This window comes from Canis lupus, chromosome 1 (assembly GCF_003254725.2).
Source record: "Canis lupus dingo isolate Sandy chromosome 1, ASM325472v2, whole genome shotgun sequence".
Taxonomy (NCBI): domain Eukaryota; kingdom Metazoa; phylum Chordata; class Mammalia; order Carnivora; family Canidae; genus Canis; species Canis lupus.
The window spans coordinates 107,197,311-107,475,148 of NC_064243.1; the positions used below are offsets into that span (position 1 = coordinate 107,197,311).

At 47.4% G+C, this 277,838-nt stretch overlaps 16 protein-coding genes, 3 long non-coding RNA genes and 2 other non-coding genes across 56 annotated transcripts; 12 read left to right on the forward strand and 9 right to left on the reverse strand.

Annotated features, from left to right (window-relative positions):
• The first annotated feature begins 881 nt into the window (after positions 1-881).
• On the forward strand, positions 882-36,281 carry SLC6A16 (solute carrier family 6 member 16). 10 transcript variants are annotated; one of them, XM_025424297.2, is made up of 14 exons: positions 882-1,003; positions 2,158-2,213; positions 12,564-12,665; positions 13,749-14,254; positions 14,646-14,803; positions 14,985-15,111; positions 15,318-15,493; positions 15,957-16,067; positions 16,230-16,471; positions 32,311-32,497; positions 32,814-33,015; positions 33,136-33,313; positions 35,303-35,465; positions 35,663-36,281. In XM_025424297.2, exons 1-14 carry the CDS (start codon positions 914-916, stop codon positions 35,882-35,884), a joined length of 2,520 nt encoding a protein of 839 aa, XP_025280082.1. In that variant the 5' UTR covers positions 882-913; the 3' UTR covers positions 35,885-36,281. The 10 variants fall into 10 exon arrangements, 9 of the variants coding, with proteins under 9 accessions (XP_025280082.1, XP_025280083.1, XP_025280086.1 ...); XM_025424298.2 differs by having other exon boundaries at positions 33,154-33,313; XM_025424301.2 differs by having other exon boundaries at positions 33,208-33,313.
• A 1,067-nt stretch (positions 36,282-37,348) lies between these two features.
• On the forward strand, positions 37,349-72,393 carry LOC112645160 (orphan sodium- and chloride-dependent neurotransmitter transporter NTT5-like). The gene is made up of 11 exons (XM_049093802.1): positions 37,349-37,409; positions 65,621-65,778; positions 65,972-66,098; positions 66,288-66,463; positions 66,656-66,766; positions 66,947-67,188; positions 68,539-68,725; positions 69,120-69,321; positions 69,438-69,597; positions 70,695-70,857; positions 71,068-72,393. The coding sequence occupies exons 2-11, from the start codon at positions 65,647-65,649 to the stop codon at positions 71,296-71,298; spliced, it is 1,731 nt and encodes a 576-aa protein (XP_048949759.1). The 5' UTR covers positions 37,349-37,409; positions 65,621-65,646; the 3' UTR covers positions 71,299-72,393.
• Positions 72,394-83,192: 10,799 nt separating this feature from the next.
• LOC112645164 (orphan sodium- and chloride-dependent neurotransmitter transporter NTT5-like) lies at positions 83,193-112,471 on the forward strand. 10 transcript variants are annotated; one of them, XM_049093766.1, is made up of 13 exons: positions 83,525-83,675; positions 83,948-84,314; positions 95,740-95,990; positions 96,166-96,323; positions 96,430-96,556; positions 96,706-96,884; positions 98,436-98,546; positions 98,744-98,985; positions 103,791-103,977; positions 104,353-104,554; positions 104,696-104,855; positions 105,540-105,705; positions 105,914-112,471. In XM_049093766.1, the coding sequence occupies exons 3-13, from the start codon at positions 95,768-95,770 to the stop codon at positions 106,418-106,420; spliced, it is 2,262 nt and encodes a 753-aa protein (XP_048949723.1). In that variant the 5' UTR covers positions 83,525-83,675; positions 83,948-84,314; positions 95,740-95,767; the 3' UTR covers positions 106,421-112,471. The 10 variants fall into 10 exon arrangements, with proteins under 10 accessions (XP_048949727.1, XP_048949726.1, XP_048949729.1 ...); XM_049093770.1 differs by lacking the exons at positions 83,525-83,675; positions 83,948-84,314 and adding an exon at positions 83,193-83,499; XM_049093769.1 differs by lacking the exons at positions 83,525-83,675; positions 83,948-84,314 and adding an exon at positions 83,193-83,483.
• Positions 92,607-92,710, forward strand: LOC112645746 (small nucleolar RNA U13). The gene has a single exon (XR_003127236.1). It is a non-coding gene; the product is annotated as a small nucleolar RNA U13 (small nucleolar RNA).
• Positions 98,435-103,814, reverse strand: LOC125752489 (uncharacterized). The gene is made up of 2 exons (XR_007402104.1): positions 103,706-103,814; positions 98,435-99,716 (listed from the first exon to the last, which is right to left on the reverse strand). It is a non-coding gene; the product is annotated as an uncharacterized LOC125752489 (long non-coding RNA).
• TRPM4 (transient receptor potential cation channel subfamily M member 4) lies at positions 112,157-154,371 on the reverse strand. Of its 7 annotated transcripts, XM_025424310.3 has the most exons (25): positions 153,553-153,712; positions 153,165-153,232; positions 147,724-147,898; positions 147,204-147,384; positions 146,867-147,030; positions 146,459-146,642; positions 143,378-143,439; positions 143,046-143,237; positions 142,640-142,739; positions 137,710-137,822; positions 137,087-137,428; positions 136,751-136,885; positions 130,566-130,695; positions 130,217-130,362; positions 128,871-128,983; positions 128,417-128,494; positions 124,060-124,491; positions 118,922-119,054; positions 118,616-118,790; positions 118,209-118,386; positions 113,612-113,805; positions 113,242-113,374; positions 112,979-113,051; positions 112,777-112,882; positions 112,157-112,531 (listed from the first exon to the last, which is right to left on the reverse strand). In XM_025424310.3, the coding sequence occupies exons 1-25, from the start codon at positions 153,574-153,576 to the stop codon at positions 112,527-112,529; spliced, it is 3,636 nt and encodes a 1,211-aa protein (XP_025280095.3). In that variant the 5' UTR covers positions 153,577-153,712; the 3' UTR covers positions 112,157-112,526. The 7 variants fall into 7 exon arrangements, 5 of the variants coding, with proteins under 5 accessions (XP_025280095.3, XP_025280094.3, XP_048949717.1 ...); XM_025424309.3 differs by lacking the exons at positions 147,204-147,384; positions 147,724-147,898 and having other exon boundaries at positions 153,553-153,653; XM_049093760.1 differs by lacking the exons at positions 147,204-147,384; positions 153,165-153,232; positions 153,553-153,712 and having other exon boundaries at positions 147,724-147,840.
• On the forward strand, positions 118,923-124,372 carry LOC112645167 (uncharacterized). The gene is made up of 3 exons (XR_003126990.3): positions 118,923-119,032; positions 123,933-124,127; positions 124,237-124,372. It is a non-coding gene; the product is annotated as an uncharacterized LOC112645167 (long non-coding RNA).
• A 495-nt stretch (positions 154,372-154,866) lies between the features above and the next one.
• Positions 154,867-158,950, forward strand: HRC (histidine rich calcium binding protein). Of its 4 annotated transcripts, none has more exons than XM_049093793.1 (7): positions 154,867-155,900; positions 156,043-157,160; positions 157,235-157,305; positions 157,773-157,841; positions 158,093-158,147; positions 158,603-158,639; positions 158,807-158,950. In XM_049093793.1, the coding sequence occupies exons 1-7, from the start codon at positions 155,137-155,139 to the stop codon at positions 158,841-158,843; spliced, it is 2,151 nt and encodes a 716-aa protein (XP_048949750.1). In that variant the 5' UTR covers positions 154,867-155,136; the 3' UTR covers positions 158,844-158,950. The 4 variants fall into 4 exon arrangements, with proteins under 4 accessions (XP_048949750.1, XP_048949752.1, XP_048949757.1 ...); XM_049093795.1 differs by having other exon boundaries at positions 156,184-157,160; XM_049093800.1 differs by having other exon boundaries at positions 154,867-155,879; positions 155,968-157,160.
• A 166-nt stretch (positions 158,951-159,116) lies between these two features.
• PPFIA3 (PTPRF interacting protein alpha 3) lies at positions 159,117-181,602 on the reverse strand. Its single transcript, XM_025424313.3, is given in 31 exon segments — positions 159,117-159,913; positions 160,000-160,071; positions 160,489-160,660; positions 160,882-160,950; positions 161,034-161,209; positions 161,432-161,529; positions 161,945-162,120; positions 163,196-163,222; positions 163,386-163,448; positions 164,892-165,059; positions 165,061-165,093; positions 165,719-165,800; positions 166,121-166,214; positions 167,310-167,437; positions 167,566-167,729; positions 168,398-168,620; positions 169,682-169,869; positions 170,452-170,596; positions 170,859-170,938; positions 171,090-171,152; positions 171,867-171,998; positions 172,139-172,222; positions 172,630-172,764; positions 172,881-173,027; positions 174,813-175,034; positions 175,348-175,422; positions 175,732-175,806; positions 176,139-176,303; positions 176,680-176,781; positions 177,053-177,307; positions 181,420-181,602. Coding segments are annotated over 29 exon segments (3,585 nt in total). The 5' UTR covers positions 177,293-177,307; positions 181,420-181,602; the 3' UTR covers positions 159,117-159,913; positions 160,000-160,012.
• Positions 165,901-166,007, reverse strand: LOC112645689 (U6 spliceosomal RNA). The gene has a single exon (XR_003127194.1). It is a non-coding gene; the product is annotated as a U6 spliceosomal RNA (small nuclear RNA).
• A 226-nt stretch (positions 181,603-181,828) lies between the features above and the next one.
• Positions 181,829-183,290, forward strand: C1H19orf73 (chromosome 1 C19orf73 homolog). The gene is given in 4 exon segments (XM_025421844.3): positions 181,829-181,942; positions 182,073-182,213; positions 182,215-182,358; positions 182,360-183,290. Coding segments are annotated over 4 exon segments (576 nt in total). The 3' UTR covers positions 182,537-183,290.
• On the reverse strand, positions 182,671-186,179 carry LIN7B (lin-7 homolog B, crumbs cell polarity complex component). Of its 2 annotated transcripts, XM_025424326.3 has the most exons (6): positions 186,041-186,179; positions 185,518-185,636; positions 185,180-185,251; positions 184,347-184,556; positions 183,129-183,292; positions 182,671-182,780 (listed from the first exon to the last, which is right to left on the reverse strand). In XM_025424326.3, the coding sequence occupies exons 1-6, from the start codon at positions 186,075-186,077 to the stop codon at positions 182,759-182,761; spliced, it is 624 nt and encodes a 207-aa protein (XP_025280111.1). In that variant the 5' UTR covers positions 186,078-186,179; the 3' UTR covers positions 182,671-182,758. The 2 variants fall into 2 exon arrangements, with proteins under 2 accessions (XP_025280111.1, XP_048949765.1); XM_049093808.1 differs by lacking the exon at positions 182,671-182,780 and having other exon boundaries at positions 183,211-183,350; positions 186,041-186,157.
• A 4,358-nt stretch (positions 186,180-190,537) lies between these two features.
• Positions 190,538-206,559, reverse strand: SNRNP70 (small nuclear ribonucleoprotein U1 subunit 70). 5 transcript variants are annotated; one of them, XM_049093819.1, is made up of 10 exons: positions 206,087-206,559; positions 205,232-205,388; positions 203,797-203,859; positions 203,632-203,686; positions 198,889-198,953; positions 198,661-198,723; positions 197,670-197,751; positions 194,324-194,425; positions 191,448-191,535; positions 190,538-191,339 (listed from the first exon to the last, which is right to left on the reverse strand). In XM_049093819.1, the coding sequence occupies exons 2-10, from the start codon at positions 205,376-205,378 to the stop codon at positions 190,712-190,714; spliced, it is 1,293 nt and encodes a 430-aa protein (XP_048949776.1). In that variant the 5' UTR covers positions 205,379-205,388; positions 206,087-206,559; the 3' UTR covers positions 190,538-190,711. The 5 variants fall into 5 exon arrangements, with proteins under 5 accessions (XP_048949776.1, XP_048949773.1, XP_048949775.1 ...); XM_049093816.1 differs by having other exon boundaries at positions 190,538-191,366; XM_049093818.1 differs by having other exon boundaries at positions 190,538-191,366; positions 205,232-205,516; positions 206,087-206,300.
• Positions 206,560-217,349: 10,790 nt separating this feature from the next.
• KCNA7 (potassium voltage-gated channel subfamily A member 7) lies at positions 217,350-219,782 on the forward strand. Its single transcript, XM_025424332.3, has 2 exons — positions 217,350-217,919; positions 218,912-219,782. Exons 1-2 carry the CDS (start codon positions 217,365-217,367, stop codon positions 219,725-219,727), a joined length of 1,371 nt encoding a protein of 456 aa, XP_025280117.1. The 5' UTR covers positions 217,350-217,364; the 3' UTR covers positions 219,728-219,782.
• Positions 219,783-224,189: 4,407 nt separating this feature from the next.
• Positions 224,190-227,787, forward strand: NTF4 (neurotrophin 4). Of its 2 annotated transcripts, none has more exons than XM_025424334.3 (3): positions 224,190-224,291; positions 225,255-225,378; positions 226,046-227,787. In XM_025424334.3, exon 3 carries the CDS (start codon positions 226,058-226,060, stop codon positions 226,688-226,690), a length of 633 nt encoding a protein of 210 aa, XP_025280119.1. In that variant the 5' UTR covers positions 224,190-224,291; positions 225,255-225,378; positions 226,046-226,057; the 3' UTR covers positions 226,691-227,787. The 2 variants fall into 2 exon arrangements, with proteins under 2 accessions (XP_025280119.1, XP_025280120.1); XM_025424335.3 differs by lacking the exon at positions 224,190-224,291 and adding an exon at positions 224,372-224,510.
• Positions 227,788-229,029: 1,242 nt separating this feature from the next.
• LHB (luteinizing hormone subunit beta) lies at positions 229,030-233,733 on the forward strand. 2 transcript variants are annotated; one of them, XM_049093834.1, is made up of 7 exons: positions 229,030-229,200; positions 229,485-229,685; positions 229,785-229,946; positions 230,703-230,830; positions 231,338-231,677; positions 232,929-233,096; positions 233,413-233,733. In XM_049093834.1, exons 1-7 carry the CDS (start codon positions 229,045-229,047, stop codon positions 233,653-233,655), a joined length of 1,398 nt encoding a protein of 465 aa, XP_048949791.1. In that variant the 5' UTR covers positions 229,030-229,044; the 3' UTR covers positions 233,656-233,733. The 2 variants fall into 2 exon arrangements, with proteins under 2 accessions (XP_048949791.1, XP_025280121.1); XM_025424336.3 differs by lacking the exons at positions 229,030-229,200; positions 229,485-229,685; positions 229,785-229,946; positions 230,703-230,830; positions 231,338-231,677 and adding an exon at positions 232,424-232,573.
• A 1-nt stretch (position 233,734) lies between these two features.
• RUVBL2 (RuvB like AAA ATPase 2) lies at positions 233,735-250,554 on the reverse strand. 2 transcript variants are annotated; one of them, XM_035711806.2, is made up of 15 exons: positions 250,187-250,554; positions 246,295-246,349; positions 244,565-244,620; positions 244,135-244,276; positions 242,227-242,356; positions 241,996-242,062; positions 239,208-239,314; positions 239,026-239,119; positions 238,513-238,636; positions 238,070-238,164; positions 237,852-237,970; positions 235,343-235,462; positions 234,780-234,909; positions 234,294-234,408; positions 233,735-233,988 (listed from the first exon to the last, which is right to left on the reverse strand). In XM_035711806.2, the coding sequence occupies exons 1-15, from the start codon at positions 250,196-250,198 to the stop codon at positions 233,861-233,863; spliced, it is 1,494 nt and encodes a 497-aa protein (XP_035567699.1). In that variant the 5' UTR covers positions 250,199-250,554; the 3' UTR covers positions 233,735-233,860. The 2 variants fall into 2 exon arrangements, with proteins under 2 accessions (XP_035567699.1, XP_025280123.1); XM_025424338.3 differs by lacking the exon at positions 233,735-233,988 and adding an exon at positions 234,045-234,161.
• A 191-nt stretch (positions 250,555-250,745) lies between these two features.
• Positions 250,746-266,964, forward strand: GYS1 (glycogen synthase 1). The gene is made up of 16 exons (XM_025424337.3): positions 250,746-251,102; positions 252,547-252,728; positions 254,887-255,078; positions 255,942-256,127; positions 256,362-256,506; positions 257,363-257,480; positions 257,783-257,903; positions 258,364-258,470; positions 259,803-259,862; positions 259,952-260,030; positions 261,851-261,964; positions 262,443-262,569; positions 264,457-264,552; positions 264,706-264,869; positions 265,260-265,340; positions 265,492-266,964. Exons 1-16 carry the CDS (start codon positions 250,985-250,987, stop codon positions 265,813-265,815), a joined length of 2,214 nt encoding a protein of 737 aa, XP_025280122.1. The 5' UTR covers positions 250,746-250,984; the 3' UTR covers positions 265,816-266,964.
• Positions 266,965-268,373: 1,409 nt separating this feature from the next.
• On the reverse strand, positions 268,374-269,839 carry FTL (ferritin light chain). The gene is made up of 4 exons (XM_025424342.3): positions 269,533-269,839; positions 269,217-269,363; positions 268,809-268,934; positions 268,374-268,692 (listed from the first exon to the last, which is right to left on the reverse strand). The coding sequence occupies exons 1-4, from the start codon at positions 269,632-269,634 to the stop codon at positions 268,540-268,542; spliced, it is 528 nt and encodes a 175-aa protein (XP_025280127.1). The 5' UTR covers positions 269,635-269,839; the 3' UTR covers positions 268,374-268,539.
• On the reverse strand, positions 269,698-276,392 carry BAX (BCL2 associated X, apoptosis regulator). The gene is made up of 7 exons (XM_025424339.3): positions 276,249-276,392; positions 275,621-275,672; positions 275,384-275,530; positions 274,854-274,989; positions 273,270-273,374; positions 271,345-272,823; positions 269,698-269,920 (listed from the first exon to the last, which is right to left on the reverse strand). The coding sequence occupies exons 1-6, from the start codon at positions 276,280-276,282 to the stop codon at positions 272,719-272,721; spliced, it is 579 nt and encodes a 192-aa protein (XP_025280124.1). The 5' UTR covers positions 276,283-276,392; the 3' UTR covers positions 269,698-269,920; positions 271,345-272,718.
• LOC112645179 (uncharacterized) lies at positions 270,134-275,530 on the forward strand. Its single transcript, XR_003126991.3, has 3 exons — positions 270,134-270,330; positions 271,358-271,429; positions 274,799-275,530. It is a non-coding gene; the product is annotated as an uncharacterized LOC112645179 (long non-coding RNA).
• Positions 276,393-277,838: the final 1,446 nt, after the last annotated feature.

Here is a 277,838-nt window from a genome sequence, read left to right on the forward strand (position 1 = left end):
TTTCTTCCCCTTGGGTCTATAATTGAGTGGAGTGGTAGGGTGTGACAGCCCCCCTTTCTGGCTGCCAGACTCCATTTTAGTGAGGTTACCCTTTATTAATATTTCACCCCTGCAATCCCAGTAGGTTTCTGAGCTCTCTGAAGGCAAGGTCCATGTCTGTCTTGTCGGACATATATTTAAGGTTTGGGTAGTAGTAGGGGAAGCTTAAATAAATACCAAAAGTTTGAAGGCAAGAGAAATGACTGGGAAGAACAAGCTTCCCACTTCACCCTCATCTCCACCTCACTCAGGGCAGTGGAAGCAAAGTGCGTGCTCCAGATCAGGGATGCGGCTAAAAGTTTGGAGAGAGCAGAGAGAAGGGAGTTGGGCGTATGGTATAAAGGAAAAAGTGAGGGGTGCCTGGGTGGCTCAGTGGTTGAGCATCTGCCTTTGGCTCAGGTCGTGATACCCCAGTAGTGGGATGGATGCCTGCTTCTCCCTCCACCTATGTCTCTGCCTCTCTCTCATGAATAAATAAGTAAATAAATAAATCTTAAAAAAAAATAAAATAGGGCAGCCCAGGTGGCGCAGCGGTTTAGCGCCGCCTGCAGCCCGGGGTTTGATCCTGGGGACCCTGGATCGAGTCCCACATCAGGCTCCCTGCATGGAGCTTGCTTCTCCCTCTGCCTGTGCCTCTGCCTCTCTCTCTGTGTGTGTCTCTATGAATAAATAAATAAAATCATTAAAAAAATAAAATAAAATAAAGGGAGAAGTGATGTAAGTGGGCAGGCCAAGGCAATGGAATGTGGTAATACAAGTGGGGGGGTAAGTGGCCGAGGGCGGCAAGCGCATGCGTAGTGTAGAAGGACTTATTGAGGCGGAGGGGCGCAATTCTCCACCTGGTCAGTAGTCGGTGCACAAGAGTCGGTGGCGCATGCGCAGGGGACGGCGGGAAAGGTTGCGCCGGAGGCGCGCGCTGAGCGAGTCGCGAGCCGGACTGACGAGGCCTGAAAGGGCCTGTTCGGTAGGCTTCTCAGTTGAGGCTTTTTCACGTTCATTTTTTTCCTAACTGATCACCTTGAAGAGCCCAGGGCTCCAGGCCGGGGTGGGGGCGACCGCTCCAGGGAGGGGTGTGCGAAGCTGGGCGGCACTTCGAGGCTAAGGTCCCTGGACGGTCGGGGCTCAGCAGAGCCGAGGGATCAATTTAGGCCCCCCCCCCCGGTCCCCCAAGGACCCAGCAAACTGACCCGGGCCCCTTCCCTGTCTGAATATGACGTGGGGCATCGGCCGTGGGGCTCCGTCCTTCCGGGAGTCCCTGTGGGTCAGGCGCCCTGACAGCAGAAACCCGGGCCAGCGCCATCATCCCTGGGCCTGTGAGGGGCAGTTCCCCCCCTGCTCCTGGGGGAAGCTGACCCTGGCTCCTCCCGCTTTCCTCCCTGGAGCTTGTAGTCCAGGAACCCCAAGTCGCCCCCGCCCCGCTCCCCCCAGAGGGCAGAGGCCTGGGAGACTGGTTGCTGGGAATGGTGATGCATGTGGCCCCGCGGGGGGCCTCCACAGAGGCTCCACCTGGACCGAGGCTCTGCTGAGGTTCCGCGGGGCTGTATAGGTGACCCGGTGGCCAAAACCCATTGCTCTCACGGAAGGGTTTAATTTATTACCTATTTGCCAGAAAACTTGTTTTTATTTCTTTAAATATTTTATTTGAGAGAGATTCTGAGAGAGAGTGAGAGAGCAAGCATGAGTGGGGCAGGGAGGGGCAGAGGGAAAGGAGAAGCAGCTGAGCCAGGAGCCCCATGCGGGACTCTATCCCAGGACGCCAGATCATGACCTGAGTCACGGGCCGGCGCCCAGCGGACTGAGTTCCTCAGGAGCTCCAGAAAACTTGTTTTAAGGAAGATGCTTTGGGAATGTGTTAAAGGTGGCTGGGGGCGCCTGGGTGGCTCAGTCGATGGATAGAGCGTCTGACCCTTGGTTTCTGCTCAGGTCATGATCTCTGGATGACGCTCTGCGCTTGCCCAATGGGCTTGAAATTCTCTTTTCCTCTCTCTGCCCCTTTCCCCACTCACACACTCTCTCTCCAAATGAATAAATACAATCTCAGAAAAAAAAAAAAAAAGGAAAAGAAAGAAAGGTGGCAGTATTTTTCATGAATACAATTTTCCTGTCTTTCCTCCCCAGCGGAACCGAGAGTTAGAATTGTATGAAAATCAGAAGTGCTTCTTGTTGTTTTTGAGGTATGTTGCAGTTCAGCTGGGGGCAGAATATCCAGTAGTAATGAAACTTTTGTGCTTCTTAGGTGAGCTGCCAACTGTTACATGAATGTCTCCAGCTTCCTCAACTTGGTTAACTTTTGAACGATTTGAATGAAGATTTGTGCTTTTCTGTTTGCTTCTTCAAGTTTGGGTATTTGGGTCATGGTAGACTTGTAAAATAGGTTGGGAAGTGTTTCCTCTTCTGCTTTACTGAAATTACTTATATAAGGTTGGTGGGGTTTTTTCCCCCCAATACTTGATGTAATTCACTAATTGAAACTATTTGGGCCTGGAACGTTCTCTGTGGGAAGGGTTTTGATAAAGAATTCATTTAATAGATATTGGATTGTGTGGATTTCCCATTTCATTTGACTTAAACTTTGTTGATGTGTATTTTTAAGAATTTTTCTCCATTTCATCTAAGTTGTAAAGTTTATTGGCATGAATTTGTCATAATATTTTCTTCTTTTTTTTTTTTAAGATTTTATTTATTTATTCATGAGAGACACAGAGAGACAGAGACACAGGCAGAGGGAGAAGCAAGCTTCCTGCAAGGAGCCCAATGTGGGACTCCATCCTGGACCCCAGGATCACGCCCTGAGCCAAAGGCAGATGCTCAACTGCTAAGCCACCCAGGCGTCCCTCTCCAAAAGCTTATAATTGGGTCTCTTTATTCATTCTGACAATCTTTGCCTTTTAAATTGGAATGCTTAAACTAAATACATTTCATGTAATTATTGATATGGTTGGTTTTGGGTCTCCAATTTTATTTATTTTTTTGTTTTCTGTTAGTTTTTTGGTTCTATTTCTCTTACCTTTTTTTTTTTTTTTAAGATTTTATTTATTTATTCATGAGAGACACAGAGAGAGAGAGAGGCAGAGACATAGGCAGAGGGAGAGGCAGGCTCCCCTCAGGGAGCCTGATGTGGGACTTGATCCCTGAACTCCAGGATCAGCCCCGAGCAGAAAGCAGAGCTCAACTGCTGAGCCATCCAGGCCTCCCTTGTTATCTTTTTTTGGATAGCTTGAATCATTTTTAGTATTTTAATTTATTTATTATCTTGGTAGCTATAACTCTTTTGCAACATTTAGTTAGCAGTTTCTCTAAGAATTACAATTCATATTATTAACTTTTTACAGTCTACTTAGAGTTAATATTTTATCAATTTTTTTTTTAATTTTTTATTTATTTATGATAGTTACAGAGAGAGAGAGAGAGGCAGAGACACAGGCAGAGGGAGAAGCAGGCTCCATGCACCGGGAGCCCGATGTGGGATTCGATCCCGGGTCTCCAGGATCACGCCCTGGGCCAAAGGCAGGCGCCAAACCGCTGCGCCACCAGGGATCCCAATATTTTATCAATTTATGTAAAATGTAGACACTTTACAACCATGTAAGTCCAATATTTGTACCACCTGCTGCTTTTAATGTCTTACATCTGAAATTTAGTATAAAACCTCTAACTTGCAATTTTGGGGCTTTTATTTTTTATTTTTTTAAAAGATTATCTATCTATCTATCTATCTATCTATTTATTTATTTATTCATAGAGACAGAGAGAGAGAGGCAGAGACACAGGCAGAGGGAGAAGCAGGCACCATGCAGAGAGCCTGACATGGGACTCGATCCAGGGTCTCCAGGATCATGCCCTGGGCCGCAGGCAGCACTAAACCGCTGCGCCATCAGGGCTGCCCCACTTTGGGGGCTTTTAAAAAATATTTATGTGGGAGCGAGAGGGTAAGGGGAGGAAGGGCAGAGGGAGAGGAAGAAGCAGACTCCTTGTTGAGGAGGGAGCCCTGCATTGGAACTTGATCCCAGGACCCCATTTCCTACTCTTTATTTTTTCCTATTTTTTCCTCTGATGTCATTTCCCTCAGTCTTAAGCCTGTCTTCATTTTTTGTAATGTGGGTCTGCTGGTAATGAATTCTTTTTGTTTTTATTTGCATACATTTTTATTTCATCTTTATTTATTTATTCATGAGAAACAGAGAGAGAGAGGCAGAGACATAGGCAGAGGGAGAAGTAGGCTTTCTGCGGGGAGCTGGATTTGGAACTCGGTCCCAAGACCCGGGGATCACAATTTGAGCCAAAGGGAGATGCTCAACCGCTGAGCACCCTAAGCTTCCCTCAAATATATTTTTCTGACCTATTTTCATTCTCTCTTCTCCTTTTAGGACTCCACTTATCCACTGTTAGGCCTTTTGATTGGCCTTTTAAGTCCCTAAGAATTTGTGACTTTCATCCTTCTTTTCTCTTTTTCTTTCAAAAATTGGATGATTTCTATCAATCCATCTTCAAGCTTATTGACCCTTTGCTATGTCATATCCATTACGCTATTTAGACTGTCCAGTGAATTTTAATATAGTTATACCCAATAATTTTAATTTATTTTCTGAAATGCTATTGTGAGTTAAATTGTGTCCCCTCTCCATAATGTTGAGGTTCTAAGCCCCTGCAACTCAGAATGTGACCTTGTTTGGTAATAGGATTATTGCAGATGTAGATAAGAATAGGTCATACTAGTATAGACTGGGCCCCTAATCCAATATTAGTAGTGTCCTTATAAGAAGATGGTCATGTGATGATAGAGACTAGGGAGAATGGCAAGTAATGATGAAGGCAGAGGTTGGAGTTATCCAACTGCATGCCAAAGAATGTCAAAGATTGTCATCCAACTGTTAGAGACTAGAAAGGGGCAAAGAAGGATTCCCCTAAGTTTCTCAGGGAAGATGGCCTTGCTAACTTGATTTTGGATTAGATTTTGGACTTCTATTATCCACAACTGTGAGACAATAAATTTATGTTGTTTTAAGCCACCCAGTTTGTGATACTTTTGTTACAACAGCTCAAGAAACTAATGTGAATACTGAATCACATTATTAGGAATAGGAGTTGTGAGTTGTCCTCTTTAGTGACTTTGATATGGTTCTATTTAGAACTTGGTTTTTGACATGATGATGGGACTTTAGTTTCCAGAAATGTTGCTGATTTTCCCACATTTTTAATTTTTAAAAATTATTTATTTGGGGGTGCCTTGGTGGCTCAGTCAGTTAAGCGTCTGCCTTTGGCTCAGGCCCTGATCCCAGGGTCCTGGGATCAAGCCTGCATCAGGCTCCCTGCTTCTTGGGGAGTCTGCTTCTCCGTCTGCCCTTCTCCCCTGCTCATGCTTCCTCATGTGTATGCTCTCTCTTTCTCTCAAATAAATAGTCTTTAAAAAATTATTTATTTGGCTTAGGGGAAAACTGTAGAGAAGACTGGACACTTTATTTATACCCTATAGCTAGAAATAGCAAAGACTGGAGGTGAACTTAAGAATATAGTATATCTCCTCATTTATTCAAATTTTCTTTTATTTCTAAAAAAAAAAATAAAAACACAAATTTTCTTTTATTTCTTTATAAAAGTTTTTGTATTTTTAATAAAAGCCTTGTATATTTTTAGACAATTTTTAGTTATATATATATTTTTGTAGCTTTTTAGTTTTATTTTGAAGTAACTATGGATTTACAGAAAAGTTTCAAAGATAGTACAGAGAATTTTTTTTTTTAAGATTTTATTTATTGGGATGCCTGGGTGGCTCAGTGGTTGGTTGTCTGCCTTTGGCTCAGGGCATGATCCCAGGGTCTAGGGATTGAGTCCTACATTGAGCTCTCTGCGAGGAGCCTGGTTCTGCCTCTGCTTATGTCTTTGCCTCCTCCCTCATGCCCTGATCCAAAGGCAGGTGCTAAACCGCTGAGCTACTCAGGTGTCCCAGGTTTTTTTTTTTTTTAGATTTTGTTTATTTATTCATGAGAGACACAGAAAGAAAGAGGCAGAGACACAGGCAGAGAGAGAAGCAGGCTCCATGCAGGGAGCCTGATTCAGGACTGGATCCTGGAACTCCAGGATCACGCCCTGAGACAAAGGCCGACGCTCAACTGCTCAACTTCAATATGTATTGAAGTCAAGTAATATCAGTCCTCCGATTTTGTTCTTCTCCTTCAATATCATATTGCTTATCCTGGTTGTTTTGCCTCTCCACATAAACTTTAAGAATCAATTTGTCAATATACACAAAATAGCTTGCTGGGATTTTGCTTGGGATTGCATTGAATCTATAAATGAAGTTGAGAAGTACTGAAATTTTAACAATATTGAGTCATCCTATCCATAAACATGGAATATTTCTCCATTTATGTATTTTATTTTTTTCATCAGAATTTTTTTGGTTTTCTTCACATGGATTTTGGACATACTTGGTTAAGTTTGTACCTAAGTATTTCATTTTTGGAGTGCTAATGTAAATGTTATTATGTTTTTCATTTCAAATTCTACTTGTTCACTGTTGGAATATAGGAAAGTGATTGACTTTTACACATTAACCTTGTATTCTACCACCTTGCTTTAACTGCTTGTTAGTTTCAGGACATTTTTGTCAGTTCTTCTGACTTGTCTACATAGTTTATCATATCATCTGGGAATAAAGACAGATTCACTTTTTCCTTCCAAATCTCTGTGCCTTTTATTTCATTTTCTTGTTTTACTGCATTAGCTAGGACTTGCAGTACGATGTTGAAAAGGAGTCGTGAGAAGGGATATCCTTGTCTTTTTCCTGCTCTTAGTGGGAAGGAAAGTTCCCAGATTCTCATCATTAAGAATGACATTAGGGGCACCTGAGTGGCTCAGTCATTTAAATGTCTGACTCTTGATTTCAGTGCAGGTCATGATCTCAGGGTCATGAGATGGAGCCCCTACTTGGAGCCCTGCTTAGGGCTCCACAGTCAGCAAGGAGTCTGCTTCTCTTCCTCTTCTTTTCCCTCTGCCTCTCTCCCTGTGCACTTGCCAACACTGTCTCTTTCCCTTTCTCTCTCAAAACAAATACAATCTTAAAAAAGAAGAATGACATTAGCTGTAGGTTTTCTGTAGATATTCTTTATCAAGTTGTGGGAGTTGCCTAGTTCCTAGTTAACTGATAGTTTTTATCGTGTTAGATTTTGTCAAATACTTTTTTCTGCATCTATTGACAGAACTGTGATTTTTCTTTTTTAGCTTGTTAATGTGATGGATTACATTAATTTATTTTTGAATGTTGAATCTGCCTTGCGTACTTGAGATAAATGCCACTTGGTTGGTCATGTTGTGTAATTCTTTTTATACTTTGTTGGGTTGGATTTGTTAATATTTTGTTGAGGATTTTTGCCCCTATGTTCATGAGAGATATTGGTCAGTAGCTTCCTTTTTCTGTAATGTCTTTGTCTGGTTTTGGTATTGGGGTCAGCTTATCTCATAGAATGAAGTGGAAGTGTTCCCTTGCTTCTATCCTTTGAAAGAGATTGTAGAGAATTGATGTAATTTCTTCCTTAAATATTTAACAGAATTCACTAGTGAATGCATCTGAGCCTGGTACTTTCTGTTTTGGAAAGTTATTATTATTTTTGGAAGGTTATTATTTATCTAATTTTTAAAAAGATTTATTTATTCATGGCAGACACAGAGAGAGAGGCAGAGACACAGGCAGAAGGAAAAGCAGGCTTCCCGCAGAAGCCCGATTTGGAACTTGATCCGGGATCCTGGGATCCCGACCTGAGTCAAAGGCAGCTGCCGAAACGCTGAGCCATACAGGCGTCCCTATCCAATTTATTTAATAGAGACAGGCTTATTCATACTTCTTTTTGTGTCAGTTTTGGAAGATTGTATCTTTTTTTTTGTTAAATATTTTATTTATTTATTCATGAGAGACACAGAGAGATAGGCAGAGACACAGGCAGAGGGAGAAGCAGGCTCCATGCAAGGAGCCTGAGGAGGGACTCGATCCGGGGATCCCAGTATCATGCCCTGAGCCGAAGGCAGACACTCAACCACTGAGCCACCCAGGCGTCCCTGAAGATTGTGTGTGTGTGTGTTTTTTTTAATTTTTATTTATTTATGATAGTCACACACACACACACACACACACACACACACACAGAGGCAGAGACACAGGCAGAGGGAGAAGCAGGCTCCATGCACTGGGAGCCTGACGTGGGATTCGATCCCGGGTCTCCAGGATCACGCCCTGGGCCAAAGGCAGGCGCTAAACCGCTGCGCCACCCAGGGATCCCGAAGATTGTGTGTTTTAAGGAATTGTTCCATTTCATCTAGATTATCAAATTTATGGACGTAGAGTTGTTCATAGTATTCCTTTATTATCCTTTCAATGTCCATTATGGAGACTGTGGGGATTTTTAGTGATGTCTCCTCTTTCATTCTGATATTGATAAATTATGTCCTCTTTCTTTTTCCTTAATTAGCCTGAGTGTAGGCTTATCAATTTTACTGATCTTTTCAAAGAACCAGCTTTTGATTTTAATGATTTTCTTTGTTGGTTTTCTGTCTTCAGTTTCTGCTCTAATTCTTATTATTTCTTTTCTTCTGTTTACTTTGGATTTAATTTTCTATTCTTTTTCTAGTTTCCTAAAGTAGTAACTTAGATTATTGATTTTAGAGCTTCTTTTCTTTTTTAATGTGCATTCAGTGCCATAAAATTCCTTCTAAGCACTGCTTTTGTTGTGTCCCACAAATTTTGGTAAATTTTGTTTCATTTTCATTTAGTTAAAAATATTTACAAATTTCTCTTGAGATTTCTTCTTTGACCCATGTATTCTTTAGAAGTGAGTTGTTTAATCTCCGTGTATTTTGGGATTTTCCAGTTACCTTTTTGTTAGATTTCAAGTTTAATTCAATTGTAGACTGAGAGCAGACATTGTATAACTTTTTGTCTTTTGTTTGTTAAGGTGTTTTATGGCCCAGGATATAGTCTTAGGAAAGATATGTATTCTTCTGTTATTTGGATGAAGTAGTCTGCAGATGTCAGTTAAATCCATTTGATTGATGATATGTTGAATTCCACTACATCCATACCGATTTTCTGCCTGGTGATATTCAGTCTTTGTTGTATTTGCTTTTCAATTCTGTAGGTTTCTATTGAGATATCCTCAAGGTCAGTGATTCTTTCCTCAGCCATGTCCAATCTACTAGTAAGCCCATTAAAGGTATTCTTCATTTCTCGTACAGTTTTTAGAAAAAATCTCTTCAGTTCTTTTTGGTTCTTTTTTAGGATTTCCATCTCTCTGTTTACATTGCCTGTCTGTTCTTGCACACTGTCTACTTTACCTGTTAAAGCCCTTAGGAAATTAATCCTAGTTCTTTCAAATTCCCAGTCTGATAAATCCAGCATTCCTGCCATGCCTGGTTCTGATGCTCAGTCCCTTCAAATTATGGTTTTTGCCTTTTGTATGACTTGTAAGTTTTTCTTGATAGCTGGACATGACAGACTGGATAAAGGAACTGCTTATATAGGCCTTTATTTTTTTTATTTTATTTTTATTTTTATTTTTTTTGGTTATAGGCCTTTAATAATGTGTTGGTAATGTGTTGGGGAGAACAAATGTTCTATAGTATGTCTCAGTCTTTTAGGGAGCCATGCCTCTAGACTAAATTTCATGTGTTTCTTGATTTTGTTCTCCATCCCTCTTAGGTGGGACAGGATGTTTGGAGTGGGCTGGAGTTGATGTTTTCTATCCCCTAGGTCAGTTTGACTCTGAAATTACCCCCACTGACTAGGCTCTGGTTAAATACTTTCTTCCAAGGGCAGGCCTTGTTAAGAAAAGAGTGCCCTGGAGTATTTCAGTATGGTTCCTTTTTCTTCCCCCTGCTAGAAGCATGAGGGGATTTTTATCAGATATTCTGTGAGAACCTGGTCAAGCTCCTGGAGTTCAAACTCACAAAAATGTGCTCCACCCCCATGAGTGGGTCCTCCTGGAGTTTTTTTTTTTCTTTAAGATTTTATTTATTTATTTGAAACAAAGAGAGAGCCGGAGAGCACACGTGGGGGTAATGGCAGAGGGAGAGGGAGAAGCAGACTTCCCACTGAGCAGGGAGCCTGACACAGGGCTTGATCCCAGGACCTTGAGATCATGACCTGAGCCAAAGGCAGACACCTAACCAACTGAGCCACCCAGGTACCCCCAACTTTGACAGTTTTAATCAATACAAGTCAGTCGCTTTATAGAATGTCCCTCTGTTTAGATTGTCTGATTGTTTCCACATGATTAGATTATGTTTGTACATTTTTGGCAGGAAGGGCAGCCCCGGTGGCTCAGCGGTTTAGCGCGGCCTTCAGCTTAGGGCGTGATCCTGGAGACCTGGGATCGAGTCCCACGTTGGGCTCCCTGCATGGAGCCTGCTTCTCCGTCTGCCTGTGTCTCTGCCTCTCTCTCTCTCTCTCTCTCTGTGTCTCTCATGAATAAATAAATAAAATCTTTAAAAAAAAACCATTTTTGGCAGGAATATCACCAAAATGATGTTGTGTTCTTTTCAGTGCATTTCACATCAGGAGACAGATGGTATCAGTTGGCTTTCATTACTTGGCTTAGGTGGTGTCTGACACTATGAAGATATTACTTTTCTGTTTTTTGGAGGAGATATGTTAATTAATACTGCACAATTATTTGTCCCCATCAAACTTTCTTGTGTTAGCAACATTGTTGATTCTTGCTTGAATTAGTTACTACTCTCAGTGGTTTCGAAATGATGACTTAAAAAAAAAGAGTTATTTATTTATTCATGAGAAACACAGAGAGAGAGGCAGAGACATAGGTAGAGGGAGAAGCAGGCTCCCCATAGGGAGCCCAGTGTGGGACTCTATCCAGGATCCCGGCCGGGATCATGCCTTGAGCCAAAAGCAGATACTCAACTGCTGAGCCACCCAGGTGTCCCCCAAATGCTGACTTTCTTTCTTCTTTTTTTTTTTTAAGATTTTATTTATTCATGAGAGACACAGAGAGAGAGAGAGAGGCAGAGACACAGGCAGAGGGAGAAGCAGGCTCCATGCAGGGAGCCTGATGTGGGACTCGATCCCAGGACTCCAGGGTCACGCCCAGGGCCAAAGGCTGGCGCCAAACCGCTGAGCCACCCAGGGATCCCAGTATCTTTTTATTTTTAATTCTTACTTATCAATACATATTTTTCTTGGTTATAGAAGTAATACTTTTTAAAGACAATTTAATAAACTAAAATCAGAAAGATATAAAAATACCTGTGCCCTATTATCTTCTATGTATTGACGTGTTTTCTTTCAGCCTTTGCTTTTATTGCACTTATTTTTAACAAATATCTTTTTTTTAAGTTTTTTTTTTTGTTAAAGATTTTATTTATTTATTCATGAGAGACACAGAGAGAGAGAGAGGCAGAGACACAGGCAGAGGGAGAAGCAGGCTCCCCTCTGGGAGCCTGATGTGGGACTCGATCCCTGAACCCTGGGATCACGCCCTGAGCTGAAAGCAGAGCTCAAACGCTGAGCCATCCAGGCGTCCCTATTTTTTTTTTAAGTTTTTATTTAAATGTTAATTAGTTAACATATAGTGTAATTTTAGTTTCAGGAGTAGAATTTAGTGATTCATCACTTACCTATGACACACAGTACTCATCATAGCGAGTGCCCTCCTTAATACCCATCACCCATTTAGCCCATCCTCCCAGATATCTCATTTCCAGCAACCCTCAATTTGTTCTATATAGATAAGACTCTGTCTTATGGTTTGTGTATCTCTCTTTTTCTTCCCTATGTTCATCTGTTTTGTTTCATAGATTCCATATATGAGTGAAATCATGTGGTATTTGTCTTTATCTGACTTATTTCGCTTAGCACAATACACACTGGCTCCATCTATGTTGTTGCAAATGGCAAGATTTCATTATTATTATTATTTAAATATTTTATTTACTTATTCATGAGACACACAGAGAGAAAGAGGCAGAGACATAGGCAGAGGATGAAGCAGGCTCCATGCAGGAAGCCTGATGTGGGACTCGATCCTGGGACTCTGGGATCACGCCCTGAGTCAAAGGCAGATGCTCAACTGCTGAGCCACCCAGGCGTCCTAAGATTTCATTATTTTTGATAGCTGAGAAATATATATATATATATATATATATATTTATATTGGAATATTACTCCAATAATATTGGAGCAATATTATATTGGAATATTATTTATATATAGGAATATTACTCATTGCACTTCTAAATGTAGTATAGATAGAACTAAAGACAGAAATATGCATCTTAGTTTTGTTTTTTTTTAACCTATCATTGAATTATAAGTATTTCTTCAGCTACTAAGAATTCTTTCAAAACAGTATATCTCATAACTGATTAGCCCTGTGGCCCAGATGTGCTAGTGCTGCTCTGTTGCCTGCTGCCTGCTGTCTCTGCTTCTGGACGGCATGCTCCTTCCCCCTCTGAAAGAAAACTCCAGTTTCCTCTCTCTTCTCCTCTTCCACATCCTGTATTTTTTTTCTTTTCTTTTTCAGCAGATTCCTTGCCCATTCTATTGTAGAGCATCTGAAGAGCCAGCAAAAGGTCAGAGTGGCAGAAGCACAAAGAACAGAGAGGAGTGTAACCCCAGATATGAGGTAGAGTACTGTCCTTTTGCTGGGGATAGAGCAGTCAGTGGTGGGGTATGGGGTGGAGATAGACAATAAATAGAAGAAAACTCAGTAGGTAATCACACCAGGAGGTGAAAAATGCTATGATGAAAAATGAAAGGAAGTAGGATGGAAAGAATAGTGGGAGTATGTAGCTACTATTTTTTAAATTATAATTTAACTTGATTTTACTTTAAAGATTTTATTTATTTGAGAGAGAGAGAGAGAGAGCCTGCATGAGTGAGGAGAGAGGCAGAGAGGGAGAAGCAGACTCCCTGCTGAACATAGAGCCTGATAGGGAGCTCAATTCTAGTACCCTGAGATCATGATCTGGGCCAAAGTCAGACACTTAACTGACCAAGCCACCCAGGCACCTTGGTAGCTGCTATTTTAGATAGGCAGGCAGGGAAGACATCTCTGGTGAAGTGATATTTGAGCAAAGACCTGGTGTTTTACAGATAAGAAAGTTCAGAGAGGTAAAGCAACTTTCCTAAAGTTATAAGGAAGACATAGTATACAATTTGTTTCTTTTTTTTAAGATTTTACTTTTTACATCATCTCTACAATCAACTTGGGGCTGGAACTCACAACCTCAGTATCAAGAGTCACATGTTCTTCTGACTAAGCCAGCTAGCTGACTCTCTTTTGTTTCTTTCTTTTTTTTTTTTTTTAAGTTTTAAAATTTATATAGTCTTTACACCCAGCAGGGGCTTGAACACACAACCCCAAGATCAAGAGTCACATGCTCTTCTGACCAAGCCAGCCAGGTGCCCCTAAATTTGTTTCTTTGATTCAAAAGCCACTATAAATGGTACTTCCCTCTGTAGGGAGTATACCTCAATGTTTCAGAAACCCTTTGAGTTCAGTTCCCAACTGTTAGCTTGGCTATCTTGACCCTATCCCTTGCACCAAAACATTTCTAAGAGGTAAGACTTATATAAGAGATTTTTGTATGCTTTGAATTTCAGTGGCAATAGGGACAGAAAGATTTGCTTTGAGGATGTGCTGGGGATTGTTTTGGAAGTCATTTCTTAACTCTAAAGTCTAAATCTAGGTTTTGGTGTCCTTAAGCTCTACTCAGGAAGGTGAACACCCCCTTGAAAGAGCTGGAGCTGCTCCAGAGAGTCTGCCTGGAATGGAGACAGAGGCCCAGGCTTCAAAATCTTCACTGACAAATTTATCTACTGAGATAGAGTTTTCTGAGAATCTCCATGAAATCAAGTCTTGGGAAGATAAGAGCACAGCTAACTGGCATCAGATGCTCAGGGTTTCAGAATCTCAGGCTTTCAAGGCTCGGGTATTGAAGGCCCAGGCCTGGGAGATTCAGGCTAGTGAGGCCCACAGAAGAGCCAGCCAAACCAGGCACACCTCTGTACTGGAGATGGATGCTACCCAAGCCCTGAAACAGAAACCCTTACCTGAGAAGGTTCAAGCTACAGAGAAAGAAAAGTGTGAGATCCTCTTTACTCGTCCATGCTGGTCCAATAAGATTGAGTACATTCTGACTCAAGTGGGCTACTCCATGAAGATAAGCAGTCTCTGGCATTTTTTCATCCTGTGGCTTCACAATGGAGGTTGTAAGTCTGGGGACCAGGAATCATGGATCCACAGGAGGTTTTAAACTTAAGGTCTTTGGGATCTGTAGAGGCTAGAAGCTTGGTACTGTGAGCCAAATAGAGTCACATTACTGAACACCTAGGATCATAAGAGGGTTAAGAGGTGTAGGGTATCAGAATACAAGGGGCCGGAGGCCTGGGTTGGAGTGACTGGGAGTAGAAACTAGGCATCTGAGTCTTCCAGGAACTGGGGACCCAAGGGACACCTGGGACTATGAAGGATGTAGAAACAGTTGATCCCTGATTATCTGTGGCCCTGAGGGGGGTCACTGATGCGGAATGTGTTTTCCTGGACTCCCAAGGAAGTCCAGGCACTGAAAAGCCAGGTGGCCTCTCCTGACTTCCTGCACAGGCAGTTTTCTCATCATCTACATCCTCATGCTGTTCTTGGTTGGGGTTCCTCTTCTATTCCTGGAGATGGCAGCTGGTCAGAGGATACGTCAGAGCAGCATTGGTGTATGGAAGGTCATCAGCGCCTGGATTGGTGGTGTGGGGTATACCAGCTTCATGGTGAGGAGTCCTGGGCCGCCCATGCTTACCCTTTACACCCCACTCCCACCTCAACTGTTTGTTGTCCTGGGATGGGTCACTTCCATGGGCCAACTCCCTTCAAGTCCCCAGTCCTCTGTCAAATCCCCTCCTTTTTCCTGTCCTCATCCTTCCTCCCAGCTACTTTCCCCTTGACTCCTAGGTATGCTTCATCACTGGCTTGTATTTGAATGTGATCAATGTCTGGACCCTCTTCTACTTGAGCCAGTCCTTCCAGTTTCCAGTTCCATGGGAAAAATGTCCTTTATTGGAGAACTCCAGTGACTTTGGTGAGGAGGAAATGAAAGAGGAGGAGAAGGGGAAAACATCTATAAGGGAATTTGGAAGAGGATAAAGGAATGGGGAGAGATGAAGAGGAAGATAGAAAGATGAAGAAATGGGAAGAGGAAGAAGTAGCAGGAAGTGAGGGAAGGGCTAAGGAAGAAGGGAGGGGTCACCCTGTCTAGCAGGCATGTCCAAAGCCAGGTCCCCCCAGATCCCGAATGTGCACGGACGACTCCCTCCTTGTACTTCTGGTACCGGCTGACCTTGAAAGCTTCAGACAGAATTGAGGATGGTGGGTCACCAGTCTTCAGTCTGAACCTGTTCTTATTGGTGTCCTGGTGTCTTATTGGTGCTTTCATGATTAATGGGCTCAAGTCCACTGGGAAGGTAAGCCAACATTGACATTCTCAGATGCCTTAGACATCATCCAACATTGTTCTCACTTATCTCCTAATATCTCATTCCTTCTGGTGTTTGACTCCTCGTAGCCCTTAACCTTTGCTGAAAACTGTCTTCTAATTTCTGACTCAGCATTAAAAAAAAGATTTATTTATTTATTTTATTTATTTATTTTATTTTAGAGAGAGAGGAAGAGAGAGCACGTATGAGTGGGAGGAGGAATAGAGGGAAAGGGAGAGAGAGAATCCTTAGACTCCCCTCTGAGGGTTGAGCCCAATGTGAGGCTCAATCCCAGGACCCTGAGATCATGACCTGAGCCAAAACCAAGAGTCAGAAGCTTAACTTTCTGAGCCACCCAGGTGTCCCCTGACTCAGCACTTTTGATCCCTGCTGACTGTTGGTGTTCTTCCCACTGATACATGGTTGCTGATATGCTCTGTTCTCAATTCAGATAATGTTGGTCCTGGTGCCAGCCCCCTATTTCATCATCCTTTGTTTCCTCTTCCGGAGTCTACTGCTGGAAGGGGCAGCATTTGGCTTTCAACATTTGATGCTTGTCAAGGTAAAGTAAGTCTCCCTCACTCCCCTATCAGGCATTTGAGGACATCTGTCTATTGTTAGGGTGTCCTTTCCCTATTATTTACCTGTGACCTTCAACCCATTTCTGTTAAGATTCACACCTCTCCTTCTTTGACATTTCCCCTTATACTTGTGTTCTTTTTAGATATCAGCTATGTACAACATGAATGTATGGTGTCAAGCAGGAAATCAAGTCTTGTTTGCCTTGGGTCTAGGCTTGGGCCCTGTTGTCTCCTTATCCTCGCACATGTACCCATCCACCAACTGTCTCAGTGATGCCTTGATTGTGGCTCTGGTCAACCTGTTCACCATGCTGCTGGTCACATCTTTTTCCTTCTGTGTCCTGGGCTTTTGGGCTACAGTTATCACGCACCGCTGCAGTGAGAAGTAAGGCCAGCCCCTTAGGGAGGGTCCTAGTCCCAGGGAACTACAAAGCCCAGAGCCCCTAACTTTCAAGGTGCTGTAAAGACTCCTGTTCACACCTGGCAACCTCAGGTGCACTTGCAAGCCTCTACTCCCCTGGAGCAAAAAGCAGACAATAGAATCCTCGTCATATATTTTCTTGCTTCAAGCCCTTTTCTGGCCCTAGAAATCTTCAACCTCAGAGACTGCCGCTGTCCAGAGTGCCACCACAGAGATAGGCTAAAAGTCGCAAGCATTCAAGATCTAGAGAACTTTCCACTTCCTGAATAACCTCACTTGTAACTTTCAACTTCTATATTTAAAGATTTCTGTCAGTCTATCATACTTAAACCCTAAAGGGACTCTCAGAAACAGAAGCTTTATTGTCTGCTCACCCCTATTTTTCATTTTTCAGGCATTAATTTCAAAAGCACCCCTATTTTTCATTTTTCAGGCATTAATTTCAAAAGAACCCGTGGGACATTTAGAAAGTATTCTTTGTGTACCGCAGAGATATGGAGGGGTGAATCAGACCACAGTTCCTGCCTTCATTGGGTTTTCAGTTTTGGAGGGAGGAGGTGGGGGGAATTACATAATTGAACACTGTATGCTCATGATAACTAATAGAAGGGATGATGGGGAGGACAAAAGACAGAGCCATTAATTCTGACTAGGCTAGTCAGAGAAGAACTCCCAAGAGGAGGCACACCTACTGAATTTTTCCTGCTAATTGTAACCAGTGCATTCTAAAATAAACCTGGGCATACGCATGTGCATATGCGTGAGAGTTCTCTAGGGTATATGCTCAGGAATGGGACTGCTGGGTAGGGGGTTACATACCTTCAGTTTTACCATATATTGTCTCATTATCAAAGTGGTTTATAATGTGTGAGAATTCCACATAGTCCACTTTCTGCACATTTGATTAGACTTGGTCAAACTTTAAAATTTTGCCATTCTGGTGGGAGTATAATGGCATTTTTTTAATGTTTTAAAAACATTTTATTAAGATATACTTACGTACATATAGAAACACACATAAAATAAAAAGTGCAGTATAAATAACTATAAAATAAGCACCACCCATGTTACAGACTAGAATGACCCTAGAAGCTTTCTATGTATTTCTAATTTTAACCTCTTTCCTCCCAACTAGTATCCCGGCTTTTATGATAATTAGTTCTTTGTTTTTATTTATATTTTATTATCTATGTATGCATATCTAGACAGTACAGTTTTGTAATGTATACAAAGCAATATAGATTTTTTTTTTAAGTATGCTCCATGTCTACCGTGGGGCTTGAACTCATGACCCTAAGATTGAGCATTGCAGGCTCTACTGACTGTGCCAGCCAGGTGCCCGTACAATATAGTTTTTTTTTTTTTAAGTAACTTTTTTCTTTTTTTTTTAAAGTTTCATTTAAGTAATCTCTACACCTAACGTGGGGCTCAAACTCAAAACCCTGAGATCAAGAGTCACATGCTTTTATGACTGAGTCAGCCAGGAGCCCCTGTAAAACAATGTCATTTAGTGTGTCCATTTATGTAGTTTTTTTTTTTTAATTTTATTTATTTATTTATTTATGATAGTCACACAGAGAGAGAGAGAGAGAAGCAGAGACATAGGCAGAGGGAGAAGCAGGCTCCATGCACCGGGAGCCCGACGTGGGATTCGATCCCGGGTCTCCAGGATCACGCCCCGGGCCAAAGGCAGGCACTAAACCGCTGCGCCACCCAGGGATCCCCATTTATGTAGTTTTAATGCTTAGTTTTAAGTTGTTTGATTTTGATGTGTGTGGGCATAGGTTTTTAGAGTTTATCCTGTTGGCAGTGCACTGAGCTTCTTGAATCTAAAGTTTTATAACTTTGCCAAATATGGGAAATTTTCAGCTGTTATTTCTCTAAATGTTTTTTTCTGCATTGCACTCTTTCAACTTTCATTCTGGACTCTGATGACAGATCATAAACCCTTTGCTATTATCCCATAAGTTTCTGAGGCTCTGTATATTTTCCCCCCACTCTTTTGGGTCTGTTGTTCAAAGAGGTACTCTCTATTGATTTATCTTTAAAGTCACTAACTCTAAAAAATAAATAAATAAATAAATAAATAAATAAATAAATAAATAAAGTCACTAACTCTTTCCCCTGTCATCTTCACTCCACTATTTAGCCAATCAAGTGAACTTTCTGTTACTTGCTTTTTAGTTATAAATGTTCCACTTAGTATTTTTAAAAATATTTTATTTGTTTATTCATGAGAGACAGAGAGGCAGAGACATAGGCAGTGGGAGAAGTAGGCTCCCCATGGGGAGTCCGATGTGGGACTCAATGCCAGGACCCTGGCATCATGCTGAGCCAAAGGCCGACACTCAACCACTGAGCCATCCAGGTGCCCATCTACTTAGTGTTTTTCTTACATCTTTTGTATGGGGATAGATTTTTTTAAAGATTTTATTTATTTATTCATGAGAGACACAGAGATAGATAGATAGATAGATAGAGAGAGAGAGAGAGAGAGGCAGAGGGAGAAACAGGCTCCATGCAGGGAGCCAGACGTGGGACTCGATCCCGGGACTCCAGGGATCACGCCCTGGGTCAAAGGCAGGCGCTAAACTGCTGAGCCACCCAGGGATCCCCCACATAACCTTTCTCATTGTGTTTGTTTTTTGTTTTGTGTAGTGATTACAGCAGCTTTTTTTTTTTCATCATGATTAGTGTACTTCTTTTTTTTTTTTAATTTTTATTTATTTATGATAGTCAGAGAGAGAGAGGCAGAGACACAGGCAGAGGGAGAAGCAGGCTCCATGCACCGGGAGCCCGACGTGGGATTCGATCCCGGGTCTCCAGGATCGCGCCCTGGGCCAAAGGCAGGCGCCAAACCGCTGAGCCACCCAGGGATCCCTGATTAGTGTACTTCTTAATTCCCATCACCTATTTCACCAGTCCCCTCACCCACCGCCCCTCTGGTAGCCATCAGTTTGTTCTCTATAGATAAGAGTCTGTTTCTTGGTTTGTCTTTGTCTTTCTTTTTTTCTCCTGCTTGTTTGTTTTGTTTCTTAAATTCCACATATGAATGAAATCATATGGCATTTGTGTGTCTCTGACTGACTTATTTCACTTAGCATTATACTTTCTAGCTCCATCTATGTTGTTGCAAATGGCAGGATTTCACTCTTTTTTATGGCTTAATAATATTCCATCACAAATACACACACACACACACACACACACACACACGCACACACTACATCTTTTCTGTCCAGTCATCTCTTGATGGACACTTGGGCTGCTTCCAGCAATTTGGCTTTTGTAAATAAAGCTGCATTAAACATAGGGGTGCATGTATTCCCTTGGGGTAGTGTTTTTATATGTTTTGGGTAAATACCCAGTAGTGCAATTACTGGATTATAGGGTAGTTCTATTTTTAACTTTTTGAGGAACCTCCATATTGTTTTCCACAGTGGCTGCACCAGTTTGCATTCCTAACTGACATTCATAGAGGATTCCTTTTTCTCTACATCCTCGATGACACCTGTTGTTTCCTGTATTGTTAAATTTAACCGTTCTGGCAGATGTGAGATGGTATCTCACTTTAGTTTTGATTTGCATTTCCCTGATATTTAGTGATGTTGAGCATCTTTTCATGTGCCTGCTGGCCATTAAATTGTATTTAATGGTATTGAACTCAGCCCCTGGTAAATATCTTTCTACTTTCTGTTTCTATTAGTTTGACTACTTTAGATGCCTTATTTAATAAGTGGAATCATGTGGTATTTGCCTTTTTTCATGGTCTTCTAGAAGCTTTACAGTTTTAGCGTTTTTGTTGTTAATATATTATCTATTTCAAGTAAATATTTGTGTAAGGAGTGGAGTAAGAGTCAAGGTTAGTTATTTTTCCCACTTAGATACCCATTTGTTGAAAAAAATGATCCTTTCCTCATCAGATTGCCTTGTATCTTTGTTGAAAGTTGACTATAGATGTTTAGGTCTGTTTCCAGACTCTATTCTAATCAATTAATTTGCCAATGTAATCCTGTTATAATTACTAATATATTATAGTAAATCTTAAAATCAAGGTGTGTAAGTTCTCCAATTGTGTTATTCTCTTCCAGAATTGTTTTGGCTATTGTATGCTTTTGCTCTCCATGTATATTTTAGAAATAGCTTGCCATTTTTAAAAAATAAAAATTAAATCCTGCTGTGTTGTTAATTGGGATTGAATTATTGAGTGGATCTATGGGCCATTTTGGGAAGAATGAACAATTAGCAATACAATGTATTCTGATTCAGGAACATGGTGTATCTCTCTGTTTATTTACATGTTCTTAAATTTCTCACAGAAATATTTTGTAAATTTCAGTATATAACATGTCTTGCACATATTTTGTAAAGTTTATCCCTAATGATTTCATGTTTTATATTTATTGTAAATAATATCTTTAAATTTTAATTCTAATTCTTCATTGCTTCGTATATTGAGGTACAACTGATTTGTGTGTATTGATCTTGATAAACTCATCTTTTTTGTATCTTTAAGCTTATCTACATATACAATTATTTAGATTTGAATAAAGACTTTTATTCTTCCTGCTAATCTTTTATAACTTACTATACTTGCTTTATTGCATTGACTAGAATCTCCAGTATGATATTGAATAGAAGGAGTGAAAATGGACATCTATGCATTTAACGATTTTCAGGAGAGAGCAGTGATTCCATTATGTATGATGTTATTTATAGGATTATCCCCTCCCCCAATGTCTTTCATTAGATGAAAAAAGTTCTTTTATATTCCCAGTTTTCTGTAAGTTTTTAGATGAATGAAGATTGAATTTTGTTAAGTATTTACAACTATTGAGATGATTGTATATTTTTCCTGTATTTTGTTAATATGGTTCATTATATTGCTTGATTTTCAAATGTTAAAGCTTTCTTGCATTCCTGGAATATGCCCCACTTGATCATGGTGTATTATTATTTTTTATATATTGCTGGATTAAATTTGCTGCTCTTAGGGATGTTGAATCTAGGCTGATGAAGGCTATTGGTACTTAGTTTTCTTCTAGTGTCCTTGCCTGGCTTTATCATCAGAATAATACTGGCTTCATGAAATGTTGCCACTTTCTCTGGTTTCTAAGAGTTTCTGTTAGATTGTTATTATTTCTTCAAAAATTTGATAGAATATGCCAGTGAATCATCTGGGCCTGGAGTTTTCTTTGTGTGAAGGTTTTTAGTTATACTTCAGTTTATCTAATAGATAGTAGGGCTCTTTTGTTTTTCTGTTTCATGTATTAGTTTTGGTAATTTCCATGTTTCAGGGAAGTTTTTTTCATTTTAACTAAGTTTCAAGTATGTTGGCAGAACGATGTTCATCATACTTGTTTTATCCCTTTAAGGACCTGTAGTGATGTCCCTCTTTCATTGGTGATCTTGGTGCTTATCATCTTCTCCTTTTTTTTCCTCAAACGTTGTATCAATTCTAAAAGTTCAACTTTTAGTTTTGTTATTTTCTCTATTGTTTGTTAATTTTCTATTTCATTGACTTCTGCTCATATCTTTAATATTTCCTACCTTTTACTGACTTTATTGTTTTAGCTTTTTAAATTTTTAAAAATTTCTTTTAATTATTTTTTATTGTTTTTTAAGATTTTATTTATTTATCCATGAGAGACACAGAAGAGAGAAAGAGGCAGAGACACAGGCAGAGGGAGAAGCAGGCTTCATGCAGGGAGCCTGATGTGGGACTTGATCCTGAGTCTCCAGGATCACACCTTGGGTGGAAGGCGGTGCTAAACTGCTGAGCCACCAGGGCTGCCCTATTGTTTTAGCTTTTTAAGGTAGAGGCTTAGGTTGACTTTGGGCCTTTCTTCTTTTCTAATATAGGCATTTAAAGCTATACACTTCCCTCTAGGTATCACTTTCGTTACATCCCACAAATTTTGACATATTGCTTTATTTACTTTCAACTAAAAACTATGAAATTTTCTTTGTGATTTCTTCTGTGACCATTGGCTGTTTAGAAATGTGCTTTTTAATAGACTTTATTTCTTAGAGCAATTTTATTATTTTTTTAAAAGATGGATCTATTTATTCATGAGAGACAGAGAGGGAGAGAGGCAGAGACACAGGCAGAGGGAGAAGCAGGCCCCCCGCAGGGAGCAATCCAGGATCCCAGGATCACGCCCCTAGCTGAAGGCAGACACCCAACCACTGAGCCACCCAGGTGTCCCTCTTAGAGCAATTTTAGATTCACAGTAAATTTGAGCAGAATTATGGGTACAAAGATTTCCTATATATTCTTTGTCCCCACACATGCGCAGCTTCCCCTGTTATCAAAATGCCCCACCTGCGTGGTATATTGTTAAAACTGATGACCTACATTGACACGTCATTATTACCCAAAGACCATAGTTCACATTAGGGTTCATTTTGGTGTGTATTGTGTGGATTGGACAAAGGTATAATGACATGTATCCATATCATAGATATTTTTTTTGCCCTGAAAATTGTGCTCTGCATGTTCATCCCTACCCCCAACCCCTGGCAACCAATTATCATTTTACTGTCTCTATAGTTTTGCTCTTTCCAGATGTCATATTGTTGGAATCACACAGTATGTAGCCTTTTCAGATTGACTTCTTTCCCTTAGCAATATATATTTAATTTTTTTCCAAGTATTTTCATGGCTTGATAGCGCTTTTCTTTTTTGCACTGAATAATAGTCCGTTGTCGGAATGTACCACAGTTTATCCAACCTCCTGAAGGATATTTTGGTTGCTTCTAAGTTTTGGCAATTATGAATAAAGCTGTTATAAATGTTCATGTACAGGTTTTCATGAACATAAGTGCTCTCTAGGAGGGATCCCTGGGTGGCTCAGAGGTTTAGCGCCTGCCGTCGGCCCAGGGCGCGATCCTGGAGTCCCGAGATCAAGTCCCGAGTCAGGCTTCCTGCATGGAGCCTGCTTCTCCCTCTGCCTGTGTCTCTGCTTCTCCCTCTGTCTGTGTCTCTGCCTCTCTCTTACTCTGTGTCTCATGAATAAATAAATAAAATCTTAAAAAAAAAAAGAGCTCTCTAGGATAGATACCAAGAGTAGGGTTCCTGGATTGTATGGTAAGAGTATGTTTATTTGTGTAAGAAACTGCCAAACTCCCCTCCAAAGTAGATGTACCATTTTGTATTCTCATCAGCAATGAATGAAGATGCCTTTTGCTCCACAACCTCACAGCACTTGGTGTTATTAGTCATCTGGATTTGGTTATTCTAATAATAGTGTGGTGCTCTCCTTGTTTGAGGTTGCTTTTCCCTGATGACCTATGATGTATGGAGCATCTTTTTATACTGCCATCTGTATATCTTCTGTGGTGAAGTATCTATTAAGGTCTTTGATAAAAAATAAATTAAAAAAAAAAAAAGGTCTTTGAAAAAAAAAGTTCTTTGGCCCATTTTGAAATCAGATTGTTTTCTTATTGCTGGGCTTTAAGAGTTCTTTTTTTTTTAAATTTTTATTTATTTATGATAGTCACACACACAGAGAGAGAGAGAGAGAGAGAGAGAGGCAGAGACATAGGCAGAGGGAGAAGCAGGCTCCATGCACCGGGAGCCCGATGTGGGATTCGATTCCGGGTCTCCAGGATTGCGCCCTGGGCCAAAGGCAGGCGCGCTAAACCGCTGCGCCACCCAGGGATACCAAGAGTTCTTTTTTTTTTTTTTTAAGAGTTCTTTATGTATTTTGGATAATAGTTCTTTAGCAGATGTATCTTTTACAAATACTTTCTCTCAATCTGTGGCTCATCTTATTATCTTGGTAAAATCTTTCACACAACAGGTTTTTAATTTTAATGAAACCCAGCTTATCAGTAATTTCTTTGATGGGTTATATACCCTTGGATTTGTCTCTATAAAGTTATTGCCATAGTCATGATCATCTAGATTTTCTCCTATGTCATTGTCAGTTTTACACTTTTCCATTTAACATTTGGGTTTGTGATCTATTTTAATTTTTTATGAAGTGTGTAAGGTCTGTGTCTAAGTCCTTTTTTTGTCTGTGAGTGTTCAGTTGTTCCAGTACCACTTGTTGAAAAGACTATCTTTGCTCCATTTTATTGCCTTTGATCTTTTTTCAAAGATATGTGAGTCTATTTCTGGGCTCTCTATTCCATTGATCTAATTGTCTGAGTATTTTTTTCCAATACCATATTTCTTGATTGTTTCAGTTTATAGTAAGCCTTAAAATCAGATAATGTTAGTCCTTAAACTTTGTTCCTCAATATTGTGTTGGCTATTCTGGGTTCTTTGCTTCTCCATGCAAGAGAAGCATGTAAACTTTAGGATCAGTTTGTCAGTATCCACAAAATAGCTTGGTTGGATATAATTGGAAATTGCTAGAAGTATTTTTAAATTTTATTTTAATTAATTTTAAAATATTTTATTTATTCATGAGACAGAGAGAGAGAGAGAGAGAGAGAGAGAGAGAGAGAGAGAGGCAGAGACACAGGCAGAGGGAGAAGCAGGCTCCGTGCAGGGACCCCAACATCGGACTCAATCCCGGGTCTCCAGGATCACTCCATTGCAGGCGCTAAACCGCTGAGCCACCCAGGCTGCCCTAGAAGTATTTTTTATTTTATTTTTAAAGATTTTTTTTATTTATTTAAAGATTTTATTTATTTATTCATGAGAGAGAGAGAGCGAGAGACGCAGAGACACAGGCAGAGGGAGAAGCAGGCTCCATGCAGGGAGCCCGACGCGGGACTCGATCCTAGGTCTCCAGGATCACGTCCTGGGCTGAAAGCGGCGCTAAACCGCTGAGCCACCCGGGCTGCCCTGGAAGTATTTTTTTTAATTTTATTTATTTATGACAGTCACAGAGAGAGAGAGAGAGAGAGAGAGGCAGAGACACAGGCAGAGGGAGAAGCAGGCTCCATGCAGGGAGCCTGACGCGGGACTCGATCTCGGGACTCCAGGATCGCGCCCTGGGCCGACGGCAGGCGCTAAACCGCTGAGCCACCCAGGGATCCCTAGAAGTATTTTTTAAATCTCCAAATATTTGAGTTTTTACCAGCCCCATTTTTTATATAATGACTTAAAATTCAATGTCATTGTGGTCAGAGAACATACTCTGTACACTTGGAATTGTTTTACTTTATTTATTGAGAATTTTTTATGGCTTAACATGTGATCATCTTGGAGAACATTACCTGTGCACCTTAAAATACTGTGCATTTTGATATTATTGGATAGAGTATCCTGTAAATGTCAATTAGGTGAAATTGGTTGATGTTTAGTTCAAGTCTGTATTATTAGTGATTTTATTTTATTTTATTTTATTATTTTATTTTTTATTAGTGATTTTATATACTTGTTCTATAAGTTACTGAAGGAGAGAGTATTGTTATGTCCAAATGTAAGTATAGATTCATCTCCTTTAATTCTGTCAATTTTTGCTTCATGAAGTTTGAATTTTTGTTGCTAGGTGTATACACATTAGTACCATTATATCTTTTGGATGAGTTGACCCTTCATCATTATGAAATATCTCTTCATCCCTGGTATATTACTTATTCTGTAGTCTGCTTGTCTTTTTTTTTTTTTTTTTGCTTTGTCTTAATAATAACCACTCTATCCTTCTTATGATTTGTGTTTGTGTGGCATATATTTTCCATCCTTACACTTTTAATCTACCCATGTCTTCATAATTAAAATGTGTTCTTGTAGCCAGCATATACAGTTCTTTCTTGATTTTTTAAAGGATATTTTTAAAAATTTAATTTATTTATTCATGAGAGACAGAGAGAGAGAGAGGCAAAGACACAGGCAGAGGGAGAAGCAGGCTCCATGCAGGGAGCCCGATATGGGACTCAAACCCAGGTCTCCAGGATCATGCGCTGGGCTGAAAGTGGCGCTAAAATGCTGAGCCACCGGGGCTGCCCTCTTGATTTTTTATTCAGTATGAAAGAGTGTTTAGGCCATTTATGTTTATTGTAATTTTTAAAAAAGATTTTATTTATTTATTCATGACAGAGAGAGAGAGAGAGAGAGAAAGAGGCAGAGACACAGGCAGAGGGAGAAGCAGGCTTCATGCTGATAGCCTGATGTGGGACTCCAGGACCACTCCCTGGGCTGAAGGCAGGTGCAAAACCGCTGAGCCACCCAGGGATCCCTGTTTTTATTGTAATTATCAATAGAATTATGTTTAAGTCTACCCTCTTGGTACTTCTTTTCTTTTTGTCTCATCTCTTCTTTGTTACTTTATTCCTCATTTTCTAATTAGATTGGGTTTTTAAAAAGATTTTTAGAATTCCATTTTTATCTCCATTCTTGGTTCATTTACTGTACCTCTTTTTTTTTATGTGTTCAGTGATTGTTCTAAAGCTTACAGTATACATCTTAAACTCATCACCATCTTCTTTCAAATAATATTAAACAATTTCTCACAAAATTTAAGAATAGTACAATAATGTATTTCTACTCCCTCCTCCTGTCCTTTGTATTATTGTAAGACGTTTTTCTTCTCAGCACATTATAAACATAATACATTGATACTATTTTTGCTTTAAATAATCAATGTCTTTTTAAAAAGATTTATTTATTTATTCATGAGAGACACACACACACAGAGGCAGAGACATAGGCAAAGGGAGAAGCAGGTTCCCTGTGGGGAGCCCTATGCGGGACTCGATTTTAGGACCTGAGCCAGAGGCAAATGCTCAACCCCTGAGGCACCTAGGCATCTCTAAATAATCAATGTCTTTAAAAGAAGTTTTTATTTTTTATTTTTTAAAGATTTATTTATTTATTTATGATAGGCATAGAGAGAAAGAAAGGCAGAGATTCAGGAGGAGGGAGAAGCAGGGTCCATGCCGGGAGCCTGACGCGGGACTCGATCCCGGAACTCCAGGATCGCGCCCTGGGCCAAAGGCAGGCGCCAAACCGCTGAGCCACCCAGGGATCCCCTAAAAGAAGTTTTTAAATGAGAAAAAATGTGTCTTATGTTCACCTCAATATTTCCCATTTCCAGCACTGTTTATTCCTTTGTATAGATCCACGTTTCCATCTGGTATCCTTTTTCTTCCATTTAAGAACTTCCTTTAGCATTTTTTGTAATACAGACCTGCCAGCAATGAATTCTCTCAACTTTTGTTTGTCTGAAAATCTTTGCTTCACCTTTAGTTATGAAACATCTTTATATGAATATATGAAATATATTCAGTTATGAAAGAACATTTCAGTGTATAATTTTGATTTGACGGGTTTTTTTCTGTAATTTCTTGTCCTCTTGCTTTTATACTTTCTGGTGGCCTTCCTGCATTCATTCTTTGTTTCATTGTATGTGTCTCACTCTTTCCCAGTCTGCTTTTAAAATTTTCTGTTTTTCACTGTTTTTCAGGAATGTTATTATCAGAGACCTTTCAGTTTTTTTCTGATTATCCTGTTTGGCCTTCGGGGTTTCTTGGAACTGAAGATTTACAGTTTTTATCAAATTAGGAAAAATTTAGGCCAATATTTTTTCAAACATCTGCCCCCGCCCCCCGGCTCTTTTCCTGGAACTCCAGTTTCACATCACTTATTTTAGAGTGTTTGATATTGTCCATTAAGTCATTGAGTCTCTGTCTTCTTTTTTCAGTATTTTTTCTCTGTATTTCCTTTTGTTTAATTTCTATTGCTGTTTATTTGGGTTCATTGATCCTTCCTTCTACAGTATCTAATCTGCTGTTAATCTCAGATCTTTTTAAAAAAGACTTATTCATTTATTTCTTTACTTATTTATTTATTTGAGAGCATGTGAACAGAGAGAGGGGCAGAGGGAGAGGGAAAAGGAGGAAGCAAAGCTCCCTGCTGAGTGCAGACCTCAATCCCACAACCCAGAGATCTTACCTGAGCCCAAATCAAGAGCCAGAATGCTCAACTGATTGAGCTACCCAGGAGCTCCAGGAACTTTTCTTTTCTTTTTTTTTTAATTTATTTATTTATTATTTATGATAGTCACACAGAGAGAGAGAGAGAGAGGCAGAGACATAGGCAGAGGGAGAAGCAGGCTCCATGCACCGGGAGCCCGATGTGGGATTCGATCCTGGGTCTCCAGGATCGCGCCCTGGGCCAAAGGCAGGCGCCAAACCGCTGCGCCACCCAGGGATCCCTCCAGGAACTTTTCATTTCAGATATTACAGTTGTAATTTCTAGAAGTCTCACTGTTTCTTTTTCATATCTTCTGTTTTTCTACTTGTCAGGTTTATGTTTTTCTTTAAATACTTTAATATAGTTTTAATAACTGTTTTAATATCCCTGACTGCTAATTCCATCCTCTGTCATTTATTGCATCTTTGTCATTTATTTATTGTTTTATTTACTGATTTTACTCCTGATTATAGGTCAGATTCCTTCCGTTTTCACTTGTTCACTAATTTTTTATTGTATGCTAGACTTAATTAATTTTATGGGTTTTTAAAAAACATTTTATTTATTTTTTTCATAGACACAGAGAGAGAGAGGCAGAGACACAGGCAGAGGGAGAAGCAGGCTCCATGCAGGGAGCCTGACGTGGGACTGGATCCTGGGTCTCCAGGATCATACCCCAGGGTGCAGGTGGCGCCAAACCGCTGCACCACCGGGGCTGCCCTAATTTTATGTTTTTGAATGTCTGGCTTTTGTTGCCTTCCTTCAGTGAGTATTGAACTTTTTCCTAGCAGGCAGTGTTACTTGTGGTTCATTTTGATCCTTTGAGGCTTGCTTGATTTTAAGTTTCATTCGAGTGGGTCTAGAGTAGTCTTTTCTCCAAAAATACTTCAGTCCTGTTGCTAAGGCAGGTCCCTTCTGGCATCCCTACTGAATACCCCATCCAGAACTCAGATGTCTTCCAGTTACTCTTTCCATGGCCTTGTGGATTTTCCATCCTACACATGTGCATCTTAAAATTCAGCAAAGACTCAAGGGGACTCCTATGCAAACCTTTTCCTTCTCTTCCCAGCTGCCTCTCCTCCAGAATCCTTCCTAGGATCTCCCAGCTGCTTTAGCCTCTCTGAACTCCTTCCTTGTCTCCTCAACTCTATGAGACTGCCATGCTTTGCTTGCAATCTTCTTCCCAGCTCTGCAGACTAGAATATGCTTTCAGGCAGAAAACCAAGACCATTGTATGGCATACCTCATTTGTTTTCCTTCTCTCAGGGATTTAAGTCTTGTGCTGTCTGTTATCTAATATCTCAAGACAGTTGTTTTATAAATTTTGTCTAACTGTCTGGTTGTTTACAATAGGAGGGTAAGTTGTGCCCCCTTTACTTCATTGTGGATGACAGAATTATCCACACTGAATTTTAAGTTTCAGTTATTTTTGTTATTTTAAGACATTCTGTTTAGTTTTTTTAAATCTTCATGAGCAATTTATAGTTTCTTATTCCTTTCAAGTATTTCCAAGGTTGTCTTTTATTATGTAAGCACAGCAAATATAGTTGTGTTATAATCTTCAATCATTCTAATATTTGGAAGTAACTTCAGGTTGTTGTTTTCTGTGTTGTTTCTAATGGTTATTGCTCGTGGTGTCTTTTGTTTGTGTGTGCTTCATTGTCTCAAAGTCCTATCTATTTATTTATTTAATCATTATTTGTGGGAATTCTTTTTTTAAAGATCTTTTTAGGGGCAGACTCCTGGGTGGCTCAGTTGGTTAAGCGTCTGCCTTTGGCTCATGTCATGATCCCGGGGTCTTGAGCCCCGCTTCAAGCTCACTGCTCTGCAGGGAGCCTACTTCTCCCTCTTCCTCTGCCTCTCCCCCTGCTTGTGCTCTCTCCCTCTCTCTCTCAAATAAATAAATGAAATCTTTAAAAAGAGAGAGATAGAGAGAGAGAAAGAGAAAATGTGAATGGGGGAGGGACAGAAGGAAAGGGAGAGAGAATCCCAAGAGGACCCCATGCCCAGTGCGGACTGAGGAGGGGCTCCATCCCATGACCCCCCGAGTACATGACCTGAGCCAAAATCAAGAGCCAGACATCTAATTGACCGAGCCAGCCAGGCACTCCTATTTCTGGGAATTCTTAAGGCATGGGATAAAGGTACATTCATCCAAATAGGACTTTTGTTTCTACCTGGTGCATAGGGACATTAGAAAGAGAATATTTGAAACTCATTTTTGGCTTGAGTTCTTGAGACAACCAGGGTAAAATATTTGGGCTGCAAATCCAAACTAGGCCTGGCTTGTGCTTATGACATGTCAAAAGCTTTAAAAATGTCCCTTTGTTTTGCTCATTTCTGAAGCAACCTTCTTTGCATTCCCTGTATTGTGGAAGGGTTGAGTGCGAGCTTCTGGTTCATTAGTTATACTGAATGTGTAGCCCTTTGAAGTGTGATGTTTAGGGGAAGACCTGATTCTTACTTGTGCAGGCTCTGGTGCTTTATATCTGATCTCCATGGTTCTTTGATTTCTTAAGGGTCACAAAATTGGAAACTACAGGTACAATTTTCTGTACTTAACTTTTACCTTCAGGGAAAAATTGTTTTGCAAGTCCTCTTTCTCCACTGTTTTTGTCTGTACTTCAATTTTTGTCTAATAATTCCTCAATTTTTCAATATTTTAATTCTTTTAGAAAGATTTAAAATATCTTACAGACTTTTAAGTTATTTACAGTGAGAGGGTTGATCCAAATATTTAACTTGCCTATCACCAAGAGAAAATATAGTATTTTATTTTCTAAAATGTGGTCAAACTGTAATTATTTCCTTGCACCTTGCATTTTGCTATTTATTTATTTATTTATTTATTTATTTATTTATTATTTTTTATTTATGATAGGCACACAGTGAGAGAGAGAGAGAAGGCAGAGACACAGGCAGAGGGAGAAGCAGGCTCCATGCACCAGGAGCCCGACGTGGGATTCGATCCCGGGTCTCCAGGATCGCACCCTGGGCCAAAGGCAGGCGCTAAACCGCTGCGCCACCCAGGGATCCCTCATTTTGCTCTTATTACTAAATTTTGGCAAGCCTTCCATTGCAGTTTGTATAGAGCAACAAACTGAATTTTTTTAAAGATTTATTTATTTATTCATGAGAGACACAGACTGAGAGAGAGAGGCAGAGACACAGGCAGAGGGAGAAGCAGGCTCCTTGTAGGGAGCCTGATGTGGTACTCGATCCTGGATCCCAGGGTCACGACCCAAGTCAAAGGCAGGCGCCCAACTGCTGAGCCACCCAGGCATCCCAACAAACTGAATTTTTAAGGAATTTTAGGAATTAATCAAGTTCAGAGTGTTAGTGGGGATGCAGTTGGTCTTAGGCATGAGAGAGCATGGCCATCCCTGAAACTATAAATGCTTAAGTCTGATTATATCATGAAATGTACAGATGGTCATAGGAAGAAGGGAAGAAGGTAAGGCTAAAGAGGTCAGCAGGGCTCTGATCAAAAAGCCTAAGAAGCAGTTTCTCTCACATGGCACAACTCCATGGGAGCATTATGTATGTGGTAATTTAAGTAAATGGTGCTCCCTGACATTCTGTAGGCTTCTGCAAAGCCTAGAAGATTACCTTTTATTCACTAGTCTAAGAAAAGAGGAAGAAAAGAGGTAGGTGGTGAATAAGAGACCCTGTTACTATAGCAGGTACCCCAGAATACCTGCAAGACGATAGAAAATACTTCTTCTGGGGTCCCTCCATGGTTGTAAGTTCTCTAGCACACATATTCATGATCCTGGAAATGGGTACCTTTTAGGTTTTATTCTAGGCTCTACCTTACCTAGATCAGTAGTGCTAGGTTAGTGATGCCCTTTCTTATCTAGAACATAAGGGAAAAGAAGGGGATCTCCTAAGGATCCAAATTGTTCTGTATGATTCAAATTCTCATTCTCAGGAATGCTGAAACACTTGTAAAGCTGGTAGCCATGGGGAAACTGCCTCTTGAGGCCCAGCCTCCTCCAAACCTGACTGCTAACCCAACCTCTGTCTTCAACTCCTGGCTCAACAGCCTTCCCCAGCCCATCAAGCATATGGTCTTTGGCTACGTGACTGAATGCAACTTAGAGAAACAGTTTTTGAAGGTCAGTAAAAATAGCTGAGAAGAGCCTGGATTTACTCAAAACCTTCAATGAAACAGAAATTTCAGCTTTTGTTAGCACTAGGAAAAAATCCCAGAAGCATTAGGATAACCTGCATCCCTGGTAATGCAAAGAACTATAGCTTGTAGAATGCCCTTCCTTGGATTGGTTTTCCGTATCAGAGGGTCAGCTTGGAGATCTGATTTTTCTCAGTGGCCTACAGCTTAGAATTTTCTGGGGAAGATAGTTTCCTTGTCTGTATTTTTTTGGTTAAGTTTAAGGACTTAAAGTTAACTCCTGCTCTCTCTCCCCTCAACAGGTTAAGGAGGGTCCAAGTTTTGCATTTGTGGCCTTCATTGAAACCATGTCATTCATCCCTGGGTCTGTCTTCTGGTCCATCCTCTTCTTCCTGCTTTTGCTGATTTTGGGGCTGATCAGCATGATAGGGATCATGCAAGGAATCCTCATTCCATTCCAGAACACCTTTTCTTCTTTCAGGAAATCTACGAAACTGCTTACAGGTATTCTGACCAATGCCCTACTCCCACCAATGGCCCTGACTTCTCTAAGACTTCCCCAGCCCAAGTCTGTAACCTTTGCTTAGCCCTTGTCACCCAACCAGATCTCTGACCTTGATCCAGATCCAATGTTTCCTCCAGTGGTTGTCTTTGGGTTCATGTTCCTGTGTGACCTCTTCTTCACTCGACCTTCAGGCATCTACTACATCAGACTGCTGAGTGAATACTGGATAGTCCTCCCCATAATCATCACCATCATACTTGAAAACATGGCTGTGGGCTGGGCCTATGGGGCCAGGAGGTGATACCTTGGGTCTATAGGGAAGGTTGACCCCTTTTTCTTGTCTGTCTTGTCACCCAACTAGAGTGATGTAGGGACACTTAACCTCAGGGCCTTCTGAAAAACCTATTCATTCATTCATTCATTCATTCACTTAACATATTTATTGAGTGCTTAATATGTGCCAGAAACTGTTTTACCCACCAAGGTTATTGAAGAGAACAAGCATCCCTGTCCTTAAGGAATTTACATTCTGGTGGTAGTGACAGGCAATAACCAGATGAATATATAAAAATGTCAGGTACTGATAACTGACAGAAGAAAATCAAAAGGTAAAGTGAGATGATCAAGAATGGGAATATGCATGGGTGTTAATTTAGATAGGATTACAGGGAAGGCCTCTCTGATAAGGTGACATTTGAGCAGACTCCTGAATGACATGAAGGAAGGAGCCATGACAAGATTTTGAGGAAGTGTTGCAAGCAGAGGAAACACTAAATACCAGGGGAAGAGGAAGCATCAGGCTTGGAGATTTTGAGGAATAAATAGATGAGAGAGGTTGGAGTAGAGTGTTGGGAGTAGAAGCCAGAGAGATCATGTAGGACTTTCTAAGCCAGACTTAGGACTTAGATTTTTTTTTAAGATTTTATTTATTTACTCATGAGAGACACACAGAGAGAGGCAGAGACATAAGCAGATGGAGAAGCAGGCTTCCTGCGGGGAGTTCGATGTGGGACTTGATCCCTGGACCGCGGATCATGTCCTGAGCCAAAGGCAGATGCTCAACTGCTGAGCCACCCAGGTGTCCCAGGGCTTAGCTTTTTATGCAGAATGAGAGGGGAGACATTGGAAGGTTCTGAGTAGGGGAGTGACATCATCAGATTTATGTATTTTTTAAAAAATACCTATGACTGCTGTGTGGAGAATAGATTCAGAGGAGTCAAGAGTGAAGCAAGGAGAACAGTTGGGTGCTATTTTAATATTCCAAGTGAGAGCTAACAACAGCTTGGGGTAAGGTGATAGAGGTATAGGTTGAGAGATGTCATCTAATGCTGCAAGGAAAACCACCAGGGAAGGGAGAACAAGATAATCAGGAACTGGGACTTAGTAGGCATAACTGTGCAAGGAAGAGTGGGAAAATCCAAATCAAATACAAAGGACTCCCAAGCCTGACTTTTTAACAGGCTAGTGTGTGGATGTCCAAGTGGCATAATTCATAGGCAGAAGGCTCAGGTAGCAGCATTTTCAGGTGAGAGTGGTTCACTCATTTATGAACTCATTCAAAAAATTTTCTTGAGGCTTTCTCTGTGTCTGGAAAGCTTGTTACTGGGATACAAATAAATTAGAATGAGCTCCTCCTCTCAAAAAACACAGAAGCCAAACAGAAAGACATATATATATAAGCAGATAATCCCAGTACTGGTGGTAAGTCTATAGTAGAGGTAGTCAGGGGCACTCTTGAGGCACCTGGAGAATCTGGAAAGGCATACTAAAGGGGAAGGTGGCTGAGCATAGTCCAGACAGATGAATAGGTAGACAAAGAGAATAGCATTCTAGGCCAAAGAACCCAATTGGATATTTATTGTGATTGAGCACATGTAGTAGAGGAGGCTGGATCCATGGGCTGGAAGAAACTAAGAAAGGTTCACTGAGGGCCAAGTGTTGCCTTCTTTTCTCAGTCTGCATTGTTCAGTATGGACGCCCAACATGTAGAAGAGCCCCTCGTGATCATAAACATTTTCATATTCATGGAATGAATGAAAGGACTTGCCCTTTATCCTGAAGGCATTGGGTACCCTTGAAGGGTTTTGAGCAATAGAGGGATGTTTGAACATTTTTTCTTGGGATGGGATGCAAGACTGACTAGGGAAATGATAAGAGAGGATGAGAGGCAGAGATTTGGAGGTGAAGTAGAATATTTGAAAGATGCTAAGGTTGGGCTGACCTCCAACCCCAAGGCTGGGTGAGGCCTGACTAGGCCTCCTGCAGTCTTGTGTCCCTTCCTCCCAGGTTCCTTGAAGACTTGGCGATCGTATGGGGATCCCCCGCCTCTGCCATCATTCGTTGGCTGTGGTGCTTTCTGTGTCCAATTGTACTGGTAGCCCTCTTTGTGATTACTCTGATTCATCTATCTCTGAAGAGTATCACCTATGTGGCCTGGGACTCAAGCAGTGTAAGCCTCCTTCCCCAGACACCAGACCTTCCTAGGGAGTGGGGGCTGGATCTTTCAACCCATTCGTGGCCTAAAGACCCTATCCTCTTATTCTCTGACTCCCTAAAGATTCATTAGTCCTCTGCCCTGGTTCCCCTCCCACCCTTCCCTTTTCTGGGAACCTCAATGTTCTGAACTCCTTTCCCATTTTTCCACAGTCAAAAGAGGTCCTTCGACAATACCCATCATGGGCACTGCTTGTGATGATTGCCCTTTTTCTCATTGTCATCCTCCCCATCCCCACATATTTTGTATACTGCCTCGCCCACAGGATTTCCTTCACTTCCACAAGCCAGGGCAAGCCTATAATATCCTTCAAATCCTTACCCTTAATCCAGCCAAAACCCAGTAAAGAGGTCCACAAGGAGGAAACCCTCTAAGGTGAAATCAAGTTGGTGGTCATCCTGTTGTGTGATTGCTTAACCTCATTCATTCGACATCACACATTCCTGGAAACAGCATAATAGGCAACTCCTAATACCAATTTGCAACTGTTGATGTCCTCCGACCCAGAACTGCTTTTAATCCTGAGTAGAGGCATTATTTGGTGGACTCCCGGGGCCTCACTTTGCAGCCCCCTCCCAGACCCCATCCTCCCTGGTTACTACTGTTCATTGTGTTTTCCCCATCTCTCCCTCAGTATATATATGCCCATTATATATATATTGTCAGTAATGCCTACCAAACCTGCTTCTTGACTGGTCTGTCCAGCTTCTGAAAGGGAGCTGGAGGAGTAATGCTGTTGGTCAATAAATCAGTCCATTGGGACTCCTAGTACTGGGTGTCAGCAGATTATTTTTTTCTATAAATGTCTTTTTGGGGATCCCTGGGTGGCGCAGCAGTTTGGCGCCTGCCTTTGGCCCAGGGCGCGATCCTGGAGACCCAGGATCGAATCCCACGTCAGGCTCCCGGCGCATGGAGCCTGCTTCTCCCTCTGCCTATGTCTCTGCCTCTCTCTCTCTCACTGTGTCCTATCATAAATAAAAAATAAAAATTAAAAAAAAATTTATAAATGTCTTTTTGTCCCGGAAGTCCTTTCTTTTGAGAGGCAAATGTCCAGTCCAGGGTTCCTGCCCTCTCCTTGCCATGGCAAATTCAGATGCTCTGAATAAAGCCTTGCTTTATCCAGGGATTGGCCTTTAGCAAAGACAAACCTGGGAAATGATGGCTTCAGCAAAGATGGAAAGAATATTAATGCACTTGCTAATGGGACATGGTAATCCAATAATGAGTCTAAAAATTATTTTTAAAAAGAGGTTTCAAGACTGTGAATTGACACACAACCAGTTTAGGAAACTACCAAATCATAGTGCTGAGCCCACCAGGGCCCCATATCTGCATGGTAGGAGACATGCCAGGTTTTACTACAGGGCTAAATCAAATGAATTTGCCTAGTGGGTGATGACTGAGTGGGTCTCTCAGAACTTGTGGGAGGTTGACTCCACAACTGAGCTGAAATACTTCTCCAAAAGGAGATGGGGTCAGTCAGTTGATGACTGAAGATGGAAGCTGTGCCTGAAGGTGGTTTGGATTCCAGAAGATCCAGGGAATGTGTTTCCCTGAAATGCTCAGAGATCTCAGTATCTGGGATTGCCTAACTACCATAGGGTGACGGACTCAGCGTAACTTTCTGTGACAAAAGAAGAAAAAGCAGACATCCCAACACTGGCGGGTGAGACTCTGGGGCGTGGGCCTGGTGAATGGGAAGAGGTGAGGTCCTAAACGTCTTTGGACCTCTGAAGTTTCTCGCTGCTCAAGCTCCGAAGATTGGAGGACTGGACTGGACGTGAACCTCCGGGTCATCACCCATTGGCTCCTGTACCTTGTAGCCCCGCCCCCGCTCTCCTTCACCCCACCCCCCATCCAAACGATCTGTCTACCGGAAACCTGGTGCTATTGAGTCGGGTAAGGTTAAAAATCCGAGAGGAGACAGTCACCTCATTATCAGATAGTCTGAGTTTTAAACCTCCTTCCTTTGGGGTGTGCAAGTATTCATCCCCCTTTGTGCCCCTCATCCGGTCTCAGCTTTGGGAATGGAACCTGTGGGAAAGGGATTGAATAGAAGGGCTTACCGGATAAACTGATGGGAGTGGAATGAAGCTCTTGGTGTGTCTCCCCCCTCCTCCTAAATTTTTATCTTCTCTGGCCACTTGTTGAATGTCCTTTGGCACCTAACCGCAAGACTGTTTGAATTGTGAATATCTCACGTTGCCGTAGGGGCTACTGATTATAGACAGACTGATTCCTATGGTAGGTTCTTCTCTCCATAACTCTAGAGGTCTTTACTGTCCAAAGTTGGATTTCATAGCTCCTTTGTGTGTGATGAGATTTTCTTTTGCACTGCTCTTGGGAATCTCTGGCCTTGTTGGATAAAATGGAGCCTGGTCCCTTGTAGGGTATCTTACACGACTTCATTTTCCTCACAAGAATGGTATGAGATATTGTCATCCTTAATTTTCATCAGGAGACCTGGAAGAAAGAGGGATTCCCACGGTGAGTCAGGAATAGCCTGATAAAGATTCTCGTTTTGTGGCTTTTAGTCCTTTTATTTCAGAAATGCCCAAACATACACAAAAGAATAACTTAGTGAATTCCTTTGTACTCATCACCCATCTTGTAACAACTCCTGACCAATCTGGTTTCTTTTTCTTTCCTCCCACTGCAGACTTCCCCATTATTCTGAAGCAAATCCCAAATTTATCCTTTCATCTTTATTTTTTTTTTATCCTTTCATCTTTAGATATGTCAGTACTTAGCTCTAAAAAATAAGAACCCTTAAAAAAAACCTGACAAAACTATTGTCACACCTAAAATAAATAATTCTTTAATACCATAAAATATCCAGCCAGTAGTAAGATTTTCCAGGTTGTCTCATTTTTTGTTTTTCTGGTAGTTTTATCTTTTTTTAAAAAAAACAATATTGTGTTTTTGTAACTCCTTTTTTTTATTTTTATTTTATTTTTTTTATTTAATTTTTATTTATTTATGATAGTCACACAGAGAGAGAGAGGCAGAGACACAGGCAGAGGGAGAAGCAGGTGCATGGAGCATGGATCCTGGGTCTCCAGGATCGCGCCCTGGGCCAAAGGCAGGCGCCAAATCACTGCGCCACCCAGGGATCCCTCCTTTTTTTTTTTTTTTTTTTTTTTTTAAATAATAATCTCTACACCCAGGATGGGGCTCAGCTCATGACCCCAAGATCAAGAATCACATGCTTTACTAACACCAGCCAGGTGCCCATTAAAGCTTTGTTGAGATATAATTCATATACTGTACAATTCACCCATTTGAAGTGTACAATTCAGTGGCTTGTAAAATATCCCAGGTTTTTGTATCCATCACCATAGTCAATGTCAGTACATTTTCATTATCCTGAAAAGAAACCCCACTCCATTTGCTGTCACCCCAACTACTCTGGCCTCCAATCTCAGCCTTAGACAGCCACTAATCTACTTTTGGTTTAATAGATTTGCTTATTCTGGACACTTCATATAAATGAGATCATACAATATGTGTAGTCCTTTGTGATTGGCTTCTTACACAGCATAATATTTTCAAGCTTCACCCATGTATAGCATATATCAGAATTTTATTTCTTTTTATTGCTGAATATTCCATTATAGAGATATACTACATTTTATTTATCCAGTTATCAGTTCATGGATATTTGGGGCGGTTTCCACTTTGGGGCTATTATGAATAATGCTGTTAAGAACATTCGTGTAAAAAAAAAAAAAAAAAAAGAACATTCGTGTAAAAGTTCTTTGGATGAACATATGTTTTTATTTCTTGAACATATATATATTTAAGAGTGGAATTGCTTGATCATATGCCAACTCTATGTTTAACTATTTTTAAAAAATTATTTATTTATTTATTTATTTATTTATTTATTTATTTATTCATGAGAGACAGAGAGAGAGAGAGACAGGCAGAGGGAGAAGCAGGCTTCATGCAGGGAGCCTGATGTGGGACTCCAGGATCATGCCCTGGGCCAAAGGCAGGCGCTAAACCGCTGAGCCACCCAGGGACCCCCTATGTTTAACTATTTGAGAGACTGTCTCATAATTTTTTTAGATTGTTTGAATCGTCATCCAAATAAAATTCATATGATGCAGTTTGTTACTGTATCCATTGGGGAATCTTTTAATCTATAGCTCTCCTCTTTTTTTCCTCTTGCAATGCATTTACTGATGAAACTGGGTTATTTGTCCTGTAGTTTCTAACCATCTGGAATTTGCTGATTGCCTCCCTGTGGTATCATTTAATACACTCCCTACTCCCTGGATTTCTTATAAATTGGTAGTTAGGTCAAGAGGTTGATTAGTTTTAGGGTCAATATTCTGGCAAGAATACTTCATAAATGGTTTTATATGGTTCTATCAGGAGGCAAAAAATGTCTGGATGTTCTTTCTTTTTGTGATGTGAACGGCTATGGATGGTCATTGTCTAGATACACATATTTATTAAAGATTATAAAATGGTAGTATTGTAACCATCATTCCTTCTTTTTTATTAGCTTAATTTTCTAGTAATATTAATTATTAGATTAATTAATTACTAATATTTCTAATAATATTAAGTAATATTTTTAGTAAGAGAAACTTGCTAAACATTTGTTACCCAAGTGTATGTACAGTTTGTATGAGAAAGGCGGAATACACTTTCTTTCCCCTTATTAACCAGCTTAAAAAATGAACTTATTGCTTAATATTCCCCCAAATAATGATCATTGGGTTTTTTCTTTTTAGTATCTCTCTGGACTCACAGATTTAAATATTTGATATATTTTCATCCATTGCAGCTATTACCTTTTTTTGTAATATTTTTAATTTATTTATTCATGAGAGACACAGAGAGAGAGAGAGACGGAGACATAGCAGAGGGAGAAGCAGGCTCCATGCAGGGAGCCCAATGTGGGACTCGATCCCAGGACTCCAGGACCACGCCCCGAGCCAAAGGCAGCTGCTCAACCGCTGAACCAACCAGGCATCCCAATTGCAGCTATTCTTATTGATGCTCAAACCATCATTTTTGGCATGTGGGAGCATCTTCAATTTAACTCCTGAGTCCTTTCCACAAGACCACAATAGTAGTTAATAATTTCTATCTTTTCTGCTTTGACTGTATGGTCCAGTATTAATTTGTACATTATATACCCCAGATCTGAAATCAGCTATTTTCCTAGGATATCTAGTTTCTTTTGTTGGAAAATGATATTTAGAGATCACAATTTTGTGCTAGGGGTGTTTATTGCTATGCATTGGTCATGTTTCTAGGCCTTTTCAGTAGATACAGCTAGGAAATAGTTTCCTGAGATAAAACATGTTATAAATTCACACTCATTTTTTCAATTTAAGTTCAGGATTGTAGGATTTTTACTTAGCTTCTCAGATCTTTCATTTACATATTTTCATGTGGTCTGATGCTCCTTATGTTCATTTCTCAACTAGAAGTTGGTGCCCATAAGCCCTCACCCTCATCATTTGCCAAATGAGCTCATCATTGTCTCCATCAATTTTCCTATTCCCAAGCCTACAAATCCATCTGTGTCTCCACCTAGGAAGTAAGGCATGTGAACCCAGAGCCTAGGCAGGCAAATTGAGGCAAAAACTCAGTTTTAGGACTTTGTCTGGTAGAGTTTGTAGACATCTAATATGGAAATGCCCGTATGTCTTCTCACTGATTTAGGTGTCCATGGCAGCACGACCAGTCCCAGAGTCACTCACTGGTGGGAGTATCATTGCAATCTCTGTCTGAAGGAGCTTCTTGGCCTGGTGGGAAGAACATAGCATTTGGAGACCAAGAAATATGTTTTTGTTTATTATATCAAATCCTTAGGTAGTTCTGTGACCCTTAGCAAATCAGTTCTCTCTTTAGCCTTAGCTAATTCTTATCTGTCAGATGGGGATGGAGAAATAATCCCGCAGATTTCTTGGGGGAAATTAGATTGTCATTCATAAGGGAATGATTCCAAGATTAAAGAGCTGGTATAGATGATAGAGTGCCAAGATTCTGTAATTTTTCTCTAAATCTGTGCATTTACCCAGATTTTATACATAGATGTTAGACACTCAAATATTCCCCACTATAGAAGATATTTTAAGTTACTAGAATATAAGCTTTATTAGAACGTAAGCTCCAAAAAGGCAGGAATTTTGTTTGTTTGCTACTGTATCCATATGGCTAGAACAGAGTCATATTTCCTTCCAGGTCCAAGTAGGTAATTAAATATTTGTTCAATGGATAGATTAATCCAAGAAGTTTATATTTTATTTATTTTTATTTTTTAAGAAATTGATTTTTTTCAAATAGGTAAAACAGTTTTAGGTCTGGGTGTGAGAATGTGAGAATTCTCCACTTTATACATTATTTCTCCCTTAACTAGAAAAAACCCAGTGCAGGTGAGTTATGCATCCAACTCTTGGTTTGGACTCAGGTCCTAATCTGAGGGTCGTGAGATCAATCCCCCCCCCCAATCTGGCTCCATGCTCAGTGCAGAGTCTGCTTGAGATTCCCTCTCCTTATTTCTTTGCCCCCCCACTGACACACTCTGTCTCTAAAATCAATCAATCAATCAATCAATCAATCAATCAATCTTTAAAACACACACACAACCTTTGAGTAGTCTGAGGTGGTAGAGCATAAATATGAACAGATTTTGTTTTTCCCCAAGCACTGTGCCTACCTTTATATTGTTGATTTTATTTTGCTGTATTCCAGATCCCTTAACTTCTGATCATTTTCATTCATTAAAAATCCAGTCTAACATCTACTTTAAAAATCCAATCTCATCTGACTCAAAGCTTCTTCACTCCCATCCATGGACAGGCTTGTGACTCAAGGGACCTGAAATGGAACAGAGGTGGTCTCTTCTTTTATTCTTCCTTCTCTTTTGACTCATCTCCTCCCCCTGTTCCAAGCCTGTGTTTCTCACCACAAGTCCTCCAATGTTTTCAAACTTAAGAAATACCCCCTCCTTTCCTCAAACCTAAATCTTCATGGAGGAAAATAAGGGACAATCATCTCCAGCTTTACTGCAGACATGACTACAATCATCCCTTGTTGGGGAACACAGACTCGCATTTATGCTCTAGTGTGTGGGAAGAATATGAATTGTGACTTTCTTGTGGAGGCTTCCATGTGAATTCTCTTTGGACAGACTAATTCCCTGACACAGGAGATTTGACTCTAATCTAGCCTCCTCCACCTCTCATATTCTATTCCAGAAGTTAGCCTTCTTGGATAGTGTACCTGCTAATGACTTTAAGCGGAATTATTTTCCATGGTGCCTACTTGACCCATAGGGAATACAGGCATTCTTGTCACCATGGCCCTGGTCAAGAAACAGAACACCATCAGTACCCAATAAGGTCCCATGTGCCCACATCCTAACACCACTACTTCCCTCCTCTCTAGAGGAAATCAGTGTTCTGACTTGTAGGGTAATTATTTCCTTGCTTCTTTATTGTTTTACAGCCTATGTATGTAACCCTATATTGTTTTGCCTTACTTGTTTTGGAGATTCTCTCTTCTATCTGTTTAAAGCTACAGTAACTAAGACTGTGAGGTAAATATGTAAGGATATTACAAAATGACCAATGAAATAGAACAAAGAACCCAGAAACAGACCTATGTATATATGGAGCTTTAATAAATGGCAGAGCTGGCACTGCAGACAAGTAGGGAAAGAAAATTCTGTTAATAAATGGTGCTGATACAATTGGATATCATATTTTAAAAAATATATTTCAATTCATCCTCACACCTTTAAAAAAATCAACCTAAGGTAAAGACTTAAATATTACAAAGCAAAAATTTGAAAATTTCAGACAATATATAGAATAGATATATATATAAACTGTACATATATATACTGTGTGTGTATATATATACATATATACATATATACATATACAGTTATATATACACATATATGTGTGTATACATAGACATACAGTTAAGTATAAGGGAATTATCCCAAGATTAAATAGCTGATATCTATAAATATTTATATATCTGACATATATCTATAGAGAGATTTATCTTTGTTTTAGTTACTTTAGTTACTTTAGCTTTGTTATAAATCTTGATATCTTCCAAAGAAGATTATAAATCTTTATGGGACACCTGGGTGGCTCAGCAGTTGAGCATCTGCCTTTGGCCCAGGGTGTGGCCCTGGAGTCCTGGGATTGAGTCCCGTATAAGGCTCCCTGCATGGAGCCTGCTTCTCTCTCTGCCTGTGTCTCTGCCTCTCTCTCTCTCTGTGTCTTTCATGAATAAATAAATAAAATCTTAAAAAAAATTATAAATCTTCAAAAATATCTTCATTTTAAAATCTTTTTTAAATTGAAGTATAATTGACACAAAAGGGTTTCATTATTTTTATTTTTATTTTTTTTATTATTTTTTATTGGTTTCATTATTTTTTAATTTAAATTTATATACAATAAAATTCACTGAGTGTATAGTTCTGACTTTCAACAAATACATATAGAGTCATGTAACTAACACCACAGTCAAGATACAAAACAGCTCCATCACTCACAAAACTCTTGTGCTGCCTGCCCCTTTGTAGTCAAATCCTATCTCCACCTTTAACCCCTGGCAACCAGTGATTGGTTCTCCATCACTATACTTCTGCCTTTTCCAGAATGTCATTTAAATGGAATCATACTGTATTTAGCCTTTTGAGTCTGGCTTTTTTCACTTTACATAATATATAAGAAATTCATGGATGTTGAATGTATCAATATTTCATTCATTTTTACTGCTTATTGCATTCTATGAATATACCACAGTTATCTATTATTCAATAGTTGAAGGACATGTGAATTTTTCCAGTTTGGGCAATCATGAGTAAAGTAGCTATAAATGTTGGCATACTGGTTTTTGTGAACAAAACTTAGGAAAATACCTAGGGGTGATATTGCTGGGTTATATGGAAAGTGTATATGAAAAAGTTTAACTTTTTTTTTTGTATGTTTAACTTTTTTTTTTTTTTTTTTTTTTAAATGTATGTTTAACTTTTTAAAGGAACTATGACTCTCTATGGCTATACCATTTTGCATTCCATTTTTTGACATTTTTTTATTGTGGTAAAATACATATGATGCAAAACTTAAACCATCTTAACCGGTTTTAAGTGTACAGCTTAGTGGTATTAAATACATTCATAGTGTTGCACAACTGTCACTACCATCTTCCTCCACAACTCTTTCATCTTGTAAAACTGAAACTCAAAACATTAAACAGTAAATCCTTATAACCTACTCCCCACAACCCCTAGAAATTACCATTCTGCTACTCGTTGTCTCCATGATTTTGATTATTCTAAGTACCTTATATAAGTAGAATTATACAATCTTCGTCTTTTTGTGACTGGCATTATTTCACTTAGTATAGTATCCTCAAGGTTCATCCATGTTGTAGCACATGTCAGAATTTCCTAACTTTGTAAGATTGAATAATATGTCATTTTATGGCCGTGCCATGTTTTGCTTATCCATTTATTCCTCAATCGACACTTGGATTGGTTACATGTTCTAGGTATTTTGAATAATGCTGCTATGAACATGGTGTACAAGAATATCTTTGAGACTCTGCTTTCAATTATCTTGAGTATATAATTAGAAGTGTAATTGTGCTAGATTATATGGTAATTCTATTTTTAATTTTCTGAGGAACTGCCTTACTGTTTTCTACACAGAAGCTGTACCGTTTTTTTATATTGCTACCAACAGTGCACAGGGGTTCCAGTTTCTCCACATCTCCACCAACACTTGTTATTTTTTTCCGTTTTTTTTTAATTGTAGCCATATTAATGGATATGAGATACTATCTCATTGTAGTCCTTTGCCCATTTTTTAATCAGATTGTGGAGTTCTCTATATACTCTGGATATGAATCCCTCATAAGTTATACGATTTCACTAATATTTTCTTTCATTCTGTGGGGTGCGTTTTTACTCTGTTGACATTATTTTTTGATATACAAATTTGAAAATTTTTCATAATATCTAATTAGTCTATGTCTATATATAAATATATATATTTATTTAAAGATTTTATTTATTTATTTGAGAGAGAATGTGTGAGCAAAAGAGAGAGCGCAACAAGCCCGGGAGAGAGGCAGAGGGAGAAGCAGATTCTCTGCTGAGCAGGAAGCCCAACACTGAGCTCAATCCCAGGACCCTAGGATCATGACCTGAGCCAAAGGCAGGAGTTTAACCAACTGGGCCACCCAGGTGCCTCTAGTTTAGTTATTTTTTTGTTGTTATTGCCTATGCCTTTGGTGTCATATCCAAAAAATCATTGCCAAATCCAGTATAATGAAGATTTTGCTCTATGTTTTTCCTAATAGTTTTATAGTTTTAGGTCTTACATTTAGGTCTTTGATCCATTTTGAGTTAATTTTTATATATGGTATTAGGTAGAGTCCAACTTCATTCTTTTGCATGTGGATAATGAGTTTTCCCAGTACCATTTGTTGAAAAGATTATTCTTTCCCTATCAAATGGTCTTGGCATCATTGTCAAAAATCATTTGATTATGTATGCAAAGGTTTCTTTCTGGTCTCTCCATTCTATTTTATTGGTTTATATGTCTGTCTTAATGCTAGTCCCATGTTATTTTGACTGCTGTAGCTTTTGTATGCTAAGTTTTGAGGTCAGAAAGTATGAATCCTCCATCTTTGTTCTCCCTTTTTAAGATTGTTTTGGCTATTCAAGGCACTGTGAGATTCCACAGAAATTTTCTATTTATATATTTTAAAAGCCACTGGGATTTTGATAGGGGTTGCGTTAAATCTGTAGTTTGCTTTGGATAGTACGAACATCTTAACAACATTGTTTTTCAGCTCATGAATATGAGATATGTTTCCCTTTATTTATGTCTTCTCTAATTTTTAAAAAAGATTTTATTTATTTATTCATGAGAGACACAGAGAGGCAGAGACATAAGCAGAGGGAGGAGAAAGCTCCCTACAGGGATCCTGATGTGGGACTCAATCCCTGGACCCCGGGATCACGACCCAAGCCAAAGGCAGAGGCTCAATCACTGAACCATCCAGACGCCCCTTGTCTTCTCTAATTCTTCAGCAATATTTTGTAGTTTACATTGCACGAGCCTTTCAGTTCTTTTTGTTAATTCCTAAATATTTTATTCTTTTTGATGCTACCATAAATGGAATTGTTTTCATAATTCCTTTTCAGATTGTTCATTGTCAGTGCATAGAAATGCAACTGGTTTTTGAGTGTTGACTTTGTATTCTGCTACTTTGCTAAATTCATTTATTAGTTTTAACAGTTTTTAAACATAGCATCATTTGAGTTTTGCACACATAAGACCATTTTATCTACGAACAGAGGTAGCTATTACTTCCTTTACACTTTGGATGGCTCTTTTTATTTTTTATTTTTTGGTGATGACATTAAAAATTAAAATGCGTCCAGGCGTCCCAAATATCTTCTACATTTAAAGAGCCAATCATGGGGATCCCTGGGTGGCCCAGCGGTTTAGCACCTGCCTTCAACCCAGGGCATGATCCTGGAGTCCTGGGATCCAGGCCCACATCAGGGTCCCAGCATGGAGCCTGCTTCTCTCTCTGCCTGTGTCTCTGCCTCTCTCTCTGTGTCTCTCATGAATAAATAAATAAATCTTTAAAAAAAATAAATAAAATAAAGAGGCAATCATATCAAGTCTGCCATCGGCTCAGGTCATGATCCCAGGGTCCTGGGATTGAGCCCTGCATTGGGCTCCCTACCCCACAGGGAGCCTGCTTCTCCCTCTTCCTCTGCCTGCTACTCCCCTACTTGTGCTCTCTCTCTCTGTCTCTGCCAAATTAATAAATAAAAATTTTAAAAAAGAGTATGTTGTTTAATTTCCACAATTTTGAGTGTTTTCTTTCTTTTTTTTTTTTATTTATGATAGTCCTACAGAGAGAGAGAGAGGCAGAGACAAAGGCAGAGGGAGAAGCAGGCTCCATGCACCGGGAGCCTGACGTGGGATTCGATCCCGGGTCTCCAGGATCGCACCTTGGGCCAAAGGCAGGCGCCAAACCGCTGTGCCACCCAGGGATCCCAATTTTGAGTATTTTCTAGTTTTACTTTTGTTATTGATTTCTAACTTCACCCCTTTGTGGTCAAAGAAGATATTTTATATGATAACCACCTCTTAAAATCTGTTGAAATTTAATTTGTGGCCTAATTTATGATCTACACTGGAAAATGTTTCATGTGCACTTGAGAAGAATATATGTGCTGTTGTCATTAGATTGTATTCTGTTTATGTTTGTTAAATCTAGTGGTTTATTGTGTTAAGATCTCTGTTTCCAGATGGTAGTCCTGTCCATTATGGTAGGTAGAGTAGGGTATATAAGTCCCCAGCTGTTATTGTAGAACTCTTTCTTCTTTTAGTTCTATTTATTTTTGCTTCATGTATTTTTTATGATCTGTTTTTAGGTGTACAAATACTTATAATTGTTACATATTCTTGCTGTATTGAAGCTTTTGTTAACATATAATGTCTGTCTTTATTTCATAAACTTTTTCAGTTTAAAGTCTGTTTTGTCTGATATTAGTATAGCCACCGTACTCTCTCCTTTTATGGTAAATCTCTTTCCACCCTTTTAATCTATTTGTATCTTTGGATCTAAAATGAGTCTCTTGTAGACAGAATATAATTTGATCATGTGTTTTTATCCATTCTGAAAATATCTGATTTTTATTAGATAATTTAATCTATTTACATTTAAAGTAATTACTGATAAGAGATTTACTGCTATCATTTTGCTACTTGTTTTATTTTTTTAAAGATTTTATTTATTTATTAGGGAGAAAGAGACAGAGATAGCTACAGAGAGCATGAATGGGGAGGAGAGGCAGAAACGGGCTCCCCACTGAGCAAGCAGCCTAAAATGGGGTTCAATCCAAGACCCCAGGATCATGACCCAAGCCAAAGGCAGAGGCTTAACAGACTGTACCACCCAGGCACCCCTGCTATTTGTTTTCTATATGCCTTATATCTCCTCCATGCTTATTTCTTTATTACTATCTTCTTTGGTGTTTGTTTTTTTTCTTTTTGTAGTAAATGTTAAAATTCCTTTCTCATTGCATTTTCAGTATATTTTATAGCTATTTTCTTTATGGTTACTATGGCGATTACATATAACATCCTAAAGTTAGAACACTCTAATTTGAATCCCCACCAACTTAACTTCAATAACATAGAAAAATTCTGCTCCTTTATAGCTCCATCACCACCCTTTTTGATTGATAGTCACAAAATTACGTCTTTATATATTGTATGCCCCCAAACAGAAACTATTAATTCATTTCAATCCATTAGTATCTTAACTTATGTAGAAAGCCAAATGTGGAGTTACAAACATAAGTTATAATACCAGTTTTTAGACTAGTAATTTTTTAAAATGTATTGGTTTCAATACATCTCTTGAAATCATCTCTTTCAGGGCACCTGGGTGGCTCAGTCAGTTGAGCATCTGACTCTTGATTTCAACTTAGGTTGTGATCTCAGGGTTGTGAGATTGAGCCCCGGGTTGGGCTCTGTGCTCAGCAGGGAGTCTGCTTGAAATTCTCTCTCCTCCCTCTGCTCTCTTTCTCTCCCTCTCAAATAAATAAATAAATAAATAAATAAATAAATAAATCTTTTTTTTTTTATTGGTGTTCAATTTACTAACATACAGAATAACACCCAGTGCCCGTCACCCATTCACTCCCACCCCCCGCCCTCCTCCCCTTCTACCACCCCTAGTTCGTTTCCCAGAGTTAGCAGTCTTTACGTTCTGTCTCCCTTTCTGATATTTCCCACACATTTCTTCTCCCTTCCCTTATTTTCCCTTTCACTATTATTTATATTCCCCAAATGAATGAGAACATATAATGTTTGTCCTTCTCCGACTGACTTACTTCACTCAGCATAATACCCTCCAGTTCCATCCACGTTGAAGCAAATGGTGGGTATTTGTCATTTCTAATAGCTGAGTAATATTCCATTGTATACATAAACCACATCTTCTTTATCCATTCATCTTTCGTTGGACACCGAGGCTCCTTCCACAGTTTGGCTATCGTGGCCATTGCTGCTATAAACATCGGGGTGCAGGTGTCCCGGCGTTTCATTGCATTTGTATCTTTGGGGTAAATCCCCAACAGTGCAATTGCTGGGTCGTAGGGCAGGTATATTTTTAACTGTTTGAGGAACCTCCACACAGTTTTCCAGAGTGGCTGCACCAGTTCACATTCCCACCAACAGTGTAAGAGGGTTCCCTTTTCTCCGCATCCTCTCCAACATTTGTTGTTTCCTGCCTTGTTAATTTTCCCCATTCTCACTGGTGTGAGGTGGTATCTCATTGTAGTTTTGATTTGTATTTCCCTGATGGCAAGTGATGCAGAGCATTTTCTCATATGCATGTTGGCCATGTCTATGTCTTCCTCTGTGAGATTTCTGTTCATGTCTTTTGCCCATTTCATGATTGGATTGTTTGTTTCTTTGGTGTTGAGTTTAATAAGTTCTTTATAGATCTTGGAAACTAGCCCTTTATCTGATATGTCATTTGCAAATATCTTCTCCCATTCTGTAGGTTGTCTTTGAGTTTTGTTGACTGTATCTTTTGCTGTGCAAAAGCTTCTTATCTTGAAGTCCCAATAGTTCATTTTTGCTTTTGTTTCTTATGCCTTCGTGGATGTATCTTGCAAGAAGTTACTATGGCCGAGTTCAAAAAGGGTGTTGCCTGTGTTCTTCTCTAGGATTTTGATGGAATCTTGTCTCACATTTAGATCTTTCATCCATTTTGAGTTTATCTTTGTGTATGGTGGTGAAACAGAGTGGTCTAGTTTCATTCTTCTGCATGTGGATGTCCAATTTTCCCAGCACCATTTATTGAAGAGACTGTCTTTCTTCCAATGGATAGTCTTTCCTCCTTTATCGAATATTAGTTGACCATAAAGTTCAGGGTCCACTTCTGGATTCTCTATTCTGTTCCACTGATCTATGTGTCTGTTTTTGTGCCAGTATAAAAGGATGGGCTCTGTGCTCGGCAGGGAGTCTGCTTGAAATTCTCTCTCCTCCCTCTGCTCTCTTTCTCTCCCTCTCAAATAAATAAATAAATAAATAAATAAATAAATAAATAAATCTTTTTAAAAAAGAATCTTTTTCAAGTAGAAAATAAAAAATTGAGTTACAAACTATTATTACAACAATACTAGATTTTATAATCAAACCATGATTTACTTTTTTTGAGATCTTTATTTCTTCATATGGCTCAAGTTAGCTTTTAGTGTCCTTTCATTTCACCTGCAAAACTCTCTTCAGCATTTCTTTTAGGCAGGTCTAGTAGTAATGAGCTCCCTTAGATTTTGTTTATCTGAGAATATTGGAATTTCTTTTTTTTCCTTTTCCAATATAAGCATTTAGTGATATAAATTTCCTTTTAAACATTGTTTTAAGTATAACACACAAAATTTTACATGTTGTATTTCCATTTTAGTTTAGTTTAGTGCAAAATATTTTCCAATTTCCAGTTTCCCTTAACAATTCTTCTTTGACCCATAGGTTGTTATTATTTTTTTTAGTGGCGGAACCAGGACTAAAAAACTGGTCTTGTTTGTTTTTTTAAAAGATATTATTTTTTTATTTATGAGAGACAGAGAGAGAGAGGCAGAGGCATAGGCAGAGAGAGAAGCAGGCTCCCTCCAGGGAACCTGATTCAGGACTTGATCCCAGGACCCTGGGATTACACCCTGAGCTGAAGGCAGACTCTCAACTGTTGAGCCACCCAGGTGTCTGGACCCATAAGTTATTTTTAATTGTGTTGTTTAATTTTCAAACATGTGGAAGTTTTAAGGCATTTTTGTTTTTTTATATTTCTAGTTTAATTCTGTTATGGTCAGAGAACATACTGTTATGATTTTATTTTTTAAAATTGTTATGGCTTGTTTTATGGGCCAGGATATGATCTTTCTTGGTGGATGCTGCATGTGTTTGAAAATAATGTGTATTCTGCTGTTGTTGGAGTATCCTAAAGTTATAAATTAGATTGTATTATCGATAATGTTATTTAGGTCTTCTATGTTCTCATTGATTTTTTGTCTGCTTGTTCTATGAATTACTCAGGAAAAATGTGGAAGTTTCAAAATATAATTGTGGGTTTTCTGTTTCTCCTATCCTTTATATCATTTTTTGCTTCATGTATTTGGAGCTCTGTTTTAAGGTGTATATACATTCATAGTTGTTTTGTCTTCTTTGTGAATTGACTCTTTTGACATTATGTAATGCCTTTCCTTATCCTTGGGAATTTTTTTAAATTTCTGAAATCTGCTTTGTATATTATCAACCCAGCCACTCTAGATTTGTTTTGATATTTGCATAGGATATTATTTTCCATCCTTTATTTTTAAAACCACTTTATTGAGATAATTTATACATCATAAAATTCACTCTTTTAAAGTGTACAGTTCTGGAGCACCTGGGTAGCTCAGTTAATTAAGCATCTGACTTTTTATTTTTTTAATTTTTAAAAAGATTTTATTTATTTATTCATGAGAGACACAGAGAAAGAGGCAGAAACATAGGCAGAGAGAGAAGCAGGCTCCATGTAAGGAGCCCGATGTGGGACTCAATCCTGGATCACACCCTGGGCGGAAGGCAGGCTTCAACTGTGAGCCACCCAGGTGTCCCTATTTTTTAAATTTTAAGTAGGCTCTATGGCCAATGTGGGGCTCAAACTCATGACCCTGAGATCAAGAGTTGCATGCTCTACCATCTGAGCCATCCAGGTGTTCCAAGCAACTGACTCTTGATTTTAGCTCAGGTCTTGATTTCAGGGTCATTAATTCAAGCCCTGAATTGGGCTCCATGCTGGGTGTGGAGCCTACTTTAAAAAATTGTTTTTAATTTAAAAAATGAAGCATACAGTTCTGTAATTTTTAGTATATTCAAAGAGTTATGCATTTATCATCGCAATGTAACTTAAGAACATTTTCATCATTTCCTCAAAAACCTATCCTTTCACTTTTAACCTATTTATATCATTATATTTAAAATGGATTTTTTGGGATCCCTGGGTAGCGCAGCGGTTTAGCGCCTGCCTTTGGCCCAGGGCGCAATCCTGGAGACCCGGGATCGAATCCCATGTCCGGCTCCCGGTGCATGGAGCCTGCTTCTCTCTCTGCCTGTGTCTCTGCCTCTCTCTCTCTCTCTCTCTCTCTGTGTGTGTGACTATCATAAATAAATAAAAATTAAAAAAGAAAAGAAAGAAAATTCATACTTTAAAAAAGAAATAAAGTGGATTTTTTTGTCTGTTTGGTGGACAGCATATAGTTGGATCTTCTCCCTCTGCCCCCATACCTGGTAGTCATTATTTTTAAATTGATCTCAGACCATTTACATTTAACATGTTATATATATTAATATATTATTGCGGGACACCTGGATGGCTCAGCAGTTGAGCGTCTGCCTTCAGCTCAGGGCGTGATCCTGGAGTTTCGAGATCCAGGTCCCACATCGGGCTCCCTGCAGGGAGCCTGCTTCTCCCTCTGCCTGTGTCTCTGCCTCTCTCTCTGTGTCTCTCACGAATAAAAAAAAAAATATATTGCTATTCTCAGATCTAGGGTTACTATTTTATTTATTTATTATATATTTATTTGTTATTTTTGTTTTCTATTTGTCATCTCTGTGTTTTGTTCCTCTGTTTTGTCTTTCTTGCCTTCTTTTGACTTACTTAAGTATTGTTTAGTATTCCATTTTTACTTATCTATTGGCTTTTTAGTTATATATGTTTGAATTTAGTTTTTAGTGGTTGTTCTAGAACTGATTAAATTATGCATATCTGGGATCCTTGGGTGGCGCTGCGGTTTAGCGCCTGCCTTTTGCCCCGGGCGCGATCCTGGAGACCTGGGATCGAATCCCACATCGGGCTCCTGGTGCATGGAGCCTGCTTCTCCCTCTGCCTGTGTCTCTGCCTCTCTCCCTCTCTCTCTCTGTGACTAAAATAAATAAATAAATAAATAAATAAATAAATAAATAAATAAATAATACCTTTAAAAAATTATGCATATCTAATTTCACAAGACTACTTGAGCTAATATTTTATCACTTCAAGTAAATATAGAAGCCTTATAACCTTATGGGACCCCTCCCCCATATATTATACTTGTCATAGGTATGATGTTTATATACATTAAAAGCCTCCTCAAACAATCATAATTTTTTTCTTTCAACTGCAAACATTTTTTTAAACATTTTGTTTTTTATTTTTAAAAAGATTTTATTTTATTTTGAGAGTGAGCATGCAAGCAGGGGGGGAGGGGCAGAGGAAGGGTGGGAGAGAGAGAGAATCCTAAGCAGGCTCCACACCCAGTGTGGAGCCCAATGTGGGGCTCTATCTCATGACCCTGAGATCATGACCTGAGCCGAAATCAAGAGTCTGATGCTTAACTGACTGAGTCACCCAGGTGCCCTTAAAGATTTTATTTTTAAGTAATCTCTATGCCCAAGATGGGGCTCAAACTCACAAACCCGAGATCAAGAGTCACATGCGCCACCAACTGAGCCAGCCAGGCACTCCTCAACTACAAACATTTTGAAGTCTTTAAAAGGAGAAAAATAGTCAATTTTACTTATCCCAATATTTACTATCTCCCTTGTTCCTCTCTCATTCCTGAAGTTCCTACCTCTCTTCTAATGCCATTTCCTAAAACCCAGAGAACTTTCTGTAGGCTTTCTGTTAGAGCAGGTCTGCTAGTGAGGGATTCTCTTGTAGTTTTCCTTCATCTGAGAATATTTTTATCTCACTTCATTCCTTTTTTTTTTTAAGATTTTATTCACTTATTCATGAAAGAGAGAGAGAGAGAGGCAGAGACATAGTCAGAGGAAGAAGCAGGCTCCTCACAGGGAGCCCAATGTGGGACTCGATCCCCAGACTAAGAGCACAACCTGAGCCAAAGGCAGACGCTCAACCGCTGAGCCACCTAGGTGTCCCTCTCACTTCATTCCTGAAGGATGTATTTTTTCTATGGATATAGAATTATGTGATGATACCGTTTTTTTCCTGTTAGCACTTTAAAGATATTATTCCACTGATTTCTGGCTGCCATCTTTTCTAATGAGAAATCCATACCATTCTGATCCAGCCTTTTATGTAGTCTGTTGTCTTTGTTTGTGTACCTTACAGATTCCTCTCTTTTTTCCATTTAGCAGCATGGTTATGATATAGATGAACATGGTTTTATTTCCATTTCTTTTTCTATTTAGGATTTGATGAACTTCTTGAATCTGCGAATTTCTATATTTCACCAAATTTGGGGAGTTTTCAATCATTATTTCTTGAAATATTTTTTTCTTCACCAATCTCTTTCTCCTTCATTCTTGGGCTTTTAATTCTGTCCTATAGGTTCTAAGGCACTGCTTATTTTATTTGCAATCTTTTTTCTTTCTGTTCTTCAGATTGGATAATTTCTGGTATGCCTGGCTTGCTCAGTTGGAAGAGCATGGGACTCTTGATCTTGGGGTTGTGAGTCTGAGCCCCACATTGGATGTAGAGATTACTTAAAAATAAAATCTTTTTTTTTTAAAGACTGGATCATTTCTAATCTATCTTCCTGTTCTATCTAATTAATTTTTAGATTTTAAGTATTTTACTTCTTGGCTATAATATTTTCATCTGGTTATTTTTTATGGTTTCTATTTCTCTGCTGAGAACTTCTATTGTTCCATTAATTTCAGGAGTTTTCACCTTTACCTCACAGAGTGGTTATACTATTTTTTTTCTAATAAGCAAAATGGCAGAATAAGAGGTCCTCAGTTCACTTCCCCCTATACAAACAATAATCTGGCAGCCATCCACGGACAAAAGTGCCTTTGTCGGAGCTTTGGGATTCTGGTAGGAAATTGTGAAACCCCAGGAAAGCCCAGGGCTAAGGAAAACTGCTTTGAGAAGGCAGGCTCTAATCCTGGTGATAGGCCAACCAAATGTGATCCTGGTTCAGAACAAAAATCACCTCACTTCTTTATGGACTTGGCTCCATCCCTGCTTGGTTACAGTCCTGCAACCAGTTCCATCCACAAAGACTCCAGGAGGAGCCATGGTCATCCTTGCCCCATTAAGGGCCTCTGAGCCATGGACCCCATTGCAGATCCTTTAAGCATCCTTGTGACCCAGCTGCAGCCCCATTCTAACTGCCAGTCTAGTGTTAGACCTGCCTGCACAGGGGCCCTATGGGAGACATGCTCCTGGTAACAAGTCTTGCCAACCTTGGTTCTGACTTTGGATCCTGAAGCAACAGTTCTATGACCTGGCTTTAGCACTGATCTCAGTGTTGCCTATCCGGGGATCTAGCACTGCCTGTCTGTGCTCCTCATAGCAGGCCTGCCAACCTCAGTACCAGCTGTAGACTCCAAAGTCAGTCCCAGCTATGTATCTTGAAACGGTCCTGAGATTGAGTGCCACTCCCTTTCTGCCATGGTTGGGGGCAGTTCTGACCACCCAGGGAACTGGCGACTGACATGCCCCTCCAAGCCTCCAGTGGCAGGTCTGCTGACTCAGTTCTTGACTACAGAACCTGAAGCAATCCTGTGACCCCACTCCATTCCTCTCTACCACAGTTTCAGAGTCAATCTTTCCACCCAGGGAGTCACCCAGGGACATGGTACAAGTGCAGTGGGAGCTACACCCATCTGTGCCTGGTAACAGGCTGATCTGTACCTGCTGTCTGAGGACTTGACTGGGGATTCATTTTACAAGGCTAGCATTACCCTGATATCAAAGCCAGACAAGCAGACTATAAGAAAAGCTAATTATAGGCCAATATATCTAATGAACATAGATGCAGAAATCCTCAACAAAGTACTAGCAAACTGAATTCAGTAACACATTTAATTAATTTAGATTAAGTTAAATATACTTAATTTAAAGGAAAAAGGAAAATTTAATTTACTTTTTAAAAATATTTATTTTTTTACTTTTTAAAAATATTTAATTGTTTTTTTCTGGAACTCAGTTCAAATGAATGCAAAGAGTCTCTTCTGTATATCATTTAATGACTTATTAAGTAGTACTGGTGAAAAACGTCAAGCTAATTAAGATTTTTAGGTCACAAGACTTTTAGATCATACATTATGATCAAGTAATTTTTATCCCAGGGATGCAAACATGATTCAACATATGCAATCAATAAACATGACATACCACATTAACAGAATAAGGGATAAAAACCCTATGATTATCTGAATAGATGCAGAAAAAGTATTTGACAAAATTCAACATCATTTTATGATAAAACCTCTCAACATATTAGGTATAGAAGACATGTACCTCAATATAAAAAAAGCCATATATGACATGCCCACAGCTAGCATCATATTAAAGGGTGAAAAGCTTAAAGCTTTTCCTCTAAAATCAAGAACAAGATAAGGATGCTATTTCTCACCATAATTATTCAATGTAGTACTGGAAGTCCTAGCCAGAACAATTAGACAAGAAAAAGAAATAGAAGGTATCCAATTTGGAAAGGAAGAAGTAAAATTGTCTCTGTCTGCAGATGACATGATTTTATATACAGAAAACCCTAAAGACTCCTCAAAAATCTGTTAGAACTAGTAAATGAATTCAGTAAAGTTGCAGGATACAAAATCAACATATAAAAATCAGTTGTATTTCCATACACTAACAGCCAACTATCTGAAAAAGAAATTAAGAAGACAATCCCATTACATCAAAAAGAATAAAATACTTAGGAATGAATTTAACCAAAGAGGTAAAAGATCTGTACACTGAAATCTACTAAACATTGATGAAAGAAACTGAAGAAGACACAAATAATTAAAATAGTGCTATGTTCATGGATAGGAAGAATTAATAACAATATGTGTCAACATGTCAATATAACCCTAAATGATCTATAGATTCAATGCAGTTCCTATTTTTATAGGGACGATATTTCCAATGATGATTTTTCAGAGAAATAGGAAAAAAATTCTACAATTCGTATAAAGACACAAAAGACCCTAAGTAGCTACAGCAATACTGAACAAGAAGAACAAGGCCAGAGGCATCTCACTTTCTGATTTCAAATTATTCTACAAAGCCATAGTAATCAAAACAATATAGTACTGGCAAAAAAAAAAAAAAAAAAAGACACATGGATCAATGCGACATAATAGAAGGCCCAGAATAAACCCACACCTGTTTAGTCAACTAAGGTGCCAAGAATACACATGGGGGAAATGATATTCTCTTCAATAAATGGTTTTGGGAAAATTGGATATTCACATGCAAGAGAAAGAAATTGGATTTTTGTTTCAACCATACACAAAAATCAACTCAAAATTGGTTAAAGTCTTAAAATGTAAGACCTGAAACTATAAAACTCCTAGGAAAAAAGCATATGGGAAAAAGTTCCTTGATACTAGTTTCGACAATGTTTTTTTGGGTTTATGATACCAAAAGCACAGGCAACAAAGGAAAAATTAAACAAGTGGGGCTGCATCAAATTAAAAAGTTTCTTAACAGAAAGGGAGTCAACAAAATGAAAAGGCATCCTATAGAATAAGAAAATATTTGCAGGGGATCCCTGGCTCAGTGGTTTAGCGCCTGCTTTTGGCCCAGGGCGCGATCCTGGAGTTCCGGGATCGAGTCCCATGTCTGGCTTTCAGCATGGAGCCTGCTTCTCCCTCTGCCTGTGTCTCTGCCTCTCTCTCTCTCTCTCTCTCTCTCTCTCTCTATGTCTATCATAAATAAATAAATAAATCTTTAAAAAAAATAAAAAAAAGAAAATATTTGCAAACCATATATCCATAAGATGTTAATAGCCAAAACACATAAGGAACTCCTACTACTCAGTAGAAAAAAAATATAAATTAAAATTAAAGATAAAAATGGGCAAAGCACCTAAATAGACATTTTTCCAAAGAAAACATACAAATGCCAATAGGTATATGAAAAAGTGCTGAACATCACTAATGATCAGGTAAATGCAAATAAAAAACAAGAGATCACCTCATACCCTTAAGATGGTGATTATCAAAAAGTCAAAAGATGACAAGTCTTGGCAAGGATGTGCAGAAAAGGGAACACTTACACACTGTAATGTAAATGGAATATAAATTGGTATAACCATTATGGAAAGCAGGATGGTGGTTCCTTGAAAATTAAAAATAGAAAAAAAAAAAAAAAAGAAAATTAAAAATAGAACTATCATATGATCCAGAAATCCCACTTCTGGGTCCATGTCCAAAGGAATAAAATCAGTATCTTGAAGAGATACCCACACTCCAATGTTCAATGTAGCATTATTCACAATAGCCAAGATATGAAAGCAGCCTGTGTCCATCAACAGATGATTGGAAGAAAATGTGGTGTACGTATGTATACAATGGAATATTATTTAGCCTTAGAAAACAAGGAAATCCTGCCATTTCCAACAACATGGATAAAACTCAAGGACATTATACTAAGTGAAATAAGCCAGGTACAGAAAGACAAATAAATGCTGCTGATATCACTTATATGTGATATAGTTGAACTCCTATAAAAAAAGTTGAACTCCTAGAAACAGAGAAGAATGGTTACCAAGGAATGAGAGGTGGAGGAAATGCAGAGATGTCTGTTGGTCAGAGAGTACAAACTTTGTTACAAACTGAATGAGCTCTGGAGAGGTAAGGTGGAACATGGTGACTATAGTGAATAATAATGTATACTTGAAATTTGCTAGAAAAGTAGACTTAAAGTCTTCTTAACACACACACACACACACAACTGTGAGGTGAAAGATAAATTAACTTCAGGGGGTGATCATATCACAATGTATATATATTTCAAAACATTACATATTATGCCTTAAATATATACATTTTTAATTTTTCAAAAAAGATTTTGTTTATTTATTTATGAGAGATACGGAGAGAGAGAGGCAGAGACACAGGCAGAGGGAGAAGCAGGCCCCATGCAGGGAGCCCCTCGTGGGATTCGATCCAGGGTCTCCAGGATCACCCCTGGGCTGAAGGCAGCGCTAAACCTCTGAGCCACCGGGCTGCCCAATATATACATTTTTACTTGTCTATAATACTTCAGTAAAGCTGGAAAAATATATGCACTTTTTAAAATAATAAAGCCTTGGGATGCCTGGGTGGTTCAGCGGTTGAGCATGTGCCTTCGGCTCAGGGCCTGGTCCTGGGGTCCTGGGATCAAGTCCCACATCGGGCTCCCTGCAGGGAGCCTGCTTCTCCCTCTGCCTGTGTCTCAGCTTCTCTCTCTCTCTCTCTCTCATGAATAAATAAAATATTTTTAAAAATAATAAAGTCTTTAAAAATAAATTCTGTCATCTGGATCATCTCAGGCTTGACATCTGTTGATTGTCTTTTCCCTTGGGAAATGGTCAGATTTTTCTGTGTGTGTGTTTAAGTAATGAATGATTTTAGATTGTATCCTGGGAATTTTTAATATTATAGTGTGAACTGAGGGTCATGTTAATATCCTTTTTAAGTCCTGTGAAGAATGTTGAACTTTTTTTTGCTTATTTTATCAGGCAAGGAGCCTGGGTAGCTTCAGATGGCAGGTGCTGTCATACCTTCTGTGGATATTGGTTACAATGTCGGTTCAATCTTCAAAGCTTTTGCTGAGCTATTTGGACTAGCATGTGCTATCCTGGGGTCAATCTATGATTTGGGCAGTGGTTTATATCATTGTTCAGTTTTCAGAAACTTATTGCACTTCTTCACATTTGTTCCCTGCTTGTGTAGTTCAGAAGTGAGCCTCTGAGGTGAGAAGGGAAAATTGGTATTTCCCACCCCCCACTTGCCCAACTCTGGTGCATAGGAGCTTCTGGAGTTTTTGCTGTTGGTGCTTGTTGAACAGGTCTATGATTTGGCTTATTGGATCAGGAGAAAGGAAGGAAAAGGAATATGAAATTCACCCCCCCCATTATAAGTCATTATTCAGGTTGTAACTTAAATCTTCAGTCTGCTTTTTTTTTTTTTTTCAGTTTGGTTTTCAAAGTTCTCTCAGGTTGTTGTTTCTTATATTCTATTTTAGCTGTCATCAGTAGGAGAGACTGGCTGTGTATCATTACGTTACTCCATCTAGGCCAGCAACAAAGAACAAAGAACTAGTAGTGGCTGTCTTCATTATATTCAGCACTTTATTCTTCTATATAAATTGTAAAATCTTGTTAGCTTTCATGAAAACTTATGTTGAGACTGATTGGAATTTCATTGAATCTATGAATCAATTTTGGGGAGGCATTCCATCCTTATAGTATTGAGTATTTATATTCATGAACATGGAACCTTTCTGCATATTTAAGGTCTTAGTTTAATGTTTAGGTTTATTTCTTGATGCCATATAGTTTTTATTGCTGTTGTGAGTGCTCTTTCTTAGATTTATTTATTTATTTATTTATTTATTTATTTATTTATTCATTTATTTTTATTTTGCTCTTTCTTTTTTAAAATCTACTTTCTGTTTATTATTACTGTATAGAAATCCGGGGGTTTTGGTTGGTTTGTTTTCCAATTTTCATTTTTAAGATAAACTTTTTTTTTTAAAGTAAGCTCTACGCCCAGAGTGGGGCTCAAACTCACAACCCAGAGATCAAGAGTCACATGCTTGGGCAGCCCCAGTGGCGCGGCGGTTTAGCGCCACCTGCAGCCCAGGGCGTGATCCTGGAGACTGGGGATCGAGTCCCACATCGGGCTCTCTGCATGGTGCCTGCTTCTCCCTCTGCCTGTGTGTCTGCCTCTCTCTCACTCTCTCTCTCTCAATGTGTGTCTCTATGAATAAATAAATAAAATCTTTAAAAAAAAAGAGTCACATGCTCTACCAACTGAGCCATCCAGGAACCTAAGATAAACTTTCATTAAAGTATCACATATTAAAAAAAAATAAGTATCACATATTGATGTGTACACAAATCATAATTATAGTTAGATAAATTATCACAATATAAGTACACTATCCTGCCTTCTGACACCAAGAATTTGTCTTGCCTCTTCTTGAACTTCATATAAGTGAAATTATATAGTATGTTCTGTTCTGGGCCTTGCTTCTTTCACTGAAAGTAATATTTCTGAGATTCATCCAGTTTGTTGTACATATCAGCAATTCACTCTTTTGTTGCATACCCATTATATGAATATACTACCATTTATCCATTTTACTCTTGAGACTTGTTTCAAGGTTTGGGCAATTATGAATAGTACAACTATTAGCATTCTTGGATATGGTTTTTGCTATACTTATGTATAGATTTCTGTTAGAATATCACTTGCAACAAATTATAAAGTATGATACACACACAATGGGTGTTATATGCAACTGATAAATTATCTGAGTGTAGAACACTACATCTGAAAAAAATATGAAAGTATTTAAAGTATATAGATATGTTCAACTAGCTTTCTGAAGTAGTTATACCAATCTATGCTTCCACCAACTGTGTATGTGAGTTCCAGAAGTTTCTACATGTGCCATCATTTGATTTACAGACTTTTTCATATTAGCTCATCTAGTGAGTATATAATGGTTTCATTGTGGTTTCCTCTCAACATTTTATTATGAAAAAATAGGCATGCAGAAAAGTTGGAAGATTTATACGGTGATCATCCATATACCCATCAACCTAGGTTTTACCATTAACATTTTACTCTATGCAACTTATCAGATATAAGATATATATTCATCTGTTCTTATTGTGGTTTTATTTACATTTTCTTCGTGACCAGTGAAGTTGAGTAATGACCACCATTTCCAGTGGTTATCAATTTATATATCTTCTTTAGTATATTGGTAAGCTTTTTAAAGCTTTCTGTTCCCTTCCTTTCTGTTCACTTTTTAGCTTGTCTAGTTTTTCTAATTTATTTGTAGGTATTTCTTTTTTATAAATATTATCTGGGAAACAAGCCCTTTTTTGGTTATACATTTTGTTAGTTCCCTACTGTTGCTCTAATAATAGCTAAAAACTTAGTGAGTGACTTAACACAACATAAATGTATTATTATACTGTCCTGGAGGTCAGACATCTGAAATCCATTTCACTAGGCTAAAAGCAAGGTGTTAGCATGCCTGTGTTCCTTATATAGGATCTAGAGGAGAATTCATTTCCTAGCCTTTTCCAGCTGACATTCCTTGAATCATGGCCCCTTCTTCCACGCTCAGGGTGCGTCACTCTCACTTCTCCTCCTACCATCCCATTTTCTACTCAGCTTCTGACTCTACTACCTCCCTTTTTCCCATAGGAGGACTGTATAATTATATTGAGCCCATCATTGATAATCCAGGATAATCTCATTTCAAGATCCATAACTTAACCCCATTGAAAAGTCACTTTTTCCATGTAAGGTAACATATTCACAGGCTCTAGGGATTAGGATGTGGATATCTTGAAGAAGGGTATTATTGTTTCTACCACATATGTTACAAATATCTTCCACTACTCTAGGACTTGTCTGTTGACTCATTTAATGCTAAATTTTCATTTAAAAAAGTTTCTATTTTTGGGGCAGCCCGGGTGGCTCAGCGGTTTAGTGCTGCCTTCCGCCCAGGGTGTGATCCTGGAGACCGGGGATCGAGTCCCACGCCGGGCTCCTTGTGTGGAGCCTGCTTCTCCCTCTGCCTGTGTCTCTGCCTCTCTCTGTGTCTCTCATGAATAAATAAATAAAATCTTAAAAAAAAAAAAACAAATAAAAAAAAGAAGTTTCTATTTTTAGTTTAATCCAATATGTCAAACTTTTCCTTTATAATTGGTGCTTTTTATGTCCTATTTAAGAAATCTATGCCTATACCCAAGCCACACAGATAATCTCCTAGGTTTTTCATCTGGAAGTGTTATGCTTTATCTTTCACATTTAGAACTTCCATCTTCTCTGACTAGATTTTTGTTTAATATGTGAAGTTGGGGAGGCCTGGGTTCATTTATTTCTATGTAGATATCCAATTGCTCTAACAACCAGTGATTCATTGAAAAGAATGCCCTTTCTCTACAGCTTTGCAGTGCCATCTCTATTGTAAATCAGGCATCTATATTTGTGTGAGTTTCTGGACTCTCCCAGTGGTATCCACAGAACTTTCTGTGATGATGGAAATGTGTTTTTTTATTTTTAAAATTTTAAAAAGATTTATTATTTATTTATTTATTTAGGATAGACATAGAGAGAGAGAGAGAGAGAGAGAGAGAGAGAGAGAGGCAGAGACATAGGCAGAGGGAGAAGCAGGCTCCATGCAGGGAGCCCGACGTGGGACTCAATCCCTGGCCTCTAGGATCAGGCTCTGGGCTGAAGGTGGCGCTAAACCACTGAGCCTCCTGGGTGCCCAGTGGAAATGCTAGATATCTGTCCTTCCAGTATGGTATGCATGTAGCTACTGAGCACTTGATAGGGCCTAGTTTGACTGAGGAACTAAATTGCTAATATTACTTAATTTTAATTAATTTAAATAGTTATATAGTAGCTACCATATTGAGTACAGCGTATTGATCCATGGATCTATTTGTGCCATAGATCCATGTGACAATACCATACTCTCTTAATTACTGTAGCTTTATAATTAATCTTTACATTTGGTTCTTCTTTATCAAGATTGTATTGACCAGGGATCCCTGGGTGGTGCAGAGGTTTGGCGCCTGCCTTTGGCCCAGGGCGCGATCCTGGAGACCCGGGATCAAATCCCATGTCGGGCTCCCGGTGCATGGAGCCTGCTTCTCCCTCTGCCTGTGTCTCTGCCTCTCTCTCTCTCTCTCTCTCTGTGTGTGTGTGGCTATCATAAATAAATAAAAATTTAAAAAAAAAGATTGTATTGACCATTCTGAGCCTTTTGCTTTTCATGCACATTTTAGGATCAGCTTGTCAATTTCACCAAAACCCTGATATGATTTCAGTAAGAATTGCATTGAATTTATAGATCAAATTGGGGATAATTGACATTGTTATACTTCCATTTTACAAACGTGTTATATCCTTAATTTTATTTTCTCTCAGTAATATTTTAGTGTGTGCTGTGTGTAAAGGCCTTGCTCATCTTTTGTTAAAATTTTTCCTAGGCATTTTATGTCTTTTGGTATTATTGTAGGTAGTATTGTTTTAAAATTAGCATTTTCTAGAGGTGTGTATATCCTTGGTATATATTTAAGGGTAGAGATTCCATGTTCTTCTCCACATAAGGATAAGAGGGTTTGGGAAGCCTCAGGCGTTCTCATAGGATGAGTCTTGTCTTTCCTTAGTTCATATACCTAAAGTTTATAGTTCTTGATGTCCTTAAGGTCGACAAGGAAGGAAGCCCCATCCCTGCAGAAGCAGGAACTAGAGTCCACCCAGGATGACAACTGTTAATGAAAACACGGAGGCCCAAGATGAGAAATCCCAGATGTCTAGACCTTCGGATTCCAAATCCCTGATTACTATTACCTCAGCTTCCCAGCTCTTAAAGACTGAGTTGACTACGGAAAAATTGATGGCAGAGAGACAGAAGTCTGACACTGTACCATCATGCATTTGGTCTGATGAATATAATGATGAAATACTGGAGACCATAGACAATGATGTGCCAAAGAAGGAAACCCCCATTGAACGACCATCCTGGGCCAATAAAATTGAGTACCTTCTGGCCCAGGTGGGCTTTTCTGTGGGGCTGAGCACCATCTGGCGCTTTCCTTATCTGTGTTTTCACAATGGAGGTGGTAAGCCTGGGGGCCAGGAATCATGGACTCACAAGGGGGTTAGGAGCCAGATGACCATCCTAGCTATTCTGAGGTCTCTGAGATATGTAGGGGTGGGGGATTTGGGAATCTCACTAGGGCAGGAGACAAGTACCTGAACACCTAGGGTGTTAGGTGAGTGGGAGCAGGATATCTAAACACTTAGGTTCATGAGGATGGTGGGGCTGAAGGCTGAGGTTCAGGGTGGGGGTGGGAACTAGGTATCTGGGTCTTCCAGGAACTGGGGACTCAAGGGACACCTGGGACTGTGAGGGATATGGAAACAGTTGAGCTCTGATATCTGTGGCCCTGAGGGAGGTCACTGATGGGGAATGTGTTTTCCTGTACTCCTAAGGAAGTCCAGTCCCTGAAGGGCCAGGTGATTCTCAAAGCCCTTCCTAACTCTCCTGCACAGGCAGTTTTCTCATCATCTACATCCTCATGCTGTTCTTGGTTGGGGTTCCTCTTCTATTCCTGGAGATGGCAGCTGGTCAGAGGATGCGTCAGGGCAGCATTGGTGTATGGAAGGTCGTCAGCCCCTGGATTGGTGGTGTGGGGTATACCAGCTTCATGGTGAGGAGTCCTGGGCCACTCAGGCCTACCCTTTATACCCTACTCCCACTCCAACCATTTGTTGTCCTGGAATGGGTCCCTGAATTCACTTCCATGGGTCAAATCCCTTCAAGTCCTCAGTCCTCTGTCAAATCCCCTCCCTTCTCTGGCCTGCCTACCTTTTCCTGTCTCCAGAGTTCTTCATGGTTCCTAGATGTGCTGCATCGTGAGCTTGTACTACAGTGTGCTCATGGCCTGGAGTCTCTTCTATTTGGTGCAGTCTTTCCAGTACCCACTGCCTTGGGCATTGTGCCCCTTACTGAGGAACTCCAGTGATTTTGGTGAGAAGAGAGGGAAGAAAAGGGCAGGTGGGAGGGCTGAAAAAAGGATAGGTAAATTAAGAAGGGAGAGGATCATTGAGAGAATAGGGATGAGCAGGAAGATAATGGAATTTGGAAGGAGGGGATGGAGGGGAATTGAAAGGGGAGGCACGGGGTCGTGCAGTTTCCTCCATGGCCAGTTCACCTCAGATCCTGAATGTGAGCGGACAACATCCACCACATACTTTTGGTACCGACATGTATTGAAGGCCACAGATGAAATTGAAATGGGTGGGCTACCAGTTACACATCTCAGTATCTCTCTCTTTGCAACTTGGTTGATTATCTGCATCTCCATGATCAAAGGACCCAAGTTCACTGGAAAGGTGAGCCATCCTCTAACTTCCTGATCTGATAGTCTCCTTTCTATCTGAGACCCTCTAAAATTTTCCTAACTTGATGCCTGTAAGTCTCCAACTTCTAATTCCTCCTAATATGACCTTTGACTCTCACTAGCCTTTGATCATACTGTCCCAGCTTCTGCCTTTGGTGACTTCTGAATCATCCTTCCTACTCAGATGCTGTATGTCTCAGTAATCCTTCCCTACTTCATCATTTTCTGTCTCCTTATCCGGAGTCTCATGCTGGAAGGTGCATATTTTGGTCTCAAGAATTTGTTAGCTGCCAAGGTGAGATGTCCCCTGCCCTTTGAGCCTCTTATCCATATGAGGGTGTCAGGGACAGAATGGTTGTCTGTCTGATAGAGGCCCTCCTGGCTCCCCACTTCACCGCCTTCTTCTCATCTTCCATCACATCATGGTTTACCCCTCTTCCCTTTGTATCCTGGTTTACATGGTACTTCTTCCCAGGTGCCAGCCCTGTACTCTGTGGAAGTGTGGCGCCGGACAGGGAACCAGATCTTTTTATCCATGGGCCCTGGCTTTGGCAGCTTCACTGCAATCAGCTCATACATCCCTCAGTCCAACAACTGTGTCATGGATGCCTTTGTTGTGGCTTTTCTCAATTTGACTGCCTCACTGACTGCCACACTGTTTGTATTTGCCATAATGGGCCACTTGGCCACAGAGAACCATGAAAAATGTTACCTGAGGTAAGCCCAATTTTTCATATGGAGATCATCAAAAAGACTAAAGTCTTGGAAATAGCCCATAGAATTCCACTCCAGACCCCTGTCCCTCAGGGCTGTTGGCTTAGTGAATATGGGATCCTCAGATAGGAGCATCTTAAACCTTGAAAACGCCCAAATCTCTCCAACTCTATCTCTTTCAGAGCTACCTTTTGAGACTAGGAAAGCCCCACACTTGGAGGTTTTCAAGGTTGTGTTCATCCTATTCTTAACTGGGGTCTGCCATGAAAAATTAGGAGAATAACTTCAGCTGAATCATTAGATAAGAAAATAAAGGACCCACAGTGCCACCAGAGTCCCTATAGCCCATTCCTGATTTTCTTCTCCTGTGTGATTCATTCTAAAAATACTCATCAGACATTTATACATTTCCTGTCTGACAACCCTTTGTTGAGTTCTGGAAACACAACCAGTGGTGAAGCATATACTTACCTGCCCTCAGGAAAACCACAATCTTTTGAGGAAGCAGATACTAAACAAATAATCACAAAGTAGATGAGAACTGATAGTAGGGATGGTGAGAACCACAGAAGAGCAAGCTATTAACTTCCTGGGGCAGTCAGAAGAGACTTCCTAGTTGTGGCAATCCTAAGCTCTATTTCCTGACAAATAACCACAGCTAGTATTCTTTCAAATGTTTCCCATTCATAGGCCTACATACCATTAAAAAAATTGGATCATATCATACTACTTTTCTGCAGCTTGTTGACTTGCCCTTATGGAAACTGATCTTGAATAGCTTTCCAAGGCAGTAAATAGAGTTTAGGGAGCTGAGTAAGGATTTGTAGGAATTTACATATGGAGAACAGTATGGTGGTACAATTGGGGTAGACTGAGCAGGAGCAGAGTGGAGTGGTTTGAGGCAGAGAGAATGTCATGTGCCAATGATCCTGAGATGATGGAGAGCATGGCAAGTTGGGGCAGGTTGAATAGTTGAGTGTGACCAGAGTAGAGAAGGTGAAGAGTTCTACATTAGGACACTGGAGAGTCCAACAGGTCAAGAAAGCTGAGAAGCTTTAATGTTGTGCTGAGATTGTCTAGTAGGAGGTATAGGTCCTAAAGCCCTCCATGACACTGCATGAGAAACCTCCTCCAGGACCCCACTTAGGAAACTCTCTGGCCTCCCACAGACACCTTATGAAAGTAGATATCAGACAGTGAGCACTGGGACCCTGTAAACCTAGGTTTCAGTGTGGGCTGTATTTGAACCAGATGAAAAACTCTAGACTAAACTTCTTCTCATGTAGAAGGTAAGAGAAGAGATGTCATCTTAGAGGGTCAAATGATTTTATGTGGTTCTCTCCCTGTCCCCAGGAATGCTAAGACAGTACAGTATCTGATAGCTTCTAAGATGCTGCCTCCTGAGGCCCAATTGCCAGACAGTCTGTATCATGATCCAAGCTCCATCTACTCCCAGTGGTTCAAGAGTCTCCCTGAACAAATCAAAGATGTGGTCCTACCCTATTTGTCCAATTGCAACTTAACTTACCAATTGAAAGAGGTAGGTAGGGGTGGGGTCCTAATGTTCCCTTCAAAACTCCCAGTACACCAGAAATTTCAGCTCTCCTTAGGTGTCTCTAGAATCCAGAAAGGCAATTCTCACCAACATCCTGGACTAACAAGACCAAGGTTCACAGAATCCTATTAAAATAAGGCAGTTGTAGCCTCTGTAGCACCAAGCACTGGAGTTCGTATAAGCCTGTTCATACCAACCCAAAAGAGTTGCCAGGCCAGCAGTTGTTGTCAGTTAAAGTCCTCGTGCCTCAAGGCCAGATGAGTTTAACAATGTCCATTAATAGTGCTACAGATCATTTCCTATGGGGAGGGGATGAAAGTGTAGTTAGGATCCTACAGGGTAAGCTCAGAGGCGTTGCCCTTCCTCCCTTTACTCACAGGTTATGGAGGGTCCTGGTGTAGCCATTGTGGCATTTACTGATATCATCTCTGTGTTTTCTGGATCCACCTTCTGGTCCATCATCATCTTCATGATGCTGGCGAACCTGGGGCTGAGCACCATGATAGGGATCATGCATGGCATTATTATTCCTTTCCAGGACACTTTCTCTTCCCTCAGGAAAAATATAATCCTGCTCACAGGTACTCTAACCTATGATCCCACTCCCACCTAGGACCATTGTTTAGCTTAACCGCCCTGGGACTCTCAAAGAATCTAGTTTGAATTCTGACCTTGATCAAAATCTGTTTTCCCTCAGTGGGCATCTGTGTGTCTCTGTTCCTGGGAAGCCTCATTTTCGTGAGGCCTTCGGGCAGCTACTATGTGAACCTGCTGGATGATTACTGGGCATCTCTGCCCCTCTTCCTCACTGTCATCTTGGAAAACATAGCCATAGCCTGGATCTATGGAGCCAGGAGGTGATGCCCCAAGCCCAGGATCTCATGCACCCACAGAGCAAGGGCACCTAAGGAATATTGGCCCTCCTACTCTCACTGTCAGGCCTCTGACTCAGGGCTTATAGAGAGCCCCCAGGGGGTCGGAAAGGGAAGGAAGGCATTGGCTGGCTCCTTGGGAAAACAGGTATAGAACAGAAAAGTGAAGAGTCCCTGTCAAGTCCTAGTGCCTCTGGAGTCCTGCTTTTAACCAGGGTAGTATGGGCATGTAATCCCTTGCTTCTTGGTGTGCTCTGGAACAGCAGCATTGGCATCACCCAGGAGTTTATTAGAAATGCAGACCCTCAGGCTGTACCCCATACCTTTGAATCCATATCTACATTTTAACAAGAACCCCAAGTAAATCGTATGCATGCTAACATTTGAGAAACAATGTGTAATCCAAATGTGGCAATGTTTCTAAGTGGTAGTGGTTCTTGGCATCAGTTTGCTGATTCATAGACTCATACACTCATTCTCAAATATTACCCAGAGTGTGCCTCAGGGCCAGGCTGGCCTTGTGAGCCCTAGGGATACTAAGATAAATTATATTGAGCTTCTGCTCTCAGAGTTGAAAGAAGATGACATATATAGGCAGATTATTGGGTAGGATAGTAAGTTGAGGTCACTCTGGGAACACAGAAAGTTATCGAAAGAAGGCAAGGAGGGGATGCTTGAACAGAATCCAGATAGATGAAGGGGAGTTTGTCAAGGGAAAGAAAGAAACAAGAGCATTCTAGGCAAAAGAAACCCAAATGTTCATATATGTTGGGGTTAAGAAGGTACACCAAAGAAAGCTGGGTGTATAGACTTGAAGAAACTACATTCAGGAGCTATACATATTTCTTTTATCCTGAGGGTGATGGAGGAGAAAATTTTTTTTCTTAATCCTGGGGCTGAGACAGAAATCAGACTGAAAAGTGATGAATTAGAGGCAAGAAAACTAGTTGTGGAGGTGAATAGAAAGGTTTAAGAAATGTGAAGCTTTGCCTCCTGGGCTGGGTTTGGATTGACCGTCCCCACCCCAAGTCTGGATAAGGCCCAAATAAGCCTCCCTAAAGTCTTGTGGTCCTTCCTCTCAGGTTCCTTGCAGACTTGATTATCATGTTGGGCCGCCCCATCTCCCCCATCTATCGTTGGCTGTGGTGCTTTCTGTCTCCATTTGTGCTGCTAGTCCTGTTTTTAAGTGCCCTGATTCATCTGTCTCTGAAGAGCATCACCTACTTGGCCTGGAACTCAAGCATTGTGAGCCTCCCTCTCAGACCCCAGGACCCCCTAGGGAGTGGATGAGGACTTTTCAATCTGCTCTGGCCTTTAGGACTCTGTCACCTTATTCCCTGATTCCCTGGGGGTTCAGTTATCTAGTCTCTGGCCTTGGTTCATGTCCTACCCCCAACCTCTGCAGCTTTCCATTTCAGAGAACCTGAGTATTCTAAACCTTCCCTTTCTCCACAGTCAAATGAGGTGATCCAAACTTATCCATCATGGGCTAAAGTCTTGCTCATCATCCTTATCACCATTACCATCTTGCCTATCCCTGCCTACTTCTTATACACACTCATTGATGTGAATTTCTCAGTCTCCGTGATTCGAAGTAGGACTACAGTTATCTTCAAACCTGAAGCTAAAGGGAACCCACTGAGGCCCCATCCACAGCTTCAGTTGAGGCAAAGCCAAAACAGTTGAGGCAAAGCAAAACAAAGCCAAAAGGTTAATAAAATGGATAAATATCAGGGAAAAAAAAACCTCTCTGCCATGTGAGTAATTCATTTTGGAAATAAAAGACTTGGTTTATTTGGCAAAACATCACTTCTTTTTCAGAGTGGAACTCCCTGGCTGGCAGCTTGACATTAGAAAGGTAAAAGTAGCACCTGTTGTAACTGGACCCAAGACATTTTGTTTTCCTGGATTGGGAAAGTTTTTTCTGGCCAGATGGAGGTTAACACAGCACCCATTCTATGCATCTCCTATACTTGCCCTCACCAGACTAAGAACCTCCTATACTTGCCCTCACCAGACAAAGAACACTAATAATAGTGTTCTTTGACTTCCAGTATTTGGTTGATAGTGATTGCCGACCCTACTTCTAGACTGCCTTCCTCTTGGAATTGGTCTGTGTAAGGTCTGATCCCTATAAAACCTAGGAAAAATGGTGCCAGTAATGAAATCAGTGGAACTTTGATTTTTCCATTAAAAAAAAAAAAAAGCCCAACTCTCATTATTGTATTCCACTGATTTTATCCAATTCAAATGCTAGAATCCCAGGCCCTTTCTGCCTGGTCCTTCCTGTAAGTAAACAGATATAGTTTTCTTGAAAGTACTGGATTCACTAATTATGGCAAAGCAGTTAACTAATTGGTGACTTTTCATAGATCTCTTAAATACTTGGAATAGTTGATTACCAAGTTTACCAAGGGACTTAAAACTTTACACATTATTTATTTTTACTATGGCGGAAGGCTGATAGAAGGATATTTGGCAAGGAATGAGAGAGAGAGAGTAGAGGTGAACTGCAGAGTTGGAAGACTCAAGGAGTACTTCATTTAAGGCAAGGTGACATCAAAATAAGACAAACAAGACACACCATAGTATGGCACACCTAAAACATACCATAAAATACATTTCATCAATCCTCTGTAAATGCATAGATGAGCTTTGAAGAAATTAAGGGGAATCTTTAATTTAATTAAGTCTAAGCATGAATTCAGGAAGTGTTAAAGCTACCAACTGCTTTGGGACAATTGCTACTCTAGGAACTTAGTGATTTGGGATTAAAAGTCTAGGTGAAGACAAAGCCTTGGATTCGTGAAAGAAAAGGAAGCCCCCCCCCAAAAAAAAAATAAAAAAAGAAAAAAAAAAAAGAAAAGGAAGCCCCTACACATAGACAGCTGAAGGGTTATGCCCTCTGTGAAAGAGTTAGATAGCAATAAAATGTATATGTCCTGATTCTGTCTCTTATAGCAGGCAACTAATTTTTTTCTTTTAGAATTTGTAACCCAAAACTGTCTTTTGTGGGATTTTGGTTCAGATTCACATAACATGCATAGTCTGAAAAACCCAAGTTAAGATTAATATAAAAGGTGCTTGATGTGGGACACTTGGGTGGCTTAGCGGTTGAACATCTGCCTTCGACCCAGGGCGTGATCCTGGGGTCCCAGAATCGAATCTCACGTCGGGCTCCCTGCATGGAGCCTGCTTCTCTCTCTGCCTGTATCTCTGCCTCTCTCTCTCTCTCTGTCTCTCATGAATAATAAATAAAATATTTTTTAAAGATTTATTTATTTATTTATTTATTTATTTATTTATTTATGATAGACATAGAGAGAGAGAGAGGCAGAGACACAGGCGGAGGGAGAAGCAGGCTCCACGTCGGGAGCCCGACGCGGGACTCGATCCCGGGACCCCAGGATCGCGCCCTGGGCCAAAGGCAGGCGCCAAACTGCCGAGGCACCCAGGGATCCCCATAAATAAAATCTTAAAAAAAAAAGTTCGTGGTGGATAGCACCTTGCCACCCAGCACCTGTCATTAGTAAATATAAATAATCTCTGGGGGAAACAGAGCCTCTGCCAAGCCTCACTGAATTCCATGAACACAAAATCACAAAGAGAAATCACAAAACATGCAAGACAAAAGCTACCCTAAGGGAGGATTAGCAGAATCAAACCTGCAAGGACCTAACGCACTGGAATTATCAGGTACATAATATAAACTAAAATATGCTTAATATATTTAGAGACAAAAAGAGAGTTGAAATTAAGAGCAAGGTACAAAAGACTCTCAGAAATGATCAGGGTATTTGTAAAGGAACCAACTTTTAGAACTTTTAGAAATGAAAAAAATCATGGAGGTTAAAAACATCAATGGATGGATTAAACAACCAATTAGAAAACTAGAAAGAGACAAAGAAATACCAGTAATATAGAACAGAGAAACTACAATATTAAAAATATGAGACTAATCATATGTGAAAGTTAAGAAACAAATGAACAAACAACAAAGAGACGAATAACCAGACTCTTAAATGCAGAGAACAAAATGGTGGTTTTGTTCTCTCCCAGAGGGGAGGTGGGTGGGGTAATGAGTGAAATAAAGGGAATCAAAAATACACTTTTTAAAAAAAGATTTTATTTATTTATTCACGAGAGACACACATAGGGAGAAGCAGGCCCCCCACAGGAAGTCCAGTGTGGGAGTCCATCCCAGGACCCCAGGATCACACCCTGAGTCAAAGGCAGATACTCAACCACTGAGCTACCCAGACGCCCCTCAAATAAAATCTTTTTTAAAAATGTAAGTGTAGGGACACCTGTGTCTCTCATGAATAAATAAATAAAAGTATTTTCAAGAAAAAGATTTTATTTACTTGAGAGAGAGACCGAGTGCGAGTGTGAGCTGGAGGAGCAGCAGAGACAGAGAATCAGTCTCAAGCCAACTGAGCATGGATCCCAACTCAGGGCTCGACTCATGACCCATGAGATCATGACATGAGCTGAAACCAAAAGTCAGATGCTTAACCAACTACACCACTCAGGTGCTCCAATAATATACTTATCTTGATGAGTGCTGAGAAGTGTCTAAATTGTTGAATCATTATATTGTACACCTGAAATTAATAGAATACTGTATATTAATTATAGTTGAATTTTAAAAATTTAATGTTCAATATATGAGATTATGAGACCTGGAGGGTAGTGGGAGAAAGCCCAACATACATGTAATAGGAGGTCCAGAGAGAGATCATTGGAAGAATAAAGAAGCAATACAAAGAGAAAAAAAGCTGAACATTTTCCAAAATCAAGGAAAGATAGAAATCCTTGCACCAAGGGAGCACAACAAATCCAAAGAAGGATAAATAAAGGGAAACTAGAGCATACCAAAAATAGATCTAAAGAGCAACCAAGCAGAAAAGACATTACTTACAAAGGGATGACCATTTCATAGCTGGTTTTTTAATCAATGGCAAGAGAAGCCAGGTAGTGTAAAGTATCTGCCAAGAAGTGAGAAAATAACTGTCAACTTAGAATTGTAAATCTAGCAAAAAACTATTTCTCATGAACAAAGAAAAATGCAGATATTTTCAGGTGAATACAACTGTTTTCCACTCACAAATCTTTGGTAAAGTATGTGCTTCAAGGAAAAGTAAAATGAGGGATCCCTGGGTGGCGCAGCGGTTTGGCGCCTGCCTTTGGCCTAGGGCGCGATCCTGGAGACCTAGGATCGATTCCCACGTCGGGCTCCCGGTGCATGGAGCCTGCTTCTCTCTGCCTGTGTCTCTGCCTCTCTTTCTCTCTCTGTGACTATCATAAATAAATAAAAATTTATAAAAAAAAAAAAAAAAAAAAAGAGAAAAGTAAAATGAGCTGAGAAGGATGATATAAAACCTGAGACAGAAGAAATGCTAAGCCAAGAACTAATGGTAATGTGAGAAATGTGAACACATATTGATTCCATAAAGCAGTAATAAGAATGGTTAATTTGTAAGGCCAAAAATAGTGACATAGAACAAAAGTACTGGACAACAATAGCACATAGCTAAAGTATCCCTCTCAGCAGGATGACAAATACAGTATTGACCTTTAGACTTTGATAAGAATGCATGTTAAAATTTCAAGAGTAACTACTAAAAAAAAGGTAGAACAATCTATAATTTATGTATTAAGGTAAATAATGATAGCTTTTCTAACAGTTCAAATACAAAATCTCAGTGATTTTATACAATCAGGTTTTATTTCCTGCTTACATCAGAATATAGTCCAATACAGGCTATAATAAGGGCAGGAGTGCTCAACTTCATTTAGTCATTAAAGAACCAAAACTTCTTTCATTCTGGGGCTCTTTCATTCCCTAGATTCTGGAGGTTTTGCCAGCAATCTGGTGGATAGGGAAAAAGAATGAGTTTTATAGGCCAGATCTGGAAGTGGAGTACATCACTTGTGTCCACAGTCCACTAGCCAGAAAAAGAAGTCTGGTAAAACAGAGAACACAGTTATTAAAAAGCACCAGTGGTTTCTGCTGCATTCATAAATCAACAGAGGAAAAAAGAAAGAAAAACCAACCCAAAAGAATGAAAAACAAAATATAAAGGATTAATGTAAAAAAAAAAGTTGGACAAGAAGAATATTATAGAATATTATAAATAAATCCACATATGCTAATAATTGCAATTATTTACAAATGAACTAAATATACTAGTTAAAAGGTAAATATTGGGACGTCTGGGTGGCTCAGTGGTTAAGTGTCTGCCTTCGGCTTAGGGCGTGATCCTGGAGTCCCAGGATCAAGTCCCACATCAGGCTCCCTACATGGAGCCTGCTTCTCCCTCTGCCTGTGTCTCTGCCTCTCTCTCTCTCTCTCTCTTGCTGTGTGTCTCTCATAATAAAATCTTTTTTAAAAAAAATAATATTGAAGACTGTTTTATACTGGCACAAAAACAGACACATAGATCAGTGGAACAGAATAGAGAATCCAGAAGTGGACCCTGAACTTTATGGTCAACTAATATTCGATAAAGGAGGAAAGACTATCCATTGGAAGAAAGACAGTCTCTTCAATAAATGGTGCTGGGAAAATTGGACATCCACATGCAGAAGAATGAAACTAGACCACTCTGTTTCACCACCATACACAAAGATAAACTCAAAATGGATGAAAGATCTAAATGTGAGACAAGATTCCATCAAAATCCTAGAGAAGAACACAGGCAACACCCTTTTTGAACTCGGCCATAGTAACTTCTTGCAAGATACATCCACGAAGGCAAAAGAAACAAAAGCAAAAATGAACTATTGGGACTTCATCAAGATAAGAAGCTTTTGCACAGCAAAGGATACAGTCAACAAAACTCAAAGACAACCTACAGAATGGGAGAAGATATTTGCAAATGACATATCAGATAAAGGGCTAGTTTCCAAGATCTATAAAGAACTTATTAAACTCAACACCAAAGAAACAAACAATCCAATCATGAAATGGGCAAAAGACATGAACAGAAATCTCACAGAGGAAGACATAGACATGGCCAACATGCATATGAGAAAATGCTCTGCATCACTTGCCATCAGGGAGATACAAATCAAAACCACAATGAGATACCACCTCACACCAGTGAGAATGGGGCAAATTAACAAGACAGGAAACAACAAATGTTGGAGAGGATGCGGAGAAAAGGGAACCCTCTTACACTGTTGGTGGGAATGTGAACTGGTGCAGCCACTCTGGAAAACTGTGTGGAGGTTCCTCAAACAGTTAAAAATATACCTGCCCTACGACCCAGCAATTGCACTGTTGGGGATTTACCCCAAAGATACAAATGCAATGAAACGCCGGGACACCTGCACCCCGATGTTTATAGCAGCAATGGCCACGATAGCCAAACTGTGGAAGGAGCCTCGGTGTCCAACGAAAGATGAATGGATAAAGAAGATGTGGTTTATGTATACAATGGAATATTACTCAGCCATTAGAAATGACGAATACCCACCATTTGCTTCAACGTGGATGGAACTGGAGGGTATTATGCTGAGTGAAGTAAGTCAGTCGGAGAAGGACAAACATTATATGTTCTCATTCATTTGGGGAATATAAATAATAGTGAAAGGGAATATAAGGGAAGGGAGAAGAAATGTGTGGGAAATATCAGAAAGGGAGACAGAACGTAAAGACTGCTAACTCTGGGAAACGAACTAGGGGTGGTAGAAGGGGAGGAGGGCGGGGGTGGGAGTGAATGGGTGACGGGCACTGGGGGTTATTCTGTATGTTAGTAAATTGAACACCAATAAAAAATAAATTAAAAAAATACCTCAAAAAAAAAAGACTGTTTTATTTTTTAAAGATTTTATTTATTCATGAGAGACAGAGAGAGGCAGAAACACAGGCGAGGGACTCCAGGATCATGCCCTAGGCCGAAGGCAGGGGCTCAACCACTGAGCCACCCAGGCATCCCAGACTGAACTGTTTTAAAATCTAGCTCTCTGCCATTTACGTGAGATGTGTCTATAACACAAAGACACAGGAAGATTGAGTGAAAGGAAGGAGGAAGCTATATCTGCCAAATACTAACTAAAAGACAAAATTATTATGGCAATAAAATATTTTTTGAGATAAAGAGATTAAAAGGTTACATTTATGAGAAAGATGCAAAGATTACAAATTGCAGGGACCTAATATAGCTTCAAAAGTATAAAACTGATGGAACTATATGGAGAAATTGACAACATTTTTTTGTGGAAAATTAACACAGTTTTATCAGGAATCCACAGATAAGCAGAAAAACAGTATGTACCTTTGAACACAGCAAGTTTGACATAATGTACATATGTTGAACTCTGTATTCAATAATTACAGAACACATATCTTCTGAAGCACACAGAATATAAAATTGATCACACAGTAATCTATAGCATGAGCCTCAACAAATTTCAAATGATAACAGACCATGTTCCATAACCACAATGCAACTAAAGCAGATCTGAACAATGAAAATAAAGTCATATAATTAGACATTTAAAAAAATCACATTAAATTAGGGGCTCCTGGGTGGCTCAGTAAGTTAAGCATCTGCCTTTGGTTCAGGTCATGATCCCAAGGTCCTGGGATCAAGTCCCACATCTGGCTCTCTGACAGGTGGGGAGTTTGCTTCACCCTCTGCCCCTCCCCCACTCATGCTTGTTCTCTCTCTTTCTCTCACTGTCTCTCAAATCTGTTTTTAAAATCACATTAAAGGGGATCCCTTGGTGTCTCAGCGGTTTAGCACCTGCCTTTGGCCCAGGGTGCGATCCTGGAGTCCCGGGATTGAGTCCCGTGTCTGGCTCCCAACAAGGAGCCTGTTTCTCCCTCTGCCTGTGTCTCTGACTCTCTCTCCAGGTCTATCATAAATAAATAAATAAATAAATAAATAAATAAATAAATAAATAAATAAATCTTTTAAAAAATCACATTAAAAAAATTCATGGGTCAAGGACTACATCATATAAAAATAAGAAACTACATAAAAGTAAGCAATAAGTACTGCATTTCAAAATGATAGGAGAGAGCTAAGTTGGTTAACTGTGTGTATATACTTGGTCTGTCCTGCGTTAAAACCTATTTTCTACTTAGGAGAAATCTGCATTGTGTGAATCTTGGTGGGAGGAGCAGATGTACTAAATTGGCAAATTAATTTTAAATTATTAGAAAAAAGTTTGAAAATCGATTAATTGAAATATCCAACTTAAGAAGGTAGAAAAAAACTGAATAAATCTATATTTATTTATTTATTTATTTGTGTATTTATTTATTTAAGATTTTATTTATTTATTCATGAAAGACACAGAGAGAGAGAGAGGTAGAGACACAGTCAGAGGGAGAAGCAGGCTCCATATGAGGAGCCGGACATGGGACTCGATTCCAGGTCGCCAGGATTATGCCCTGGGGTGAAGGCAGGTGCTAAACCACTGAGCCACCCAGGGATCCCCAATAAATCTAAATTTAGAAGGAAGAAAATTAGCCCCAGAAACTACTGATATAGAAATACTGATATAGAAAATAGAATCTTGGGATCCCTGGGTGGCGCAGCGGTTTGGTGCCTGCCTTTGGCCCAGGGCGCGATCCTGGAGACCCGGGATCGAATCCCACATCGGGCTCCCGGTGCATGGAGCCTGCTTCTCCCTCTGCCTGTGTCTCTGGCCTCTCTCTCTCTCTCTCTGTAACTATCATAAATGAATAAAAATAAAAAAAAAATAAAAAAAAAAAGAAAATAGAATCTTCCTTCCTGGATTTTAGCACCAACAGTCCCTCCTACCCTGGAAAAAAAAAGAAAATAGAATCAAAGGCAAAAGCTGAGTCTTAACAAATAAAAATCTGTTTTTTACAAATGCAGCAGAGATTCCAAAAAGTAAATAAGAGAATTGAATGAACAACTTTCCGCCTTGAAAATTCTGAATAAACAAAGTCGTACAAAATATGGAAGTGATAGCTACTGCATGGAGATGTGGGATTTCTGATTGCCTAATAATTCTGAGTGGGTTTCTCTTGAGAGAGTCATGAGGTGGGGGGTGGAATTTGAAGTTTGGGGCGGTTCATCAGAAAAGAACTGTTGTCTAAGGGGCCATTTTCTCTGGATTTCCTTGCTGACAAAAGGCGGTTAATTACAGAGGAGTTAAAGATTGTTGCCCACGTTGAGAATGTGGTTTCACTTGGTAGCCATGGGACTTCTTTTCTGGCGTGGCTGTGTCCTTTAGCCTCCTGGCTTCCTTCCCTAGAGGTAGAGCCCTGAAGTGAATTAGGAGGCAGAGGCTCCAGTCTCTTTGGTCTGACCTCTCTCCATAGAGTACCCCAAATCGTATCATTAATTCTGTCAGCTTTCTACCTTGCCTCCCAAGCTTCTTTTTGTTCAGAGACCTAAAACTTTCTTCTGTAACTGCTTTATTGAGCTATAATCCGAACACCATACAGTTCACCTGTTTTTGCACAGTGCCACCTATTTGAGGTGAATTACAATTCAATGTTGTTGTTGTTTTTTAAGATTTTACTTATTCATGAGAGACACAGAGAAAGAGAGAGACAGAGACATAGGCAGAGGGAGAAGTAGGCTCCCCACAAGGAGTCCCATGCTGGACTCAATTCCTGGACCCCAGGGATCATGCCCTGAGCTGAAGGCAGACGCTCAACCGCTGAGCCACCCAGGCATCCCACATTCAATGTTTTTTAGTGTATTCATCGAGCTGCTGAATTTTACCAAATGTATTTTCACCTTGTTGATAGATTTTCTTTGATATTGATTTGATAATACATTAGTCATAATGTGTTATCCTTTTGATAAATTGCTGAATTCTAATATTTACTTTGTTCATCTAGTCATTGTAGAGTATTTTTTCCCTACTATTTTAAGATTTTATTTATTTATTCACGAGAGACACACAGAGAGAGAGAGGCAGAGACGCAGGCAGAAGGAGAAGCAGGCTCCATGCAGGGAGCCCGATGTGGGACTCGATCCTGGGTCTCCAGGATCACACCCTGGGCTGAAGGCGGCGCTAAACCGCTGAACCACCTGGGCTGCCCCCCTACTATCTTTTTTAGATTTTAGTATTAAAGTGATTCTTTACGTCATAAAGTAAAATAAGGGACGCCTGTGTGGCTCAGTGGTTGGGCATCAGTCTTTGGCTCCGGTCGTGATGCTGGGGTCCTGGGATAGAGTCCCGATTCCAGCTCCCTGAGAGGAGCCTGCTTCTCCCTCTGCCTATATCTCTGCCTCTTTCTCTGTCTCTCATGAACAAGTAAATAAAATCTTTAAAAAAATAAAGTAAAATAAGGAGCTCTCCATCCTTTTCGGTAATTTAGGCCAACACTTCTTAAAAAAAAAAAAAAAGATTCCCGCTCCTGCCCACCCCAGACAGTTCATGACATCATGGCTGAATAAAGGATTCTGGGGTTGCAATTTCTTTTATCTCTGTAGATACCCTCTCATACCCTTCTGCCTTCTTGTGATAAAGCTGAGAAGTCCAATGGTAATCTGATCCTTTTTACTTTGTAACTTGTTTTTTCTATCTAGATGCCTGTAAGATTTTCTCTGAATTTCTGGAGTTCACAGGTTTCACCAGGATTTGCCCAGATATATATTTTTTCCTTGACAAAATGCCTGGAAACTGGTGAAGCCTTTAAATTTGTAAAAATGTTTTTTTCTCTAATGGAGGACCCTAACTTCTAGTATTAGTTTGCTTATTGCCTCTTCTCCATCTATGCTCTTTACCTTGGGGTCCACTGCTATTCATATGCCAGTTCTTTATTTTTTCAGCTTTTTCGAGGTATAATTGGCCTGTAACATTGTGTAAGTTTAAGGTGTATAATGTGATAGATATATCTATTGCAAAATAATTACCACAATAGGGTTAGTTAACACTTTTTATTACCTCACATAATTACCTTTTTTATGTGGTGAGAACATTTAAGATCTACTCTCTTAGCAACTTTCAAGTACAGTAGGATTATTAACTATAGTCACTGTGTTGTACACTGGAAGTTTGTGCCTCTTTACCAACATCTTGCTATTTACTTTACTCCCTAGCTCCTAGCAACCACCATCCTACTCTGTTTCTAGAAGTTCAACTTTTTTTAGATTCCACATATAAGTGAGATAGAATATTTATCTTTCTCTGACTTATTTCACTTAGCATAATACCCTCAAGGTACATCTATGCTATCACAAATGGCAAGATTTCCTTCTTTCTCATGGTTGAATAATATTCCATTATTTTACATATAATATTTTCTTTATTCACTTATCCATAGATGCATACTTAATTTGCCTCCATATCTTGGCTATTGTAAATAATGCTGCAATGACCATAGGAGTACAGGTATCTCTTTGAGATAGTGATTTCAGTCCCTTGGATATATGCCCAGAGGTGGGTTTCTGAATCATAAGATAGTTTGTACTTTATTTTTGAACTCTTCATTTTGTATGCCCATTTGTCTATTGGGTTGTTAATCCTTTTGTGTAATTTTAAAAATTCTTGGTGGGGGGATCCCAGGGTGGCTCAGTGGTTTTGCACCTGCCTTCGGCCCAGGGCATGGTCCTAGAGACCCGGGATCGAGTCCCACATTGGGCTCCCTGCATGGAGCCTGCTTCTCCCTCTGCCTGTGTCTCTGCCTCTCTCTCTCTCTCTCTGTCTGTCACGAATAAATAAATAAAATCTTTAAAAGAAAAATAAAATAAAAAATAAAAAATTCTTGGCATATTAGGGAAATTAAGCCCTTTGTTATAAGTGAATTTTTTATGAGTTTGATGCCTTTTAACTTGTTTTATTTTCTTATTATCTTGTCTTCCAGAGATTTTGTTTTTATATAGTTGAACTTGTCATATTTTTCCTTTATGAATTCTTGTTTTTATGCTATTCTTTGAAAACCCTGTGCCAAGATTATAGAAATGTTCACCCATCTTGATTCCTAGTGAATTTTGTTTCCATTTTTTACATGGTGATCCTTGGCCTTAATCCTTGAAATGTATTGTGATGTAAGGAGCATAATCTTTCCCAAGTGCCAACTGTTTTAACCCAATTACTGAATAATTGATGTTTTGTCCATCAATTTGAAATCCCACTTTAAAAAAAAAAGATTTTATGTATTTGTTCAAAAAAGATACAGAGAGAGAGAGAGAGGAAGAGACATAGAGAGAGAGAGAGAGAGAGAGACATAGGCAGAGAGAGAAGTAGGCTCCCTGTGGGGAGCCTGACATGGGAGTCCATCTCAGGACCCCCCAGGATCACGACCTGAGTGGAAGAGAGAGGCTTAACCACGGAGCCACCCAAGTGTCCCTGAAATCCCACTTATCACATCCTGATTTCCATCAGTATCCAGATCCTCCAGACTTTGTATTCTATTTCATTAAGTTACTTGCAAATCTGCTTGAGAACCACCTTGTTTTAGATATTGAAGTTTTACACTATGTTGAATCTTTATAGCACAGTGGCTTAAGAGCATGGACTCTGAAACAAGCCTATGCATTCCCATCTTGGCTTTCCCCTTACCTCAGTCCACAAAATGTGTTAACCATGAAGAGTACCAGCCAGACCAAATCTGCTTGGCAACGGGTGACCTCACGGGGCCCATTGCAAGGCCCAATGCGGCAGGTAGCCGGTGACCCCTGGGTCCTTCCCGGAAGAATATACTTGGAGAGAAGATGCTCCAAGGAGGGAGGGGTGAGGGTGGGGTGGGGAGAACTGAACGGTGCTTGCTTCACACTTAAACACGCAGATCGTCGGGTTTCTGAGCTCGGGAACCTCAGAGCAGGAGCCACCCTGCAGAAGATAGGGCCAAGATGCCGGCGGTCTATGGGCTGTGGGTCTGTAGCCCAGACGAATGGATCAAGGAGGGCGCGCCTAGGGGCTGGGCTCAGGTGCAGCATCTCTAGGGTGAATTGCCTAAATCGCCTTCTAACTACAACGAAATATAAAAATCGCCTCTGGCCCCAATAGTGGTGGTTCTCACAGACCCTCAGACCCTCACCCTAGTCACGCGCCCAGGCCGCCCCCCTCGCAACGCCCGGCACAAGCCACCGGTCTTCTCCAGACTCGCGCGTCAGTGGCCGGTAAAGGACAGGGGGTGCGGGGAGCTAGGCGTCTGTTCCGCCCCCAGCTATCCCCCTGCCCCCTCGACCTCTGGACCTAGACCACCGAGCCTCCCCCACCCCTATCTCCCTTTCTTTCTGGGAATTTAGGGATCCAAGATGCCCTGAGTCTGGGAGGGGAGGGTCAGAGTAGTAAACACCAGCTGGTAGACCCCAAGTCTGGTGGCACATCTTGCCCCTTCCTCACTTCCCATCTCACCTCCCCTCTCCTCCCCCTTTCTCTCCCTACTTAGGTCGTCTATGGGCCCCCCTGGAGACACCAACTTTCCCTAGCAGCTCACCTGGGCTGAGTCTATGGGGTTGGGATGCTGTAAGCGCAGCCTTCACTGACTGGCTCCGAGGTAGACTCCTGGGACTCTCCATCTGAATCAAAGAGTTTCTTAGCTGGTCTTCAAACATATTGTTACTCCTTTGATTCTCTGAGAGCCCAGCAGAGAGTAGAGAGAGCAGGGAGCTCAGAAGTGGAGAAAGACTGAATGCACATATCCAGGCGGGGCTGGACTGGTAACAAGAGACAATTAATCCCAGGCAAGTGCTACCTGGGCTGACACCTCTGAGGGGTGAAGGCAGAAGGAGCATTGGCAGCAGAGTGAGTTGCAGGTATGAAGCCTTGATGGGGCGACAAGGAGGTGGCTGCAGCTGCAGGCCAGGTGGGACTTGGGAGGAGCAGGAAGCAGCTGCTCTTGAGGAAGGGCCCTGGCTGGAAACCTAAACAGGGCTGAGTCCTGTCAGGAAGATTTGAGAAAATGATAGACTTGGTCAGCTTTATACAATGATGCTGAAATATTAAGTGTCCATTAAAAAGCATAGTTTTAAAGAATATCACATAGGAAAACACTCTTGACACAGTGGATATATATATAATCTCTAATATTATCTGCAATTTGTAAATAATACAGATATCATAGAGTATATATTAATATATATTTATATAGTATATGTTGCATTTAACATTATCCGATACTTAATATGTATTAGTAATATCCAGTTTGTAAGAAATACACATGTATAAAATATTCACATATACACGTACTATGATAATACCCAATTTATAAAATTGGCTGTGTCCCCTTCCAAAACCTAGAGGGAATCCCAGCAAAGAGAGAGAGAAAGAGAGAGGAAGGAAGGCAGGCTAAAGAGAGCAAACATTTTAAATTATGGTGTCTTTTAAGATTGTGTAGACTTTGCCTCTAAATTTGCAACTAAAACCTCAAATTTGGGCAGCCTGGGTAGCTCAGTGGTTTAGCACTGCCTTCAGCCCAGGGCATGATCCTGGAGACCCAGGATTGAGTCCCACGTTGGACTCCCTGCATGGAGCCTGCTTCTCACTCTGCCTGTCTCTCTCTCTCTCTCTCTCTCATGAATAAATCTTAAAAAAAAAAAAAATCAAACCTCAAACTTAAACAAGAGGCCAAATGGCCTGCCTTACAAATAGCATCAACCCTGAGCCATCTTTTCAAGTCACCAGGTTGAACTGAGCTGGATTGTGTGCTCCTTTGGTACAGAAGCTGATAGTGGTGCCAGTACTGCCCACGCAGGAGCTGAAAGGCATTTGCAGGGCAGGGTAACTGACTGCCCCTCTGGCTGGAGTCTGTGCATTGGGCTCTTGAATGGGTTTAAGTTCCTAACCCATAATCGGAAACTGGGTACCCGACAAAGGCTGTTCTAGTGAGAGAAAAAGCCTGGGAGATAGGATCTAAATACCAAAATAGCAAAATTCCAGATTTCAGCAGTCTGTGGAAGCATTTTAATCAAGACATTTCTAGAAGGGGTTACTGGGGGTTTTGGAATAGACAAAACGGATGTTTATGTGTAAAGTGTATTAAAATCTCAAGACATCTCTGAGGAATTCCAACTGCATAGCGGGCAAGCAGGGAAGTGGCAAAGGTGATCAAGGTTAACTTCCTGGAGGAAGTTAGATCTGAGAAGAGACACCAGTGATGAGTTGAAGTTATCTGGAAGAGGGAGGATGGGTAGGCGAAGAAGGGAGTGTGTCCTGTGAGAAAAAGCAGCTAGGGAGAGTTTTCTATGTATTTGCATGCATATGTATGAACACTTGGAAATGTACAGTTTCTTTATATGGATTTTTTTTACATAAAGGTATCATACATACATTCTGTGACTTCACCTAGAAATGGGTTTTGCAGACTTTGTTCTTACAAACCTATATACTCCTTTTCATTATGAAATACTATAAATATTCACAAAAGTATACAAAACTGAAATGTTCAGCTCAATGATTTATTAAAGGCAAATATGCCAACCATCCTAGTCAGAAACAACATTTCCTGTATCCCTCCTTCACGTCAAGTGGGAATCGCCGTTCTGACACTTAGGATCATCACTTCCTTGCTTTTATTTATGGCTTTACCATCTCAGTGTGTGAACCTAAACACTGTGGTTTTGCCTGGGTTTTGTTTTTTGTTTTGTTTTGTTTACTTTGCTATAAACAGAGTCCTATGACATGTATTCCTTGAGATATAGCTTCTTTGGCTGAATGTTAAGTTTTGGGGATTCATCCATGTTGTTAAGTGTAGCTGTAGAACATTTTTCCCCCTTTGCTGTGTAGTATTCTTTTGTATTGGTTATATCACTATATATGCTACTGTGTTGGACTTTGGATTGTTTTCTTTTGAGGTTGTTCCAAACAGTGCTGTTAAAGAAATTCCTGTATGTATGCTTTGTTACACATGAACACACATTTTTGTTGCAATTATACCCGAGAGTTAAATTGCTGTTCATGGGATATGTATACCTTCATTCTTAATAGATAATGGCCAATCCATCTCTCAAAATAATTTTGTCAGTTTCCACCCCCAGCAGCAGTGTATGACATTCCCCATGGCTCCTCTTTCTTGTCAATATTTGTTCTTGGCCTTTTCATTCTAGCCAATCTGACTGGTGTAGTGTGGCCCTTCAAAGTGGTTTTAATCACCATTTCTCTTCTGTTTAAATAGCTTGAACCATTTCATATCTTCACTGGCCATTTGACAAACCACTTTGGTGAAAAGCATCTTTGTGTTTCCTGAGCATTTTTCTACTGGGTTATTTATGTTTTTCTTATCAATTTCTGGGACCTTTTATAGGTTCTGGATTTTTTTGTATATTTTTTATTGGAGTTCAATTTGCCAACATATAGTATAACACCCAGTGCTCTTTCCAAGTGCCCCCCTCAGTGCCCGTCACCCAGTCACCCCATCCCCCTGTCTACCTGCTCAACTCCCCTTCCACTACCCCTTGTTCATTTCCCAGAGTTAGGAGTTCTCATGTTCTGTTACCCGCTCTGATATTTCCCACTCATTTTCTCTCCTTTCCCCTTTAATCCCTTTCACTATTTTTTATATTCCCTGTATGAATGAAACCATATAATGTTTGTCCTTCTCCGATTGACTTACCTCACTCAGCATAATATCCTCCAGTTCTATCCACGTTAAAGCAAATGATGGATATTCTTTTTTTTAAGATTTATTTATTTATTCATGAGAGACACACACACAGAGAGAGAGAGAGAGAGAGAGAGAGAGAGGGGCAGAGACACATAGGCAGAGGGAGAAGCAGGCTCCATGCACCAGGAGCCCGATGTGGGATTCGATCCCGGGTCTCCAGGATCACGCCCTGGGCCAAAGGCAGGCGCTAAACCGCTGCGCCACCCAGGGATCCCCTAATGCTGCCTCTTGATGAACAGATGCTCTGAATTCCAATGAATTCAAATTTACCTATTGTTTCCCTTCTTGTTAGTATTTTTTAAGTCCTATTTTTGAAATCTTTCTTAACCTGCAGATCATGAAGCTACTCCCTCATATTAAACTCTTTAGAAGACTTATGAATGTGCTTTTCTTTTTTTTTTTTTTTAAGATTTTATTTATTCATGAGAGATACAGAGAGAGAGGCAGAGACATGGGCAGAGGGAGAAGCAGGCTCCATGTAGGGAGCCCAATGTGGGACTCGATCCCAGGACCCCAGGATCATAACCTGAGCCAAAGGCAGACACTCAAATGCTGAACCACCCAGGTATCCCTATGCCTTTCATTTTTAAATCTCATGGATTAATTTTTGTACAATCTGAGATAATGATCAAATTTCATTGTTTCCCATCCTAATTATTCCACATTTTCCCATCCTAATTATTTAACCCTGTCATTTACAGTACTGTGAGTTGACATGAAATATCTCTCCATTTATTTAAAACTTTTACTTCTCTCTTTTTAAGTTTTTAAAATTTATTTTAATTCAATTTAAAACTTTTACTTCTCTTAAACAAAACAAAATACTTTTACTTCTCTTAATAATCCTTTATAGGTTTTGGTATAGAAGTCTCATCTTTCTTTTGTTAGATTATTCCTAAGTACTTGAAATATCTCAATGTTATTATAAATGTTACCTTTAATTTTTTCATTACCTATTTATTTCTTGCTGGTATCTAGAAATTCTATTAATTGTATTCCATTAACCCTGTATCCAGCCACCTTGCTAAATTCACTTATTAGTCTTAATAATGTATTTATAGATTCTGTTTTATTTTTTATATATACAATTGTATCTGTAAATAATGACACTTTAATTTCTTCTTTTCCAAAGTTTACACTTTAAAAATCTTATTGCACTTGCTAAGATCTTGAACCGATTATCTATTGCCACCAAAATGCTGTATAACAAGCCACCTCAAAATTCAGTGACTTAAAACAACAAGAATTTATTATTATATCTCATGAGTCATTAGGCTGGACTCAGCTAAGAGTCTGGTTGGCTATTGACTGATGATCTAGGCCAGCTTGTGCTGGGACCACTGGAATGATTCAGCTCAGCTCAGATTTACATCTCATTTTCCAGCAAATTAGCCTAGATACATCCTCATGGTGATAGCAAGAGTGTAAGAGAGGAAACAGAAACAAAGGTCTTTTGCAATCTAGGCTCTGAATGGGCACAGCAGCCCTGATTCAAGGTGTAGGAGAGTAGATTATGGCCTCATTCGTAAAAGGAACTGCAGAATCACATTGCAAAGGGGGTATATATAGAAAAAATTTGAAGAGTTGGAACCATGGATGCTATCATCAACCTAAACTTTAAATCCACTTTGACTAAAAGGGACTGAAGCAGGCATCCTTGTCTTATTCCCAAACTCCAAAGGAAAAGCCTTCAAGGGCAGCCCTGGTGGCGCAGTGGTTTAGCACCGCCTGCAGCCCGGGGCGTGATCTGGAGACCCTGGATGGAGTCCCACAGGCTCTCTGCATGGAGCCTGCTTCTCCCTCTGCCTGTGTCTCTGCCTCTCTCTCTCTCTCTCTGCATCTCTATGAATAAATAAATGAAATCTTAAAAAAAAAAAAAAAGGAAAAGCCTTCAACACTTTATCATTAAGTACAGTGTGTGCTATAAGCTTCTTTGTAAATAACCTCTATAAAATTAAGAATGTTCCTTTCTAGTCCTGGTTTCCTCAAGTTGGTTTTTTTTTTTTTTAATAAGTGGTTATTGGGTTTTATAAAATATTTCCGCAAATATTGAGATGATTGTATTATTTCTATCCTACATTATGTTATCATTGATTGATCTTTACTTCTAAACCTCCCTATATGACTAGAATAAACTCAACACAGTTGTGATGTAATACTGTTTTTATACATTAATGGATTTGATTTGCCAGTATTTTGTTGAAGGCATTTGCATCATTGTTCATGATTGACACTGATATGTGATTTTCTTCTTCATTATTCCTTTGCCAGATTTTGGTATTAAGGTTACACTGGTCTTGCCACTTTTTCTAATCTGGAAGATTTTATGCAATATTAGTGGTATTTCTTTTTTTTAAAGAATTTATGTATTTATTCATGAGAGACACAGAGGAAGGCAGAGACATAGGCCGAGGGAGAAGCAGGCTCCCTGCGGGGAGCCCAAAGTGGGACTCAATACCAGGACCCCAGGATCACGACCTGAGCCAAAGGCAGACACTCAACTGCTGAGCCACCCAGGGGCCCCAGTAGTATTTATTTCTTAAATTTTTAGTACAATCCACCAGTGAAATCATTCAGCCCTGAAATTTTCTTTGGAGCAAAATGACTAATTACAGAAGTAATTTATTAAAAATTTATAGAACAGGGGTGCCTAGCTGAGTGGGAGGAACACACAACTCTTGATCTTGGGGTTGTGATTTCGAACCCCACATTGGTCAGAGAGATTATTTAAATAAATAAATATTTTTAAAATAAAAATTAAAAATGTAATTTATAGAACAATTCAAAGTTTCTATTTCTTCTTGCATAAGTTTTATTAAGTATTATTTCCCCCAAAACTTGCAGGAATAAAATTCTTTATTGTAGTGTTGGATTTTATTTTTAACAACTACAGGATTTATAATGATGCTTTTTTATTCTGACACTGATTGTCCTTTCTTTATTTCTTGTCAAGTCTTATTAGAGATTTTTATCAAATTTGTCTCTTTAAAGAACCAACTAAAAAAATAAAAAAATAAAGAACCCACCTTTGATTTTGTTGATCTTCTCTATTGTATGTTGTTTTCCACCTTATTAATTTCTCCTGTTAACTTTATCATTTCCTACCTTCTTCTTTTTTGGGTTTATTTTGCTCTTATTTTCTAGTTTCTCAGGGATGGAGTCTTAGCTTATTAATTTTCATGTTTTTACATTTTCTAATATTTGGCTTTAGCTGCATCCCATTTTTTAAAGTTTATTTAGTTTTTTTTTTTTTTTTTAGCAATCTCTACACCCAATGTGGGGCTCAAATTCACAACCCCAAATCAAGAGTCGCTCACTCCAGACTGAGCCAGCCAGGTGCCGCCCCACCTCATGTTTTGATATGTTGTATTTTCATTATCATTCTTTTCAAAATATTTTCTGATGTCCATTATAATCAATTCTTCAACCATTGGTTATTTTAAAGTGTAGTTTTTAATATCCAAACATAGGAATTTTAAAACTAATTTGTATTATTAATTTCTAGTTTAATTGCATGTAGTGAAGTGTACTGTGTGTGACTGTAATTCTTTGATATTGTTGAGATCTGTTTTATGGGAAATATGGTTGATATTTCGTAATTGTTTAGTGTGTTCTTTTTTTAAGAATTTTTTTCTTGGGCAGCCTGGATGGCTCAGCGGTTTAGCGCCGCCTTCAGTCCAGGGTGAGATCCTGGAGACCTGGGATCGAGTCCCACGTCGGGCTCCCTGCGTGGAGCCTGCTTCTCCCTCTGCCTGTGTCTTTGCCTCTCTCTCTCTCTCTCTCTCTCTCTCTCTGTCTGTCTCTATGAATAAATAAATAAACTCTTAAAAAAAGATTTTATTTCTTTATTTGAGAGAGAGAGAGAGAGAGAGAGAGAGAAAGGGGCAGAAGGAAAGGGAAGAGCAGACTCTTCGCTGAGCCCGGAGCCCAATGTGGAACTCGATCCCAGGACTCAGGTCATCACCTGAGCCACCCAGGTGCACCTGTTTAGCGTGTTCTTCAAAATATGTATTCTGCAGTTTTTTAATATAGTTGTATATGTGTGGATATACATATATATTCATTAGGTCAAATGTACTAATTAAGTTGCTCATATCTTCTATATCCTTAATGAATTTTTGATTTTTATCTGTTATGCCACAGATAACTGGATTCTCAATTTCCTACATTTTGAGGCCATATGAAGAGATGAATAACATTTTAGAATTCATAGGTCTTCCCAGCGAATGGAACTTTTTATCCTATTATTAAATTTCCCTCTTGGGAAGCCTGGGTGGCTCAGTGGTTGAGCCTCTGTCTTTGGCTCAGGGCGTGATCCCAGAGTGCCATGATGGAGTCCCACAACGGGCTACCTGCAGGAAGCCTGCTCTCCCTCTGCCTATGTCTCTGCCTCTCCCTCTGTGCCTCACATGAATAAATAAATAAAATATTTAAAAATAATAATAATAATAAATTTCCCTCTTTATCTCTGGAAACTTTACCTTAAATATTAAATATATGTTAATATATTTATAAATATTAAGTATATATACATAGACATTAATATTATAGTTTAATGTATAAAAATCATATATTAATATATTAATAAAGCTATACAAGCTTTTTTGGGGTAGGGTTTTCATGGAATACTATTTTCCATGCTCTTTACTTCTTTTTCCATGCTCTTTACTTTTAACTATTCCAAATTCTTATATTTTAGATGTCCCTTGTAAACAGCATTTAGTCTGATTTTATAAAGTCTGAAAACTTATCTTTTAATTGGAGCATTCAGTCCATATACATTTAACATAAATCCTCTTATGTTTATTTTTTTGTTTTTTTAAATACAGGCCAGTTTAGCCTGATTTTTTAAAAAATTTTATTCATTCATTCATGAGAGACACAGAGAGAGAGAGAGAGAGAGAGAGAGGCAGAGACACAGGCAGAGGGAGAAGCAGGCTCCATGCAGGGAACTTGACATGGGACTCAAACCCGGGTCTCCAGGATCACACCCTGGGGTGAAGGTGGCACTAAAACCGCTGCTGAGCCACCCAGGCTGCCCTGTTTATGTTTAAATATACCATTTAATGAGGCATTTTGTACCTGTCCTATTTACTCTATATTACTTTTTCTCTTCTTCTTGCATTCTTTGTGCATTGCTTGTTTTTTATTAGTCTATTTTTTCTCACAGCTTAGAAGTTATACTTTACTTTTATTCTTTTAATGGTTCCCCTAGATATTAAATATAAATATGTTTTATCAAATGATGTTTATTGGTACTGTAAGCAAACCTAACAAGAATTCATCCACTTGATACTCAGCAAGCCAATAAAAACTGGCACCAAGCTTTTGCAGTGAGGAAAGATTTACCGTCCAGTGATACCCAAGAGAACCAGGAGCTAATGTCAAAAAGTCTTGAGTTCCCTGATGACTTGCAAATAGGGGCTTTTAAAGGGTGAAAATTTGGATCCTTTTGTAGTTCATGAGCATGATGATTGGGTGCTCACGCTGTTGTGTGACATGTGCCCCCCTCAAACCTTGTTACCACCACGGCACATTACCCGTCTGACGTGAAAAAAGAAGAAAGAAAAAAAGAAGGAAAGAAGAGAAAGAGGAAAGAAGAAAGAAAGAGAAAGAAAGAAAAGAAAAGAAAGAAAGAAAGAAAAGAAAGAAAGAAGAAAGAAGAAAGAAGAAAAGAAAGAAAGGAAAGAAAAGAAAGAAAGAAAGAAAGAAGAAAGAAAGAAAGAAAGAAAGAAAGAAAGAAAGAAAGAAAGAAAGAAAGAAAGAAAGAAAAGAAAGAAAGAAAGAAAGAAGAAAGAAAAAGAAAAAGGAGTGAAAATTCAGGGTAAGGGTCTCATGAGTCTGGGTGATTAATTAAAGATTAAGTCAGCTGTATTTCCTTTCTTGACCATCCCATCCCTTCTGGCATGTTCTTGTCTGGTTTCGATGTGACCATACTGCAGCGGCCGCTCTGCTTCAGGGGGACTGGGAACTGGAAACCGCTCTCCGCAGATTGCATTAGTGACGTCATCTCTAGAGTATAAAGGCGGAAGTTCTACATCCTGTGACTACTGCTGAGCTGCAAATTTTTGTGTTTTCTTGCAAACACCGCAGCGCACTTAGATCTGTTATCTTAGGCAGAACAGCATCCCACAGACTTCTGGGGTAGGAGTGTGGGGGCCACCTGATGCTCTTTCCTGAGGCAATTTTATAAGTTTCTTTAACAGTACCTAAGGGCTCCATGACTGGTCAGAAGCAGCTAGGAGCTAAGTTGAGGGGGGGTTCTGTGAGAGCTCCTGTACCCTGCTTTTCAGTACTTTTATCCTCCTCCTCGCTGAGCAGGGAGTACTTATATAAAGCAATTCTCCCATTTGCTGCCCTCCTAATCTCTGATGTCACGTAATTCTTATTCCTCACTTATTAAGACCAAATAAGATGTTGCTGTTACTGTTCTTGTGCAGTCTTGGTCTTATCCACAGATTTACATTGTCATTACTCTTAATTCCTTTCTGCATGTCTGACCTTCCATCTAAAATCATTTCCCCTCTCAGAGGAATCTGCAGTAATATTTCCTGCGGTACAGGGCTTCTGGTGACAAAGCTCTTTATCATTTTTCGACCCACTAATTTCTAGCCGATTGCTTTGGTGTTTTTGACAATGGTCTGGTGCACAATCTAATTAAATTTGGGCTCCTTTTGGGGAGTAGTTTTTTAACTCAATGCTTGAAGTTTGTTCTGACCCCGGAAAGGATCTTGTTAGCTGTCTCTTTCCTTGGTTTGGCAAGTGTATTACCAGCCTGCAGTTTATCTTTTTTTTTTTTTTAAGGGAAAGAAGTTGGCTTTATTAACAGCAAGGCCTGGAGGAGAGGAGGGAAACAAAGCAAAGGGTTTGCAAACAGACCACTCAACAGACCACTCAAAGTGCCTTCTGCGCATAATTCTTGCATTATTATAATCGTGTCTGCACCAACCCTGAAGGGCCTGGGACTCAGTCACTGTCACTGTCAGCTTCACTGGAATCAGAAGCTGCAGCTTCACTGCCATCCTCCTGGGCGGAGTGCTCACTGCCACTGGGGAAGGGACTGGCGCTGCGGCTCCGGCTCCGCTGGCCACCCCCATCACTGCCACTGTCCGAATCGTTGTCACTGCCACGGGCTTGGCCTCTGTCCTCATCATCAGAATCCGCATCGTCTTCTGAATCTGCATCACTGCCAAAGATCTCCTCTTTGTCCCTAGCAGCCCGGGCCTCCTCTTCACTGCTCTCATCCTTGCCGCTACCACTCTTGTCACTCGCCTGGTCCCTGTCACCCTCTTGCGTTCACTCTCACTGCCTGAGCGCTCATCCTCGCTGCCTTCCTTCTCACTGCTGCTGCCTTTCTCGCGTTCCTCATCTGAGCCCCCAGCTGTCTCTCCCAGGACAAGATCTCCAGACCTGGATGGGAACAGGGGTGTGCTTCTCTCTGAGTGCTTTGGAGCAGGGTACTATGTGGAGCATTAGCCTCTGGTCTTACTGACTTACCCCTCCTAGCTCATAACCTCCCCTCACCAATGAGCTGGGATCGGGGGAAACCAGGGCCCTGGTCTTCCCAGTATGCCATGCCACAAATGAGGGCTGAGTGGAAGAAGGGGGCTCCTGACCTTTACTTATACCGCACTTGCCTGGAATTGAGTATCTGCAACATGTCACCAAAAAGGAATGCGAAATGCTGGTGGTCTGCCCCTCCTGGGAAGATGCCATCGACTCTGACTCTGTGTGGGATCTAGGGAGAGAGGGAACCCTGTGCCATTTCCATAGCACTGGGCTGGGAGTGAGGAGGGAGGGAGCAGGCTGTGGAGTCCAATGCCAACGACTCTCAGTGTTCTTAGTGAGTTTTACTAGATTTTCTTGAATAAATATTTCTTCATTTTCTACATGCCCTTAGGACAATTTCTAGAGACTTTAAATGTTTCTTTGCAACATGTTGTGCTTGTTTCGTTAGGGAATGTGTCCACAGAGCCCTCGTGCTGCCTTTCCAGAAATGGAACCCCAAGGAAACATTTTAATTCTGCCAATCCTCTAACCTAACTCCACCTTAAATCTACTGAGTCAGCGTCTGGAAGAATGGAGCTAGCAGATTGAAAGGCAGGAATCTGTGTGTTTTGAGAGCTCATGATTGTGATAGGCAGGTTTGGGAACCGCGGGCCCAGAGCTGGGCCAAGTGGACCAGAAGGAGAAAGGAAAGGAACCTGAGTGCTGGAGTGTTTGCTGTGTCCTTGGCTCTCCCATTACGTCATTTTAATCCTATCAGCCTGGGCTGATGTTAAACTGACACTCCAGCGATTATGGCTGGCATTCATTCTGATTGGTGCTCACACTGTAACAGTTATTAAATATTTTGAAATTCATCTGTACTTGTAAGATGAGGGAGGAAAAAAAGAAAAACTAACCTGAGTCTCAGAGAGATGAAGTTATTTGCTCAAAGTCAACCAGTGAGAAGGGTCAAGAGTTAAATTCTGGCCCTTTGTTGCTATAAAACCCTGCAACCATGAATTTTTATAGGATGCTACCTGAGACATAGCCCTTACAGTCTATTATTCTTGGTTACCCCATGCTTCTCTCAGGAGTTAGTTGGCCTGTAAGAAGAAGGACATGGAGTCCCTTGAAGAACTGTCAGAGGAAGAGGCTCCCAAAGAAACCAAAACTTCCTCATCCCTGCCCAGGAAGCTCACAGTCAAGGAGATTCTGGCTACCAAGACCCAAAACTACTTTGCTCAGACTAAAAAAACAAAGAAAACCTTGATGCAGGTTGCCTTCACCATTGGGCTAGGCAGCATATGGCGCTTCCCTTACCTGTGTCATCGGAACGGAGGAGGTAAGGCCAGGGGCCTAGATCCTGAGTTTAAGGAAGGAGTTTCAAGGCTTGGAGCCCGGACTCCTGGGTCCTGGGGGAGGGCAGAAGTGGAGGTCTACCTGGACTTCAAGGGGATGAGAGGAGGGGGGCCAGGACTGCTGGCTGCCTGAGCACAGCTCCTGGCTCCCTTCTTCAGGCAACTTTATCCTGATGTACTTCTTCATGCTCCTCTTGTTCGGGATCCCCCTCTTGTACATGGAGATGATCATGGGGCATTGGCTGCGTATGGACAACATCCGGGTCTGGAAGCAGCTCGTCCCCTGGCTGGGCGGCATAGGATACGCTAGCATATTGGTGAATGAGGGGCCCAGCCAAGAGGCATCCCAACTCACCCCTTGCAGTGTCCAGATCCCCCATCTCTGTCCATCCTGCCCCTCAGGCCCACTCTGTCCACCCCTAGGTGTGCATCTTGATAAGCTTGTATAACAGCATCATCATCACCTGGAGCATTTCCTACCTGGGCAACTCCTTTGATAATTCCTTGCCCTGGAACCAGTGCCCACTGGTGAAGACCATCAATGTTACTGGTGAGGAGAGGGAGAGAGAAGGCCAGCATGGCCAAGGGAGGCAAGGGCACCAAGGAGCAAGAGACAGGGAGTGAGAGCCCAAGGGGAGGAAGCAAAGAGCAGAGGCAGACACCAAGTGAGGTGGTTCCTAAACGCCTGCGTTCCCCCAGACCTCTCTTGCCTTCAGACTGTGTCCCACCAGTACTTCTGGTACCACACCACACTGAGTGCCTCGGGCCACATTGAGGAAGGGGTAGAGTCCCTGGTCGTGCACCTCACCCTGGGCATCTTCGCAGCCTGGTGCCTCCTTTTCTTAATCATGATCACAGGGCTAAAGACTCCAATGCCGGTAAGCCAACCTGACCACCAGCCCCACTACCCCTTCATGTTCATGAATCCAAATATTCTCAGGCTTCCCACCCAGACACATCTAACTCCTTCTTGTTGACCACTCTTCTCTAATCCTCATGACCCTCCTATACTCCTAGAGGACAGGCTCCACCATCCCGGTGTCCTGAGGAGAATGCTATAATCTCCCCAGGTGACGTTGGCATCAACCACTCCTCTCACAAAGAGCCGCTCCTCTCTCATTCATTGAAGGAACAAGGGCCTTGTACTGACCTGACTCCCTCTTCACCATCTCGCACCCCCAAGTCACAGCAGTGATGACATTTTAGAGCAGACCATAGCTTATCTCCACCAACCCCAGCCTTGCGTTCTGCACCTGCCTGCATGTTGACAGTGTCTGTTAATCCCTAAAAGAGCTGATTGGCACTGGCTCCTCTCTAGAGTTTCCCATTTATTTTATTCCAATCCATACTTCCAGTCCGTGTCCCTGGCACCTGGATCATATTCTCCTTACATGGACAATTTATTTCAGGATATGTATCAGGTCATTTTGGTTAACTTTACCTGCGACTTCTGGCCCCTGCATATATCCATGCATCCCTGGAGGCTCACCTCACTGTCTCTCCACAGCCTGCAAGATAAACCACTCACACAAAAGCAGATTTTTAAAAATATTTATTTATTCATGAAAGACACACAGAGAGAGGCAGAGACACAGGCAGAGGGAGAAGCAGGCTCCCCACGGGGAGACTGATGTGAGACTCGGTCCCAGGACCTGGGATCACACCCTGAGCCAAAGGCAGATGCTCAACCACTGAGCCACCCAGGTGCCTCAAAAGCAGATTTTATTAAAGACTTAGTAGGGGCACACAGAGAGGGGGCGTACCCTCCTACCCCAGAGCAAAAAGAACCAAAAATACTTTAAAATTCCTATTGACCATGTTATTTCCTCCCAAAGTCTTTTCATTGCTTTTCCTCACCCTTTGCCTATGACCTGCAGCCTTAACTCATGCATGGACCATAAAAACCCAGGCTTATGAGTTAATAATGTCCAACAGCCCTACCATTTAAAAACCATCTTGGGCAGCCCGGGTGGCTCAGTGGTTTAGTGCTGCCTTCAGCCCAGGGTGTGATCCTGGAGATCCGGGATCGAGTCCCACGTCAGGCTCCCTGCATAGAGCCTGTTTCTCCCTCTGCCTCTCTCTCTGTCTCTCTTTCTCTCTCCCTCTCTTGCTCTCGCTCTCTCTCATGAATAAATAAAATCTTTAAAAAAAAATGTTTACTTGTGATCTCACCCCTCACCCCTGAGCAGCTTATTGGTGGATTCAGCCCCCCACCCCCGCCCCGCCACCGCCCTGCTCCAAACAACACTGTTGTCTACCTAGAATAATCCTCCTACAACTCCCTCATATTCCACCCAGGCCACCTTCACCTGGCTCATCCCCATCTCTCTACTCCTGCTGAACTTTGTTCCCTGTTAATGCTTGCATCTGCCTCCCCTTCCTCTGAACTTCTCCTGACTCCTGGTTTCTATCCTGACTCACCTGGCCAGATGCTGATTTTCACGGTATTCCTCCCCTACATCCTCCTCTTCTGCTTCCTCATCCGAGGTCTCTTCTTGGAGGGTGCAACTGCCAGCCTCAGACATATGGTGACCACAGAGGTGAGGCTGGGGACTCCAAAACTTCTCCCTCCCCCAACTCCACAGGGCTTCTCTGACTCTCCTTCACAGACAACTTTCTTTCTGCATCCAGCCTGCCCCTCACCCTCTGCTATCCACCCCAGCTCACCCTCTTCCAGCTAACCAGTGGGTCCACTCTCAAACTGACCCTCAAATGTCTCTCTCATCTCCATTCACAGTTCTCATCTTGGGCCTCACTGGACCTGTGGCGTCAGGCAGGAGGCCATGTACTCTATTCCTTGGGCCTGGGCATGGGCATCACCATCAGCTTCTCCTCCTACAAGGTTGGAGAAGACAACTATATCCAGGTGGCCTCCTTGGTGGCCCTGGTCAACCTGGTGACTTCACTGCTGGCCACATCCATCATCTTTATAGTGCTGGGGTTCTGGACCAGCACCAGTGGCCACAGCTGTGTTGAGAAGTAAGTAATCACAGCCTTGCAGGCCCAGCAAGAGGTCTCCTTCCCTGGATCTTAGCAATCCCCCAGCTTTATGGGCCTTCAAACCTCTCCAAAGATAATAATGATAAGAACAACAACAATAATAATAGTTGTAGTAATATCACATTCTCAGAGAAAACTGCCAAATTATAAACTTATATCCATCACTTTATAGATAAGAAAGTAGTCCCAGGGATCCCTGGGTGGCGCAGCGGTTTGGCGCCTGCCTTTGGCCCAGGGCGCGATCCTGGAGACCCGGGATCGAATCCCACGTCGGGCTCCCGGTGCATGGAGCCTGCTTCTCCCTCTGCCTGTGTCTCTGCCTCTCTCTCTCTCTGTAACTATCATAAATAAATAAAAATTAAAAAGAAAAAAAAAAGAAAGTAGTCCCAGAGACAATACCAAAGGTTTCCATCAATTGCAAATGGTGTAAAAAAGATTTCAAAATCAATTATTGAACTCACAAAGGAGGTCGTTACAGCATTCTGAGCCACAGTTGATGGTTACTGGTGTAGGCTGCATGTTGGAATCATTTGGGGAGCCTTAGAAAACACTTAGACACTTGAATCTCACTTCCAGAAGTTCTGATTTAGTTGATCTGGGGTGCATTCAGGCATTGGGTTTTTTTTTTTTTTTTAATCTTCAAGATGGACTTTTTCTTCCAGTTGAGATGTTGAAGGCCGCAAAAGTGCATGCTTCCTTGATAGCAGCAACTTTAAGAATGGAAAAAATAAAAATAATATTTTCCTGTAACATTACTGAAGAGCAGTGGACACAGAGGAGCCCTAATGAACTAAATCCTGGAGAGTGATGACTTCATCATATGTGAGCAAAGAGCCATGAATGCCTTTACACCTGGGGGTAAGCGCCTGACCCAGGTACATGTGGCTGGAGGTACAGGCCTGTCATGGATGGAGGACTTTGCACAGATAAGAAGAAACTATGCAAGCATTTAATAACAGAATGGGCTGCCAATAGGTGTGGGAATCACAACAAGCCCCAACAACTAAATAAACTGCTCAACACAACAGCTTTCCTCTCTATTCCCAGGAATTGTTTTGGAGAAGCGGCAGAAACTGCAACAAAGAGCTAGCAGAGGAGCTATGCATGGTCATTGTGCTCAGATGTGTGGCTCCACTGGAGCTGAATACAAAGATAAACCAAAAACATCTACAGCCACTTCAACCTAAATAATGACAACATCAAAGAAATCAGTCCTCGCCCGGGGTGAGGGTGTTGTGCAGAAAGTTGGGGACATGGTTCAAAGGCAAAGTGAGCCCTCTTTAATCCCATTTGAAGGCAGAGAAAAGAGTCAACTAATTAAAATTACCATCCACCCCAGAGCTCCTCAGTGCTTTGAAAACTCCAAATAGATAGCCCTTGCTCTAGCTGCCTGTTGGAATAAAGGCTAAAATTTATTGAGACTACACAAAATAAAACAAATAACATGCCTTTCTCCTTTGTTGTTCTCTATGTGACATCCAACATGGAATTAAAAACCCTCACGACATTCCAAACCCAGGAAAATATAATCCATAGCCAAGAGAAAAAAGAAGACCCAAAGGTCATCCAGACATCAGAATTAGCAGACAAGAATGTTAAAATAACCATTACAAATATGTTAAGGGGGGATCCCTGGGTGGCGCAGCGGTTTGGCGCCTGCCTTTGGCCCAGGGTGCCATCCTGGAGACCCGGGATCGAATCCCACGTCAGGCTCCCAGTGCATGGAGCCTGCTTCTCCCTCTGCCTATGTCTCTGCCTCTCTCTCTCTCTCTGTATGACTATCATAAATAAATAAAAATAAAAATTACAAATATGTTAAGGGATTTATGAGGAAAGATGAATAAAATAGAATCCATGGAGATATTTTAGGGAAGATATGGAAAACCTAAAAAAGGACCACATGGAAATTCAAGAACTCAAAAAATAGATGAAAACAAAGTTTCACTGTATGTACTTAGTTTAGATTGGAACCAGAAGAATAAAGGATCAGTTAATTTGAGAACAGGTAAATAAAAGTTCTACAAAGTGAAGCATAGAAAAAAAAAAAAAGGAATGAGAAAGACTGGAGAAGACCTCAGTGACCTAGAGGACTAATAGATGTATAATTGGAGTTGCAGAAGAGGAGAGAGAACTGGAGCAGGAAACCTTGCCCTTGGGCTTTATTTATAATGGCCAAAACTCCAAGTAACCCAAATGTCTGTCAGGAGGTGAACAGATAACAAATCTCCATGTGTTGTTGTATTCATACAACCAATGGAATATTATTTACCAATAAAAATGTACTATTGATATGTGCACCAACATGAACTTCAGACACTATATTGAATGTAACAAGCCAGACCTAAAAGACTATACACACTATATGAATCTATATGAAATCTGAGAATAGGCTAAATAAATGTGTCATGATGGAAATCCCTAGTTGCCTCTGGAATGGAGAGAGTGCACTGGATAGGGGCCCAAAGTAATTCTGTGGAGTGATGGAAATACTCCATATCTTGAGTTATTTGTTAATACTCACTGAAGTGTACATTTAATATCTGTGCCTTTATTGTCTCTAAGTTATAGCATAATAAAAACTGAGTTTTTAAATTTTTATTTTTTAAGATGTTATTTATTCATGAAAGACACAGAAAGGCAGACATAGGCAGAGGGAGAAGCAGGCTCCCTGCGGGGAACCTGATACAAGACTTGATCCCAGGACCCCAGGATCATGACCTGAGCCAAAGGTAGATGCTCAACCCCTGAGCCACCCAGATGCCCTTGAGTTTGTTTTTTAAAAGGTTCTTGGTTGATTCCAGTGAGAACCATTATCTTCTAGAGCAGAGCTGTCCAGTAGAACTCTTTGTGATGCCAGAAACATTCTATACCTGCACTATCCACTATCATAGACACCAGCCACAAGTAGCTATTAAGTACTTGAGATGTGGTAAATGTGGCCAAATATGGCAAATGTGACCAAGGAACTTAATTTTTCATTTTATATTGTGTTAATTAATTTTAGATGACACGGCCATATGTGTCTACTGGGTATCATATTAGTGGTGGCCCTAAAAGAACTGCCACATGAGCCCCTTGCCCTCCATTATATAGAGCTTCTCAAACTGCAGTGGGCATTATGAATCGGCATTAGCTTAATCAGTAAATCTGAGATGCACCCAAGATTCTGCACTTCTAACAAGTTCCCAAGTGATGTTGCCCCTCCATGAAGCTTCCACCTAGAGTAGCAAAGCTATAGGTTACTCTCTCTTTAGGTAAGGACATGTGGAGGTATGGATTATCAGAGAAGATTTCTAATCAGGAAAACAGAAGACACCTGAGGATCTGTTAGCATTTCCTTAAATTAAACAAGTACAGCATTTATGGCCCAGTGATCCCTATTCCCAAGTGTGTATCCTAGAGAAATCCTCATACAAGCCCTGCTAATGGATGGTTATTTTGGCAATGTTTGTAATCACAGGTAGTGGGGTTATTATTTGGGAAATAGAGTATAAAATGTGGGTTGCTAATGCATCAGGGGGCAGCAGTCAGGAACAACAAACTAGACATACATTCAGCAATGTAGATTCATTGCCAAAAAAACGAGGGAAGAAAAGTAAGAAATAAAAAATCATAACACAGTGACATGCAAGTGACAACACACAAAACATATATTTCTCTTTTATTACAAAGAAATACCTGTATTTAATGTTATTAGTCAAGCACATGAAAGTGAGTAACTGTAGGTGTGAAGGAAAGAGTGAAATTTAGACTTGAAGGAGGGAAAAGTTTAAACAGACTTTGCTCTACTGGTTGAGGAGGCTGTATCGTGAACGGGTTTGATTATCACAGCAGTTCAAATCTGAGATCCAAAAAGAGAGACAGGGGCAGCCCAGGTGGCTCGGCGGCTTAGCGCTACCTTCAGCCCAGGGCCTGATCCTGGAGCCCCAGGATCTAGTCCCACATCAGCCTCCCTGCATGGAGCCTGCTTCTCCCTCTGCCTGTGTCTCTGCCTCTCTCTCTCTCTCATGAATAAATAAATAAAATCTTTAAAAAATAAAAATAAAAAAACAAACAAACAAACAAAAAGACGATTCTGAGTGCATTAGTTCTTCAGGGCTGCCATCACAAAGTCCAACAGACTGCATGGCCAAAGCAAAAATCTATCCTCTCACAGTCTGAGGCAGAAGTCTGAGATCAATGTTTTGGCAGGGTTGATTCTTTCTGAGGATGAAGGGGGAAAATCTGTCTCATGCCTCTTCTGGTGATTTGCTGGCAATTTTTGGTGTTCCCTGGCTTGTCGGTGTCTGCCTTCAGCCTCACATGGGGTTCTCCCTATGTGTGTGAGTGTGTGTGTGTATGTGTGTGTCCAAATTTCCCCTTTTTATATGGACACCAGTCATTGGATCAGAGGCCACCCTGTTCCAATATGACCTCATCTTTAATTACCTCTGTAACAACCCTATTTCAAAATAGGGCTCACATTCTGAGGTAGCGGGGGATTAAGGACCTGAACATATGAATTTTGCAGGGGTGGGGTGCGGGGGAGAGTTCAACCCCTAAACTGAGGAATCCTAGCTACTACAAATATAGAGTCTTCTGCCCCTTAGGTGGAATTCCCAGGGCAACTCACCCCAAGTTCATGTGATTAGCTTCCAGGCCCCATCCAGTCACCACCACCCCCACCCCGACTCCACTGCACTCATCTCAGCCCACTCACCTTCCAGTCCCCGGCTGCTCTGGTTCGCAGATGGCAGAGGGGCCAGCCAGGTCACCACCTCTCCTTGCCTCTGATTCCCATTCAGAAGCATCCTGAAGCTGAAGAATCTGATAAAAAGGGGTATGCTGCCTCAGGATGCCAAGCCTCCAGAAGACATGCTATACCTCACCACCCTGGACTACTTGGACTGGATCAGCAAACTCCCTCAATACCTCCAATACCAGGTCATCCACTTCTCTCCATCCTGCAGCATCAAGATGCAGAAGGAAAAGGTGTGTTTGTGGGGGCAGGAGAGTGCATCCCAAAGGCCCCAGAGGACACTGGGAGGCACCCCACACATCATCTGAGGCAGGCAACAGTTACAGTCACATCACCACCACCACTGTGCATATACCAGGGTCTTTGCTAAGTTGTCACTTGACTTTAATTCTCGCATCAACCCCAGGATCCCAGTTTGTTAGAGGAGGCTCCAAGAGTTGAAGCTCACACAGTTCCAGAAACCAAGTAGGGCAAAAAGCATTCTGCCCTCCACCCAGCCCACCATTCTGTGCCTCTTTCCTCTGTCTGACAAAGACATTACTAATCGATCACTGCTCCATTGCCCTCATCCAGACCCACTACTGCCTGAGAGCCCTTCTCACCCACAGTTCATGGAGGGCCCTGGCCTGGCATTCGTAGCCTTCTCCCAAGTCATCTCGTTGTTCCCTGGTGCCTCTTTCTGGGCCATCCTCTTCTTCTTGGCCCTGGTCATCATGGGGCTGAGCACCTCGATACAGATCTTGGAAGGCATTGTCTCTCCCCTCCAGAACTCCATCTCTACCTTCAGGAGGTATCCTAAGCTGCTCTCAGGTACTGTGGATGCTCACCCCAGCAGAAACCCTGCCCTACTGCTCCTTCTCCCTAGACCACCCCAGTCTCCAGGGCTCACTTTGACCCCTGGCCCAGCCCTACATGTAGGCCTCAGTGTGGCCAAACCTGCCTTTGCCACAGTGCTCATCTGCTTGGGAGGTTTTCTGGGCAGCCTCGTCTTCACCAGTCACGCTGGCAGCTACATAATGTCCTTGTTTGATGACTACCTGATCCCGCTGACCCTCGTCATCATTGTGACCTTCCAGAATGTGGCCCTGGCCTGCATCTACGGAGCTAGGAGGTGATGTCCAAGCCCCGGGGTCTGCCCAGCCAGAGACCCATTCCAGGTCTCCGAGGAGAGGGGGCACATGATCTGCTCCCTCTGTCCCTCCCGCAGCAGGGGGTCTAGCTTATAGCATGGGTGTGCAGGAGGGAGTGATCTGAGGGCAACCAGGTGGGTCCTGACAGAAAGAATAGTCAGAAATCAGGAGACTCGGGCAGCCCCGGTGGCGCAGCGGTTTGGCGCCGCCTGCAGCCTGGGGTGTGATCCTGGAGACCCAGGATCGAGTCCCGCATCGGGCTCCCTGCATGGAGCCTGCTTCTCCTCTGCCTGCTTCTCCTCTGCCTGCGTCTCTGCCTCTCTCTCTCTCTGTGTCTCTCATGAATAAATAAATAAAATCTTAAAAAAAAAAAAAAAAAGAAATCAGGAGACTCGTGTTCCCCTACCATGGGCCCCATGGGATAGTCCGAAGGCAGAGGACTGGAGCACTGCACTCCCCCTGGATCAGGAGGCTCCCATGAGAAGAATAGATGCAGGGCCCAGCCTCAGGGAAGGCCCAGAAGGACTTGGTAGCCACTAAGAGTTGAGAACTGGTGAGAGAACCAGAGGTCTGGCAGGCGCACCCTCCCAAGAGGTGCACCTTCAGACCCTGGTGGCCAGAGGAGGGCTCCTTCCAGACATCTATGCCCATTGCCCCCACCTCAGGGTCAGGGAAGAAATATTCAGTGATCTGGGCCGCCTGCTGTGGTCCTTCTTCATTGTCCTGTGGTGCTATGTGACCCTGCCCGGGCTGCTGGCCCTGACCACCATCTACTTCATGCAGCTCTACCAGATGGTGCCCCCTTACTACATTGCCTGGAACAGCAGTATGGTGAGATTCCCCTACCTGGCCTCCCACTCTGGTCAACCCTCGTCTGATCTCCCATTCCACAGGACCCTAGGTCTGGGCTCCCTCTGCCCCCAGAGACCCTTTAGCCAGCTTCCCAGTCCCTGGGGAACCTAATCCCCTGCATCCCACAGATTGAAAGCACCTCACCTGCCACCTCTTCCTCCCACCCTGCTCCTTTCTCTGCCTCCAGAGCCAGGAGGTAAAACAGCCCTACCTGCAGAGCACCCTGGGCTGGGTCACCTTCCTCAGCATCCTCACCTTGCTGCCGATCCCAGTCCACCCACTTTACCACTGGTGGTACCTCCAGGACCACATTGCTTCTGATCCCCTTGAAAAACTACAGCCCAAGAAGATGCCTTCGGTGCCTCCCAAGCCCTTACAGTGGCCTAAGCACCACCTGGGGAAGTCCCAGGAGAAAAACAGTGAGAGCTCATCCAAGCAGCTCAGCCTGCTCCTGGGTAGGGGGCTGAACCTGAACCTCCCCCCGTGGCAGTGCAGCCTGCCTCTGAGTAGGAGCAGTCAGAGCTCTTCCTGGTTAAGCCTGCCTGTCATTACATCCCTGACATCGTCATTCTCCAGGAGGAGTGTCAGCCTGCCAATTTCAAGACAGGTGAGCCCCGCCTCGGTAGCCGTAGACAACAGTGAGCTGCACACAGAGACCAAAGAAGAGAAGCAGGATGAGAACTCTGTTCAGTAACTGGTGAAACTACCCATTTTTTTCCAAGGCACCAAACCTCTCTAATAACTGGTGGCATTAGTGTCCATTTTGCTACAGAAATAATTGGTTCAGCTGGATAGGAGGGGCGGGCACGTGGAAATTCTGCCTAGCTACCACTCATTTGGCTTTGGAAGGAAATGGACAACTCAGGAGCTCTTTATCTCCTGGAATAGTACCAATTCTGCTGAGTGGAACACTCTGCTCTGAGATTGGAGAATTCAGATGAAGAAATCCACTTAGCCATTTACAGGGCCGGACCTAGTGCCTCCTTTCTCCTTGTGAGGAGGGAGTACCATATTGGTATCATGGGAACGAGCTTCATAGCAATTTCTAGGACCCAGCCTTCCCAGTTATCATGGAGATACACAGTGTTCACTCCAGACCCCAAACTCCACCACCAAACTGGATCACTGGGATGGCTGACTTCTTCAGGGTTAACCTCTCAGAATGGGCTGGGATAATAATGCTGAGTCAATAAATCGATCCACTTAGACCCCATGTACAGGCTGTGGACACAGCATTCTTTCCATCCGCCTCTGTCTACACACATAACCTCCAAATCACCAACCTCTGGTGAACTGAGTGTCCAATCTGTTGACTCCAACCTCCTTCTCCCTTTGGGATACAGATACGGAGCTTCTACATTCCTCTTTGTTCTGAAGTTAAGCCAAGCCATTGGGGAACTTTGCAGCAATAAGTATTACTCAATCTAGAAAGTGTGTTAACCCTTAAATCTAACTTGGTTTGGTGACCAAACTAAATGTCTCATAATTATCTCACTACTCCAAGAGGGGAGTGTGCCTCGGACAGCACCTGGCAGGTAGGTCCTCTCTAGCCATCATGCTTAATTCTTTCTTGGCGTAGAGTTGATCACCCACTTGGGCATTGGGAGTAGGTTACTTGGTTTCTATGGGGTCAGGACCAAGGAGTCTTAGAGAACTTAGCACTGTCTGTGTGAATAGGTAACACCACCCTGCCTCTTCAAACATCAAATGGAGTTAAGGCAACTCAGGAGGTGGAGGCACCTTCTAAATGCCACACTTCTTAGTGGCTTTCTGGGCAACTCCCCATCTCCAAAGATCAGGACCATGAGGTTCAATGCTGGCAGTTCCCATCACCACCCCACTCTGTTTCCAAATCACCTCTCAAATATCTCTGCCTGCCCATTCATACCTTTTATTTACCTCAGAGGTCTCTAAGCATTCCTTATCACACTCCCTTATCAGTGACAATTCTTTGAGAAAATATTCCCAACATATGTAGAAAATCTACTTGTGAACTAATGTCGTTCTATAGATTTAATATTGGGAAAGCTTAATTTGTTTTGCTTATTTCAGTTAAAAAAGTAAATATAAGTAGAAATTCTAATTTTTTCATCCTGCATCCCCAGTGTAATGGTTTCTACAACCCAATCTGGAGAGCCCTAAAAAGGGCAGAGGTGGAAACTCACAGGGCTTTCCCACCTCCTGGCTTCCTGCCTCCACCTTGCTCTCCAGGGACCCTGGGTCTGGGATGACATGGCTCAGGAAACGAGCTGCAGGGAGAAGGCCTGGTCCCCCCTCCCATCCTCACCCTCACTTCTGTGTCTCTTCCCCCTCACAGAGTCAGGATGGGCCACTACAAACTGGGTATGCCAAGAGTCTGGTGGGGTCAGATAAAAACCAGTGGAGATAATACATCTTAAATCACATAGGGCTCTAGCTCCAAGGTAATTTTGTGTGTGTGTGAGGTTGGGGGGTGGGGGTCCTGGCAGGGAGGACCCTGTCTCAGGAGCCATAAGAAGCCCCATGTTTTTGTTAACACTTAGGCAAGGCAACAGACAGACCCTTTCCTGGGCTCCTTCGCCCACCTCTCCTTCCAGGGAGTGGATACTGCAGGAGGCCCTGAGGAGAGACAGAACTGCTCTGAGAACAAATAACCACTCAGGGACCAAGGTGGAAACAGAATTGAGGTCTTCTGGTTCCTAGTCTGGGATCCTTTGCTTTTTCATTTCCGTACCAAGGTATCCATTTCTTGACCCCTGAGGTCAGGATCCTGGCATGTCCTATGTTCCCCGATCTAAGTTGCTTTCACAACCTTATGGGGTGGGGGCAGAAGCAAGGACATTTGATGTGACCTATGTGTAGGGAGGTTGGTGGTCTTGGTGAATGTGGAGTGGAAGACTCTGGCCCCCCTGCAATGAGGTCTTGCAGCATGGTGAGGGGTTTTGTTGTTAGCTTTGATCTGGTTGGCCATCACATTGGCTTAGTTAAGCCACATGGGTGGTATCAGCAAGTATTGCAGCTTAGACAGGAGTCACAAACTTTTCCTTTAAGGGACCAGATAGTAAATATTTTTGGCTTTGCAGGACATATGGTCTCTATTGTATATTCTTTGTTATTTGTTTTTTGTTGTTTTGTTGTTGTTGTTGTTTTCTTTATAGCTCTTTAAAGATGTAAAAATAATTCTTAGCTCAAGGGCCAGAATATCCCACAGGCCATAATTTGGCAACCCCTGATCTAGGACCATCTCAGGCCAACAAGAAAATCCTGGTGGCTAAAGCAGAGTTTTGTTTGAACTCCCTAGTTGGCCCATTTTGGGTGAGGCTGCCACCCAAGGGAGTGTAAAACTCCAGGCAGTCCAGTAGAAAGAAAGAAAAGTGACCCAAGAATGGCCAGGGGCCAGAATCCTTCATTTTCAAAACGAGTTTTTGTAACTCCCTCACCCCTTTGGCCTCAGTCATTATCCAGGAGGCCTGGAAGAGATGAAGCCTCTCTGGGATACCCACATTCAATGACCAAACCACGTGCCTAAGATGTGTGGACCAGGACATGAGAAAGGTAGTCAGAAATATATTCCAAATGGATTTTTAAGGGAACTGTTCTGACAATCAGTAATACCAGATGGAAAGTAGGGGAAACGGAGTCCCATCCAATACCTTAACTATAAACTTCGATCTGTCTTTCAGGGTTGGCTTTGGGTTGGGTGGCTGCCGCACCACAGTGGATACCACAAGCCTTTAACTTAGCCCACCCAGCAGCGACCGAGGCCCAGGCGCTTATGGGAACCTTTGTAAATTGAGGACCCTATGGAGCCAGTGGCTTTGCTTCAGGTGGTGGAGTGGAGGGGTAGTTCCTGCCAGTGAGGTTACTGCCAACAGTACCAGTGTCAATGTGCTTTTGAATATATCATTTATATTTAACCATTTCAAACCTTGCTGGTTGTCAAGTTCTACTTGACTTAGCCCAAAATGAAAATGTAAAGCTAGAGAATCAGGAGGCCTCCATGGATGGGGCCTCCTCTTTCAAGAACTTAACAGCAAATTAATAGCTGCCTTTTCTTAAAAGGTGTGTTCGTGGAGGTTGTGTCAGCAGGTGGCGCTGTTGTACTGAGAAATGGCCTCCCTGGGGCGTGGGGCAGCCCTGAAGTCTCTAAAACGTGATTTCCCCTTTCTTTTTGGGATTCTGTCGTTTCTGTCTCCTGGACATGCCCCAGTGTCTGGACAGGAGAACCCCCTGACACTTATGGGACAGTCACAGTATGGACATGCAAAACGGCAATTATACCTTTAATAGTAGAAGCCAAAACGGCCCGTTGAGTTGGCCCTAGGCCCCCTACCCAACAGGGTCACTTCGGCTTCCTTTTCCCCACTGTGTGCTTTATCATTTGAATTCAGGTGCGTTTTCCTACTTGGAGAACACAGACCAAGGAGTCTAACATATGTGAGTCATGACGCATCAGCTGCAGCAAAATTTCCCACCTGTGAGATATACAAGAGCCATAAAGGCTGATCCTTATTGGATCTACTTCCTTTATAGTTAGAAGCTTCAGGACAACCATTTGTCTTTTCTAAACTCTGAGATGTCTATTTGAGCCCAGGTAGTCCTCAGATGATGACTTGGGCAGCAGGGCCTTCATTTTTGTCTTCATTCAAGGCCCACTCATCCCTAGTTAGATGTGATTGAGTTGAGGTCATTGCTAACACAGCATTCCTTCCCAAGATATACAAATGGCCAACAAGCACAAGAAAAGCAGCTCCAATGTCTTCGGTCATTAGGGAAATGTAAATCAAACCCACAGACACACAACTTTACACCCACCGGGATATCGATAACCAAAGAGAATGCAAAGTAACAAGGGTTGGTGTGGATTTAAAGAAACTGGAAACTCCTGCATCGCTGAGGGGAATATGAAATGTTGCGGCCATTATGAAAATCAGTTTGACAGTTCCTCAAAAAGTTAATCATAGAAATATCAAATTCCACTCTAGGTCTAAACCCAAAAGAACTGAAAATCGTGTTCAAATAAAAACTTGTACATGAACGTTCATAGCATTATTCACAATTACAGGAAAGCCACACAAACGTCCATCAACAGATGGATGGATAAAACAAAAGGGATATATGCATACTTCTATTATTCAGCCGCAGGCAGGAATGAAGCTCTGCTTCAACATGGAGAAACCTTGAAAACATTGTGCTAAGTGAAAGAAGTCAAAACACAAGGGACCAGATGTGTGATGATTCCATTTATAGGAAATATCCAGAATAGGGAAATCCATAGAGTTCGAGAGCAGAATGGTGGTGGGCAGGGCTAGGGGAAAAGAAGAATGCGCAGTGAGTTCTTAATGGTCAAGGTTTCTGTTTGGAGTGATGAGCATTTCTGGACTGAGATAGTGGTAATCGCTCACAACTTTGTCAAAGTACTAAGTGCTACTGAGTTGCATGCTTCAAACAGATTAAAATGGTAAATTTTGTATTATTTATTTAACCATGATAAAAGAAAAAAAACAAATTGGAAACAATAAAATAAAATTGCCTCTACTTACAAACAGCATGACTATATACAGGGAAAATCCCAAAGACTGCAAAAATTAAACTACAACTAAGAAAGTTTAGCAAAGTCATAGAATATGTCAATAAACAAGTCAGCAATATTTCTGTATACTAGCAGTAAGAAATTAGAAATTTTTAAAATGTCAAACAGTATTGTACTAATATTACCACTGTCATTGATATTACGACTTGGTTTGGGGAGAATTAATTCAGCATCTTCCAGAGAAATCTGGTTGCCACACAACACTTGGCAGTATTTCAAAGCTACTCCACAACCAAAATGGCAGATAGTTGGAATTCCTCCAATTTGGAGGAAGGATGTTTTGGTTTTGATTTTTGGATGTGATGGCTGTTGGTGGTTTTCCTGCTATTTAACTAATAACTGCTGTCAGTTCAGTCTTGTCATTACCAGTTTACTTTGTTATGGGTTGTTTAGTTAAACTGCATGTATAATGATGCATATTTGCCTCAATTCCATGTGCGCGTGGCCTGCAATTTCCCACTAATTAGACTCTTTAAAGACATTTCTGCAGTTATCTACTCAAATTTGCATCATCTGTTCCCCTCTTGCCAAAGCAGATGTACATAGCTCCCAACCACCCCCACTCCAGGAAATAATTTGCTTATTATTACTGAGTTCTTTCTCCACCGGAAAGTAGAAACTAGGGGGGGGGGGTGCAGACAGTTGGGGTTTCTGTCCCACTGAAGTGAGAACCATCAAAATAGTGCACACAAGAGATGTTGGGCCTGAGTGAGACAGGCAGCGTGGGCCGGGAAGTGGGGAACAGACCTGGAGATTATCTCAAATACAGCAACAAACGGATCAATGACCCCATACCCAGCCCCCATCTCAAAAAGATCTGGATCTACCATTTCCCCAAGAATCAAGCATTGGACTCCATTCCTCTCAAATGGCTTTATTTCCCCAGTGTGGGGAGCTGCAAGTGGGATCTGTGATCCCTATATCCGGGGACTCTGCAGCCTTCTCCCACCCAGACGGCTGTGGCAAGGCCCTCAGAAGGGCAAATCCGGCTCCAGAGGCTGATCCTCCCAGAGTGGAGACTGGTTACCAGAAGGGAGGGGATAGGCCTGCAAGTGGTTCGCATGGACGACACTCCCTGAGGTGGTCCTGACGGCGGCCCAGGTGTCCTCCATGAGCATGAGGCCCATGTGAAAGACAAGGCCACGAGGTGCAAGGGCCAAGGACCTGCAAGGACTTTGGGAGCAAAATCTCCCTATGGGGGATACTCCGTGAAGACCGCCAGCAGGGCTCAATCTAGGGGGAAGAGAGAAGAGAGAACAAGTGGTGGGGATGGAGAGAATAGAAAAAATGGAAGACCTGCAGAAAGAAGGAGAAGGAAGCATGAAAAGCCCAAAGAAAACGGAGCCGGTGACCCACGGACAATGGAAGTGCGGCAAAAGAGAGAAAAGCACTCAGAAATAGAGGAACAGAGGGCCCAGAACTTAGGGTGGTGGTGACAGAGGCCAGGGAGAGACAGAGGTGGACCCCACAATACTGACCTTTAGGCCCAGACGGGGCTGGAGGCGGCGGGCCCCCTGGGGGCAGCAGCGCTGAGCGGCTCAGGGCGTCGGCCACCCAGCCTAGGACCTGGCTACAGTGCTGGACCTGGGGAGCGGTGGGGGGGGGGGGGTGGGGGCGTAAGGACAGGAGACCGGAACCCCACCCGGCCACACTGCCCCAGCCCAGGCTGGGAGTCCTCACCTCCTGCTCCAGCCCTTTCAGACGCTGCTCATACTCGCGGATCTGTCTCAACTGCTTCAGGGCTGTGTCCACCCTGCAACCCACCGCAACCGGCAACCGGGGCGTCAGGCCGGGTCCAGACCTGTTGGCCCCGCCCCCTTCGGAAGCCCCGCCCCCTGGAGGCCCACCTTCCTCCCCAGCACCCCGGGACCCCTTCCCACTCAGGCTCCAACGGGATCCGCTCCGGGCCGGAAGCCCCGCCCCCAGCCGGGCCCCGCCCTCACTTTTGCGAGGTGCGCTTCAGGCGTTCGGAGTCGCTCTCCCGCTTGTCCCGCGCGCGCGCCAGCAGGAAATTCTCCTTCTGCACCGATTCCCAGGTCAGCAACCTCCGCTCTGCTTCCTTCGAGAGGTAGACCCCTGGCGGGCAGGGTCAGGGCAGAGTCAAAGGTCGCCCCTCCTCCACTCAGCCTCCCCACGAAAAGCCTGCGGCGCGAGCCCTCCCTGGGCACGCCCCTTCCTTCACACCCGCCCCCCGACCGCCTAACCGCTGCCCACTGGTGCTCCTGCACATCACCCCCAGCCTGTCCATCCTTTTCTTTCTGCCCACGGCCCGTCCCCTGTGCTTTTCCCTTTTGCATCAAACCCCGCTCTCACGAAAATGTTCGAAGACAGGGGAGGGCGGCAAGCGGGACCGGCGCCTGCGTAGTTGCCGGATGAGGAGGCGCACGTGCGAGATGATGATAAGGGGCGGGGCCAGTGCAGGCCGAGAGTGAAATTCCCGGATGAGGCTGTAGCGCTGTGCCTTCCAGTAGAGGTCACTGTTTCCCTGTACTTTGCCGAAGGTGTAGCTGCGTGGAGAAGTCAAGGGTCATCAGAGGTCATCGAGGGCAGATCAAGGTTAGATATCAAACAACACGTTTGAAGTCTAAGGCAGCAGGCAGAGGTCAGAATCAATAAAGTCAGCAGTATTACAGGTATTAGGTATTACAGGTATATATTACATATAACATACACTTAGAGGCTGGGTTAGGAAGATAGTCAGGTGTCAGAGGTCAAGTTGGGGATGGTGTCACCAATTAGGGTGAAGGTTGTAGACAGATTCAAAAATCAGCTGAACACAAATAGCTAAAATCAGAAATGAAAATGGAGACATTACTACCAATTTTACAGAAATAAAAAGGGTTATAAAAGAACACCATCACAATTGTATGCCAACAAATTAGATAACCTAAATGAAATAAATGGACAAATTCCTAGAAACACACAAATTACCTGACTCAAGAAGATACAGAAAATCTCAAAAGACCTATAACAAGCAAAGAGATTGAATCACTCATCAAAGACGTCCCAACAACAAAAAGCCCAGGTCCAGATGTTTTTGCTGGGGAATTCTATGAAATATTAAAAAAAAAAAAAATCCTTCTCAAATTCTCAAAAAAAAAAAACTCAAAAAACTGAAGAAGAGAGTATACAGTTCCTGACTCATTCTATGAAGCCAGCAGCATTCCCAACCCAGATAAAGATATCACAAGGAAACAAAATTACAGACCAATATTTTTTATGAATATACCTGCAAATATCCTCAACAAAATACTAAAAAACCTAATTCAGCAGCAGCATATTAAAAGGATTATACACCATGATCAAGTGAGATTTATCCCAATACTGCAAAGATGATTTACCATACAAAAATCAATATAATACATCACCTTTTAATAGAAGAAAGGGAAAAAACCCACATGATCATCTCACATGATCAGATCAAGTGACAGAGACACAGAAGGGATTTGACAAAGTACAATATCCTTTCATGGTAAATTTTTTTTTTAACTCAGAAAAATAAGATTAAAAGGAAAATTCCTCTACATGGTAATGAGTACTTATGAAAAACCTACAGCTAACATCATACTCAATGAAGAAAGATTGAAATCTTCTTGCTAAAATAAGGAACATGACAAGGATGCCCACTCTCACCACAGCTACTCCTCATCGTACTGAAAGTTATAGCCAGAGCAATTAAGAAAAATAAATAAAAGGCATCCAAATTGGAAAGGAAGATGTAAAACTATTTCCATTCACAAATGACATGATCCTATATATCAAAAATCTCAGAGAATCACAAGAAAGCTACTAGAGCTAATAGGCAAATTCAGCAAAGTTACAGGGTAGAAGATCACCAACTAAACATCAGCTGTGTTTCTATATACTTGCAATGAACAATCCAAAAAGGAAATTAAGGAAGCAATTTCATTTACAATAGAATCTAAAAGTATAAAGCACCTGGGAATAAATTTAACCAAGGTGGAAGACTTTCACACTGAAAATCACAAAACAATACTGAAAGAAATTTAAAACAGCACCTAAGGGATGCCTGGGTGGCTCAGGAGTTGAGTGCCTCCCTTCAGCCCTGGGCGTGATCCTGGAGTCCCGGGATCAAGTCCAACATTGGGATCCCTGCATGGAGCCTGCTTCTCTCTCTGCCTGTGTCTCTGCCTGTGTCTCTGTGTCTCACATGAATAAATAAATAAAATCTTTTTAAAAATAAATAAAATAAAATAAAATAGCACCCAAATAAGTGGAAAGACAACATGCGTTCATGAGTACAAAGATTTGATATTTGATATCAGAAAACTACCCAAAGCAATCTACAAATTCAACATAATTCTTATCAAAATTCCAACAGCCTTTTTTGCAGAAAAGTAAAAGCCAATCCTCAAATTCATATGTGACTGCAAGAGGCTCTGAATAGCTAAAGCAACCTTGAAAAAGAACAAAGTTGGAAGACTCACACTTCCTAATTTGAAAATTTGCTACAAAATCAAAACTGTGTGGTACTAGCATATGATAGACATATCGACCAATGGAATAGAAATGAGTCCAGAAACAAACCTATATATCTATGAGTATTTTGGGTTATACTGTGTCCCCTTTCTACTACACGAGATATGTTGATATCCTAATGTCTAGATTAAGAACGTGACTTATTTGGAAGTGGAGTCTTTACAAAGGTAAGTTAAAATGAGGTCATTAGGTCTGGTCCCTAATCTAACATGGCTGGTGTTCTTATGAAAAGGGGAAATTTGGACACAGACATGCACACAGAGAGAACATCATAGGAAGATGAAGGCAGAGATTGCAATGCTACATCTATAAGCCAAAGACTGCCAGCAATCCACCAGAAGGTAGGAGAGAGGCAGTGAACAGACGCTCCTTCACAGCCCTTAGAAGGAACCAACCTTATCCATACCTTGATTTTGAACTTACAGCAACCAGAACTGTTGTGGAAAGTTTTCTTGATATTTAAAAGCACTCAATTGTTGGTACTTTGTTAGAGAAGCCCCAGGAAATTAATACAATGTCCAACTGATTTTTAACAAGGGTGACAAGTCCATTCAAATGGGGCAAAAATATTATCTTAAATGCAAAGACCTGGAACAAATGGATTTCCACATGCAAAAAGAATGAAGTTGGACCCCTACCTCACACCATATACAAAAGTAAGTCAAGGGATACATGGGTCGCTCAGGGGTTTAATGCCTGCCTTCGAACCAGAGTGTGATCCTGGAGTCCCGGGATTGAGTCCCACATCAGGCTCCCTGCATGGAGCCTGCTTCTCTCTCTGCCTATGTCTCTGCCTCTCTCTCTCTCTGTCTCATGAATAAATAAATAAAATCTTTTTAAAAATTAAGTCAAAACAGACAACAACTTGAATGTAAGAGCTAAAACTAAAAAAATAATAATAATTAATTCTAAAAAAGAAATTTTAAAAAAAGAGCTAAAACTATAAAACACAGGAGTAAATCTTTATGACCTTGAATTTGGTGATGGGTCCTTAGATATAACACCAATACTACAAATATTTAAAAATTTAAAACTTTTGTGCATCAAAGGAGATTTTCAAGAACAGGAAAAGATAACCAACAGAATGGGAGAAAATATTTGCAAATCATATATCTGATAGGAGTTTAATATCCAAAATATATAAAGAACTGCTATAACAAAGAGACAACCCAGTTTAAAGACAGGCAAAAGACCTGAATAAACATTTCTCCAAAGATGTGCAAATGGCCAATAAACACATGGAAAGATGCTCAACACCATTAGTCATTAGGGAAATGCAAATCAAAAGCACAATGAAATACCAGTTCATACTCCCTAACTAGAATGGCTACAATTTTTTGAAAAGGAAAAAAAAAAAAAAAACTCTTGGAAAAGGCTGTTGAGAAATTGGAACTGTCATACATCGTTAACAAAAACAGAAAATGGTGTGGCTACTGTAGAAAAGAGTTTGGTTTCAAAAGGCTAAACAGAATTATTGCAGCATACCCAGCTTCTACTTTAGACGTAAATCCAGAAGAAATAAAAACGGAGACCCAAGCAGGTACATGAGACCTAATGTTCATTGCAGCATTAGTCACAAAAGCCAAGGGATGGAAATGACCCGAGTTTCCATGAACAGATGAATGGATGTGATTGGCTGATACAATGGAATATTATTCAGTCATAAAAAAATAGAGCACGGTCCATACTACAACACGAGTGAACACTGAAAACATTATGCTAGGTGAAATAAGCCAGACAGAAAATTTTAAATATTGTATGATTCCACTTCTATGAAACCTCTAGACAGCAAATTCCTAAAGATAGCAAGTTAATTCAAGGTTACCAGGAGCTGGGGATAGTGGAGAATGGGAAGTTAGTGCTTGCTTAATGGATACACACTGTGTTCGTAGTGATAAAAATTTTTGGAAATACATAGTGGTAATGGTTGTAAAACATCATGAACTTCACACCTTTGAATCTGTACACTTAAAAATGGCAAATTTTATGTTCTATATATTTTGCCACAATAAAATTTTTTGTAATGTTCAGCCTGGGCTCGGGGAGAAGATCGGAATCCACAGTCCAGGTCAGGAGCAGAGTCTGAATTCTGGGACTAAAGAAATAACTGATTAGGCTGGGATCAAGAATCATTATGGAGGGGATCCCTGGGTGGCTCAGTGGTTTAGCACCTGCCTTCAGCCCAGGGCGTGATCCTGAAGTCCAGGGATCGAGTCCCACTTCGGGTTCCCTGCCTGGAGCCTGCTTCTCCCTCTGCCTGTGTCTCTGCCTCTCTCTTTTTGTGAGTCTCTCATGAATAAATAAATAAAATCCTCAAAAAAAAAAAAAAAGAATCATTATGGGGTCAAGATGGGATGGAGAGTCAGCTGGGGTCAAGGGTCATGCTGGGTGAGGTGGGATCAGGCCTCACCTGAACATGGCGATGAGCAAATTGAGCAGCAGAATGTTGGCCACGAGCAGGAAAATGATGAGGAGGAGAACCACCAGCCAGTTGGCATAGAGCGAGATACACGAGCCTGCCAGGACCCCCGCCGGGCGTGCCCAGAAGCCCTGCTCTGCCGAGCAGTTGGCATGCTCCATGAGGGCCACTGTAAAGGGAGACACTCAGAGATGGGGCCTGGGAGGCAGAGACCCAGAGAGAGGGAGACAATCCCAGGGAGAGAGCGAGGGTCAGAAACCTAAAGAGACAGAGGAGGGGTAGAGACCCAGAGGCAGGGGTACTCAGAGACACAGAGACTTAAAAGGGAGAGGTACAGAGACCCAGGGCCCTGGGAGGGGGGCTCCAAGCGAGGGCCTCAAGCCCTCATCCCTCCATACCATCCATGTCCTCCTGGGGGATCTGCCCAAAGATCTGCAGGTAGGGCCGGTAGAAGACGCGGCGCAGGACATTCGGGAGGTCACGATCCCGGGGCCTAAGGAGCCCCTCCGTGGCCACCCCGTAGGCAACCAGCCACACGCCGAGGAAGAAGAGGAAGAAGAACACGTCCTTCATCTGTGGGGGAGGAAGAGGTGACCGGGCCTGGCCCCGCCCCACCTGGCGAGGCCCCGCCTCCACCCTACCTGCGCACGCACCCGCCCCGCCCCTTCCCCTCTGGCCCCGCCCACCCGGCCCCGCCTCCTCACCATCTTGTTCACGATGACGATCTTGGGCCCCAGCTGTTTGTTGACTGTGAAGATGTGCAGCAGTCGTAGCGTGAAGACCATGAAGTCGAGGCAGAGGACGGTGCGGCCCAGGTCAAACAGGCCAGGGGTCAGCCTGGGGTGCGGGGAGATGCGGTAGGGGTCATTCAGGGGACACAAGGTGCAAAGGAAAACCCAGGTCTTCCCAACACCAGGCTTGGGGTGACCCTGGAGGGGCCACAGCCAGGACACTCCGATTCACCCAGGGTTTACTCCGATTTCACAGCGCCAGGCTGAGCTGTGCAAGGCGCTGGCACCCATTTAAAAATGGCTGCATAAATCACAGCCTTGGCAAAAATTTGGCAGGGCCCTGTAACAATCAGAGTTGGAAAAACTGCTAGAATATTTCTCCAACCTATAAAAGGCAAATATAGAAGAGTTCCAGCAAATGATTAAGCAGAGACAAATGACCTTACGGGAGAGTGGATAAAGAGAACACACATTCACAGAGGAAGGTGAAATAGCCAATAACATCAGCAATTCCTATGGAGAAAATAAAAAAGTATATCCCATTACCTACTTGAACTCTGAACAGATTAAAAACCTAAAGTAAAAGGCAAAGGACACTAGGTGGTTCGTTAAGCCTCCACCCTTGATTTTTGGCTCAGATCATGATCTCAGGGTCATGAGATCAAGTCCCCCACATCAGGCTCTGGTGCAGAGTGTGGCGCCTGCTTAAGATTCTCTCTCCCCTCCAAATAAATAAATAAATAAAAAGATTCTCCCTCCTACTGCCCCTCCCTTTTATCTTTATAAAAATAAAAGTACTTAAAAAAAAACCTAAAGACCAAAACATTAAAATATGAAGAAAATATAGAAGAATTTCTTCATGAGCTTGATAGGATATCACAAAACAAAAGCCTTCTCGAAGTAATATATATAAAATCACAATTTAGGAAAAGACTGATGGATTTACTTTGAAATATAAAACTTCCATGCATCTAAAGGTAACATAAATATGATAAATGGAAAAAGGCAAAAATATCTGCCAAAAGTGCATGGCCTAAATTGGATCACAAGGGAACCTGAGACAAACTCAGATGGAGGCAAATCCTACAAAATAACTGGCCTGGACTGTTCAAAAGTATGAAGATCATAAAAGCCAAACAAGGATCGCAGAACCAGATTGGCTCCTAGGACAGAAGAAGGATACCAGTGGGATAATCAGTGAAATATGAGTAAGATCTGGTTTGAATAATGAAAGATGTTGCCATCTGAGGATCTGGGTGAAAGGTGTTGGAGGAATGCTTTGTGGTGTTTTTGCCACATTTTTTTAATAAGTCTTAGGTTATTTCAGGGTGCAAACTTAAAAAATAAAAGAATGTTTAACATAATACACAAAAGTAAAAAGACAAGCTGCAGACAGGAGTTATTTAGAACAAAACCACTAAGAGTTACGGGCACCTGGCTGGTTCAGTTGGCAGAGCATGTGATTCCTGATCTTGGGGTTGTGAGTTCAAGCCCCATGTTGGGTGTAGACATAACTTAGAAATAACATACTTGGGGTGCCTGGGTGGCTCAGTTGTTTAAACATCTGCCTTCAGCTCAGGTCATGATCCCAGAGTCCTGGGATCAAGCCCCACCCCCTGCTTGTGCTCTCTCTCTCAAATAAATAAATAAAGATATTTTTTAAATAAATAAATAAAAATAAAATCTTAAAAAAACAAAAACACCAAGGCTTAGAAGAGCACCTACCCATACACATATACAAGAGATCAACAAACATAAATGAGCGTGTATTTTCTAAAATGGCAGCAAGGCTATGAAAAGACATTGACGAAAGTACAAGTGGCCATTTGCTATGAACAGATGCCCAAGCTAACTAGTAGTCAGGGACGCATAAATTTTAAAAAGAGAAGTCATTTTTACCCATCAGAATAGGAAACAAAAGAATCTAAAGGTTAAATTGAGAACTACAAGGTTTTAAAGATTGAAAATACCTGGTATTGTCAGGCATGTCCTCAAGGGACTCCCTCTTACTCTGAAGATGGGCGTGTATGCAGGTGAAGCTATTTTACAAGGAAATCTATCCACATCAAGAATATATGTACCCGGGAAGCCGGGGTGGCTCGGCGGTTTAGCGCTGCCTTCAGCCCAGGGCCTGATCCTAGAGACCCAGGATTGAGTCCCACGTCAGGCTCCCTGCATGGAGCCTGCTTCTTCCTCTGCCTGTGTCTCTGCGCCTCTCTCTCTCTCTGTCTCTCATGAATAAATAAATAAAATTAAAAAAAAAAAAAACTAGAAACAACCAAAATGTCCATCTGAAAGGGGCTGGGGCAAAATAAAGTGACTTATCCATTCAGTTCTGGAGATCATCAGGAATTTCTCCCTTATAAACAGAGAGCTTCAGATATTTTTTTATGCAATAAAAATATGCAATAATTCTTCCTTCACCTAGAAAACAGTGAGCTTGACAAAATGTCTAAAATATCACCAGTATTCCTAAAGCACATGGCCCTTTCATGTCAAAAGATACTTTAATCAAAATACAAGAGAGAAACAGAAGCATAGTGTCCTACAAAACTCTCTTATTTTGCTATTGGAATAAATTATTCATGCTGAATTACTCTGTAGTATTTCGAACACAGCACAGAGGAAGCAAGCCTCTCTGTGTCAACGGAGAAGGGTTGGGAGTCACTGCTGTCAACAATCCAGATTATAAACCGGGTGTCAAGACCCTTCAGACCTTGGAAATAGTCAATAGGTTGTGTCCACAAAGCTTTTTGTCTGCTCTCCTCAAAAGGAGGGTATCCTAATTGCTTTTTTCACTAGAAAAAAAAAAAGAAACCTCATTAGCCAATATCTGATTATAACTTCATGTTACCTTGAGTAGAAAATGAGACTTTGTGGCCAGACTTTTGGCTTAATTTCTACCTCTTGAGGTTTTAGAATTTTTGTCTCACGGCCTTATGAAAAGAACTCATTCATTCCTCACATTGTGGTGAGGAGAAGTCTGTCTTGTCTGATCTGTAGCCAATGACGGCAGAAACCCCTTCTTCTGGAATCTGGTGCCACATTTTCAACGACTAGGGTCTATTTGCAAATACTGACATGGAAAGCATGTCAGGATGTCTTAAAAAGGAAAGAGAAAAGGTTGCAGAAGAATATATGAAATAGAATGTCATTGGTTTATAAAAGTATGTGCATCTGTCCATGTAAAAGCATAGAAAGAAAAAAAAAAGCATAGAAAGAACAAGCGGAGCATGCACCAAACTCGGAGACACAGAGAAGAGAGCAGGAGTTTTGGAAAGACTTGGTTTCTGTTGTATGGCCTTCATTTGTTTAATCGTGTTCACTGCAGACACATTTCTGCATGTCTTTGGTAATAGGCTGTGTTTCAAAGATAAGCTTACGGGAGATGCGATGGATGTGTCTTGAGGAGTTCAGAACCTTGGGTGAGGAGAATGACCACACAAGCCATGCTGAGAGCTCTGTTTGGGAGGGACCCAGAGTCTGGCAAGGGTAAAGGAAGACTTCCAGAGACGAGGCAGCAAAGCAGAGGCCTACAGGAAGTGTAGGCGTTGGCTTGGCCAAGGAGAAGACAGAAAAGTGTTTCAAGAAGGGGAACAGCACGTGCCAAGATGCAAAGACAAGACAATTTGTCCCCAAGCATGTTTTGAGGCACCCTTTGCCCTCTCTCTGGGAGCCACACAGTATGATCTGGAAGGCATGGAAAAAATGAACTAACATGACATGCCACAACAGAAAATGTTTGAGGTGAATTCCTGACAATTTTTTAAAAAATATAAATTAGCTAAGAGATAAGAAGAAACAGGCAACAAACATTCAAGCTTCCTTGGTAAGGCATGAATCTGTAGGGGTGCCTGGCTGGCTCAGTCCTAAGGGGCATGGGACTCTTGGTCTTGGATAATGGGAGTTTGAGCCCCACGTTGGGTGTAGAGATGACTTAAAAAATGTTTTTAATCTTAAAAAAAAAAAAAAAGTGAATCTATCAAATTTGACCCAGGAAGAGTGGGCACAAATGACATAAAAGCCACAAAGTAATATTGACAAACACAGACTAGATTTTGGCAAAATTTGATACAGACAACACCAATGATGAGCCAAATACTTGTTGTACAACTTAACCCAAATAAGAATTCACAAAGTCAAAATAATTTCAGAAACTGAAAATGAAAATGGCTAAAAGGAGTGTAACTGCCCTGCGTATAACTGATCAAGGAAGTTTGCAGAACCTGTAACACACTTCCCTGATAAGAGTTCATCGGTAGGAAAAAAAAAAAAAGAGTTCATCGGTAGGGCCACCTGGGTGGCTCAGTGGTTGAGCGTCTGCCTTCCGCTCCGTGGTGATCCCAGGGTCCTGGGATCAAGTCCCTCATCAGACTCCCCGCAGGGAGCCTGCTTCTCCCTCTGCCTATTTCTCTGCCTCTGTGTGTGTGTGTCTCCCATGAATAAATAAATAAAATCTTTAAAAAAGAGAGAGACAGAGAGCTCATGGGTACAGGTAAGATTCTCATTTCACTGTTAAAATTACACAGATTCAAAGTATTTAGGATAGAGGTCAGAGCCCCTGTCACTGTGAGGTAGGAGTTGCAAGCTGCTCTGAGGGGCTAGAGTCTGGATGAAGAAAAGAGAAAAAGATGGGCTGGCCAGCACCAAGCAGCACCCCCAGTACCAGGCCCGGGGTGCACTGGGCAGCCCTGGGAAGCAGGCAGGGCAGATCTGGGAGTAGAAAGACCCTTGTCGGGGATGGGCTGGAGGAAAGAGGGGAGTCCAGGAGGCTGGGGTGAGGGGGCAGGTTGGGGAGGCAGAGGGGAGGGAGAGGGGGCGCCCCCGCCTGGCCTGGTGCCTGGGGGAGGACTGCACTCAGCCGTAGGGCCAAGACCAGGGACCAGAGAGCAGCCCGCCAACCTGTAGATCTAGAGAAACAGCAGCCAGGGCAGTGAGGTCCCAGCTCTAATCCCTAATCCTATCCCACTGTCCCTAAAACCAGATGCCCAGGGGCGAGCGACCCATTAGGGCCATCCTGATGTGGTGCTTTCATTTCGATCAAGAAGGAAGAATCACAAGGGGCTGGAGCCCAGCAGGGAGGAACGGAGGCAGGTGGCCGGGACACTCACCGGCAGCCCACGCCCAGGAGGAAGCAGGCGAGGGCCACCAGGTCGCACTGGTTCCAGGTGTCTGAGAGGTAGAGGCTGAGGCGGCGGCGCAGCGGGGTGTGCTGGGGGGTAGGCCCGGGCCCCCGGGTGGTCAGGCTGCCCCAGCCGCCACCCAGACCCTGCCGGAACTCCTCGCAGAGCAGCGTGAAGGCCCAGAAGTAAAGCAGCAGCTCCAGGGCACCGGGAGCCTTGGGCTGGAAGTCCATGAGCAGCACATGGGCGAAAAGCAGCAGGAAGAGGAGGTAGCTGACCACGTTGCCCATGAAAGCAGTCACTGGCGCCCCCCAGAACTGAGGCCAGCGGCGTAGACGCGGGGGGCACCTCCTGCAGCAGCCCCTGGGCCTGCGCTGCCCCAGCACCTGCACGGCCGTCTTCTCGGAGGGCTCCGTCGGCCTGGGGGTGAGAGGGAGGGAAAGAGAAGGGCTCAGCCTGACCTCTGAGCCCCTGGTCACCATCATCAAGACCTCTCACCTTTCACATCTGACCTCTAACCTTGCCTGACCTGAAACCAAGTCCCTGTCTGCCATCTCCTTGACTTTTGATCCCTATACCTGACCTCTGACCTCTGAAATCTACCGTCAAGCCTGCTGACCTTCCATCTCTGACCTTCTCCACCATCTGACCTCTGGCCCCTGTGATGACCTCTGACCCTGGTCTGACTCCAAATCCCTCTTTTCATCTTTATAACCTCTGACATATGTCTGACCTCAGACCATCTATCTGACCTCTGATCCCCTCACTTTCATGACCTCGGTTCCCCAGGGTTGACAGCCCTGTACCTGAATATTAACTTCTGACCCACAAATTCTCATGTCAGATTGTCTAGCCCAGTGTTTCCCGTATCTGACCTTGGACCATACAGCCATATGTGGCTTCTGAATTCTGACCTTGCTCCACTCCTATCTCTGACCATTCTCGTCCCAGTTCTGACCCTCTGTCCCAATTTCATCCTGACACTTCATTCTGACTTCAAATCAGAAATGCCAAAATGAATAATAATACAAATAATAATAAACCCAACAAGCTAACAGGAAAGATAAACTGGTCTGGTGAGGCATCTTCTTTTTATACACCAAGCAGGAGGATAATAACCCCAAAGCAGAAACAACCCAAATGTCCATCAACTGACCCATGGTCTATCCATACAACAGAATATTATTTAATGCTAAAAAGGAATGGAGAACATTATGAGTGGAGAATGTGAGATTACGTTACGAATGGAGAACGTAGGATGAGTGCTACAACATGGAGAAATCTTGAAAACATGATGCTAAGTTAATGAAGCCAATCTTAGAAGACCACATAGTGTATGACTTCATTAGTACAAAATATCAGGAATAGGGACACCTGGGTGGCTCAGCAGTTGGGCGTCTGCCTTTGGCTCAGGGCGTGATCCCATAGTCCTGGGATCAAGTCCCACATCAGGGTCCCCGCAGGGAGCCTGCTTCTCCCTCTGCCTGTGTCTCTATGTGTGTGTGTGTGTGTGTGTGTGTGTCTCATGAATAAATAAGTAAAATCTTTTTAAAAAATGTCAGGAATAGGGAAATTCATTGAGGAAGAAACCCAATTATTGGCTGTGAAGGGTTGGGGGGAGAGTGGAGTAAGGAGTGATTGTTAAAGGGGTACAGTTTCTTCCTGTGGTGACAAAAACATTTTAAGATTGACTGTGGTGATGACTGCACAATTCTGTGAATATACTAAAAACTAATTATAACACCTTAGATGGGTGAGTTGATTGATATGTGGATTTTATCTCAGTAAAATGGTTCTCAAGAAAAGGAAAGGATTAGGGATCTCTGGGTGGCTCAGCGGTTTAGAGCCTGCCTTGGGCCGAGGGCATGATCCTGGAGTCCTGGGATCAAGTCCCACATCGGGCTCCCTGCATGGAGCCTGCTTCTCCCTCTGCCTGTGTCTCTGCCTCTCTCTCTGTGTCTCTCATGAATAAATAAATAAAATCTTAAAAAAAAAAAAAAAAAGGAAAGAATTATAAAAGTGAAAGAAAAGTGAGATGCAGAGAGGACAGAAATTTCCCTAAATTTAAGGGAAAACAGACCCGGTATTTTGCATTTCCCCTTCTGTGTGGTCCTGGGAACAAGAACATGTGGTCAGAATGCTCCCTGCCATTTCTATCTTGAATCAGGCACCACCAGGCCACACCGATTCCTGGACTCATCCCAAGCCTCCTTGGGGGAGCATCAAGGAATCCATCCTTTTACAAAGCTCGCCATGGAGGTAATTCTCCATAGTGGCTAAGAGCACAGCTTCAGGAACAAGAAGATCTGGGTTCAAACCCCAGTTCTACATACTTAGCAATCACATGATCTGAGTAGTGCCTTGGTGATTTCATCTGTGAAACGGGGATAATAATACACCCTATTGCATAGGGTTGTTGAGAAAATTAGATAAATTGATTTTATTTTATTTTTTTTAAGATTTTATTTATTTATTCATAGAGACACAGAGAGAGAGGCAGAGACACAGGCAGAGGGAGAAGCAGGCTCCATGCAGGGAGCCCGACATGGGACTCGATCCCAGGTCCTTAGGATCACACCCCGGGCTGCAGGCAGCACTAAACTGCTGCACTACTGGGGCTGCCCAATAAACTGATTTTAAAAAGGATTTAGTACACTGGCTACCCTCTGTAAGTGGCTACTGTCACCTTCCTTCATCACTGTCATGGTGCTAAAGTTGGGAACTCACTAGGCAAGGACATTGTTACTGATCCTGACACCGGGGACTTCTCTCCAACCTTTTCCAGTGGTTTCAGTTTTTTTTCTTAGTTTTCGCTTCTATCTTGACAAATACACTGTATTCATTGTGCATTGTCTCAGAAAAATAAGTCTGCATAGATATATTTCTATTTGCTCCTTGAGGTATGTAGTAGGTTTTACAGACATCTGGCTTCTGATCATGTTTCTAACAGTTACCAGAAACATTTTTTCTTCTGGGATACTGGGGGCCGGGATTCCTCCCTTTTCTCACCTAAGTGGCTAAAGTAGAAATGGAAGGTAGAAAGATAAACATAAATGTGTGAGTCTTCCTCTCTTCTTCTATTACCAGAGACTTAGACCCTGATACCTACATACCATTCAACAAAATAAATGAGAAATGCATCGATAACAGCCGCGGCAATAATAAACTCCACTGCTTGACTACTTACTATGTGCTGGACACTATGATGCATTTTACACATTATCTCCACAAGTCCCCCCAACTGCCCCATCAGGCACTGGGGCACACTGTATTACTCTGCACCAAATATTTTGGTTCCCTCTCAGTGGGAGGATCAAGACCTAAGGAATTACCATATGCCTCATGCTTGCCAAGGAAATATAGGCACAAGTGACATGTGTCTCTCTTCCACGTGGAGGCTTTAAGAGCCAGTACCTGGTTCATCATTTCTCCTTTTCCTCTGCTATGAGACCAGCAACATCTCAGCTAGGAGGGGCTCACTCATTCCAAAGTGGAATCCATACTGGAGCCGAGACACAGCCCAAAAATGGAGCATAAGAAGTAAGGCTTCATTGTTGACAGTCACTGAGCATGTAAGATGTTTTCTTTTTTTTTTTTTTAAGATTTATTTACCTATTTGAGACACAGAGAGAGCAAATGCACAGTGGGAGAGGCAGAGGGAGAGGGAGAGAGAATCGCAAGCAGACTCTATGCAGAGCCTGATGCTGCGCTCGATCTCATAACCTTGAGGTCACGACCTGAGCTGAAACCAAGAGTCAGGAGCTCATCTGACTGCACCCCTAGATGCGGCACTGCCCAACCTAACCTGCCACAGGCACAACCTTCAATGCATATTCGTTTTATAGAAAAGAAAACTGAGGCTCGAGGTGAAGTCATTTCTAAGGTCAAAGTTAAGATTTGAACCCAGATCTGTTCGACTCACACCCAAGTCCCTCAGCACCTCCACTCTGTGGCATTATCAGAAGTCTGATAGACTATTTGCTTAGGTCCGGGTACCTCAGCATAGAGATTAAGAGCAAAGGTCCTAGAATCAGAAAAAAAAAAAAGATGCAAGATCCCTAAATGGGCCAAATCCACCTGATTCCTTTTGCAATATGGAAGATTCCACTTCAAGATGGAAGTATGTATAGCATAAAGTAAACTGGTTTCCAGTGAGGATCTCCTCAGTGGCAGAACCAAAACCCAAGCCTCGAGCCTGGGGCTGCTTCCTCGGGATCTTCAGTGGCTTCACGAAGCTGTCACCCCCTGAAACTCCACTTCTCCCCTCTGGCTTTGTTCCCAGCACCTGGTGCTTATGAAGCTGCCTCAGATGCCCTACCTCAAAGGGTGCTGGGGCTTCACTCACCCAACAGGGCCTTCTCCATTGATGCCCCGATCCTCGTCAAATTCCAGGTCCTTCTGGATGGACTCCTCTTCTGACTTCCTGGCATGAAGGAAAGCACAGAGTGAAGAACAGGAGCAGGGGCGAGGGGAAGAATTCTCCAAAGAGAGACCCAAACTTCTTCATCCAGAGACATGGCAGGGAGACAGTGAGGTGCTTTCCAGTCACCCCAAAAGAAATCTTCCCCCACAGCCATGGCCAGAGGGCAGAGGAATGCTCTCCAAAGACACTGCAGAGATACCCCCACCCTCTACTGCTGCAAAGCTCACCTCCCAGACATGCCCCCAGCCTGGAGGACAGAAAGAAAGCAAACAGGGAGGGGAAGCACTGGAAAGACCAAGTAGGAAGGCAGCCCGAAGTGAGCAGGAAGGAGAAACTGAGCATCCCCCTCCTGCCCATCTAACCCAAGGGAACTGACCTGAAGGTGATGAGGTTGGTGTAGATGAGTGGGGGGCAAAAGAAGGTGAGAACCAAGGCCCAGATGGGAGTGGTGCTGTCCATCTCCCCCCACCACTTCTGTGTCAGCAGAGACTGTGGGGTGTGATGAGGATTAGGAGCCTGAATCGCCCCATAGTCCCTCTCTAAAGACCCCAGGTAAAAACTGGGCCACAGCAGAAGCACACAGAGCAAGTGCCCAATATGCCAACTGTAACTATTGGGGGTGGGGGGCAGGGGGTCAAAGGTGAGGTTGACCTGTCCCAGGTTTTAGCTGGTATAGTTAAACAGCCAACATTTATGACCACAACGTTCCAGATCCCGAGCTAAGCATTTCACATAGATCAGCCCACTTAATCCCCACCACACCCCCAGGACAGGGAAGAATGTTTTCTCCTTTTTCACAGAATGTTTTCTCCTTTTTCACAGCAGGGGGGCAGCAGGAGGTCAAGGAAGAGGCCCAAGCTGGAATCCATGAGTTGAACCACCATTCAAAGCAATGGACTCTGGGTAATTACTTGAAATGCCAGCCAAACCATTCTGACACGTGAAGATGGGACTTCCTTTTGGGGTAAGCAGATTTCCTGTACTGAGGGTGGTACTCTCTGAGCACCTGTCAGATTTTTATTTTTTTATTTTTTTAACCAAGCTTTACACCCCAAGGTGGGGCTTGAACTCATGACCCTGCAATGAAGAGTCATGTGCTGTAACCGACTGAGCCAGCCAGGTGCCACACCCTTGTCAGATTTACACTAAGGATATTGAGAAAAGTTTTCAGATGTCAGGATGGACACTATGGGAGAGACTGTGGGGCAAGCAGGGCTTCCCCAAGGAGAGGATTTCCTCTGGGAAGGGTGGGATTACTAAACCAGAGTTAGTCTATGCCCCAAACATGAAGTAATTGTTCAGTGAGGTCACTGTAATTGTTGACATCTGGAACTGAGGACCTTTGAAGGAAATGGAAAGGACTTCCTATGGATGATGCAGGCCTTCCTATGGATGACGCAGGACTTCCTTTGGGAGAAGTGGTATTTCCTGTGGGAGTTGGGAGCAATTCCTGCGTGACAGATGGGACTTCCTGAAGTAACCAGGAATTTCTGTTTAGGAATAGAACTTTTCAGGAGGGTGGGCTTTGCTGTGGGAAGGTTGGCTTCCTTGTGGGAAAGGTAGCCCTTCTGGGAGAGAATTTCTGGACCTCCAGTGGTCTCCGAGGGGGGAGGGAAGGCTGATTAAGACCATTCACTGCCCACAATGGCAGGGGCTTATTCTCCATACTTCCCTAAAGTCCAGGTGGGAACTGTGTGGGATGTTGGCACCTCAGATGCTCACCTGTACCCCATCCTGGGCAAAGAAGGCACGAGCATCAGCCTGCATGGCAAGCTGGAGGCAGGTGGCATCCCCCCAGAGTGGGCAGCGTCGGAGTAGCAGGCGGGCAGCCCGTTCCTCGCTGCTGCGGTAGCACTCACCGAAAAGGTCTGGGGACAGGAGATTTATGTGAGAGAAAAGAAAGGGAGTGAGGAAAAAAAAAAGAAAAGAAAGGGAGTGAGGAGATGGTGTGAGGGGAAAGATGAGGAGGGGAAGGTGAAGGCGTAGGGTTTCGGGAGGAAGAGTGGGCAGATGCACAACCCCCTGCCTGGCAGCTCCTGTCCCCACCCCCATGCACCCATGCCTTACGTACCAACGCCCAGACCCTCAAACTTGGCTGCCAGGTCCTTCCTCCGTGCTGCCTCCTCAGCTTCAGACTCCAGGCGTGCCAGCACTCGGAGCAGCATACAGGCCCCAAGAGCTGAGGCCACAGCATTGGAGCCCTGGAGAGACAGAGACAGAGTCACGGATAGAGTTTAGAGTGAGGTTCACAGGGGGGCAGGGGAAGGAGGAGAGGTGGGGGTCAAGGTAAAGGGACAGAGGGACAGACCAGAAGTCATAAGTTAACCAGGTTCATTAGAAGTAAAGGATGAGGCAATGTGTGTAGATGAATCTGGAAGAAGCTGGTCATCAGGTGAAAAGTGTCAAAAGTCAGGTAGTTCAGGGACCAAGGGCTGGGACAGAGTTAGAATGACATCAGAGGCTACAGACAGGTCAAGAAGCAGCAGGAGATGTCCCCTAAAATGGCAGAGTAGAGAATTTCAAAATTCTGTCTCTCCATAAAAGCAACAGATAAGCTGGCAAAAACTGTCAGAGTCAACTTTCCCAGAATTCCAGAACTGAATATAAAACTTACAATGGGGATCCCTGGGTGGCGCAGCGGTTTAGCACCTGCCTTTGGCCCAGGGCACGATCCTGGAGACCCGGATCGAATCCCACATCGGGCTCCCGGTGCATGGAGCCTGCTTCTCCCTCTGCCTGTGTCTCTGCCTCTCTCTCTCTCTCTCTCTCTCTCTCTCTCTGTGTGACTATCATAAATAAAAAAATTTAAAAAAAAAAACTTACAATGAACAGGAGAAAGCTCAAGGAAGAAAGAAAACACCAAGTTTCAGTAAAAGAGCATCATGACATTTTAACTCCCACTGTCAACTTCCCAGCTCAAGGGCAGCCTGGAAGGCGACAGCCCGGAAGGTGACAGCCCGCATTCCTGGTGCAAACTGTTGGTCCTCAAGGGGGCAATTCAGATATCACTCTTTTTTTTTTTTTAAGATTTTTTTTTTATTATTCATAGAGACAGAAAGAGAGAGGAGAGAGGCAGAGACACAAGCAGAGGGAGAAGCAGGCACCATGCAGAGCCTGACGTCGATCCAGGGTCTCCAGGATCACACCCTAGGCTGCAGGCGGCGCTAAACCGATGCACCACTGGGGCTGTCCTCAGATCTCACTCTTAAATAATTGTGGTTCTATGTGTGGACTTAGCTGTCCTTGAAGGAACAAGCTCAAGGGCTTACCTTTGTCTCACTGTTCTTGGGGTTTCCTCCAAGCAGAAATGGCTTCCCAGGTGGTGGGAAAGCATATAAAGCATTTAAGGGCAAGCTGTATTAGCCTCAGCTGCCCAAAGCAAAGAATAACAGTCAATTCAAGCAAAAACTGGACAGCTGGAGAGGGAAGTGGCTAGGGAAGGAGATATTCCAAGGAATAAGGGGCTTGAAAAACTCTATGTCTATTAGGGAAACTAGAAGGCTACACGCATGACCAATGCTGGGTGTACACTCAGAAAACACCAGAAGAAAAAAAAAGAAGAAAAGAAAACACCAGAGAAAATCCTAAGCTTTCACATCTTGCTGACCTTTTGCCTCAGTAAAAGCAGGAAGTGAAGGCTAAGGCAAAACTGTAAACAACCTGCCTAAGTATTGAAATAAAGCCCCAAGATAGAGCCAATCTGCAAACCAAAGCATTTTGCTCCCCCTCCCTCCCAGCCTGGGCATTTAAGGAATTCTCTGATGAGTCAGAGAATGAGCTAACAGAACAGGGACTTTAGTGGCCACACATGACAAGGAATACAGACCTCACACGAATAGCTTAGAAAAATCACTAAACAAACACCATTACCAATAATCTGCAACAAGCAACAACCTTGAAGGAAGGGAGTAAGCTGGTTTCTAGAGTTGCCACATTATAATACTCAAAATGTCCAGTTTTCAACGAAAAACTATGAGGCATGGAAAAAAACAGGAAAGTATGGTACATTCCCAGGAAGAAAAAGAAAGAAAAGAAAAGAAAAAAAGATCAATAAGAACTATCTCTGTGGAAGCTCAGACATTGGACTTACTACACAAAAACTTTAAATAGATTGCTTTAAATATGCTCAAAAAGCTAAAGGAAATTGTGGACAAAAATGAGAGAAAGCCAGAAGGATGTCTTACCAAACAAAGAATAAAAATAAAGAGACAGAAATTATCAAAAAGGAATCAAGTAGAAATTCTGGGGTTTGGGACACCTGGGTGGCTCAGCAGTTGAGCATCTGCCTTCAGCTCAGGGTGTGATCCCAGAGTCATGGATTGAGTCCCACATTGGGCTCCCTGTATGGAGCCTGCTTCTCCCTCTGCCTGTGTCTCTGCCTCTCTCTCTCTGTCTCTCATGAATAAATAAATAAAATCTTTTTTTTTTAATAAATAAAATCTTTAAAAAAAAAAGAAATTCTGGGGCTAAAAAGTGAAATGAAAAATTCACTAGAAGGCTCAACAGCAGTTTTGAGGAGGCAGAAGAAATAATGCATGAACTTGAACAGATCAATTGAGATTATCCAGTTTGAGGTGCAGAAAGAACTAAGATTAGGCATGCCTGGATGGCTCAGTCAGTTAAGCATCTGCCTTCAGCTCAGGTCATGATCTCAGGAATCCTGAGATCAAGACCCACATTGGATCCCTGCTCAGCAGGGAGCCTGCTTCTTCCTCTGCCCCTCACCCTACTTATGCTCTCTCACTCTTGCTCTTGCTCTCTCTCAATCTACGGGGTACTCTCAACCATACCAATTTATGCATAATGGGAGTCCCAAAGGGAGAAGACAGTGAGAAAGGGCTAGAAAAAATATTTTGAGATATAAAGAATATTTCAAGATATATATAAAGAATATTTTCAGTTTGGGGAACTGAAACTCCCTAAATTTTGATGAAAGACATGAATCTACACACCCAACAGCAAAGAAATTGAAGCAAGATAAGTTCAAAGAGACTCACATTGAATAATATTATAATCAGGAGTGCCTGGGTGGCTCAGTCAGTTAAGCATCTGCCTTCGGCTCAGGACATGATCTTGGGTTCCTATAATCAAGCCCTGCTTCAGGGGCCTGCTTCTCCCTCTCCTCCCTGCTCATGCTGTCTCTCACTATCTCTCTCTCTCTCTCTCAAATAAATAAATAAAATCTTTTAAAAATATATCATAATCAAATTGTTGAAAGGCAAAAACAAAGAGAATCTCGAAATCAGCAAAAGAGAAGTGACTCTTCACGCATAAGGAATCTCAATAAGATTAACACATAGGATTAAATAATTATAATATGTATAATTATAAAACTATAAAACCCTCAGAAGATAACATAGGGATAAAACTTGATGACCTTGGATTTGGCAACAGTTACTTAGATATGACACCAAAAGCAAAAACAAAGAAAAACACAAATTGGACTTAATCAAAATTTAAAACTTTTGATGAATCAAAGGATGCTATGAACTGAGTGAAAAGACAACCCAAGGCAAAGGAGAATATACCTGCAAATTATATACCTGATAAGGGATTAATACCCAGAGCATATAAAGAACTCATACAATTCAACCACAAAAAACAAGACAAACAAACCAAATTTAAAAATGGACAAAGAGGGGCACTTGGGTGGCTCAGTCAGTTAAGCATCTGACTCTTGATTTCTGCTCAGGTCATGATCTCAGGGTTGTGAGATCAAGCCCCGCATCTGGCTCTGCGCTGGGCATGAAGCCTGCTTGGGATTCTCTCTCCCTCTCCCTCTGCCCCTCCCTACTTCCCTGTCTTAAAAAAACAAAAACAAAAACAGGGGATCCCTGTGTGGCTCAGTGGTCTAAGCACCTGTCTTTGGCCCAGGGCATGATCCTGGAGTCCCAGGATCAAGTCCCACATCAGGCTCCCTGCGTAGGGCCTGAGTCTCCCTCTGCCTGTGTCTCTGCCTCTCTCTCTCTCTCTGTGTGTGTCTCTCATGAATGAATGAATAAAATCTTAAAAAAAAAAAAAAAAAACAAGTTTTGGGGCACCTGCATGGTTCAGTCATTTAGGTTGGGTCACATCTAACTTTTGATTTCAGGTCAGGTCATGACCTCAGAGTCATGACATCAAGCCCCACACTGGTTTTCATGCTGGGCATGGAGCTTGCTTAAGATTCTCTCCCTTTAAAAAAAAAAAAAAAAAAGATTCTCTCCCTTTGGGCAGCCCGAGTGGCTCAGTGGTGTAGTGTCGCCTTCAGCTCAGGGTGTGGTCCTGGAGACCCGGGATTGAGTCCCGCATTGATCCCTTCATGGAGCCTGCTTCTCCCTCTGCCTGTGTCTCTGCCTCTCTCTGTGTGTCTCTCATGAATAAATAAATAAATAAATAATCTTTTTTTAAAGAAAGATTCTCTCCCTTTTCCTCTACTCCTCCCCACTTACTCTTACTCTCATGCTCTCTCTCTCTCTCTCTTAAAAAAAAAAAAAAAAAGGTCAAAGAACTTAGCCATTTCTCAAAAGATATACAGATGGTCAATAAGCACAAAGATGCTCCATGTCACCAATCCTTAAGGAAACACAAATAAAAACCACACTGGGATGGCAATTATAAAACAAACAAACAGAAAATAACAAGTGATGGTGGAGATGTGGAGAAATTGGAACCCTTGTGCATCACTGGGGGGAATGTAAAATTGTGCAGCTGCTATGGAAAACAGTATGGCAGTTCTTCCACAACTTAAACCTAGAATAGTTATATGATCTAGCAGTTGCATACCTCGATATGTATTCAGAGCCTCAAAGCAGGGACTTGAAAAAAAAAAAAAAAAGCAGGGACTTGAACAGATATTTGTACTCCAATGTTCATAGCACTATTATTCACAATAGCCAAAAAGTCAAAACAACCCATGTAACTATCAAGAGATGAGGATACATAAACAAAACGTAGTGGATTTATCAATACTACAGAACATTATTCGGTAGCAAAATGGAAGGAAGCACGGATTCATGCTACAACTTGGATGCCCCATGAAAACACTATGCTAAGCGTAAGAAATTCAGTGCAAAGGGCCACATATAAGATGATTCTATTTCTATAAGACATCCAGAATAGGCAAGTCCATAGTGGCGGGGAGCAGATCAGTCATTGCCAGGAGCTGGGGAGGGAGGATGAAGAGTCAGTGCTAAATCAGTATGAGGTTTCTTTTTAGGATGATGAAAATGTTCTGGAACTAGACAAAGGTTGCTCAATGCCGTTAGTGAGTGTGCTAAAGGCAACTACTGAACTGTACAATTTAAGGTGGTTTAAATGGTGAATTTTATGTTATACGAGTTTTATCCCTTTTTAAAAAGATTTTATTTATTCATGAAAAACACACAGAGAGAGAGAGGCAGAGACATAGGCAGAGGGAGAAGCAGACTCCATGCAGGGAGCCTGATGTGGGACTCAATCCCGGGATTCCAGGATCACGCCCTGAGCCAAAGGCAGATGCTCAACCACTGAGCCACCCAGGCATCCCTATGAATTTTATCTCAATGAAAAATAATCACTATTTAACCCATGACTTGGGCTGAAAACAACCCAAGGCTAAAGAAGTCCTGGCAAGATATTTCTATGGCATAAAAATAGGTGCTATCTTAGATCCTTTTTTTGAAAAAGATTTTTTAATTTATTCATGAGAGACACAGAGAGAGACAGAGACATAGGCAGAGGGAGAAGCAGCTCCCTGTAGGGAGCTCAGTGTGGGACTCGATCCCAGAACCGTGGGATCACACTCTGAGCCAAAGGCAGATGCTCAACCACTGAGCTACCCAGGCGTCCTTCCAGATCTACCTTCCTAGCTGGTGTCCTTGCTTCTAGTTTTGTCCCCTTCTACATTACAACTACAATGACGCATCTCCATTGCAAGTGTAACTATGTTTAAATGACTCCCTATCAGCTGCAGGATAACATCTCACTTCTTCATACAGGTAATCATTCTGAGAGAATGAGATCAATTCTCGTGCATGAACAACCAGAAATGCCCAATACATATTGCTAACGAAAAAACAAGTTATGAGAACTGCATGCTATCGGTGGGGGGAGGGGGGTGCCGGTGGTGGTGATGGGGAGCAGCAGTTGGAGTCATAGATCAGGAATGAAGGACGGGGTGGGTGTCCGAGTGACATTGGAGGTCAGGGAACCTTAAAGCTCAGGGACTGGGGTCCAGTAGGAATAAAGGACAGGGATGTAGAAGAAAGCAGAATCAGAGATCAAATCAGCACTCACCATCTCCCAGAAGTACAGGGCCATCTGAGCCCTGTTCAGTAGCAGCGCCCAGAGGAGCAGGTCACTCCAGGGGGCCTGCCCGAGGATAGCGTCCAGCGCGAGATCAGAGGCGGCCCTGTCTGAGAGCAGACACAACTGCAGGAGAAGGAGGCGTGGTGAGGACTGGCCCCTACCTGACTGCCCCCCAACCACCAGCTCCACCCAGTCCAGGCACACACGACCCTCCTGGCCCACCCCCAGGTCTCCTTCTGTGCCTCCCCTGCCTCTCCCCACCACCACCACCACCACCATCACCACCACCACCACCACCACCACCACCATGCAGGCTCTCCTTACACTCTCCTTGCAGCCTTGGCCCTGGTAGGGATCCCTGGCGCCCCCAGCGCTGTACCTTGGCGCACATGTCTCCCCCAGCAGCATCCGCAGCACCTGCCCCACGTCAGGGGGTCGGGGCTCTGCAGAGGGTTTAAGGGCTGGGGTCTTGGTCCCTGAGTGGTGGGACGCCTGGTCCAAAAGGCTACGGATGAGTGAGTTGGGGGGTGCTGCACTGTAAAGCTGGGTCAGGCGCATCGGGGTCAGGAAGTGGCCCACGCTAAGGCCATGGGAGACAAGCAAGCGCACAAACTCGGGCCGGTCGTTCAGGAGGGCATCCATGAGGGAGGCTTCCAGGTGGATGGACTGGCAGGGGCAGGATGGATGGGGGAAGAGATGAGCACATAGATAGAAGGCCCGGTGAGGTCAGATGTTAAGGACAAGAGGTGGAGTGCAGAGCTACTGGATAGGTGGGTGGGTGGCTGGCTGGATGGGGAGAGTGGAAACAAGATAGGAACAGATGGACAATTAAGAGAAGGCTGGACAGGCCATAATGGAAGACCGCACCAGATGTGGAAGAAGTCAGGGAGGGAGGAGAGTGCATCCCCCTTGTCAGGATCCACAGCCCCACAGCCCTGCCCCCTCACCCGCCATTCAATGTCCCCCCGGAAGAGTTCACTCTGCGCAATGTCCACACGGTTCCAAGCCACAGCCAAACGCAACTCGTCCAGGTAAGCTGAAGCTTCAGAGCTCCCACAAGCTGAAAGTTAGAGAGAAAAGGAGTAAGGAGTCGGGGGCGGGGGCAGGGGAACTTTGGATGAATGTTTTGTTTCTATGTGAGATACCTGACATTTAAACCCCATATATAGTGGGTGTTGTTGGGGGGTGTCTGGGGTCATTAAGAAGTCGGGCTATTGCAAGCATAGGGTCATTAAAATTCAGGGCAGAGGGCAGACCAGCAGTCTAGAGTCCTCAAGAAGAAAGGGGGAATCAATTATCCATTTAATGTTTATTGAGGTAGATTATGGACCAGCCAATGGGAGGGATGGAGAAAAACTGGATACAGTTCCTGCCCTGAAGGAGATCATTCCAGAGAAATGTGTCCAGGAACCACATAACTACCCTCAAAGGGACTAATGCTCTTGGAGGTGGACACAAAATGGATAAGGACCCAGGGGAGGCTACACTCACAGAGGTGTGGAGTGATCCACGGGGCCTCCTAGAGGATGGGCATTGAGGTGGGGCTTTTGAAAGATGGGCAGGATTTGGAGGTGTGCATCTTAGATGAGAAAAGAAACTTCAAGGCAACAGGAGCGGCCTGAGCCAAGGTCTGGGTGCAAGAAAATATGAGATGTGATGGCAAATGTGAGTCACTCTGATTTCCTGGAAACATAGGGTATTTGTGAGAAGAAAGAGAAGAAAAATGAGCAGCAGAAGATGAGATTGGAAAAAATCCGAACATCAGAGGGGCTCTGGAAGACCCTGGAGGTCCTGGGGATCCCTGGGTGGCTCAGTGGTTTAGCACCTGCCTTCTGCCCAGGGCATGATCCTGGAGTCCCGGGATCAAATCCCACATCAGGCTCCCTGCATGGAGCCTGCTTTTCCCTCTGCCTATATCTCTGCCTCTCTCTCTCTCTCTCTCTCTCTCTCTCATGAATAAATAAAATCTTAAAAAAAAAAAAAAAGATCCTGGAGGCCAAAAAATAAATAAATAAATAAATGAGGAAGAACAAAAGGCCTTTAAAACTTTGACCCTTGGAAAAATAAAAAAACTGACCCTTGGGCAGCCCGGGTGGCTCAGCGGTTTGGCACCTGCCTTCAGCCCAGGGCATGATCCTGGAGACCCGGGATCGAGCCCCGCATCGGGCTCCCTATGTGGAGCCTGCTTCTCCCTCTGCCTGTGTCTCTGCCTCTCTCTGTGTGTATGTGTGTCTCTCATGAATAAATAAAATCTTAAAAGAAAAAAAAACTTTAACCCAAAAATCAACAGATTCAAACATCTATGGTTATCGAGGAGCCTGAAAAATCTGAAGCCTCCAGTGGTTCCAAGAAGTCAAGCAAAGTCTAGACAGCTCTCAGCGCACTTGTGCCATGGAGTTAGTTTTTCCTTCTGCCTCCACTGGCTCTTCATCAATTTCCAAAACAAAGGAGGGACTTTCATCACATTTTGGTTGTTTCAAAAACTGCAACTAGGCAATCCAGCGGAGTGCAGATGAACAATGGGCTCTGAGGCAGGCGGACCTCGGATCTAAACCCAGTTCCACCAATACCAATTGACGGTCTTCAAGTAAGCTGCTGGACCTTGGGAGCCTTGGTTCCCTCATCTATAAAATGGGAATAATAATGGTACCCACATTGTAGCACTGTTCTCAGTAATAACTGCGGGATGAAGTTGCAAACAGAGAGGACTCTGTGACTGGACCAGTGAAACCGCTAAGGCCAGTGCTTGAGCAAACAGGTCCAGAGAGACGCAGTCACATGTCTAGGGCCACACATATTATAATATATATAGGATCCAAGCTGGGCATGGAACCCAACCCAGGGCTTGAACTCATGACCCTGAGATCAAGACCTGAGCTGAGATCAAGAGTTGGAGGCTTAGGGCAGCCCAGGTGGCTCAGCAGTTTAATGCCACCTTCAGCCCAGGGTGTGATCCCAGAGACCCGGGATCGAGTCCTGCATTGGGCTCCCCGCATGGGGCCTGCTTCTCCCTCTGCCTGTGTCTCTGCCTTTCTCTCTGTATGTGTCTCTCATGAATAAATAAATAAAATCTTAAAAAAAAAAAAAAGAGTTGGAGGGTTAATCAGCTGAGCCCCCCAGGCGCCCCTACCCTATATTTCTTTTCAAATCCCAGAAGCAAATTCACAGTGGGATTTTCTAAGATTCTATAAATCTCTCCGACTTTCCTCACTGTTTCAAGAGGAGGGGGAAAAGAAGGTTTATAATATCCTGCTTTATTGCTTTATATTCTGCCTTAATATGTCTCCCCAATTATCACCTAGATCTCCCCCCACCCTTCACGCTCACTGTGTCCCATATGGAGCTCAGCATCTAACCCCAGAATCCACCCTCCCTGGGTTCTGCATCTCAGGGACAGCCCCTTTGTCCACCCAAGTCAATGAGGCACATTCCTCTGCTCTGTGCTGTTCCTGCTCCTCCAGTCCTTCACATCCCCCAGCTCATCAGTCCCCAAATCCCATCCTTCTAGCCCCCTGGCTCTCTCTGCCCAGCCCCACATCCCCCTGCAAGCAGGATTGGAGGATCATGGGCAAATATACACCAACTGCTCAGCACAGTGCACATGCTCTTAGAACTTTCTTTTATTTTATTTTATTTATTCATGAGAGACACAGAGAGAGAGGCAGAGACACAGGCAGAGGGAGAAGCAGGCTCCATGCAGGGAGCCTGACGTGGGACTCAATCCCGGGTCTCCAGGATCGTGCCCTGGGCCGAAGGCAGCACTAAACCGCCAAACCGCTGAGCCACCGGGGCTGCCCCAGTGCACATGCTCTTAAGGAACATGCATCGCCTCCTCCTTCCTTCCTCACCTGTCAGAAACCCCATCCTTTCATCTCTGCTATCACTGAACCTGCCCAGCCATCTCCAATTTCCTCAGCAGAGTGGGATCCCTTCCACATCTGCAGGCAACTGACTGACAAAACTATCCCTGCAAACCACCTCTTACAGAGTCTCCCTGTTTTCTCCCCAGAGGCTTGTGAGTTAACTTCTGTGAAGTGAATCAGATTTGTTCGCTGACTTCCATTCGCTATTTACAAAATGTGTCCCCATGGGAAATGGAATTTTATTAAGAAGAGCTCCCTGGGCACCTGGGTGGCTCAATCAGTTCAACAGCTGACCCTTGAGCTCAACTCAGGTCTTGATCTCAGGATTGTGAGTTCAGGCCCCCGTGTTGGGCTCCACGCTGGGGAGCCTACTTAGAGAGAGAGAGAGAGAGAGAGAGAGAGAGAGCTTTCATTTATTGGCCCATCCCTGGAGACTAGGCACTGTTCATAAGCTGTCCCTGAGGCTCACAACACTCCTGCAAGATATCATCTCCACTTTTCAGAGAAAGAAACTAAGTAAGGCTCAGAGAAGGGAAGTCTCTTTCTCTCTCAAGGTCATGCAGAAAGGGAGGGGCCAAACTGGTATTCCAATTCAGCTTCATCTGACTCCAAAGTCAAAAGTTACTGCTCTTGGGGATCCCTGGGTGGCTCAGCGGCTCAGTGGTTTAGTGCCTGCCTTTGGCCCAGGGCGTGATCCTGGAGTCCCAGGATCGACTCCCACATCAGGCTCCCTGCATGGAGCCTGCTTCTCCCTCTGCCTGTGTCTCTGCCTCTGTGTGTGTGTGTGTCTCTTATGAATAAATAAAATCTTAAAGAAAAAGTTACTGCTCTTTCTGCCACACCACAGAGCATGATGGACACAGCTGGGGTGGGGACCTGGGATCAAGAGCAAATTATAAATTGACACTATGCCTCTTGGGGGTTTTTATCTAAGTAGGTGTTTTCCCTGTTAAACTCTGACACCAGGGCACCTGGGATGGTTCAGTGGTTGAGCAACTGCCTTCAGTTCAGAGCATGATCCCAAGGTCCTGGAATCAAGTCTTGCATCAGGCTCCCCACGGGAGCCCGCTTCTCCCTCTGCCTATGTCTCTGTGTCTTTCATGAATAAATAAATGAAATATTTAATAAATAAATAAATAAATAGCACCTCCTCCTTGTCTCTTTACTGACAGTGGTCTCCCCCTCCACGTTTTGGTCTTCAATTTTACATAAGGTTGTGTTAAAAAAAACTCTGGTAGGATCTGTGGTCCTTCAGAGCAAGAAATGGGTCTGCTTTAGTCTCTGGAGCCTGGGATGATGTTTCTGGAATGAATATCCCCATCCCCAGCCTCTACCAGATGGCCATTATGTTCCCTACCTTGGCTTTCATCATCCATTCCTTTTTTTTTTTTTTTTTTTACTTTTTTTTTTTTCATCATCCATTCCTGTAGTAAAATATCAGGAGTTCCTCAATGGCCACCAATTCTCTGGTTTATCTCTGACCCCCCTACTCCCCAGTGCTTAAAACATATTGGAGCCATGTAGGAAAGGAAGAAACAGTGAGTAGGTAGATAGATGGAAGAATGGATGGATGGCTGAATCAAAGATGGATGGATGGATGGATGGATGGATGGATAAGACGAATAGAAGAATAATAACTGGATGGAACTGTCAATGGATATGTGGATGGCCAGGTAGAAGGATGGGTGGAAGGCATGATGGATGGATGATTGGATGGATAAAAGAATGAAGGATGGATGGAATAATGAGTAGATGGAAAGATCAATGTATAGATGGATGGATGAAAGCATGTATCTGACAGAAAGTAATGTTGATACATAATGAAAGTATCTTGGGAAACTGTCCAAATAGCCCCATGCAAACTCCCAAGAACCACTTGCTAAGGGAATAATAAAAAGGAAAGAGATAAAAAAGGAACCTAACTTTAGAGAGAGTATGGCTAAAGTGCCCAGGCTGGGAAAGGTGTCCAAAGTTGACCTGAGAGAGGAGGAGAATTCAGGGGTCCAAGGCTTACCCTTGACAAGGGCCTTCAGAACAATGGTCTCAAATTCCTCAGGGCCATCCTCAGTTGAATAGACAGTCAACAGCTCCTTCCGGGTCATGATCCTCTCCACCTGCAGAATGCCACATTCAGCAAACCCCAGCCCAACTCCACTGGGGCTGTGTCCACAGAGTCACAGGAGACCATTCCCTCCAGGACCTAGTGGTATAGATGCCCAGCACTCTCTGCTCCCAGAACCTGGGAGTCTGGGCCCCCGGGGCCTCTCCTCTCTCAAATCCATGAGTCTGGGCCTCCAATCCCCTCTTTGCTGAGATCCAGGACTCCAAGTCCTCAGCATCCTCGTCTTTCAACACTGAGGGACCCAGGTCCCCAGCTCCCTCCCATATCAGGATTCAGAGTTGAGCTCCCAGTGTCATACCTGGGCCTGCAGGACCTCAGGGTCACCTTTGGGAAAGAAACGCCTAATCCGATTCCGGGCTTCCCCTTGCAGGCTCCCTCTTCTCCCTGGAGCCAGAGTGTCTTCCAGGATCTCCGCCAGGCAATCTGCAGCTCCCCCAGACCCAGCCACCAGGAGGCAGGGGAGCTGAGCCTCAGTGGCATTCTCTATTTGCTACAGGTTAGAAGGGCAGTCAGGTCAGGGAAGGCAGGTGTTCATCCCACCCAGAGCCCAGATCCCCAGCCCTCTCCTCTCCTAAGATTCAGGTGCCAGGAATCAGGGACTCCAGCCACCTCCCCACTTAGACCCTTTACCTTCAACATCTTCTCATCACCATCGATCAAGAGGAGGAGCACAGGGATGTCAATTCCAGTCCCTGAGGAAAAGAGAGATGGGGGCTTGGTCACCTCCCATCAGCCTTTGCCTGGGACAGGAAAGAACCACATTTCCCATGAGTCTCTGGGACAAACTTAGCTTCTGCTTAATCCTGTGTCCTGAGGCTCACCGGAGTTGTCACATTTTTGAGCACGTTGAAAGGGACCAGATTTTGAAGACAGTAATACTTGACTTCCCAGGGGAGCAGGGGACTGAGGGCCTAGACTCCCAAATGAGGCAGGTATTTACTACATGAAGTCACTCCTGTAATTGGTTAATGACCCAGGGGGGAGGAAAGGATGGAAGGTCAAACAGAAATGCAGGAAATAAGGACTATCTAGGGGTCCTGGCTGGCTTAGTTGATAGAGCATGTGACTCTTGGGTTGGGGTTTTGAGTTTGAGTCTCATGGTGGGTGCAGAGACTACTTAAAAATAAAATCAAAGAAAGAAAGAACTATCTAAATACAATAAAGACATTTCCCAAAGCCTAACAACAAAATCATGTAAGATAGTTTTCTACTAATTCCCAGTAAAATAACAAACAAGAAAACATTACTTCTATCCACACACATCCAGGAGCTTTGAGCTAATGCAGTCATGCAAGAAGTAAAATTGGAATGCAAACTATTATTTCTTTTTAAGCTGGAAGAGACAAAGGTATCTATGGGAAGAAAACATGATTTAGATTCTTAGAAATTAGAAGGAGTCCGCTCAAAATAAATAAATATTAATAAGAGAATGTAAGAGGATTGATACAGAAAAATATACACAAAAACAAAAAACTTTTCTCCAAACTAGTAATGTCTCCTAACCCTGTTTTCATAAAAATGTTAAATATCCAGGAATTAATTCATCCTGAAAAGGATGAAATTTTTATGAGGAAATTAACAATCCTTACTTAAGGACAGGCTTGAATAAATGGAAAAACAAGTATCATGTTAACCTATCAGAAAGCGACACATAAATTCAGTGCAGCTTCACGGAAAGAGGGGGATAGGAGGAGTTTGGAGGTGTCTGTTTATGAAGTGATCGTGAAGACAACATGGCTTCCCATTTGGAAGAAAAGAAATGTAGACTCCCTTCCTCAAAACATGTAAAAATCATTTCCAGATGGATTAAAGGCTTAAATATAAGCTACTAAAAAGAAAACATACAGAGAATATTTGTATAGCATTGGTGTGAGATGGACCTTTCTTAAAACACAGGAAACCAATTAGCCATAAAAGAAACAAAGGGGCTCCTGACTGGCTTGGTTGGAAGATCATGGGACTCTTGATCTCGGGGCCATGAGTTCAAGCCCCACCTTGGGTGTAGAGAGGACTTAAATAAATATACTTCTTAAAAAATAATAAGAAAAGAAACAACAATATATTCAACTACATAAAAACGATAGAATTTTTATAGAAATAAACACCATAATAAAAGTCTTTTTTTTAAGATTTATTTATTTATTCATGAGAGACATACAGAGAGAGAGGCGAAGACATAAGCAGAGGGAGAAGCAGGTTCCTTGCAGGGACCCCGATGCGGAACTCAATCCCGGGACCCCAGGATCATGCCCTGAGCTGAAAGTAGATGCTTAACCACTGAGTCACCCAGTCATCCTGAAAGTCTTTTTATTTTTAACAAGGTATGGCTATTGACAGGATACAAAGAATTCCCTCAAAAAGATAAGAAAGAAATAACCCAATTCAAATATGTGCAAAGAATATGAATAGACAGGACACCTGGATAGCTCAGTGGTTGAGCATCTGCCTTCAGCTCAGGTCGTGATCCCGGGGTCCTGCTTCTCCCTCTGCTTATGTCTCTGCCTCTCTCTGTGTCTCTCATAAATAAATAAATAAATAAATAAATAAATAAATAAATAAATAAATAACTTTTAAAAATAAATAAAATGAAATAAAGAAAATGTTTACAAAGAAACAGCTTTTGGTTTAATTTTCTCCACTGTGCATTTGTTTCTATTTTGTTGGCTTTCTGCCCTTGTCTTTATTATCTCCTTGTTTATACTTTTCCTAATTTTCACTTGCTGTTCTTTTCCTAGGATGTTTTTAATTTAATTTTTTTCCAGGGCAGCCCAGGTGGCTCAGCGGTTTAGCTCCACCTTCAGCCCAGGGCCTGATCCTGGAGACCTGGGATCGAGTCCCATGTCAGGCTCCCTGCATGTAGCCTGCTTCTCCCTCTGCCTGTGTCTCTGCCTCTCTCTCTCTCTCTCTCCATGTCTCTCATGAATGAATGAATAAAATCTTTAAAAAAATTTTTTTTCCAGATTTTATTTTTAAGTTATCTCTACATCCAAGATAGGACTTGAACTCACAGTCCCAAGATCAAGAGTTGTATGCTCTACTGACTGAGCTGGCCAGAGCTCTTCTAGTTGTTGTTGTTGTTACTTTTCCTGAAGGCTTAAATCCCTGATTTTCAGCCTTTCTTCCTTTTTTGGATACATGCATTTAAGTCTATAAGTTTCTCTCTAGATACCAATTTAGCTGCACCCCAAAAGTGCTGGTATGTCATATATTCCTTACCATCCAGTTCAAAATATTTTGTCTTTTTTTTTTCTTCTTTGACCCGTGAGTTACTTATAGACTACAACTTGTGCAGTGATATGGATGAACCTCACAGAAATAATGTGGAATATAACCGGCCAGATTCAAGAACATGCAGACTGTGTAGGATTCTGTTCCCATGAAGCCCAGGTGCAGCCAGAATCACTGCCCAGGCTCCAGGCACCACTGGGGCAACCCTGGGGTGCGGGATGGAGAAGGTTCCTGGGGGCTGGTGAAGTGTTTTGAGATGTGGGTGCTGTTTTGGCACGTGGGTTCAGTTTCATAAAATCTCACCGAGCCATTCACTTTATTGTAGTTTAGATTTTGAGATAAAGATTTTTTTAAAGAGAACAAATAATGGGAGATGGTGCTTGACTGGGGGAGCTCCTCCGTCCTTTGGTCCCCAAACCTCAAGCTGGTTGGACCATGGACCCAAGCCTTGCGCCCCCGTCCCTACTGGAGGAGGCCACTCACCTCCCACGCCTGTCTTCTGCTGGGCCACGTAGGACTCAAAGCGCAAGCGGAAGCGGTTCTCACCGCCCAGGCGGCCGTGGGTGCCGTCGTCCACCAGGAAGAAGGCCGAGTAGTTGTAGTCGAGAGGAAACTGGACCCTGTCCTCAGGCTCACCGCGCCATGGGTACCTCGCGGGGAAGGAGCCCTGGGGACATGCCACCAGACCAGTGTTTTCCCAGCAGGGCCAGCAGGACCAGCCCCTCCTCCCTCAGACCCAGGGTCGGGGTCCCCAGCCTCCTCCACCCTCAGACCCAAGAGTCCAGGCCCCCACCCCCTCCTCCCTCAGACCCAGGAATCCTGATCCCAGCCCTTCTTCCCTCAGACTCAAGATTCCCAGCCCCCTCCTTTTCCAAGACTTCTGGGTCCCACCTTGGGGTTGGTGAGGGTGTCTCTATTCCGGACCACACCCCAGGGGGCCATGCCCATGGCCACCACCTTGGTGCCCCCGGTGCTGGCCGTTTGGTGGTCCCGCACAGCCACACCGACATGCCGGCCAATGCCTCTGTGCAGCCCCCCGGTGACAATCCAGGCCCCTATACAGAGACACAGGGAGTGACGGTGAGGTCAGAGACATGGATGTGGGGAGACAGAGAGAGAGAGACCAAAACCCCTTGAGAGCTGCGGGGAGACTGCATGCCAGAGAAGTGGGAGAGATGGGCAGCGGCCCGGGCGTGGGAGGCACGGCCAGCCCCCCGACCTCAGTCACCTGTGCTCTGGGCAGCCCGCACCAGCCCACGTCGCAGCAGGTCCTGCAGCCATGTCTGGAGGATGGGACCCCCAGATCCCCCCAACACTGACACCACCAGGTTTGGGGCCCGGAAGCCCCACGTCCGCGTGACCAGATTATAAACTGCAGCTGGATCCGTGCGGTCAGAGAGCCGGAGGAACTGTGGACACACAGGAGGAGGGGACACAGGGCAGGGGACAGTGACCCAGAGAGAGGGAGACAGAGACAGACAAAGGGACAGAGACACAGAGAACAGAGATCCAGATGGAGAAGGGTGGGAGGACAGTAACCCAGGAGGAAGGGACAGAGACCCAAAGAGAGGGGAACAGACTTAGAAAGACAGGGGTCGAGGGAGAGAGACGCAGGGAGAGGTGAAGACAGGGTTGGGCAAACGGGGAGACAGCACTCAGCTGTGGCACCCCAAGACTGACTCTGGGAGCCCCTGAGGCATGCAGCCCCCCTCGCGGACCCCAACCCTGCCCAGACATGCAGGTCTCACATTGCTGGCCTTGCGGCCTGCGCCCAAGAAATCCAGGTCCCCATAGGCATCGGTGGGCTTCTCGGTGGTGTGCAAATCACTGTCCCACACAGTCACCATGGCCGCCCCAAAGGCATCCTCCACAGCTACTGACGGGTGGGTGCTCCGGGGACGCCCACACTGGCACAAAGTTCCTCTGGGAAGGGGAGGGTAGGGAGAGCATGAACCCCAGGGGTGGCGCCCCCTCCACACCCTAAGGATCCAATCAAAGCACCCCCTGAAGTAGCTACACTGTCCATGCTGACCCTGGTACTGCCCCTTCCTGGGGTGCAAGACCATCCAGAGCCAACTGGTCCACCAGCAGGAAGCCGTAGAGGTTCAGGGAGGCTGGAGGGAAGGTCTCCAGGGTCCCACCCTCCCTGCGACCTGCCAGACCTGGGGCCTGTGTGGAGAAGTGCCAGCAGCCATCAGGGGCCGGCCTGGGTGCCCCCAGTCCAAACAGATGATACTCCACCCGGAAAGGAAAATCCAGAGTGCTTAGAGGGCGCTCAGAGGGTGGGGCACGTGTGTGACTTTGGGCCTCACTTCCCTGAGCCCACATATCCTCTTTGGATCAAGACAATGGTCACACAGCCTGCTTCGTGGAACTATGGGGCAGCGTCAGTGAAATCACACGGTGTTTTCTGAAATGAGGGCTGCATTCCAGACTCAGGCGGAGAACCCACTCCAGGGGAAGGCCACCCGGAGCTTTAAATAGCCTCGAATAACACTGAATAACGGCCAGAAAGTCATTCCTTTTCTAGTCATTCCTGATGACTGACAAAGAGAGAGGTTTAGCTGGGTGCTAGAATATCTTTAAGGCCCTAACCTTTTGCTACTCTTTTTCCCCCTCATTTATTTAAGTAATCTCTACACCCAAGGTAGGGCTCGAACCCACAGCCCAGAGATCTAGAACCACATGCTCACACAGACTGAGACAGCCAGGAGCCCTGCTCCTCCTTTTTTTTTTTTTTTTTTTAACAGAGAGAAGTCAGCCTTGGGCTCAGAAAATTGGGCTGCCAACAGCATCCAGTTAGAAGGTAAATATCTTCGTTTGCTTCTCACTGTGATGGTCTTTTCCGGCTGGTTTCTTTCTCTGTGTGGCAAATGGAAGTTTTTTCATTTATGATAGTCATGGATGAAACCTTTTTTCCCTTAAACGTTCAAGTATCCCTTGCACCCCTTAAATAAATGTACTGGTGATTGGCACCTGCTTTTTAAAGAACAAATAACATGGGTTTGGGGAATGAAGAATTTACTTGAAAATGTATCTAAATCTCATTGGTCCCTGGTTCCAGAAGGGATTCAGATAGTGGAGGACACCCAAATTTACACAAGCAGAGTGAGCCTTGGGGCGACTGGGTGGCTCAGATGGTTGGGTGTCTGCCTTCGGCTCAGGTTGTGATCTCTAGGTCCTGGGGTAGAGCCCCACGTCTTCATCAGGCTCCCTGCTCAACGGGGAGTCTGCTTCTCCCTCCCCCTACCCCTCCCCCCACTCATGCTCTCTCTCTCTCTCTCTCTTTCAAATGAATAAATAAAATAAAATTTAAAAAGCAGAGTGAGCCTTGACTAAGGATCAATTTTTTCTTAAAGATTTTATTTATTCATGAGAGACACATACAGAGGCAGAGACACAGACACAGAGAGAAGCAGGCTCCCTGCAGGGAGCCCGATGTGGGACTCTATTGTGGGACTGGATCCTGGGACTTGGGGATCGGCCCTGAGCCTCAGGCACTCAACCACTGAGCCACCCAGGTGCCCCTTAAGGACCAATTTTATGAAAGAACACCACTGGTGATACATGGATTTGTTAAAAGTTATAAAGACGCTGAAAGAATGGCCATCAATCCACACACAGGATGAACAGAATACACTCAGTCCAGCTCCAGAGACAAGGAGAGTGAAAGACAAACACGTCCTTCCTCATTCCTGAGTCCACCTTCAGCGACCCAACATGCCTCAGTTTACCCTCTGGATCCTTTCACCTATCTCAACCCCATCCCTGGACCCCCTCATTACCTTCCAACTACTTCACACTAGTCCTTATAGACAGAACGTCATGGAATGTTCCAGAATCTAAGCTGTTTTCTAATATAGTAGACCATAGCCATATGTGGCTCTTTACATTTAAATAAATTAAAATTGAATACAATTAAAAATTCAGTTCCTAGATCATGCTGGCCACATTTCATTTTTGTGTTGTTTTTTTTTCTGGCCACATTTCAACTGCTCTGGGAGCCATATGTGGCCAGTGGCTGCCATATTGGATATGGATATAGAACATTTCCCCTGTTGCAGAAAGTTCTGGTGGACAGAACTGGCAGATTCCCCACCCTGCACGTCTCACCTCCTACCTCCCTTCCTCTTCGTGACCACTAAAGCTGAAACGTTCCTGATAAGATCAGCAATTACCCCTATAACCCCAAATATAATGGCCTCTATTCAGGTCTCTTGTGTCTATCACAGAATGGCATCGGTCCCAGGTTCTAAAGAATCCTCTCCTTCCCTTGGCAGGGCACAGGCTCCTCTGGCTGCCTAGTCCCCGCCTCATCTGTGGCTTTCTTTCTCTATGCCTCCCTTGAGTGTAGGTGTTCCCAGAGCCCTGGGGCCATATGGCTACCCCATGTGGGTCTCAAACTTAATGTCCCAGGGGCCAAGCAAATAATTTAGGGGAAAGAACCATCAGGTGGAGGAGAACTGGGCGGCTCAGTCTGTTAAGCAGCTGCCTTGGGCTCAGGTCATGATCTCAGGGTCCTGGGATCCAGCCCCCATGTGTCCAGCTCCCTGCTCAGCGTGCAGCCTGCTTCCCCCTCTCCCTCTGCCTGCCCTCCAATTGTGTTCTCTCTCTCTCTCTCTCTCTCTCTCAAGTAAATAAATAAAATCTTTAAAAAAAAAAAAAAGAAAGAAAACGAAAAAGCAGCTTCAGGTGGAAAACAAGTGAATGTGCTGCTGGAGGCTGTGGTGACTTGAGGTGGTAGGTTTTTTTAGAAAAACTCTTCCAGGGGTGCCTAGGTGGCTCAGTAGGTTAAGCATCTGCCTTAGGTGGCTCAGGTGATGATGTCACGTCATGATCTTAGGGTCCTGGGATCAAGCCCTGCATCAGGCTCCCTCACTGAGCCCTGCTTCTCCTTCTTCCTCTGCCTCTCCCCACTGCTCATGTGAGAGCTCTCTCTCTCTCTTTCTCAAATAAATAAATAAATCTTTAAAAAAAAAAAACTCGGGACACCTGGGTGGCTCTGCAGTTTAGTGCTTGCCTTTGGCCCAGGGCGTGATCCTGGAGTCTGAGGATCGAGTCCCACATCAGGCTCCCTGCATGGAGCCTGCTTCTCCCTCTGCCTATGTCTCTGCCTCTGTGTGTGTGTGTGTGTGTCTCATGAATAAATAAATAAAATCTTAAAAAAAAAAAAAATCTTCCATCCAAAAAAAAAAAGTCATCGAATTGCCCATGCCCCTTCCCCAACTTCTTTACACATTTTTCCCAGTGACATTTCACCTACTTTCACAGTTCCAGTCACCATCTACAACTAAGTTTTTTTTTTTTGTTTTTTGTTTGTTTGTTTGTTTTTTACAACTAAGTTACAATCCCATGGTCTGCCAGGTCCTGGACCAGAGGTCTGGGAGCCATCCTCCCACCATCCACTCCCCTCTTACTCCTCAAATCCGTCAATCCCCAAGCTCGCATCCCTGTCCCCACACTGTGTCCCCACAGCAGTGGCCTGACTCAGGCCTCTTCCCGGCTCACTCAGACCCTCACCAGCCTCTTCCTCGGCTCCCTGAACTGTGGGATTGTCCCCAAGATGGGGAATCCAAGAGGACAAACGAGTCTGGGGGACGTCACCAAGCTCATTGCAGGCCCTCAAGTGTCAGGGGACTAGGGGACACCGCAGACCTGGGTCTGGGACTTCTGTCCAGCATTCAAGAGATCTTAGTTGTAACTTAGTTGTAAAAAAAAAAAAAACAAAAAAAACCAACTTAGTTGTAGATGGTGACGGGAACTGTGAAAGTAGGTGAAATTTTTCCCGTGACATCCTCACCCAGCCCCTGGAGGCTCCTCCACACCCAGAGAAACTCCTGCCCCTCCCACTCCCCAGCACCCCAGGCCAAGGTCCTGGCCCTGAGGGGAGTGAAGTCTGGCCCTGCCCTCTTCCTCAGAGGCCTCCTGCTCCTTGAACTTTGCTCCATTCTCAATTCCAACGGGCACTGTCACGGTCGATGGCGGGCAGTTTGCACATGCCCTTCCCATGGCTTTGAATCCGCGCTCTTCTCTCCATACTGTCTTCAACTGTCAAATTCCAACTCATGCTTCAAATGCCACCTCACTGGCTCCCCTCCACCAGAAGTCACCAGTGACACCCTGGGTTCCCTCCCTGGCCTTAGCCAGACCCTCCTCGAGGGGTCCCGTGGAACCCCAGCTGCATGTCTTTCAGAGCTCCCAGCTCCCTGCCTTCTGGTCCTCTTCCAGCCAGATCAGAGATCTTTAAACTGTCTTGGCACACTCCCCATCAGTAAAGAGGTTTAGGGCACTCACCCCCAATAATGTAGGTCTTTATCTATAAATGTTTATTTTATACATCCTTGTAAGCTATTCCCCACTAATATGGCATACACACACTAGGTTAGTAATGTTGACATTTCCCACACCCCAAAGATTGTCTTGAAAACAACTTCAAAGCCAGAGTCCACTGGAGAGACCTTCCCAGAATGCCAGGAGCTCCTCAAGGTAGGCAAACACCCCAGGGGACTCATGCAAGTGCCCCTGGCCACCGAGCCCAAGCACAGGGCCTGCAAAAGGTAGAAACTACTACCTTCCGGTGATAATTGCAGGCATTCTCTGGTGCAAACCACGTGCCAAGCACCATTCGAGAAATATCACAAGCAGGAACTTGTTTAAATCCTCCCAATACATGCCCACTCAGGAGGTAGGGCCTCTCTTTTTGTCCAGCTGACAGACGAGGCCCAGAGAGGTGAAATGATTTACCCAAGGTCACACAGCACCAGTCCCAGGTAACATCTGAACCTTGGCAGGGGCTGTGCTCCTGATAATTATGCTCCCTTGGAGCACAGAAGGAAGGCTTCTTGGATGAATGAATGAATGAATGAATGAACGAACAAATGAGTGAAACAGAAAGCCAAAAGAGAAAGACAAAGAATGTGAAGCAAGAAGACACAGAGACGCAGGGAATGAAAGAAACAGAACGGAGCCCTGGGGCTGTAACACATACCCTGCCCGGGGAAGGGAAACTGGAAGAGTCCGCTGGACCCAAATCCTACCCAAATCCTACCCGGAGGGAGAGCGCCACCAGGGCACGCCCTTGGGAGTGTCCGCAGTGACAGGAGGGGGGGAGGGGGGCGAGGGGGGGGGTCAGCGGGCAGGGGACGCTGGGGGGACGCTCCGAGGGTCTGTCCCAGGGGCGAATCCTCACCCCGCATCTGTGAGGTCAACGATGAAAGTCGTGCACGTCTTCTTCTTGAAGATCTTAGGGATCCAGCTCTGGGGACAGGAACAAGGGGTGGGAGGGCTCCAGCTGAGTCCTATCGGACACGGAGTCACCCACCCCGCACCTCGGGGCCCAGGAGTTCGGGACCCCAGTGTTTTCCTTCCCCGGCCTCAGGACTCCCCTAGCCCCCCACCTATCTGTCCCCAAAGGACCCAGGGGTCCGGAGCCCCCCAACCTCCGAAGCCTCCCCCCGCCAGGCCCCCTCCTTCGTCCGACCCCAGAATCTGGGTCTCCAGCGCCCTCCTCCCTGGGAACCAGGAGGCCAAGCCCCCGGCTCCCTGTTCCTTCAGACCCGGGAATCCGGCCGCAGTACCTGCTCCTTCTCCGGACCGACCATGCTGCCGCAGCCGCCGCAGCCTCCGCAAGCGATCCAGCTCCCCAACACTCGCTCCACCAACCCCGATTCCAGACCCGCCCAGGACAAACCGGATCCGCCACTTCCCAGCTCAGCCTGGGGCGGGGCAAGGTCTGGGGGGGGCGGGGAGTCTCGTGGATGCGTCGAGGGAGAGGCGGGGCCAAGGGCCAGATGGGCCGGCCTGACAGAGACCCAGAGGAGGACAGAGATCCAGAGAGGGGGGGGCAGAGATCCAGAGAGAGGAGGACAAAGATCCAGAGAGAGGGGGACAGAGACCCAGAGAGAGGGAGCCAGAAACCCAGAGAGAGGGAGACAGAGATTCGGGGGGGCAGGAAGAGAAACCCAAAACTAAGGTATTAGAGACCAGAGAGAGAGGACAGAGATCCAGAGAGAGGGGGACAGGGACCCAATATAGAATGCCAGAGATAGAGAGGGGGGACATTAATCCATGGAGGGGACACAAAAACTTAGGTAGGAGGCAGAGAATCAGAAAGGGGGTGAACAGAGATTCGGGGGGTGCCTTGGCTTAGAGAGAGAAAGAGAATGAGAGTGAGAGAGAGAGAGAGAGAGACCCAAAGAGTTGGGTGAAGAGCAGACGCTCAGAGCGACAGGAAGATAGACTCCTATGGCTGGGGAACACTGAGTGACAGAAATGAGAGACAGAGCCGGAGGCCTGTAAAGAGTGCTGGGAACCCGAAGAGCTACTGTGATGATTGTGGCAGGGTGAGGAGTGGGAGATAGTGACAGGCAGGGCCACGTGTCTTAGGCCAGCTCTGACAAGGACAGCTGCTGGGTAACCTGAGCACCCCCCCGCCACCCGCCTTGCTGTATTTATAGCCCTGGCCTGGCCTGCTCTCCTGCCCTTGGCTCTGAGTCCCAGGGACAGGAGGTCATAGGTGTGAGCACTGGAGCAAGTTCCTTCCTCCCCGTCCGGGGCCTCCATGCTGTCACCCCCTCTCTCAGTGAAGGGTCCCACTCCGGCCAGAAACTCCCCGCGATCTAATCCCCAATCCTTCCATGGCAGGGGTCTCTCCTCTCGGAGGGGTCCCTCCTGCCCCCAACTTGGCCCACTCAAATTCTATCCACCCTCTTTGCAGCTGCCAAACATGAACTTTTTGGTGATACAAAGTCAAGTCCTTGGCCCCCACTCCTGGTTAAGGAGAGACCCCCTTCACCTACCCCTTCCCCAGCAGGGAGGAGGAAGAAAGAGGGGAGGGGCAGGCGGGGACTGACCCAGAATAACTCAGGGCTGAAAGTAAATTTAGCCACAGAGGGGGGAGGAGAGAGACCCTATTGGTTGGGAGGTGGGGAGGGAGGGCCAGAGAGGGGGGTTAGGGGGCTCCGGAGACTGCCCTGGAGGGGTGTCCAGCAGCGAGGGCCAGAGGAAGGCAGACCCACAAAGGCAGTGAGAGACACAGCAAAGACACAGGCAGAAAGAACCAGAAGGGCCCCAAAAGGGACAAGGACCCCAACACTCATCCACATAGCTGCAGAGGCAGCTGGAGCCGGCCCTGGGAGAAGCTCTGCTGCTTGTCCGTCCCCATGGGCCACCATGGGTCATGGCTGCACACTACTCTCCTCTGGGCTGCCGTGGCCAGCCTGCTCCTCCCCCCAGCCATGACCCAGCAGCTGAGAGGGGCCGGACCGGGCCCCAGCCACTGGCACAACAATGCGGGAGTCGTGGGGCCCCCGGAGGAGATGGTAGGCAACTCTGGCCATCCCATCCACAGCCACAGAGGCCGTGAAGACGAGAACAAGGATGTTTCTACAGAGAATGAACATCAGTTCTGGAGCCACAGAGACCACAGAGAAGAGAATGGAGATGTCTCTGGGGAATACAGCCACGGACCCCAAGACCACAGGTACCAAGACCATGAGGTCAGAGACAAGAATGTCCTCCATGAGGAGGTCTTCACAGAGCATGTTCGGGAGGCCCATGGGCACGGAGGCCATGACAATGAACCTGTGGGTGACTCACACGAGCACGGGCACCACTTCCCCAACCACAGAAGCCACAGCCAACAGGACGAGGACGAGGATGAAGTTGTGTCCAGCGAGTATCGCCATCATATCATCAGGCATGGACGTGGAGGCCACAGAGAAGAAGATGATGAAGATGAGGAAGAAGAGGTTGTCTCCACTGAGTATGGACACCAGGCCCACAGTCATGGAGGCCACAGGAAGGAAGAGGATGAGGATGTCTCAGATGAACATCCCCATGATGTCCCCAGCCATGGACACCAAGGCCACGAAGAAGAAGAAGATGATGAGGATGTCTCCACAGAGTATGGACATCGGCCCCACAGGTACCATGGCCACGGGAGGGAAGAGGATGAAGATGTCTCAGATGAACATCCCCATCATGTCCCCTAGCCACAGACACCAAGGCCATGGAGGAGAAGAAGATGATGAGGATGTCTCCACAGAGTATGGACACCAGCCCCACAGGTACCATGGCCACGGGAGGGAAGAGGATGAAGACGTCTCAGATGAACATCCCCATCATGTCCCCAGCCATGGACACCAAGGCCATGGAGAAGAAGAAGATGATGAGGATGTCTCCACAGAGTATGGACACCAGCCCCACAGGTACCATGGCCACGGGAGGGAAGAGGATGAAGACGTCTCAGATGAATATCCTCATCATGTCCCCAGCCATGGACACCGAAGCCACGAAGAACAAGAAGAAGAAGAAGATGATGATGATGATGATGCTATGTCCACTGAGTACGGACACCATGCCCACAGGCACCTAGGCCATGGGAAGGAAGAGGATGAAGACGTCTCAGATGAACACCATCATCATATCCCTGGCCACGGACACCAAGGCCACAGAGACAAAGATGAGGATGAGGTTGTGTCCACCGAACATTGGCACCAGATTCCCAGACACACTCACGGCCTTGGAGATGAGAAGGAGGAGGAGATCTCAGCCAAGTTCAGCCACCACGTTGCAAGCTCCCAACCCCCAGGCGCCAAGAACACTGAGGAGGAGGACTTCTCAGATGAATACAAGTCAGCAGTCCCTGACCGTCACCACCACAGAGTCCCTGAGGAAGAGGACATCTCTGACAGTCTTGGCCACCAAGCTCCCAGCCACAGGCAACAAGGCCACCAAGATGAAGGAACTGGCCACAGAGGGTCCAGCAAAGATGAGATTAGCCACCAGCCCCCAGAACACATGGGGGTCAAGGATAGAAGCCATTTGAGGGAGAGAGATTCTGAGGAGGAAGAGGAGGAAGAGGACCAGGGCTCCCACGAGGAAGATGATGAAAGTTCAGAATGGGGAGAAGGTGGCACCCGCCATGGCAGCCTGGACCACAAGGATGAAGAAGATGAGGAGGAAGGTCACGGCCTCAGTCTGAGCCAGGAGGAAGAGGAAGAAGAAGAAGAGGAGGAGAGTAGGGAAGAGAGGGCCCTACTGAACCAGGAGCACCGGGAGGGGGAAGAGGAGGAAGAGGAGCTGGAGGAAGAGGAGCTCCCCTTCACCATCATCCCTGACCCAATGGCCAGGAGGGAGGTGCCTGGAGGTGGTTCCAGTGAGGAGCAGAGGGGCGAGGACACGGGTAAGTGATCTGGCCAGGTGGGGGCAGGGAGGAGCAGAGCAGGCCGCTTCACGGCTGCTCTCCTGTCCCCACAGATCTGCAGGGTGCCCAGGAGTACGGGAACTACCAGCCTGGGTCCCTGTGTGGCTACTGCTCTTTCTGCAATGTGAGTGCCCCGCCCAGGTCCATCCTCCAGGCTGTCCCTGGAATTTGTCCCGGGGCTCTAGGGTGCTTTGGGCCTGCTCTGAGCAAAGGAGGGGCAGGGGCAGTGCCAGTTGAAGAAAGACACTTCTGGGGCCATGTAGGGGACAGACTGGAGGCCAGGAAGCTGGGGAGGAGGCTAGGGCAATGGGCCAGGAGGGAGTGAGGCCTGAGCTGTACCTGCAAGTATGGAGACAGAGGGCAGGTGGAATGGGGCTGGGGCCTGGCAGGCTGTGGGGAGAATAAGGACAAGGCATGAAGAGAACATCTACAGGTCCAGCCCACAGAGACAGGCTGTCACCCTGCAAGAGGGAAACAAGGGGGAAGCTGCTGAACTCAGTGCGGGGAGGGGGGTAACGATCGTGGGCAGGGTGGAGGACTGGAGAATGGCTCCCGAACGATATACCCAAACCAGAACCCTCCGGTTCCCAGAGATGCACTGAATGTGAGAACTGTCACTGCGATGAGGAGAACATGGGAGAGCACTGCGACCAGTGTCAGGTGACACTTTCCCCGGACCCAGGTTCCACCAGGCCCCCAGGGAGGCCGGGGACCCGCTGGGCACCCAGTCCCAAATCCTGGCCTCTGCCTTCAGACTGACCCAAGCCTCCACCCCGGTGCAGCCTTGACTCCACACTCGATCCCACCTCTGACCTTAACCTTCGACTCGGGCCCCTGTGCGGTACCCGCCCCATCCTGGCTCGGCCCCGACCCTGTCTTACACTTCTGTCCCTCCCCATCCCCACCCCCAGCACTGCCAGTTCTGCTACCTCTGCCCGCTGGTCTGCGAAACGATCTGCTCTCCAGGTGAGCGTGGGCGGAGCCCGGCGGGGCAAGCTCCGCGGAGGCGGAGCCAAGTCTGACGGGCGGGCCCGAGAAGCCGCGGGGCGGGGCCAGGCGCGGGGGCGGGGCCAAGGCTGGGAGTCTGCGGGTGGAGCCTGGCTGCGGGGGGCGGAGCCTGGGCCGAGGGAGAGGTGGGGCCAGGTGCTGAGGCCTACCCAGTAGGCGGGGGGTGGAGTTGAGGGGCGGGGCCAAAGCAGGTAGCCTTGGAAGGACGGGGGCTTCTGGAGGACCGGAACACCCTGAGCTAGGAGGGAGGGGCAAGATCTTGAAAGGAGTCCCAGACGAAGGAATTCAATTTAGGGAAGGAATTAGGAAAAAGAGAGGCGGAGCCTAGTCCTGATTCCGGATTCGGTGAAATCAGTGGCCGCCTAATTTCACCTGCGGCGTACCCCTCAAGCCTCTTCTCTCTTCTCCCACAGGAAGCTACGTCGACTATTTCTCCTCCTCCCTGTACCAGTAAGTGTGCGGGGGGGGCAGTTTAAGGGCCCTGTCTAGAAAGGCGCAGGCCCGCTGAGTGATTGGACGACCGGGACTCCATTTCCTTGTCGGTAAAATGGGCAGGTTAACATCTCTATCTAAGAGCCTTGGGGTGAGCTGTCTAACCTCTGCGTCCTCCTCTCCAGAGCCCTGGCGGATATGCTGGAAACTCCGGAACCCTAACCCCCGGGGGCGCGGCTGCGGCGCAGACGCCCCTCCCTGGCCTTCCAACCCCTTTCCAAGAGCCATATTTATTGAATTGAATTATGAATAAACATGCTCCCCCGAAACCTCATTGTCGAGGAGTGGGGTCGATTCTCAGGGCGCCGCGGAATGCGCGGGTGGGGACGGGAGACTCAGACTCGTAGGTCTGGGGGAGGAGTGGTCTGGCCCCCTGGGTTCTCCAGGAGGTCGGTTTCTGGAGGTCCTGACAAATAAATAAGTCAACACGGGAGCTTTTTGAAACAGTTCTCTTTACCCGTGATCACTGAGTGACGCCTGGGGCAGGGAGGCCGACCAAGAGTCTCGGGCGAGGGCTCCCCCACCGTCCTCCCTCCCCCCACGCCACGTCGCCCAGTGGCATCGTGGAAAGAGGATTCTCCCATGCAAACCCCGGAGCCGGAGGGGAACCGGGAGCGCAGTTCTGCACCCCCTGTCCCCGGGGCACGGACACGGCCACAGCACGGGGGGGGCGGAGAGGCCCCGGGGACACGAGACACTGGGGAGGAAGAGGGGTCCGCCCGCAGCTGACCCCAGGCACCGGCGACCTGATGCGGCGGCGGGGCGGGGATGAGTGGCACGTGGGGCGAGGCTTGTAGCAGCGAGTCCCCCCTCCCCTCCTTTCGGACGAAGAAGGAAGACTTGGGCCCCGCGACTGGGGAGAAGAAAGGGGAGCGGGCAGCCTCTCCTAGCATGCGGCCCGGGAGGGAAGCCCCGCTCCCTTCCCGCGGGGAAAGGGCACCCATCTCCCATCGGAAACTGATCAATAAATTACAAAGTAGAGAAAAGGGAGGCGGAAGTTTGGGGCGGGATTTCTTCCTGCCCTCTTCGTTCCCCCTCTCAGTCCAGTTCGTGTGGTTTGGTCCAGGCCCAGTCCTTTTGTGAGGCGGGGACGCGCACTCCCCGCTCGTCTGTACAGATGGTCCAGTCCGCGGCGCGAGTTCCCCCGCCCGCGCTCCCCGGCGAGACCATACTCTGGGCAGAAGGGGGAACAGCCCAGCCTCTGGAAGATTCTTCTGTCCGAGTGAGGTCACCTGCATTGACGCCGGGGCAGTACGTGGGGCAGTGAAGATCCACTGTGCCGCCCTGGACCCCCGAGATTGCCCCGCACAGTCCTCACCTGGAGGCCTACACTAGCAGGAATAGGTCCGGACCGAAACGCCGTCTGCCCGAGAACTCCCAGAAGTCTGGCCTAGAGGGGGGGCGAGCAGTGGTTTAGTAAGTGCGCGCGTGTGTCACACACACACACACAGAGCAAGGTTTCTCTGATCCTCAACCCCAAGCGTCCTCTCTTGGATTCTCTCCTCCCGAAATGATAGAGAACGCCAGGCTCCACGCCGGTCTCCCTCCCTCTCCCGCAGCCTGGGAAACATCTAAGGTGCCCCAAGTGGCAGTGGGCGAACTCATTCCCCACTTTGGAAAGGGGATGCGGGACCACTCCATTCCACACCCGAAGGAGGGAGTTGGGATACTGAGCAACCCATTTGTCATGAGCGGGGAGAAAGGACTAGGCCAATTCAGAACCCGGAGGGGGGCTTCCGGAAAGTAGGGTTGGTCCTTTTCCAACCCGAAGAAAGTGGGGGTGCTGTCATAGTTGGGAGCCGCCCACCTTCGGGCTGCAGCTTGCGAAGAGGGAGCCCCGGAGAGCCCAGGGCCCCTGCTGCGGCCGAACGAAAGTTGGGGGGTAACATCTCAGCTGAGTCGGGGGTTACGCCTCGAAGGTCCTTCTCTCGGAACATCTTCCGCCAGGATGGGGAGCGGCTGAACGACTTGGCGCTGTCCTAGGTATAGGGGCCAGGAGGACAGTGAGGAACTAGGGCGGGGTTCTGACTCAGCCGCTTCCTCTGGCTCCAGCCCTGTCGGGCTGCATCTCCCCCTTTAGCCCCGCCCCCGTCCTGGTCCCGCCCCCAACCGCCTCCAGCTGGCAAAGTCACGCCGCCGCGCTTCGGCACCCTACAGGAGCCGCTAGGAGCTGAGCCTCCAGGGCTGCCGCTGCGCCCACCTCGTCCAGCCTCCTGTCTGTGCCCAAGGAGATGAGGTTACTGAATTCCTTCTCCAGGAGCTGCCGGGCCTGGGGACGAGAGGTGGAAGGGTGGTAGCGCGCAGTCTGCGAGGTGGGGTTACCCAGTAGCCCCGGGCCAAGCGGCGGCTCACCTGCGCATTCTGCGTGGGGATCTGCAGGAGCAAGGCCAGATCGGAGTAGTCGAAGGTCTCGTCCAGGGCGAGCAGCGCCCCGTGCACCCCGCTCTCCGTGAGGTTCGTGGCGAATTCCTTCAGTCCCAGCCCGGACACCCAACCCATGACCCGCTCATTGGACCACACCATCACGTCTGGGACAGAAGGGCTTCTCAGCTGCCAGCCGGTTCAATGCAGCCCACACGGCACCTCCCAATCCTCTAACCTGGCCACGCCCCCTGTGGTGGTTCCGCCCCCTGTGATTGCTCCACGCCCCTCGCAAAGGACCTTTGCTCCGCGCCCCAATCCTACCCCCTCCCCACCTGCTCCAAACTCCTCCACCTGGCTCCCCAGGGGACTCTTACACTCCTACTCACCTCGGATTTGGGTCTGACTCTCTTCCCGCCTCCGCTCCAAGTCCTTCCGGTCATAATTGAGCCGTTTCAGGCACATGATCCCATAATGCAGACTCACCCTGAGCAGTAGGGGAAAGTGGGGTCACAGATGAATCTTCACAACTCCAATGGCTGTTGCTGCTTCCCTCCCCATTGGCTGTGGTCTTCTGGGAAAGGTCGGGGAGTTGTTCCACTGGGTCAGTTTTAGGGAATGCTGACCTTCCCAGGACTTGGGGTATTTTCAACAGGCAGTTCCTATTGGTTAACCTGGACAGGGTATGGGGTCAACTAGCCAAGCTGTCTGAGGATTTGGACTTTTCCTGATGGACCATCTTATTGGTTGGAAGGGGCACAGAATTTCAGGATTTCCTGAGAATCCAGGCTAAAGGACCAAAGATAGTCCGAGGACTTTCCCATCACCAGTCCCATTGGCCAAAGACTCTCTAGGAGTGAGGCTTCCCCTTGGACTGTCCCCATTGGCCAGGCAGCCCCCACCTGTGGAAGCTGTCCACCATCTTGAGTTGGCCCCGGAGCTCCTTCTTGTTAAGATGATCTAACATGCGGGCATCCACCAGCGACTCCATGAAGTAGCTGCGGTATTGGGGCAGCCCCAGGCTGGGCAGCCAGTCGTTTCCCACCCACTCGTGGTTCATGTCACCATATGCCAGGATCTGGGGCCATGGGCAGGTGGGGGAGGGGTCAGGCCCTCTGACCCCTTCCCATGTATGTATGAAAGGGTACACTCCAACCCCCTGACCCAAGGTTGTTCTATTTCCACCCTGCATTAGGACAATGGTCAATCTCTGCTCAGGACAATGGACCAGGTCCAGCTGTCTCCTACTCCTTCATAACAGCATACACCCTTGTCTGCTCAAAGTGTGGTCCTTGGACCTGCAGCATAGCCATCACCTGTACACCTGCTGGAACTGTGGAATCTCAGACCCCACCCCAGGCACTGAATCAGAATCTGCATTCTCACCAGATCCTCAGGTTACCTGAACAGTAAGGTGTGAGAAGCACTAGCCTAGCATTGTCCTAACTCAGAACAATGGATCGGTCCAACATCACTACTCCCCCAAGTCAGGACACCGGATTCTTCCAGCGTAGCTCTCCCCCACAACAAACGATAATGGATCCAGCCATCACTTTTGCCCTATCCAAAAATACTAATCTAATTGCTGTATCTGGACAGTATTGACCCAGGACAATATTCTGGGTCAGCCCAAAGTCCTTCACTCCCTTTAGCATAAGGAAACACCCCCCCCCCCTTGCTAGAAACGAAGACCCCAGTCCACCGCTAGTTCGCTACCTGGGGGGAGTTCATGCCTCTCCCTTCCTGAGAAAAAAGTGTAGCTCCTCCTTCCCCACAACTTCTCAGCCTGACCTGCTGCCCCTCCTCAAAATGCCTCCCTGCTTTGCCTCAGCATACTGGAACAGTCCCACTCCCCCTCAATATAGAGAAAAGGTCTCCCTCTAGTTACAGCAGTGGAACAGCCCCTGGAACCCCCGCAACCCACGATAATGGAATGGCCCATGCCCCCACGCTAACAATGGAATAGTCCGGGCTCTTCCGCCGACCCCCACCAAGCCACAATGAGACAGTCCGGAGCCCCGCTCCACGCAGCGCCTCCCGCGGTGATGATGGAACGCTCCGGCGAGGGTGGGGGCGGGGCTTGGGGAAGGAGGGGCGTGCATGCAGCGTGCACAGCCTGTTCATGCGCCCACGCCCCGCCCCGCGCCCCCTACCTGCTCCCAGCTGATCTCCTTGGTCTCCTGACCCGTTAGTGGGAAAAGGGGAGAGAAGGGGTGGGTTAAGGGGCAGGCGGAGGAGGGCAGGAGAGACGAACAGACGGACAAACATCCAGAGATTCGCCCCCCCACCCCTCCCGAGGGAGAGTTAGTGCCACCCCCAAGGCCGCCGGTAGGGGTCACTCACAGGCTTGGTTGTGGCCGTGAGGGACTCCATCTCCTCGTGTGTCATCCACACGTTTCCTGTGGACTGAGGGGCAAGAGGTGTTAAGGAGGTTAAGAGGGCTTTTGGATAGGGGAGCGGAAGAAGGTGGTGTTCCTTAGAGGCCCAGGCCAGGTCCATTTATATATTCTGCTTTCTGCCTCAGAAAGGCCAGTCACTGCTCTGGACGAGGCAGTGAAAGAGAAAACGAATGATCATTTATTGAGCACCTGCTGTGTACCAGGCAAAAAAAAAAAAAAAAAAAAGAAAAACATGGGCTTTGGGGGTTGGGCAAGTTCAGGTTTGAATTGGAGCCCTGCTGGGTATTTTGCTGTGTGGCCCTGGGCACAACATCACCTCTCTGACTTCATACGGATGTAGGTACAGAGTGAAGGTTCAGAATAAGGTGACAGATACAGCTGTGGGACAAAAGTTTGGGGGGAGGGGGTGTATTCACATTTACTGAGCACCTGCTCCCAACGACCCCACGAGTTAGGACTTCATACATTGATTCAAACACTTATGTAGCTCCTCATGAGTGCCAGGCACAGTTGTAGGGTCTGGGACACACCAGGGGAAATTTGAAAAATAGACTGAATGGATGAAATTGACAATAATAGTAACATTCTTAGATAAAAGGGCACAGTGGTTGCGTTGTTCAAGAAGAATGTTCTTATTGTTAGAATATGCCCTGATAATAGAGCACCTGGATGGTTTAGTTGGTTAAGCCTCTGCCTTCCGCTCAGGTCATGATCTCAGGGTCCTGGGATACAGCCCCACATCCCTCTCCCTTTGCCTGCCACTCTCCCTGCTTGTGTGCTCTCTCTCTGCGTGTCAAATAAATAAAAATTTAAGAAGAAAAGATGCCCTGATGAAGTAATTTTTCAGGCTAACCACTAATGATCTCCACAAATTATATTTGAGGGCCTCAGGTATACAAATGCAAAAAGCAAGTAGGGCAAGGAGTTAACAAGTGCTGAATTGGGCATGGCACACAGAAGTTTCGGCGGGGAACAAAAGGATAAAATATTAGAAGGCCGTAAACACTCCTGGGGGAAAAATTAGGTGTTCGTGTGCTGGGGTGATGGGGCGAATGACTAATTTAGTCACCAATTTAGAGATGGGGCAAGTAGTGTTCTGAGGAAAGGGAGCTGCACTAGCTAAGAACCAGAGTAGGGGCAGAGCGGGGTGTGTTGGGGGAAGAAAAGGAGCCCCCTCATCAAAGGCTTTATAAGGAACCACATGAATTTGGATTTTTTTCTCCCCATTGGGGTCCTAAGACAGACTGAGGTAGAGAGGAGGCAGGGAGACCTGAGAAGGGACCTCCACCCCTACTCTCCTCCAATGCCTCTGAGATAATCTAGGCGAGACACTGAGGGAAGAGGATCTGCGAGACAGAGCTGGGGTAAGCGAGCCCAGGATTGGCTAGTTTGAGGGCAAGAGGCAGGGCCCTAAAGTGGCCAGGGTTGCCATTGGCATCCGGATGCTCACCGTGCGGGAGGAGGCGGGCGCTGAGGGCGAGGTGAGTGAGACCATCTCCTGGATGGCGAGGCGTAGTTTGAGCCGGTGCAGCGGGTTGCTGATGCCAATCTCCCGCTGGATCTCCGTGTCTGACAGGTTGGCCATGATGGCACCGCTCTTGACGTTGGCCCGGCAGGCAGGCCACATACCATGCAGGCATGCCTACCCACAGCTGCACAGAGGGAGGGAGGCGGGGAGAGGGAAGGAAGAGACATACACAGAGACAGAGACAATGTCGGAGGAGAAAGTGGAGAGACAGGAGGGAGACAGAGAGGTAGGAAAGTTAGCGGTGAAAAGCAACCAAGATGGGGCAAGGCAAACAGACAAGAGGGAGTCCAAGAGAGACACATGGAATAAAAGGGGGAGAGTCAGAGTCACAGGAGAGAGAGGGAGGGGGAGAGACAGAAATGAGAAAGATGTGGGGAGAGAAAGAAGCAAAAGACATTGGGGGAGAGACATAGGGAGACCCAGAAACGTGGGAAGAGACATGAGGAATGACAAAAACACAGACATGGGAAGAGAGGCAAAACAAGAGACACAGAGAATCCCATACAGTAAGGGAGAAACAACAGGCCAGCAGGACCGAAGTAGGCATGACCAGAATGGCAGGGGTGGGAGGATGGGAGGACAGGGAAAGAAAGCTGTTTAAAAGATCAACAGAAAGGCTGACCTCTCACCCCCCTCAACCACCCCCATCTGGGCCAGGATGATGCTGGGTGGCCCGGGGTGGCCACCTAGTAGTGGGGCTCTCACAGGAGTTAGGGATCAAGAGTCCAAGCATTTCTGGGCCCCAGTACCTCCAGCCAGGAGACCACGGTAGGCCCATCCCAAGCAGCAAAGGGCAGGCCCTGGCGGCAGGCCTCTTCCAGAAGTTCGTGCCTGGGGACAGAGGCCTAGGGCAGGAGCTCTCAAAGGTAGAGACACCCAGCTCTCCGGGATGGGCCCCTTTACCACACACCCCCTCCAAAACATGTTTTGTTTTTCAGTGGAACACTTCAGGAATTTGCATGGCATCGTTGCACAGAGGACATGCTAATCTTCTCTGTATCATTCCAATGTTAGTATATGTGCTGCCAAAGGGAGTACCCAAAGCAGTTTTTATGAAGGTAGAAAACTTGGAAGAAGGTTAAAAAAAAAAAAAAGAATCTCTGCGAGTGGTCTTCCCATCACCCACCCCCCTCCTCCCTATACACACTCACTTCCTCTTGTTCCTTCGGTCCTTGTCTCCTGGGCCTGTCAGCTTGGCTAGCCCCAGAGGGTCCGTGGCCAATGTCTCGTCGGAGGGTGTTCCTGCTGAAGGTAGAGAGGGGCCAGAATTTGGAGGCTCTCAAGTAGGAAGGAGACCCTTTGATGTGGGGGTTGCTGAGGAGGCCAGAGAAGCAGACGCTTCAAGAGAGTAGTGAATGAGGCGACACAAAGGGAGTAATAAAACCACATAGGAACAAATTTCACCTCCCAAATGGAGACATCCCCAAAATAGGGATGGATTCACTGGGTTAGCCTCTGTAAGATGACAATCGTATGCTGGTAAATATTTAACAACTGGCTCGCCAGGAGGGAGAGAGTATCCTCTGATTTGTAGTGTTTGCCAATGTTCATGGTGTGAAGAATCCCACCAATTCCAGGCTACCAATGTAATGTCAAGCAGCTCACAAAACTCATAAATACTTAACTATAGACTTCCACAAGCCAGTACCAGCAAGCTCTAGCACACCATATGCCCTGCCTTTAGGTGGTCCGCTCTCTTTCTCTATTTAAAAAATAGGGGGCACCTAGGTGGCTCAGTGGTTGGGCATCTGCCTTTGGCTCAGGTCATGATCCCGGGGTCCTGGGATCAAGTCCTGCATCAGGCTCCCAGCAGGGAGCTTCCTTCTCCCTCTACCTATGTCTCTGCCTCTCTGTGTATATCTCTCATGAATAAATAAGTAAAATCTTTAAAAATAAAATGAATAGGTAAACGGGGATGCCTGAGTGGTTCAGGAGTTGAGCGTCTGCCTTTGGCTCAGGGTGTGATTCTGGAGTCCTGGGATCAAGTCCCACATCAGGCTCTCTGCATGGAGCCTGCTTCTCCTCCCTCTTCCTGTGTCTCTGCCTCTCTCTCTGTGTCTCTCATGAATAAATAAATAAAATATTTTTTAAAAATAGGTAAACAAAATAACAACATTTATTTAGCTCCCCTCCTCTGGTCATCTGGGCAGGCCTCAGAGTGCCCTTTTCACAGAGTGCCCTTTTCAAGGGTCCCTTTTCTATCCCCCTATCTCTATCGAGTCCTGCCCCCTTCACAGCCTATGAATTACCAAATGGATGAAGACTCAGATGACTGTCAACTGAATTTGGGAAAAAGAAGGAAGAGAGGAAGGGAGATAGGGTTGGCATCAGGGTACTCACCCAGAGAAGAGCTGTCCCGGCCTGGTGGTCCCATTCGCCCCTTCTCCTTCTTGCCAAAGAGACGGCCTATGGATGACTTGATGCTCTTCTTCTTGGGGGCTTTGTGCAGGGAATCTGGGGTGCCTTCACTGGGTGAACAGGACGAAGTGAGGGCAGCCCCATCTGGGATACCTCCTCTTCCCCCAAGTCCTTGACCATTCCCTGACACATCCTCCCAAGCAAGCCCCTCCCCATCGCATCCACTGCCCGTGCTGACCTTCCCCGTGAAGTCCCCCCATCTTCCAGGGATCCTGCCTGGAGTGCCAAGGCCTGTGTCATTCTCTCAAGGCGGGCAGAGCGGGGAGTAGGAGGTGGAGTGTCTCCTGGAATGGCAGGCCCCTCTCCTCGTGGAGCCCCAGCTTCCTCCTTGGGGACATGATTCTGGGGACAGAAAGGCAGAGATGCTAAAATGAATTGGAGGGGTCATGTTGGGGTGTCTTCATTAGTTGAGATGTCTACTAGGAGATGGCTAGGATGCCCCTGGTCTGGGGTACCATTTCTGAAAGTAGCCTAGACTAGGTAGGGGGTGTTGCAGAAACATAAAGGCAATGAGCTTGACCAGCCAGTTTTATGTAGCCTAGCTTCTGGTGTCAGGAGTGGGATCTGCTCAGACTTAAGGAAAGCAAATGAGTTACACATTCTGGAAGCCAAAACACTGAGTCCAAGGCAATAAATGGATTAATATGTCTTATTCCTCCTCAAAGATCAATTCTGAGGATCTAATATTAGCTCTCAAATCTTTACTCACAGAAACCTTAAAAAAAAAACAACAACAACAAAACAAAACAAACAAAAAAAACCACCCTATGAAGAAATTTAGTGCATAAAACAGGTAAAACCAGATCCGACCTTACTAAAACACAAATTAGGGTTCATCAAACCAGTGGCTTGGCCTCCCTTATGCCTTTAAGTTGGAACTTCTAGGGAAAGCTAAGATTGCTTTTGAAAATCACTGGTGTGAAGAGTTATTGTTGCTGTTGGTTGGGGATCCCTGTCTCCGAACTCCCCCTGGCCACCCCACCAAAATAAGGAGACTCCAGAACACTCACAGCTTTGTCGGTGCCCTCACGGGCAGGGCTAGGGGGAGCCAGACGGGGCGTTGAGTGGCCAGAGCTGGGAGGGGAGGGGCTGGCAAGGGTAGAGGTAGTGAGGGAGGGGGGCAGTGAGCAGCTACTACGGTAGCGGCCCAGTGAGTCTAGGCCAGAGCCAGACACCCGGCTCTCCAGCTCCTCTGCCCTTTGTTCTGTTGTCTCCTTCTCCTCTTGGATAAGCCTAAGGAGGAAAAAAGGGGGAGACTGTGTGAGAGAGCACAGGCAAGCCATGGGGGATAGAGTCTGGGGATCCCAAAGGGCCAGGAAGGCTCAGTGGAGCAAAAAGGATTCTGGGGGAAGCATAATGAGGTTAGAAGGTATTGGTGGATTCATCATGGCCTCACAGGTTCAAGGGGTGTCAAAGGGTCATAACAGGCCCAAGAGGTCATGGAAGGATGAGAGACAACAGGAAGATCAGGGTCTGCATCAAGGCTTCCATGATGATAACCACATAGTTCTATAAAATCATAAAAAAGATCGCTATGGGAAAGGTCAAATTTCAAGGACAGAAAAGCAAGATCATAATAAGATCAGGGTGAGATCAGGGACTCTAAAAAAAAAAAAAAAAAAAAAAAGAGATCAGGGACTCTGAGGTCAACTGAGGATCTGGGAAGTTCATGGAGACATTTGGCATGTGAATCAATGCCTCAACTCAGAATGACTTTGGATGGAAAGTAGTGGTCATGTTGGCATATTTGCTGGGGCCCATGGAGAGTTTGTTGTTAAAGAATGCCAAATAGGGAAATTTCTGGGAAATCAGGATAGACTTTATGTCAATGGGGGATTCATAATATATTAAGGATTCTTATTATATTAAGTAGAAATTCTTGGTCTCTTGAATTGGGGTTCTTGAAGTATTAGGGTGAGACTCTTGGTGTTTAGGATTGAGATTCTTGGGGTACTGGGAGACTCTGGGTACTAGCTGTGAGAAGCCATACATCCATGGTGTACTGGAGGATTCCTGGTGTACTGGCTTGAGAACTTTGGTATTTGAGAATGCAGTCTTCGGTGTATTGGGAAATTGTGAATACTGGATAGGGAATAGATAGAAAGCAAGCAAGCACAGAGACTTCTGGGTGTATCCTGAGGGATTCCTAGTTACCAGAGGGAGTGTTAGGCTGGGGGAGTTCCTTGAGGATAGTAAGAGAGGAGATGCGCTCAGGCCTTCAGATCAGTCTCCAAAGCAAGACGGGCTATGAGGTCAGCTCAGGCAAGGTGGAGGAGGAATGGGCCAGCACTCACTTGATCTCCTTGTTGATGGCTTCCAGCTGCTCCTGAAGCATGATGGCCAGCGTCTGCACATCAGCCTGTCCGCTGGGGGAGAGCAGCTCAGCCCCAAACATCCCCTCGGCCTCCTCCTCATCTGAGCCATCCAGCTCCCCAGGGAATGGGGGTGGCATGGACCCCGTGGGGGCTGACCGCTCCCACTCCTGTCTCTGTATGGGGACAAAGGATATCAGGTGGGTGGGGGTCAAGGGAGGTGCGGGGGTCAAGGGAGGTGCTGGGGCCTACCTCACCTCTACTGACCTTGTCCACCCTCCATGAGCCTTCCCATGTCCCGTGACAATGAGTGGCCTCACCACGTGATCCAGCCCACACACTTTTCCCAGCCAAGCCTTGCCTCTTGACAAGTCCCTTTCCTTGACCAAATGCCCCATCCAGGACCTCTACCTCATCTCCTGATTCTACCATTTCCCTTGACCCAAACCACTTCCTTTCTTTACCTTGCACCCCCATTCTAGGATTCTACATAGGGCCCATCCCCCAGACACCACCCTCTCCCCACCTCATCATTCCACTAAGGTTCTTACCAGAGAGCAGGATATCCGCACAAAGAGACGTCAAGCAAGTGGGGATGATGGAGTTACGGGAGGAAAAAAAGACAACATGGGTCCAGGAGACCCTGTTTCTCATCCCAGCCCCCTTCTAGAGAGCCCCACATATTAAATTCTACTTCTACTGTTGCCCACCCATCCCCTGCTCAGTCCAGGGCCCCAAAAGTGGCTGCTGACCTTGGAGGGCTCGTCCTTGACCCCTGACCAGCGGCCTCTCTTGCCTGCCCGGCCACTGCCAGCCCCATAGGGGTCCAAGTGGGCACCAGAAGGTAATGTAGGTGCCTGGGAGTAACGGAGCTCCAGGGCACTGCCAGGGAGAGACCTGTGGGCATGGAGAGGGTAGCAGTCGGAGACCAAGGGGTCAGGAAAAGGGAAGAGAGGTATGGGGTCAGAGGATTAGAAGAGGAATCTGAAGTCAGAGGTCGAGGTCAGAGGGCATGAAGTCAGGTGTCCAAAATAACAGGAATCAGTGGAAGCCTTTGGAGGACAGGGAGTGGGGGTGTGGAAGACCTGGAGATCAAAAAGGATGAGCTTGGCTAAGGTAGTTCCTGTGGGCAGAGGTGAGGCATTAGGATTACTGTCACCTGGAGTAGGAGGATGGTGGCCTCCCCCGCAGCTGATCAATCTCCATCTGCATCCGCTCCATCTCTGCCAAGAGCTGCTCCTGGTGGGAGGAAGTTGGAGGTGTCAGGTCAGAATATGCCCTGTCCCTAAGCAACATCCCCTCCCAGCCTGGCTGACTGCATCCCCAGCAATGCCTGCTCCATGTCCCTGGTCCTAGCTCCCCACTCCCTCTTCTCCAGACCTCTCTTTACCTTGTTGAGTAGCAGTTCATCCTGAAGCTTCTTCATATTGGCAATCTCCTCACTCAGTGAATTCTGGGGAAGACAGGGGTGCAATGAGGGGTGGTGCCTGGAATGGGCACGTCCTGGGGCTGGAAGCATCCAGAGACTGGCTGAAGGCAACCCCAGGGGAATGAGGTGGGTATGGTTGGTGAGCTGGAGGATACAAGGGGTGGGGAGTGAGGAGGGGGTTTGTGGGATCAAAGATGCATCTAGGGAGGGGAATGCCTGGGAGCCCCAGAATCCAGCACAAAGATTCAAAGTTGGAAGGTCCAGGGGTATCTAGGTGGCTCAGTCCATTGAGCATCCGGTTCTTGGTTTAGGCTGGGGTCATGATCTCAGGGTTATGAAATCAAGCCCCCGCCCCTCCCTGGGGCTCTGAGCTCAGCAGGGAGTCTGCAGAATCTGAAGATTCTCTCCCTCTTCCTCCCCCTCTGCCCCTCCTCCTGCTTGTACTCTCATAAATAAATAAATAATCTTCAAAGTGTGAGGGTCCAAAGGATCAGGGGCTTGGGGAAAAGGCAAGAACTCAGGCAGGGTGTGGGTGCCCCCAGAATTCAGCTCTTAGAGTGTTTAGACCAGGTGAAAGAATGGCCCCAGCAACAGACTAGGTAAGTGTGTTGACTTCGAATTCCAGATGCCCAGATTTGAGATCTCAACTAACAGTCCGGGGAAAGGTCTGGGGCCCCGGGATCCTGGCAAGAGGTGGTCTAGGATTCCAGTTTGCTGACATCCTGGGTTGGGGCACACCTTCTCCTCCAGCGCCCCCATGCGCTCCTTGAGGTGCAGCTGTAACCGTTCATTGGACTCGCTCAGCAATTTGTCCACTGTCTCCGACAGCCGCTTATTGTGGTCATCGTTCATCTTCTCCCGCTGCCGGGCCTACCCAAAGGACAGCAGGACAGGAATACTCAAGCCCACCTTGCCCAGAGTACGCCCCCCAACTTCACCCCCTCATCTTAAAGCTCCTGCCCGGGTGGCTTCAAAGCCCCACCCCCTCTGCCACCGTCCTCCCCCCTCACCCGCTGCAGTTCTTGGTTTTTCTCCTCCAACTGGGCCTCCAGCTGCCGAAGTCGCTCCTCAAAATTCCCATGACGTTCCTCAGCCTAGTGGACAGAAGCCAGAGCAGGTGACTTTGCCACACTAGGACCCAGTGAGGCTCAGACCCCGCCTCTTCCAAGGTTCAAGCCCCACCCCCGAGCTCCAGGCTCCTTGGCCAAGAGGCTACAGACCCTGCACTAGGATTACCGCCCCATCCCATCCTCAGGATCTGTTCCTTCTTTTGCGTTCTAGGCCATCCTGTCAGTCCAGACTAGTAAACGCGTCCAACAGCCTCCGGGCCCTGCCCCCATTCCAAGTTCTCCCACTTTCCTAGACCTTCGCCACACCCCCGACCCCCACCCCCCACTGTCCCCAGCATCACAGCTACAAGTGTCCTACCCCTCCAGACTGAAGGCCTGGCCTCATCCCTATACCCCATACCCCCACACTCCCGCCCCGGGCCTCTCCTCACTTTGTTGAGCGCTGCCACGCGCTGGGCCAATTGTGCCTCAATCTCGGGCAAGGTCTCTGCCTTCTGCAGCGTCTGCTGCAGCTTCTGCTTGGCGTCATCCAACCACTCTGCCAGCTGACGGCTCTTCTCTTCACTCTGGGGGATTGGGGGGAGGACAGAGATGGGGCCGCGGGGTGGACCAGGAATGAGAGGAGTTAGGTAACACAGGCCGTGGCCTTGCCCCCACGTCACCTTCCTGGCCGTGCCCCCACCTGCCGGTACAGCGACTCCTTGCTGGCCAACTCATTCTCCAGCTTGTCATTGGCATCGTGCAGCGACGTGGCCTCACGCTGGGCACTGAGGTAGCGCTTCTCCAGGGTCGTGATTCGCTCCTCCATATCCTCCCGCTGCGCAAGCGCCTGCAGAGGTGGCAAAAAGTCACGTGGACTATAGCTCCCAGTAAGCCCCGGGGGTACGTAGGCTTAGAATCCCAGATCAGGTACCCCAGGGTATCCTGGGAAATGAAGTCTCCGACTATGTGGGAGTCAGAATGGCAGAACCACACCTGCCAAGAACTCCCAGAAATAGCGAACCTCAGGACCCCGACAACCCCAGAGTTAAAAATGGTAGTACCACACCTCCCATAAGCCTCTAGGACATCTGTCTTAGAACCTCCCCTTATGGATGACCTAAAGCCCATGGGATGGAAAGTTTCCATTCTCCCTGGCCCTCTTCCTTCAAAAATCCAGGCCTTAGGGGCCCCTGGCTGGCCTAGTCCGTACAGTATGCGACTCTAGATCTTGGGATCATGAGTTCAAGCCCCAACTTGGGGGTAGAGTTTACTTAAAAATAATAACAAATCACCTTTAAAAAAAAAATCTAATTTAAGGAGAAGGAAATAAATAAATAAATAAATAAATAAATAAATAAATAAATATTTTTTAAAAAATCCAGGCCTTAGATCTTTCAGCAACTTCTAGCACAGCCCAGGCTTAGAATCACAGAGCAAGTGCTCTAAGGTCTCATGAAAAACAAAAGTCCCTTCCACGTGGGAGGCAACATCTCCCAAGAGCCCCAAGGTAGCACAGGCTCAGAAAATCTAAGACAGGGCTCCAGGGTTTCATGGAAGATGGACTTCTGTCTGGGAGCCTGTGAGGTGAGACTACACTTCTTCCCAACAGGCCCCAGAGCCATCCAGGCTTAAAATCTGAGGTGAGGGGATCCCTGGGTAGTTCAGCGGTTTAGCACCTGCCTTCCACCCAGGGCATGATCCTGGAGTCCCAGGATTGAGTCCCACATCAGGCTCCCCATGTGGAGCCTGCTTCTACCTCTGCCTGTGTCTCTGCCTCTCTCTCTCTCTGTCTCTCATGAATAAATAAATAAAATCTTAAAAAAAAAAAAAAATCTGAGGTGAAAGTCCCAAAGGATGATGAAAAACAAAGTGCTTGCTCTTCTTTCTCATCCAGTGACTTCCAGAATCCATACTCTACATTTCCCAGCAGTCCCAGAAGCATAGGAGTTAGGACCAAGGGGCCTAAGCCAGAATGTGGTGAAATGCAGACAAAGGGGGCAGCCCGGGTGGCTCAGCAGTTTAGCGCTGCCTTCGGGACAGGGCGTGATCCTGGAGACCTGGGATTGAGTCCCAAGTCAGGCTCCCTGCATGGAGCCTGCTTCTCCCTCTGCCTGTGTCTCTGCCTCTCTCTCTCTCTCTCTCTCTCTCTCTCTCATGAAAAAATAAATAAAATGTTTTTTAAAATGCAAAAAAAAAAAAAAAAGAAAAGACAGAAAAAGAAGTGCAGACAAAGGAACTCAATTTAGAAGTACAAGAGTGAGATGCCTGGATGGCTCAGTTGGTTAAGCATCTGCATTCTGCGAAGGTCCTGATATTGGGGTACTGGGATCCAGCCATGTGTAGGGCTCTCTGCTCAGTGGGGAGCCTGCTCCTCCCTCTCCCTTTGCCCTTCCTTGCCCGCCCCAGTTATTGACCGCCTACCATGTATGTGTCATATACCAACTCTCTGGCAAGAGTCATAAGTCCCATTCTACAGGTGAGCAAACTAAGGCTCAGAGAGGAGAGTCAACTGCTCGTGGACCAAATCCAGGTTCCACCATTCATGAGCTCTGTGACTTTGGGCAAAGGGGGACCGGGGAAGGCTAGGGAGAGGGAGGGACAGAGGGCAGCCCACCAGGGGCTCCGGCCTCACCTCCTTGAGGTCGCGCTGGAGCTTGGCGTTAGCTTCCTCGGCCTTACCCAGCTCGCGGTGGGCGGTGCCCAGCTCCTCCTCCAGCTGGCTCATCTGGCGGCACAACACCGCCAGGCGCTCCCGCAGCTGGCACACCTCCGCACGCTGCCGCTCCAGGGCCTCCTCCAGCTCAGCTGTGCGCCGGTTCGAATCCCCGCCAGGACCAAGGCCATTGGCAAGGGGCTGGAGTGGGAACAGTGAGACAAGAAAGGACAGAACCCAGAGTGGGAAACACAGACATAGAGAGAATACAGGAGACAGTTGACTGGGGGGAGGGGGGAGGTTCAAAGATCAGTCCTGGAGGTCACAGGAGTTAGCTAGTTGACTTGAATTAGAGGTCAAAGGCCACTAAGGGTCTTAGGACTTCAGATGTCACAGAGGTAGTGAGGCTCATACCAAACATTAAAAGGGCCATCACAAAGTCAGGGGCTGAGTGGAGGTCACAGGGATGGGGATTCTTGAAGAGCAAGGGGAGGGAAAGCCTTCCACCTCTCACCTGCCCGTCCCCATCCTTGCCGGGCTCCTCCAGCCCCGACCGGCGCCTAGACAGCTGTTCTCGAAGGCTCAGGGTCTGGGAAAGGGAAACGGAGATCAGGACAGAGGGAGTCCTAGAGCCCCCAACTCTACATCCCAGTGGTCTTGTCGGGGCCACCCCATCGCACAGTCTATTCTTAAACCCTGTGCTTTCATTTTATCTCTCTTTAGCTGCCCGGCATGAAGGAATTCACCCTTACTCTTCCCCCTAGCCTTCTTGCGTTGGTGTCCTCTAGAGCCCCAATTTTCCCCAAAGAACCACTTCCTCCATAATCAGCTCTTTCCCTTAGCCCCAACCCACCCAATCAGCTCCCTGGTCCCTCCTCCTTCTTAGCCACGCCCCCACCTCCTGATTGCTCAGCTCCAACTCCTCCTCTAGCACCGCCACCCGCTCCAGCGCCATCCGCAACCGCTCCCGGACCTGGGGATGGGGACAGGGTAGAGTGAGATGGAGATCACACCTAATCTAGGACAGTCGACTATGAGGCAACATTAGCATTCCTCCACCTATAATAGATGTGCAACTCCAAGGAGTTACAAAGGCATCCTCACCCACTGGTAGCTCCCCACCGAAATTCATTTTCCTATTATTAACCAGGCAGGTCCCAGTCTGAATAGCCTGTCCCAATCAATCTCAGTCAACATTCTTCCCACTTAGGACATCCCCAATCAACCACAGCCAGAATCTCTCCTATCCAGGACAGCTCCAGCCAGCCACAGGCTTAGGCATCCAGGCTTTTCTGATTCTCATACCTTCTCATCCAGGGCCTTGTGGTGCTCGAAGAGGGATTTTAGAGCCTTGAGCACCTCCACCTCGGAAGAGACTCCACCCGGGGACTGGGCCTGGCGCTTTACCACGGTCATGCGCAGTGACCTCTCGTGCCTGGACACCAGGCATTCCAGGTGTTCAAGGAGAAGCTACAGGGTTAGGTCATCGGGCCAAGGAACAGAGGCAAGGGAAGAGAGGCAGCGTCGAGGACAAGGGTGGTTCAGACAGGTGGGGCGGGCATATGGAGGAAGTGGTGGAGTCAAGCAAAGGAGTAAGGAGAGAGGTCAGGAAAAGAGAGAGGGATATCAGAGGTAGGGGCATGGTCAAGGAACGAGGTGTAGGAAAAGAAAAAATATGGAGAGAAGGAAGGAGATGTGAAGGAAAGAGGCGACCAGAGAAGACCAGCCAGGAAGTGGGAGTAGGGAAGAGAAAACAGGAAGGCAAGATGGGTAAAGAAGATGGGTCAGGCTGCCACACCCCGTGGTCCTGCCCACCTCACCTACGCCCCGCCCCCACAGCCCTCACCCTTGTGTTGTTCCGCTCCGCCTTCAGCTCCGCGATCTCTTCCTCCCGCTCCAGTAGCTGCTCCCGACATAAGTTCAGCTCTTTCGTCAGAGCCGCAAACTCCTGTCCAGATGTGAGCAGGATCCGGACAATCGGGTCAATCCTTTCCCGATGTCCCTCGTTAGACAGGACTGGGTTTGATGGCCCCGCCCCTCCTCGCGAAATCCCGCCCCTTCCAGCGGCCCAGGCCCCGCCCATCACCTGCAAGCCACACCCCCCGCAATGCACTCCTCCCTCCCAAGAGCCAAGTCCCGCCCCTTCCGGACCGCCCCCTCCGCGCCTTCGGTGGTCGAGGTCCCGCCTCCCGCAGGCCCCGCCCCGGTTCCGCCCAGACCTGGGGCAGAGCGATGCTGAGCTGGCGCTGCAGCGAGTCCTTCTCGTGGCCCAGCTCGCGCAGCCGCAACTGCGCCGTAGCCAGCCCGTCCTGCGCCTCGCGCAGCGTCTCCAGCAGGCGCTCGCGCTCCGTGAGCATCGTGACCATAAGGCGCTCCAGCTCGCCGCCCGCCTCGTCCGGGCCCAGCGCCGAGCCCCGCCGGCCATCCTCGCTGATGGTGGGCATCACCTCGCACATCATGGCGGCGGTGCTGGCCTGCGGGAGCGGGGAGGGGGCAGGGAACAGAGAACCGACTCGTCGAGGCACTGGCAGAGAAACTGAGGCACGGCCTCTGGGATAGTGGAAACCGAGGTGGGGCGACCCAGGCATTCTACAGATGAAACTATGGCCCATCCATTCTGATCATGTCACGGGATCAACTGAAGCCCATTGCTCCTGGGAAATCAGGGCTAGCTACCTGGGTGAGAGCATTTGGGGAAACCGAGGCCAGACTCCATCAGGCACTGGCAGCAAATCTAAGACCAGCCTAGTGAGGAGAACCGAAGCCAGGTGACCCATCGCCTGAGTCAATGTGGGAAAACCAGTGTCTACCTATTCTGACCCTGCTGGGAATACACCTTAACCCACTGTGTGAGTAAGAGGATAAGCCTGGCTAAGAACCATGCCTTCAGGAGGTCGAAGAACTGGGGCCACTATCAGTGGTACAAGTACACGGTCACAGGGATGGTCCTCACCTCTGCAGCCCAAATCCTGCCCACAACTTCCCAGATATCTGGACCCCAGCTCTATCTAAAAACTACTCCACTTGCTAGCCATCTCCCACAACCCAGGAGTCCCAAGATCCAGCTCCCTCCTACCTCAGGTCACAGGAGGCTGAGTCCCCAATTCCCTTCTCTCCCCTAGACCCAGGAGTCTGAGCCTCCAGCCGCCTCTGCCCCAATCCTGAGGTCAGACAGGGACACAAGAATCTGAGCTTTCAACCTCCAACCTTGGACCCAGAAATCTCAGCCTTCAGACCCCTCTTGCCCCAGAACCAAGGAGTTCAGGCCCCCAGGACGCAGGATCTGGGTGCATGAGCTGTAGGCGGAGATGAAGGGAAGTCTGCTGAGCCACTCCTTCCACACACATCAGGTCAGACGGGTCCAGCTGGCCTGGTCGAAAGCAGGAGGGACTTTCACTCTGTTCCTTCCTTTCCTTCTCTCCCTCCAGGCAGCGGCATAACCTGTTCTGACAGTGGATAATTCCCAGCCCCACCCAATGTGCAGACTATGTCCAAAACATGGAACTGGGGTCTTGGATTCCAATGAGAAGAAGAAGGGATGGAGGGTCCTGGAATGTGGGAGTGAAGATAGCAAGATGCCTGTACCCTTGAGTCTTTGAAGAGGTGCACCTGGGAATCTAGACACCTGCATGCCAGTATTCAGAGACAATATTTATAAGAAGACAGGTCAAAACCAACACAGCATCTAAAGTCCAGAACTTATGTGGAAATGCAACACTGGATGTTCCAGAGAACATCAAACTTCAAATTAACTGAGAAGGAAATAAAATTTAGCAAAGCTGGGTGTAGAATCTAGAAAGTCACTGGTATGAATACAGTACAGACTGCAGAAAGAATATATGTTTCCACATGTACAGTGTGCTTGGGATAAAATCATCACATAGGGCCAAGTACAGGGTCATATTCTAGAACCCAGGTCTGGAACCGAACTAAGCAATCCAATAAATTAAAGAATGGTCTGGGTCACCCAAGAACCTCAAACACAGAGGGGAACATAATGATATCTAAGAACATACCTAATGTATTGCATAAATAAACCTAGTCAGGAAACACCTAGAACTCAGAACCTACCAAGAATACAGGTATAACAAAGACTGTATCAGGGGTCACACTCTTGGTGTTATCATGTGTCTAGATGATAGACAGAAGGCAGAAAATAGGCTCTAGAATTCAGAACATGCCCTGGAGGTGGGGGGAAACCCTAGAAAGTAGCAAGGAGTTTGCCTGGAACTTAGAAGTGCCTGGGGGAAGATTCAGAAGCATGCTGGGAATTGAGAATTCACTGGCATAAGGACTGAGCTGGCAAAGGAAGGGGGGGAGAGATGTTCTGGAAATGAGGACATTTCTAGCTGAAGACTCCAAAAGAGGAGATGAGCCTAGAGCATGCTTAGAATGCTAAAGTGACAGATGGAGGAGGAAGCCCACAATCCTCCAGGAGATAAGTTCTAAACGAAGGTCACATTAGGGAAAAGATGGACCGAAAAGGTGGGAATGGATGAGCCTAGAACCTAGTACCTGAAAAAGGAAGATGCACAACACTTCAGGAAGAATCTTTTAGATTTAAGACTGTAGAACTGGGTAGACCTAAAATAGGAAAGTACATTTTAAAACTGATAGCAGAATGTGGAGAAAGGCTAGAGCACATAATTGGAACACACATATTCTAGAATATAGAATGCCCCTGGGAAGATAACAGAATCTAGAACAATGCCAAGGATGTGGCTGGAACCTAGAACACACCTAAAATAAAATTTAGCAGAGAATAAGCAAGTGCTAGTTTCTAAAAATTTGGAACATGTGTGAGGAGGAGGTGGGATCAGAATTTGGTTTGGGGCATTATCAAGACGTTTAAATTCCCCTGGGGAAACACATGCCTAGAATTTAGTATTTAACCTAGAATTGAGAATATACCGTGGGTGCAAACAGAACAGAGATATTGGCTGAGAGTGCTCTAAGATTTAGAAGGATTCTAGAGCATGTAAGGGCACAGTTTAACTGGGAATATGGAAGATAGTGGGTAGGTTCTAGATCATCTAATGAACCTAGGTCACAGAATACATCTAGAGGAAGGGGTGTATGTTTGGCCCATCATCTTGAGAAGGTGTACTCAGAGGATGGAACATCATGACATAGAAACATCATGATAGGGTGCTGGAAACATGTCAAGAAAGTAGGTCTCAGGGAACAGAGTAGAGAAAAAGAGAAGACAGCTCCCAGAGAGCCCAGTGCCTGAGATGATATGGGGATGAGGCATGTTGTTAGTTGTTAAGGCCACTAGAGATGTCAAGTTGATGGGGGTTGTAAGGCTGGGGGGACCTGGAATCCTAAGAGCAAGAGCTAATGGGCTAGATAGTTGGTGGGGGGCTGGACTCCTGAATCGTTGTGGAGATAAAGGACAAGGGATGGAAGCTGGGAGCCTGAGTCCTTGTTGGGAATGAGGGTTGCAGCATCTTTGGTGGGTAATACAGAAGCCGGGGTCTGAACTCCTGGGTCCCTGAGGGGATGCAGGACCAGGGACAAAGCATCTAGGTCTGCAAAAGGGAAGGTGGGCAGAAGCCAGAGAATTGCATTAAGAATTACATTCCAAGAGAGTCATGGTGCCTGAATCCCTAAGCAGGCAGATGTTGAGATGCCAGGAGGCTGGGTATATTTGTCTCGGGGGCACAGGGGACTGTTGAGCTGGGTCTCTAAAGGGGGTGAAAGCTGGGAAACTGGATTCCCAGGTCCTGAGCAGGTGGGGGTTACCAGTTGGGGCCTCAGCCAGACGGAGTGAGCACTGACAGGGCTTCCAGAGCCAGGTGGGAACTGGATCCCTGGATGCTAAGATCCCTAGGGTGGACCAGGCAGGAACATTCGGAAGCCCTGACTCCTCGAGAAGCAGCTGGGATCCCAGAAACCTGGGGTACTGAGCACTGGCCAGAGGCTCACCAGCGGAACCCTGAGGCCCAGGCGCCCAGGTCGGAAAGGGCCCGGGTATCTCCGGGTCAAAGGCGCGGCGGGGGGTATTCCCCGCGCCGCAGGCGCCCCCTCCCCGGCGGCAGCGGCCGCGGGAGGTGGGGGAGGTGAAGCTGCCGAGTGCGCTGACCATGGACAGCTCCGGAGCGGGCCTGTGTCCAGGGCGGCTGCCGAGCCGGCCTGGACCGAGGGACGAGGCTGGCTGTTCAAGCCGGAGGCTGGAGATGGGCACACCGGGTGCACGAATAGGCGACTATGCACACCCGACGGGGGGCAGCTGGCCCTAGCTGGGGGTCTGACACGGCCACGGCAGGTATTAGGAGCTCCGGGCTGGGCCGAGGAGGAAGATGTAGGTCCAGAGGGGGCTGCCGGGGCTGAACTGGGAAATCCAGGCTCCTGGGCCCTGGACGAGGCGCAAGGCAGCAGTACGCCTGGGATTCTAGGGTTCGGTTGGGGACTCTGAGAGCCGGGAGGGGCACGCCTGAGTCTCTGGGGTTGGGCTGTGAAATCTGGGCTCCGGAGCCCCCGGGGATAAAGAAGGGAGTCCAGGATCTCGGGAAAGCGAGGAAGGCTCGGCGAGGGGTCCCCGGGGTGGGCGCTGCCAAGCTGGCTGGGCCGGGCTCTTACCTACCTGGTCCGCGGCGGCTGCGGGCGGAGCTGGGCTGCAGGAGGGACGTGGGGTGGGGTGGGGGGACCGGGCGGGGCCCCTGGCGGCGGCCGGGGCCCGGATCTGTGGCTCCGGAGCCCTGTCTCCGCCGCTCGCGCGGGCTCCGCGTCTCTGGCTCCGGCTTGGGCGCTGGGGACCCCCCCTCCCCCTCACGGTCTCACAGCCCTCTACCCCCTAAAATAACCCCCTGCCCCTATCACCGTTCAGTCTCCCCCCGCGAGGCCGCAGCCGCCAGATCCAGGGGTGCCCACCAGCGCCCCCCAAATCCCACCTCCCCCCAAAAAAAAATTCCTCCTCCCTCCCCCCCCCCCACCAGCTCCCGTGCGGTTGTGGCCCCTTTAACAGGAGACTGACAGACGGCTCTGAGTGGCCAATGGGAGGCGTCGTCGGAGCCGGCCGGTGGCTAAACCCCGCCTCCGCACGGACTGGGAGGGGTCGCGCGGGCGGAGAGCGGAAGGCGGGGCTCGAGGCGCGTCGGCCAATAAGCGTGCGGCGTGCGGCGGCTGGGGCGGGAGGCGGAGCCCGGCAGGGGGATGATGTCACCTGGAGCTAGTGGCGCGCGGCGTGGAATGCGAGTTGCGACCCCGGATCCCGGAGGTGGCGCGCGCCGGCCCTAGCGCCGCACGGGACGCGAGGGCTGGACCAGCGATGAGGTGGGAGTAAAGGGTGGATTTTAAGGCGGGGGCGGCTCCCGGAGGCACGCGCTCAGGTTGGAAGGTGGGGTGAATGCCGGGTCTGCGAGTGCACCTTGTTCTGCACCCCCTGCGCCCACCTCAGGAACTGCACGCGGCACTCCCACCCCCCACGCTGATGATAGTACGGCCTGCAGGGCTCCCCTGGCGAACGAAGCTAATGGTTCGCTCCACCCCGCCCACACAGAGGCCGCCCACCGGCTCTGCAGCTTCTCAGGTCTCCTCTGTCAGACCAACCACAGAAGGGGCTTGGCCTTCGCCCTCAGTCTCTCTTAAGGGCAGGGGGCGTTGTCTTCGGTTATGACCTCGCACTCGGACCCAGACAAGGTCCCAGCCTCTGCCTTGACTTATGCTTAGGAAGCCGGCCAGCCTCCACCATCAGATCTTGAGGGAAAGTCTCTACCTTTGCTCCCAGACTCAAAAGGGTTTCTTCCGGGCCTGTTCTAGACTTCAGCTTCTCTCCCTCCCCCACAGCTCAAGACACTCTAACCCCAGAATGCAGGACAGACACGCAGACAATCAGTGAGGGTCAAAGATCTTTAAATAAGGAGCCGGTGACAATAAATACTGTACAGGGGAGGGGGTGAGGGTGAGGGTCCAGATATGTGGTTTCAGCCTCGAGACTCCAAGGACCTGCAAAGAGGGTGAATAGAAGGGAGCCAAGCTCAGGGTAGGGGGCCTGGGGAAGCATGGGAGAGAGCTAGGACTGGGGTTTCAGAGCCAAGGGCCCAGGGAAGTGGATTGAGGGATTCCAGAGAGGAGGTTGCAGATCTTGGGATGACGGTGAGCTAGGAGTCCCCAGGGGATTTAGCCAGACTGGCTTGTGAGAGCCTGGGTCAGGGTCAACGAGCAGAACCCCAGGGAGAGGAGCTAGGGCAGGGGGGGGTGGCCATCGAGGTCCCAGAAATCACTGGCCCAGTTTGGGACTCTGGGGACAAGAGAGGAAATGGAGGCCCCGGGGCATGGTCGCAAAGGGCTCACGAGTAGCTCTGGTGCTGCTGGCGCCGGCGGGCAGAGCGCATCTTCTCAAAGCGGGCCTCCATCTCCTCTAGCACACGGGGTGTGTAACGTACCACCAGCTTCACCGAGCCTTGGGCTGCCTTCAGCAGCTCCACTGCCTTCTCGTGCTGCTCACCCTCCACACTCTGCGGGGCAGTGCACAGACACCTGGGCCTGGGGCCTACACCCACACCCAGCCCAACCCTGGAAATGGGACCTACTGTTGGTGAGCCTGGTACCAGCCTGAGTTGTCAAGGCCTCGTGTCCTCATGGGAGAGTCCTTAATTCTTGGCTCAGTGTCCTCCCTCAAAACCTTCCACATTCTTCATGGTAGGGACAAGCCCTAACTGCCCTCTCTAAGACAGACCTCCAGGTCCATGTTTACCCACTCTGTCCCCAAAGCCTGCTAATCCTCAGCCCCTTTCCTCTTACTGACTCCCTACCCTGTCCTCACCATCCTGATCCCAGCTTAGACCTCATCCTTTCTCCGGTGGACTTTCACTTCACCTCCACCCTAGAACTTCTGGCTTCCAGTCTCTGCCTTCAGTCCATCCCCTAGAGAGTCCCAAAGCAATCCTTCTATACTTCCAAGCGGAGCCTATCCTTCTCCTATTCATGGCCTCCACATCACTCCCCAATCCCCAACCCTTGAGACAAAGTCCCAGCTTCTCAGGCTGTGACTGAGGCCCCAACTACTGATCCAGTTGTGCTTCCATCTATTTCTAACTACAGTGATTTTAATTAACTATGTGCTCCAGTCCTTCCCCCAGACTAAGCCCTTTCTGTTCAGCTGGAAGGAATATAGAGTCACAGTCCCTACCTGCAACATCCTTAGCTGGTAATACTCTATCTTATTTGCCTGGAGAACTCCTCTTCATCCTTCAAAACCCAACTCAAATGTTCCTTTCTCTGCAAAAACTCCCCTGATCTATACTGGTCTGGGCCCAAATGTGGCTCCCACAGTGCTTTGTGCCTCATTATTATCTCCCCAGATTAGGACTATTCCAGTCAATCTCCTTCACCAAAAAGGGAGTCCTTGAATACAGCAGCTGAGGCCAACTTCTCTCCAGGTCTGTAGCAGTGCCCAGCACAAGGCCAGACAAAGAGGCAGTACTCAATGGTTGCATGTTGAATGAATGTCAAAAGCAGGAACTGTGCTACCTTGAATACACTGTGAGCCCAGCCTCAGGCCCCACTCACCACACCATTCACTGACAGCAGCTGGTCCCCACGTTTCAGGCCTCCATGGCGGTCAGCCACGCCTCCAGGGATGACGCGGGAGATGTAGATGGGGGAGTTCTGCTCCTTGCCCCCCATGATGTTAAAGCCCAGGCCCTCATCAGTCTTGGGCAGCTCCACTACCCTGGGATGTGCATGGCCCTCACTGGCTGTGAAGGCTGCCACTGTGGCCTGCAAGAGAGAAGGCACTGAGAGGTGAGGGCCCCTCCATAGTGGGCAGGTGGGGAAGAGGGGAGGATCTGGGACAGAGAAAGCCAGCGATTGGGGGACTACTTTCCCCACGCAGGGGACACCTGCCACAGTTCAATGCAAGCTCACACTGTAACGAGTCTCTGAATTCCCTTTGGAACTTTCAGACATGTCAAAAAGAATGTCTCCATTTGGTGTGAGTGTGTTGAATATTCAACACTTGCCAATCTCGATGTTTAGTAGAGAAAAACAAAGCCTGGAAAGAGCCAAGGGCCTCTAGGAAGCAGCAAGAAACAGCATACAACTTATAGTTTAATAAGATTTCGGTGTTTCATGCTATTTCATTGTATAAGTGATAATTAAAAGGTATCTTCTTGTCAGGCTTCGGTACTAGTTTCCATTTGAAGTTGCTAAAGATGCCTTTATATGACATCTAAGTACAACATATGAGATTATTTAAAATATCAGTAAATAAGAGCAACGGTGGTACACAGATTTGGCAAAAATCTGAAGGAAGAAACAGGCATGAGTGACTTTAGGAAGTTACTAAGTTAAGACCACGCAGTTCAGTGGATACCACGAGTGACGGGGTGGGGGGCGCCTACCTTGGCTGTGGCGTGGGCCCGGATCTCAGCACTGCCGGTGATGTCCAGCGTGTCATAGAGCTGCTCATACACCTGGTGAAGACGCAGCAGCATCAGGGAACCACCAGCCCCTCCTCCCTTCCACACCAGAGTCCAGGCCCACAGACCCTCCCATCCAAGGGCTGGCCCCGCCCCCCGGAGCCGGAGGAAACTACAACTCCCGGAGAACCACGGAGCTGAAGCGCGGGCCCCCCAAGGCGGGCCGCCCCCGGCGCTGCTGGGAGGTGTAGTCCCTGGGCTCGGGGCGACGACCTGGACGGCGGCCGCCCGCTTGTGCCCTGGCGCCGCACCGCTCTCACCTCCCGGATGGCGGAGCAGAAGCGGCTCTGCAGGACTCGCTGGAGGGCCTGCAGCTTCTGCGGGGGCAGCTCCCCGCTGCGCTGGAGCCGCTCGAGGAGCTCCACCGCCCGGGACACGTCTGCGGGGCGGGGGCGGGGCGCACAGACACAGAGTCAGAGACGCGGAGAAGCACGGAGAGATGCGGCCAGAAACCGAGTAAGGGCGAGCGCTGACAGATCCCGGGAAAGGCAGCCGAATCCCAGTCGGACACCCGCAGAGTTGCCGGCAGCAGGGGGGCCTGCGGCCGGCCACGCACCCTGCGCCCCAAGATCCCCATAGGCACACACGCAGGGCTGTGCAGTAGGCGCCCCTCCTGGGCCAGCTAAGCCCACGGGCCCTCCCACACCCACAAACCGCGGCGCCCCGCCCCGCCCACCCCCGCTCGATCTGCCCGCCCACGCCGGGGCCTGGCCGGGGAGGGGCGGGGACCGGGGTCCCGGACGCGGGCCACGGCCGGTGGGCAGGGCCCCCTGGCGCGCTTACCCCGCTCCAGCCCCAGCGGCTCCACCAGCGCAGCCATGTCTGCGCCGCCGCCGCCGCTAGCCGCCCGCCTGCCGGGTCTCCGCGAGGAGGGCGGGGCTGCGCGAGGCCACGCCCCGGACGGCGGGCGCCCCCTGCGAGGGCGCGACCAGACGTGCGCTCCGCTCCCGGCGCCGCGGCCGCCCCACCTGCTGCCACGCCTGTCTGGCTTCCCGGCGCACAGCCGCCAACGGGCTGTCCGGTTTCCTACCCCGACTCTTGCAGCTTGCCTGCCTTGACGCCATACCTGTCTCTTCCTTTTTTCCACGTTCATTGGACAAACATGTTAAACATCTGGACACCATGGTGAGCAGGGCAGACAAGCCCACTGCCTTCAGCGAACTGAAGTCTTTGGGGCAGGGGAAGTAGACAACCAACTACTGCTGGTTAAGATATTGGGAGTGAGGAGGTGGTGTTCTAGGAGGGACGCTGGCACAGAGTCCTTGGAGGGAAGATTATCGGGAGGTGGGGTGTGGATCATATTCCAGGCAGAAAGAGCCCACGGAGTAAAAACCAGAATAGTTCATGATGGTGAAAAGGTAGGCAGGATAGTTTATGCACGGCCTTGTATGTTGGCATATACATGATTTTGGCCTTCATGTTAACTCCTAAAAGTAAAATGTGATACTCAAATACGTATTTTAAGATCCATGTAACCCCGGTGTGGGGACTGGATTGGAGGGCAGCAACAATGGAAGCATGGGGACCAGTCATGAGACTCTCCCAGCAATCCTGGGATGGCTTGGGCCAGGATAGGCGGTCAGGAGGATAGGTGGACAGATTTGGAAATACCTGGACCTGCTTGGTGAGTAGCCGTGTTCATTAGTTGGAGGCAAGATAACCTACTACCAAAAGGACCCAGAACTGGGTCCCCAAAACTCACATTTCAAAGTTGGGAAGAAGACAAAGAATGGCCAGGTTGGGAGACCTGTTAAGAGAGTGCGGTTAAAAAAAAAAAAAAAAGTAGCCAGTGGTATCAGATACCAAAGAAATGCAGGAAATGTACACAAAACTATAGAGAAGTCTGCTGCCCATCCATCTGCACAATCAGCTGGCTGGGGATATGGAATTCTGAAAAGGAATTTTGCTGAGAGGACTGGAGCCAGTTTGTCTATCCTTCTCCTTCATAGCATTTTTTTCTCTCATTTTAACAACAAAAATGAGTTTAAAGTGAAAAAATCAGGTAACACAGAGGGCTAATACTGAGAAGCACCAGCCCCTGTCCTAATTCTCCCCACTGCAAGAGGCAACAACTTACAGATGTTTAGTCCTGCTAGTTGTTTGTGTATCTAAGGAACCTATTTCTCAATTTATCAATTTTAGATGTTAGTAATGCATTACATATTGATTTTCTGCTCTTACCACCTTTCCACTGTCTTCCCATGGTAGTTTTATGCTACCAGTTTTTAGGGCAATCAATAAAGTGCTCCCATTAAGTCTAAGTACTTACTGCTTACTAAAAGAGCCCAAGCAGTGTTCTGTGATTACATTACCTTTCCTGAGCACCTTCTGTTTTCTCCTGTGATGTCAATCTGCTTTTCTTTCACGATATTATCAATTTTTCAAACTTTCCGTCACAACACATTATACGTCTTTTTTAGCCAGGTGTACTGAGAAATAATTGACACGCATCACTGTAGAAGTCTAAGGTGTGCATACAGCATGAAGATTTATGTATATTGGGAAATGATGAATGCCATCAGTTCAGTGACTAAACCTTTTTTATCCTGAAACTCCTTGGAAACTTGCCCTCTGACTCCAGCCTGGACCAAGTCCTCTCCAGAAACTGCCATCCTGGGACTTTCCTCCACTGCTCTGAATTAGATCCAGTTTCCTCTCCTTTAAATCCGTTTTGGGGGCACCTGGGTGGCTCAGTGGTTGAGCATCTGCCTTTGGCTCAGGTCATGATCCAGAGTCCTGGGATCAAGTCCGGCACTGGGCTCCCCCCAGGGAGCCTGCTTCTCCCTCTCCCTATGTTTCTCATGAATAAATAAAATCATCAATAAATAGATAATAAATCCCTTGTTTTGGTGACATATATCCTGTTAACTTCCTTAAAGGATTGTGAGATTTCTTACTTTCAAGAATGTTTTGTCTCTTGGGACACCTGGATGGCTCAGTGGTTGAGCATCTGCCTTTGGCTCAGGGCGTGATCCTGGGATCCAGGATCCAGTCCCACATTGGGCTTTCTGCATGGAGCCTGCTTCTCCCTCTGCCTATGTCTCTGCCTCTCTCCCTCTCTCTCTCTCATGAATAAATAAATAAAATCTTAAAAAAAAAAAAAAGTTTTGTCTCCCCCTCCAACCTCACCCCAGCACCTCTTATGTGTTATAACAGGGACGTTTTGGGTTATGTAGTATGTGATTAACAGCAAAATGCACCTACATTCTTTTTTTTTTTAATTTATTTTTTATTGGTGTTCAATTTACTAACATACAGAATAACCCCCAGTGCCCGTCACCCATTCACTCCCACCCCCCGCCCTCCTCCCCTTCTACCACCCCTAGTTCGTTTCCCAGAGTTAGCAGCCTTTACGTTCTGTCTCCCTTTCTGATATTTCCCACACATTTCTTCTCCCTTCCCTTATATTCCCTTTCACTATTATTTATATTCCCCAAATGAATGAGAACATATAATGTTTGTCCTTCTCCGACTGACTTACTTCACTCAGCACCTACATTCTTTTTCTTGTTTTCAGTTCTAAAGTTTCCATTTGATTTTTACTTTTAAAGATTGCAGACCTGATAAAGCTCTCCATCCTTTCCTCGTTTGTGAATGTATAGTTATTTCACTAATAACTCCCCATATCAGAATGTCCAGCTCTCTTGGCTAGTTTTCACTTGGCTTTCATCAATTCAAGTTTTCTTTCTAGAATGCCTAAGGATTTTTGAATAGATGCTGAGCCATCCCAGGAGCTCAGTCTGTTTCACTTGTGGCCTTCCTCCAATATGGTGGAACTCTGGGGATCTCCAGCATGGCCACTACCCCTACAGGGTGTGAACCCCAACCTGCTTCCCCCAGAACTGCAAGGCTGCTGCCACCTCAGTAGCCTCTGGCTACTGCTTTCTGATGAGTCCTTTGGAGGGCCTTGCACGGACAAGGTAGCAGCTGGCAAATGCCTTGAAGGAAAATTGCACATACATCTGGGGGCTTGGTGCCCATCTGGAAATTCTGCCCTCAAGTCCAAGCTATGCAGTCCAACCTGTGTGAATTCAGCCCAGTGGACTGCCACTTTTGAGTCCATCCCGCCAAAGCTAAACCAGCAAATGCCCTCAAGGAAAAAGGGGCAGTATATATGAATTTCACCTGTGTGCTCTCCTTTTCTTAGGCATCAGACACCCTCAAGACAAGCTACCCAGTGCTTTCAACAAGCTGCTTTTACAGATTTTGTCCAGTCTTTATGTAAATAGCCTGTGCCACACTAGTCCAAAACACTTCTTCACAATTTCGGAAGTTCAGGTGCAGTATCCTGGTATCTATGAGGATATACTAGAGGCATCAACTTCTTTTTTACTCCCAAAGTTCTTCCTTCCAGGACCAGGTTTCCATCTAGCTTGTGGTCTCCTGCTGCCAAATTTTCTCAATTGGCTGTCATCTTTGTATGCTTATGAAGACTGAGGCAGTTAAAAAGCATCATCCTTGGGCCAGATTTAATAGACAGGCTGTCTTTGGGTTATCAGGCGAAATTTGCCTTTAGACTTAGAAACTTCTCAAGACAAAAATAGGTCCTAAAATAGCCTAGGCTCAAAACGCCCAACTCCTAGGCATCCTGAGTGCTGAAATGCAGGGCAACTGTTCCGGGCAGATTGTGGAGTCAGCTACGTTTATTGTACTTGCAGTTGTGGTCTCGAGCCCCCCCTGGGGTTCTGCAAAGCTGACTGGCTTCCTTCTCAAGCAGCCACCACACTTAAGGGTTGTCACCATCACCTTATTGTCGGTAAATGGCTGCCATCTCCACTGCTGACAGAACCTCTCCTATTTCTTGTTAATCCTCCACTGTCACTAGCCAAGTATGAAGATACTCATGGTCAACTTCCTATCATGAATCGCAGGCCCTTTGCCCTTCCTGCAGATGTTCTGCAGCCTGTGCTCCTACTTCATCTCCTCAGCCCTTTCCCCACTCTACAACTCAGTTTCCCTTTCAAACAAACTTGCAGCTTCCACCAATCGAGTGTCTAGAGCCCTATCCAGCCACCGAGACCTGAGTAGGGATGGCGCCCCAGGGAATGTATGGAAGATGTTTAAAAATAATCACAAAAGGATAAAGAACCCTAACAGAAGGAACCCTTAGAGCACCTCCTTATTCCATTTTAAGGTCTGGTATAGTCCAGGTAGCCCCAGACTTAGGTCACAAAGCCCAAGTTCTCAGCAGGCCCAGGACACAACCAAAGTAGAACTATCAACAGTCAGGTGATGACCTTCTGGGGAAGGCAAAGAGCAGTGAAAAAGAAACCAAGGTGCTCATTATCAACAGGAAATTAATTTTATTTTTAAATCCAAGGGGCCAGAACAAATAAGGGAGACTCCTACCCTTGGCTGGCAAACTTAGGTGGTGGCCAAGAAGATTGGGGGAGAGGATGACAGTAAATGGGTGGGTAGGAACACGTCCAAATAAAACAGTGGGGGAGGCCCTCTTCACTCTGGTGCAGCCTCCATCAAATACCCGTTCTCCGGAGCAAGATACCCATCACCTCCCTCAGACTCCATGTACATGTCTCGGCTTTCGTTGCCCAGACCCTCCAGCCCGTTGTCCTGGCCACCACCACCCCCACCTCGGGCCTCATCCCTGCCCCGTTCACCACCCCGCTCCCCCCGCTTGTGCTCGCGATCCCGGTCTCGATCGCGGTCCCGACGCCGCTCTCGCTCGCTCCGGTGGCTCCGACGTCGTTCCCGGTCACGATCCCGACCCTTCTCCTCTGGACCATCAGGGCCATCAGGACCCAGCTCCCCAGGAGGCCCATCGTCAGGGGGCGCATCACCGGCCTCAGAGGGCTCCGCCATGTCACCGCCACCGCCGCCGCCGCCACGTAGCTCCTCCTTGCGCTCGCGCTCCCGTCGTGCCCGTTCTCGGCTCCGGCTACTTCGCCGCTTCCGCTCCCGATCCTTGTCCTTACTCCGCTCCCTGGAGCGCCTCCGCTCCTCCTTGTCGCGACTCCGTGAGCGCCGCCGCCGGTCCCGAGAGCGGGAGCGTCGCCGTTCTCGCTCCTTGTCTCGCTCGCGGCTTCGTTCCCTGCGCTCCCGCTCACGGTCCCGGTCCCGGTCCCTGTGGGGAAGCGGGGAGGGGCCGGGCCTGGATGAGGTGGGCAGAGGTTTGCGGCAGGGTTCCCCATGTGACCACCCCCAGCCCAGGAAACCAGCTGCCTAATCTTACCTCTCATCGTAGCGGGAAGTATCGTCCCGGCCTGAATGCCGGATGTTCACGTCAGCCCCGCCTCTTCTGGTCCCGCCTAGGCCACCTCCTGGGGTGGGGGCAGGCGAGAGAGGGTCAGTCTGGGTAGCTGGCTTAGGGAAGGGAAAGGAGGGGCACCAAACAGCAAAGGAAAGGACTGCAACCACCTCTGCGAGGTGCACTTTTAACAGGACAACCGTGCTTCAAAGACACATGAAGACCCTCACCAAGTGCCCAATGGGAAACACCTGCAAGTTCACACTTGAACTTGCACTCCAAAGCGCAGATCCCTAACTGCTAGGTACCACCGAGCGGCAAAACCCTTTCCCCTCAGGTGTCTCCTCCCACCAACCAAAGCCACTGACCTTTTTTTTTCTTTAAGACTTTGAGACAGAGCCAGCATGAGGGGTGGGAGTGTGTGGAGGGGCTAAAGATGGGGACAAGAAGACTCCCCACTGAGCAGGGAGCTCAACTCCAGGACACAGAGATCATGACCTGAGCCGAAGGCTGACTCCTGACTGTGCCACCAAGGCACGCCAAGCCAATAAACTTTCTTTTTTTAAGATTTTATTAATTTATTCATGAGAGACACAGAGAGAAAGAGAGAGACAGAGAGGCAGAGACACAGGCAGAGGGAGAAGCAGGCTCCATGCAGGGAGCTTGATGTGGGACTTGATCCCGGGACTGCAGGATCACGCCCTGGGCCAAAGGCAGGCGCCCAACTGCTGAGCCGCCCAGAGATCCCCCCAATAAACTTTCTAACTGAAAATGTGATCTGCCTCAAAACCTCCAATGGTTTCCCAATGCTCACCTTTCAAACCAGGAGCCCCTGGTTCTTTACATTCTGGGCTATTCTCAAGCTCTTTTCCGCCCTAGTTTGGGGGATCATTCATCTTTTTCTCTAGAATCTTACCTTCCTGTGGAGTGAACTTGTTCATCCTTTATGTGTCAGCCCATACATCACTTCTTCAGGAAGCCTTCCCTGACCTACCAGATTAAGCTGTTCTCCACTATATACTCACAGCCCACATACATTTCCTTCCTGAACCTTTAAGGGGGAGCTTCACATTTCCTACATCTGTGTGAGTTGAGCAATGCCTGCCTCTCCCGGCAGCCTGTGACGCACTGTCAAAGTCGGACTACATCTGGCTCTGCTCGTTGTAACCAGCATGTTGTATAGCACCCAGAATATAAAAGTCTATGTACTGTCATCAAATAACTGACTGAACAACTCTAAGAGGAAACAAAAGACTCCTTCTTCAGATGAGAAAACAAAGACAGTCGCTTATCCACAGGGACTTGGCAACGAAGGTGCAGAAATGGAACAGGACTGCCGGCTGACTCCAGAACTTGGCCCTCTCGTGCACCCTTCTGCACCACACTAACCAGAAGAAAGCTTCAGTGAGGCAGGCCCGAGTTCCATATAAGGAAATGACTTTTCGCAGTGGTGAAAAAGGAGAAAGGCTGCTTGGAGAGCAGACATTCTAACCAGGACAGGCAACTGATCAGGCATCTGGAACATTACACGTATGGCAAACAGACCACAGTCTTCAATTTTCAGGTCATGATCCAACTATGGAACCCATCTTCAATTTGATGGGTTGGAACCAACACATTAAAAAAAAAAAAAAAAAAAAAGTAAAATACTAGTATACACTGCCCGTAGGAAAGATAATTACTATTCATAAAACTTCTGTTTTGGATACTTTTCCACAGATATATACTGGGTCAGGATGTAGTAAGTACTGCTATGCCAAAGTCTGAATGCCAAATGAACTACAAGATTCTGCGATTCCAGGATTCTACAACAGAAAATAGCAGACTATGAAAAACTCACTCCACCCTCAAGAAATGAAGGCGATAAGAACCTATTACTGTTCCAAGACTCGGCAGGTGAGTGTGTGGTCTACGCTGCACAGGCAAGTCCAGGGTGACCATCTTTCTTAGAGAACTGTCACTCACCCCTGCAGGAGTAGGTCCTTAACATGCATGTTTAGATGGCAGGACAGCAGCCCCAGGTCCAGGCCCAATGAAGAGCCACTCAGATCCAACCCCCCGGAAGTATAGACTCACCAAGACTAGGTGTAGCACTCATGGGGCCAGTGCAGGGAAACACAGAAGAGACCAGTCTGCACAGACAGCAGACAAGGTGGAAGCAAGCTGCTGCAATGGCAAAGGTGGCTCCTGACAAGCTTAAAATCTAGCTACCAGGTCCTCGAGGCCCACTGGCATCACACATCTCTGGCCTCCAAAGGACCTCCAGGATTCTCTATCAATAAGGCTCCCTTTATGTTTTAAAAACCTCAAATGTATTTCCAATACTTACAACCAAACTGATTTTAACACAGTAACAATCAGAGAGAGACACAGGCCATCTGTCTTGCTCCTGACTAAAAATGTGGTACATAGCTGGTAATCAAAGAATAAACAAATGAGCAAGAGTCAAGAATAAGTAGATGAGAGAGTGATATTTACAAGCCCCGTCACATGCCACATGCCAAGCTAGGCATCTAGGCATCTGGTATGCTGAGCTCTGTGAACTCTTGAGGTTAGCCCCAATTTATACAATAAGGAAAATGAAGCAGGGAAATCCACCAACTAGTAAGTACACAAGCTGACATTTGATCCCACACTCGCCTCTCCAGACAGTGCTCCCACTCCTAATCAGTAAACCAGAATGAGAAGTCAGCCACCAGGAACGATAATGATGGTGACAAGAGAAGAGGAGCTGGAGGAAGCAAGGGAGGACATGATGAGCGGCCAGGAAAGCAAAAAGGAGAAGGGAAGACAGCAAGCAGCAGAGGATGCATAAGAGAGTACAGGCCCACCAAGGCTCAGCCTGGGCAGGAAGTGCTCACCTAGCCGCCGGGGCCGCCAGCCCTTCACAGTTCGGCCCCTCTCCACGTCCACAAGGACTCTCCGGCCATCAATCTTCTTGCCGTCTGCGTGCTTGTAAGCGGCTGCAACAGATGCGGGGAGGGGGAAGGGGGAGGAGTCCCCAGAGGGTCCTCTAGTCAGGACAGTGCCCAGCTCTGCAGCATCCCCACCCTCACGTCCCCATCAACACACTGTGCACACACACGTGCGTGCACGCGCGCATACACACACACACGCACACCAGCCAGCCAGTCAAAACTGACAGCCAGACCAACCCTCTCCCAAACCAGGAGGGGCCTGCTCCATCTCGGCACCTGTGTATTATCCCCCAATCACGGTTGTGGGGAGCAAGACGACCCAACCACCCTCTCCTGGGCTCCCAGGCCCTTCCCTACTCCCATTCGACGGAGCAGCCCCCTCCTGCCCAGGCGGCCAAAGATGCTGCAAAGAAACTGGAGGTTAACTTAAGGCTGGACTCTGCTGTGGGGGAGGGCTCCTCCACAACCCCAGGCATGCACCCTAAAACATCATGCTGGGGGAGGAGGCCCAGCTGGGCCGCTCTGCACCCCAGTTCACACCGGTTTTCCTTTTTGCCTTTTTTTTTTTTTGGGGGGGGGGGGCGGAGGTGAGCGTGGGGAGAACAGACATCAGAACAGAAAATGAACCAGAAAAGGGTGGGAGAAATCTTTAGGAGATGACAGGGAGCAGAAGGGTGGGTTATGGTGCTCCCAGGGGGCCTGGAGGGGCCCCCCTACAGCAGCTAGGGCAGAGGGAAAGTGGAGGAAGGTATGGGAGGCGTGCGGTGCTACTGACAATTCCTGCCTTACCTGAGCCGACTGACTGCCACCCAATCCCAGCCCCCATTCCATCTCTCCCTCCACACCCCCAGCTCAACACAAGCTGGGCTGGGAGGCCAACCCCAGCCGGAGCCTCTTGGGAAGGGTGAGGAGTAGAGGGAGAGATTCAGGAAGAGGCATATTCCTGCTCTTGGGCAGGGCACAGCGATGGGCAGGCCCAATCCCAGGCCTGTCTCCCATGGGGCATCAGGAGGGCAAAAAAAGTCCGTTTCCCACCCCCAGCCCTGGCCTAGGGGGTTGTCCTCAACCAACCACAATACCCTGCCCCGCCCCAGCCCTCTCCCCCCCAAATAACAACCAGAGGAAGAGAAAAAGGTGCCATTTACCGATGCCGGCCTTGCGGGTGTCCAAACCGAGCGGGATGGGGGGGGCTCGGCAACTCCTGGGGGCCTGGCGAGGAGGCGGGCTTCCCGGGGGGGGACACGGGACCGCTTACCTGGAGCCCCCAAGCTTACCTGAGCACGCGCACAGACCCCACACCCACCACCATAGGGTCAGCTAAAGCTACAGGGAAGGAAAATGGGGGGGTTCTAGGGAGCCACAGAGAGGGAGAGGAACCACATCTCCTGCACCACCTAGAGACAGGCAGAGGCAGTGGTGGACCCCAAAGAAACCTCATGGAGGCCTTGAAAGAGGGGGAGACAAGGATTAACATCAAGTCTAGGAGCTGGTAATGCCCTGGAACTAGCTTGTTGAATTTAAAAAGAAGGCTGGGGAGGCCTTAGCAAAACTGTTGGCCCTCACCTTTCCCAGTAAAGTCCACACTGAACTAGGCACACGCCCCACCCTCCTCGCAGCACATGGAAGGACTTCTCCACTTTGGATTCCACACTCCCTCCCACCACCTGCCACTCAAAGGCTGGCACATAAGGGACAGCCTGGGGGTGGGGGGTCCAGGAGATGGAGTGCTGCCCGTGATCTGGAGGAGGGGCCACTTGGCCCCCCACAAACCCAGAGGAGGGTATTAGGGGAAAGGGATTTAAGGACCGGGAGCACAGTCAAGCAAAGGAACCCTGCTCTGGTTCAATGTCCCAAACCCCAGAAGAGGCCCAACCCAGGAGTACCAACAAAGAAATCATGTGACATGTGTACTTCTAGGCTTCTCTTTCTCTCCCTCTCTTAGGTCTCTAGACAGTGGAAGGGTCCTAAGTAAAATCTACAACACCATCAGCTACTTGCAGCCTGTCACTCAATCCCTCCCTCACCCCAATCCCCAATTCCATGCACTCTGCAGAGCCGCTGGGCACCACAGCCCTCTTGGTAGGCCTCAACCATGATAAGGCAGACAGAAAATGGGCACAGCAACCCGAGTCTAGCAACCAAAAAGATTCTCCAGGGCCACTACAGTGACAGCCCCACAGAAGCATGGGGGCAGGCAGCAAAGGGTTGAAGGGTTCCACACGTAGCCCTCACCCTCGTGCATCCCGTTTCAGTATTCCTGTAACCTTGCCGCTGACATCGTGAAGCCAGGTAAGTCAGGGGTGGGGTGGAGCCCAGTTGGAGAGGCCAGCAGCCTTTCCCATCAGGGTTCATCCTTTCCTTCCTGGGATCAGCAAGATTATCAGAGAGCATATGTGGATTGGGGGGAAGGGGTGGCAGAAGGGACAAGGGGCACCCAAACCAGGAAAGGGCTGTGGGTGCGGGAAGGCTGAGGGGGCGACTGGGGATGGGAAGAGGGACGCCTCACTGCTCCTGAGCTGCCTGGCTAAGCTGGGCTGGTGTGCGGTGCTGAGTGATCTTACCCATGATACAAACCCTTATACCAACCATACACTGAGGTGTTGTAAGGGGAGCGTAAGCATCAGCTGCAAGCCAGCTGCGTGGTGGCTGCAGTGACAATAAGAACAGTCAATTAATACGGCGGCCCCTGGACACGCCGCAGCCCTGCCCGCCCCCACCCACCCATCCCTGCCCATGTGGACGCCGCCGCAGCCTCAAAGGGGGCTTTGGAGATGGGGGGGCAGGCGCTGAACACGCCTACCAACCCACTGCCCGCTGAGGAACAGGGTGGGGGGCCAGGGGTGGGGAGGCAGAGGGTCGGGTGGCCCAGCCCCAGCTCTGCTGGGGGGGAAGAGAGGGCAGGTTCAAAGGCCAGTCCTCATTCCAACCTGGCCGCCCCCAATTCTGGTGGGGGGAATGGGGAGAGGCTCCCCGAACATCCGACCCCTTCCCCCAACCTCCAGCTGGCCCCAGCCCCCACCCAGTTCCCTCCTTGCCCCTGAGGTTCAACGTGTGACACTTACCTCCCCAGGTTCACACACACACACACGTTGTGGGGGATTTTGGTTTTTGTTTTTTAAAAAACACGTATATAAAAAAAAAAAGATATATCAGAAACAGAGGGAGGAGGAGAAGAGACATCGCTAATGTCAGGTTTGGCAGGGTGGGGGGTGGGGACAGACGACGGGAAGGGGCTGGGCAGCATAGAGAGAGAGGGTCAGAGGGCAGGGCTCAGGCCTGAGGTACTCACAATGCATGTCTCGCTCATGTTCATACTCGATGAAGGCATAGCCGCGGGGCTTTCCTGACCGCTTACTGTAGACCATGTGTATCTGGGGGGAGGCGGGCAAAGATTAGTTCTCAGGCAAGGAAATCCCACCCATTCAATCGCAGAGCCTGCGTGCCAGGCCCTGGGCTAGCTCCTGCCAGCGACAGATGTCTCAGACCCCTCTCCCTGTCCTCAAGAGCCCAGAGTGACTAATGCTCTCATCGTACTGGGCTCAGCAGTGTTTGTGCACAATGATCTCCAGCCATCACTACTGCCCAGAGCACTCCAGTGACTTCAAGAATTCAAGACATGTCAGTTAAACATAAAGCCTTGCTCTAAAATGAGAATCAGCACACACATTTATACTTTGTCTCTAAAGGGCCAGACAACAGATATTTTCAGCTCAGAGGGCCTTACAATCTGTCCAATTACCGGACTGCCTTACACCAACAGCAGTCACAGACGATAGTGAACAAATGGGCTTGACTGGTTACCAATAAACCTTTATTTACAAATAGTTTGTAGTTTGCTGACCCATACCCTAAATCAACAAAAAAGCAGCTGTTACTTCCTAATTTTACTCCTGCTACCCCAAGGTCTGCTGCATAGAAATGTAGTCAATTTGGGGATCCCTGGGTGGCGCAGCGGTTTAGCGCCTGCCTTTGGCCCAGGGCGCGATCCTGGAGACCCGGGATCGAATCCCACATCGGGCTCCCAGTGCATGGAGCCTGCTTCTCCCTCTGCCTATGTCTCTGCCTCTCTCTCTCTCTCTCTCTGTGTGACTATCATAAATAAATTAAAAAAAAAAAAAATTAAAAAAAAAAAAAAAAAAAGAAATGTAGTCAATTTGTAAATGCAGGCCACGGCTTCTGAAGCCCCAACATGATGGGATGCATCCTCAGGGCCAAGAGCCAGCCTTCTCCCTCCCTGCACCCTGTTCCAATTCAAGCAGCCCAGACCCCAGTCCACTCACTCTTTTGATGGGTCCGTATACCTCGAACTCTCTCCGGAGCTTGGATTCTGTTGTGTCATAGTTCTATCAGGAGACAGATACAAAGTTAAGTGGGAGAAACAAGCTGTCTCAAAGCCCTCAGAACGTTCCAGAACTTAGCCTACTGTCCATTGTCCCAAACCCAAACTCTCACCAGCCCCGGGTTCTAGGCTCCTCTGGGGCTCCAGGGGTGGGGAGCTGGGGACTCACCACTCTAGCCACAAAGAGAGTCTTGAAGGCATCACCCTGAGCATTGGGATCATTGTGAGGGTCCCCTGTGCAGGAAGAACAGAATGGCTAAGTACAAGGTGTCAACAGTCTCATTTGGCAAGACAGACACAGAAAATGGGTGGAGGCCCATTTGCTAGAAGAAAACCGTTATGACCTAGAGGCCTCGGGCATGCTCCTCTCTCCAGTTTCCCTAGAGCACAGTGGCCTTTATGTGAGTAGCCAATTTAGGCTGATGGGGAAAGGGGCTAGGCAACCTCAAGCTCACTGGATAGGGCTGGCCTGAACGCAATTTCAGACCTACACATGCTACAGCTCCAGTCCCTTCTAGGGGAAGACTGGGCGTCTCTGCAGAGGCAGCCTGATCACTCCAGGTGCCCAGTTTCCTCCCTCACCTGCAGGGCCACACTGCCACCCGTTGGCATAGAGTGCAACTACAGCTCAGAGAAACCTTAGATAAAGACTGAGGGAGGGCCGGGAGGGAAGCCAGAGTGCCCCAGCCTCCAGCCTTGCCTTCTTCCCTTTGTACTATGGCCTCTGTGCCTCAGGAAGAAACCAAGGGCACAAGATGCTGATCATATTCTTACTCCTGCAAGGCCACTGAGGAATAACTGTCTCCACAGACAGAAGCAGAGATCTATTACAAAACCAATTCCAGAAGTGATTCTTATGGCTCAGGCCTGGGAAGAAGTCCTTTTCACAGACTATGGTGACCCAGTCACATACAATGGCCCTTGACTCCTCCCAGGGCCCCAGTGGCACCCTGACCACCGCCCAGTGGAGGCGTTTCTTCCATGACACAGTGTCACCTTAGAATGACCTGCCATATTGTGGAGAATATGAGAAAAGAAACATTAATAATGTATTGCCCACGTGATTAGGCCAGGCACTGTGCTAGATGTGGAGAGTCCATCATTTTGCAAATGGAAACAAAACTAGCCCCTGATGCATGGAAGAAGAAAAAGCATCAGATCAGCAAAGAGGCCAAGCCCCGCTCTATAGCCCAGCCTGGCCTCATGGGCCAGGGGCTCCATGATGAATACTTAGGCCCTAACTAGCTCCGTAAAAAGACATTCCAGATATTACCAGAAGCCAGAGAAATAAAACTACAGGTCTGTTTTCTGTGAGAGGGCGACACCGCAAACCTAAATGAAGTGCAAGGTGATTTTAGAGAATTTACTAAAAAGCAGAGAATGGAGCCCACATCTAAAAGAATAACCACCTGGAAACTGATGGTAGCCTTTGATGATGACGCTGTCTTTGAGCCTGCCCCTCCGGTTGTTCACCCTACTTCATCCCCCTGTGCTGTGATTTTCTGTGCCCCAGTATTTCAGCCTGCACCGGGCGGCTCTCATCTATTCACCCAACAGGTACCTGTTAAGTACTAGCAAGCACCTGGAACTGTCATAAGGTGTCAGGGATTCAAGAATGAGCCAGACAAAAAAAGATCCCTGCCCTCTCAGAGAACAGACACAAATGCAGGGAGGCTGACCATGAACAAGGTAAGGGGACCGTCTAGTTCTCTCAGATGATGACAGTCCCAGGCAGAAGAGCTGTAAAGGGAAGGTCAGGAAAGGCCTCACTGGTATAAGGACGTTTGACCCAAGACCTCAAAGTCTCACAGGAGCAACAAGAAACACATCTGCCAACAGCAGGCAACAGGAGTTCTACGGGTTTGCCACCTGGGAAAAGGACGAAGGCCAAACAGCAGGGCCCTGAGCTTCCTGGTGGGCAGCATGGGGGCACCCGGCAGCACCAGGCACAAGGCGTTGAGAATCCAGTTCCTGCTCACCCAAGGGGCCCACAGGTGTGACTAAAGGCAAAAGCTACTGCAACTGAGTCAAGGGTACCCTGTATCTGAAAAGAACACATCAGCACAATGACGGTGGCAGAAAACTACAGGTGGCCAGCAGCTCACCGGTTGGTGCCATTAAGTACACACCCTCATGGCACTCCACTGTGCAGGCAACTCAACTCTCAAGAAATCTTTGGCTAAAAGGATCATCGAGATAGCAACCCAGAGTGAGGACTCAAAGAACTATACTGGGCGGGGGCAGAGGAGAGGGAACCTCGTGAGACACTTGGGATGGTGGGGAAAGCACCTCAGAACTCTCTCGGTAAGCATACTAGGCCTCAAAGGAGAGGGAACCTCGTGAGACACTTGGGATGGTGGGGAAAGCACCTCAGAACTCTCTTGGTAAGCATACTAGGCCTCAACAAGCCTCGATTTTCCTCATCTTATAATTAGGAGTAATGACCCCTGCCAGGCTTGGAAGCTAGAAGAAATCAGTCATGTGAAGCACACCAACTGCTTTGCAAGGGACAAGGTCCCCTCAAAAGGTTGCCGTTAACTGCAACTAGGCACAGTAAGCTTCCGAAGTTGGGGAGAGAGGCTCTCAGGAGCATAAAATCCTTAACGTACCTGATCCATACTTTTCTTTCCAATTACACCAAAGTCCACACACTCAAGGAAGTAGAGAACAATAGAAGTCCCTAGTATCCAGCTTCAATTATCAACACTTGGCCACATTCATTTCATCTATACCCCCATCCTGCCAAAATAATTAAATCAGACCCCAGATATGCCATTTCCATCTCACAGACACTTTTTTTTTTTTTTCCCACAGAGACTTTTTAAGGAACCAGAATCACTTTACTACTACTGCACCTAAACATGTTAACATCAGTTCCTTTACCTGGGACCTGGTGTTCAAATACCAATTGTTTCAAAACTGGATTTTTAGAGTCAGCTCATTTAAATCTGGACCCAAACAAGCTCCACACGTATCACGTAGTTGATAGAGCTTTTGATTCTTTAATCCATACAGTCCACTTCCTGTGCCCTTTTCCCCTTATCATTTGTTGTTTAAAGAAAACTTGTAAAACTTGAGTTACAGGTTTGTTTCATGCAACTTCCCACACTCTGAATTTGGTTGACTGCACCTTTGTGGTGTTGTTTAATATATCAAGACCCGAATTCTTAAAGAGTGGAAAATAACTTCCAAGGGGACAAGTGATTTACCCAAGGCCATCTGACTGCAGTGGCAGAACTGGGGTTAAAAACACACATCGGTCAGACCATAAGGCCTGTGCCCTAGTAATGGAGTGAAAAGACTTCCCAGACTAACTGCTGCCAACAATTCTGTGTGCCAGGTCCTACAGGGGAAGGGACCATAATCGTAAGAAGATCCTATCTGAATCCTGCTCTCTTGGAGCAACCGTGACCCTACAGTGGAGAGATATTATCTTCAAATCCCTGAAGCGGACTGAAGTGACCAACCTGCAGGACGACTCAGGGTTTTCAGCAAACAAGGTGACTTAACCTGAGCAAGAAGTCATGAGAGGCTTCCTTGGAAAGTGACAGCTGAACGGGGATATGAAGGGCTGCTGCACATAAACCAAGGTATCGTCACAGATGGGGGAACAGCCTGGGCAAAAGCCCAATGACAGGAGACCATCCAACAAGAACGAAGCATAAGAGGCAGCAGCTATGGCTAGAGTGGGAGGGGAGCATGGTGTGCAACATGTCTGGAAGCGTGGGCAGAAAAGAGACTTTGGACTTTATGCTTAGAGCAAAAGCAAACTGTTAGCAGAAAAAGGTAGAGTTGTACTTAAAAAAAAAAGATCCAAAGAACTTGACAGAGACATAGATGTAGATAAACCAGTTGGTCTATTACTGTGTATGCAGGCAGGAGGGGACTTGGGTGGTGGTGAACATGGAGAGAAGGGTCAGATTTGGAACATTCAGAGAGTAACAGGGACAGGTCATGACAACAGGCTGGGGAAAAGAGGGGGGGAAAAGTGTTAAAAATAAACTGGGTGGCCAACAATAAAAATCATGACTTGCAAGAGTGCATGGCCATGTTCCACTGAAGAAAACATCCAAGGAAATCAAGGTAGTAGGAGGAGAAAATTCTGAATGTGGTTTGGACACTGAGTCTGAGATGCCTCCAAGAACAGGCAGGAAAGCAACTGTAGTGAGTCAGTACTCAGACGGCTGTCAGCTAGGTATTCAAGTCTTTAGATGTTAGGCATCTGGGGGCCTTGCATCGTGTGGGCCTGGAGACTGCTTGCAATCCTCTCCCTCTGCCCCTCCTCCTATTCAAGTGTAAGCTCTCTCAGATTAAATATTTAAAAAAGAAAAAGAAGATGAAGATGATGTGAAGCATCTGCATAATTGCCCTGAGGAAACATGCCACTCCAGGGAGTAAGGTTCAAAGAGACAGGATTCACCAGTCTCACAGGTGTAGAAGGAAAGCCCAAGTCTTCTGATTATAAAGGCCTTGCTCTAACAAAAAAGGACTACCCGAGATTGATGTGACCCTCTTGTGAAGTATGGCTAATGACTATAAAGTGTTTGGTCCCGTGTTTCAATCCTTCCTGTACCTGCAAGGGATGGAAAATCCCTAGCACAAAGGTCAAGGAGTGAAAATGGAGCCGTAACTGCTTCACTGCTTCAGCCCATGACACTAAACTGGGTTGTGATGGCCCCTCTGAGTGTTCTCTCCTGTAGGACACAGGTCCTAGGTCCTAAGGCTCCCTCTTACCAACCCAGACCCCATGCTGTACTCCTTAAATGCCTCAACCAAACACGGTGTTTGGCCAACTTTGTAAACTCAAAAAAGTGAACCATCCCACCTTCCCAAATTAGAGACCTGGGATGGATCAGTGGGAAAGAAAAGCAAAAGGGTCTGAGGAAGAGATGGGAGAGGAAGAGAAACTTACACATTTTTAGCTCTGTCTCCACTTCCTGCTGTCGCCGTTCAATCTTTTCTCGTCTCTGTCAGAAGAAAAGTGGACAACTGAATGCAGATGGAAGTGCCCTGATGTCAGGAAACATGCTAGAAAGTGGCAAAAAAGATGTGGGGCCAAGAGGTGCAAATTATATACCTTCCTCTCCATGCGTTCCTCCCGGGTTTCTGCTCGAGTCGGGGGAGGGGCATCTCGAGGGTCCTAGGAAAAAGAAGAGGTGACAGGTGGGGAGGGACAGGGAGTTGCAAGGGACACCCATCCAGAAAACATTAAGCACCTCAGCCACTCACCTCCCCCTCCCCACCCACCACACACAAGCAAACATGGGACACCTCCCAGACCAATGGACCTGGGAGAATAGCAAAGATCAAAAGCACGATCCATGGACCAATGCTGTCCTCAAACTGTTGCTGGTCTGTGACAAGAGAGGTACAGAAATAAGAACTCAGAAACTTCTATAGCAACCAAATAGAATAGTTTTATACCTACTAAACTTAATAAAAATCTAATTCTTTATTCTATAATTTTTAAGGATACTAAGAGTCAAAATAACTTTGTATTTATCAACATCATCACTCTGCAAAAGATTAATCCTTTATCACAGGTGGAGATTGGGACCAGGGCTGAAGCCAAAGGAGCTGACAGAACAGTTCAAAAGCAGTAACTGGACACCTTCTGAGGACCAGGACAGTTCTCGAAGGGCTCACCAACCGCTCATTAAACTGTAACTACCCCATGACCTGCATCATCAAGGGTGCCACGGGCCTGTAGCCATTAAATTAGTTTAATTAGCTAATAACATTTCCTAAGGACCGGTTCACCAAGGGTGGCAAATCCTACTAAAGAATCCATCAATCTTCTGTTATCTCTCCACTAACTTCTGCTCTGCAGCTTCCTCCACCTTCAGCTGCCCTTTCTTATTTGACACCAGAACTTTCCCTTCTGACTTCTGGCTGTGTGCCAGCATTTCTCAGGTGTGCTCTGATACACCTCTTTCTTTAGTATATGTGTTGCGGAAGCGATCACTCTGATGCACCTCTGATGCCGTTTTCCCCATTTTACAGATGAAAAGACTGAGGCCCAGAAGCCATAGTCACATATTTGTGTTTACCCTGCAATTGAAGAGCTGAAATCTTCAAGCCCATACAAACACCATCCCATTAATAACAAAACCGGTAAACATGGTAACATTGACAATTGCGGACTACTTGGTGCCAAGCCCTGTGCCGAGTTTCGCAGTTAATTCCCTGCCAATGTTATGAGGAAAATACTATTAATCCCTTGCAAAGATGAAGAAATCCACCAAGAGCATACAACACTTGCCCAAAGTCACACAGCTGATAAATGGTTTGTGCCAAGGACTGCCTGACTCCAGAGCCTGAATCCTCAACTGCTAGTTACTCAGTTTCCACAAAAACCGTAGGAAGAATGCATTACCAACCCCATTTAAAACAGAGGATCAAAAAAGTCCCCTAACTAAATTGCACAGCTAGAAAAAGTCTAGAAATTGGACTCCCAAATCCAGCTCCCCGGCCCCCAGAACCCAAACCACAAGTCTGCTCAGTGAACTCACCTCAAATTCTCGGATGTAGGGTGCAATGCCACAGTAAGGTTGATTGTGGTGTTTTTCATGTGGCAGTTTCTCCAAGGGTGGCAGGTATGGGATAGGATCACGGGGAGCAAAGAGGGCCAGAAGGTTGGGCGGCAGGAACTGGGTCATCTTGCCAAGTCTGAGAGCAGAAGCAGGGCAGCCTTATGTTAGGGTGACTGGGTAGAGATGAGGCCTCTATAATCCCTTGACTCCCAAGAAAGAGAAAGAGGAGCAAGATCTCAGCATGCAAATAGATTCTGTAAGAGCCTGGTTGGATTATAATGAAAACAAAGACGGAAAAAGTTCCTGATTAGTTAAGTCTCAAAGTCCCGAGCAAGAAGACCGGGGGCGGGGGGGGGGGGGGGGGGGGCGGGTGCTCAGAGGTTCCTTGGGAGCCTGCGGGGAACTTGATTCTTACGAGAGAGGTCCAAAGCAATGGCGGCTGGGGGTCTCGCACCCCTGAAAAACAGGTTACGGGGGCGGGAGTAGCAGGAAGTCTCCAATCAAGGGAAGAGGCTCAAAAGCAACAAGCCCCTCGAGCCAGGGGCTTGTGGGTAATAGATCCAGGCCCCCCACCGGCGAAAAGAATTGTGGGTAAGGGTCCAGGCCAGAGCCGAGGCGAGGAGAAAAAGGCAACACGCCGCGAAGGCCTGTGGGAAAGGGACCGCGGGAGAGCTGCGGGAAGAGGGCCTAGATTCCCAGAGGACTCTGGGTAAGGGTGCAGAGAGGTGCGGTGGCGCGGGAAGGGGGCCCGGCCGCGGGGAAAAAACTGGGGCCCGCCGCAGGGGATTATGGGTAGCGGCTCCGCACCCGGTAAGGCCAGTCAGTCACACTTACCCGCCGCGCGGCGCCCTCCTCGGCCTGGCGACGGTCCGGGGGCTCGCGGCGGCTGCGGCGGCCCCTCAGCAGCAGAGGCTCCTGCTCTGACTTCGACTCTGGCGGCGTCTGCGTCCGTCTACCTCCGTCGCCCGCCCAGCGCGCGGACCAGACCGCTGCTCACGAGCCCGCGCGGCCTCGGCTCGCGACAGGGGCAAGGGGTGGGACCAGCCCCAAATCCCTCCGCCAGCCGCGCTGCGCACGCGCCGCGCGATTAAGCCCAACCCATACACAGGGACCTGGCGCCGACGCGGGCACTGCGCACGCGCCAGGTCATTTCCCCGCCCCCGGGCACCTTAAACTCCTTTACTGCAGCCGCTGCAGGCCGCAGTGCGCACGCGGGTACCGCACCAAGCAGTAACCCTTTCCACCTTGCGCTTCTGAGTCCAACTGCCTCTAAGCGCGAGACTCCTCGATGCTCCGCCCCAACACACTTCCCGGGTCTTGTACGCATGCGTGTGATGTCGTGTACGATAAAATACCCCTCCGCCGCCTGGCAAAGAGTCCCTACGTGAGTGGTGTCATTACGTTGACGTCTAACCTGTTAAATCAGTGACTGTTCATCCAGCGGCTAATGTGTGCTAGACGCTGTTTGAGCTCTGAAGATCTAGTACCTGAGGAAGGCAAAGTCTTTTTCTTCTTGCAGCTTACATTGTATGGGAGGAGATGATAAAGGCATTTTAAAAGAATATATTTTGGGGGATCCCTGGGTGGCTCGGCGGTTTGGCTCCTGCCTTTGGCCCAGGGCGCGATCCTGGAGTCCCGGAATCGAGTCCCGTGTCAGGCTCCCGGCATGGAGCCTGCTTCTCCTTATTCCTGTGTCTCTGCCTCTCTCTATTAATTAATTAATTAATTAATTAATAATTAATTTTGGGGACTCTTGGGCGGCTCAGCGGTTGAGCGTCTGCCTTCGGCTCAGGGATCTAGTCCCACATCGGGCTCCCAGCAAGGAGACTGCTTCTCCCTCTGCCTGTGTCTCTGCCTCTCTCTGTGTGTCTCTCATGAATAAATCAATAAAATATTTTTAACAATAAATTTTGGACAATGGCCAGCAAAGTTGAGAATAGGGCAGGGGCACCTGGTTGACTGAGCACATAACTCGAGTTTAAGCCCCAGGTGGGGGTGGAGCCTACTTGAGAAAAACAGGACATAATAAAGGGCTTGGGCAGTGAAAGTGGGGTTATTTAGAGAATAAAGAAGAGTTGAAATCGGATCCCACCGAAAGCTGATCTCTGTGGAAGGGAGATGTGGGCGAAGTTAACAGCAAGTGCAAAGGCCCTGGTTTAGGACGGGTGGCAGGAATCCCACGTTGCTGGCCATGAGATCTGAGAGCTGGCAGACGTGTTCCTTAGGGCCCTGTAGACCTGTAAGGAGTTAAGTGTTGTAAGTTTTTTGGATAGATTCAATGGCCTGTTTAATAATAATCACGGCAGTTATTGCAAAATTTAAATTTCATGGTTCAAGAAACATGTAATATGAAAGCACATACTTTTTTTGAAAGCACATACTTTAATTTTTTTTTAATTTTTATTTATGATAGTCATACACACAGAGAGAGAGAGAGAGGCAGAGACACAGGCAGAGGGAGAAGCAGGCTCCATGCACCGGGAGCCCAACGTGGGAATCGATCCAGGGTCTCCCGGATCGGGCCCTGGGCCAAAGGCAGGCGCCAAACCGCTGTGCCACCCAGGGATCCCCATACTTTAAAAGTATTTTGACGTGTTCATTTTCTGTATGTGGGTGGAACTCTGCAGTATTTTTTTGAATCTTTTCTGTAATTCTAAAATTATTTTGAAACAAAAAGTTTAAACAGATGAAGGGAAAACAGCTTTAATAATGTATTTTTCCATTTTTCCTGTACCATTAGAAAGTAATTGCTGGGATCCCTGGGTGGCGCAGCGGTTTGGCGCCTGCCTTTGGCCCAGGGCGTGATCCTGGAGACCCGGGATCGAATCCCACGTCGGGCTCCCGGCATGGAGCCTGCTTCTCCCTCTGCCTGTGTCTCTGCCTCTCTCTCTCTCTCTTTCTCTCTCTGTGTGACTATCATAAATAAATAGAAATTTAAAAAAAAAAAAAAAGAAAGTAATTGCTATGGCCCTTCGCCTCTAAATGCTTCAGCATGAGAGTAAGGACCTTCTCCTACATACTCACAAAGTTATTTTATTCCCTAGGAAAGTTTATCCAGCCGATATTCAGATTTTCCCAGTTGACCCACGAAAATTTTGTTTTAACCCAAACCAGGAGCCAATTGGGGTTCACACATTGCATTTGTTTGCATTGGCCCCTTTAGTATTAAATAGACACTTTTTTTTTCTGGTTATGATGTTGGTTTTTCCAAGTCTGGACCAGGTTCCATTAGAATGTCCCACATTCTGGATTTGAGCTTACTTAAAAAACAAAAGAAAACAAAAATAAAAACTAAAAGAGATTAAGGGGACAAATAAATGCAAAATGAAATCCTGGGGGATCCCTGGGTGGTGCAGCGGTTTCGCGCCTGCCTTTGGCCCAGGGCGTGATCCTGGAGACCCGGGATCGAATCCCACGTCGGGCTCCCGGTGCATGGAGCCTGCTTCTCCCTCTGCCTGTGTCTCTGCCTCTCTCTCTCTCTCTCTGTGTGACTATCATAAATAAATTTAAAAAATTAAAAAAAAATGAAATCCTGAATTACATGACGAACCAGAAAAAAGGACATTCGCGGAAAAGTGGTGAAATTCAAAGAAAATCTGTGGAATTATTGATTAATAGTATTATATCGACATTAATTTCCTAGCAAATAATTGTACCATGGTTACAGAAGAAGACTTTGGCAGAAGCTGGATGAACAATATAAGGAAACTCTGCACTATATTTGCAACTTTTCTGAAAGTCTGAAGTTAGTTCAAAATGCTAAGTTTAAAGAAGATGTTAACATTTATTTGGTATTAAATCCAAGGATTAAGTCCCAATCTATCTCTCAGCACAATGCAGATACTCGCTGCGCTGCTATGGTACTGCCATTAACTGATGCCAGAACTCTTTGCCAATAACTGGAATAAGAAAATGTTGTTATAAAAGAAGAAATTTCATCAACATCTTTCTTTACTATCTTATCTATATGTTTGTCTTGAAAACGTCTATTCCAATGTGGCGTAGCTCCAACTTTCTAGCTCAGACTTGCAGATTCAAGCTCTGCTCTATTTGTTTAAGTGTAGAAAGATAGTTTTCTTATTTTAAGATTTTATTTATTTATGTAAAAGAGAGTGCGAGCGGGAAGGAGAGGGAGAAGCAGACTGCCCACGGAGCAGGGATCTCTATGAGGAGCTCGATCCCAGGACCCTGGGATCATGACTTCAGCTGAAGGCAGATGCTTAACCTACTGAGCCACCCAGGCGCCCAGCAAGTTTTCTTTTAAAATATTCTTCTGAAAATAAATAAATAAATAAATAAATAAATAAATAAATAAATAAATAAATAAAATATTCTTCTGTAAAAACAGTTGCTTATTTGTTATTTGGTTGAAACTATAGCACCATAAAGAACAGTGGCTTCATTTCAATAAATATTTTTGAGCAATACCTGGGTGTCTCAGTGATTGAGTATCTGCCTTTGGCTCGGGGCATGATCCCAGGGTCCTGGGATAGAGCCCCATGTCCGGCTCCCTGCGAGAAGCCTGCTTCTCCCTCTGCCCATGTCTCTGCCTCTCTGTGTCTCTCATGAATAAATAAAATCTTTTAAAAATTAGAAAAGTGGGGGTGTCTGGCTGGCTCAGTGGGTAGAGCATGCAACTCTTAATCTCAGGGTCATGAGTTCAAGCCTTACATTGGACATGGAGCCTACAAAAATAATAAATAAGATACTAAGATAGAAAGTCTTATGACGGGGATCCCTGGGTGGCTCAGCGGTTTGGCCCCTGCCTTTGGCCCAGGGTGTGATCCTGGAGACCCGGGATCAAGTCCCACATCGGGCTCCCTGCATGGAGCCTCCTTCTCCTTCTGCCTATGTCTCTGCCTCTCTCCCTCTCTGTGTGTCTTTCATGAATAAATCAGTAAAATCTTTAATAAAAAAAAAGTCTATGACACAATTGTCTCCTGATGGAAAAAAAATTTTAAGCATCCACTTCATACAACCCAGCAAGCCCATTCTTGACTAAATTATTCAAGAGACCTGAAAACATGTTCACATGCAACCATGTACATGGATTTTTACTACAGCTTTATTTATAATCGCCAAAAATGAAATGGAACTCAAATGAATATCCAACAAATGAGCATCTGTGCATGCCTTGGAATAGTACTGACTGATCAACACAACAGGAATGAATTTTCGAGGTGCCTGGGTGGCTCAGTCGCTTAAGCGTCTACCTTAGGCTCAGGTCATGATCCTGGGGTCGTTGAGCTGCACATCAGGCTGCTCAGCAGGAAGTCTGCTTCTCCTTCTCCCTCTGCCACTCCCCTTGCTTGTGCTCACTCTCTTAAAGAAATAAAATCTAAAACAAACAAGGAATGAATCTTCGATGCATTATGCTAAGCGACAGAAGCTTGATTCCCAAAGCCACAGACTGTATGACTTCATTTATATGACCTTCTAGACGAAGCAAAACTACAAGGATGGGGTAGGGGGAGAAAACACAGCAGTGGTTTCCAGGAGCTGGAAGTAGGGGAAGTGGTTGACTACAAAGGGTGGGAGGCAACTTTCCAGGATTGCTAGAACTGTCCTATGTTTTGATTTGTACTGGCAGTTACATGACTGTGTATATGTTGGGTGGAACTCAGAAGTGTACACAATAAAAGGTAAATTTTATTGTATGTCAACTCAATCTCAATAAACTGGGTGGAACAAAAAAGATGGCTCCCCCAAATGTTCATTAACTACAGAAGGAAAATAAAAACCTTATAGTGGAGAAACCCAGCAGATACTACCCTAACCAAGTGATCCAAGTTAACTTTACCTGCAGTAAGACAGGTCACGCGCCTCGAATATGATATGATGAGGGAATTTCATCCCTGTGGCAGCCTCCCCCCCTCCCAGAAGAAACCCTCTATAATCTCTATCTAGTCAAGATAAATCACCAGATAAGCAAATGGAGGAATAGCCTACAACATAAATGACCAATATTCTTCAAAAATGTTGAGGTCATTAACATATTATGGTGACATTAAGATACCATTAGAAGGTAGGTGAGGGATATTTATGAACTCCTGTGCTATCTTTGTGATTCTTCTGTAAGTCTAAAAATATTTCAAAATTTAAAGTAAAAAAGATGATGGAGCAACTGGGTGGCTCAGTGGTTGAGCACCTGCCTTTGGCTCAGGTTGTGATCCTGGGGTCCTGGTATCGAGTCCCACATCAGGCTCCCTGCACAGAGCCTGCTTCTTCCTCTGCCTGTGTTGTCTCTGTCTCTCTGTGTGTGTCTCTCATGAATAAATAAATAAAATCTTAGAAAATAAAGTAACGAAGATGTTATTATAACATGGGAATCAAGGGAATAAAACAGAGGAATGGGAGAAACTGTTTCCTATTGCTGCCATAACAAATCACTACAAATTTAGTGGGTTTTTTAAAAAAGATTTTATTTATTTTTTTTTAATTTTTTTTAAAAATTTTTATTTATTTATGATAGTCACACAGAGAGAGAGAGAGGCAGAGACACAGGCAGAGGGAGAAGCAGGCTCCATGCAGGGAGCCCGATGTGGGACTTGATCCCAGGACTCCAGGATCGCACCCCGGGCCAAAGGCAGGCGCTAAACCGCTGCGCCACCCAGGGTTCCCTATTTATTTAGATTTTATTGGGCAGCCTGGGTGGGTCAGTGGTTTAGCGCCACCTTCAGCTCAGGGCGTGATCCTGGAGACCTAGGATCCAGTCCCACGTGGGGCTCCCTGAATGGGGCCTGTTTCTCCCTCTGCCTGTGTCTCTGCCTCTCTGTCTCTCTGTCTCTCATGAATAAATAAATAAAAAATTTTTTAAAAATAAATAAGATTTTATTCATGAGAGACACACACAGAGAGGCAGAGACATAGGCAGAGGGAGAAGCAGGCTCCATGCAGGGAGCCCAATGTGGGACTTGATCCCAGGACTCCAGGATCACGCCCCGGGCCGAAGGCAGGTGCTGAACCACTGAGCCACCCAGGGATCCCCTAAAAGATTTTATTAATCTATTCATGAGAGACCGAAAGAGAGAGGCAAAGACATGGGCAGAGGGAGAAGCAGGCTCCCTGCAGGGAGCCCAATGCAGGACTTGATCCCAGGACCCCTGGATCATGACCCAAGCCGAAGGCAGATGCTTAACTGCTGAGCCACCCAGGCACTCAAATTTAGTGGTTTAAAACAACACATACTGGGTTGCCTGGGTGGCTCATAGGTTGAACATCTCGCTTCCACTCAGGGTGTGATCCCAGAGTCCCAGGATCGAGTCCCATATCGGGCTCTTTGCATGGAGTCTGCTTCTGTCTCTGCCTCTGTGTGTCTCTCATGAATAAGTAAATAAAATCTTTTTTTAAAAATAAAACAAATATTTATTCTCATTCTGTTCTTGTAGTCAGAGGTCTACTGCAGGGCTGTGTTCCTTCTGGAGGCTCCAGGAGATAACTGGTTTCCTTGTTTGCCTTTTCCAGCTTCTTAGACGCCCTCTATATTCCTTGCCTCATGATCTTTTTCTCCATCTTTATTTTTTCTTTTATGATTTCATTTTTAAGTCATCTCTACACCCAACATGGGGCTCGAACTCATAACCCCAAGATCAAGAATTGCATGCTCCACTGAGCGAGCTGGGAGCCCTTCCCTTCCTCACCTTTAAAGTTGGCATTGTAGGGGTGCCTTGGTGGTTCAGTGGTTGAGCGTCTGCCTTCGGCTCAGGTCGTGATCCTGGGGTCCTGGGATTGAGTCCCACATCAGGCTCCCCAAAGGGAGCCTGCTTCTCCCTCTGCCTATGTCTACCCCTCTCTGTGTATCTCTCATGAATAAACGAATACAATCTTTAAAAATAAAGTTGGCGGGATGCCTGGGTAGCTCAGTGGTTGAGCGTCTGCCTTCGGCTCAGCACGTGATCCTGGAGTTCTGGGATCGAATCCCACCTTTGCCTCCCCGCATGGAGCCTGCTTCTCCCTCTCCCTCTGCCTATGTTTCTGCCTCTGTGTGTGTGTGTGTGCCTCTCATGAATAAATGAATAAAATCTTTAAAAAAATAAAGTTGGCATTGTAGTATCTTCTCTCCTCTCTGACCTCGACTTCTATCTTCACATCTTCTATGAATCTGACCTTCCCATCCTCGTCTTATAAAGACCCTTATGATTACATTGGGCCCACCCAGATCATCCAGGAAAATCTCTCCAACTCAGGAGCCTTCTTCTTCTTTTTTTTTTTCAGGAGGCTTTATTTGATTAAATGAAGTCCCTTGTGTCATGTAAGGTAATAAAAGGTGCCTAGGGATTAGGAGGTAGACATCTTTAGGGGTTCTGGTAATTTCCATGTTTTTAGTGGAATTTGGAGAGAGAGGATCAGCTGACTGAAGGTGAGGAGGCCCAGGGTGCGGGGGAGGCAGAGGGTACCGATGAGGGACATGTAGCAGGGCTGGGACATAGGGTCCAGCCCCCTGATGGCCCCCCATCCTGGGAAGCACAGAGTAGATGAGAGAAGGATTTGCCAGGGTTAGAGTTTGGTACAACACTTGCCCTAGTTGGGGGTCATAGTCAAGTGAGTTTAAGATACAAGAAAATGAAGGATTTTATTGGAGGCCCATGGAATAGTGGAGGCAGAGAAAAGAGGAAAGTGAGGACAGGTGTGGGTAGCCAGAGGTAATTAAAAGGCAACAAGATCAATGCATTGTCTGTGCTGGCAGCCTCGAAAGTTCTTAAATGCAGTTCATGGGAAAAAGAGAACAGGATAATACAAACAAACAGTTTGGAGGAAATGTCATTATTGGGAATGACAAGGACAAAGGTATGACCCTGAAAGTGTGTGGCATGATTGGGTGACAGCTAAGGGGTGCAGTTTCTCTGGGGGTTAATGAAAATGTCAAGTTGTGATGGATGCACAACTTGTTTTAAGATTTCTTTTTTTTTTTAAGATTTTATATATGAGAGAGAGTATGAGAGAGCATGAGCAGGGGGAGGGGCAGAAGGAGAAGCAGGCTCCCCAGAGCAGGGAGCCTGATTTGGGGCTCAATCCCAGGCCCCAGGATCATGACCTGAGCCAAAGGCGGACACTTCACTGACGGAGCCACCCAGGTGCCCCTGGATGCATAACTCTTACGGATACATGAAAAGCCCGCTGGGTCATACAGGTTAAATGGGTGAATGTGAATTTTAGCTTGATAAAACTTAAAAAAGAAAGAAAGTAGATGGCTGGGGTAGGGCAGTGAGCAAGATTGATGAGCTCAGAGTACCAAGAGAACATGTTTTGGTTATCTGTTGCCACAGCATTTGTAACAAACCATGCAAAGACCACATGGCTGAAAACAACAAAGATAATTTATTCTGGTACTGTGGCTGCAATCTGGGCAGGGATTGGAGGGAACGTGGGGGAGGGCCTATCTCTGCTCTGGGAGCATCCTCAGGGGTAGCCTGGGTGGGGCAGGAGGATGTGCTTCCTCAGATGGCTCACTCACAAGGCTGATGCTGGTGATCAGCTGCGAATTTAGCCAAGGCGAAGGGCTGGTGACCTAGGGTCCTTTCCACATGGACCTCACTCTCTGGCCTGTGTGTGTCCCAAGGAAAAGAGGGGAGCCAAAAGTTGCATTTCATGATCCAACCTTGGAAATCACATGGTGTTCCTTTCGAGGTGTTCAGTTAGTTGGGGGGTCACCAAAACCCCATGACCGATTGCCATGAGATAGGCAGTGGCAAAATTCGGGATTACCTTGCAGGACATGAAATGGGGTCCTTTTGGGAAAAGACAGTCCAGTTACAAGTCAGGTTTCAGTAGGATCATCTGTGGGGATATTGAGATTACTAAGAATTATGACAGTAGATTTAGAGTGAGGGAGAGGGAACCGGGATCTAAAATCTTCCATGTGGGGGGATCCCTGGGTGGCGCAGCGGTTTGGCGCCTGCCTTTGGCCCAGGGCGCGATACTGGAGACCCGGGATCGAATCCCACATCGGGCTCCTGGTGCATGGAGCCTGCTTCTCCCTCTGACTGTGTCTCTGCCTCTCTCTCTCTCTGTGAAATAAATAAAATCTTCCATGTGGGACGCCTGGGTGACTGAGTGGTTGAGCATCTGCCTTTGGCCCAGGGCATGATCCCAGGGTCCTGAGATCAAGTCCTGCAGTGGGCTCCCCGCAGGGAGCCTGCTTCTCCCTCTGCTTGTGTCTCTGCCTCTCTGTGTGTCTCTCATGAATAAATACATAAAATCTTTTTAAAAACTAAAATAAAATCTTCCTTGCAAGAGCAGGAGTGGCCAGAGGGAAAGGGATAAGTTCTGTAGGGAAGGATAGGAAGTGTCTGTGGATAGCTGAGGTACAGAGCAACTGGCTGGCTCAGTAGAGCATATCTGACTCTTGATCTCAGGACTGTGAGTTCAAGCCCCACATTGGGCATAGAGATTACAAAATAATAGTAATAATAAAAACCAAAAATAAAAAGTCAGAGGAGCTGAAGGAGGAAGAACGGTCTGGAAACAAGGCCAAGGAGGAGCACCCATTGCAGGTAGGAGGGGGCAGGACAGGGTTGCAGGGAGAAAGGATCAGTACACACAGAGTTCAGAGACGCTCTTTGTGGGTCTCTGAGGGTAACAGAAACATAGACACAGAGAGGAGGAGAATAGAAACCCAGAGAGAGGGACAAGGAAATCCAGAGGAATGGTGACATAGCTTCCCAGAAATCGAAGACAGAAGAGAGTGCCAGCATTCGCAGGTGTCCTATAACCTTAGTGTTTCTCTACACTCGCCCAGCAGAGGGCGCTCGGGACCCCCCCATTCCCTGGAGTCCGGGTAACCAATCCTCACCACTTCCCCGCCAAGCCCATCAGATGGGGCTATTTTTACGCAGTGTCATAGGACACCGGTGGCTGGAAGGCCATCGTCTGTCCTTTGGTCCCTTCGAGTGACCCTCTGGCATCTATCCCCCCCCCCTTCCTGGCAGGCCCGGCCTCCTTCTGCCCTCTCCATGTCGGCAGCTCAGGCTTCACTGGGTCTCCGAATGTTTGACCAAGAATACAGGCGGAGCCCTTGGCGGGGGAACTGGGTGTAGGGGCACATGCTCATGGTTTGCAGCTGCTGGAGCATCTCCAGGACGGGGTGACCACCAGGGCGGTGGCAGAGCTGACCTACGATCAGAAAGAGACTCAGAGATAGGACTCCAAGGACCGAGTCCTCCGGAGACTGAAACAGAAACTCTGAAACAGTACGTCAGAAATACAGGGAAAGGGGATCCCTGGGTGGTGCAGCGGTTTAGCGCCTGCCTTTGGCCCGATCCTGGAGACCTGGGATCGGGTCCCACGTCGGGCTCCCGGTGCATGGAGCCTGCTTCTCCCTCTGCCTGTGTCTCTGCCTCTCTCTCTCTCTCTGTGACTATCATAAAAAAAAAAAAAAAAATACAGGGAAAGAGACCCAAAGGGGAGCCCCCAGGTTAACCCAGGGACAGAGACATAGAGGGCTATGAGATCATGAGAAGAGATCCCGACCGAGGGGAGAGACAGAGACCAAGGGAGACAGAGATAAACGGAGACACGCCCCTAAGAAAGAAGAGTCAGAGGTGGAAATCCCGAGCCCAAGACACAGACATGTGACAGAGGCCCCCAAATACAGAGTCCTCTAGAATGGCAAAACGCAGAGATAACTGACCCATAGAGATACTCAGATACAGCCCTTGACAGAGCCTCAAAATGAAGACATAGCCAGACGCAGAGGCACACAAGATAACGTGGAAGTTTGTGACTCCATCAGAGGGGTCCGGATATTCTTAAGAGACAAGAGACACACGGACACTCAGGAGAGACGCGGGACAGAGATCCCGGGGGACAGCGAGACAGAGGGAAAGGGGACCCGAGAGCGGGATGGGCGCGGGGAACTGTGGCTGGCGGGGGGGGGGGGGGGGGGGGGCGGGTAGGGCGGGCGCCCCGGCAGAGGGCGCACGGCCGCCCTCTGCCCCTCGGGGTCAGGCGCCCCCTCCCCCGCGCCCTGGCCGCACGGCCAGGCTATTTTTACGCGTGGACACCGGACACCAGGCTGGGGCGGCGGCGGCGGCGGCCGAGGCGGGGCCGGGCCGGGCCGGGTCGGGCGTCGGGGCCACACGTCCGTCCGCCGGTCGCCGGGGCTGCGGGCGCCATGGAGCCGCGGTGCCCGCCGCCGTGCGGCTGCTGCGAGCGGCTGGTGCTCAACGTGGCCGGGCTGCGCTTCGAGACGCGGGCGCGCACGCTGGGCCGCTTCCCGGACACGCTGCTGGGGGACCCGGCGCGCCGCGGCCGCTTCTACGACGGCGCACGCCGCGAGTACTTCTTCGACCGGCACCGGCCCAGCTTCGACGCGGTGCTCTACTACTACCAGTCGGGCGGGCGGCTGCGGCGGCCCGCGCACGTGCCGCTCGACGTCTTCCTGGAGGAGGTGGCCTTTTACGGGCTGGGCACGGCGGCGCTGGCGCGCCTGCGCGAGGACGAGGGCTGCCCCCTGCCGCCCGAGCGCCCCCTGCCCCGCCGCGCCTTTGCGCGCCAGCTCTGGCTGCTCTTCGAGTTCCCCGAGAGCTCGCAGGCCGCGCGAGTGCTCGCCGTCGTCTCCGTGCTCGTCATCCTCGTCTCCATCGTCGTCTTCTGCCTCGAGACCCTACCCGACTTCCGCGACGACCGCTACAACCCGGGGCTCGCTGCGGTAGCTGCTGCAGGCCCGGTGAGGGGGCGGGGCCTGAGCGGAGAGAGGCGGGGCTTGGGAGGAGCCGAGCGGGGTCCGCGGGGATCTGGCCAATTACGAGGCAGGGGAAAGGGGCAATGGGAGGCGGGGCCTCTCCGGAAGGCGGGGCCTGGCTGTGGGTGGGCGGGGCCCGGGGGGCTTACTGGGGGACCGGCCAATCATTACATAGGTGGGGCAAGAGACTCAGAGGTGGGCCACCCAAGGACAGAACCTGACCTGGGGGATCTACCTTTTAAAGCCGGGCTGGGGGCGGGGAACGGATAGCCTAGTGGGGGCGGGGCCAGAGGATCCGACTCTGAGGACCTCCCTATCACAGGGCGGGGTTGAGACGGGTGAGAAACCAGCTCGCCCCGGGGGAGGGAGAGCAGGAATACAGGTAGTTAAGAAATGAAGCTGAGGGGTGATAGACTGAAAAGTCGAGGGCTGTGCAGCAGCTGGCAATAACCAACAGAAGGATGGGCTGGAGGTGGTGAGACTGGGACTCGAGGGAGCTAGAGACTGGAGTGGGGCCTGAAGGCTGAAGTAGGAGGAATCCATCACAAAGTGAGGCTGAGGGCCATGAGAGTTGGGGGCCCCCAGGGTTTGGTATACACAGAAGATCCTTAGCCATTGCAGTTAAGACCAGGGTTGGGGAGAGCGGAGCACAGAGAAGTGGGACCAGGGTGGTGACCCTCCCCATCTGGAAAATCAAAGCTGGGAGTGGGACTTTGGGAAGGAAAGATTGAGCCCCACTCAGGCACCATTTCAGGAGGCCTCACCAGTAAAGGATCAGGCACCATAAAGTCAGCCACAAAGGGATGATCTCTAGGGTTCTGGAAAGGAATCTAGGACAGCTGGGTCCCTGGAGGCCTGGGGGCAATGACTGTTGACCAATTTGCACAGAAGTAGTTGGACATTTAAACCATAAATGTGGCTGTTCCAGTGTATCCCAGCCCTGGTGTGGTCCTCTCTGAACCCCTTCCTTCCTGCAGTTCCCCGCTCGGCTGAATGGCTCCAGCCCATTGCCTGGACCCCTGTCTCGCATGCCCTTTGATGACCCGTTCTTTGTCGTGGAGACGTTGTGCATCTGTTGGTTCTCCTTTGAGCTACTGGTGCGCCTGGCAACCTGCCCGAGCAAGGCAGCCTTTTTCAAGAACGTGATGAACCTCATCGATTTTGTGGCCATCCTACCCTACTTTGTGGCGCTAGGCACCGAGCTAGCCAGGCAGCGGGGTGTAGGCCAGCCAGCCATGTCACTGGCCATCCTACGAGTCATCCGACTAGTGCGCGTCTTCCGAATCTTCAAGCTGTCCCGGCACTCAAAGGGCCTACAGATCTTGGGCCAGACACTACGGGCCTCCATGCGTGAGCTGGGCCTCCTCATCTTCTTCCTCTTCATCGGTGTGGTCCTCTTCTCCAGTGCCGTCTACTTTGCCGAGGTCGACCGGGAGGACTCCCATTTCACCAGCATCCCTGAGTCCTTTTGGTGGGCAGTGGTCACCATGACCACAGTTGGCTATGGAGACATGGCACCCGTCACTGTAGGTGGCAAAATAGTGGGCTCTCTGTGTGCCATCGCTGGTGTGCTGACCATTTCCCTGCCAGTGCCCGTCATTGTCTCCAACTTCAGCTACTTTTACCACCGGGAGACAGAGGGCGAAGAGGCCGGAATGTACAGCCACGTGGACACGCAGCCCTGTGGTCCACTGGACGGCAAGGTCAATGGGGGGTTGGTGGATGGAGAGATGCCTGAGCTACCACCTCCTCTCTGGGCACCCCCTGGGAAACATATGGTCACCGAAGTGTGAGGAACAGTTGAGGTCTGCAGGACCTCACATTTCCTTGGAGGGAGGGAGGGAGGGAGAGGTAGAAGGGAAGGTTAGGGGGAGGGGGTTGGGCTTAGGAAGAACTAGGTTAAGTGGTAACAAGTTGGGGAACACTGAGTCTTGTTGGGTCTTGAGTTGTGGTTTGGTAGCTCCCGTGGGCACTTCCCTAAGTGATGGTGAATGGCAATGAGTTATAATGAGTTGATGGGGAGACTCCATTGGCTTGTGTTGCATTGGGTTGTGCAAGACATATGGAGTTTTGTGGTAAGTGTTGAGATAGATTTGATCACATAATTTTGTTTTTAGGTCCTCATTGGGTTGGGCTGTGTTGTTGAGTCAGGGTGAGTCTTGTCCAATTGTATTGTGCAGGATTCTGTGGTTTTATGAGCCCCCTAGGGCTAATTTGGATCAAGTTAGGTGGTCACCCACAGCATTATTGGGACTGAGTGCGTGTTCATGCATGGTGTTGTGGAGTTGAGTTGAGACATGTTGGAAATTGTGTGGCTTTGTGATTCTTCTAGGGCTATATTATTTTAGGTTCTGTGAACTTGTGAGTCATGTAGAAATACAAGGAGTCAAATGATTGAATGTGAGCTTTCTAGGTCACGTAAGGTTAAGTTGGGTTGGAATGTATGATGGTATGAGTCTTTCAGGGTTCTGTTGGGTTGAATTGTGTAGGGTAATGTAGCTGGAGGTTTTGGGGGCTACACTGAGGTGAATGAGATTGAGTTGTATAACCACGTGAGTCTTGTAGGGCCATGCTGAGTTGAGTTACACCAAGTTGTGTCATTGTGAGTCCTGTAGGAATGTTAGTTAGGTTGAGTTGGACTGTGTGTATGGGCTCCATAGGGCCATGTTGGTTTGTTTTGCATTTAGTGGTAGCACCAGGACTCAAGAATAACAACACTGGGGAAGAATCATGTATCAGGGAGCAAGTGTGGTGTTATGGACTCTTCAAGACAAACTGAACTGACTTGCCCAGTGTCACTTACTCTAAGGAGCAGGGCTGGGTGCTAGATCTCTTGATTCAGTTGTTCACACAGAGGGCCTCCGGGGGAGCTAGGAAGATGTCGTTGCTCCTTCCATTTACCCCACACCTGCTTCATTTTGCCATTCACTCCCTCTCTATCTGTCCTCCCTACAGTTTTACTTCCAAATATGTAGGTCAGAGCCACAAGGGAAGGGGAGAAGGGGAGAAACTCTACTCTGTACAGGCGCGATGGGGCGACAGAACCTCAAATGAAGGTACAGAGACATGGGGAGTAATAAAGACTCAGACAAAGAAAGAGATAGAAACCCAGAGAAGAGGAAACAAAGACCCAAAGAGAGAGGAAGAGAGATTTAGGGAGAAGGAGACAAAGACCAAGACCCAGAGGGATGGGGAGATGGAGACCTAGAGGAAGGTGGTCATAAAATCCAAAGAGAAAGGGAGACAGAGACCAAGAGTGGGAGATAGAGATGGGGGAGTTGTCAAGCACCCAGAGAGGGAAAGACACCAGAGTTGGAGCTAGACCAGAGCGCCCCTGAGAAAGATAACCCAAAAAAGGAAAAGGCACAGAAAAAATCAGTGCCTCTGAACCCAAGAGATACAGTGTCTCTCTTCCATGGAATCACAAAGAGATCTCAAATCAGGGTGCACCACGATATCCTCCCTCAGCTCAGGAAGGATGTCAGACAAACTGGGGAGCCCACTCAATTTTCCAGGGGGAGAAACAAGAGCCTCAGAGCATAAGAGTGGCTTCCCAGGGTCTCGTGGCACATCCCCAGGGGCTAGGACTTTGTGGCAGGCTGCCTGACCCCACCTGTCCCATCAGCCTGCTGGTTAGCACAGGTCCCCCTGAATCCTCCAGCCTCATGTCTTACAAACAGAGAAGTTGAGTCTCGGAGGGGAGGGCATAACCCAAGGTCATGAAGCCAAATAATTTCAGAGGTCTCTCAGTACTAAAAGGGCATTTGGAGGAGGAGGGGGAGCAGGATGTTTCAATCACTAACACATATAGGGCTTCCTATGTGCCAAGCATCATTCAAAGTACTTTATTGTATTAATTTATTAAAACCAGTGGTTTACAGAGTATTGTTGTTGTTATTTTTAGCCATCTATCCCCCCCTCTTTTCTTGTCAAATAAAATATCATTTAGATGCACTTTGATGTAATGTGGCACATCAGAGGGGACCTGGTTTAAGGGATGCACACCTCAGGAGCACCTGTGTGGCTCAGTGGTTGAGTGTCTGCCTTTGGCTCAGGTTGTGATCCTGGGGTCCTGGGATTGAGTCCCGTGTAGGGCTCCCCGTAGGGAGAGCCTGCTTCTCCCTCTGCCTGTGTCTTGGCCTCTTTCTGTGGGTCTCTCATGAATAATTGGATAGAATCTTAAAAAGTGGGGGGGACACATACCTCTATGGAGTCTTCTGCTTGGCAACTTAGAATGTAGCCAAGAAATTCAGTTTGGAAACCCCTGATCTAATCCAACCCCTGTTTATACAGAGTAACAGAAGGAGGTAAATTGTGTGAGAAGAGTTTGATAAAGATCGAAAACGAGAATCTTTAGTGCCCTCTCTGAAATGGAAAGACACATTCAGAGACAGAAATGGAGACAGACCCCTCCCCTCACAGTGACAGACACACAAGGCAGAGTCTGGGACCCAGATTGGAGACCCAAAGAGGAGGCGACACATGCAGAGCAGGGCCAAGACCCCGAGAGAGGGCACCCAAGGGGAGTTGGGAGACCAGGAGGGCAGTGACCTAGGAGGGGGTCAGAAATGGGGGTAAGGGTGAGGGGGCAAGATCCACAGAAGCTGGGAAGGCAACCAGAGAGGGAGAGGTCAGAGATCCAGAGAGAGGGAGGAGGATAGAGACCCAGACAGAGAGGGATAAGGGGATAGATACCCAGAGAGGAGGTACAGAGACCCAAAGGGAGGGTGTACGGAGATTGTTTACTTTTCTTTGAAAACTCACCTGTACTACCCCATCAGAGCCTAGAAGTTACATATAGAATCTCTCTGGTAGAGGGTGGGACCTGTGAGTGCTTAAGGATGGGCGGGGAAGTGGGGAGAGGTCAGGGAGGTTACCCGACGCGGGACACTCAAAGTCTCAGAAGTTCCCCTCCCCCACCCTCAATAAACAACCACAACTGCCTTCTATGTCGCCTTGGCTGGGATGGGGAAAAGGAGAGGGAAACACCCTAATCCGGGGACACCCTTCCTGCCACTTCGCCATGCTATATTTAGGCTGGTGGAGGGGCATGGGATGACCCCCGCCCCCCTCCCAAGATGGGTATCAGCTTTCCTCCTGAAATAGCTCCCTGGGTCAGGGAGGGGGGAGGCCCCCCCCGGGACTCTAACTTCTGACCTCAGGCTGTCCTAGGGTCTCTCTCCTCTCGCGGTCTCTGCCCCCCTCCTGGAATTCTGTCCCCCCCTTTCTGTCCGTTTCTGTGCCTTTCCCATCTTTCTTTGTCATTATTCTCTTTTTTTTTTTTTTCTCTCAGAGCAGGTCCTCGTGTTCCCACATCATACCCCTGTCTATCTCTGAGTCCCGTATTACCTTGAATTTCTTATCTGAGCGCAGGACAGACCCTCTCCCCAGTCCCCACCCAGGAAATTCCAGCAGAGAGGACTCTGTGGGAGAGCCCCCCATATCCACTGTCTCCCAGGGCCTTGGGCCTTATCGCTGCCCAAGTCCAGCTGGTTAATGTCTGGCCCAGAGCTCCTGGGAAAGTGGGGATGAGAGCAGAGGGTGGGAATCTGCCCAGGGATTGACACTTCATTGGCAAAAGAACGCAAAGGAATCTCAAGCCCAGACTCCTGGCTCTAAGGAAAGAGGGAGCTGCTGGTCGGACTCCTGGGTCTGAGGCAGGAGGGGGCTGGGGGCCTGGACTCCTGGGTTCTGGGGAAAGAGGGGGCTGGGGGTGAGAACTGGGTCTGAGGCAGGAGGGGGCTGGGGGCCTGGACTCCTGGGTTCTGAAGGAAAAGGGAAGAAGGGGCTGAGGGTGAGGACTCTTGGGTCTAAGGGAAGAGGGAGCTGGGGTTGAGGACTCCTGGATCTGAGGGAGAAAGGATGCTGGGGGTGAGGACTCCCGGGTCTGAGGGAGGAGGGGCGGGGGGCCCGGACCCCCGGGTCTGAGGGAGGAGGGGGCGGGGGGCCCGGACCCCTGGGTCTGAGGGAAGAGGGGGCGGGGAGCCCGGACCCCCGGGTCTGAGGGAGGAGGGGGCGGGGGGCCCGGACCCCTGGGTCTGAGGGAGGAGGGGGCGGGGGGCGCGCACCCCCGGGTCTGAGGGAGCAGGGGTCGGCGCCTGGCCTCCCGGGGCCGAGGCGGGCCGGGAGCTGAGCGAGCCAGGCCGGGCTTCCGAGGTCCCGGCACGCGCGTGGAAGGCGGGATCCCCCGGCCCCTCCTCCGCCGTCGGGCGCCGCCCCGCCCCCGCCCCCTGCCGGGCCCTCCCGAGCGTGTGCAGCGCGGAGCCGGCGGGCGAGCGCGCGTCCCTGCAGCCGGCGAGCGGGAGGAGGAGCCGCGCCGCGCCAGGGGCAGCGGAGGAGCCGGAGAGGGCGCCCCAGGTAAGAGCCTCCGCGCCTCCTCCCGCGGGATTCCGGCGTCCGGGTCGCCCTGCCCCCGGGTAGGGAGGGACGGGGGCGGGGCCAGCGGGGGCGGGGCTTGGCGGAGGAAACTGAGGCAGGAGGGGAGCGCTCCCCAGACGGGCTGCCCGTTACCCCGTGCGGGGTCTCAGGAGACCAGACCCGCAGCCCAAATCTTCCTCGGGCGGAGGGGCTCTGGGAGTACGTAGTTCTGGATACCTGGGGGAGAGTCCTGAACTCCAGAACTCCCGGATCTGAGGGAGGAGGGCGCTGGGGGTCTGGACTCCTGGGTCTGTGGGAGGAGGGCGCTGGGCGCCTGGACCCCAGCGTGGGAGCGAGGGAGCTGGGGATCTGGACTCCCGACGGAGGAGACTTTGGGTCTGAGGGAGGTGGCAGCCGGGAACCAGGACTTCTGGTCAGAGGGAGGAGGTAGCTGCCTCCTGGTCCTGGTTGGATCAGCATAGTCGGGTCCCTTCACACCCTTCTTTCCATTTCCCCATCTCGGAGCCAAGGCAGGCAGCCACTCCAGGTATGTGCGGTAGAAGTCTTGGACGGGCCCCGGCCTGTCCTGTGAGGATAGAACATTCCAGGAAGCAGCCTCAGGGTCCCAGGGCTTCTTGAGTGTGGGCCCTTGGGGACCCGGGTGTCCAGACCAGCGCCGCCCCCGCCCTGTCTGGGAGATGAATGGGCCCTGGAGGATGTAATCTTTTCCAGCCTCTTCTCTCCACACCCCCACCCCTCCCCCACCCCCCCCTCCTCTCCCCTACCTCTCCCATCTGCTTCCCATCCCAGCCAGGAGCCATCACCTGGTCAGGGAAGGGGCCTCTGGGAAGGGGGCGCGGCCTTGACTCTTGGGTACCCTACACTTTAAGAGGAACACTGGAGAGTGTTCAGGTCCCCTCCCCCACTTGCCCGTACAACCTGCCTGTTTCCTTCTTCCCCTAGGTGGCTGCCCCTTCCCTCTCCTGAGATGTCAGGAAAGAGGGGACCACTTGTGTCCCCCATAGGGGCCCCCCAGAGCCTGGGGGCCCCCAGCCCTGGAGCCTGGAGGTGGAGGAGGTGCTGACAGGTCTGGTAACCACCTGCTGCTTCCCACTTCTCTCTGCACCGCTCTTTCCCAGAACCACAGACTTCCAGAATATTGCAGAGAGACAGAGACATAGGCAGAGGGAGAAGCAGGCTCCCCTCGGGGAGCTGGATGTGGGACTCTATCCCAGGACCCTGGGTTCACGCCCTGAGCCAAAGGCAGACACTCAACCGCTGAGCCACCCAGGTGCCCCAAGAGAGGAAATGTCTTGCCTTTCATTGGCAGTTTTGAGCTGAACTTGGGTCTTGTGAGGATTCTGAAATGTGGCCTTTCTCCGAATTTTGGAACCCCAAACCTCCTCTAGGCTGCAGGACTTAGCGTCCCCATCCCCTGTGGGGGTAGGATGCAGAATGCAGTTGCTCTGACAGGGCTTAAGTCCTACCTCTGGGATTTGCTGGCTGTGTGACCTCGTATGAGTCCCTCACCTCTCTGAGCCTGTATTTATCCATTTGTTGATTTGCTGGCTATTTTCAGTAACCATAGTAGAATATGATTCACCTAGAAGGTTTGGCGTTATCTGAGTCCTAGAATATAAGGTCCCCCCAAGGTTCTAGAACAAAGGCCTCCCCCATGCTTCTGGCATTCAGGCCCCCCTCCCCCACTAGTTTTTATGCTCATCTCTAACCCCAGCTTCGGTCTCTATCCTCAGGTGCTCAGCAAGATGCTCCCCAGTGCCTCCTGCTCCCTCCCCATCCTCTTCCTTTTCCTCCTCCCTAGTGTCCCGATGGAGCCCCAGCCCCCACCCTTACCACTACCCCCATTTCTAGCGCCTGAGTGGGATCTCCTGTCCCCCCGAGTAGTCCTGTCCAGGGGTGCCCCTGCCGGGCCCCCTCTGCTGTTCCTGCTGGAGGCCGGGGCCTTTGGGGAGCCAGCAGGCAGCCCTGCCAATCGCAGTCGGCGAGGGGTGAGTGAGACAGCACCAGCAAGTCGACGCGGAGAGCTGGCTGTGTGTGATGCAGTCAGTGGCTGGGTGACAGACCGCCGGACAGCCGTGGACCTGCGTGGGCGCGAGGTGGAGGTGCTGGGCGAGGTTCCTGCAGCTGGTGGCAGCCCCCTCCGCCAGTACTTCTTTGAGACCCGCTGCAAAGCTGACAGCGCTGAGGAAAGCAGCCCTGGTGCGAGTGGAGGGGGCTGCCGGGGTGTGGACCGGAGGCACTGGGTATCTGAGTGTAAGGCCAAGCAGTCCTATGTGCGGGCATTGACCGCTGATGCCCAGGGCCGTGTAGGCTGGCGATGGATTCGGATTGACACTGCCTGTGTCTGCACGCTCCTTAGCCGGACTGGTCGGGCCTGAGGCCCAGGCTCAAGAACTAAGCGGGCAGAGGAAGAAGACAGCTGGCAGTTGAGCGACCTCAGGGACGGCCTGGGTGTGCTGTACCTCATTTGGGAACTTGCAAAATGGTCACAAAATCACAGCCTTCTGAGTTTGAGTGCAATCCATGCAAGACGGGTGGTGAAACCAAATGGGGTTTTGAAGGATGAATAGGAGTTCTTCTGGATGAACTTGAGGGTGATGATAATAACAGTCAATATTTTTTCTGAGTGTCTACTGTTTATCAGTGCTAATATACAATTTGTCAGATCAACTCTGGTAGATTTAACCATAGGAGGCCATCGGTTTCTAAGTTGCAAACCACTTGATCTCAGAGGACATCTTGCCTACCCTGGAAAGAGTGACAAGGAAGTGATGTATCAAGAAGTGGGTGAGGGAGTGTAAAAACTGGGACATATAAGCAACTAGCTGGAAGCTGGGGTTTGAATGAGAAATCTTACCTGATCAGATGGAGCAAGTGTTGTCTTAGAATGTTCTCTTTTGAGGTAGTGAGCTACCCATCACAGTAGGAGCACAAGCAAGATTGGATAAGTGATCAGGATGCTAGAAAGTTTAACCCTGTTGGGGAATTGGATCAGGTTTCTGTCTGATTCCTCTTTTTCTGTCCCAACTTTTACCCATATTGGGAAAGAAATAGGCCTTAGAATTGTACAACTTGAGTATGGCATAAGGTTCTGACCAGTTGACTCCTGGCTAGGATCAGAAGTCACATGGGCAGTGATAGGCTTTGAGTGGACTCCGGAGACTCCAAAAGGAGAAGTGGTCCCAGAGGCTGGAGTGAGTGGGTCAGTGGGACCCGGGCCAGGTTGCAGAAAGTAGCCTCACTTTTCCCCATCTGAAGAATGGGTTAGTGGATGAGCTAATGGGAACCAAGGAGGCAGAGGTCTTAACCAAAAGGTCTTTATTTTTAAAATTTTTTTATAAAGATCTTATTTATGTATTCACGAGAGATGGACAGAGGCAGAGACACAGGTAGAGGGAGAAGCAGGCTCCCCATTGGGAGCCTGAATCCCAGGACCCCAAAGGCAGATGATGCTCAACCAAAGAGCCACCCAGGTGCCCCAACCAAAAAGTCTTTAAAGTGAGGAAGTGACAAGGGAAGTCAGGGGTAGATCTCATACCTTCAGGAGACCCCTTCATGCATCACCAGTCCATATCTTACCTGTGTGTGTGTGTGTGTGACACACACATGCACACATTCTTTTATTTTACTTATTTATTTTTAAAGATTTTATGTATTTACTCATGAGAGAGTGAGGCAGAGACATAGGCAGAGAGAGAAGCAGGCTCCATGCAGGGAGCCTGATGTGCCCTGAGCCAAAGGCTGACATTCAACCGCTGAGCTACCCAGGCATCCCTCACACACATTCTTTTATAACCAGCTTTAGGCCTAAGACAGAGACCACAGACATCCCCCATCCCCCACCCCTCACCCCCCACCAACACAGACTCGGGCCCCTGGGAAGGGTAGGAATGCCAGGGCAGCGCGGGGGTGGTGTGCCTGGCTGACTCAGTTTCCAGGTCTGTAGTTCACACCCTCTTTTTTTTTTTTTTTTGGTCACCTCCCTCTGTCTCATCTCTGGGTCAGTGGGCTCTCTATCTCTGTTTCTCATTCACTGTCTCTCACCCATTCTCCTCTGTGTTTCATTCCCATCAAAGCTCTTTCCATATCCCCTCCCTCCCCTCTCTTTTCGCTAAGTATTTCCCTGTGTACTTGTCTGTGGGTCTCTCCCTTGTCACCCACCCCCATATCCAGGTGGAAGTTTTCAACCAAATCAAAGGCAGGCAGGCAGGGCAGACGAAGCCCAAGCCCCAGGCGGACTCCTTCAGCACACACAGGGAGGGAGGGAGCGCCCTAGGGAAGTCTGGAAATCGTTACCCCAGAGGTAGGCAGGCCTGGCAGAGGGAGGAGGGGGCTGAGAGAGTTGGGACCCCTTCAGAAAGAGGGCTGTTTCTCATGGATTCCCTGATGCAGTGGGTGGTCTCTGTTCTCCTCCCCCTCTGGGTTCTTGTCTCCCCCAACTCACATCTCTAAAGTTCCCTAAAACTCTGAGTTTCTATTTCCCCTTCCTCCCACTTGCCCTTCACAGCCCTTTCCTCTCTCTAGGTCTCCCCTCCCCCAATTCTCTGAGTTTCCGGGCCCCTCCCTCAAAGTCCCAGTCCCTCTGTGCCTGGGTCTCTTTCTCACCCTATCCATCCATCCACACACCTGCAGGCCTTCTATTGGCTGGTTCGGGGGGAGGGGGGGTTCTGTTACCTGGGGCGACAGCAACAACAAGCCGGCTCCTGCGCGGCTACCAGGCAGGGGAGGGACCATGGCGGGTCGGACCCTAGCTCTGCGCTATGGCCCCCCATGGCCCCCAATCGCTGGGCCGGAGGCGCCTGGGTCCTGGCCCAATTGGCATCTCACCAGCACTAGTGTCGCCCACCACATTATCCCATCTGTGCCCTTTCCCCCGCCCACCATGCAGGTAAGAGGACCCTAGGTCTCAGGCTAGAAGGAGACTGGGGTCCAGACCCCTGTGTCTGAAGGAGAGGCCTGGGGATCCAGACACCTGCCCAGAGAAAAGGGGATTAGGGGCGTGGACTCCTCTCTGACTGAAGGAGAGTCCTCGACTCCTGGGTCTGAAAGAAGAGGGGCTAGGGAAACCTGGATGACTGGACCTGGAGGGAGGAAAGTTTTGGGGACCGACTGGGAGAGGTCAGGTCTCGCAGGCCGGACTTGACTTCTTTTAGCTGAAGTCCTTCTTCCCAGTCCACGGTGGCGGAGCCCCTGCCCGCGGCCGCAAAGCAGGATTTGCACGTCTGGGATTTTGACGAGGTCATCAGCAGATGGGAGACCACCTCTGGCTCAGCTTACATACCTAAGACCCAGGGCGGCCCCTACGCACAGCCCAGGGCCCCAGAGCCTTCAGACCCCACACGGACTGTGGGGATCAAGGATTTAGCAGAAAAGGTAAGGCTCTGGGATGCAGAGGTCCGCAGGGACAGGGCTGGGGATCGCAGTGGAGTGCCTTGCACCCTCACGTGGGAACCCTGCGTCGCCCTCCCGCAGCTCAGACACCTCGGCTGGCGCCTCCCGCTGATCGCGAAGCACCAGTGCAGTGAGATGAAAGCTCAGTACACCGGCTGGCCGGGCCTGGACCAGCCCGCCACCTTCCACGTCGGGCCCCAGTCCCTGGAATTTGCAGACCACCTCCGCGGAGGCCCTTCCCAGGTAGCGAAGAAGACCTGCTGCCACCGTGGGACAGAGCTTGTAGCGCCTGGGACGGGGGCGGAGGGGCTCTGAAGCTGGGGACCAGACGAGGAGACCCTGGGGTGGGTGGACAATTTTGAGTCCGGGGTCCTAACCAAAGGTCTGGGACGGAATCAGGTTACAGAGTCTGGGGGTGGAGCTCCGTTCTTTTGAGGTAGGGTCAGGAGGCGGAGAGGGCTGGAGACCGTAATCCCAGCTGGGAGGCTGGGGCCACAACTCGTAAATCCCCGGGGCGGGGCTGGGCAGGGGTTCGGAGGCTGTGGTCAGAGCAGGGCGGCGGCGGGCACGTGGGGGCGAGCCTTGAACTTTCCGAGCCGCGGTCGGGAGGAGGCGGGACTAGGCTTTCCTGGAGAGGATGAGCAGAGAAAAGGTTGCCCGAGGTGCGGCTTGAATTCCAGCGGCGGGAGGTGGAAGCCGGGAGTCTGCCGGCGGACCTAGAAAGATTTTTTTTTTTTTTTTTTTTTTTTTGTGCTTGGGGGTTGGGCTTTGTGTTGACCCTCAAATGTTAGGATTTTGGAGCATCCCTAATAAGGGTTCTGATTTGGGTAGCGAAGCTAAAGTGCGCTGGCTTGCGTTTGATTGGTCAGGAAGGATTCTGCAGGCGAATGTGAGAACCTGTTGGGTCGAAGGAGGGATCCTGAGTTCTGGGACCCAGGTCCTGGAATGCGGTATGAAACCTCTCTCTTGCTCATGCCTTCCTCCCCGGATCCTCGTCAGGCTTTAATCCCCTGGACAAAGAACCCCGAGCTGGCCGGCCGGCTTTTCACAGTATCTGACCAGGGCATCTTGGACCGTCGTCAGCTCTATCTGACCACCTCGGCCAAGGACTTCCGGGCCTACCCGAAGTGAGCTGGGTCCTCGCTCCGCACGGCCCCCAGCATAAGCTGGCGGGATGCCGACCCTGGGTGTCAGTTTCCCCTGTCCGACTCAGTAGCCTCAGCCTTCATTCAGTTCCTGCACACTCAAGAACCGGAAGTTCAGGCCCCAGCCCTACCTCTTTTAGCGCCCAAGTATTCTTAGTGTCAGCTCTCAGGAAATTGAAACCTGCGCCTTGTCCAAGAGGGGGGACCAGGGGCGGGGCCCTAGGGATCTAGGGCGGGGTCTACTTTGGTTCCGAGATACTCCTTTCCAAGGGTTCGAAAAAACTCCAAATTCCAGGCCCTTAAGGACATCGAATCCAGGAATTCAGGTTAGCAGTCCTCAGCCCCCATCCTTCCTAAGGGGTCCCCGACTCCTACAAACGTGTCCTTGCCTCAGAACGCAGGAGTGCAGGTCTACAGGGTCCTCAGAACGCGAGGTCTGAACCTCTCAGACTTGTCCCTAGGATCCAGCTGTCCCTTCCCCATCAACAGGAAGGAGTTGTCTGGATATCCCCGCAAGGACTCGCTGACCTACTGGAACTTCCAGAAGACGCCTCACGCCTGGGGCCATGACCCGCGCCCTCCTCGGCCGCCAGGGATCCGCGTGCCCCACGTCCGCCCGATGACGAGAGCCGTGCCGCACCGCGGGTCGTGGTCTCTGGCTCAGGAGTCCTACAGACCCCCGGTGCACCCACTCCTCCGGCTCGACCGTTTCTGCCCGCTGGAACTGCCCTGGGGCGGCCCGCACTGGCAGCCGGTGCCGGGCATCTACAGCGTGCCGCAAGCCTACCGCACTGAGAACTCCAGCTACGGCAGCATGAAGCCAGCCGCGGTGAGCCCGCAGCGCCAGCCCCGCCCCGGACTCGCCCCCCAGGCGGGGCGGAGCCGAGGCCTGGAAACATGCCCGTCACGTGGGAGCGAGGCGGCGGCCAGGCCCCGCCCACTGGGTCGTGAGCCCGGCGAATCCCACGCTGGACCGTAGGGTTGACCGGATTGGGGGCTGGGGGGTCGGTGGGCGCTGAGCTGAAAACGTACCTTGGGGCTGTCGGTTCGCGGGAGGGACAGGCCCTCCGCGACAGAGGGGGCGGAGCTTATCTTATTAGTCAACTGCGTTAAATGGCCTAAACCACGCCCATGGATGGTTTGCTCTGGGGGCCTGAGGGTGGGGGAGATGGGGCTGCCGCTGAATTCCATGCGGGAGGAAGGCACGCCTGCGTGCAGGTGGAACCCCGTCTCAGGGCACAGAATCCAATCTCGAAGTCATGCCCTCCCAAAGAGAGTAAACTATGGGACAGGAATGGCTTCCAGTCTATGGCAGGTGGAGGGGAGGGGGATTGAGGTCTCCGCCAGTCACCTTGGAAGGGGCGCGCTCCATCCAGCCATGCAGACTCCCACCATGATGGGCAGAGGCGAGGCTATACCACCTTGGGCAAGGTCAAGGGCTTCCTGTGGCCCAAGCATGACTTCGCTAGCACCTGAGGCACTAGAGGATCCAGTCATGAAGTCAGCTTCACCTTGGGTGCCTATCAGGGAGTGGGGGTAAGGGGCATTCCATGGAGCCACTCCTGCACACCTCCCTGACCTTTTCTGGTTCTCGCCCCCGGAGAGATTAGTGTCCAGGTTACCCCATCATACCGCCACCCCCAGTGGCCTTGCCACCCCCACAGCCTGCAACTATAAGACCAGGTAAACATCACAGGGGAGGAACTGAGAATGGAGACGCTCCAGGTAAGACTAGGGCCTCCAGGTGCTTTGCAACTCCATCCAGGCCTCAGCTGGCACAAGGAGGGGAGAGTCCTACAACCTGATTGAGGTGGCTTCCTTCTAGAAGGCTGTGGACAGCCACCGGACTTTCTGCCAGGAGGGCCCTAGGCAGGTGGAGCAGGGCCTGAGGGTGGGACTCTGCAGTGTGGGAGGATCTGGGGTTCCTGAGTATCAGGGGCAGAGAATCAAAGTGGGAGGGATGGGTCCTGAATGGAAGATGTCAGGCAGGGGAGCTGGGTCCCTGAATGTCCGGGGTGGGGAGGGTAAGGGCTCAGAGTAGAGATGTCTGGCTGGCCCTGAGACACTGGCCTTGTCCCAGGGGTTGCTGCTGTGGCTGCTGCTGAGTGTGGGTGGGGTGTGGGCATCCAGGGGGCCATTGCGGCCGCTGTGCCGGCCCATCAACGCCACCCTGGCTGCTGAGAACGAAGCCTGCCCGGTCTGTATCACCTTCACCACCACCATCTGTGCCGGCTACTGCCCCAGCATGGTGAGCTTCAGGGGATGGTGGGGACCAGCCCTGCTGGACTGGGAACAACGGGTGCCACCTCAGCTTCAGGGTGGATTACTCAGGGCCAGGCCCACATCAGATGTAAAACAACAGCTGGGATGGAAGGATGGCCCACCCCCTGGGCAGGGGCTGGGGAATTGGAAGTCAAAGCTGGGCATGTGGGAGGAAGGGAGGGAGAGCACAGAGGGTCTGCTGGACACCTGAGTTTGAGACCTGGGGGGCGGCAGGAGAGCTCAGGGGAGGGCCTGACCACAGGCAGGTAGTCATGCCCCCCCATCCCTCTCCTGGCCTACAGGTACGAGTGCTGCCAGCCGCCCTGCCACCTGTGCCCCAGCCAGTGTGCACCTACCATGAGCTGCACTTTGCTTCCATCCGGCTCCCCGGATGCCCGCCTGGCGTGGACCCCATGGTCTCCTTCCCCGTGGCCCTCAGCTGTCGCTGTGGGCCCTGCCGTCTCAGCAACTCCGACTGTGGGGGTCCCAGAGCTCAATCCTTGGCCTGTGACCGCCCCCTGCTCCCGGGCCTCCTGTTCCTCTAAGGATCCCCTCCTGCCCCAACTCCTGGAGCCAGCAGATGCTCCTTCCCTCCCCTCCCAATAAAGGCTTCTCAAACTGCACTCAGGTTGTCTCTGTCAGGCTCAGGATGCATGTACGCATGTAGATGCACACACACACAGAATGGGTCTAGTTTTTCAGGGCATCTGGGTGGCTCAGTAGGTTGAGCATCTGATTCTTGATTTTGTCTCAGTTCATGATCTTGGGATCATGGGATCGAGCCCCACACTGGGCTTCACACTGGGCATCCTGGAGCCTCCCTAGGGTTCTCTCTTTCTCCCTCTCCCTCTGCCCTCCCCCTGCCATTCCCTTGAGCTCTAAAAAAAAAAAAAAAAAAAAAAAGAGAGAGAGAGAGAGAGAGAGAGAGAATGGGTCCAGTTTCAGAACCATTTTATACAAAGTTACAGCGTCAGAACTCTAGTAGAAAACAGGGCGTGGGGGGGGGAGGTGAAGGTGACATCAGCTCAGGAGGTGTCCATGGTTTCACCTTCTGTGGGGAGAAGGAAGGGGGGCCATGTGGTCAGTGTGGTCTCGAGGGAAGGGCCTGAGATATCCAGGCTACATATGGCCTGCCCCCCTGGGGTGGGTGACCCTGGGGACAGGTGCAGCAGAGGACACTCACTGAGCTCGTTGAAGAGAAAGGCATCCTGGTACTCCTTCATGTACTGCGTGGAGCGTGACTCGTCCAGAAAGAGCGAGTAGACCCGTTTGATGTCATCTACCTGTACTTCCGTGCCCTGATAGGGAAAGGCCAGATCTCAGTGGGGCCCCTCCCAGTGCGGCAGGTCAGGGTGAAGACCCCCGGGCCAGACTGCTTGGGCCTGAATCCTGCATCGGCCACCTCCCGGCTGAGGGTCCAACCCCTCCGGTCCTTAGTTTCTTCATCTGTAAGATGGACTTGACGGCATTAACTTTGAGATGAGAGACATCTATGAAGCACCTGCTATGTGTCAGGCGAGGAAATACAGGTATAAACTCCGCAGACCCAACTTCCCAGCCTTTGAAAACCTATGTTCTGGGGCTAAATGCAACAACGCCCTCCAAGCCCTTGGAGTGAGGAGTAGGTCACTCACTTGGGCGGGCCCCGGGGGTTACTGGGCTAGCTGACCTTGCGTTTCCGGCACACCAGGCTGGCAGCTGTGATAAGCTGGATGGCGTAGCGTAATGAGGTCTCCAGGCCGATGCGCGTCAGCACCGTGTAGGCGTCCTCACTCATTTCTACGTCTTCCTCTTCACACCTGTGGGCAGGTGGGGCGGGGTGGGGTGGGGTGGGGTGTGGTCAGCCAGGGCCAGGGCTCTGACTGCAGCAAACCCCTGGCTGGCGCTTCCCCCTGGGCGCTGTTGAAGTCCTGGGGGACATGTGGAGTCTATGTTCACAGAACCACAGAACGGCAAGCAAGAAGGGCCACTGAGGCATGGGCTGGACCTGTCACCTGGGCTTCCAACCCTCTCCAGCCAGGGCTCTTTCCCCAGTGTCAGCCACTGGCCCACCACCAGATCTGAGGCCATTGCTTGGTTGCCCAGCCCAGCCCAGCCCTACCTCCTGCAGGCCCAGAGACCTACCCCTTCAGACCTCACTGCCTCCACTTGCCAAATAGGGTGGGTGCCAGCCCTGCTTCTCAGACCCGTAGCCTGGTCCTGCCCCAGAACCCCAGGCGGCCCTGCCCATACCGGATGCGTAGGATCTGCTTTGTGTCCTTCTCACTGTAGGGAGAGGTGGAGACAATGAGCAGTCGGTCTAGTAGGTCGATGGGGATGCCATGGGGGCTCTGGTAGCTGGTACCCCGGATCCTGGGGAAGAGGAGAAAGGGAGGGTGGTCAGGGTGATGCTCCCAGAACCCAGGTCTCCATTTCCTCTACTTAAAATACCCCACCCACCCTCTCCATCACAGCCCACTCACTGGGCAAATATCACCTAACCTTCAGCTCATGGCTACTGTCATCACCAACTGTGCAGCTGTCCCCCAGCTGTGTCACCACCCCCGCCCACAGAAAACTGGGTTGGTCTGAGCTAGGTATCTATATCCAGGATTACTGAGTCAAGGTCTCACTCCTCTGCTTGACATAGAGCTCCACAGGTAAGAGACTGTGATGGTCCTATTCTGTGCTATTCGTGCTGCACCTGGCCCAGAGCAGGCCCTGGCACATGGCAGTGCCAGGAGAGAGTGGATTCTTGTAATTTGTGGTAGTGACATTCTATTAAGTGGGGGGGGGGGGGGGGGGCAGACACTCACTAGCAAATGATGAACCACTGCTTCTTGGAGATGTATGTGGTAGGTTCTTGTGAGCCTTTGGTCACAGTATTTTTGTCAACCAACCAATATATAACCTGGTTCTACGTGCTTCTGTTTAAAGACATCTTATTTAGCATACACTACTGACCCACTCGCATTGAACTCGTGGCAGACAGCACTCTACATCATGCCTGGAACGAAGCTCATCTGACACACACACTTTCTCTGTAAGGCACATCCATCCTCGCCTTGTGCCTGGGCAACTAGGGGGCCCTTTTAAATCCCAAATCATTAATAAAAAGCAGATAACACGGCATGAAAAGGACACTCAAAAAAAAAAAAAAAAAAAAAAAAAAGAAAGAAAGAAAGAAAGAAAAGGACACTCATTTACAGCAGGTGAGCTGTAACCAGAAAGCAGGCAGGGCGCCAACTTGCTGGACCTTAGATTAGAGGGTCCACACCCAGTCACACAGGAGCACCAGAGTTGCCAGCACTGATGGGGGGGGGGGGGTAGGGGAGAGGGGCTTACAAATCCATTTAAGTGAGAGTACGTAGTAGACTCAAGAATACATTTTATGCAGATAACAGAGGAGCGACTTGGGTTTGTGCCCTGGCCCAGGATGTGCCCCGCGTGCAGCTGCCATACATTTACCCTCAGCTGGCCCCTTCCTATCTTCGTTAGGAGAGGCAACTCTGGCTCTGACACCTTCTCCATGCAACCTCAGGCACGTCACCAGGCCTTGCTATCCTCTGTAACGTGGGGCTGAGACAATATCCACCTCCTGAACTTCTTTTAAGGGTCAGAGCTGTTCACCCAGGAAACAAGCCACAGAAAATCTGCCCCTTTGTCCTCTGTAATGATGGCCACCCTCTACCGACCAGTTTTAGCTGCCACATGGCCACAGCACTGGAGAAGACATTCCTCAGCTTCCAGAGCAGCCAGGGTGGTGCTGGGCAGTGGGTGACGGTGGAAGTGCTAAGTGCACCCTCCAGGCCCCAGCTTCCCAGGGGAGCTGTTTACCACCCACTTCCTTCTCCCTGTCCACCAAAATACAGATGAGGCAGAGAAGAAGACCAGCTGGGACAACAGGACGAGAGGTGCTGGCAACACCCTAGGGCACAGATTCCCAGAACCAGGTGAGCTCCATGGCTCTAAAATTTTCCCCCGGCATTCTTAGGCCAAAAGCAATATTAAGTTTTGTTCTATAAGGTCGTTAGGGCTAAATGACCTAACTGTAGTGATGCAGGCAGTGTCAAACACATCTGTCTCTGTGCATCCCTCAGAAACTCAAAACATGGGACGCCTAGGTGGCTCAGCGGTTTGGCATCTGCCTTCGGTTCAGGGCGTGATCCTGGAGGCCAAGGATCGAGTCCCACATCAGGCTCCCTACATGGAGCCTGCTTCTCCCTCTGCCTGTGTCTCTGCCTCTGTGTCTCTCATGAATAAATAAATAAAATCATTAAAAAAAGAAAGAAGAAAGAAGAAAGAAAAGAAAAGAAAAGAAAAAAGAAAAGAAAGAAAAGAAAGAAAAGAAAAGAAAAGAAAAGAAAAGAAAAGAAAAGAAAAGAAAAGAAAACTCAGAACATCCCAGAGCACTCATGTGTTTTCAGCAGCATCCTGGCATGCCTTGGCACACAGTTTGGGAACTTGAGCCTCAAGGGCTACAGGAACTAAAATACAGAAAGAACATGATCCTCAACTTCCTGATGGAGCAGAACTGCCTGCCTACCGCCCTGAGCACCCGCCTGCTTTGTTTTAGGGAGAAGCTAAAAGACAAACTTTGTCTAGGCCCCCGTACATGGATAGCCTTGTGACACCAGCTAAGTCCATACCCTTCCTGACAGGGAACTCAACAAACATTCCCTGTTTACCCTGTGCCCATACCCACTACCTGGAGCACCCTGTTTCTCCCAGAGACCTCTGGGGAGGCCAGCAGCTGGCTCACCGGGTGATGCCTCGGTTGGTGGCCATGATGAGGACGGGCGCCATGTCACTCTCCAGGGCCCGATTGAGGAAGGAGAAGCTCTCAATGTCCAGCATGTGGACCTCGTCGATAAACAGCACCTGGGAGCCATTGGGGCATGTGTCAAACCTACCCAAGCCTCTTTCCTCCCATTTGCTCTCACTGTGAGCCGCCTGCCCTGGCCACACCCTGGTACTCACGCCAGGGATGATCTCAGCCTTGCCCTCCTCACGCCACTCGGCCACCTTGGCATTGATCTGCTCTCGGACTTCTGACTTGATCTCCCCTGTGTCGCCTGAAGGAGGTGGGGGTGACACAGGGAGTGTCAGAGAGGAGACAGGGACAGAGGGCCGGAGAGTGGACAGAGAGAAATGAAGATGGGACACCAGGGATAGAGGGAAGAGAGATCAAAACTGGAGTGGCAAAGTGACAGAAGGAGTGTCTCATTCGGTCTGCAATGTCCCAGAGAAGAAGACCCGAGGCAAAGAACCCAGGAAGAAGAGAGGGTAGGACATGCAAGCCCCCATTGGGACTATCCAAGAGGGAATGAGGGCAACAGTGTGGGTAGGACGAACCAGGGGGCTGTACTGGAGGTAGGAGGAGCAGTGTGTGCCATGAACAGAGCCAGCCTGCTGGGCCTCACCTGAGAAGAGAGCCAGGAAGCCCTGGGTGCGGGAGTTGATGACATCAATCTCATGCAGGGACACGGTGTGTACGACCTCCTTGCGTTTCTGGAGCTCTCCGTCTGGACACTGCACAAACTTGGTCTATGGGGCCAGGGGGCAGGGAGGGAGAGGTAAGAGTAAAGAAGAACATGAAAGGGGGCCCAAAGGGGCTGTCTGGGTGGAGAGTTGGGGGAGATTGGACTTCCTGGGGTAGAGCTAAGAATCCAGAAATCCCAGGTCCAAGAGGAAGTTACCACCAGGGCACTCGAGAGCACTGAAGGATCGGAGGTTACTGGAGGACCTCAGAAACCATGAGCAAACTGCAAAGATGAAGTGCCCTCCTTGTCCTGGTGGGTACAGGGAAGAACCAGGAGTAAGGGACATGGGGTGGGGCTACTGGAGGATCCGGACCCTCTGGGCCATGGGGGTGATAGAGGAGATGCAAACATCCTGGTGCCTGGAGTGAGCGGACCCCCAAAGCCCTGGCCCACCTGGGAGCCCATGGCATCATAGTCGCGAGCGCGTGTGAAGGAGCGGCCCAGCTTGGAGATCTTGCCTGTGGCCTTGTCGATGGTAATCACATCCCTGCATGTGGAGGAGGGTGGGAGTGAGGACATGAAAGGGCTCGAGATTCCCCCACCCTGACCACCTACCATGGCCCCCTGCCACTCACCCAGCCTGGACCTTGTCCTTAGTCAGGGACTCAATCATCTTGGTGCCCAGGTCGTATATAGTCTCCATCTCTGTGGTCTTGAGGGTCAGCTTGCCGACCTTAGAGCCCTGAGATGGGTGACAGGCCAGCCAAGGAGTTCAGAGGGGGCCCATTGTCTCCCCAACACAGCTTGGAAATGGGCATGACACAGGGATGCTTTAGGGGGCAATGGACTGTGGATATGTCAAAACTTAACATCCTATAAACTCTTTTAAAAATTATTTATTTATTTATTTATTTGAGGGAGGGAGAGGCACTGGTGGGGCTCAGTGGTTGAGAATCTATCTGCCTTTGGCTCAGGTCATGATCTCCAGGTCCTGGGATCAAGTCTACATCAGGCTCCCCACAGGGAACTTGCTTCTCCCTCTGCCTATGTCTCTACCTTGCTCTCTGTGTCTCTCATGAATAAATTTAAAACATCTTAAAAAAAAAAAAAAAAAAAAAGAGTGAGAGACGGGCAGCAGGGAGGAAGCGAGGAAGAATCTGACACAGACTCTGCACTGAGTGCAGAGACCAACGCAGTACTCAATCCCATGACCATGAAATCGTGAGATCATGACCTGAGATGAAACCAAGCTTCAGGGATGCCTGAGTGGCTTAATGGTTGAGTGTTTGCCTTTGGCTCAGGTCGTGATCCCAGGGTCCTAGGATTGAGTCCCACATTGGGCTCCCTGCATGGAGTCCGCTTCTCCCTCTGCCTGTGTCTCTGCCTCTCTCTCTCTCTGTGTCTCCCATGAATAAATAAATAAAATCTTTATTTAAAAAAATAAATAAATAAATAAAAGAAAAGAAACCAAGCGTCAGACGCACTACCAAGCCACCCTGGTGCCCCAACATCCTGTACTTTCACTGTGTGCAGCTTATTGTTTGTTGGTTGCTCAACAAACCGATTACTAAAAACCCAGGAAGATAACAAACAACAACTTACCTAAAAGATAAAGTCTTTAAGAACAGCAACATGGACTAGAGGGCCCTGATGTGGGGAGGTGGGAGTGTGCCACACTCTAACATTCCTTGTTTTATGTCCACGTAACTTGTGTTTTTTTTTTTTTTTTATTAGTCACAAACCCAGAAAACAGAGCTAAGCTAAACACAGCTAAGAAAACAAAAATACCACACTTTCTCCCCACAAAATAAGCACAGTCAGTGTCTTCCAGCACATCCACTTGTCTCTTATTTCTAGTGAGCTGTTCTTTTTGTAGGGAAAGATGGCAGGACAAAAGGGCTGGAATTCAGGAGGAAGAGAGAGATGGTTTTGGTTTTACATTTTTATTTTATTATATTTTAAAGATTTATCGATTTATTTACATAATCTTTACATCAGAGGCACCCGGGTGGCTCACTTGGTTAAGCATCTGACTTTGGCTCAGGTCATGATCCCGGAGTCCTGGGATCAAGCCCCAGCTCTGGCTCCCTGCTCAGCAGGAAATCTGCCTCTCCCTCTCCCTGTGCCCCCACTTATGCTCTCTATTAAAAAAAAAGAAAAGAAAAAAGAAATCTTAAAAATGGGCAATCTTGACTAATGCATGGGAATGCATTGCTGGGTGATAAAACCAATGACACCCAAGAAGTGAAAACAGGCAAGGGCAGCCACCCTTGTGAGGATGTGGGGTGTTGTAGAAAGAGCAATGAGGTAGGGATGGGAGCTGGCAAAGTTCTTTTTTTTTTTTTTTCTTCAAAGTTCTAATTTCTTATCTTGGTGGTAGTTCTAAGGAGATTTGTTTTATAATAACATACTAGACCATTCGCTTATTTTACGTGCTTCTTTACATCTGTTGCAATTTACAACAAAAATGTTGGGGCATTTGGGTGGCTCCGTGGTCGAGCATCTATCTGCCTGTGGCTCAGGTTGTGATCCCAGGGTCCTGGGATCGAGTACCGCATCAGGTTCCCTGTGAGAAGCCTGCTTCTCCCTCTCCCTATGTCTCTGCCTCTCTCTCTCTGTGTCTCTCATGAATAAATAAATCTTAAAAAAAAAAAAAAAAAGTTAAAATTCTTAGCTGAAAAAAAAAAAAAGGGAGCAAATCACCATGACCATGTAAGCTGGATAGGAAACACCTTTTAGGGCTAAGCTGCATAAAATCTCACAGAACAGGTTCTTAAGCCTAACCATTAACTGTGAGATGAACACTAGGTGTTTACCATGACATGTTGGCAAACTGAATTTAAATTATTTTATTTAAGATAAATTTTAAAAAAGAAAAAGAAAGAAAGAACGAACTGTGAGAGGGACACCTGGCTGGCTCAGTGAGAACAGCATGCAACTCTTGATCTTGGGGTCATGAGTTTGAGCCCCGCATGTTGTAGGCAGAGATGATTTAAATAAATAAAAGTTAAAAAAAAAATTTAAGTGTGAGGAACTTCCAGACCTTCTCTGTCATGACACCACTTGCTTTTAACGGCTCAGGGCGTCACTCACAAGTGGATAAACTGGGGCGCCTGGGTGGCTCAGTGGTTTAGCGCCACCTTCAGCCCAGGGCGTGATCCTGGAGACCCAGGATCGAGTCCCGTGTCAGGCTCCCTGCATGGAGCCTGCTTCTCCCTCTGCCTGTGTCTCTGCCTCTCTCTCTCTGTGTCTCTCATGAATAAATAAATAAAATCTTAAAAAAAAAAAGTGGATAAACTGTCAATGACCCCCACAGTACACAGTAGAGGGCTCTGACCTGCAGCTCAAACATCCAACATCCCTTGGGTTCTGGCACCCCATCCTCCAGCCCTGGAGGTGGCCCAGGCTCAGCAGCAGACTCACCGTCCCTGTGGCTGGACGGTCAATCTGGATCTCCACCACTTCCCCTTCAATGATCTCAGTCTCCTCCCTAGGCGGAAAACGGATGTGAGCAGAGAGCCCGAGGCCCAGGCCCTTGCAAATGGCTAACTCCCATGAGCCCTTAGGCATGGGACAAGCCGGACAGGGCAGGCAGGGGTCATCCCAAGGCCACTGCAAGCTAACTCCATCCCCCACACCGGGTCCTGTGCTTACTTGATTCGAACGCCAATAGAGCGCCGGAAGGCCTGGGTCAGTGCCTCTGTCTTACTCATCTCCAGCGAGAAGATCTCACTGCCCGCGATGGCTGTGAACGGGGTGTCAGGGCCCAGGGCCTGTGCCATGCCTGGGGAAGAGGTGGTCTGGGTAAGTGGGGACAGCCTGGCACCAGGTCCCCAACACCTATTCTGTGTCAAACCAGCTCTTCTCCCTCCTCAGGAAGTAGCGTAGGTGAAATACACACAGTGTTGGGGGCAGACAGGGAGACATGGAGAAAGCCAGGGATGGCGGGCTACATAGAAGACCTGGACTCGAACCCCATGCTGACCAGAAGGTCAATTTCATGACCCTATAACCTCGCCAGGGCTTTAGAAGTTGTTTAGCCTTTTAGGCTTGGGGGTAATGAGCAGGAATCAAGGCCAAAAGAGGACTGAAAGAGTAGTTAAGGGTGGTGGCTCTAGAGCCAGACCACCTAGGTTCGAATCCCGGTTCCACCGCTTAGCACCATGTGATCCTGAGAAGTCTTGTCTGTTTGTATCTCTGTATAATGAGGACCACAACAGAACAAGTGCTGGTGTGGGACCGCACCTGCAGAGAAGCGATCTGGGGGTGGCAGGCATGCACTGGTGCTCAACCATGAACCCATCACATGACCTGTAACCAGCCCAGGGACAGGTCTTCTGTCTGGCCTGGGGCTGGCCGGCAGACACCGGGGCTGACCTTGCAGTCACTCTAAGCACCACGTCAAGTCTCACAGACAGGAAGTCACTGGACCCTTCTGACCAGTAAGAGGTGGAAATTCTTCCTGGTCCCCTTTCCAGACATGTGCCACACTCTTGCCTGGATAGCCCCGTCCCATATTGCGTGTCCAGAAGACTCCCAGACACCCTGCAAGTCTTAGCTCAGGGCCTGACTTCTCTGGGAAGTCTCTCCTGACAACTGCCATATCACATCCCTCCCTGCTCCCTCATGTCATGTTAATGTCCCATAGTGTCGCAGCAGAATGTAACCATATGATTAAGTTCTAGTCAATAAGATATAAGAAAAAGTATGGGGCAGATATAAGAAAAAGTATGGCTCAGCAGTTTAGTGCCACATTCAGCCCAGGGCCTGATCCTGGAGACTTGGGATCAAGTCCCGCGTCAAGCTCCCTGCATGGAGCCTGCTTCTCCCTCTGCCTGTGTCTCTGCCTCTCTCTCTCTCTCTGTGTCTCTCATGAATGAATAAATAAAGAATCTTAAAAAAAAAAAAAAAAAAATTATGTGGGGGTCCCAAGACAGCTGCTTAACGGGAGCTAACTACTTTTAAAGGTAGGGAGGTACACCCTCACTGCAAGATCTCTTTCTCCTTCCTCCTACATGGGAGTATGGATGGGAAGGCCTGTGCTCACTTCGGCAACACATATACTAAAAAATGGACAGGAAGGCCGAAGCTTAGGCAACCCTCTTGGAACATGAGGTGACTCTGCCATAAAAGTACAGAGGAGGGATCCCTGGGTGGCACAGCGGTTTGGCGCCTGCCTTTGGCCCAGGGCGTGATCCTGGAGATCCGGGATCGAATCCCACATCGGGGTCCCGGTGCATGGAGCCTGCTTCTCCCTCTGCCTATGTCTCTGCCTCTCTCTCTCTCTCTCTGTGACTATCATAAATAAATTAATTAATTAATTAAAAAAAAAAAAAAAAGTACAGAGGATATTGAGGTAGAAAGGTGAATACTTGATGGAACAGCTCAACAAGCCCTAAGTGGCTTATGTTCAGATTCTTCTATGTGACAGAATGAAGCAGAGCATTTAAGTCTCTGCCATTTTGGGCTGTCTGTTGAATGTGGCCGAACCCAACCTTGATTTACACAGAAAGGATTAACTGGCAGGGACCAGAAGAGCTCCTGCCCTGAGAGGCCTCTTACCCATGGCGATAGCCGTCTTCCCAGTGCCCGGCTGGCCAGCGATGAGCACAGCCCGCCCAGCGATCTTCCCTTCCCGGATCATCTCCAGCACAACACCAGCTGCCCGCCGGGCTGCCAGCTGCCCCACCATGCCCTGGGAAGCCTGTAGAGTGGGAGGTGAGAGCACACCATGTGACTTCCTACTGGACTGCCACCCCCATTTCTACCACCTCCAGACCAGTGAGACGAAAGGGCACGATGCTGGTTAGGGCCTGGGAAAAGCAAAAAAAGCCTTTTCCACCCCAAATTTTTAGGACTAATAAAACTCTACATGTGGCTAAATTTTATAGATATGTAGCCAAAGGTCTGGGAGATCCTAACATGCCCAGGGACCCTGGGAACCCTGTACATCCATGGATCAGCCTTCCCAGCCCACTGCCCTCAGTTCTACCTGCCGTGGCTCCAAGGCATCATCCAGTCCCAGTCCCCGGATGTGGGAGTGCGCACCTGTGGGGGGACGGGGGAGAGGGGGTGGAGGAGGAAGAACCAGAAGACACGTTTACCAGCCAGCTCGTGATAATGTGTGGCCTGAGGAAAGGGGCAGCTTCTCTCAGCCCTGGCTTCCTCCTTGGTCAAATGAGGGGGGGTGGGTCCATGTCTCTACGTTACTGGGAGAATAGCTAGTGGGGGTAAATGCTCAATAAGCTGGAGCTGCCCTTAGGATACAGCAGAGGGAACCAGAATCACCCAGATCTGGTTAACCACATCAGATCAGGATCTAACCGTGACCACTAACAATCACAAACACTTTATGTTTATAGCCTAAGTGGCCCCACAGATTCTTATTTTGTGCCACGTGACCCTGAGAAACAGGAGTCCCAGCTATTACCACCCAGGAGTGCTTCTGGGGTTCAAAAAACTCCTCAGGCCCTCATCAACACAAATTCGAGAAGGGAGACCAGAGAGGTCAGGCCCCTTGCCCAAGACCACACAGCCCAGCAAGAGGTAAAGACGTGGGATTTCAATGTTTCACAATGGACTAGGGCTGGGCAAATGATAGCCTATGGCTCAGTCGCTTGTTTTTGTAAATAAAGCTTTATTGGAACACAGCCACACCCCCTAACTTACTTACTGCCTGTGGCTGCTTTCACACTGCAATGGGAGAACTGATGATTTTTCTACAGAAGAGATTTACTGTCTGGCCCTTTGAGAAAAGATTCGCTGACCCCAGCACTAGATTTTAAGCATCCTGAGGGCTGGTACTGGGAGTAGCTGGTGTCTACTGGGTCTTTTGATAGCTGAAACCGTGTTGGCCCTTGCATGCTGAGGGTTTTTTATCGATGACCTGATGGAATCTTGTATCAATACTGATGAGGTGAACACCTTTGCTCCATTTTGTAGATAAGGACTCCAGGGCAGAGAGCAACTAGCCTCTTGCAGCAAAAGTGGTCCCCAGCACCGGGCCTCCAGAACCCACGTTGCTAGCCTCTTTACTTCTGGGCCTCCCTTATAGGCAGAGTGAACAAATGTGCACAAAGGAGTATAGTTTCCTTTTCCATGCAGGTAAAGCTCTTTGCGGAGGCTGCACTCTGTTGGCCTACTACACCCCAACTTCGTACTCCTAGATTTATGGCCTACTCTGCACATTGAGCCAGGACCAGTGGTTTGACTGCTCTGAGTCAAAGTTTCCTCCATTAAATAAAATACAGGAGAGCAGTCACAATGCACATCTGCTGGGATGGCTGTGAGAACCTGGCAGGACATGAACTCATGCATTTGCTGGTTATCTGTTGAGCGCCTGCTCTGCTGGGGCCCCTGCTAGGGACACAGCCAGAAACAGGCCAGACCTGGTCCCTGCCCTCATGGAGCTAATGCCAGTGTGCGCTGAGGGCATGGGACATTCAGTTCTAGGCCAAGCCCAGTAGGCACTCAGCAAGCAGACACTTTTATGATTTCCAAGCAAAATGCTAGGACACCCAGGAGCCTAACTGGGGTAGCCAAGCCAGCAGAAGTGCGGCCTGGGTTGCATCTCAGGTTGCAGCCTAGCAAGGTCCTCCATGTGCCATCTGAGCCCACTCTGGCACTCAGCCCTATCTCCCCCCATCAGAGAGGGGGATGCGATGGCCCCTGGGCTGGTTGGCTCTGTGGGGTGCAGGCAGGCTCTAGACCCTGCTCACTCACCAATACGCTCAATTCTTGTCACATCTCGGATCTCTGGGACCTTGGTTGTGGCCGTCTGGGGATAGAGGAAGACATATCAGAAAAGCCCTTATGATCCCAGTTTTCACCAACTCCTCTGTCCCTCCTGCCCACATCCCTAGAGGCAGTCCTTTCCATTCTTATTCCCCACAGGCAGGCCAATAACCCAAACAACTGTCACTCCCACCCTTCTTACTTGTCACCACTAACGCTGGTTGGTTGACCCCAGTCAACAGTGTCCCAGAAAGACAAGGACCGTGTCTGTCTCGTTCACAGCACTGTCCCCAGGGCCTAGCACATTATTTGGAGCCCAGAAATTATTTCTGAAGGAAGCAGCTCTCCCCACTCCCATGACTGGAAGGACAAACACCCAATGCAGAGCAGCAAACTGGTCCCTGATTGCCCAGCCCCCTTGTACCACATTGCCTGAATCTGTCACTAGGCCCTTGCACACCCATGTCCCAGAGTCCAGCCTGCTCTCCTCACTTCCCTCACTGAATCAGATCTAGTGACGCTCACGAAGGAAGGCCCCCCAACCACTGCCCCGGCCTGACTCCTTCCAGGGTCTCTGGAGGTCTGGACAGAACAAAAGGTCTCCCTTGGGAGCCCAATCTCCCTGTGTAATCTCACATTTAGAAGGGAGACTATCAGCTCAATATTATCGGCTCTGGTGGATGTGAGTCCCACGAAGGGCACAGCCCACACCTTGCTTGTTCACTTGGGGTTCAATGTTAGGGTTTGGATGAATGATGTACTGAAGTGTTGAGCTGATATAACAAGCAGGTACTGAGCCCTCTGGTGTTCTCAGCTCTCTGAAAAAAGGAGCCAGCCACCATCTCTTCTCATATAGGGGAGAGAGATGAGTAAGTACCCCCAGGACAGTTCGAGAATCCCCAAGTGTTCACAGTGGCATTATTCACAAGAGCCAGAAGGTGGGAAAACCCAAAATATCCATCAATGAATGAATGGATAAACCAAACGTGGTATGTAAACACTTGGAATATTGTTCAGCCATAAAAAGAAAGTTCCAACATATGCTGTAGTGTGGATGAACCTTGAAAACATACAAAGTGAAAGAAGCCAGACACTTAAGATCACATATGGCATGATTTCACTTATATGAAACATGCAGGATAAGTGAATTCATAGACTGGAAGTACATTGGTGGTGACCTAGGGCCACGGGGTCTGAGAGGACTGGGGGATGATGGCCAAGAGCTACAGGGTTTCCCTCTCAGGAGGATAAAGATGTCCTGGAGGTGTTAGTGTACAATTGTGAACATACTAAAAGCTGCTGAACTATACATTTTAAATGGGTAAATTGTAGGGTGGCTGGGTGGCTCAGTGGTTGAGCATCTGCCTTTGGCTCAAGTCCTGATCCTGGGGTCCTGGGATTGAGTCCTGCACTGGGCTCCCTGCAGGCAGCCTGCTTCTCCTTCTGCCTAGGTCTCTGCCTGTCTGTCTTTCATGAATAAATAAATAAAATCTTTACAATAAATAAATACATGGGTAAATTATATGGTATGTGAATTATATCTCACTAAGGCTGTTAAAAATCTGGGTGGTGTGGGGATCCCTGGGTGGCTCAGCGGTTTAGCGCCTGCCTGTGGCCCAGGGCCTGATCTTGGAGTCCCACATCGGGCTCCCTGCATGGAGCCTACTTCTCCCTCTGCTTGTGTCTCTGCCTCTCTCTCTCTCTCTGTGTCTCTCATGAATAAATAAATAAAATATTTTTTAAAAAATTAAGAAATCTGGGTGGTGGGTCCTAGGCTGTATTGTTTGCTGGCACTGGAGTATCTGATGATTTCTTTCTTTTCTAAGTTTTATTTATTTAAGTAATCTCTATATCCAACATGGGGCTCGAACTCAGGACCCCAAGATTAAGAGTCACCTGCTCCAGTGACTTAACCAAGCGCCCCTCACACTTTCTAGTAAGGAAAGGAAAGCCTAAGAAGCCAGCCTGCTGACCCAGTCCCTTGGCCACCTGCCCCCAACCACAGGTCTCTCTTCCACCAGGAGAGGAGATGTAGACATCCAACCCACTGGAAGCCTCCAGTCTCTGGAGCTTAGACCATGGCCGCCACATGGTCACAAGCTTCCCTCCCACCTACCCTCTCCTCATAGAAGGCTGGAACCAAGACCAACAGACACTGGCCCCAAACACTAGCAGAAGAATCAGAACAGGGGTGTCTGGGTGGCTCAGTGGGTTAAGTGTCTGCCTTTGGCTCAAGTCATGATCCTCAGGTCCTGGGATCAAACCGTGCATCAGGCTTCCTGCTCAGAGGGGACTCTGCTTCTTCCTCTCCCACCTCCCACCCCCGCTTCACTCTCTCTCTCTCTCTCTCCCATAAAATCTTAAAAAAAAAAAAAAGACTCAGAACTCACCCTCACATATCACGACACATCCTACCAGACCCTACTTGTGGCAATAAATGGGCATGGGTCCAGAAATCTTAACCCTTAGCAATCCCACACAAACAGACCTGCCTCCTACAAGGCCTTCCTTTGCACCAGAAGCCTCTCCTATGCTGTGCTACTCACTGACCCCATGGTAGCAGAGGCCATTTTATTTTATTAAGATTTTTTGACAGAGAAAGCGCGCACGTGCTTGCACTTGAGCACACAAGCAGAGGGAATAGGAGTGGGAAAAGCAGGCTCCCCACTGAGCAGAGAGCCAGTAGGCAGGGCTTCATCCCAGAGCTGAGATCATGACCTGAGGTGAAGGCAGATACATAACCGATGAGCTGCCCAGGTGCCCCAGCAGAGGTCATTTTAAAACTCAGCACCCACTGTCCCCTCAAACTTCCAATGCTTTATTCATGTCCATGAGAACTGGGTCTTAGGAATGTGGCCATTACCTTTCCTCTTCTGCTTCTGCTCCCCTATCAACCCTCTTTGCCATGACAGCAGCCACAGACTCAAATTCCACACCTACCAGTAACTACCGCCCCACTCCTCCCCCATACCCCCCCACCAGGGTCACTATGGGAACCAAGGTAGCCGGAAGTCCAGTTCAACCCCAAGTTAAGGCCACATCCCTTCTTCATTCAGATGTTTCTTAAGCAAGTGCCAGGACCGGTGTGCCTGATCTCTCCTTTAGTGAGCTCATGCATTCATTCATTCCAACATTCAAGAGTTAACCTACTGAGCATCCACACTGAGTACAAGGGGCTGAAATATTAAAATGGCCAAAACAATCTCATTGCAAGATCCCCAGCCTCTGGACCCCCAGCCCACGGACACCCTTCAAGTTCTCAACACTCTTGTGACTCAAGGCTAAGCAACTTCACACTCTGGACGGATGTCCACCTGAGCGTCCTCCTGTACTCAGGTGCCACTCATGCCATCAGTAACCCAAGACTCCTTGAATGGCTTGAAGCCTAAGTTACTACAACCCTCATCACTTTAGGGCAAAAGACTGCAGAACTGGCTGCTAATTGCACCCAGAGGATTGGAGGCTGGAGCTCCTATAACATGACTGAGTCAGATCAGATTACTGAGATCTTGAATATCCATTTGATTCCAGGATACCAACCCCTTTACTCCTCCCTCAGACCCAGGAGTCCGGGCCCCAGCACCCTCCTCTCTCGGACCCAGGGGTCCAAGCCCCCAGTACCCTCTCCTCCCCTAGACCCAGGGGTCCGGGCCCCAGCCCCCTCCCCCCTCAGACCCAGGGGTCCGGGCCCCCAGCACCCTCCCTCCTCCCTCAGACCCAGAGGTCCGGGCCCCCAGCACCCTCCCTCCTCCCTCAGACCCAGAGGTCCGGGCCCCCAGGCCTTCTCCTCCCTCAGACCCAGGGGCCCAGGCCCCCAGCACCCTTCCCGTTCAGACTCGGAGGTGCGGGTTCGCTCCTCAGCCCTCCCCACGCCACTTACCACGGTTGCCATGATGCTCAGCAACCGCCAATATCCTAGCGGAAACGGAAACGCGGTAAGAAGAAGGCGTTCTGGTCCCTCTAGACGGCCAGGTCCTCCAAAGAGCTCGACGTTTCCTCATAAATATGCAAGCTCTCCTTGTGGGGGCGTGGCGTCACTTTTTAGGCCCCCCTCCTCCGCCGAGACTGAGCCGGCTGAGGGGTGCCCGGAACTCCTGGGTCCGTTCGCTACGCCTCCTGGCCCCTCCCCTTACCCAGGCCTCCTTGCTGAGGCTGATTGCAAAATTCTTAAGACTTCTTTGGGCAACCACACGTCCCCCACGCTCCCTCTCCTCCCTATTCCACCCTCGCCTCTCCCAGCTAATTTTGGGGCCAAGATTAGGATTGACAGAGTTGAGGGCCAATCGGCTGGCACGGCGAGCAGCCACGCCCCCTAAAGCTCTCATTGGCCGCCAAGGTGGCGGGGCGGAGCAAACCCTACTTTGTCCACCAAGAGGAGACGCGGCAGCCCCCTCCCCCGGGCAAGGGCCAATGGCTGTGGTCGGGCGGCGGGCCCCGCCTCCTGGTGGCCGCAAGATTTCACTGCAGGGGCCCCACCGGACTCAGTGACGCTGCGGCCGCCTCCTGCTTAGGGCTCAGCGCTCCCGGGTGGGGGTGCGGTCGTGCAATAGGAAGCCGAGGGCGTTGCAAGCTTCCCCTTGGGCACCAGCTACCTGGCCCCGCGCCCTGCCCTTTGCATTCCCCAGGCACCTCTGGAGCCCCTACCTCTGGCCCCTAGAGCGCCCTTCACGCGTCGGCCATGCCTCTAAGCCGCACTTTGTCCATGTCCTCACTGCCAGGACTGGAGGATTGGGAGGATGAATTCGATCTGGAGAACACAGTGCTCTTCGAGGTGGCCTGGGAAGTGGCCAACAAGGGTGAGCACGCCAGGCGGTGGGTCCCGGACGAGGAGGGCAGTCGGGGATGGGGGCTGGAACTCCTGAGTAATTGGAGGACGGGACTACATGGCAGGACTCTTGGGTTCTGGGCAAGGTGCCTATGACTTCTGTGTCCTTGGGGAGGGGCTGGGGTATGTCTCCTGGACCCTGGCGGGGTGGGGATGAGTCGCCTCACTTTGTTAAAATGGAAGGAGTCTGGAAGTCCAGTTGCTGGGTCCTGGGAAAGAGGAAGCTAAAATGAAAGATTCCTAAGTCCTGGAAGGAGGTTTCTGGGAGACCAGAAACTGGGTCCTGAACAGCGAAGGAGATGAAGTGGCTGGGTTTCAGACCTGTGGCCCTGGGGGAAGAGTTTGGGGATAGAACTCTGGGCTTGGGAGAGAGCCAACTGGGAGATAGGATGCATGACTCGTGGGGGCAGAATCTGGGAGCTGGCCACTTGCCAATAAAGATGGGAGGGGCTGCAGACTCTAATTCTTAGATCTTAGGGTGGGAGAGAGTTAGGTTCTGAATGCCTAGGCTCTGAGGGTGTGAGTTTCTAAGAGTAGAGGAGCCTGTGGCCTCAGACACATGCGTACTGAAATGAGGGAAGGCTGGGGAAGTCCTAACTTGGTCAGGGGCTGGGCCCTAGAATGGGAGTGGCTGGGGGCCTAGATTTCTGTGTCCCAGGCCCTGAAGGGCCTACTGGGTTTGGAAAACCAGCTGGGACTGGAGGGAGCTAGGGTTTTGCTTTGCTGAGTCTTGGGAGAGAATGGGACTGGGTCTTACACCATGGCAGGCAGCCCTCAAACTGGGAGCCATGTATCACCAGGGCCCAGGCTCCAGGAGGTAAGGAGGCTGGGAGCCCAGTAGAGTCATGGGGAGGAGCAGGGCTCCGCATGTGTGTCCTCATATGGGGAGAGGAAACTGAGGGACAGATCAGCAGAGCCCCTGGGGGGCAAGGAATGACAATTCAGCCCTCTCTTGGGCAACTGTGGGAATCTGAATAGGCCCATGAAGAGAGATTCTCCCCTATGGTGACCTAGAGACTGACTGAGAATTTAAACCCAGCTCGTGAGCTGGGAACTCAGGAACCTGGGTCCTGCTAATCTTTGTCAGCTTCTGTCATCCTTGAGACCCCAGCCCCTAATTGCCTCAGACCCAGGAGCCCAGGTTCCTACCACTCTCCTGTCTCAGACTCAGAAGTTTAGTCTGAGCCCCGTTCTCCCTTAAACCAGTATGGCCCTGGAACTCTTATCCCATCCTCCCTCTGACTCAGAAGTGTGGGCTTCCAGTCCCCTCCTCCCTCTAAACCAGAGGTCCAGGGCCCCAGCACCTCCCATGTGCTCCCATGCACTCCCCTGCACACATACCCCCAACCCTTGTCCCAGGTCCCAGACCTGTGGACCTCGGCTGGGACCTGCCCTCACACACCTTGGGCCCACAGTGGGTGGCATCTACACCGTGCTGCAGACGAAGGCGAAGGTGACAGGGGATGAGTGGGGCGACAACTACTACCTGGTTGGACCGTACACAGAGCAGGGCGTGAGGACCCAGGTGGAACTGCTCGAGCCCCCAACCCCAGCTCTGAAGAGGACACTGGACTCCATGAACAGCAAAGGCTGCAAGGTAGGAATGACCAGGCCAAGGGTCAGGAGGTGGGTGCCCAGAGTTAGGGTGGGAGCAGCAGATAGAGAAGGGATGGGGAAGAGGGAGCAGGGGGGGATGGGGCAGGGAGGATAGCCCCAGAGGGAGAGAGAGGCATGGATCAAAACAGACACTCAGACAGATGCAGGACCCCATGAAATGGGTGGGTGAACCCCAAGCTGTAAGAGATTGGCGAATGGATAAACAGACAGACAGACTGCAGGTCCAAGATATATTGAGAAATAGTTCCTAGATGCCAAGGTTGTCAGACCCAAAGGGAGAAAAAGAGCTAGATAGAAAGACAGCCAGATGGGATCGAGGGGAGGTGGGCTTGGGGTGAGGCAGGAGTACCAGAGTAGGGGTTCTGGAGCCTGAAGTTCAAAGTCACCTTCTCTACTCTCTGCCTGTGTGACCTTGGCTAATAAACATGCGAATAGCATATTTCTATGGGTTTTGGGGGGATCTAACAGTTAATAAAGTCTTCAGTGCAGTTCCTAGCTTCAGTTGGTACTGTATAAGCTATTGTGATCATGGCCATCATCATCATCATCACTATAAGCAGCTGAGCTTGCAGTGAGGTGGACAGGCTGACAAAGGAAGAGAGACGGATGGAGAGAGATTGAGTGTCCCAAGAGGTGGTGATAGCTCCAGGGGCTAGAGCAATAGGGAGAGAGCTGATCAAAATAAAGAAGAAAAGCAGCCCCATATTTCAGGGAGAAGGACCTAGAAGGGAAAGGAACATAGAGTACTAATGAAGAGAAGAGAGCTAGGCAAGCAGACCACAAGGCAGAGATTTAGAGGAGCAGAGCCAGGAATTAAAGATAGGAGGGGAGATCTTGTCCTAAGGCCCTGGATGATGACGGAAGGATGAACACAGAGAGGTGGCTGCTACGTAGACAGAAGATCAAGATGTCCCAGGCCTCAAGTACAGACAGGTTGGGGTCTAGGAGGGAGAAGTACAGTAGTTCCTACATTCATTCACAGCCTGTCTTGGGGTGGGGTCTGGAGCCCAGTCAGACCCAACCCTGTCCCTAAGGAACTGTAGGACAGCCCAGCCCTCCCCCATGGCAGCTGCTCCCCACGTGCTGGGGGCCTAAGAATAGCCCCCCCCTCCAGCAAAAGGGCAGACAACAGCTGGGAGGGGGAGGGGAGGGGCATGAGAGTCAGGCTCCTCCAGCTGGGAAAAGCCAGGTCAGGGAGGCATACGACTGCTAGCTGCGTGCACAGGGACGGTGGCAGTAGGCCCAGACTTTGGGCTTCATCTCATCTCAGGAGGAAAGCAGCCGACTGGAGGAATGGGGCAGAGGCAGAAAGAATTGTGACAGTGAGGTTTAGAAACATGGCAGTGGATAGAAAAATGCAGCCCCTGGGGGAGGAAAGAGGGCAGCTGGCATTAAAAAAGATGCCTGGGTAGCTCAGCGTTTAGCACCTGCCTTTGGCCCAGGGTGTGATCCTGGAGTCCCAGGATTAAGTCCCGGGATGGAGTCCCACATCGGGCTCCCTGCATGGAGCCTGCTTCTCCCTCTGTCTGTGTCTCTGCCTCTCTCTCTCTCTCTCTCTCATGAATAAATAAATAAAATCTTAAAAAAAAAAGTGGCTGCAGGGTACAAAATGGGGCAGAGCCAGGAGGCAGAAGGTGACAGATTTATGGTGAAAGAGTCAGAAGCAAGGCAGCAGGTGGAAGAAATAAGGCAGTGAGAACAGTAAAAGAAACATCCAGTGAGAAGAATTAGCAGCAGAAGGAAAAGATAACGGGGGAAAAGGCAACACGGAGGTTGGCAAGAGAGAAGTGGCAAAAAAAAAACACAGAAACGAGGCAGCAGGCTGGAGACATAAGGGTGGAAAAACCAGGCAGTGGGGGCCCAGGGACAGGACATGTGAAAAATGTGGGTATAGCTAGAGAAAGGAGGCAGTGAGTAGGAGCAGGATAGTGGTGATAGAAACTAAGCAAGGGATCAATATAACAGATGCAAAAAGATTGTAGTGCGAATAACTAACAGCCATAGAGAAATAAGGCGGCGGGTGAGAATTTAGCAGCAGATACAGAAACGGTGGAAGAACTGAGGCCCTAAGCCCAGGCAGCTGAGCCCAGAGTGGTGTAGCCAAAGCCCTGAGCCTTCTCATGCCCCCCCACCCCCAGGTGTATTTCGGTCGCTGGCTGATCGAGGGGGGCCCCCTGGTGGTGCTCCTGGATGTGGGGGCCTCAGCCTGGGCCCTGGAGCGCTGGAAGGGGGAGCTCTGGGACACCTGCAACATCGGGGTGCCCTGGTACGACCGTGAGGCCAACGATGCTGTCCTTTTTGGCTTCCTCACCACCTGGTTCCTGGGTGAGGTAGGCCCCATTGCTGGTCCCCATGTCACTCCTTCCGACTCTGACCCAAAACTGCAATGGCTATCAGCCCCTGATCAGGGGCTGGCTGGGTGGGGGCCAGGGGTGACTGGCTTCTCCCAGGGCATTATGAGAGTGGTAGGTCTTTTTCCAAGCATTAGCTCTGAACTTTGGGAAAACGGACATCCAGGGGCCCAGACCCCCTTTTTTTTCCCTCAGAGACTCAAACTCCCAAACTCAGCTTCATTCACGCTAATCTTCCAAGTATAGGATTTTGGAGGCATTAGCTATTGGAGACACTGGCCTGGCTGGAGGGTTTGTACCAGGGAATTCTGGGAGTTGTAGTTCTTTAATCTGATAGTGGCTGGGCCCTGGATGTTTGGTGATCTCCAGCCTACATGAAAACCAGGAATCCTGATTCTGACCCCCTTTTAGCTTTTAAAAGGCTCAAAAACTTCACTTCTTATGCCCCAGGGAAAACAGTTTAGGAACTGGCTACACCTAGATCATTCTGGGAGTTGTAGTCCTTTACCCAGTGTGGGGTACAGTTCGGCTCTTGATTGAGATAGTCTCCAGGAGTTACATTCAGGACCTGGGGAAGCTTTCCAATTCAGCACTGTTGGGACTTAGAAGGTTGGCCAACACCCCTCTCCTGCTACTCCCATCGGCTTTAGGGATGGGGTCAGCGGGTCTGGCTGTCTCAAGGATTTATAGTTCCTTATTCTAGGGGGATTGCAGTGGGCTAGCACCCACTCTGTGCAGGAGTGGTGATAGCTCTCCCCTGCTTCCTTGTCCACCTTGGGGATTGTCGTTTGCCTGCATGACACATATGGAGACACAGCGGCCCTATTCCTGTTGCCCCATAGTTCCTGGCCCAGAACGAGGAGAAGCCACATGTGGTTGCACACTTCCATGAGTGGTTGGCAGGCATTGGACTCTGCTTGTGCCGGGCCCGGCGGCTTCCTGTGGCTACAATCTTCACCACCCACGCCACGCTCCTGGGACGATACCTGTGTGCGGGTGCCGTAGACTTCTACAACAACCTGGAGAATGTGAGCCGGGAATGTGATGGATGGGGCTCTGAGTATTTCAGGACAGCCCAAAGCTGTCCAGGACGCCCAGGGGGTCAAGCTTCTTCTCCCATGACCCAGGAGTCCAAATCCTCAGCCCCCTCCTTCCTAAAGACGCAGGAGTTCAACATCCAGCCACAACCAGAACCCCAGAATCTAGACCTCTAGTCTTCTCCCCAGTTCTTCTACCCTGACTGCCCCTCCCTTCCTACCCAGTTCAATGTGGACAAGGAAGCAGGTGAGAGGCAAATCTATCACCGTTACTGCATGGAGCGGGCAGCGGCCCACTGCGCTCACGTCTTTACTACTGTGTCCCAGATCACCGCCATTGAGGCCCAGCACCTACTCAAGAGGAAACCAGGTAGGGAATAGGCAGAAGTCCCTAGACATGAATGAGGTCATCTGTGCTAAGGCTATACCAGCTTTTTTTTTTTTTTTAGCTATAGAGAGCAAAGAACTACACCTCCCAGAAGACCCTAAGTTGGTAACCTGAATATGAAGCTGCCAGTCTATATGCCCTAGAGAGTAATGGGAGATGTCATTTTTTTTATGTTAATTTCAAAATGGTAAAGTTATTTTATTGGTTAATGTAGACATTGATCTCCTGAAAGGGAATGGAGTTTCACTGGGTTTTGATTGTGAGAAGAGCGATGTTGGAACAAGTTATTCTTCCCAGGTTATGGTACCCATTCTCAGTGGGTGTATTGTGAGAACTACAATTCCCAGAAGGCCTTTGGCTGGTCAGCTCCTTATACTCCTGGAGCAGGTGGAGGTTTTAATTTTTCATTGACATGTTTTAATTTCTGTGAGGCTAGGAAAGGTAAGGGCCGTAAAAAAGGCTTGAAGGTTGAGGGTATATTCTAGGAGAAGCAGGATGGGGATGTTTAAATCATTCCCAGTGCAGGGTGGTAGAAGGGCAAGAACTACAACTCCCAGAGGCCCCAAGGTGGATTATTTCCCTGTGTGGTCAGCCATTTGCAGGGGCTGCTGGGATTTGTAGTCATGCTTGTGAACATAAGCAAGCAACTTTGGGCAAGAAGGCATCTGAGTGGCAGGGCAGCCAGGTCACCAAGGAAGCTCCCAGAGGAGCTACTAAAACAGAAATTGTGAAAAAAAGAAGGAGTCTTTCCTTTATTTCCTTTATTTATTCATTCAGCCACAATGATCTGAATGAATAAATGAAGACTTGAAACATGGATCTTCTCCCCCAATCCTAGATATCGTGACCCCCAATGGGCTGAATGTGAAGAAGTTCTCCGCCATGCATGAGTTCCAGAACCTCCATGCTCAGAGCAAGGCTCGAATCCAGGAGTTTGTGCGGGGCCATTTTTATGGGTACGTAGACCAAATGCCTAGGTCTTGAGAAGAGGAGGGGGTTGGGAGCCCATGTCCCGAGTGTGAGAGACAGGACAGGTGGGGTAGCTCAGCCTCTTGAATTTCTGAGCTCCAGAACAATGGCTGGGTATTGAGGGATCGATCCCCCGCTAAGGAGAGAAGAACTACAATTCCCAGGATTCCTCCACGATGCCTCTACTCTAAGCAGTTCTTTGCCCCCTTCAGCTGCTGGGATTTGTAGTTTCAAGGCCAGGGCTACAGGGTCCTCACCTTGGCTTCCCCCTGCCTTGTGCCTTTTCTAGACACCTGGACTTCAACTTGGACAAGACCTTGTATTTCTTTATCGCTGGCCGCTACGAGTTCTCTAACAAGGGGGCCGATGTCTTCCTAGAGGCCTTGGCCCGGCTCAATTATCTGCTCAGAGTAAGGCCTGGGCTGTCGGGAAGGACACAAAAAGAGGACAAAGGAATTGGGACATAACTTGGGGGGGGGTGGGTGCGAGTAGGGAAATCCATGTATGAAGGGGCAGACCAGAGTCGCTGTGAGGATGGTAACTTTAATTCTCCTTGACAGGAAGGGACATGGCAGGATCACAGTGGTCTTTTTTTTTTTTTTTTTTTAAAGAATTTTTTAATTTATTCATGAGAGACACACAGAGAGAGGCAGGGACATAGGCAGAGGGAGAATCAGGCTCCCTGTGGGGAGCCTGATGCGGGACTTGGGACTCAAACCCTGATCATGCCTTGAGCCAAAGGCAGATTCTCAACCACTGAGTCACCCAGGTGCCCCACAGTGGTCCTGATGGATAGAAAAGGGTAGGTGGCCTCAGCCTTCACCCAGGTGATCCTGACCATCCCCTCCCCCTGCCTCTTCCTCTGCCCAGGTGAACGGCAGCGAGCAGACGGTGGTTGCCTTCTTCATCATGCCAGCCCGGACCAACAACTTCAACGTGGAAACCCTCAAGGGCCAAGCTGTGCGCAAGCAGCTTTGGTCAGCAGCCCCCAGCCCAGGAGCCCTGCCGTTCCCACTCCCAGCTGTGTTCTTTGGGAGGCTCAGTTTTGTTCTCTGGAACATGAGCAACTTGGCCCAAGAGATTCCTAGTGAAGTCACCTGCTTAAGAGGCCCCCAGTTCAGGGGCAGGAAGGAATTGCCAGCAGGACAAGTGTGACTGCACAACCAGGACTCTGACATTAACCTGGCGAGGTCCCACTTGTGCCACTGCCCCCTCCTAGCTTTGTGACTTTAAGCAAATAATCCTGCCTCTCCAAGCCTCAGCTCCCTCAAATGCAAAACTCAATCATCAGCCATCAGATATTCCTTGAGCACCTACCATGTACCAGACTTTGCTCCAGGCCCTGGGGACAAGGCTGTGAATGAGAAAGATAAAATTCCTGCCCTCCAAGCTCACATTCTAGAAAGTTCTATAGAAAATGTTCTGGGGTGCCTGGTTGGCTCAGGCAGTAGAGCATGTGACTCTTGATCTCAGGGTTGTAAGTTCAAGCCCCATGTTGAGTGTAGAGATTACTTAAAAATAAAATCTTTCAGGGAAAAAGGGAGGTGGAGGAGTAAAAAAAAAGGAAGTGGAATATGAGACAGGATGTGGAGTTGTCAGGACAGGCCACAATGAGAAAATGCCATTGGGTAGAGACCAACAGAAGAAATGAGGGAGGGAGCCCTCCCTATGTATCTGGGGAATAGGACTTCAGGCAGAAGAACAGCAAGTGCAAAGGCCCTGAGGTGTGTTTAAGAAACCACAGGGGACCAGTGGGGCTGGAGCACTGTGCTATAGGGAGATGGGGTAGAGAATGAGGCCAGAGCTATGAGAGGATTATGAGCAGAGGAATGTCAATGAGCCTATAGGATGTCACTAATTGCTAGCTTTACTTGTGTACTTCATTTCCTCTCAGAACATAATTTTTCCTTTTTACAAAATGGGGCTTAGCACTGCCACTGCCAGGACTAGTGCAAGCCCTAAAAATAGCTGACATTTCTGGAAGGCTTGCCATGGGCCAGGCACTGTGTACTTTTTTTGTCATGACTTCATCAAGTTTTCACTGCAAACCTATGAGGTTGATTCTATTTTTATCCCTCTCCTATGGATGAGTCACTGAAGTCAGAGAGGGAAGGCCACCTGTTCCTGGCCACACAGCTGATGCCAGGCACAAGGGATTCGAGCCTTCCAGGGTCTGTTTCCCAGGTCCCCATCCTCCAGCCCAGAATCCCCAGGGCCTGTGCTCAGACCTCGGTTTTTGAACTGCCCCAGAAACCTAACAATATATGGCAGCCAGTGTGTATGTGATGTTGTGGCTCTGTTCCTTCTAGGGATACAGCCAACACAGTGAAAGAGAAGTTCGGAAGGAAGCTTTACGAATCCTTGCTGGTGTGAGTGTCCCACCCCCAGCCCTGCATCCTCCTAGGCCCTAACTCCTCTCATCACCCATTTCGAGATGCATACCTTGCTCACCTTGCAGGGGGAGCCTCCCGGACATGAACAAGATGCTGGACAAGGAGGACTTCACTATGATGAAGAGAGCCATCTTTGCCACGCAGGTATGGTCTGGACCCCTGAACAGAGAGCTGGAAACGCCCCGCAGCCCCATAGGCAGCCCGCCATGTCAGCTCTGACCCCAGAGATTGCTGGAAGTTCTGCTTTACGGGCAGCCCTTTTTAGGGAATCACAAGTCCATAGAAGGATGTGAACTTCAGGTCCCTGAGGGCAGCCTGTTTTCCCAGGGCTTATTCTGCTATAGGGGCTGCTGGGAGTTGAAATTTCTTCCTTCCTTCCTTCCTTCCTTCCTTCCTTCCTTCCTTCCTTCCTTCCTTCCTTCCTTCCTTCTTTCCTTCCTTCCTTTCTTCTTTCCTCCCTCCCTCCCCTCCCCTCCTTCCCTCCTTTTCTTTTCCCTTTCTTTCTTTCTTTCTTTCTCTTTCTCCTCTTTACTTTTCTTTTTCTTTTTCTTTTTCTTTCTTTTTCTTTTTCTTTTCTTTCTTTTCTTTTCTTTTTTCTTTGGAGCTCCAATTTCATTGAGTCCCTGCAGTCAATGGACAAAAGGTGAAAGGGAACTTTAGGAAGCCAAACCAGCCACAAAAGAACTACAAGTTCCAGCTGTCCCTGGGTCTTGCTGCATGCAAACTAGCTGCATACTCATTAGAGCCAGAAGGGCAGCTAAAACACTTGCCATTACCTGAAGAACATTGAAAACTCTCAGCAGCCACACTGCTTTTGTTATCCCACTGGCTGTGTCTTAGTCCCCAAACATTCCTGGGAATTATAGCTTCTTTAGATTCCTGAGATTAATGCAGTTAGGTGGATGGGAAACCTTAGAGGTACGTGGCAGTAACCGAATGAGAACTACAACTCCCAGCAGCCCCTGCTACACGGATTCTTCCCCAGCCCCAGAGGCTTCTGGGAAGTATAGTTCTTTTCTTCTCTGGAGTCCAGAATCTTTGGTACCTGTGGTCAGGGTTGATAAACACTCCCTGGGGAATGGAAACCAAAGCATAAATAAGATGTGATGTGCTTTTGGCCAAACTACAATTTCCAATAGTCCTTAAGGCTGCTGGGAGTTGTAGTTTCTTGCAGCTCCCAGACGCTGACTGAAGGAGAGTAGAACTTTTTCATGAGATGGAAGAGGTACAAGTAATTATCTATCCCAGCACCCTGTGGGAGTTCCTAGCTCTGGCCTACTTCACTGATTCTTGGGAATTCTGGTTCCTTTGGGCCTCGGTTGGGAGTGGAGGTGGAGGGAATTACAGGATGGAGAGTAAAGGTGATTTGGAGAGAAAACAAGCCAAGATTTTCATAAGAAAACTACAACTAGGGGCACCTGGGTGGTTCAGTTGGTTGAGATCCAGCTCTTGATTTTGGCTCAGGTATGATCTCAGGGTCAGAGGATTGAGCCCCACGTTGGGCCCTGTCCTGGTCATGGAGCCTGCTTGAGATGCTCTCTCTCTCTCTCAACAAAGCCAAAACAAAAAAAGCCCCTGCAACTTCCAGCAGCTCCTGAAGCTTGCTACCATATTGGCAAAGTCTCTGCCTCATTGAGTTAGGGTAGTTTTAGTGCCTTTGGGTTTCTTTGATGACAGAGCCAAGAGTACAAAATGGAATAGTTCTAACTCCCATAGTCTGAGAGGCAGGCTTTGCCTCAAAGACAGCTGGGAATTGTGGTTTCTGTCCGGCTCATGGAAATTAAAGGGAAAAGTGGACCTTTACATATAGAGCCAAGTAGACAATCACAACTCCTCATCTCTTGGGCTTATTGTTCCTACAACCTGGTGGGAATTGTGGTCTCCCCAGGGTCAGCATGGCTCATGGGGAACTAGGGAGCCCTGTGCCCTTTCTCTGATCCTCATCCTACATGTGGCCCCTACAGCGACAGTCTTTCCCCCCTGTGTGCACCCACAACATGCTGGACGACTCCTCGGACCCTATCCTGACCACCATCCGCCGAATTGGGCTCTTCAATAGTAGTGCTGACAGGGTCAAGGTGAGGGCAATGGTCAAGGTGGGTTAAGCATGGTGGGCTGGAGGGGCACCCGGATGGCTCAGTGGTTGAACATCTGCCTTTGGCTCAGGTTATGATCCTGGGGTCCTGGGATTAAGTTCCACATCAGACTCCCCACGGGGAGGCTGCTTCTCCTTTTGCCTGTGTCTCTGCCTTTCTGTGTCTCTCATGAATAAATAAATAAAATCTTAAAAAAAAAAAAAAAAAAGGCACGATGGGGTGGGGTGGGGTACAGAGAGCCTGGGCCTCTCATCCCCCCCTTTCCCCTAGTTTATCAAAGGATTGCTGTGTTTTAGAAAGGACCTTAGCACTTCAAGCTGACAGACTTAGATTCAAATCTTTTTCCTACCACTGACTTATGTGACTTTAGACAAGTTTTTCATCTTCTCTGGGCCACTCTGGGGTCCCAGGGAGTAGTTAAATAAGCTGCTTGGGCTGAGCTCTTCTTTTTCACTGCTAGGTTATTTTCCATCCAGAGTTTCTCTCCTCCACGAGCCCCCTGCTCCCCGTGGATTATGAAGAATTTGTCCGTGGCTGCCACCTTGGGGTCTTTCCCTCCTACTATGAACCTTGGGGCTACACGCCGGGTGAGTGCAGCATGCTGGTGGGCTTCTGGTCAGATCAGGCATGATCCATCAAGGTACTTGCCTGTTCTGTGCCCCAAGCTCTCCGTGGCAAAACAAGGACAATAGCAACAGTCTGTTTTGCTACGGGATGTGTTTTTGTGATGCAGTAAGTAGTTTACGTGAAGCATAATTAGAGGGCTGATATCACAGTCACAGGTCATGTGGCATTCCCCACAGTTTGCTGATGTTTGGCCCCTGAGATAACAGCAGCTGAATGTGGGGGTACCTGGGTGGCTCAGTGGTTGAGTGTCTGCCTTTGGCTCAGGTTGTGATACCAGGGTCCAGGGATCAAGTCTCGCATTGGGCTCCCCACAGGCACCTGCCTCTCTGTCTGTGTCTCTCATGAATAAATAAATATGATTTTTAAAAATATTTTATTTATTTATTCATGAGAGACACACAGAGAGAGGCAGAGACATAGGCAGAGAGAGAAGCGGGCTCCATGCAGGGAGCCCGATGCGGGACTCGATCCCAGGATTCCAGGATCATGCCCTGAGCCAAAGGCAGACACTCAATCGCTGAGCCACCCAGGTGTCCCAATAAAACTTTTTAAAAATTTAAAAAATAAAAATAAACTGCTTGAAGCATTTCTCAGGCTTGTTTAGGGTGTTAAAGGAGGCAGTAATAAGAGCCCTTCTCTGACCTCCTGTCAAAATAGACTGAAGCTGGGGCGCCCAGGTGGCTCAGTCAGTTAAATGACTGCCCTTTGGCTTCAGCTCAGGCCCTGATCTCGGGGTCATGAGATTGAGCCCCACATCAGGCTATGTGCCTGGCACAGAGTCTGCTTAGGACTCTGTCTCCCTCTGCCCCTCCCCTCTTCTCTTTCTCTCTCTCTCTCTCTCTCTCTCTCAAATAAACAAATAAATCTTTAAAAAAAAATAGACTGAAGCTATGATTAACCATTACACTATGTCTGGCACAAGAAAGTATCCTACCGGAGTGCCTGGGTGGGTCAGTCCATTAAGCATCTGCCTTCAGCTCAGGTCATGATCCCAGAGTCCTGGGATTGAGCCCCACCAGGGCTCCCTGCTTAGCAGGGAATCTGCTTCCTGTTTGTGCTGTCTCTCTGTCAAATAAATAAATAAAATCTTAGGATGCCTGGGTGGCTCAGTGGTTAGGCTCCTGTCTTTGCCTCAGGTTGTGACCCCAGGATCTGGGATCGAGTCCAGCATGGGGCTCCCTGCGAGGAGCCTGCTTCTCCATCTGCCTGTGTCTCTGCCTCTCTCTCTGTCTGTCTCTCATGAATAAATAAATAAAATCTTTAAAAAAAAAGATTGATTTACTTATTATTCATGAGAGACAGACTGAGAGAGAGAGGCAGAGACAGGCAGAGGGAGAAGCAGGCTACAGGCAGAGAGAGAAGCAGGCTCCATGCAGGGAGCCCCATGCAGGACTCAATCCCGGGACTCCAGGATCACGCCCTGGGCGGAAGGCAGGCGCCAAACCGCCGAGCCACCCAGGGATTCCCCCAAGTAAATAAATCTGAAAAAAAATAAATAAATAAAATCTTTAAAAAAAAAGAAAGAAAGAAAGAAAGAAAGAAAATACCTTACAGGCTGTGAGGATTAAGTAAATAGTAGACATTGGCACAGAGTATGAACTTAATAATTGAGCATCCTATCGCCTAACTCTAGACTCTACGTCATCCTAAAGCCTGGAAACAAGTGAATTCCCTTTTCTGAGCCTCTTAGCTTTCAAGAAAGAGACTATGATAGTCTAAGGTCTAAGTCTGATTTTGTGGGCTCAGTGATTGTGCAAGGTGTCAGTAGAGGGCGCTGTTAGGGCTTGCGTTTGAGTCTCAAAGAATGCGAAAGCTAAGTGGACCTTCCTTCTGCCGCCTTCCTGCAGCTGAGTGCACGGTTATGGGCATCCCCAGTATCTCCACCAACCTCTCTGGCTTCGGCTGCTTCATGGAGGAACACATTGCAGACCCCTCCGCTTACGGTCAGCTCCCAGACAGAGCCGAGACTCTTGGATCCTGGGGGCGGAAAGGGTGGGCTCCTGGGTCCCTGGGAAGGAAGGGTCCTGGCGCCCCACAGTCCCTGGGAGAATGGTTTCCTTAGTCTGATATCTGAGCCCCCGTCCTGGCCCCCACAGGCATCTACATCCTGGACCGGCGGTTCCGCAGTCTGGATGATTCCTGCTCCCAGCTCACCTCCTTCCTCTACAGCTTCTGCCAGCAGAGCCGGCGGCAGCGCATCATCCAGCGAAACCGCACCGAGCGCCTCTCAGACCTTCTGGACTGGAAATACCTAGGCCGGGTATAACTCCCTTCCACGTCCTCCGCTGGTGAAACGGCCGCTTCCGGCTCTGGGTCTCTGATTGCTCTGCCTCCAAGGCTCGCGCAGGAGGCAGTCTCCTTCCACCTGTACCAGTTGTTCTCCCTTTAAGAAATCAAGCAGCTTTTGCAGGTAGACCACATTGGTGGAGGTTACCTTACTTGCTTCAGTGTGTGGCCGAAGGGGTAACCGACTTAATTCTGGCCCCCTGTTAATGAGGTGTGGCTCAGAGACGTCCAGAGAGATGGTTAATTGGCATAGGGGCCAACTGGAAGGTGCTGGAGTGTGACTAGGGCCCGCCCCCTTCCACCTCTGCCGGGGGCGGGGCCTGGCTCCGGTCCCCTGACGCCTCCTCCCTTCCTTTTCCCCAAGTACTATATGTCTGCACGCCACATGGCGCTGGCCAAGGCCTTTCCAGAACACTTCACCTATGAGCCCCACGAGGCTGACGCGGTGAGTGGACCCATATCTCTCTGATGGGCCTGGAGCTACAGGGCTGGGGTGGGGGCGGGTCCCTCTTGGAGTGGGAGGGCCCCCGAGGATGGGGGGAACCGTAGAGGTCTCTGCTCACTCTGCGGTTTGTGCCCACACCCCCGGAACGCAGACTCAGGGCTACCGCTACCCGCGGCCGGCCTCGGTGCCACCATCGCCCTCGCTGTCGCGCCACTCAAGTCCGCACCAGAGTGAGGACGAGGAGGAGCCGCGGGACGGGCCGCCGGATGTAGATGGGGAGCGCTACGACGAGGACGAGGAGGCAGCCAAGGACCGGCGCAACATCCGCGCCCCGGAGTGGCCGCGCCGCGCCTCCTGCACCTCTTCCACCGGCGGGAGCAAGCGCAGCTCGGTGGACACGGCGCCCTCCAGCTCGCTCAGCACTCCCAGTGAGCCCCTCAGCCCTGCCAGCTCCCTGGGCGAGGAGCGCAACTGAGTCCCGGGCCCCTCACTCCCGACCCATCCTGCCTCTCCTCCAGAGGGTGGATGCAGGATGGCGCTGTTCCTAAACCCCACTCCGGATCTCGAGCCCTCCTGGGGGGGCCACAGCCCCGCCCCCTCCGCCATACACTCCAGCCCCTCTGGCCCCGCTCTTGGAACCCCCAACACTCCAGAATCTACAACGCCGTGCCTTTCCTGGGTTCCAGAATGCATACTCTGTGCCCTGGAGTCCTCCGGGCCTGGCTTAGGTGCCAGGGGCCAGGAACCTGCCATTACCGTGCTAAGGTGCCAGAGGTTTTAGGAAACCTGCTCTGTTGCCTTCCAGGCAGGGTCTCCTAGGATCCTTTGTGGCTTGCTAAGTTTGCAGCACACAGAATATGCCATGCTCAGGCCTGGCCCCGGGGGTTACAAGCTCTGGAAACCATGTGGTGTCCGTACAATTGGGACAATCAAGTCCAAAGCTGGGGCACTATCAGGGACTTAACTGAATGCAGAGGTCCTCCATTTCAACTCCAGACCAGGTCGCTCGTGTGTTTAGTCTGATCTGGTGCTTCCTGGGGTGTCTGTCTCTGCCTGGAGGGTCTTTCCACACCCCCAGCCTCCTCTCTCTGTACTTTGGCCAATGGGGTGATGGTGGTGGTGCAGAACCACTTGGCTTCTCATTCCTATTAGAGAACATCCCGTCTTGGTCTAGATACCTTTCTGACCTTTTCTAAACCAGACCCTACTCCTCCTTCTCTGAGTCTGAGCTCATCATATCTTGAGATTCCTGTTGTCTCCAGAGAATCTTCTCACTGGGGACAGAACTAGCTATCTTCCTCTGCCACAACCCCCAGCCCCTAGGCCCACCATGAAACCACTGGGTTCTAGGTCCTGGTTGCTGACTCTAGAACCTTATCACTGTGCTTCCTGGTCCTTTGCCCCTGGTCTAGAACTGAACCCACTAGGTTCTAGAACTTTCATATTTACCTCAAGGCTCTTCTGTCCTTAAGCTGTGCCCTGCCCCCAGCTTTGGTGAAAGGGAGGGGCCCTTCATGTGTGCTGTGCTGTGTCTGATGCACTTGGTTTGCAGTTGGGAGGGGGAGGGCAGAATGGGTGATTGTTGTGTGTCCAGAGATGAAAAAAATACATCTATATTTAAGAATCTTGGGTTTAGGGATCCCTGGGTGGCGCAGCGGTTTGGCGCCTGCCTTTGGCCCAGGGCGCGATCCTGGAGACCCGGGATCGAATCCCACGTCGGGCTCCCGGTGCATGGAGCCTGCTTCTCCCTCTGCCTGTGTCTCTGCCTCTCTCTCTCTCTCTGTGACTATCATAAATAAATAAAAATTAAAAAAAAAAAAAAAAAAAAAAAAAAAAAAAAAAAAGAATCTTGGGTTTGGTCCACTGTGAGGACTTGCTGGGCCTCACTCCTGGCCCCTCCCTCTTTACTTCTCTATTCTTCCCCCTGCCGACCTGAATCCCTGATACCTGGTCTCATTCTGCTGTGGAGAGACTTGGGTTGCTGTTCTAGATTTCTAGTTTTATTTCAAGGGAAAACACCTTGGTTTAGTTGAGACTTGCAAGTGGCAAAAATTTGGCTCAAGCTCTTTGGCAGAAAGGGGCTGTATCACCAAAAAAAAAAAAAAAAGGAAAAAAAAATCCACAGGTAGTCGATAACCACCGTGACCACATGAAGCTTGTAGCTACCCAATTGAGCAGCACAAATAAGATATTTTCGTCATTGCAAAAAATTCTATTGGACAGCACTAGCTTAAAACATGTTTCAAGGACACTGGCCTCTGGACTTTAGCCCTACTGTCCCGAATGGCTCTGTTTTCCGGGAAGAAAAATGTTTTCAGTTCTAGTCTTCACTAAAGTGCATCTCCAAGCCAATTATGTTGCAGGGGAGTAGAAACTGTATTTCCATGTTTGACCATCTTTCCCATTAACTGGTGGTGGTGGACAAAAAGCCCCCATCCGCGGCCAGAATCCGGAGTGGCCACCAAAATGTGGGGACAACAGCAGGTGCTGAGTACCCAAAAGAACATGTATCCAGGAGCCACTTCCTCCCTAAATTCTACCAACAACAGAGGGGGCAAGGGATCAGAGCTGTTTTGTAGCTTGGACCCAACAGATGCCTGCTAACCCTTCTTCAATTCCTACTTGGATGGAGGATTGAGTCCCTGTTTCACATCTTGTTTCGGTATTGCGTGCCCCAAACCCCCTAGCTCAGCACCTCTTGAGCATCATGTGATCCTGCTGCTTGACATTACTCAGAACCCGCTTCTGGTTAGTTTATTTCTAACAGTGCCTGCTTCCAGCTACCAATCCTAGGTCTTACTAGATTCTCCTTGAGAGTCTGGGTTCTACTCTGTAGGAAGAACAGTTAACCTCCTACTCCATACCCCCCCCCCCCCCATAAGATTAGGCCTTCCAGAACAACAGATGCGAGGCGGGGCCAACACCTGTCTCCCTGCCAAGGCAGTCCAGCTATAAGCCTTCTGAAAATAGATAGATCTCATTTTCCACACCATACATACAAGCACAACACAAACATGCCCCAAAACCACCAGGTGCTGCAAAAAGCTTTATTGTCTCCATTTGGTCCACGTTTTGGGAAAGGGCTCCAGAATGGTTAAAAAGCTGCCTAGTGGCTGCATGGGAAAAGGTTCAGGCACAAGCCCTGGCACCGGGGGGTTGCCAGAGGAGCCCCTCAAAGGCTGCTGGTCTCCAGGGGCTCCTAGTCGTGCTTGAGAGTGAGCCTTTCGAAAAGATACTCGCCCAGCCCAGCCTGGGGGGTGGCCAGCCTGCGGAGGTTAGTCAGGTGGTCGCCCATCTTCTTGATGAGTTTTACCTCCTCATCTAGGAAGTGGTTCTCCAGGAAGTCACAGAGCTGGGTGATGAAAGAGAAGAAAATATTGCCACTTACCCACTAACAGTGTGACAGACGGGGAAACGAGGCTAAACGGGAAACCTGCCCGATTAAATTCGGATGAAGGGGGTACTTACATGGGGATCCGCGCGGGCAGAACCCAGGGCATGCAGATCCAGAAGGGCCTGGTTCAGGCTCTTCTCCAGAAGCAGGGCGGCTTCCATGGCGTCCAGGGTCTTCCCCCACTCATCTTGGGACGGTTTCTGTACAGATGACAGAGTGCTCAGGACTAACTACACAGCCCGCAAAGGCGCCTAAGAGCTTGCAGCGATCACCCCTAGTTTCCTACAACCACCCGTCCCGGGAGACTGCGCTGCAGTGTGGACAGCTACGTCTTTGTGGAAAAGCGCGCGCCTCCATTTTGCGCCGCACAAAAGCGAACACAATGACCCAGAAGCCCACGTGGGGCCTAAGCCACTGCAGGCAAGGCGCTTCGCGCGCACGGCCTACCGGGACATGTAGTCCGGTGCCCGCACACTGTTTACCTGCACGTCCTGGAAGAGGGCGCGGCCGCCGCGCTGGTTTTGCATCTTCAAGAAACGCTCGGCGCCCTCGCGCTTCTCCTCAGCCAACTCGCGGAAGAAGTGGCCCACACCCTCCAGAGCCACATCGTCACGGTCGAAATAGAAGCCCTGTGGGAAGACAGGCGCGAAAAACGTTTAGCGGGAAGAAAGGCCGGCCAGGCGCCGGACTCCGCCCTCCGACTACCCAACGAGACAAAGGCTGCCAGCGCACGCGCAGAGGGCCGGAGGTGCGCGCTAGTGGGGGAACTTAGGCTGGGGGCGTCCTGGGGACCCTCACCAGAGAGAGGTAGGTGTAGGAGGCCCGCAGGTGCATGTTGACCAGGCGGTTGACGGCGGCCTCCACCTCGGTAGAATAATTCTGACGAATCTGGGAGCTCATGGTTGATCCTGGACAAGGAATTAAATTCAAACTTGGGTGTTCGCTGCCGGTGGCAGAAGATGGCCAGGAAGATGGCTCCGAAGGTTGCGACTGGAAAAAAGGTTGGAGGGTGGCCGTTGGCTGGTAGAAGGGGCGTCCCTGGGTCTGTTCCGTCCAAACACTGTTGAAGCAAGAGACAGATCCGCAGGACCGCCGAAAGCACCGCGAGAGGCTATGGCCCGGGCGGCTTCTTTTATAGCGCGCGGGCCCTCGGAGGTGGGGCGTTCAGGGAGGGCGATCGGCCAATCTGCGGTGTCGGGAGGCGGGGCTTAGAGCCTGCTATTGACCAATCCGAGCTGACAGGCGTCCCCGACCCCCGCCCAGAAGTGGGGAAGTCACGCGCCAGTAGCGCGAGGCTGTTGTGAAATGGGGAAGTGGGGGTGGGGAGGGGGTTACGGGGTTCAAGGGTCCTGGGGCTGATTCTGGGAAGTCAGGGGATTGTGAGATCTCTCTGGTAGGTGGAAGGTTGATGGGTACACTGGGAGTCCTGGAAAATTATGACTGGAGATTGGGGGTGTTTCAGGAAAATAGGTTGCATTCTGGGGTTGTCTCTTAGAATATGGACCTTTCTGGCACCCTGGAGACCTCCAGATGACTGGGGTTTGCTCTGGAAGATAAGGGGTCCCCGGATCATTAAGAAGTTTGGAAGGCGGTGTGGTGAGATATTTCTGGAATCTTGGGGATCTCTGATAGATGGGTTGAAAGGGGGACATGGAGCCCTGGGGTTCACTCAAAGATAGGGAACTAATGTAGCACTAGAGCTCACAATGGAAGTCCTTATCTCCTTATCTTCTGGAATCTTGCTCTGGGAGAGGGATGGTGGTGTGTGTCTCTTTAGGCTCCGGAAGTGATCTTCAAAATTAAACGGACAGTTTTAGAGCCTTGGGTCCTCCCACGCTCCCTCTCCCCACTAGGGGACAAGGATGTTTCTGGAAGCCTAGTAGAGGCTTTTCTAACAGGTAGGATGTTTTTGGAGTCTTTGAAAGATTGGGCCACTTGGAATACCTTGGGGCTATTTCAAGGGTCTGTTGTTTTTCTGGAAGCTTACATGCATAAGGGTAAAATGACCCTCAAGTTTTAGCTGTCCCTCTGAGGCCACATTTCCTGGAGACTATTTTGAAGGCAGCCAGAGACTTGGAATTCTCTTTGGCTCTCAAACAGTCTTTCTGAAGTTGTCCCTGTCTTGCCTGACACCTGCTTCTTTCCTGAAGGTCACAAAGAGCAGCCCTGGGTCCTGGGGAAACAAGGAGGGTCTGGGGACTTGTGCATGGGATGAGTCCATAACCAATGTGCATTTTTAAAGTATGTCAGTTCTAGGCTAGTGTCTGGGAAGTAGAGCTGGCTCAAAGCAGACCTCTGCCCTCAAGGAGGTCTCCAGGCTAGAGGGAAAGGAGACCAAGACAGGATCGACCCTATATTCAGTGGCCTATTGAAGGTAGCCAGTGGGTTGGACAGGGGAGCTGGAGCTGAGGCCTGCTTTGCAGAGGCCCCCCCACTCTAAACAGCCCAGGCTGGGGGGTATCCCCTGACTACAGGAATGCTAGACCAGGCTGGTATCTAGGGTTCTCAAGGGGTGCCTGGGCCAGTGGCCGGGAGAGCAGATGTGCTGAGTCATGCTGAACTCAGCAGGAAGGGTCTCAGGCAGAGGTGGGGGTGGGGCCCCTGACTGACCTCATGTCCGCAGGCAGACTGCTGGGACCCTGAGATCTAGGCCTGGCTGGGAACCACGTCTGGCCCCCTCCCCCAAGATGTGGAGGTGAGTGTGCTCTGTCTCCGAGTCTTACACTCTTTAGTTCCCTTGATGTTTTCCCTGACTTCTGCCTGTGGTCATACTGTCCCCCCCCCCTCTCTAGGGGGGTAACTCAGTCTCCCCTCATTGCTTATCTTAGCTGCCACCTCTCCCCTGACTTGGTGTCTCTGGGGAGAGCCTATGGGGGAGGGGCAACTGCCCCAGGCATACAGTCACAATGGGGCCTGAGTTACTCATTCACCAAATTTCAAACCTCAGCCTAAAGACCTTTGGCCTCCAGCAGGGCCCACCTGCAGAGAGGTGGTTTTGGGAATGCTGCAGGTGGAGGGAGAGAAGTGGGGAGACACATGATCTGAAGAAGGACTGAGATCTTGGAGGCGGGGGAGATCATGGGATGGGGGAGAAGGCAAGAGACCCAGAGAGGCAGAGGACAGAAGGACCCAGAGGGAAGGTACAACAGACCCTATGGCCAAGTGATCTCAATCTCCAATTTCCTCTTCTATGTCCAATCTATTAGGGGGCTTTCCAGCATCTTCACTAGGGCCTACTCTCCTCCAGGGCCCACCGAGCTACTGGGCCAGCCCCTTCCCCTGAAGCCAGTGTCCAGCCCTGTCCCCTCCTCTGGGACCACACAGCACAGGCTCAGGGCTTATCCTCTCCCCTGGACTGCCAGGTTCCAGCCATATGGCCTACAGTAGCTAACCCACAGGGCTCTAGTGCCTTCTCAGGGTCCACAAGGTCCTCCCAAGGCCCCCTCCCTCTTTTCCCCCCCTCCCATTCTCCAACTCAGGAAGTGTGCAATTTCTTCTGGTCCCATATGGTGGAAGCTTCCAAGGTCTAGTTCTCCAGGGCCTGCTGCCCTGTTCTCTTTTCTTAAAGCCCCAGGGCTACACTGCCTGACTTGGTCTTGCCCAGCACTACCTCCAACACAACCCTGTAGGCTTCCAAACAAGTGGTCTTCGGCTCCTTCGGGACTGCAGGCTCCTAGAAGGCAGAGTGTAGCCTTAACTCATCACCAACCCAGAGGGCACCAGGCACCTTTGAAAAATATTTTTCAGCACATGAAGCCTGGTCTCCTGTGACAGCCAGGGAGTGGGGCTCAGTGATTCAGACTCTTTAAGTGTGGCCTGAAAGAGGTTTATTGCCCCCCCCCGACCACTCCTCCCATGCCCCCCCCCAATAATTCCCAATAATTACAAAAGTAAGAAAAATGCCCATGACCCCCAATCCCCACCCCTCCCGGAAAAATGCCATAATTTATGCAGAAAAGACACAGTCCAAGGCGGCTGGTGGCCTCAGCCCATCTTTTTCCAGATGGTGAGTGACGCAGTAAGCACTCCAGCCACAAAGATGGTCACTGTCTGCCACGTGGGTGTCCCAAAGTAGGAGAGGAGGCCGTCCTGTGGATAGGGACATCAGTTACTTCAGCAGCTGGGCCAAGGGGCAGCCCCTGGGCCAGTACATGAGGAATCAGAGAGGAAGAGGGGCCTCGGAGAAGTCAAAGGGCATGAGTGGAGGCAAGGGCCTAAGATTAATGGATACCAAAGACCTGGGGTCAAAGGGTTGTCAAAAAAACTTAAGGGATTCCAGAGGAAGTAGAAGCATCAGGAAAGGCAGAAGGTACTAGTTAGTCCAGGGGTCACTGAGAGGTCAGAGGTCACCAGGAGGTCAGGGGTCACCCAGAGGTCAATGGATCCCAAACACTTCAGAAATTGATTAGACACATGAAGAAATGCATTATAGACCCCCAACTGATGATCCAGAATCAGAGAAGGCAAAACTGTGATGGCTTCAGTTAGACCCAGGGACCTCAGAGGAGTTGGGGGGAGGGGGTTACAGGCCTCACCCAACCACCCTGGTCCTGGATCCAGCCCAGCAGCCGCTCTCGAAGGAAGTCCAGTGTCCAGCCCATGATGGTCCTGATCAGCTCGGGCACCTTGGTACACAGGGCCTACAGAGAGCAGGGTTGGCCTTAAGGACTGAGCGCCTGGGGACAATGGCGCCAAGCCTCCTTTCTCAACTCTGCCTCCCCTCCTGCGCCACTGCAGTCTTTTTCCACTCTTGAGTCAGAATGAGCTTCATAAATTCTAAACTGGATCTTGTTATTGTCAACTGCCCTGCTCACACACCTTCCATGGCTCTCCACGTGGTAAATACCAAAAGGCATGTCTCAGCCCATAAGGCCCTGTATGAAGGCTCTGCTTGACTGCATTCCAATTTTCTACTTCTCTTCTGTGTCTCCTTTACCTTCTTCCTTATCTTCGTTCCCACCAACTCTTCCCTGCCTCAGGATCTTTGTATGCGCTGATTCTTCTACCTAAACAGGCTGCAACCAAGCAAATTTTTACTCCTCCCTCAGAGCTCTCATATTAGATCTAATATCACTTCTCTGAAAAGGGGCTTTTCTGATCTTCATACAAGGTAGGACCAGACATAGCTCCATGTCCATGACTCTCCAACTCCCTGAACTTCCTTCCCTTCCCCACCCTATATTTAACTGGCTGCTTCCTCCCTGTTGTCCCCAGCACCTTACACAGCCCCCACCATCACTCTGACCACTGTCCCCCTCACCTCCAACCTTCAAGCCCCATCAGCTCAATGTAGCAAACACATTAAGAAATCTACTCCCTGCCTCCACAGTCATCATTCACCAAGACTACTGTAAGTGCACCCCTCCCAGGTTCCCAGTTGTTGCCCTATAATTGTTATTTCCTACCCACAATGGCCAGAAAAAAATTGTTGGGCTTCTGCTCCTCCGATATTTTAAAGCTGAAAGAATTTCATAGTAAATAACCATATGCCTGCAGCCCAGATTGTACGATTAACATTTCACTCGCTCAAACAATCTTTTAAATTTGTAAATCAGGTCACCTCACTCTCCTGTTTAAAACCAGCCAGTCACTCCCATCTCATTTATGGCAAAGTTAACATCTTTAACATCACTTGTGGTGGGGAAGGGGGCCCCCAAGACCCCTTGCAATCTTCCCCCAACACATCAGCCTTGATCCTGCCTCAAGTACTTTGCAGTTGTTCTATGGCCACTGCCAGATGCCCCTCCCCCTAATCTTCACAGATCACTACAACTTTGGCTTTAAATGTCCCTCGATCTTAAAAGTCATTCCTGGCCACTTGACACAATTACATCATCCTAGTTTACTTCTCTCAGCACCCATCAGACGATGTGAGCAATATGAGAGCAAGGACCTAGCCTGCTCTGTTTGGTGCTGCATCCTGGGTGTCAAGTACAGGTTGTGCACATAGTAGGCCCAATCATTGTATGCTGCATGAATAAGCGAAGGAGCAAACAACCAGCCCGTGGGTCTCCATTCCCTTTGGTGAGTGGGCTGCCACAGGGGTTGACCTCACAACTCCCAGGTCCTCAGAAGTCTGACTGGAGCATCCCTGGGCTCACTGCCCTGCAGCCGCCCACCTTGAGCACCAGTTTGCTGGCAAAGTAGAAGAGGGCAACAACCCGGCCCCAGTTGAAGTTGCCATCAGAAAACATCTCAGCTGCCACTCGGAAGAAGACCTCACGGGGAGAGTCTGTGTCCACAGCTGCGATCATCCTGCAGGAAAGAGGAAAGACAGTGCTGTAGAGGGAAGATCAAGCAGTGTGGAGACTCTGGCATCCACCTTGTACCAAAGACAAGGAAACTGAGGCCCAAGCCAGGCTGACATGAAAAAGAAGGGGCCAACATGGGGGAAAGGGACAAGATGGACATTTAGGAAAGTGGAGAAAATGAGTCCCTAAGGGAAGGTTTCAATATTCTGAAAGATGGGCTGAGTCCAGGGTGCTGAGTAGAGGTGGTGGGGCCCTGGACTATTGGGTCTGCGGGAATAGGAGGGTGTGGGTCTGAACTCCAGGCTCCTAGGGGAAAAGGGGTCTGAGAGTCAGAACTCCAGGGTTCTGAGGGAGAAGGGGACCAATGGCTGGACTCCTGGGGCCCCGGGGGGCCACACCTCTGCAACTCCATGTTACTGTCCAGTTCATCTCCGATGCGCTTGAGACATTCGCTCAGCTTCTTGGTGGATGCATCCTGGGGCACCTGCTCCAAGGGCAGCTCAGGTGTCTCTCCCCCCATTCGCCCTGCTCGATCTTGGATGAAACTAGAGTGGGAATGGAGTGGGAGGGGTGCAGAATCAGAATGGGGCATCACTCCTGAAATCCGCTCAGCAATAATCACACCTCAAACTCACCCCTGAAGCAAAAGGGCCCCTGTCTTCATGATCTGCTCAGAGCTGGTGGGCCCTAGAGGAGAAAGGAGGGAAGAGGTGCCTGGACTCTTGGGTCCTAGGGGACCCAGCGAACTAGGGTGGCTCATGATCTCAGAGGGAGGACAACACTAGAGGGTCCTGTATTTCTGGGTTCCTGGTAGATACTGAGGCTAGGGGCCCGGACCATGAGTCCCTGATGGAGAAAAAGGCAGGGAGCCTAGGCCTGTATCCTACGTTCTTCTGGCGGAGGAGGCTGAGGGAACGCTTCATGCATCCCAGACCCCTGGCCTGAGGGGGCAGAGGAGAGACCCGCCCCTCCCACCAGGAAGTGGTGCCGGCGACAAGCCCGGGCCTGCCCCGGGGGCTTGGACTCTGGGGTCTCCAGGTTCTCGGGGGTCCGAGGACACCAGGCAAGAAGGAATCGGGGCACGGAGGCCAGAGAGCCAGGAACCCCCGGGGAGGGAGGGGGCTGGAAGCTGGCAGCGCCCGATCCGGGAGTTTCTGCCCGGGAGTGCTTGGAGATCGCACGGCCCCAGACCGGCAGGAGAGATCGTGGGGCCGGCCGGCGAGGGGGCTCGCCCTCCTCCCGCCCGTCTGCCTCCCGCCTCACCCCCGCCTCTGGGTTGCTCCCCGGACCCGTCCATCACCGCCGCTCCCGCCGCCGCCTCTCGCCGGGTCCGCCCGGGCGGCCGCAGCACGCCCCTCGTCACGTGACCGCCCCGCTGAGCGTGCGTCCTCTCACGTGATCGCCCCGCAAAATGGTGGCCGCGCGCTGTCGCCCCGCAGAGCCGTCCGGTCACGTGACCGCACCTGCCTCACCTGCCTGGGGAAGCCTCGGCCCCTATCGCTTGACGGTCCAAGCCGCCCTTCCTAGTAGGAACCGGGTAGTGGCGCCGTTCTACCGGCCACTAGATGGATGGCGGCTGTGACTTTCATTCGTTTGTGCAGTATTTTCGGAAGTTTCTGGTGGGCTTTGAGCCCTCCCCAGGGCAGAAGGAACATCGAAGGCCAAAAATATCGTTTACTGAGGCAGGACGTTTCAGATGATGAAAGTCTGTGAGTTGTTTTTGTGAAAATAAAGGGAACATGAAGTTCAAAAAGTGGCAAAACTAATCTGTGGTGATAGATTGGCAGGGTATGAGCAAGGAGGGGCCCCCAGACAGGCACCCTGGGGCATGAACCGAGCCATGTCTTCATCTAGGTGATGATTACTTGGGTATGCGCATGTGGAAAAACTCATGCAGCTATGCATGTGAAATGTGCCCTTTACTGCATGGAAATTATATCTCTTTTTAGAAAGAAAAGAGGGGGACGCCGGGGTGGCTCAGTGGTTGAGCGTAGGCCTTTGGCTCAGGTCGTAATCCCAGGGTCCTAGGATCAAGTCCCGCATCCAGCTCCTTGCAGGGAGTCGGCTTCTCCCTCTGCCTCTCTCTCTACCTCTCTGTGTGTCTCTCATGAATAAATTAAATCTTAAAGAAAAAAAAAAAAAAAAGGAAAAGAGGAAGAAAAAACTCAGATTATAAAATAGGCGGGGGTCAGATAAGGAAGGGTGGGGGCATATAAGAGATGGGATCTATGTCCCAAGCGTGGCTGGGAGCCATAGCAATAGAAGATCATAGGAGTCCTCGTAAATCAGCCTAATGCCACCAGGAACTTAGACTGACAAAGTCAAGTTTATTGACTCATTGTGATGATGGAGACCACACAAGAGAGAAACCATGGAGCATTTTGAAAAGGAAAAGGTAGAGTTATTAAAGGATTTCCAGAAAGGGAAGAATTTGGGTGACAACTAAATGAGAGACTGAAAGCAAAGCAGAGTCAACATCAGGTGCAGACTGTAAGAGGAACAGGGGGTCTGGTATCCTTGGCAACTACTAGATAATCTAGATGTGGAGTTTTGGGTCCAGAAACCCTTTATGTGAATCTCTGCACCTAGATTGGAAATTGAGGCTGCTACTCTGTTTCAAATGACTACAGGCAAGAGTGGGATGTTTCATTTTTACTGATAGAATTTCCAACACTTCACGATTTTAGGGAACAAAGTTTCTCTGTGAGTAAGAAAGCATATCCTTAGGGGAAAGAGTGTTTCCTATTAACTTTGAAGCTAGCTTTGTCTGTGTCTATTATTCCAGCCCGATGAATTAGCCCTCCCTTTGTCTTAATTACAGAGAAGAGAAGAAAGGGCTTTTAATGCTGCTAT

Bases quoted from the DNA above. Each gene is read 5' to 3' on its own strand.
- LIN7B (XM_025424326.3), bottom strand. From the start codon at position 186,077: ATGGCTGCGCTGGTGGAGCCGCTGGGGCTGGAGCGGG. The intron at 185,637-186,040 runs GTAAGCGCGCCA...CCCGCCCCGCAG, and splicing joins GCCGCTGGGGCTGGAGCGGG to ACGTGTCCCGGGCGGTGGAG. The intron at 184,557-185,179 runs GTAGGCGCCCCC...TCTCTCTTGCAG, and splicing joins GGGCCCACGCCACAGCCAAG to GCCACAGTGGCAGCCTTCAC.
- LOC112645164 (XM_049093770.1), top strand. From the start codon at position 95,768: ATGGAGTCCCTTGAAGAACTGTCAGAGGAAGAGGCTCCCAAAGAAACC. The intron at 96,885-98,435 runs GTAAGCCAACCT...TCACCTGGCCAG, and splicing joins GGCTAAAGACTCCAATGCCG to ATGCTGATTTTCACGGTATT. The intron at 103,978-104,352 runs GTGTGTTTGTGG...TCTCACCCACAG, and splicing joins TCAAGATGCAGAAGGAAAAG to TTCATGGAGGGCCCTGGCCT.
- LHB (XM_049093834.1), top strand. From the start codon at position 229,045: ATGGCGGGTCGGACCCTAGCTCTGCGCTATGGCCCCCCATGGCCCCCA. The intron at 229,686-229,784 runs GTAAGGCTCTGG...GCCCTCCCGCAG, and splicing joins TCAAGGATTTAGCAGAAAAG to CTCAGACACCTCGGCTGGCG. The intron at 233,097-233,412 runs GTGAGCTTCAGG...CCTGGCCTACAG, and splicing joins CCGGCTACTGCCCCAGCATG to GTACGAGTGCTGCCAGCCGC.
- TRPM4 (XM_025424310.3), bottom strand. From the start codon at position 153,576: ATGGTCGGTCCGGAGAAGGAGCAG. The intron at 153,233-153,552 runs GTACTGCGGCCG...TCCTGTCCCCAG, and splicing joins TCGGTCCGGAGAAGGAGCAG to AGCTGGATCCCTAAGATCTT. The intron at 143,238-143,377 runs GTAAAGGGTCTA...TCTAACCTGTAG, and splicing joins GTGATGAGAAGATGTTGAAG to CAAATAGAGAATGCCACTGA.
- GYS1 (XM_025424337.3), top strand. From the start codon at position 250,985: ATGCCTCTAAGCCGCACTTTGTCCATGTCCTCACTGCCAGGACTGGAG. The intron at 256,128-256,361 runs GTGAGCCGGGAA...CTTCCTACCCAG, and splicing joins TCTACAACAACCTGGAGAAT to TTCAATGTGGACAAGGAAGC. The intron at 264,870-265,259 runs GTATAACTCCCT...CTTTTCCCCAAG, and splicing joins ACTGGAAATACCTAGGCCGG to TACTATATGTCTGCACGCCA.
- HRC (XM_049093800.1), top strand. From the start codon at position 155,137: ATGGGCCACCATGGGTCATGGCTGCACACTACTCTCCTCTGGGCTGCC. The intron at 157,306-157,772 runs GTGAGTGCCCCG...TCCGGTTCCCAG, and splicing joins GCTACTGCTCTTTCTGCAAT to AGATGCACTGAATGTGAGAA. The intron at 157,842-158,092 runs GTGACACTTTCC...CCCCACCCCCAG, and splicing joins AGCACTGCGACCAGTGTCAG to CACTGCCAGTTCTGCTACCT.
- SNRNP70 (XM_049093816.1), bottom strand. From the start codon at position 205,378: ATGACCCAGTTCCTGCCGCCCAACCTTCTGGCCCTCTTTGCTCCCCGT. The intron at 198,954-203,631 runs GTAAGTTTCTCT...CTTCCTGCACAG, and splicing joins GGAGACAGAGCTAAAAATGT to GGGACCCTCACAATGATCCC. The intron at 197,752-198,660 runs GTGAGTGGACTG...GCCTCCCCCCAG, and splicing joins TATACGGACCCATCAAAAGA to ATACACATGGTCTACAGTAA.
- SLC6A16 (XM_025424297.2), top strand. From the start codon at position 914: ATGCGCAGGGGACGGCGGGAAAGGTTGCGCCGGAGGCGCGCGCTGAGC. The intron at 2,214-12,563 runs GTATGTTGCAGT...TTTCTTTTTCAG, and splicing joins TGCTTCTTGTTGTTTTTGAG to CAGATTCCTTGCCCATTCTA. The intron at 33,016-33,135 runs GTATTCTGACCA...ACCTTGATCCAG, and splicing joins ATCTACGAAACTGCTTACAG to ATCCAATGTTTCCTCCAGTG.
- KCNA7 (XM_025424332.3), top strand. From the start codon at position 217,365: ATGGAGCCGCGGTGCCCGCCGCCGTGCGGCTGCTGCGAGCGGCTGGTG. The intron at 217,920-218,911 runs GTGAGGGGGCGG...TCCTTCCTGCAG, and splicing joins CGGTAGCTGCTGCAGGCCCG to TTCCCCGCTCGGCTGAATGG.
- RUVBL2 (XM_035711806.2), bottom strand. The intron at 244,621-246,294 runs GTGAGTGAGCAG...GTCCCCCCACAG, and splicing joins GACAAGAATTGAGCGTATTG to GTGCGCACTCCCACATCCGG. The intron at 239,120-239,207 runs GTGAGTGGCAGG...CTCCACATGCAG, and splicing joins AAGGACAAGGTCCAGGCTGG to GGATGTGATTACCATCGACA.
- FTL (XM_025424342.3), bottom strand. From the start codon at position 269,634: ATGAGCTCCCAGATTCGTCAGAATTATTCTACCGAGGTGGAGGCCGCC. The intron at 269,364-269,532 runs GTGAGGGTCCCC...GTCTTCCCACAG, and splicing joins CCTACACCTACCTCTCTCTG to GGCTTCTATTTCGACCGTGA. The intron at 268,693-268,808 runs GTAAGTACCCCC...TTCATCACCCAG, and splicing joins CTGCCCGCGCGGATCCCCAT to CTCTGTGACTTCCTGGAGAA.
- NTF4 (XM_025424334.3), top strand. From the start codon at position 226,058: ATGCTCCCCAGTGCCTCCTGCTCCCTCCCCATCCTCTTCCTTTTCCTC.
- BAX (XM_025424339.3), bottom strand. From the start codon at position 276,282: ATGGACGGGTCCGGGGAGCAACCCAGAGGCGGGG. The intron at 275,673-276,248 runs GTGAGGCGGGAG...TTTCTCCTCTAG, and splicing joins GGAGCAACCCAGAGGCGGGG to GGCCCACCAGCTCTGAGCAG. The intron at 273,375-274,853 runs GTGGGCGGCTGC...TGCTCTCTGTAG, and splicing joins CCAGCAAACTGGTGCTCAAG to GCCCTGTGTACCAAGGTGCC.
- LOC112645160 (XM_049093802.1), top strand. From the start codon at position 65,647: ATGCTGTTCTTGGTTGGGGTTCCTCTTCTATTCCTGGAGATGGCAGCT. The intron at 65,779-65,971 runs GTGAGGAGTCCT...CATGGTTCCTAG, and splicing joins TGGGGTATACCAGCTTCATG to ATGTGCTGCATCGTGAGCTT. The intron at 69,322-69,437 runs GTACTCTAACCT...GTTTTCCCTCAG, and splicing joins AAATATAATCCTGCTCACAG to TGGGCATCTGTGTGTCTCTG.